This window comes from Coregonus clupeaformis, chromosome 10 (genome assembly GCF_020615455.1).
Source record: "Coregonus clupeaformis isolate EN_2021a chromosome 10, ASM2061545v1, whole genome shotgun sequence".
Lineage (NCBI taxonomy): Eukaryota > Metazoa > Chordata > Actinopteri > Salmoniformes > Salmonidae > Coregonus > Coregonus clupeaformis.
The window spans coordinates 28,924,244-29,212,601 of record NC_059201.1 but is presented as its reverse complement, the minus strand read 5'-3'; the positions used below and the strand labels follow the sequence as shown (position 1 = coordinate 29,212,601).

The 288,358-nt window shown below is 43.5% G+C and overlaps 6 protein-coding genes, 1 non-coding gene and 2 pseudogenes across 10 annotated transcripts; 2 read left to right on the top strand and 7 right to left on the bottom strand.

The window, feature by feature from the left end:
• Window positions 1–34,145: 34,145 nt before the first annotated feature.
• Window positions 34,146–51,807, bottom strand: LOC121575869 (annotated as a pseudogene).
• A 13,186-nt stretch (window positions 51,808–64,993) lies between these two features.
• On the top strand, window positions 64,994–66,315 carry LOC121575863 (annotated as a pseudogene).
• A 20,482-nt stretch (window positions 66,316–86,797) lies between these two features.
• LOC121574967 (musculoskeletal embryonic nuclear protein 1-like) lies at window positions 86,798–88,655 on the bottom strand. Its single transcript, XM_041887678.1, has 3 exons — window positions 88,130–88,655; window positions 87,778–87,898; window positions 86,798–87,156 (listed from the first exon to the last, which is right to left on the bottom strand). Exons 1-3 carry the CDS (start codon window positions 88,223–88,225, stop codon window positions 87,050–87,052), a joined length of 324 nt encoding a protein of 107 aa, XP_041743612.1. The 5' UTR covers window positions 88,226–88,655; the 3' UTR covers window positions 86,798–87,049.
• Window positions 88,656–90,096: 1,441 nt separating this feature from the next.
• LOC121574966 (store-operated calcium entry regulator STIMATE) lies at window positions 90,097–106,785 on the bottom strand. 4 transcript variants are annotated; one of them, XM_041887673.2, is made up of 8 exons: window positions 105,708–106,785; window positions 103,585–103,633; window positions 103,288–103,383; window positions 100,622–100,743; window positions 96,655–96,788; window positions 96,379–96,456; window positions 94,765–94,914; window positions 90,097–91,616 (listed from the first exon to the last, which is right to left on the bottom strand). In XM_041887673.2, the coding sequence occupies exons 1-8, from the start codon at window positions 105,919–105,921 to the stop codon at window positions 91,503–91,505; spliced, it is 957 nt and encodes a 318-aa protein (XP_041743607.1). In that variant the 5' UTR covers window positions 105,922–106,785; the 3' UTR covers window positions 90,097–91,502. The 4 variants fall into 4 exon arrangements, with proteins under 4 accessions (XP_041743607.1, XP_041743608.1, XP_041743611.1 ...); XM_041887674.2 differs by having other exon boundaries at window positions 96,655–96,767; XM_041887677.1 differs by having other exon boundaries at window positions 103,288–103,423; window positions 105,708–105,793.
• Window positions 91,957–92,028, top strand: trnae-cuc. The gene has a single exon. It is a non-coding gene; the product is annotated as a tRNA-Glu (tRNA).
• Window positions 106,786–107,496: 711 nt separating the features above from the next.
• On the bottom strand, window positions 107,497–122,059 carry LOC121574965 (scm-like with four MBT domains protein 1). The gene is made up of 21 exons (XM_041887672.2): window positions 121,977–122,059; window positions 118,677–118,732; window positions 118,475–118,569; window positions 118,126–118,369; window positions 117,848–117,936; window positions 117,423–117,675; window positions 117,189–117,286; window positions 116,972–117,073; window positions 116,327–116,486; window positions 116,137–116,219; window positions 115,897–116,023; window positions 115,628–115,741; window positions 115,416–115,458; window positions 115,221–115,288; window positions 114,983–115,122; window positions 113,409–113,518; window positions 113,057–113,232; window positions 111,149–111,327; window positions 110,737–110,958; window positions 110,057–110,185; window positions 107,497–108,620 (listed from the first exon to the last, which is right to left on the bottom strand). Exons 2-21 carry the CDS (start codon window positions 118,699–118,701, stop codon window positions 108,480–108,482), a joined length of 2,598 nt encoding a protein of 865 aa, XP_041743606.1. The 5' UTR covers window positions 118,702–118,732; window positions 121,977–122,059; the 3' UTR covers window positions 107,497–108,479.
• A 4,581-nt stretch (window positions 122,060–126,640) lies between these two features.
• On the bottom strand, window positions 126,641–164,531 carry LOC121574964 (protein kinase C delta type-like). Its single transcript, XM_041887671.2, has 17 exons — window positions 164,199–164,531; window positions 137,613–137,745; window positions 136,634–136,903; window positions 132,471–132,639; window positions 131,812–131,843; window positions 131,537–131,622; window positions 130,574–130,703; window positions 130,307–130,407; window positions 130,101–130,194; window positions 129,559–129,683; window positions 129,084–129,257; window positions 128,810–128,901; window positions 128,573–128,635; window positions 128,281–128,419; window positions 127,967–128,155; window positions 127,388–127,516; window positions 126,641–127,226 (listed from the first exon to the last, which is right to left on the bottom strand). The coding sequence occupies exons 2-17, from the start codon at window positions 137,719–137,721 to the stop codon at window positions 127,068–127,070; spliced, it is 2,061 nt and encodes a 686-aa protein (XP_041743605.1). The 5' UTR covers window positions 137,722–137,745; window positions 164,199–164,531; the 3' UTR covers window positions 126,641–127,067.
• A 16,980-nt stretch (window positions 164,532–181,511) lies between these two features.
• LOC121574963 (FYVE, RhoGEF and PH domain-containing protein 5) lies at window positions 181,512–277,026 on the bottom strand. The gene is made up of 19 exons (XM_041887670.2): window positions 274,562–277,026; window positions 259,059–259,176; window positions 258,126–258,184; window positions 249,477–249,507; window positions 205,600–205,751; window positions 203,785–203,941; window positions 194,840–194,930; window positions 189,505–189,555; window positions 189,232–189,290; window positions 187,801–187,872; window positions 187,532–187,600; window positions 185,793–185,876; window positions 185,488–185,567; window positions 184,265–184,361; window positions 183,906–184,043; window positions 183,434–183,673; window positions 183,180–183,308; window positions 182,491–182,645; window positions 181,512–182,375 (listed from the first exon to the last, which is right to left on the bottom strand). Exons 1-19 carry the CDS (start codon window positions 277,003–277,005, stop codon window positions 182,339–182,341), a joined length of 4,263 nt encoding a protein of 1,420 aa, XP_041743604.2. The 5' UTR covers window positions 277,006–277,026; the 3' UTR covers window positions 181,512–182,338.
• On the bottom strand, window positions 277,014–280,842 carry LOC121575858 (proline-, glutamic acid- and leucine-rich protein 1-like). Its single transcript, XM_041889150.1, has 3 exons — window positions 280,560–280,842; window positions 277,264–277,637; window positions 277,014–277,019 (listed from the first exon to the last, which is right to left on the bottom strand). Exons 1-3 carry the CDS (start codon window positions 280,567–280,569, stop codon window positions 277,014–277,016), a joined length of 390 nt encoding a protein of 129 aa, XP_041745084.1. The 5' UTR covers window positions 280,570–280,842.
• Between the last annotated feature and the right edge of the window lie 7,516 nt (window positions 280,843–288,358).

The following is a 288,358-nucleotide window of genomic DNA, read 5'->3' as shown; positions in this document are numbered from 1 at the left end:
GAAAATGTCAGTGAAGACACTTGCCAGTTGGTCAGCGCATGCTCAGAGTACACGTCCTGGTAATCCGTCTGGCCCTGCAGCCTTGTGAATGTTGACCTGCTTAAAAGTCTTACTCACATCGGCTATGGAGAGCGTGATCACATAGTCATCTGGAACAGCTGATGCTCCCATGCATGCTTCAGTGTTGCTTGCCTCGAAGCGAGCATAGAAGTGATTTAGTTCGTCTAGTAGGCTTGTGTCACTGGGCAGCTCGCGGCTGTGCTTCCCTTTGTAGTCTGTAATAGTTTTCAAGCCCTGCCACATCCGACGAGCATCAGAGCCGGTGTAGTACGATTCAATCTTAGTCCTGTATTGACTCTTTGCCTGTTTGATGGTTCGTCGGAGGACATAGCGGGATTTCTTATAAGCGTCTGAGTTAGAGTCCCGCTCCTTGAAAGCGGCAGCTCTACCCTTTTGCTCAGTGCGGATGTTGCCTGTAATCCATGGCTTCTGGTTGGGGTATGTACGTACAGTCACTGTGGGGACGACGTCATCGATGCACTTATTGATGAAGCCAGTGACTGATGAGGTGTACTCCTCAATGCTATCGGAAGAATCCCGGAACATTTCCAGTTTGTGCTAGCAAAACAGTCCTGTACCATAGCATCTGCGTCATCTGACCACTTTTTTATTAACCGAGTCACTGGTGCTTCCTGCTTTAGTTTTTGCTTATAAGCAGGAATCAGGAGGATAGAGTTATGGTCAGATTTGCCAAATGGAGGGTGAGGGAGAGCTTTGTATGCGTCTCTGTGTGTGGAGTAAAGGTGGTCTAGAGTTCTTTTTCCTCTGGTTGCACATTTAACATGCTGGTATAAATGAGGTAGAACGGATTTAAGGTTCCCTACATTAAAGTCCCCGGCCACTAGGAGCACTGCCTCTGGATGAGCGTTTTCCTGTTTACTTATGGCCTTATACAGCTCATTGAGTGCAATCTTAGTGGCAGCATCGGTTTGTGGTGGTAGATAGACAGCTATGAAAAATATAGATGAAAACTCTCTTGGTAAATAGTGTGGTCTACAGCTTATCATGAGATACTCTACCTCCGGCGAGCAAAACCTAGAGACTTCCTTAGTATTAGATTTTATGCACCAGCTGTTGTTTACAAATATACACAGACCGCCACCCCTTGTCTTACCGGAGTCAGCCGTTCTATCCTGCCGATGTAGCGTATATCCCGTCAGCTGTATGTTGTCCATGTCATCGTTCAACCACAACTCGGTGAAACATAAGATATTACAATTTTTTATGTCCCGTTGGTAGGATAACCGTAATCTTAGGTCATCTAATTTATTTTCAAATGATTGAACATTGGCTAATAGGATTGATGGAAGAGGCAGTTTACTCGCTTGCCGTCAGATCCTTACAAGGCACCCTGACCTACGTCCACGATATCTCTGTCTCTTTCTCATGCGAATGACGGGGATTTGGGCCTTGTCGGGTGTCTGTAGGATATCCTTTGCGTCCGACTTGTTGAAGAAAAAATCTTAGTCCAATACGAGTTGAGTAATCGCTGTCCTGATATCCAGAAGCTCTTTTTGGTCATTTAAAATCATAAGGGGTTGATATGGTGAGAAGTGGTTTTGAGAAGGAAGTTTTTTTCTCCATTACTCAATAGTATAGACGTCAATATGCAGTGGTGTAAAGTACTTAAGTAAAAATACTTTAAAGTACTACTGGGGGTATCTTTAGTTTACTTTGCTATTTATATTTTTGCCAACTTTTTCATTTACTCCACTACATTCTTAAATAAAATAGTTTACTTTTTACTCCATACATTTTCCCTGACACCCAAAAGTACTTTTTATGCTTAGCAGGACAGGAAAATGATCAAATTCACACATCTATCAAGAGAACATCCTTGATAATCCCTACTGCCTCTGATCTGGAGGACTCACTAAACACAAATGTTTTGTTTGTAAATGAGTGTCTAAGTGTTGGAGTGTGCCCCATGGCTATCCGTAGATACATAAAAAACAAGAAAATCATGCTGTCTGGTTTGCTTAATATAAGGAACGTGAAATGATTTATACTTTTACTTTTGATGCTTAAGTATATTTAAAACCAAATACTTTTAGACTTTTACTCAAGTAGTATTTTACTGGGTGACTTTCACTTGATTCATTTTCTATTAAGGTATCTTTACTTTTACTCAGGTATGACAATTGGGTACTTTTTCCACCACTGTCAATATGTATACCACACTGTAATGGAAAACTGTAAATTCTACTGTCATTTTGGGAATTATAAACAGTAAAATACTCTGAAACGTTTTACTGCAGCATACTGTAAATTATAGTGCATTGTGGGAAAATGTTGTGGTCGGGGAAATAATTGCTGTATTTCGAATGGTACTGTAATTCCACCCCACAGAATACAGTACCGTTGGTTGTACCGTATCTTTGGAGTGCCAAAAACCTTTTGAACACTAGTGGGTGCATGGTATTGTTGTTTCTGGCTCCTTAACATGTTTTGAGGCCTGTCTTGTAAGAGGCTATATTTGTATTTGAAAATAACAATAATTTCATACCTTGATTACATTGAGACACATTGAGAAACAATACCCCATAATGTCAAAGTGGAATTATGTTTTTAAGAAATGTTGTGAAATTAAAAGATGACATGTCTTGAGTCAATAAGTATTCAACCCCACTCTGTGTGCAATAATATTGTTTAACATTATTTTTTAATGACTACCTCATCGCTGTACCCCACACATACAATTATCTGTAAGGTCCTTCAGTCGAGCAGTGAATTTCAAACACAGACTCAACCACAAAGACCAGCGAGGTTTTCCAATTCCTCGCAAAGAAGGGGACCTATTGGTAGATGGGTGGAAAAAATAAAAAGCAGATATTGAGTATCCTTTTGAGCATGGTGAAGTTATTAATTACACATTGGATGGTGTATCAATACACCCAGTCACTACACATACAGTGAGGGAAAAAAGTATTTGATCCCCTGCTGATTTTGTACGTTTGCCCACTGACAAATAAATGATCAGTCTATAATTTTAATGGTAGGTATATTTTAACAGTGAGAGACAGAATAAAAACAAAAAAATCCAGAAAGTCGCATGTCAGAAATGTTATAAATTGATTTGCATTTTAATGAGGGAAATAAGTATTTGACCCCTCTGCAAAACATTACTTAGTACTTGGTGGAAAAACCCTTGTTGGCAATCACAGAGGTCAGACGTTTCTTGTAGTTGGCCACCAGGTTTGCACACATCTCAGGAGGGATTTTGTCCCACTCCTCTTTGCAGATCTTCTCCAAGTCATTAAGGTTTCGAGGCTGACGTTTGGCAACTCGAACCTTCAGCTCCCTCCACAGATTTTCTATGGGATTAAGGTCTGGAGACTGGCTAGGCCACTCTAGGACCTTAATGTGCTTCTTCTTGAGCCACTCCTTTGTTGCCTTGGCCGTGTGTTTTGGGTCATTGTCATGCTGGAATACCCATCCACGACCCATTTTCAATGCCCTGGCTGAGGGAAGGAGGTTCTCACCTTAGATTTGACGGTACATGGCCCCGTCCATCGTCCCTTTGATGCAGTGAAGTTGTCCTGTCCCCTTAGCAGAAAAACACCCCCTTAGCATAATGTTTCCACCTCCATGTTTGACGGTGGGGATGGTGTTCTTGGGGTCATAGGCAGCATTCCTCATCCTACAAACACAGCGAGTTGAGTTGATGCCAAAGAGCTCGATTTTGGTCTCATCAGACCACAACACTTTCACCCAGTTCTCCTCTGAATCATTCAGATGTTCATTGGCAAACTTCAGACGGCCCTGTATATGTGCTTTCTTGAGCAGGGGGACCTTGCGGGTGCTGCAGGATTTCAGTCCTTCACGGCGTAATGTGTTACCAATTGTTTTCTTGGTGACTATGGTCCCAGCTGCCTTGAGATCATTGACAAGATCCTCCTGTGTAGTTCTGGGCTGATTCCTCACCGTTCTCATGATCATTGCAACTCCACAAGGTGAGATCTTGCATGGAGACCCAGGCCGAGGAAGATTGACAGGTCTTTTGTGTTTCTTCCATTTGCGAATAATCGCACCAACTGTTGTCACCTTCTCACCAAGCTGCTTGGCGATGGTCTTGTAGCCCATTCCAGCCTTGTGTAGGTCTACAATCTTGTCCCTGACATCCTTGGAGAGCTCTTTGGTCTTGGCCATGGTGGAGAGTTTGGAATCTGATTGATTGATTGCTTCTGTGGACAGGTGTCTTTTATATAGGTAACGAGCTGAGATTATGTCACGGTTAACTAAGCCAGAACCCAGAAGCAGACCAGGACACGGTACGTGAGACAAAGGTGAGTGTTTATTTATAGAGTCCGAGTGAAACTGAATAATCCAGGGAACAGAGCGGGTGGCGTGGATGGGTTGTTGAGGGTGCAGTGGTTGGTCCGGTACTGGCTCGGCAGCCGCCGACCATCAGGCAGAGGTTGGGTGAAGGTTCCGGGTGAGAGACTGCAGACAGAACAAAACGGAGGTGAGTACACAGCAAATCAACAAGGTGCAAAACAACAAAACTAACGCTAGAACTCAAAGGCTGATACGCTGACAAACATACTGTTCATGGCTAACGATCCGGCAGGAACTGGATGTTGGGCCAGAGCCTAAGAAGGGTGATGATCAGGACCAGGTGTGCAGATTGCTGATGGGATGCAGGTGCGGAAAACCAGAGCGCTCCCCGGAGCGTTCCCGAACCCTCGGGAAACTGGAGAATACGAGCAGGAACACTAGTCACCAGACAGGACCCGACTCAGACAGCCGGGATCGTCACAGTACCCCCTCCGACGAACGCCACCGGGCGGACTTCCCGGAGCGCCAGGATGGAGGCGGTAGAAGTCACTGATGAGGTCTGCGTCTAGGACCTGTCGCCGCGGAATCCAACTCCTCTCTTCAGGGCCATACCCTCCCAGTCCACGAGATACTGGAAACCCCGGCCCCGCCGTCTGGAATCCATGATGCGACGCACCGTGTAGGCAGGACCACCTCCGATCATCCGAGGAGGAGGAGGAGGAGGCGGAGGAGGCAACAGAGGACTGAGGAAGACAGGCTTGAGGCAGGAGACATGAAAGGTGGGATGGACTCTGAGCGTCCTCGGTAGTTTGAGTCGAACTGCCACTGGATTGATCACCTTCTCCACCACAAACGGACCAATGAACTTCGGCAACAACTTCCTAGACTCAGTCCGTAACGGAAGATCCCGTGTGGCCAACCAAACCCTATCTCCGATGGTATAGGTGGGAGCGGGAATCCGGCGACGATTCGCCTGGAGCTGATACCGGTCCGAAACTCTAAGGAGTGCCTTTCTGGCCCGATGCCAGGTCCGGTGGCAACGCCCGAATATGGGCCTGAACAGAAGGCACTGAGAGCTCCTTCTCCTGAGAAGGAAACAGGGGAGGTTGGTAGCCATACAGGCACTGGAAGGGAGACATCCCAGTGGCAGATGTAGGAAGAGTATTGTGGGCATACTCAACCCAAGGCAACTGAGAGACCCAGGAGGTGGGGTTGGAAGAGACCAGACAGCGTAGCGTTGATTCCATCTTCTGGTTGGCTCTCTCCGCCTGACCATTGGATTGGGGGTGAAAACCAGATGTGAGACTGACCGTAGCTCCAATGGCCAAACAGAAGGACTTCCAGACAGCAGAGGTAAACTGAGGACCACGGTCGGAAACGATATCACTGGGCAAACCGTGGACCCTGAAAACCTCCCTAACCAGGATCTCGGACGTCTCCGAGGCAGAGGGAAGCTTGGCAATTGGCACAAAGTGGGCGAACTTGCTGAATCTGTCCACGATAGTCAGAACGACCGTGTTCCCCTCAGAAGCGGGCAACCCCGTGACGAAGTCCAGGGCCAGATGCGACCATGGTCGCCGGGGAATAGGAAGGGGGTGAAGTAGTCCAGAGCTGGGCCGATTGGTACTCTTATTCTGCGCACACACTGGACAGGCAGCAACAAAACCCCGAGTATCCTCGGCCATGGCAGGCCACCAAAAACGTCTGCGAAGAAACGCCATAGTCCGAGCCACGCCAGGGTGACAAGCCATCTTGCTGGCGTGGGACCATTTGAGGACAGCAGGACGAACCGACTCAGGCACAAACAACCGACCGGGTGGACCGTTACGGGACCGGGCTGAGTCCGAAGGGCCGCCAGCACCTCCTCCTCAATCTTCCACATAACTGCTCCCACGACGCAGTTCCGGGGGAGGATTGTCTCGGTCTTGGACCCACTCTCCTCCGTCTTGGAGAACATCCGGGACAAGGCGTCCGCCTTGCCGTTCTTAGATCCAGGTCGGAACGTCAGGGCAAACTTGAATCGTCCGAAAAACAACGCCCACCTGGCCTGACGGGAGTTGAGACGTTTAGCCGATTGCACGTAAGCAAGATTCTTGTGGTCCGTCCAGACCATAAACGGTTGCTCCGCCCCCTCCAACCAGTGGCGCCACTCCTCCAAGGCAAGTTTCACCGCGAGAAGCTCCCGGTTACCCACATCGTAATTCCTCTCCGCAGGCGAAAGGCGACGAGAGTAGTAGGCGCAGGGATGGAGTTTACTGTCCGTGGAGCATCGCTGCGACAGGATGGCGCCAACTCCCACATCAGACGCGTCCACTTCAACGAGCGAACTGACGGGCCGTGTCCGGTTGAGAGAGAATCGGTGCGTTGGTGAATCGCCTCTTCAAATCCAGAAACGCTCGATCCGCCTCCGGATTCCACTTGAAGGTCCTGATGCTGGAAGTCAAGGCAGTTAACGGAGCGGCCACACGGCTGTAATCCCGGATGAATCTGCGGTAGAAATTCGCAAACCCCAAAAATCTCTGGAGCTGCAATCTCGTACCGGGCTGGGCCCATTCCAGAACCGCTCTAACCTTCTCCTGGTCCATCCTAATCTCTCCCCTGGAGATGATGTACCCGAGAAAGGATGTCGTGTGGGCGTGAAACTCGCACTTCTCGGCCTTCACAAACAGGCGATTCTCCAACAATCGCTGCAGAACCTGCCGGACATGCTGGACGTGGTCGGAAGGTTCCTTCGAGAAGATCAGAATGTCATCCAGGTAAACAAACACAAAGAGACCGATCATATCTCTCAGGACGTCGTTCACCATACTCTGGAATACCGCTGGAGCATTGGTCAGTCCAAACGGCATCACCTGATACTCGAAGTGACCCATCGGTGTATTGAAACCCGTCAACCACTCGTCCCCCTCTCTGATCCGGACCAGGTGATACGCATTGCGTAGGTCTAGCTTGGTGAACACCGTAGCACCCTGTAAGGAGTCGAAGGCAGAACTCATCAAGGGCAGGGGATACTTGTTCTTGACCGTGATGTCATTCAACCCCCGATAATCAATACACGGTCGAAGAGAGCCATCCTTCTTACCCACAAAGAAGAATCCTGCCCCCAGGGGTGATGACGAGGGACGAACGAGACCAGCAGCTAGGGACTCCTTGATGTAGGTCTCCAACGCCTCACGTTCAGGTCGGGAGATACTGTATAACCTTCCCTTGGGGTAGACAGCTCCAGGGACCAGGTTGATGGCACAATCATATGGTCGGTGGGGGAGGGAGTGACAGAGCCCTCTGCTTACTGAAAACTTCCCCCAAATCGTGATATGTCTCGGGGAACCAGGGACAAATCTGGGGGGTTTAGCCTCAATCACCTGACTGGGAACCGAATGGGGGCAGGCAGTCTTGAGACAGTTAGCATGACAATCAAGGCTCCAACTCGTTACCTTGCCCGTCACCCAATCGAACGTGGGATTGTGTTCCTTCAGCCAGGGGTATCCAAGGACCAGAGGAACATGGGAAGACGGCAGAATGAAGAATGAAATCATCTCAGAATGATTCCCCGACAACCGCATCTTAACCGGTTCAGTCCTCATCGTGATACGTGCCAGACTACTGCCGTTCAGAGTGGTAGCTTCAATGGCTTCCGGCAATTGCTCCTTGGAAAGCCCCAGCTGTTCCACCAACTCGGCATCTAGAAAGCTTCCATCGGCACCTGAATCGATAAAAGCGTTAATCGCTAAGCTCTGATTCCTGTTCATAAGGGTAGCCGGAAACGGGGTCTGACAGAGGTATTGAGAGGTCGAAACTGGCTCGCTAAAAGTCCTCCCAACTTTAGCGAGCCGCGCAGTTTGACGACCCGACTGGATCCTGAGAAGCTGATCGGTTGGACGGAACCCATTGCTTCTCCCTCCTTCGCTCTCGGACTCGATTATCCACCCGAATAGACAAAGCTACCAAGCTGTCCAGGTCACTAGGCTCCGGATAGGAGATCAACTCATCCTTGAGCTGCTCCGACAGACCCTGGTAAAAGGCCGCTTGCAGAGACTCCTCGTTCCACCCACTCTCCACCGCCAACGTCTTGAACTCGATCACGAAGTCGGCCACGCTGCGAGTTCCTTGGCGAAGCGAAAACAGGCGCCTAGCTGCGTCCCTCCCTCGGACGGAATGGTCGAAGAGCTTCCTCATCTCGGCCGTGAACCCCTGGTATGAAGCCATGCAGGGATCCTGTCGTTCCCAAACGGCTGAAGCCCACTCCAGCGCTCGACCACGCAGCAACTCAATCACAAAGGCTATCCTAGCCTTGTCTGTGGCATAAGAGTAGGGCTGTAGATCGAACACTAGTCCACACTGCATAAGGAAGGAACGGCATCTTCCCAGCTCTCCCTCATACTTATCCGGCGTCGGAACCTTGGGCTCACGGATGGACACAGCTTCAGAAGCGGCAGGCGAGATGGGTGAAACCGGTAGTGGATCCTCCACCGGACACTTGCGTTGGTTCTGGACCTCCGTCAGACCGGTAGAAAGGTTCCGAACTGACAACGCGATCTCCTGTAGTACCGTGCTATGATAGCCCAACATCTTCTCCTGCTGGGTAATAGCATGGCGAACAGAGTCCAGGTCCGCTGGGTTCATTACTGGCCGGATCGTTCTGTCACGGTTAACTAAGCCAGAACCCAGAAGCAGACCAGGACACGGTACGTGAGACAAAGGTGAGTGTTTATTTATAGAGTCCGAGTGAAACTGAATAATCCAGGGAACAGAGCGGGTGGCGTGGATGGGTTGTTGAGGGTGCAGTGGTTGGTCCGGTACTGGCTCGGCAGCCGCCGACCATCAGGCAGAGGTTGGGTGAAGGTTCCGGGTGAGAGACTGCAGACAGAACAAAACGGAGGTGAGTACACAGCAAATCAACAAGGTGCAAAACAACAAAACTAACGCTAGAACTCAAAGGCTGATACGCTGACAAACATACTGTTCATGGCTAACGATCCGGCAGGAACTGGATGTTGGGCCAGAGCCTAAGAAGGGTGATGATCAGGACCAGGTGTGCAGATTGCTGATGGGATGCAGGTGCGGAAAACCAGAGCGCTCCCCGGAGCGTTCCCGAACCCTCGGGAAACTGGAGAATACGAGCAGGAACACTAGTCACCAGACAGGACCCGACTCAGACAGCCGGGATCGTCACAGATTAGGAGCACACTCTTAAAGGGAGTGCTCCTAATCTCAGTTTGTTACCTGTATAAAAGACACCTGGGAGCCAGAAATCTTTCTGATTGAGAGGGGGTCAAATACTTATTTCCCTCATTAAAATGCAAATCAATTTATAACATTTTTGACATGCGTTTTTCTGGATTTTTTTGTTGTTGTTATTCTGTCTCTCACTGTTCAAATAAACCTACCATTAAAATTATAGACTGATCATTGTCAGAGGGGAAGGAATCCACTCAGGGATTTCACCATGAGGCCAATTGTGACTTTAAAACAGTTGCAGAGTTTAATGGCTGTGATAGCAGAAAACTGAGGATGGATCAACAACATTGTAGTTACTCAACAATACTAACCTAAATGACAGAGTGAATAGAAGGAAGATTGTACAGAATAAAAAGTAAAACAGCAAAAAATATGGCAAATAAATTAACTTTATAGTCCTGAATACAAAGTGTTATGTTTGGGGCAAATCCAACACAACACATCAATGAGTACCACTGTCATCGGCAAGGACTAGGGAGTTTTTTTAGGATAAAAATAAACGGAATAGAGCTAAGCACAGGCAAAATCCTAGAGGAAAACCTGGTTCAGTCTGCTTTCCAACAGACACTGGGAGACAAATATACCTTTCAGCAGGAAAATAACCTAAAACACAAGGCCAAGAAAAATATCAATTTAATCCATTTTGAATTCAGGCTGTATCACAACAAAATGTGGAATAAGTCAAGGGGTGTGAATACTTTCTGAAGTCACTGTACATGTTGTGCCTGTGTAGAGGCTTAATGAGTTTGGGGGTAGATTCCCAGTGGATCATGGGCCTAAGAGTGAGAGGTGTGTTGTATACAGCTACGGGAGGAAGTTGTCAACAGAGACAACCCTTTCACCCTGACCCTTGACATCAGCACTTCCGGGTCACATAGTAGTAGACATTACTAAGGTTATTCAGAGTGCCAGGGGTGTTTCACATGACCCCAGACACATCATGTTCCACAAATCGCCATCGCACACCCCTGTTCCCTGTCTGACCCTCCTCATCATATTTAAACCTTACACCCCCCAACTATCTCGAAACACACCCCACTCCAACCCCAGTGATGTCACATCCTGTCATGTCAGCTTAATGACACACACTGGGCCCATCCCTGCATGGCTGTTTGATATCAGTCAGAGGATTAGAAAGGGTCGTGTCACTAGCTGATGGGGTCAGTGATGACTACGGCTGGTGCAGGAGTTTGGAACACAGCACATCCCTTCTAAGGCCACGCATGACTAACACTCATCAGCACCACAACTAGCTGGGAGAATTCACCAACACTTCATAATTGCCCCGGTTATTAGCTTACTGTGGTTTCATGACGGAAGCCATTTGCCATACTGTACCCATGAGGGGAGGTTCATATTAATTGATCACTGGAGCTAGAACAAGGTATTATACCAAAGCATGTACAAACTATGCAATTATAAACCAATTGATATGTCCCAGCACATTAGTACAGTAAAATCTGTTACAATGTTGTTGCAGTGTAATTACAAAGGTATAAGCACATGTAAGCACATGTAAAGGCATATATGTCGCTGAATTCAGACCAGCAGCATGTAAAATATGAAATACCCCAGGGTGCCTCAAACCCCTGCGTAAACCCTGTGTCTGCATGGACCTGCAGTGGACACACAGAGACACAGTGTTATGTCTGGGCAGTCTGCGCCACTTAGGCCAAACTCAGGGGTGAACAGAGGTCACGGTGAGGTCACCAGGGGGTTCCCACAGTTAGAGTATCCCACTCCGATCACTTCCCAAACTACCACAGGAAGGAAGGAGAGTTTAGGGACTTTCAGACGAAGGGACAATAATTACATAGTGCTCTTCTGGTCTCCTCACTCTCATTTGTAGCGTTGTGAGAATGTATACCCTGTGGCCCCCTCACTGAGAGACGCTTTGATGTCACTGCTCCACTCATTACCCGCTACAGCGATATCCTTTTCCCATTTCTCTCCTTTTATTCTCTTTAATTCATCCTCTATTTCAGCCCCCTGGTCTCCCTCTGCTCTGCCCTACTCGGTATCTCTCCATCCCTCTCTCAATGTCGTTGGAGTGGTGGAGCTCCCCTCCATTAGAAAGAATATTACAGTTTATACCGTTTCATTTGCATCACCCTGCCACACCTCTCACTGATCCATCCTTCCTTCCCCTGCCTCTCTCTATAGATAGAGTATATCCACACTCCACAGTTCAGAATTGCTGCAATTACGCCGCACATTCCATCATTTCCACTAGTGAAGGAGAGCTCCCTGACACAGTCTGAATCAGTGTAGGAAAGAACAAATACACGTCAAGCCTCACTCAACACAGCAACACTCTTTTCCTCTACTGTCAGAGGTGTGATTGGAGGCCCAGTGAAACCTCCATAACCTCTGCCTGACAGAATATGGGGATGCTCCATTCCAGAGAGAAAGTGAGAGAGAGTAATAATAGAAACGTGTGTGTGCACATGCACGTGTGGCAAGGATGGAGTGGAAGTGACAGCTTGAATAGTGGCAAGGATGGAGTGGAAGTGACAGCTTGAATAGTGGCAAGGATGGAGTGGAAGTGACAGCTTGAATAAAGTGCATAAAAGTGTGTGTGTGTGTCCCTCTTTCCATACATATTTGTGAATTTTCCTTTCTCCCTTTTCCTACTCCCAAAAGCCAGATAAGGCACAATACCATCGGCCATAATGGCTGACCATTACTCTGGAGCTTTCATCACTTCTTCTGTGTCTTCCTGTCTCCATGGCTGTCCAGTCTGACTCAAGTGGGGCAGACTTAGCGGGAGAGGTGTTATGAGGTTGAGACCATTGTGAGAATGTGTGTGAGAGACAGACAGGACCAACAAACTGGGTCAAAGAGAGTAAATGTGTGTATGTGCGCATATTTAGAGGGCAGTGAGGATGGGTGTGTGTCAACATAGATTTTATTTCAGGGTGCATTTGCATAATTTCATTCCCCATGAGCAACAAAGAGGAGTGAGGAAGGGGAGAGATACGGAAACAAATACACAAGTGATGAGGTAATAATGGTGGCCTTGAAGGGTCATTTGGGGAGCTACATTTCCCTGAATCACTATTTAATATGGGGCAGGCCAAGTTCCAGAAATAATTTGGCACAGCTCTTAAGTGGTAAACCCCTCTGACAACTGCTTTGACAATCCAAATGTACTGTAGTTAGCGGCTATCATAAGAAACAATACCATTCACTATCATAGTTACGTCCCCAAATCCAAGTGGCAAGGATAAGATAGGGACACAGAGAATGGTAGACACCTCTAATGATTTAACATAACACTCCACGATTAGGGTTGGTGACTACTAGTGTACGGACAGACTGTAAGGGCTCATGGGAAGGCAGGCGTACAGGCGGCGATGGGCAGGTGTAGGGAGAGAGTAGGGTCTGATGGGATAGCGAGTGTATAGATGGGCAGGTGTAGGAGCGGATGGGGAGGTGGTTAGTCGGGACTGTGGGTAGAGATGGATGATGGATGGTGTTGATACAGGAGCGTGCACCCTGCTTTATCTGGGCAGCAGAAGGCAGGCCTGTCTGTGTGATGGGTGAGCTGTCAGCTCTTTGTTTATGGGGCAAGGCCCATCTCACATCTCACAGCCCTAAGCCTGCTCCTGGATCTCTCAAATATGGCTACGTACTACCTCTCTACCTCTCTGTCTCTGTCTCTCTACCACTCCACCACTCTGTCTCTCTACCTCTACCACTCTCTCACTGTCTCTCTACCACTCTGTCTCTCTACCTCTACCACTCTCTCACTGTCTCACTGTCTCTGTCTCTCTACCACTCTGTCTCTCTACCTCTACCACTCTCTCTCTACCACTCTGTCTCTGTCTCTCTACCTCTACCACTCTACCTCTCTGTCTCACTGTCTCTGTCTCTCTACCACTCTGTCTGTCTCTCTCTACCTCTACCACTCTCTCTCTACCACTCTGTCTCTGTCTCTCTACCACTCTACCTCTCTGCCTCACTGTCTCTGTCTCTCTACCACTCTGTCTCTCTACCACTCTCTCACTGTCTCTCTACCACTCTGTCTCTGTCTCTCTACCTCTACCTCTCTGCCTCACTGTCTCTGTCCCTCTACCACTCTGTCTGTCTGTCTCTCTGTCTCTCTACCACTCTGTCTGTCTGTCTCTCTACCACTCTGTCTCTGTCCCTCTACCACTCTGTCTCTACCTCTTTAACTCTCTGTCTCTGTTTCTCTACCTCTTCATTTACAGCTCATTAATTGTTTTATTTTCCTCTCTCAACCTCAATTCTAATAAATTATATTTGATGGGTGTTTGAAAGGAAGTTCTTGAGTCGTTGGTACAACACAAGCATCAGTACTTAGCTGTTTAATAATATGCAGGTGTGTAGACCTTTTTGTGCATTTAAATGGCCAATGAGACCAACTGTTGTAAATGGAATCTTAAAGATATTTCAGTCCATAGAGGGTGAAATAGAGCGAGAGAGAGAGAGAGAGAGAGAGAGAGAAGAAAGAGGAAGATGGAATAGGAGAGAGGAATTTATGAGCATAACCCAACCATATCCCCATGAGTTGTACACTTCTAATTAACGAGTCGTTGGTTTATCAGTCTCCGGCTGGTGATTGCTCTTTATAATAATTTCTCTGCTGTTTCTTATTCTCTTCTATCACTTCTGTAATCCTACGATACTTTTAATATACATAATGATATCTGAACTGTTTATATTGTATGTACAACAATTATGTTAAGCAACAGCAATACCTATTCTATAGGTCAACAGAATGGTGTGGGCCTAGTAGTACACTGTAACTGTGATCAGTAACTGGGTTCATCCTTATACACTACTGTCATGAGAATTTATATCTCTAATACTAAGCTTTTAATAATTCCCAGAGGTTGTAAGACTCTAGTTAATTAAGAATTAAAACAATTCTCCAGTCTGCAAGGGATCAGCCATCTTTATTCATGAGAGCTCTCCTGCTCAAAACACACACAGGCTTTTTATATGCCTTCACACAAAGGAACTTTGCTCCGCCCACCTTTAGGCGGCCTGTGACTTTCCACAGTATAGCTTTCAGCAGTTTCTAGATTCCCCCTTACTATGGAATGTTGGCCTCCAACAGTTTCAAACACAGTTTACACATTTATACACTATCGGGGTGGAACACTTTAGTCATTAAAATAAACATACAAATTCATCTATCAACTACACTGTACTTTACCACAAACCAAATAAAGTGAGTTCTCTCATTGATGCAGGACAACATAGGTTGCACACATTCAGGCCTTTTCTCCTGACTCATCAAGAATCACACCTAAAGTCCTCTACATAGCACCAGAATCCTCTCCCTTTGTTAGCGTGATTGATTTGGACCCCTGAAATGTGCCTGTCACGTTGATCGATCTGCCCACCTGATGGGGGGTTTATCCCTGCGCCTGCTGCCATCGTGATGAATGGCGGTTGACGTGCTGACAGAGCTGCAGTTATGGCTTCTTTCATTTACCCTGTGCACCGCGCTGGCAGAGACTCATAACAAGGTGACATGTCGCTGTAATGGTCACGCTCAGTCACCCCATGTTTGAGGGCTGGGTGTGAGGGAGGGTGGAGAAAGATGGGGTGGGGAGCACTGATTCAATGTTTCCTGTCCTCCAGGTGGTCATGGTGTTATTGAGAGGCTGGGTGTTATCTCTGTCTCTCTGGGCCTAGTGGGGAGCGTTAGCCCCCAGTCTCATGGAGCAGAGAGGCTGGCTGTTCTGTTCTGTAGGCCACATCCTCCAGGGTGGGTTATAACTCATCTCCAGCGGCTGGGGAGAGAGTCTTATCTCACGCCTGTTCTCCCTCTACTTGCTCTGTCTCAGACAGGGAAGACATTTCTTTGTGCCCAGGTGTGTGTGTATAGTTGGGTTTAATGTGAGTGAATAAGGGTGTCTGTTTGGCGTGTCTCTGGGAATGCATGTGTGTGTAGGTGTACAGTTGAAGTCGGAAGTTTACATACACCTTAGCCAAATACATTGAAACTCAGTTTTTCACAATTCCTGACATTTAATCCTAGTAAAAATTCTCTGTCTTAGGTCAGTTAGGATCACCACTTTATTTTAAGAATGTGAAATGTCAGAATAATAGTAGAGAGAATGATTTATTTCAGCTTTTATTTCTTTAATCACATTCCCAGTGGGTCAGAAGTTGACATACACTCAATTAGTATTTGATAGCATTGCCTTTAAATTGTTTAACTTGGGTCAAACGTTTCGGGTAGCCTTCCACAAGCTTCCCACAATAAGTTGGGTGAATTTTGGCCCATTCCTCCTGACAGAGCTGGTGTAACTGAGTCAGGTTTGTAGGCCTCCTTACTCGCACACACTTTTTCAGTTCTGTCCACAAATGTTCTATAGGATTGAGGTCAGGGCTTTGTGATGGCCACTCCAATACCTTGACTTTGTTGTCCTTAAGCCATTTTGCCACAACTTTGGAAGTATGCTTGGGGTCATTGTCCATTTGGAAGACCCATTTGCGACCAAGCTTTAACATCCTGAATGATGTCTTGAGATGTTGCTTCAATATATCCACATAATTTTCCTTCCTCATGATGCCATCTATTTTGTGAAGTGCACCAGTCCCTCCTGCAGCAAAGCACCCCCACATCATGATGCTGCCACCCCCATGCTTCAAGGTTGGGATGGTGTTCTTCGGCTTGCAAGCAACCCCCTTTTTCCTCCAAACATACAGTGGGGAGAACAAGTATTTGATACACTGCCGATTTTGCAGGTTTTCCTACTTACAAAGCATGTAGAGGTCTGTAATTTTTATCATAGGTACACTTCAACTGTGAGAGACGGAATCTAAAACGAAAATCCAGAAAATCACATTGTATGATTTTTAAGTAATGAATTTGCATTTTATTGCATGACATAAGTATTTGATCACATACCAACCAGTAAGAATTCTGGCTCTCACAGACCTGTTAGTTTTTCTTTAAGAAGCCCTTCTGTTCTCCACTCAATACCTGTATTAACTGCACCTGTTTGAACTCGTTACCTGTATAAAAGACACCTGTCCACACACTCAATGAAACAGACTCCAACCTCTCCACAATGGCCAAGACCAGAGAGCTGTGTAAGGACATCAGGGATAAAATTGTAGACCTGCACAAGGCTGGGATGGGCTACAGGACAATAGGCAAGCAGCTTGGTGAGAAGGCAACAACTGTTGGCGCAATTATTAGAAAATGGAAGAAGTTCAAGATGACGGTCAATCACCCTCGGTCTGGGGCTCCATGCAAGATCTCACCTCGTGGGGCATCAATAATCATGAGGAAGGTGTGGGATCAGCCCAGAACTACACGGCAGGACCTGGTCAATGACCTGAAGAGAGCTGGGACCACAGTCTCAAAGAAAACCATTAGTAACACACTACGCCGTCATGGATTAAAATCCTGCAGCGCACGCAAGGTCCCCCTGCTCAAGCCAGCGCATGTCCAGGCCCATCTAAAGTTTGCCAATGACCATCTGGATGATCCAGAGGAGGAATGGGAGAAGGTCATGTGGTCTGATGAGACAAAAATAGAGCTTTTTGGTCTACTCTCCACTCGCCGTGTTTGGAGGAAGAAGAAGGATGAGTACAACCCCAAGAACACCATCCCAACCGTGAAGCATGGAGGTGGAAACATCATTCTTTGGGGATGCTTTTCTGCAAAGGGGACATGACGACTGCACCGTATTGAGGGGAGAATGGATGGGGCCAAGTATCGCGAGATCTTGGCCAACAACCTCCTTCCCTCAGTAAGAGCATTGAAGATGGGTCGTGGCTGGGTCTTCCAGCATGACAACGACCCGAAACACACAGCCAGGGCAACTAAGGAGTGGCTCCGTAAGAAGCATCTCAAGGTCCTGGAGTGGCCTAGCCAGTCTCCAGACCTGAACCCAATAGAAAATCTTTGGAGGGAGCTGAAAGTCCGTATTGCCCAGTGACAGCCCCGAAACCTGAAGGATCTGGAGAAGGTCTGTATGGAGGAGTGGGCCAAAATCCCTGCTGCAGTGTGTGCAAACCTGGTCAAGACCTACAGGAAACGTATGATCTCTGTAATTGCAAACAAAGGTTTCTGTACCAAATATTAAGTTCTGCTTTTCTGATGTATCAAATACATTTGCACTTTTCGCACCAAAGTACGTTAATCTCTAGGAGACAGAACGCGTCTCCTTCCTGAGCAGTATGACGGCTGCGTGGTCCCATGGTGTTTATACTTGCCTACTATTTGTACAGATGAACGTGGTACCTTCAGGCATTTGGAAATTGCTCCCAAGGATGAACCAGACTTGTGGAGGTCTACAAATTTTTTTCTGAGATCTTGGCTGATTTCTTTTGATTTTCCCATGAGGCACTGAGTTTGAAGGTAGGCCTTGAAATACATCCACAGGTACACCTCCAATTGACTCAAATGATGTCAATTAGCCTATCAGAAGCTTCTAAAGCCATGACATCATTTTCTGGAATTTTCCAAGCTGTTTAAAGGCACAGTCAACTTAGTGTATGTAAACTTCTGACCCACTGGAATTGTGATACAGTGAATTATAAGTGAAATAATCTGTCTGTAAACAATTGTTGGAAAAAGTACTTGTGTCATGCACAAAGTAGATGTCCTAACCGACTTGCCAAAACTATAGTTTGTTAACAAGAAATTTGTGGAGTGGTTGAAAAACGAGTTTTAATGACTCCAAACTAAGTGTATGTAAACTTCCAACTTCAACTGTATATGGATTGTATTTGAGTAGGAATGTATCCTCCTTACATGTGCTTATATGTGTAGGGGTGTGTGTGAGTGTGTTTGCATGTGTGTGCATTGTGTGTGTTGTTGACTGTATTTACACTACAGTATGTGTAAATTTGTGAGTGTGTGCACGTCCATTTACGGAGGAGTCATCTTCTAAGGCAGCGTTTCCCAAACTAGGGGTCGCGCTTGGTTCATAGAACTGGGGTTACATCAGTAACCTCCGGTAGCAGCTAGATGCGGTTGTAATAAACAGAGTGGTTTCTGTTTTTTTCCTTCCAATGTGGCTCTATGTTTTGAACAGTTTAAGCTACAAACTATTATGACCCCATCACTGAAAGATAAGACTCTCAGGAAGACGTATGTATCTTCTGTTTCCCTCTACAATGTCCAAAAGCCGCACAGGACTAATTAGAACAGAGAGGACAAGACCAGGCACTAAATCAGACTGAGGGAAAAATAACATCATCAGTGATGAAGTTCTTTTCTACAAAGAAGATCATACAAAATGATCATACAAAATCAATACCTTTCTGATTCTGATTTCAGTCCCTTCAAACCATACTTTCTTCAGATTCAAATACTGTCAAAAGTCATCTCAGACTGATTTGTAATAGACTGTGAGTCACGGGCAAAAAAAGTTTGGGAACCCCTGTTCGAAGGTCATGTGTTATTGTCTAGAGTTATTTGATCACATGAAGGGCATCGTTACAGTTGCATCAGAGTCTCCATACCACCCGTCGCTACGCCCCCTACCGCCGCCTCTCTATGTCATCTCAGCCTATCAATCAAAAATGTATTAAGTCTGGAGTCGAGGCTGATCAAAGGCAGAATTCCTAGGAGGAGAGCAGATAAGGCCTATCTCATTAATAAGTGCTTTACCATCGGAGAGGCCCACACAGCTCACCACACCCTGCCTGCCTCCCTTTGATATCTAACTATCCATCCGTTTCATTCTGTCAGAGAGAGGAGAGGGCTATGGCGGATTGTCATACCATACACAAAAACACACAGAGACTGGCACATACAAATAAATGTAAATGAAAACGGAGGTTCTGGTAAAAGGCAGCATTACACCCCTCCTAAAAAAAAGCTGTCACGCTGTAGACAGTGGGAAAAATGATATTGGAACAGTTTGGATGTTGTGCTGTAAATTGCATGGATTTTGAGTCTGCATACATACAACCTCTCCTACCAAGCTGTAGAATCAACTTGCTTACAGACTGGGCTGAAGAACAGATGTCACTAAGGCAATTTGTGTTGAAATACTGTAGATACTACTGGGCGTACACTCTTAGAAAAAAGGGTTCTAAAAGGGTTTTTCGGCTGTCCCCATAGGATAACTATTTTTGGTTCCAGGGAGAACCCTTTTTGGTTTCACGTAGAACCCTTTTGGGATCCATGTAGGACCCTTTCCACAGAGGGTTCTACATGGATCCCAAAAGGGTTCTACGTGAAACCAAAAAGGGTTCTTCAAAGGGTTGTTCTATGGGGACAACCAAATAACCCTTTTAGGTTTTATATGGAACCTTTTTTCCAAGAGTGTATAATATACAAGATATTACAACATTAAGGTGAGATATTGAGAGGAGGAACAATAGAAGGAGTGTAAGGGTTAAGAGGGTTTAGCGAGTAGCTAGAAAAGAGTGATGGACTAGAAATGAATTAGGCGGACCAACAGGGAGACAGGAGAAATGAGAGAAAGGGAAACGGGAGGGAGAGAAAGAGTGAGGCATTCTTTTTCCTTCTCTGTAAGAGTAGCTCAGCCTGTTTCTGAACTCACTCTCTCTCTCTCTCTCTCTCTCTCTCCCTCTCTCCCTCCATCAATATACATGGATATAACGTATAATTTACTGATATTCAGGCAGGAGGAATATTCTACCCTTCTCTACAGAGCTAAAATAACATCTTCACATGGTGGTTCAACCTCTATTCCCTAATCGTTAAAAGCAGAGCTTTTAAGACAAATACAATCCAAGCAGGATTTAGAAGAACAAAAACTGAAAAACACAAGCGAGAAACCTTCATCTCTCTGGCTCCTGTCATGAAAAGACTTCCTTTAAAAGGAGGAAAGGGGGAGCTTCAAATGCTCAGGTCACAATGTTTACAAAGACCACTTTTAATCCAATCACAGCGTCTCCCTACTTTTATTTCTCTTTTCATGGGCTTAAAATGAAATGAAACGTAATAAAAACAAGTTAATTCATACTTAAATATTTTGCTCAGTTTTAAAGCAAATGGGTTGGTTAAAAGAAATAAGTGACTTTAGAACAGAGAATTACTTTCCGTGGACTTTAAAAATGATTTATTTTATTTCATTATAAATGTTCTTATGCAAATCCATCAAACAACAAAAAATGTATAAAAAAATTAAACATCCAAGCACAATATTGCAATGTGGTTCCAAAAACAATGACAAAGACTCTACCTACCACAAGAAGATTGTGTACTACTCAATTGAGACAGCAGGCTACCAGCATGATGTACACTTCGACTAACTGGTACCCCTGTATATAGCCTCGCTATTCTTATTGCTGCTCTTTCATTATTTGTTACTTTTATTTCTGATTATTTTATATAGTTTTTTTTTTGTGAAACTGCAATGTTGGTTAAGGGCTTGTAAGTAAGCATTTCATTGTAAGGTCTAAACCGGTTGTATTCGGCGCATGTGACAAATACAATTTGATTTGGGTATACAAAACATTAAGAGCCTGCTCTTTCCTTGACATACAGTGCATTCAGAATGTATTCAGAGCCCTTCACTTTTTCAACATTTTGTTATGTTACAGCCTTATTCTAAAATGGATTAAATAGTTTTTTCCCCTCATCAATCTACACACAATACCCCATAGTGACAAAGCAAAAACAGGGTTTTTAGAAAGTTTTGCAAATGCATTAAAAATATTCAGACCCTTTACTCAGTACTTTCTTGAAGCACCTTTGCCAGCGATTACAGCCTCAAGTTTTCTTGGGTATGACGCTACAAGCTTGGCACACCTTTATTTGGGGAGTTTCTCCCATTCTTCTCTGCAGATCCTCTTAAGCTCTGTCAGGTTGGATGGGGAGCGTGGCTGCACAGCTGTTTTTAGGTCTCTCCAAATATGTTTGATTGGGTTCAAGTCCAGGCTCTGAATGTCCTTGAGAGGCCCAGCCAGTGACTTGTCTCGGAGCCACTCCTGCTTTGTCTTGGCTGTGTGCTTAGGGTCATTGTCCTGTTGGAAGGTGAACCATCACCCTAGTCTGAGGTCCTGAGCGCTCTGGAAAAGGTTTTCATCAAGGATCTCTCTGTACTTTGCTCCGTTCATCTTTCCCTCGATCCTGACTAGTCTCCCAGTCCCTGCCACTGAAAAACATCCACACAGCATGATGCTGCCACCACCATGCTTCACCATAGGGATGGTGCCAGGTTTCCTCCAGACGTGACGCTTGGCATTCAGGCCAAAGAGTTCAATCTTGTTTCTCATAGTCTGAGAGTCGTTTAGGTGCCTTTTGGCAAACTCCAAGCGGGCTGTCATGTGCCTTTTACTGAGGAGTGGCTTCCGTCTGGCCACTCTACCATAAAGGCCTGATTGGTGAAGTGCTGCAGAGATGGTTGTCCTTCTGGAAGGTTCTCCCATCTCCACAGAGGAACTCTGGAGCTCTGTTAGAGTGACCATCTGGTTCTTGGTCATCTCCCTGACCAAGGCCCTTCTCCCCCGATTGCTCAGTTTGGCTGGGCGGCCAGCTCTAGGAAGAGTCTTGGTGATTCCAAACTTTTCCATTTAAGAATGATTGAGGCCACTGTGTTCTTGGGGACCTTCAATGCTGCAGAAATGTTTGGGTATCCTTCCCCAGATCTACGCACAATTCCTTTGATACATGGCTTGGTTTTTTCACTGACATGCACTGTCAACTGTGGGACCTTATTTAGACAGGTGTGTGCCTTTCCAAATCATGTCCAATCAATTGAATTTACCACAGGTGGACTCCAACCAAGTTGTAGAAACATCTCAAGGATGATCAATGGAAACAGGATGCACCTGAGCTCAATTTCGAGTCTCATAGCAAAGGGTCTGAATACTTATTTAAATAAGGTTATTCTGGGTTTTTTAAATAAATGTGCAAAAAACATCTAATAACCTGTTTTCGCTTTGTCATTATGGGGTATTATGTATAGATTGATAAGGATATTTTCTTATTTAATACATTTTAGAATAAGGCTGTTACGTAACAAAATGTGGAAAAAGTGAAGGGGTCTGAACACTTTCCAACTGACCAGGTGAAAGCTATGATTCCTTATTGATGTCATTTGTTAAATCCACTTCAATCAGTGTAGATGAAGGGGAGGAGACATGTTAAAGAAGTATTTTTAAACCTTGAGACAATTGAGACATGGATTGTGTATTTGTACCACTCAGAGGGTGAATGGGTAAGACAAAATATGTAAGTTCCTTTAAACGGGGTATGGTAGTAAGTGCCAGGCGCACCGGTTTGTGTCAAGAACTATAACGCTGCTGGGTTTTTCACGCTCAACAGTTTCCTGTGTGTATCAAGAATGGTCCACCACCCAAAGGACATCCAGCCAACTTGACACAATTGTGGGAAGCACTGGAGTCAACATGGGCCAGCATCCCTGTGGAACGCTTTCGACACCTTGTAAAGTACATGCCCTGACGAATTGAGGCGGCGGGGGGTGGGGGGTGGTGCAACTCAATATTAGGAATGTGTTCCTAATGTTTGGTATACTCAGTGTATACCTACAGTAATGAGTGACTGGATTTAACACAACTATAACTAAAGCATCTGCTGACACATCTTCATGCACTCAAAACGGAGGAAATTAACACAGATACACTTCCCTTCTCCCTCTTGCTTTTTCTCTCTCTCCCCCTCCTCTATCTCTGACCTGTGGTTGTGAGTTGTGTGCCTGAGGGTTTGAATAACTGTCTGGTGCCAGGCTGCTCAGACCTCGGGGCTTGTGGGAGATGAAGCAGTGGTCAGTGAATAAGGAGGGAGAGAGGAGACGTGGGGTGGTCATGCTGTCTGTGTGGATGGGGGGATGGAGCGATGGAGGGATGGAGCGATGGAGCGATGGGGGGATGGAGCGTTGGAGCGATGGAGCGATGGGGGGATGGAGCGATGGAGGGATGGAGCGATGGAGGGATGGGGGATAGGGGGATGGAGGGATGGAGGGATGGGGGGATGGAGCGATGGGGGATGGAGCGATGGGGGGATGGAGCAATGGAGGGATGGAGGGATGGAGCGATGGGGGGATGGGGGGATGGAGCGTTGGAGCGATGGAGCGATGGGGGGATGGAGCGATGGAGGGATGGAGCGATGGAGGGATGGGGGATGGGGGGATGGAGGGATGGAGGGATGGGGGGATGGAGCGATGGGGGGATGGAGCGATGGGGGGATGGAGCGATGGGGGATGGAGCGATGGAGCGATGGGGGGATAGAAACTATTGAGCACAGCGGGTCCACTAGACCTCCACCTGACCTTGATCATGTGATCAGCATTTTCTTCACGAAAGAATGAAAGAACGAAAGAGCAAAAGACCCAAAAACAAAACGAATAGGCTAGATAGCATAGATGGCAAACTAATTGCAAAGAAATACAAATAATTGCCTTGATAGCATCAAATTAAACGTTATTTTGTTCTTATGCTATTGAGCCTCTGTGCTGTAAAAAAATCTAATAAAATATATCACTAAAATAAACTTAACTCTCATGTCATAATGTCAGTATGCCCTGAGCCATGTTCACTGTCTAGCTGTGAGACCTTGCCCTCCATACACCCAATGTAGCTGTTGAGACCCACAGGCAGATGAAAGGGAAGTCACCCCACTGGGATGAGCTCCTTGTGGGGCTGAGAGGGCTGGCGGCTGCCTCCTTGGGTGGTTCACCCTGAACCAAGGGTCTGGTTGTGATTTTGTGTTGTGGACTGTAAGCCATGGCAGTCTCCTTTTTTCCCCCCAGGATGCCTTGGGTAATGTGGCCAGGGTGAGGATGGGGTCAGAGGGGCTCCAGTCGGCAGTGTCCTGAGGGGGAATCTGCTGTGGGATGGGGATGGGGTGGGGGGTGGAGGAGATCCCTCAGGACCTGTACCCCTCCCAAATCAAAACAAACAAACGCAGCAGCCCTCTGATCTAATCTAACCAGGCTAAACTCTATTCACAACACTCATCACCAGGCACACTGAAGCATCCCAACCAAACTCAGTAAAGGGACTGCCTTTTTGTTGTGAGTTAAAAAGGGTCCTGACCACTGGGGCATACAGGATTTTATTGTTGTCTTATAAGCCCTTGGGTTAATTTCTACCTGCTGCATCTCTGCCATATGGACAGGTAGGGCCATACCATGCTCATCATCTAAGACATGTGGACATCAATTTGTTAGTAGGGGACAGATGAACTGGGGAGATCACGTTACTTTAGAATGCTAAACAGTACACACACATATACATGTACAGTACATCTACATCTGCATAGAAGTGCACTTGAACACACATGCTTACACAAAAAGGGAAGGGGAGTGTCAAACTTACTGTGCACAACTTTGGACCACAACACAGGGTGAGTTGTATGAGGATTTTCTGTGAATTCCTGTCTTCAACATACTTTCAAGGTTTTATTTTGACATGGTTCAAACTTCAGACTAAACTTTTAACAGTGTAACTGTTAACCCAACACAATGCTAAACATCTTCACATCCTGTAGCTGAGTATGTCCAATCACAGTGCAGTATGTCAGCTGACATCAGAGTAGAGGAGGTCAAGCTAAGGTTATTCAACCATTCCAAAACGAAAACAGATGGAGAGCCCTGAACTACTCAACATCTACTGTCAGTTTCATATCTTTAGGGCCATGTATTTTCCATCTCATATGGGGTGGTGGGACAATGTTAGCTTTAGTTTTAGATAAAGCTGGATCATGTTGTTTTTGTAAAATAGAATGCAGATTATTCTGTGGTGTGATATGAGTCAGGATTAGACATGAAATGCCAATGCTTTCCTTTCGTATATATAGGATTGACTGAGTGAAACAAATAAATAAACAATGAGACACGCACACACACACAAACACACTAGCTCAGAGACAGAGGTAGTGACCTATTCTATACTGATAGGTCCTGCGGGTACAAATAAGCAGCTCAATGGTTCTCTAACACCACACACTCATGTCGTCCGTCTGTCTGCCTGCCCCCAACATCATGTATGTACCCACATCGTCCATCTGTCTGCCCTCTCTTTTACTTACGTTCTATCAATTTTTGCTTTTTTGTTTGTTTATTTTCTGCCTTATCACGCCATCTAGAATTCAACTCCCTGATTCAAATAAACATGAGGCCCCACTAAATCTCTCTCTCTCTCTTTCTCTCTCTCTTCATTATCTCCTATTGTAACCAGATGATATGTAATTGTGATTTAACAGAGGTGTGACAGTGAGGACACAAGACCTTCGTCATGAGGAAAAAAACAAATAAGATAAGAGATAGATGGAAATATGTATAGCACGTTATCAGAGATGTTAATTGTTTCCGCGTGAGGATAATGGAGAGAGGGAGGAACCTGAGAATATCCTCCCTAGGTCAACAGTAGGTTACACTTTTCACCACCTCAGTCTGAATGGAGACACTTAATACCCCTCCACCTCAATCACATATTACAGTACATTACAATAACACACTATTCTACACAGCAACACATACTAAAATAAATTACAATAACACACTATTCTACACAGCACCACAGTGCAATCTGCACCTCGCAGCTCTTCGCTATACTGTTCTGGTGTGTACTGGTGTTATATTTTAGTCATTTAGCAGATGCTCTTATCCAGAGTTACCACTGTTATGTTATACCATTACTGTCTCCCCTTAAACCAAACAACACAGATTTACTCTGAACCACAACACTTCACGGCACCAAACTACACAACACAACAATGCAATGTCACAATGCTTCACCCCCACTGTGTTTCTATTGAGGAGGCTGCAGTGTAGTCTACTGCAGGGTGGTAAGCAGTGGGCACCAGGCCAGCGTAGGGGCGATGTCAGCGCCGGTCAGGTGTGTCCAAATAGCGCAGACAGGCGGGCGGGCGGGCTGGCGTCAGCAGCCACATGCGTGTCACGGCACACAACACGCCAAGGGCCCGCATTCCGCAGTTCCCACACACGTGTGCACAAAGAGCGCTCAGTCCCAGCATCACGCACCAGCGGCAACAGCAATGTGAAAAATTCTAACAGGGACAAAGGTACACCACGGTGGAAGGGGTGTGGGTGGGGGGTGAGTCCTGAGAGGTGAGGAAGGGTGAGGAAGGGGGTCAGGCAGGGCCCGGGGTTGAGGGAGGTAGAGGCCAGGGACAAGGGGAATGAGACACGAGTGACATGAACTAGCTTCTCTATGAAAGTTAACACACTTTGGATTTCACTGGAGTTGAAGTTAGAAAGATAATGCAGTTTTCATTTACTGTGATTTTACATTTACATTTACATTTTAGTCATTTAGCAGACGCTCTTATCCAGAGCGACTTACAGGAGCAATTAGGGTTAAGTGCCTTGCTCAAGGGCACATTTACGTCATTTAGCAGACGCTCTTATCCAGAGCGACTCACCAATTGGTGCGTTCACCCTATAGCCAGTGGGATAATCACTTTACAATTTTTATGGGGGGGTAGAAGGATTACTTTATCCTATCCCAGGTATTCCTTAAAGAGGTGGGGTTTCAAATGTCTCCGGAAGGTGGTGAGTGACTCCGCTGTCCTGGCGTCGTGAGGGAGCTAGTTCCACCATTGGGGTGCCAGAGCAGCGAACAGTTTTGACTGGGCTGAGCGGGAACTATGCTTCCGCAGAGGAAGGGGAGCCAGCAGGCCAGAGGTGGATGAACGCAATGCCCTCGTTTGGGTGTAGGGACTGATCAGAGCCCGAAGGTACAGAGGTGCCGTTCCCCTCACTGCTCCATTTTGAAATCCTACTAGGTAAAACTAAGTAAAAATCCAAATGTTGATGTTTAAAAATCAAACCACCAGAACAGGTGCCAAGTCAAGTTGTCACAATCTCAAGGAAATGATCATAAATATTATGCATATACGCATAAATATCCCTATGATACATTAATGAATGAGTTTAAACCCACAGTCATTTTCCATGGAAGAAGAAGATCCTTGAATACCCCTACTATTTTAAAGCAAAGTTTAACCATGGAAACAACATGGTCATCTTTCTCAATCTCATAAACCCACTACTCCTCAAACAGATTGCAGGAGTATTATAAAGTCCAAAAATTTTTTGGGTGGGTTTCATGTGTCCAGTGTTGGAGTTTAGTAGTCCAAGCCCAAATTGCTGATACCGTTTGCGCTGAAAGAGATTACAGTAATGGGATAACGACTGAAGACCTGACATCCACCGCTTACAGACACAACTACAGTATTGTCACAGGTGTCTGCTGCTCTCCTGTGGCTAATAATGGCACATACACTTGGCCTCAGGGCTGAGCTATCATAGCTACAACTTTTTGAAACGTCTTTAGGGACTTAATTATCAAGACTCAAGGATGAAGTTTCTACATTGATCTTTGATAGACCTAGGACGATAGACAAAGAGAGAGACATTCAGACCAACCACGCTTAGACATGCGTGGAAGTTGAAGTTACACACACATATCAAGTTTGGATCAGTTTGGATTCAGCTCTCTGACTACAGTGGGCTGAAGTGGCCTCCGAAACAATCCCCAACACCCCCCACATCTGGTGTGAATTAATGCCCCCCCCTCCAAACACACACATACCCCTCCAAACACACACATACCCCCAAAGACCCCCTTAAGAAAATCCCTCTCAACTCCTGAACTTCCGACATGACTTGGGTCAGCGCTCCTGCCCTGGACTCATTAGGAAACACACCACAGACATTTTATCAGAGCCGGGGAGATAAAGCACACAGTTACAGTAAAGTGAGTGCACACAGGCACGCACGCACACATACACACAGGCACGCACGCACACATACACACAGGCACGCACGCACACATACACACAGGCACGCACGCACACATACACACAGGCACGCACGCACACATACACACAGGCACGCACGCACACATACACACAGGCACGCACGCACACATACACACAGGCACGCACGCACACATACACACAGGCACGCACGCACACATACACACAGGCACGCACGCACACATACACACAGGCACGCACGCACACATACACACAGGCACGCACGCACACATACACACAGGCACGCACGCACACATACACACAGGCACGCACGCACACATACACACAGGCATGCACGCACACATACACACAGGCACGCACGCACACATACACACAGGCACGCACGCACACATACACACAGGCACGCACGCACACATACACACAGGCACGCACGCACACATACACACAGGCACGCACGCACACATACACACAGGCACGCACGCACACATACACACAGGCAGACATACATTATGTCCCTGCCCTCCTCCCTCCAAGGGGCGGTTGCTCAGGCTGTATCTGTCACGATCCTTGTGTCCCACTGAATCAAAGGTGTGGTTTCTAAATGACTGTTGAGAACCTACTGTATTAAAACAAAAACACTGTCTGGCTTATTAGCTCAGTCACTCTACAAATTGCCTTTTAATAGAGACGCCTTATGTGATGCTGTTGGGAAGTGACCTCATATCTGGATGAAGTAACTGGCATGAGCTACGCCTTGTTAAACTGGGCAGAACAAGGCTGAGGTCAAGCCCCTACTTCAAGTAGCCTGACAACTCACACTAAATTCTTCCGCTGCTATGTCATTCACTACATACTTTAGTCTGATGAGACTGCCATCATTTAAGTCATTTATGGTGACGAGGGGTCATGGCTAGAAGGAATCCAGCGTTTGTCAGAATTGACTTTTCGTAGCAGGTTTAGGAGAACTTATGCAGCAGGTTAGGATAATTAGGTTAAGTTTAGGAAAAGGGTTAGGGTTAGCTAAAATGCACAACAACAACAAAAATATCAACTTTTGACGTAAATTTGACAAAAGCTAGAAAAAAAGGTAGATTTGTCCCGTATTTCAGTCAGACATTTTGACCTGTATCTTGCAGTCACGTAGCGCTTCTGAAAAGAGATACATATCATAAGGTTGTGGTAGTCTAAGCCTACTGGTGATGTTAAACACTTCTCCAATTTTTGTTGAGATCCAATGTAATAGGCCTATCTTTAACCAATCATATTTCTCAAATCATTTCGGGCTAAATTCCCAATAGTGTTCAACTGCAGCCCGCAATTCGGGGTGTTCCTGCATGTGCTCAAGCTTCCCATTGGTTCCTTCTCATGAAGAACTACAAAAGTAAGTAAATAGCTGCATTAGACTGAAAGAAATAAGGTAATTTCGTCAAACTTGTGAGGCTCTCCATGCTCATTCAACATAGTTTCTGCTACTTCACCCAATCCCGTTTTAAAAGGCTCCTTTCCTAACTGTTTTTGCATTCCCTGAGACCAACCAGAAATGTTTCCTTGGCCAAATATTCCCAGATTTTCATAAAATACGTGATCTCTTGTTTCTGCATCCCAAAGCGCTTCAAGTGGTCATTCGGTGCAGCTGACTGTAGGGGTGTAGTGCTTTGGAGCACACCTGAGCGTCGCTCCGCCACTTCTCACAATGGTGTTCGTTTAGGGACAGATCGAAATTTACTCAACGTTAAAAATATTTTCACATGACCCTCCCCTTGTACTGTAAAATAAATTGAACACCCTCCCCCCTCATAGAATTAACTCTAAATAATGTTTACACCCACAAATAACAAACTGTAGTGACCCTGTGTTTATAAATGTGGATATTGACTTTGCCACTTCAGCATGCTTTTGTGGCACAGTCGATGCCATGCAGGGCTATGGGCCAGAAGGCTGAGAGTTCACCAACCACCACGAGCTCCCTCTCCCTGCCTGTTTCATTACTTCATGATCTGAGCTGGTTGCAGACAATGATCAGCTAGGGGAAATCAGATTTTTCAAATGTGCACAAAAAGCTTATTTCACTAAAATGTTGTGCACAAATTTGTTTACATCCCTGTTAGTGAGCATATCTCCTTTACCAAGATAATCCATCCACCTGAAAGGTGTGGCATATCGAGAAGCTGATTAAACAGCATGATCATTACATAGGTGCACCTTGTGCAGGGGACCATAAAAGGCCACTCTAAAATGTGCAGTTTTGTCACACAACACAATGCCACAGATGTCTCAAGTTTTGAGGGAGTGTGCAATTGGCATGCTGACTGCAGGAATGTCCATCAGAGCTGTTGCCAGATAATTTAATGTTAATTTCTCTACCATAAGCCGCCTCCAATATCATTTTACAGAATTCGGCAGTACGTCCAACCGGCCTCACAACCGCAGACCACATGTTTGGTGTTGTGTGGGCGAGCGGTTTGCTGATGTCAACGTTGTGAACAGAGTGCCCCATGGTGGTGGTGGGGTTATGATATGGGCAGGCATAAGCTACGGACATCGAACACAATTAAATTTTATCGATGGCAATTTGAATGCACAGAGATACACGTGACGAGATCCTGAGGCCTATTGTCGTGCCATTCATCCACCGCCATCACCTCATGTTTCAGCATCATAATGCAAGGCCCCATGTCGCAAGGATCTGTACACAATTCCTGGAAGCTGAACATTTCACAGTTCTTCCATGGCCTGCATACTCACCAGACAAGTCACCCATTGAGCATGTTTGGGATGCTCTGGATCGACGTGTACGACAGCGTGTTCCAGTTACCACCAATATCCAGCAACATCGCACAGCCATTGAAGAGGACTGAGGACTGGGACAATATTCCACAGGCCACAATCAACAGCCTGATCAACTCTATGCGAAGGAGATGTGTCGCACTGCATGAGGCAAATGGTGGTAACACCAGATACTGACTGGTTTTCTGATCCACAACCCTACTTTTTTTTAAAGGTATCTGTGACCAAAATATCCATAGATTAGGGCCTAATGAATTTATTTCAATTGACTGATTTCCTTATATGAACTGTAACTCTGTAAAATTGTCGAAATTGTTGCATGTTGCGTTTATATTTTTGTTCAGTATACATAACCAAATATAATAGCATAGTATAATGTTACTGTTACACCAAAAATACCACCTCATATGAGATTTTAGGATGGTTAGCTGAATAGTCAATATAAATTCTCATGCACCCAAAACTCAACTTGGTTGATTTAGCTGTCTGTAACTTTGGTCTGCATATGTAGGTGTACAGTTGAAGTCAGAAGTTTACATACACCTTAGCCAAATACATTTAAACTCAGTTTTTCACAATTTCTGACATTTAATCCTAGTAAAAATTCCCTGTTTTAGGTCAGTTAGGATCACCACTTTATTTTAAGAATGTGAAATGTCAGAATAATAGTAGAGAGAATTATTTACTTAAGCTTTTATTTATTTAATCGCATTCCCAGTGGGTCAGAAGTTTACATAGACTCAATTAGTATTTGCTAGCATTGCCTTTACATTGTTTAACTTGGGTCAAACGTTTTGGGTAGCCTTCCACAAGCTTCCCACAATAAGTTGGGTGAATTTTGGCCCATTCCTCCTGACAGACCTGGTGTAACTGAGTCAGGTTTGTAGGCCTCCTTGCTCGCACACGCATCTTCAGTTCTGCCCACACATTTTCTATAGGATAGAGGTCAGGGTGTTGTGATGGCCACTCCAATACCTTGACTTTGTTGTCCTTAAGCCATTTTGCCACAACTTTGGAAGTGTGTCCATTTGGAAGACCCATTTGTGACCAAGCTTTAACTTCCTGACTGATGTCTTGAGATGTTGCTTCAATATATCCACATAATTTTCCTTCCTCATGATGCCATCTATTTTGTGAAGTGCACCAGTCCCTCCTGCAGCAAATCACCCCCACAGCATGATGCTGCCACCCCCGTGCTTCACGGTTGGGATGGTGTTCTTCGGCTTGCAAGTTCCCCCCTTTTCCTCCAAACATAACAATGGTCATTATGGCCAAACAGTTCTATTTTGTTTCATCAGACCAGAGGACATTTCTCCAAAAAGTACGATCTTTGTCCCCATGTGCAGTTGCAAACCGTAGTCTGGCTTTTTTTATGGCTGTTTTGGAGCAGTGGCTTCTTCCTTGCTGAGTGGCCTTTCAGGTTATGTCGATATAGGACTTGTTTTACTGTGGATATAGATACTTTTGTACCTGTTTCCTCCAGCATCTTCACAAGGTCCTTTGCTGTTGTTCTGGGATTGATTTGCACTTTTCGCACCAATGTACGTTCATCTCTAGGAGACAGAACGCGTCTCCTTCCTGAGTGGTATGACGGCTGTGTGGTCCCATGGTGTTTATACTTGCGTACTATTGTTTGTACAGATGAACGTGGTACCTTCATGCATTTGGAAATTGCTCCCAAGGATGAACCAGACTTGTGGAGGTCTACAATTTTCTTTCTGAGGTCTTGGCTGATTTCTTTTGATTTTCCCATGATGTCAAGCAAAGAGGTACTAAGTTTGAAGGTAGGCCTTGAAATACATCCACAGGTACACCTCAAATTGACTCAAATGATGTCAATTAGCCTATGAGAAGTCATGACATCATTTTCCGGAATTTTCCAAGCTGTTTAAAGGCACAGTCAACTTAGTGTATGTAAACTTCTGACCCACTGGAATTGTGATACAGTGAATTATAAGTGAAATAATCTGTCTGTAAACAATTGTTGGAAATATTACTTGTGTCATGCACAAAGTAGATGTCCTAACCGACTTGCCAAAACGATAGTTTGTTAACAAGAAATGTGTGGAGTGGTTGAAAAACAAGTTTTAATGACTCCAACCTAAGTTTATGTAAACTTCCGACTTCAACTGTATATTGCGTCAAGGATGCAAGGTGTCCCGATATCTTTTCCAACTGTCCCAATATATTTTCTGGTTTTAATGTCCATTCTAGAATGCCCTTTTAGCCAATCAGAAACGAGTATTCAACAATGCTGTGGTATAAAGTTTATTAACATCATATGTTCTAATTTGCTCATAAAATAGTAATTGAAGAAGATCTAAATGTATACTCCCACGAAACTGATTGAGATCGAATGATTAGCATGTAAACACAGTTTGGACATTTCACTGGTAAAACGTGAAGAATTATCATTCACGATTGACAGCGATGATGCCATAGCCTATTTTGAAATTAGGTGTGCCTAACTTGGTGTTTGAGGGTATAAAAAATATATATAATTTTCTTGAGACAATATGTGTGGGCCTAGGCAGATGTTGCAATTGGAAGATGCATTTTATGCATATTCTATAATGATATTCAATAGGCTACATCTGTCGGTACAAACTTTGAGGGGGGTGCGGCAAAATGTTTTTATTAATGTAGGCTACACTGCCCCACAAAATCATCCTGTTGTCCCGCATTTGGGTATTTTAAATGTGGTCACCCTAAACCCATCGGTTTCTGGACCAATCAGATGGTCCTGAATGTGTTCACCGAATAAGGGTCGGGAGGTACTCGGATCCAGACTCTTGTGGAGAAGAAACTAACGTCTGTGGGTGTGGAGTAGTGTTTTGCCGGAGCAAGGAGGCTGGGTAGCCAGGCAATACGTCATTTTGTATCTCTGTATATCTTTCTCTCTCCCTTCATCTTTCCCTCTCAGGGGCCATTCAAAATGGGATTAAATGCACACGTTAGGTGGAAGTGGGGCCATTTATTTCAACAGGTTTTTCTCATCACTATCCCATGTCATTATGAAAACATTGAATGTATTGGACAGCAGTTCTCTTTCCCACCACTTATCTTTTAATCAAATGTACTTCAGTCAGATTTTATCTTACATTATCTATTAATTATTCTCATGTCATGATGGTATGTCTATAGCACATACAGTGTGTTGAATTCATGTGAAACATGTGACTGATGTATTGTATGTTCTGATTGAGGAGGTTGACTGCTAGTGTACCAGGCTCAGACGGTCTTGAAGAGTCCAGACATGACGTAGTCGGTGTGGTTTCCATCGATGAGGCCGTTGCTATGGATGAACCAGCAGGGGACGTTCTCTCCATTCTTCACATCCCAGCGGAAGTCCCTCTGCCAGCCCCTGTGGAAAAAAAGCAAGGAGGAGAGACAATGATGAGAGAAGAGTGTGTGTGAAGACATCTAACTTGTCACTGTAAGCTCCTGTCCCTTCACTAGCATGGTGGCATCTGGTTTCTCTGGCTCCTCCCCTGGGCGCATGTCTCTCACCTCAAACTGCACCCCATGGTAAAACTGACCTGTATGGGGACAATACAATACATTTTTATTGATCAGATATAGAGACATTTTTCCAAATATATTGCAGAGTAAAACTCCAGCCAGCTGGCCCTGCCAATGACAGGTTATCCTGTGGCGCCCCCTGGCGATACCTAGCAGGCTGTGGATGCTGCGGGAGAAGAGGTGGCTGTCCAGGGTATAGAAGCCCAGATATTCCTGGTGGTAGGGGTGCTGTTTCCACACCTTGTGTAGGATGACCACAAACCGGACCGAGTCCCTGAGGGTGACAGTCAAGCTGCGGTCTTTGGTCACCTGCAGGTCCAAACTGTAGGAGGGGAGAGAGAAATAGAGGTGGTTTAACCAGGAGGACAGGGAGATAGGATGAAACATCAGATTCCCTTTCAACCTTCTGTGGTAGTAGGGGTACCAAGGGAGGTTGCAATAAAGCCAGAAACTCTGGTCTCTCTATATACAGTATATAAAGTTACATGGAAGCCAGAATGGGAATAGGTGGGTCGTTCCACCAATTCGGTGCCTTTCCACCAATTCTGTGCCAAAGAAAACTTCAGATGTCACCTAATTTTTACATTCTGCCATAAAGAACACATGTTCAACTTCATAAAAAAAGACGTTTTCCCATGTCAAGATGTTAAATACAAAATTACTATAGTTTATGCCAAATAAAGTAACAGGGTTGACTGCAACAGGGTTGACGAATTCATCTTAAATCAGCCATAAATCAACTTGTGACGGGGGAATTGAAGCTTGTTGCGTGCAACAGGGAGTGGCAATTGAATGCAAGCTTCACAATTGTTTTATTTTATTGTTAAAACATTTCTAGCCTGTCTATCTATGGGTAGCAGGGTTGACGTGTTATGCTTGACCCGCTCATTTTTCAACCACAAAACACCAGAAAATGGCCAGAAAGAGTAGAACCAGATCACCTGCCTTTACACTATGATTTGACTATTAGATGTTCAATATTTACTTTGAAAAAAATATTTTAAAAGGAATAGTTTCACCATATTAAAATGAGAGTTCAGTTCACATAACAGGGTTGACCTTAAAATGAGGGACAAATGTAAATGAATCACTAATCACATTAAATAAATAATCATCTTCAGAAATGACTTTTTTTCTTTTCTTTTTTTCTCTCTTAGGGGGTAGATCAGCTTTAATATTGCAGATAGATTGTAACTTCCATCAACGTAATTGTCTGTATCACTTCCAATTCCCCATATGTTTTTTTCCCCCTCGCATATACAGTGGGGAGAACAAGTATTTCATACACTGCCGATTTTGCAGGTTTTCCTACTTACAAAGCATGTAGAGGTCTGTCATTTTTATCATAGGTACACTTCAACTGTGAGAGACGGAATCTAAAACAAAAATCCAGAAAATCACATTGTATGATTTTTAAGTAATTAATTTGCATTTTATTGCATGACATAAGTATTTGATCACCTACCAACCAGTAAGAATTCCGGCTCTCACAGACCTGTTAGTTTTTCTTTAAGAAGCCCTCCTGTTCTCCACTCATTACCTGTATTAAGTGCACCTGTTTGAACTCGTTACCTGTATAAAAGACACCTATACATATATATATACATACATACATACATACATACATACATACATACATACACACATACATAAATATATACATACATATACATTTCCTTTTTTAAAACATATTTTCCTTTATTACTTTCCAACCCCACCACCCCTTCCCTAATTGGAGTAAACTAGTGAACAACAATGCTTAGGCCTCTACTTCCAGCTTATACATACTATATACATTTTATGGACACAGTCAATTTTACAATAATTATATTTTGTTTGTTTTTACTCCTGAACTTCCTCTACCCTCAACCTCTCTGATCATTTTCATGATGTCCATTTGGTTTGCTTCTATATGCCATATCTTTCTAACTGTGCTCTTTCACAAAAGCTCTCAACCTATAACCTATATACTTATTATGGACACAGTATGCTTACATTATTAGTTATCTTGTTAATATTAGTTGTTGTTAGTTGTTATTAGTCCCATCCTTCAAATCCATTCAACACCACCCATCTATCTCTTAACACCATCCATATTGGATTTCTATTTGCCATATATTGTGGTGTTTTACAAAAGTTCTGAACCTTTCTACTCTCATTGTTTCTACAGATTGTAAATTGAAAATAAACATTTTTGCTAAAAGTATTATTATATTATTGATCGATTGACTATGACTTTTCAGATCACCCAGTAATGCTATCTGCAGGGTTAGCTCCAGGTAAATATTGCAATTCTTTAGCCATTCCTGGACCTGTGTCCAAAAACAAGCTACAAATGGACAGTACCAAAACAAATGATCTAATGATTCTGTCTCTTCGCAGCAAAATCTGCAGAGCTGGGAAGATTGTATGCCCCATATAAATAACATTATATTGGTAGCAAGAATTTTATATAATAATTTAAATTGAAAAATTATATGTTTTGAAACCGGCGTCGTTTTGCATATCAGTTCATAAACACTATGCCATGGGATCGGTACGTCAAAAATCTCTTCCCAACTAATTTGCAATCTATATGGGATGGCTGTCAACCCTTTGGTCCTTAAATGAAACTGGTATACTTTGTTATTTATCACAGTTTTCTTTAACCAATTATGTTCTTTAACCCTCCCGTTGTCCTAGGGTCAAAATGACCCGCCACTGTGTTGAACCAACTTTATTTAATTTTTATATTTTTTGGATCATTTGTGAGAAGGAGGCAGTGATACTTTCTTTAAAGTCTCACTGCCTCCTTCTCACAAATGATCCCAAAAATATAAAAATTAAATAAAGTTGATTCAACACAGTGGCGGGTCATTTTGACCCTAGGACAACAGGAGGGTTAATGCAAGGCCGACAGATAAGTTCCTTGCATTTTCCCCCTTCCACTTTCCTCTTCCATTTTTGCGGTAATGCTGAAATTATTTGGTTGTAATTTTGGGTAGAGCAGACATTTTCATATGTTTTTGTTAGCTCATGTGCGACATAACTCCACCAGTCCTACCGATGATATGATTTATGAAGATTATATATTTTTTAAACATTTTGTCAAAAAAAATAATGTTTTTTATCAATTAGTATATTTGAGTTTAACCACAATATTTGTTGCATTATTTGTTCTGTCGTTTCTGGAGGATTACATTGAAATTGCAACCAACTTTCTATGGCTTGTTTTAGAAATAGTGATATTTGGGAGATGATTTCCTTTTCAAATAACTGAAAGTGTGAGGTTGTAATCTGAATAAAGGGAAAAAGGCCATTCTTGAACATTGGGTGAGACAATCTTACTAATTTGCTAGAGAACCAGTTCGGATTTAAGTATAACTTTTGTATGACTGAAGCTTTTAGTGACAGGTCTAATGCTTTAATATTTAATCATTTCTGTCCTCCGAATTCATATTCATTATATAAATAGGCCCGTTTAAATTTGTCTGGCTTGCCGTTTCAAATAAAATTGAATATTTTTTTCTCATATAATTAAAAAAACTGTTCGCTAGGCGTAGGCAAGACCATAAGCAAATAGGTAAACTGGGATAATACTAAAGAGTTAATCAAGGTGATTTTTCCACAAATTGACAGGTATTTACCTTTCCATGGTAGCAAGATCTAATCTATTTTTGCTAACTTTCTATTAAAATGTATTGGAGTGAGATCATTTATTTCATTTGGGATATGTATTCCGAGTATATCCACATCACCATCAGACCATTTTATTGGTAAACTACATGGTAATGTACATTTTTTATTTTTTAGTGATCCAATACGTAATATAGTACATTTATCATAATTTGGTTGTAATCCAGAGAGGTTAGAAAATGTATCTAGATCCTATATGAGGCTGTGGAGGGATTCAAGTTGTGGATTTAAAAGAAAACATGAATCATCAGTGTACAATGAAACCTTTGTTTTTAAGCCCTGGATTTCTAATCCTTTGATATTATTGTTGGATCTGATTTTAATAGCTAACATCTCGATGGCCATAATAAATAGATATGCCAATAGTGGACAACCTTGTTTCACTCCTCTTGACAGTTAAAAACTTTCTGAGAAATAGCCATTATTTACTATTTTACACCTAGGGTTACTATACATGATTTTAACCCCTTTTATAAGAGATTCTCCAAAATTGAAATGCTCCAGGCATTTATATATAAACCCCAGTCGTACTTTATCAAATGCCTTTTCGAAGTCTGCTATGAATAGCAGGCCTGGTTTCCCAGATTTTTCATAGTGTTCTATTGTTTCCAGTACTTGCCTTATATTATCTCCAATGTATCTTCCATGTAAAAAACCTGTCTGATTAGAATGAATAATGTCCGACAATACGTTTTTAATTCTATGTGCTATACATACTGAAGTGAAAGGGGCCTCCAATTTTTTTAATGGACTGGATCTTTGTATTTTCCAAATGCATCCTGTTTCAGTAATAATGAAATCAGACCTTCTTCTTGAGTGTCTGATAATCTACCATTTATATAGGAGTGGTTAAAACATGCTAATAACGGTCCTCTGAGTATATCAAAAAAGGTTTGGTATACCTCGACTGGTATGCCATCCAACCCTGGAGTTTTCCCGGACTTAAAGTCTTTAATTGCATCCAGAAGTTCCTCCTCTGTAATTTCACCTTCACATTAGTCTTTCTGTATGGCTGTTAATTTTACATTATCAATAGAAACAAAATCTCTACAATTAGCTTCAGTTAGAGGAGATGGAGGCGACTGAAACGAAAACATATGCTTAAAGTACTTTGTTTCCTCCTTCAAAATATAATTTGGTGAATCATGGGTGACTCCGTCATTTGTAACCAGTTTCAGTAAATTCTTTTTGGTAGCATTCCTATGCTGAAGATTAAAAAATAATTTGGTACATTTTCCCCCATATTCCATCCAGTTTGCTTTATTTTTATAATATATTACACTTGATCTTTCTTGAATAAGTTTCTCCATTTCTTTATGTTTTTCCTCTAATATATTCTGAGCCTCTATGTTACAGTTTTTATTGCTATCTATCTGTTCTGTTAGACCTTCTATTTCCTTTGTTAGTATGGACTCTTTTGACCTAAATTGCTTTTGTTTTCGAGATAAGTACTGAATTGCATGGCCTCTAAAGGCACATTTAAAGGTGTCCCATACAATAAGGGGATTTGCTGTACCTATGTTATGTCGGAAAAAATCAGTTATGAATTCCTCTGTCCTAGTTAAAAACAAGTTATCAGCCAATAGGCTTTGATTAAATTTCCAATATCCTCGACCACGTGGAAATTCAGTAAGAGTAATGTGTATGCCAATTATATGATGGTCCGACCGCATTCTGTCCCCATCAACACTTTTTAAACTTTTGGTGCCAACGAGAATTACATAAGAAAGAAGTCAAGACGACTAGCTTGATTGAGTCTCCGCCATGTATATCTCACTAGATCAGGATATTTAAGCCTCCATATATCACCCCGCTCCTCCGCACACTCCACTGGCTTCCAGTTGAGGCTCGCATCTACTACAAGACCATGGTGCTTGCCTACGGAGCTGTGAGGGGAGCGGCACCTCCTTACCTTCAGGCTCTGATCAGACCCTACACCCAAACGAGGGCACTACGTTCATCCACCTCTGGCCTGCTAGCCCCCCTACCTCTACGGAAGCACAGTTCCCGCTCAGCCCAGTCAAAGCTATTCGCTGCTTTGGCACCCCAATGGTGGAACAAGCTCCCCCACGACGCCAGGACAGCGGAGTCACTGACCACCTTCCGGAGACACTTGAAACCCTACCTCTTTAAGGAATACCTGGAATAGTATAAAAGTAATACTTCTTCTCCAATGGGAGAAGTATATTTCGCCCCCCCATTCCTTTTTCCACGCAACTTCATCTAGAATTGTTGAATGAGTTTCCTGTAAACAATAGATATTATATACCTTCTCTTTGAGCCATGTAAATATTGTTCTTCTTTTGTTATTATCTGCTAAGCCATTACAATTATAACTAGCTATACTTATTTCACCATATACCATAATGAGATACAAGTTTCAAAACTATTTATCATTATACTGTATATGTTTGTAAATTTACCCATAAAAAATACCATAGTGATTGAATGTCCATATAGCTGTACCATGATATTTGCATTGCTACTAAGTAACCCTCCAATTGTTCTCCACTAATTCCCGCGCTAAAGCCCCTCCCCGTCCCAAATTGGGCCGTCATCCCAGTGATCGGCATACCACCCCCGTCCCTCCGGATCCCTAGGGCCCCAAGAGGCCAGGACCCATCCATCGAAAACAGCACACAGTGCCACCCACAAAACAGAAGCAGGTCTGCCGCCAAAAGCATTTTCAATGCTCTCACCTCAATATATATATATATATATATATATATATATATATATATATATATAGCTATTTAAAAATATATATCTATTCAAATATCTTGCATATCTTATTTTCCAGCATTATCAATTAATATGCGTAATAATGTCGGCAGTTCATGCATAGGATTTTAACCTATAACCCGGATTGCCATTGTATTACATTACATTTTTGACAAGTAATTATTATTTTAGCAAACAATTAGTGGTTCATCCTATATTCTCCCTAACATCCTTACCCCCCTTGCAACAGATGTGGGATAAACACACACGCACATACTCTAACACACTCAACCCCTTTCCTCCACAATCAACCATAAAATCAGATGCTCAACGGTTGTTACATCCCAGAGCCCAACTCAAGAAAGGACCTGATTTATGAATGCATATACGAATGCATATACAGTTACAGCTGTTTGAGAAAGAATGCAAGATTGAGAAAAAATTGACAACAATGTGAGATTTGATTAATCTATTTAATCTATGTCAAGTCCTAGGTGATGGAGATCAGATCCACCCTCTTCACCTGAGACACAAACACTCTGGTCCCCTGTTGTAACCATTTTTCCCAAGCATCTCCGTGCAGTCAGACCTTTGATTATTTTGTGCCACCTGGGCCACAATGATAAGCCCCCTCTCTGATTGTCCGAGTGTGACCCCCTCTCCATGGGTTACTGCAGCCAGTGTTGCCAGCACTGCCACTACCTGGGTGGGGGTACCCCACCGGAATCCCCACCGGCTAGGTACAAGGTCGTCAAGGTTCTCATTAGCAGCTTTGAGAATTTCCTTGTATATTATGCTCTCCCGTCAGGGGGCTCTGGCTTTGTAGGACTAACCTTGCCAGGCAGGCTCAGAATCTTGAGGGGGCGATGCTGCTCAAGTAGGTCTCTGACCGCATTTATTTTTCTGTTTTGGCTGCATATAGTCAACTCACAGCAGGTCCATAAAACAGATGGGGACTTCACTTTGGTGTATGGGTCGCTCAGGTGGGTGTCTAGGATATAGGGTTGGGGATCGTTCCATCATGATAGGACAATAAATAAATAAATATTAGATGTATACTATATTTTAAAACGTATATCCCTCATCTGCACAAAATTGAAAGCTCTCTCTCACAACCCCTGCTCACAGGCACAAGTTGGTTCTGGGATATGCAACCATTTCCTTTCTCAATCACTTAAAGCCACACTTATTCAAACACAAAAACGCACACCACACCTTCCATCACAATTCATCCACACATACCCACATACTGTGCCTTCTATGTCTTCTGTTTGCTATGTTTTTATCTCCACTATGTTGATTGAGTACTTGTGTTCTAATTTAGTTGTATTTGAAGATGTATTCTTTTGCTTGTTATCTTTTCTTTTAATACCGTCTTTTCCCTTTATAAAATACTATACCTACTATAAATGTGCATTATTATTACAATCCCTACCATGGCTAGTATTGGGTGTTCCATTATTCGACTCCTCTATTAGAACTTTCAGAATAGCCATGGAGTGGTCTTTGTATCACGGAACATTTGGTTGTCAATATACAGTTTATCGACAACAAGAGCATCACGCTTCCCTTTTGATCTATTTTCCTTGAAGACTGGGTACAGAACTATTTTTTTGTTGTTTTTTTGGGTAGATCAGCTTAATATTGCAGATAGATTGTAACTTCCATCAATGTTATTGTCTGCATCACTTCCAATCCCCCATGTTTTTTTATATATATACTCCCCTTTATTACTTTTCAACCCCGCCATCCTTTCCCTACTTGGGATAAATTAGTGAACAACAATGCTTAGGCCTCTACTTCCAGCGTATACTTACTATCTACATTTTATGGACACAGTCAATTTTACAATAATTCTATTTTATTTGTTTTTGCTCCTGAACTTCTTCTACTCTCAACCTCTCCGATCATTTTCATGATGTCCATCCGGTTTGCTTCTATATGCCATATCTTTCTAACTGTGCTCTTTCCCAAAAGCTCCCAACATACAACCTATATACTTATTATGGACACAGCATGCTTACATTATTAGTTATCTTGTTGTTAATATTTGTTGTTAGTTGTTATTAGTCCCATCCTTCAACTCCATTCAATACCTCTCATCTATCTCTTAACACCATCCATATATGATTTCTATTTGCCATATATATTTCAACTGTACTGTGATGTTTTACAAAAGTTCTGAACCTTTCTATCTCATTGCTTCTACGGATTGTGAATTAAAATTAAACATTTTTGCTAAAAGTATTATTATATTATTGATCGATTGACTATGACTTTTCAGATCACCCAGTAATGCTATCTGCAAGGTTAGCTCCAGGTAAATATTGCAATCCTTTAGCCATTCCTGGACCTGTGTCCAAAAACAAGCCACAAATGGACAGAACCAAAACAAATTATCTAATGTTTCTGTCTCTTCACAGAAGAGTACAGAACTTTGCGCCGTTCTGCAATCTCCCTCGGGAACTGATCATGCATGCCTATTTTCGTGCCAGCAAGTATTTTACCTAGGCTTTTAACCATTACTTTATCCTTAAAAAACGCAAATTTGGCAACAATTGGATGCTCATATCTCTGTCCTCTTTGTCCGAAATGGTGTACACGTTCGAGTTGGATTTTGTCGACAGCCTCAAGTGGAATTTGAAGCGCTGTAAGAAAGAAGTCCTTCACAATTTTTTTCTGTAATCTCTCCCTCTTTTTCCTGGATACCCGTAAGTACTAGATTTTCTCTCATCGATCTAGTTTCTATGTCTAGTAAGGCATCTCTCAGAAAGTTGTTCTCCTTTTTACGTTCCTTAACGTCCGTTTCCATCCTAGTGACTGTCCCTTTTAGTTTTTTTGTATCGCTCTCCATTATCGCAGCTTTTCCGTCACTCATTTCAAGACTCACCTTCAACTCTTTTACATCATTACTGACCAACTCTAGTATGCCCAGTTTGTCATTTATCGACTTCAACAAGTCGCTTTCCACACTTACCAGTCCCAGTGGTGAAAAGCATAAATAATCTGTATCAGTCGAGGAGTCGCGTTTTCTCTTGGAGATTGATTCTCCTTGATTATCTTCCGTCATGTTTGGGTGTTGCGTGTTGTTGTAATATTTGTCGATACATTTCTCTAGCCTTATAATTAGGTTTGTGTTATTATCCAGATTGAATGTTATTACCCTCGAATATATGAAATGTTAATATTTAGTATAACTTACTGATATTAAATATTATCTTTTTATCTTGAGGTGATTTTTACCGCTGTGTATTCAATACGCCATCTTGTACAGTGAGGGAAAAAAGTATTTGATCCCCTGCTAATTTTGTACGTTTGCCCACTGACAAAGACATGATCAGTCTATAATTTTAATGGTAGGTTTATTTGAACAGTGGGAGACAGAATAACAACAACAAAATCCAGAAAAACGCATGTCAAAAATGTTATAAATTGATTTGCATTTTAATGAGGGAAATAAGTATTTGACCCCTCTGCAAAACATGACTTAGTACTTGGTGGCAAAACCCTTGTTGGCAATCACAGAGGTCAAACGTTTCTTGTAGTTGGCCACCAGGTTTGCACACATCTCAGGAGGGATTTTGTCCCACTCCTCTTTGCAGATCTTCTCCAAGTCATTATGGTTTCGAGGCTGACGTTTGGCAACTCGAACCTTCAGCTCCCTCCACAGATTTTCTATGGGATTAAGGTCTGGAGACTGGCTAGGACACTCCAGGACCTTAATGTGCTTCTTCTTGAGCCACTCCTTTGTTGCCTTGGCCATGTGTTTTGGGTCATTGTCATGCTGGAATACCCATCCACAACCCATTTTCAATGCCCTGGCTGAGGGAAGGAGGTTCTCACCCAAGATTTGACGGTACATGGCCCCGTCCATCGTCCCTTTGATGCGGTGAAGTTGTCCTGTCCCCTTAGCAGAAAAACACCCCCAAAGCATAATGTTTCCACCTCCATGATTGACGGTGGAGATGGTGTTCTTGGGGTCATAGGCAGCATTCCTCCTCCTCCAAACACGGCGAGTTGAGTTGATGCCAAAGAGCTCCATTTTGGTCTCATCTGACCACAACACTTTCACTCAGTTCTCCTCTGAATCATTCAGATGTTCATTGGCAAACTTTAGACGGGCCTGTATATGTGCTTTCTTGAGCAGGGGTACCTTGCGGGCGCTGCATGATTTCAGTCTTTCACGGCGTAGTGTGTTACCAATTGTTTTCTTGGTGACTATGGTCCCACCTGCCTTGAGATCATTGACAAGATCCTCCCGTGTAGTTCTGGGCTGATTCCTCACCGTTCTCATGATCATTGCAACTCCACGAGGTGAGATCTTGCATGGAGCCCCAGGCCGAGGGAGATTGAAGGTTCTTTTGTGTTTCTTCAATTTGCGAATAATCGCACCAACTGTTGTCACCTTCTCATCAAGCTGCTTGGCGATGGTCTTGTAGCCCATTCCAGCCTTGTGTAGGTCTACAATCTTGTCCCTGACATCCTTGGAGAGCTCTTTGGTCTTGGCCATGGTGGAGAGTTTGGAATCTGATTGATTGATTGCTTCTGTGGACAGGTGTCTTTTATACAGGTAACAAGCTGAGATTAAAAGAGTGTGCTCCTAATCTCAGCTTGTTACCTCTATAAAAGACACCTGGGAGTCAGAAATCTTTCTGATTGAGAGGGGGTCAAATACTTATTTCCCTCATTAAAATGCAAATCAATTTATAACATTTTTGACATGCGTTTTTCTGGATTGTTTTGTTGTTATTCTGTCTCTCACTGTTCAAATAAACCTACCATTAAAATTATAGACTGATCATTTCTTTGTCAGTGGGCAAACGTACAAAATCAGCAGGGGATCAAATACTTTTTTCCCTCACTGTATACCTGCCCTGACTTTGTCAAAGCAACAAAATAACTAGGGCTTTACAATGATGGTGAAAACCTGGAGAAATGTTGGGGTTACGTGGGTTAAAATCTTCCCTAGAAGTAGTGGGGGCACAGAGGGACATGTCATAATGCAGAATTTCACCACTTTAGCAAGTCTTTATTCATATTAAAAACAGCTTTATTGAATTCTCCATGTGGTCTATATTAAAGGCCACTTCATTTAATATAACAGGCTTTTAAAATTAAATATTGGTGCACAATGTCTACTTAAAATATCAAAGGGACGCAAAAGGCACTCTTCGTGGAACGACCCAGGTAAGAGGGACTTACTTGGCTCCCTTGAGAGAGGCCGTGTCAGACCAGAGGAGTTTGGCCTGCTTGCCATCCTGGGACACAGTGATGTCATGAGTGGTCACCTCCAGTCTCAACCCCAGCCCCTGGTGAACAATGCCAAAGGGGCCACCTTCTTATCCCCAATGGTCTAACCGTTGACCAAAATACCTGCAAGGCAGATTGAGGCAAGCTGTTGGTGTTATGTTTGAATGGTTCATAGTGTAGTTTTGATATTTGTTATCTATTTTATGAAACAAGTGTCATGGTTTGGTTTCATGCCTTATAACATTCAAAGACGCATTACTGTCAAAGGTTGGTTAATTTCAAATAATGCATCATTTCTACAGCTATAACTGTGTACTTGAATAAAGTGTAATTTCTGTAGTCATTGAGTGGTTCATATTTACCTGCCAGCTGGTCTCTCACTAGGTTGAAGATGGTACCAGGCCTGTCGTCTATGTTAAAGTAGAGTGCATCCTCCCGCTCTGGCAACTCAATCATGAAGGTCTCCATCCACTGCAGGGTTAAAAACAGATTGTTCCAGTTATAAAATTTGATTTGGTTGAGGCTAAGCCCATTCAGACTTTGGATCACTCTCTGTAGTCCTAATGTGGCATGACAGCATTGTGGACATCGCAAATACTAAATATGGTTCAGTTGGTCTTTAAGACACTGTTGGTTTTTTCCTTTATTTTGGCAGTTAACTATATATCCATTTGTTTTAAATTGTATGTTGACTGTTAGTTTTTTTGTTTTTGTTTTTTGTGTGCTAAAAGAAGCACAGATTGTAGCCTGTGAAAGCAACCCATTTTTGAGACAGTCCCAGACAATCCCGAAGTAACCCATGTCTGACACGAGGGTCACTCTGAATGAAGGGGGACTCACAAAAGTATGTGGGTGTGCTCTGCATGTGGGGTACAGAAGGACCTGAAAATCACACCAAAGATGTCAGATGGCAAATAAAGTTCACGTTCAAAGTGGTCAAATGTATTAAACAGATTTCCTCTGAACATAACATGGTGTATATTACCATCCAATACTGTCAGTTTCTAACCACAAATAATTTGGTGTCAGCTTTCCATGTCATAAATTCAGGTGATCCAGTATAATGACATATAAAGCCATTCAGATGAAGGATCCAGTCCTGTCCATTCATGGCAGGTTCTTACCCAATCTCTGGGCTTTCTGCCTTTCATCTGTCAAACAGCAGCAGGAGAAAGCAGTCAGACACACACCTTTGACAATCCATAAAATGATTTTTATAACCACTGAGATAAACATGTCAGATAAGACATGCCAGATGTACTGGTTGTCTCCCCCTATCCCCTGCCATACCACTGGGTTTCATACCCTCGGTCAGCTTGTCGGCGATGAGGAGGTCCTCTTCCCCCTTGTCAATCTCAGGCTTGGTGACCACCATGGAGGTAAGAGGGGTGACGAAGCTGTACTGCAGGGACATCTCCAGCGCCTGGTTAGTGGCATTCCCCTTCTCCTCCGCGGTGCCAGTCTCTCTTACAGAAAACCATAGGATGAATGGTGTTATTGCATTAGGTTTGGGTTAGAGGTTAGGTTTGGTTTAACTTGGGTTAGGTTTGGTTTAACTTACACCGCGGGGCAGAAAATAATGGAATATTTACAAATGTAGTTACTTTAATATAACCAGCTCCATTCATTAGATCCCAACTCTAAGATCTCAACCACCAGTGTGTGTTAGGCATTTTGATTATTCTAAGCCACCATTTTATTCTGGAGTGTTCACCAGACATCAGTAATAGCAGTTAACTGATCACACTGACCTCTTGCTCAACAGTTGTTGGATGGTGAGGTAGGCCCAAAGACGCGCAGTGAAATCCCCAAAGATGTACTCCTGCTCAGGGTACAGTATGTCCCACTCCTGGGCACTAGCCTGGCCTTTGACAATAAAGTCCTCCTCAAACTAAAAAGAGAGTGAGGGAGTGAGAAAGAGAGTTGGGTTAAGCATTGTGCAATACTGAACATAATGAGTGCACAATGCCCTTCAGGTGCAAAGACAGTCTTTCTAATCTCAGTATCAGGGTTGTGCCTGTCTGTTCCTCACCCGCTGCGCAAACACCTCCACCAGGAAGTTATCCAAGCTATTATCAGTGAGCCAGCCAGCTACCACAATCTCTGAGCCGTTGAACAGCTGCTTGTAGTGGCTGGTGGTCAGAGAGTTTACATTTTTTTACATTTTTAGTCATTTAGCAGACGCTCTTATCCAGAGCGACTTACAGTTAGTGAGTACATACATATTTGTATTTATTTGTCATACTGGCCCCCCGCGGGAATCGAACCCACAACCCTGGCGTTGCAAACACCATGCTCTACCAACATCCCTGCCGGCCATTCCCTCCCCTACCCTTATCTTAGCTCATTGGTCACCATAGCAGCACCCACCCGTAGTCTGCGCTCCAGCAGGTATATCTCTCTGGTCATTCCCAAAGCCAACACCTCCTTTGGCCGCCATTCCTTCCAGTTCTCTGCTGCCAATGACTGGAACGAATTGCAAAAATCTCTGAAGCTGGAGACTCTTATCTCCCTCAATAACTTTAAGCATCAGTTGTCAGAGCACCTTACCGATCACTGCACCTGTACACAGCCCATCTGAAATTAGCCCACCCAACTACCTCATCCCTATATTGTTATTTATTTTGCTCTTTTGCACCCCAGTATCTCTATTTGCACATAATCTCTTGCACATCTAGCATTCCAGTGTTAATACTATTGTAATTATTCTGCACTATAGCCTATTTATTGCCTTACCTCCATAACTTGCTACATTTGCACACACTGTATATATATTTTCTGTTGTATTTCTGACTTTATGTTTTTTTTTTTTTTTTTTACCCCATATGTAACTCTGTGTTGTTTTTATTGCACTACTTTGCTTTATCTTGGCCAGGTCGCAGTTGTAAATGAGAACCTGTTCTCAACTGGCTTACCTGGTTAAATAAAGGTGAAATAAAAAAATTAATTTAAAAAAAGGACGACGCTGGGCCAATTGTGCGCCGCCCCATGGGTCTCCCGGTCACGGCCGGCTACGACAGAGCCTGGATTCAAACCAGGATCTCTAGTGGCACAGCTAGCACTGCGATGCAGTGCCTTAGACCACTGCGCCACTCGGGAGATTAGAGTTCACCAAGTTGTCAGGGTAACGCAGGTCCACCTCGGAGAGGATCTTATATTATTTTCTACAGTGTATTATCACTAATGCCAATATGCAGGATCAATGTACGACCTACCAAGGACCTACATAGTTTAACCCATCCTGTGACGCTCCCTATCAATGATATGGTAAAACCAGAAAAACACTGAAAAGTGACTATTGTGAGATTTGGGACACAGCCCTGGTCCACACCTAAAGCTGGATAGTGGCGTCAGAGCCCTCGTAGATCCTCCGGGCCAGTCCCTGGTTCTGTCTAGACATCACATCCAGAAAGGAGTAGTCCACGTCATTCCCAAAGCCCAGACAGAACAGAGACATGTTCCCACCCATAGCTTGACGGACATTCTCCTGAATCTGTGGCGTAGAAGACACTCCTGTACACAACCACACATGGCTGGACCAGTAAACACATGTACCATGACCTTACTGGCTTGATCTAATATAAAGCAATACATCAGCTGGCTACTTCAATGTTAAAATGGCGGCCCAACCAAATAAGTGAGATCAAAAGGAAGGAAACCTGAATGGACCTGAGTTGGGCATTCCATCTGTCAGTAAGATAATCATAGACACACGCTTCTTGTCTTGTACGTCTTTCATCATTATGTCCACAGCGTTCATCAGAGCACCATTTATATCTGTCACTAAAAGGAGAACAGGACACAAAATAAATCCAGGTGTTTACAAAAATAAATATTAGATAGATATAATTTCGTAAGTTCCCTCATAAATGCACCTCACTCAGCTTTAGCATGCTGCTTGCCCAAGTGTTGTACTGCCATAGTTTCACTACTATACTCCTAGCGACACAAACCTCATTAATGATTTCTCCTTTATGTGTCACCACATTCCCATTAAACACATATGACTCACTTCCGCTGTGATGTACTTGTTCGACAAATACTTTGGCTTCAGCCACATTTTCCGTGGTGGCCTTGGTCAAATATCCCTTCCATGTTGAGATTCGGTGGTCAGATGTGACAATTTCAAAGTAGTCGTTCTCATGCAGGTCATTCAGGATAGTCAGCATAGCTTCCCTTGTCTATGAGAGATCAAAGGCTCTCAGGTCAATCTGAACATCTCTCTCTCACACACACACACACACTATTTCTCTCCTCTCTTACCTGCTGCATTTTGTTTCCATACATTGACCCACTCCTGTCAATGACGAACACTACATTCTTTGGAACTCGGGGTAAGTTCGGAGGAACAAAGAAGTGCACAAAGTACACATTCACTATCTGAAAAAGACATGCTGAACATCATTAAGACTTGAACACCATGAATTGATGGAATTGACCCCAATACTGATACTGTATCATATTCAACACAGCTAACCTGGATGTCACCAAGGGTCTCAGCTCGGTTCACGTCATATTTGATAAAGAAATTCCCATCAATCAGGGTGCCGTCACAACCCGGGCACTTTTCTCTGCTGGTCCAGTGTTGGGCAGAATGAGATGTGTGCCTGAGTGAGGGAGGAAAACACAATTTAATACAATGGAAACACAAAACAACACACTTCAACACAGCAAAATTGTATTAATCTATTTGGGATGATAGGCCCCATATGCATTTGTTTCATAGAACAAAACAGAATTATACCTTTCTGTCAGTGACTGTTTTCTCCACCAGAGGGAGAAGCTCATTGGAGATGAAGGTTCCATAGCCGTCCAGGAAGGCAATTCCCTGGGGTTCATAGATATCTGCCACAATCTGTCACAGAGACATGGACCGGATCGATGAGACACAGGACTGAGTAGTCAAGATGATGAGAAAAGTGCTGTTTTGGGGTATAGGGTGTAAACATCTACAGACCTCAAAGTGCTGGACTAGCTGCTTGGGTTTGACCCGGGTCATGATCTCGTACTGGCCCAGTTTACGCTGAAGCAACTCCTCGTAGGTCAGAATGAAGGTGACGTTACTATTGGCCGCAATGTTCACAGACACTGAAAACTTCTCCATCTTCCTCCCTGATGCCCTAGAGTACACAGACAAACACGGGTACAGAACAATCACATTTTAAACAAAACACAGGCTGCTATAAAAGAGTATAGAAGTGCTTGGTGTAACGGAAACATAATGTTTGTTCCCTCCTCATTGCCCTGGTCCACTCACTTGACCAGTCCTGCAATCTGCCCTGTGGAAACAGCTTTCTCATACTGCTTCTTGGCTTTCTCCTTCTCCTTCACATTTTAGTCATTTAGCAGATGCTCTTATCCAGAGCGACTTACAGTAGTGAGGTACACCCACAACCCTGGCGTTGCAAACACCATGCTCTACCAACTGAGCTACATGGGACTTCACCTCACCCGTGTACATCTGACCCTCTATCTCCCTGAGATACAAAAACACAGTCATTCAAACAAACAAACACACATATGCATTCACACACAGACACCCACACACTTCTACACATGACATGACTGCTGACTGACATGCTGAAGTTGGTGATGAAGGCAGTCTTGGGCAGATCCACCTCGAAGAACACTTCCTGAGAGGAGTTGGCCTTGTTCAGAGCACTAGAGGTTATGACCGTGTGAGCGAAACGAGACGCCACCTTACAGTCCACCTTTACACTCTACACCTCCACCTGAGAGAGCGAGAGAGAGAGGAAAAGAGAGAGGAAGAGAGAGAGAAAGAGAGAGAGGATAGAGATATATAGGAAAAAAGAGAGAGAAACAGCAACAGAAACAGAAGTGTTTTGAAATGTGTTTGTGTGAGTAATGACTATCTAATGTGCCTGTAAAAAGCTCACATTTTCTGAAAACGTATTTTCCAGTTACAGCTGAATAGTGTGGAGTAAGCTGCATTGACTACAGGATTACTTCCAAAACAAATTATTACAGCTGTACCCTTGTGAAAGAGTACAGATGGTTCAGTGATTCCATTTAAAAGACTATAAGTCAATCTGGGTGAGTCCATAAAGGCATGGATTCCTAGTGATGAAGATGGTGATAGATTATCATTATCCTCACAAAGACAATGTAAATATTGTGTATTTCCTTACCTCCACATTATCTGTACTTCTTTTCTATAAAAAATAAAAAGATTCAGACAGTATTATTAATGTCCTTTTTTACAGTGTACACAGGGACAGGTCTCACGTCGGGAACAGTAACTTCATTGATTGGTCTGAAATCCTGGACCATTCTCCACTTCCCAGTATCTCCCTTTTTCACAGGAAGAATAGGCGTGTTCCAATTTGAATTGGTCAAGTAGATGACTTTTCCACTGTGCAAACCCTTCAGAGTTGGTTCAATTCCCCTAGTCTTCTCCTCACTCAATGGGTATTGAGACCTCCAAACAGGAACCTTCAACCTGCTATCTGTCCGTACCAGAATCTGTACAGGTGGCACATTGACCAAAACCACATCTTCTGGACTGGTTGTCCATAGGTGACTAGGAATTTGTGAGAGTAAGTTGTCAGTGTCAGGGTGGTCATTTCCCTACCATGGAACCTGGCTCTTCTCACCACCTCAGGTATGGATGTGTCGTCAACGTTTAGCTTCACTCTCCACACCTGTTCTTTATTCATCAGTGAGGTCTGTACCTGGGGTATGCTGGTGTTCTTCCAGTGTAGATTTTCTGGCATTCGTACTGCTGGACCCAGAGAACGGGCTTCATATCCGAAACCAACCATCAACGTCACATGGGGAACTGAGTCGCTTGTCATGGTGAACCAGTTTTCCGTAAGATCTACTTCTCCATCCATTACCATACAACTGGTTGCCACTCCTTCCTTGAGTACATACATGTAGTTGCTAGTCACTGCTGGACGTCTATCCATCATCTCCGTCTCCCATCCTTCCTCATAGATCTCATCTAGCTCTCTGGTGTAGTTCATGGTAACATGGGGTGGGTCCTCGGGCGGGTAGTACGCATTCAGTGTCTGTAGCCAAGCCTTCCACTGCTGGAAAACCCTACACACCCTTGGTGTGTCGGGATCCGTGTCTGCCAGCTTCAGCCAGTAAACATATGTCTCTTCTTCCTCCCTGTCCTGAGCCTCTTCCATGTACAACATTCTGACAGGCTCTGAGTATTTCTTCATGATTATAGGCATCAGTTCATTATGAGGCATGGTGGTGACGTGCATTCCTGCTTGGCTGCAGTAAATAGTACAATTCAATTTGGCCAAAAGGTCTCTCCCCATCAATCCCACAGAGCACTCTGGGTTGTACAAGAACTGATGGGTAACTTTGTGATCATCCCAAAACACCTCCAGAGGTACAGTATACGGCTTTCTCATAATCGTCCCTGAGACCCCCGAGAAAGCCTGTGTTCTATCCGTAAGCTTGTATGTTGCTTGCACAGATGACCATGTGCATCCTGTGTCAATCAACATACTCTGTTCTCTTCCCCCAATCAGATACTTTACTACTGGTTCTACATCAGGTGGAAAAATGTAAGTTGTAGCATCGGTGTTAGTCGGGGACTCTGGGCATCTTCATTGATAGTTTGGTCCTTCTTCATGCCCTAGCCAGGCCATGTTCGGAACCAAATTTGTGTTTGGGACATCCTGTCCTTGGGCTCCCCCGTGTGGACCAGTCTGTTGTTGCTGTTGCTGTGGGTTGCCTCTTCCCCCGTTCCATGTTCCACTTCCTCTTGTGTTCCACTGGCCCCTCCCTCTAGGGGGTCCAGCGTACCCTTTCCCTCGCGGTGGCGGGCCTGCTGGCAGTTCCTAGCCATGTGACCTAACAATCCGCAATTGAAACACCCCTGGAAGGGCGGGAAGTATGGGTGTGGCGTGGACTGCTGTTGGTATTGTCCACCTTGTACAAATCCACCATATGCCTGTCGCTGGGGCGCCATCATTCCTGCCATTGCCTGCACCACTGTAGTCACTGCTCCAGTGGCATCTGTATTTTGATTTGGTTGGGCTTGCTGGGGCGTGCTGGTCTTTGGCATCTGTTTTCCTGGTTTGTCTTCCTGTAGTTGTTTCTTCAGGACCTTTTTCTGCAGCTGCTTTATCTCATCTTCTTCTTTCCTTTTACCCTCTCTCCAGCGTTCCACGTGGTGCTGCGCAATCTCTGTGAATTCCATCACATTTTTTGCTGTTATTCCCACCACTTTTTCACACTCCGTACGCACCTGGTCGGGCAAGCCTTTCATACATTGTTCCAGGAACAGATGTTTCATCTCGTTTTTATCTGGCTCTGTGTTCCATGTCTGTCTCCACAAACCTCTAGCTTGTTTCATGTATACAGGCACACTCTCATCATCACCCAAGCTCAGTCTCTTCATCAGCTGAGGTCTTGGTTGGGTGGGATACTTCTGATGTATAGCTCCCCATAGGTCATTCCTTACTGGATCAAATGATGTACTGGCCGAGATCCTCCCATGCATACCTGCCGTTCTCATGAGCTCTCTCGTCTCCTGGTCTCCCATACATCTGTTCATTATAGCTGTCATATCTCCTATGAAGGTCCCTATGGGCCCAGGGCTTGTAAACCGTCGTACCCCGGCTGTCTCCCTTAGTGGCATCATTTTCACCCCTGAGGAAATGTTACTCCTGGTTCGATATGCAGGGGCATCCAATTCTCTGTCCTCATCCCACATTTCCCCATCAAACATTCCATACAGGAACTTGGTCTCTCTTTCCCTTCCTTGATTGTCTCCACCGTTCGCTCTCCCCTCTTCTACTTCACTTGCATTTGAGCAGTTTCCTCACAAATCTATATATTTACCTCTCGTTTTTGGTTCCCTTTTCCCACTCTTCTCTTTTACTTCGTCCAGTTCCTTTATAGCCTTCTGCATTACCAGCAGCTGTTCTTCCCCATCCTTCAGTTTATCTTCCAGTTCCCCTATTGCCCTTTGTTTTCTAACTTCCTCTTCTTGCCTGCGGTCCTGGGTGGCTGAACTGGTCTCAGTCCACGAACCACTTCTAATGTTTCCATTTTCACTTCCATCCTCAAGACACATACTCTCAAGCTTGCTTAGGCTTGCCACTCCTCTATTCAACTCCCTGGCTGCCTCTAGCAGTACTTGCACCTCCTCTCTTCTCCCCTTGCTGACCCGACACCATGCTTCTCCTTTTCTGTCATCATCTGGTCGCTTGTGGTAATTGTCTGTGGCTGTGAGATCCAGTACTGGTGCCATGACTCCTGTACCTTCATATGGTGGAGGTGCTATTGGAAGGGCCGGGTACAATCAGGGTTTCTCGGTGCGTTTCTCACCACACATTTTCTTCAGTTCCTCCAACATGGACAGGCCTATGCACTCCTTCAATCTAGCCTTCTCTATTGCTTCTTTAAATGTACCCCTACGCGGTTCTCCCTCCTGTTTCCACTCAGAACAGGTTTTGTCTGTTTTTCGTTTTAACGTATCCAATACTCTGCCGGGCTCCCCGTCAACCGGGAGTCCATCGGGTGAATTAATACTACCGTCTTTTATCAATTTCTTATATCATTTCTCCCCCTTTCTCTTCCACTCCTTACCGTCTTTACCCCCATTCATTTCTAGAGCTGACTTCAATGCCTTCAGTACCCTCTCGGTCTCCTGGCTGGTCATTGTTAATTTTAATTTACCGTAATCTATCTATCCAAACTTATTTATTATTCCTAGTGATATATTTATTTTAGTGCTGAATAAAACGTTATAATTCAGGTCCCCGACCTATTATTTATCCGTAAGTCAACCAGACCGATATTAGATCTCTGACTAATATCAAATGTACTACAAATACTCAGTAAACCTCCTCAGTATAACCTAGGACCTAGCCAGTAATATGTTCACAATTACCGGACCTTGCCTTAGAACCTAGCCAGTAATATGTTCACAATTACCGGACCTTGCCTTAGAACCTAGCCAGTAATATGTTCACAATTACCGGACCTTGCCTTAGAACCTAGCCAGTAATATGTTCACAATTACCGGACCTTGCCTTAGAACCTAGCCAGTAATATGTTCACAATTACCGGACCTTGCCTTGGAAAGAACAGAACCTAGCCCGTACAACTACGGGACCTTGCCTGTACTTATTTATCCGTGAATCATTCAAACCGATATTAGTGCGCTGTCTAATATCTAATGTACTTCATTCACACGATTGGGTTGGCCTCCCAAACTTCATTCAGTCTTGTTAATAGTCCCAGACTTATTAACCACAATCGAACTTGATACCCCGTATCTAGTACATTACATTCGCTGTTATACCTCCGTTTACTCACACACACACTCTGGTTAAGTATATCGTCTAGTCGCATACATAATCAATACCTAATACATTTCATTCATTCATTATGTCATTTGTGACCGATCGTTTTTAAAAAATTGCATTTACCACAGCACACGCTTCATACATTTAACTAATTTGTTAAATACATTTTCAACTTTATCAATTATACAATTTGGTAACTTACATCAAACAGGTGTCTCACAAAATAAATTTGGATAATGCCAATATGCAGAACTTTAGTTATTCACAATAGGTGTCTGCTTACCTTTTTGTCTGACCGGTCAGGATTTGTGAGACACACCGTCCGACGACAGCAATGGCCAATCGGCCGGACAAGTTCCAGCGAAGTCCTTCTACCAGAACACGTCGGGGCTCACCAATTGTTAAGTTGCGTCATTCGAATCTGGTATCAGAACAGAATTTAACACTATGTCACTGAATATATTCTCAGCTTTTTTATTAATAATTAGTCAAGCGAATAAATGGTAAATGCAATCTTTGTATATACGGGCTCACTGTAACACCTCACAGGGCTAACAGAGAACTAACTGCTCAAACACAAAGTTATTCTTTAATACGCTGACAGAGATAGTTCCCGCTCAAAGCGGGCCTGTCAGAGTAGAGGCTGAGCGTGGTTTAAACTTACTCAGCCTATCGTTGGCGCACAGGCTGGTCCCAGCCCCTTGGCGCTTCACTGTTGCCGGGCATTAGTTGTTTTTGCAACCTGTCTAGAGAGTCAGTAACCACAGACATAGTTTCTTCTTCTTCATTGTTGCAATACACATGTCCTTGAGCGGTTTAACAAAGAGGCAGTGTGTGTGTGTGTCACAAGTCTATCTCAGCCTCCCCCCTAACGGTTCCTCACATTAGTCACAGCTTGTTATGTTAAACAATCTATATCAGTACAGCACAAACCTATTATGTTTGATCATTAATGTATTATTTTTAAGCTAGGCATCACATCTAATTATAAGAAAATAGATCCCAACAGGTCTCAAAAGGATTTACATATTGTTGCAAAACACACGTTCTTCTCCAATGCGACAAGGTAACTACAGGCGAGCGCCATTATGTTCAATCGCTCTCATACAAAGAAATGCACATGTAGCGATAGCAAATGCAAAATGTTCTAAAATCTAAATTATCTTCATTCTTGAAAGCATACACGCTTACGTCAATATCCTGACTGGTTTTAGATATCCTGACTCGTAAATATCATGTACACGTTAGTTATTCATCAGCTGTGGCAGCCAGTGGGGAGGTGTGCTGCCACTGACCAGAGAGCTAGGCTAGGTTTCTAGTACAGACAGTGTCGACCTGTCATTCAGGGCAGCTAAAAAATAAAATATATATATATATATATATATATATATATATATATATATATATATATATATATATATATATATATATATATATACGGTGGGGAAAAAAAAGTATTTAGTCAGCCACCAATTGTGCAAGTTCTCCCACTTAAAAAGATGAGAGAGGCCTGTAATTTTCATCATAGGAACACGTCAACTATGACAGACAAAATGAGAAAAAAAATCCAGAAAATCACATTGTAGGATTTTTAATGAATTTATTTGCAAATTATGGTGGTAAATGAGTATTTGGTCAATAACAAAAGTTTCTCAGTACTTTGTTATATACCCTTTGTTGGCAATGACACAGGTCAAACATTTTCTGTAAGTCTTCACAAGGTTTTCACACACTGTTGCTGGTATTTTGGCCCATTCCAAATGCTTCGTAAGAAGCCACTCCTTCGTTGCCCGGGCGGTGTGTTTGGGATCATTGTCATGCTGAAAGACCCAGCCACGTTTCATCTTCAATGCCCTTGCCGATGGAAGGAGGTTTTCACTCAAAATCTCACGATACATGGCCCCATTCATTCTTTCCTTTACACGGATCAGTCGACCTGGTCCCTTTGCAGAAAACAGCCCCAAAGCATGATGTTTCCACCCCCATGCTTCACAGTAGGTATGGTGTTCTTTGGATGCAACTCAGCATTTTTTGTCCTCCAAACACGACGAGTTGAGTTTTGGTTTCATCTGACCTTATGACATTCTCCCAATCCTCTTCTTGATCATCCAAATGCACTCTAGCAAACTTCAGATGGGCCTGGACATGTACTGGCTTAAGCAGGGGGACACGTCTGGCAATGCAGGATTTGAGTCCCTGGCGGCGTAGTGTGTTACTGATGGTAGGCTTTGTTAGTTTGGTCCCAGCTCTCTGCAGGTCATTCACTAGGTCCCCCTGTGTGGTTCTAGGATTTTTGCTCACCGCTCTTGTGATCATTTTGACCCCACGGGGTGAGATCTTGCGTGGAGCCCCAGATTGAGGGAGATTATCAGTGGTTATCAGCTTGCGCTCAAGTAGGCTTTCCACTTTCCTCCGGTATTTATTTAGCAAAGATGATAACGAAGGTTACGTATGAAACCACGGTTATGATAGCCTCAGATGGCGCCGGAGAAGATGGCTGCCGTTTTACAGCCCTCTAACCAATTGTACTATTATGTGTGTTTTTTCGCGTTATTTGTAATCTATTCTGTACATAATGTTTCTGCCATCGTCTCTTAACCAAAAAGAACTTCTGGATATCAGGACAGCGATTACTCACCTCGTATTGGACGAAGATTTTTTCTTCAACGAGTCGGATGCGAAGGATATCCTACAGACACCCGACAAGGCCCAAATCCCCGTCATTCGCAGGAGAAAGAGACAGAGATATCGTCGACGTAGGTTGGGGTGCCTCGTAAGGATCCGACGGCGAGCGAGTAAACTGCCTCTTCCATCAATCCTATTAGCCAATCTTAAATCCTTGGAAAATAAATTAGATGACCTACGATAACGCTTATCCTACCAACGGGACATTAAAAACTGTAATATCTTATGTTTCACAGAGTCATGGCTGAACGACAACATGGACAACATACAGCTAGCGGGCTATACGCTACATCGGCAGGATAGAACGGCTGACTCCGGTAAGAAAAGGGGTGGCGGTCTGTGTATATTTGTAAACAACAGCTGGTGCACAAAATCAAATACTAAGGAAGTCTCTAGGTTTTGCTCGCCTGAGGTAGAGTATCTTATGATAAGCTGTAGACCACACTATTTACCAAGAGAGTTTTCATCTATATTTTTCATAGCTGTCTGTTTACCACCACAAACCAATGCTGGCATTAAGATTGCACTCAATGAGCTGTATAAGACCATAACTAAACAGGAAAACGCTCATCCAGAGGCAGCGCTCCTAGTGGCCGGGGACTTTAATGCAGGGACACTTAAATCCGTTCGACCTCATTTCTACCAGCATGTTAAATGTGCAACCAGAGGAAAAAAAACTCTAGACCACATTTACTCCACACACAGAGACGCATACAAAGCTCTCCCTCGCCCTCCATTTGGCAAATCTGACCATAACTCTATCCTCCTGATTCCTGCTTATAAGCAAAAACTAAAGCAGGAAGCACCAGTGACTCGGTTAATAAAAAAAGTGGTCAGATGACGCAGATGCTAAGCTACAGGACTGTTTTGCTAGCACAGACTGGAACATGTTCTGGGATTCTTCAGTTAGCATTGAGGAGTGCATCACATCAGTCACTGGCTTCATCAATAAGTGCATTGATGACGTCGTTCCCACAGTGACCGTACGTACATACCCCAACCAGAAGCCATGGATTACAGGCAACATCCGCACTGAGCTAAAGGGTAGAGCTGCCGCTTTCATGGAGCGGGACTATAACCCGGACGCTTATAAGAAAACCCGCTATGCCCTCCGACTAACCATCAAACAGGCAAAGAGTCAATACAGGACTAAGATTGAATCGTACTACACCGGCTCTGACGCTCATCGGATGTGGCAGGGCTTGAAAACTATTACAGACTACAAAGGGAAGCACAGCCGCGAGCTGCCCAGTGACACAAGCCTACCAGACGAGCTAAACCACTTCTATGCTCACTTCGAGGCAAGCAACACTGAAGCATGCATGAGAGTACCAGCTGTTCCGGATGACTATGTGATCACGCTCTCCGTAGCCGATGTGAGTAAGACTTTTAAGCTGGTCAACATTCACAAGGCCGCAGGGCCAGACGGATTACCAGGACGTGTACTCCGAGCATGTGCTGACCAACTGGCAAGTGTCTTCACCGACATTTTCAACATGTCCCTGACTGAGTCTGTAATACCAAAATGTTTCAAGCAGACCACCATAGTCCCCGTGCCCAAGGACACTAAGATAACCTGTCTAAATGACTACCGACTCGTAGCACTGACGTCTGTAGCCATGAAGTGCTTTGAAAGGCTGGTCATGGCTCACATCAACACCATTATCCCAGAAACCCTAGACCCACTCCAATTTGCATTCCGTCCCAACAGATCCACAGATGATGCAATCTCTATTGCACTCCACACTGCCCTTTCCCACCTGGACAAGAGGAACACCTACGTGAGAATGCTATTAATTGACTACAGCTCAGCGTTCAACACCATAATGCCCTCAAAGCTCATCACTAAGCTAAGGATCCTGGGACTAAACACCTCCCTCTGCAACTGGATCCTGGACTTCCTGACAGGCCGCCCCCAGGTGGTAAGGGTAGGTAACAACACATCTGCCACGCTGATCCTCAACGTGGGGGCCCCTCAGGGGTGCATGCTCAGTCCCCTCCTGTACTCCCTGTTCACCCATGACTGCATGGCCAGGCACGACTCCAACATTAAGTTTTCCGACGACACAACACTGGTAGGCCTGATCATCGACAACAATGAGACAGCCTATAGGGAGGAGGTCAGAGACCTGGCCGTGTGGTGCCAGGATAACAACCTCTCCCTCAACGTGGCCAAGACAAAGGAGATGATTGTGGACTACAGGGAAAAAAAGAGGACAGAGCACGCCCCCATTCTCATCGACGGGGCTGTAGTGAAACAGGTTGAGAGCTTCAAGTTCCTTGGTGTCCACATCACATTTACATTTACATTTTAGTCATTTAGCAGACGCTCTTATCCAGAGCGACTTACAGTTAGCGCATAAATTATTTTATCGAACCCACAACCCTGGCGTTGCAAACGCCATGCTCTACCAACTGAGCTCACCAACAAACTATCATGGTCCAAACACACCAAGACAGTTGTGAAGAGGGCACGACAAAGCCTATTCCCCCTCAGGAGACTGAAAAGATTTGGCATGGGTCCTCAGATCCTCAAAAAGTTCTACAGCTGCACCATCGAGAGCATCCTGACTGGTTGCATCACCGCCTGGTATGGCAACTGCTCAGCCTCAGACCGCAAGGCACTACAGAGGGTAGTGCGTACGGCCCAGTACATCACTGGGGCCAAGCTTCCTGCCATCCAGGACCTCTATACCAGGCGGTGTCAGAGGAAGGCCCTCAAAATGGTCAAAGACTCCAGCCACCCTAGCATAGACAGTTCTCTCTGCTACCGCACGGCAAGCGGTACCAGAGCACCAAGTCTAGGTCCAAAAGGCTTCTCAACAGCTTCTACTCCCAAGCCATAAGACTCCTGAACAGCTAATCATGGCTACCCGGACTATTTGCACCCCCTCCCCATCTTTTTACGCTGCTGCTACTCCATTAATTATTTATGCATAGTCACTTTAACTCTACCCACAAGTACATATTACCTCAACTACCTCAACTAGCCTGTGCCCCCGCACATTGACTCTGCACCGGTACCCCCCTGTATATAGCCTCCTTACTGTTATTTTATTTGACTTCTGCTCTTTTTTTCCTCAACACTTTTTTGTTGTTGTTGTTTTATTTTACTTTTTAATTAAGAAATAAATGCATTGTTGGTTAAGGGCTGTAAGTAAGCATTTCATGGTAATGTCTACAGCTGTTGTATTCGGCGCATGTGGCAAATAAAATTTGATTTGATTTATATGGATCACTCCAATATATTGGTATCACTCCACGGTGGAGGGATACATCTGAGGTGAGGATTTACAGATTTACTCCCGTGTACACCTGTGTCACGGCTGGGGTCCGCCCCTATATATAGACCCCATGGCCACGACACACGTTCTCTTTCATTTTCTCGGCGGACGTCCGTATGGTATGAGGTACAAACTTTCTGAAGTTTGCTTGGTAAGTCACTGTTAAGTGTAATATATTGCGTGGAAGTATACTCACTGGCTGTTTGCAGCCTGGAGCAGCTGGCCACCTGGCCAGCCCCTCCTCTTGAGTGCTACACTCACTGCACGCGGTTGATCTGTATCTTCTGCCCATGGTTCAGTGTTGCCAACTTAGCGACTTTGTCGCTATATTTAGCAAGTTTTCAGACCCCTCTAGCGACACATTTTCAAAAAAGCGACTAGCGACAAATCTAGCGACTTTTTCTGGTGTTATTGGAGACTTTTGGAGACTTTGACGTGAAAGCGCGTATCGTTCTTACTCTTCTCAAAGAGCAGCGGGTGCTTTGTTACCCCCGTCCCAAAGCACTCACAGGCGGCCCAGTCCTCGCGCAGCAGTCCTTCCCAGCTGCAGTCAGAGCAGGAGATGTTCACCCCTCCGCGTCCAGACTACAAATGAATCGCGCATGCGGGAAGCCGCCGCTGACTTATCCCGCACTAGCTTACATTCAGGGCGGGATGTAAATGTAGGGTGTTTTTTTACTCACTTTTTGTCTCTCCCACGACTTTATTCCTCTCTCCTACAGCGTCCATCACAATTACATGCACATGGCCAATTATGCAAATTAGGTGATGACTTCATTTAGCAACTTCTAGTGTGAGAGATTTATTATTTTTATAATTGATGGGATGACTAACTTAGAAAGAATGCATTCTTGACTGGGCTAATGTAGGTTGTGACACCTGGCAAGCTGTGATTGATGTGGAGAGCTGTTTTAGGGGGTAAAGTGAGATAGGGATTTTTGTCTCCAGATACTGGAATATACTGGTTCTTTGTGATCTGTGAACCTTCCTTGGACGTAGGAAGGGTGTCTAAGGGAGCTGGCTCTTCTCACTATGACAGGTTGTTATGATATGGACTTATGCCTGGCAACAGGGGTGCATCAACGGATTGGCTGTGTAAGTCTAAACCACGCTCAAGTCTCTACTCTAATTGGCCAGCAGAGAGGTGGGAAACTCTCTGTCAGAGTATTTGAGGAAGAACATGTAAACAATGGATTTAGTTCTCTGTCTGCCCTGCGAGGTTTTTCAGTGAGCCCGTATACGAACCAACATACTTATCATCCATACATTTTGCATATAATAAATTTAGCTTGGATTGAAGATCTCTTGATTCTTATTCCAATACCAGATTTGAATTACGCAATTTCTAACACTAGCGACTTTTAGGACAGCCAATATCTACTTTCCTTACTGAGGTGTTGGCAACACTGCCGTGGTTTGTCATACTGGTGTTTCATTAGCGTTACACTACAACTCCGTGTGCATCCATTAGTATGGTGGTTCTTGCAAACTGTAATTTACCTTACGCAACTTGCTGACTGGCTTGTTCTATGTGTGTGTTGTGAATTGCTTTAACATGCTGCTCTCCATATGGCAGGGGTTCTCTGCTAATTACCCTGCTGTTTTTTTTCTTATTCTTTCCCCTGCAGAGTGTAAGAGTATCGTGGTGGGCTTTCCACTACATTGAGACATTAACTTCGAAAACGGAGTTACTCCATCATATGGTGCTGTTTTTGCTGCTTGGATATTCAACCGGCTAGGTAATATTGCAGTTGGCATAAAACAAATAAATCAAATCCATTACCTGGTTCCTGTTTTTTTGTCTGCCTGTTTTTCCCCTTGGCTGAGCTTATGGCTTCCCTTTGTGACAGGTGTGATGGTGGCATCCCCCCTGGGGATCCGCATACCTTGTGTATGCACTGCCTGGGTTTGAGCCACGCGGAGAGGGCGGTGGAGCGCCCTACTGGATGCCTGTTTTGTGTAGTGTTCTTAGAATGCCTGCACCTGGCACGATTGGAGGCCATGCACGCGTATGTTTGTCAGGCTCGGGCTCAGGCTGGGGATGAGCTCCCTCCCTCAGGAGTGGTGCGCCGTGAGTGGGGCTACCAGGCTGACAGGCCATCAGAAGCCGGCAGCACGGCTTCATCGCCCCCAGCGGCTCGAGAGGCTATGAGGAGCCTACTCCCTCGGGTAGCCACTGCACTGGACATCAAACTGGTGGACAGTGATGACGCTCCATCTGTCCCCATCTCTGCTGAGTTCCGCGAGGCCTTGCAGGAGAGCTGGAACCCTGCCAGGGGGCGCTTCCGACTCTTGACCGAGACTGGACCATGGAGTTATGTTGCGGGCGCGGAGTCACTCGGCCTCCGGGAGTACCCGACCATGGACACCATGATAGCTGCCATGGTCCTCCCGGACCGGGAGATTATAGGGTGGAACCCGCGACTGAAGCCGGGACCCCCCCAGTCTTTGATGCGAACTTGAAAGACACATATGGGTCTCTCTGCTCTCTTGGCCGCCTTACCAACGCGGCCATGCTGCTTCAGGCCTACCTGCAGACTCTGTTGCCCCGGCTGCAGGAGGGCACAGAGGAGCTCCTTCGGGAAGCGATGGATGTGTCGCACCTGCTTTCCCTGCTCCAGAGGGATGTGGCCCGCGCCAACGGACGGGCCATGGCGCAAGTGGTTACCTCCCAGCGCCATCTCTGGCTGGCCCAATCCCGTCTGCCAGCTGCTCTCCAGAGCACATTTGCCACTCTCCCCATCACCCCAGGGCTGACGTGTGGCCCAGGGGTTGATGACATTCTGGAGCAGACCGATAAGGTTCGTAGGGACCGGGAGACCCTGAGACTGTTCATGCCACCTCCTCAGGCCACGGGTCCAAGGCAGACGGGTCGTCGCCACCCACCTGTACGATGAGGGGGTCCCTCTCCTGCCCCATCGCCTTGTGCTGAGGGACGACAGTGGGGAGGGAGGGGCACAGCGTGCGGTGAAGCAACAACCTGTCAACTGTCACTGCCATAGGGACGTGCCTGGGGGACCCCTGACACACCCGGCCTCGACCGCTTCTCCCGGTCTCAAAGGGTAAAGTGGGAGGAGGGTGTGGAGTGCCCCTGGGTGTTGTCCACAATGCTTGAGGGGTACCGACTCCAATTCTGGTACCATCCCCCGTCCTTCAGGGGCCTTAGTGTCACCACTGTGGCCGACCCCCTGAAGAAGAGAACCCTGCGGCTGGAGATTTCCTCACTCCTGGACAAGGGTGCCATCCGTAGGATCGAGACATTAGAACAGCTAGGTGGGTTCTACTCCACTCCTATTTTGTGGTCCCAAAACGAAACTGAGGGTTTCGACTGTTTCTAGACCTCCGCAACCTCAATGGGTACTTGAAGGTACTGAAGTTCCACATGCTGTCCCCAGCCCGCGTGTTGCAGGCCGTGTCCAGAGACCAGTGGTTTGTGACGCTGGACCTGAGGGATGCGTACTTCCATGTTCATGTTCACCCAGCTTATTGGCAGTACTTCCGATTCGCTCTCGAAGGGACGGCTTACGAATTCATGGTTCTTCCCTTTGGCCTCTCCTTGGCACCCCGCACTTTCACAAAGTGCATGGACGGTGTCCTGGCACCTCTCACGTCCCGAGGATTGTTGATCCTTAATTACCTGGACGATTGGCAGATTTGTGCCCCGACCAGGACCCAGGTCCTGTCAGACAGAGACACGCTCCTGACCCACATCGGCGGGCTGGGCATTACTTTAAATGACAAGAAGAGTCCTCATGAGAGCACGCCTGGCCCACCAAAAGGGTTCAGGCAATCTTATCTTGCTTCGACCACTTTCGGCAGGGGCGGGTGGTACTGACCTGCCAACGCCTGTTGGGCTTGCTAACGGCAGCCTCGTTGCTGATTCCCCTGGGCCTGCGCCATCTTTGTCCTCTTCAACGGTGGTTCAACTCCCACCAGCTGCACCCAAAGTGCCACCGTCACCGCCAGCTGCAGGTGACCGCACAGTGCCTCAGGGCATTGTTGAGGTGGCGCTGTCGCTCCTTTCTCTCAGGTGGGGCGGAGATGCTGAGGATGTGCCGCTGGGAGCTGGTCAGCACAGACACCTCCCAGATCAGCTGGGGGGGTGTGACCAAGGGCAGGTTGGCCAGCGGCTGTTGGCTACCCCCTTGGAGCATTAGGCACATCAATACACTAGAGCGCCGAGCTGTACTGCTTTCCCTGGGGTCTTTCCTTCCACATTTGAAGGGAAGACATGTCCTGGTGAGAACGGACAACACCACAGTGGTGGCTTACATCAACCATCAGGGTGGACTGAGGTCCCACCGTCTCCATCTTATGGTATGGGAGCTCCTTCTCTGGGCTCAGGGACATCTAGCGTCTCTACCTGGCATACTGAATGTGGCAGCGGATACGCTGTCGAGGGAGGGCCTGCCACCTTGGGACTGGAGCCTACATTCCCAGGTGGTGCAGCACCTGTGGGACAAGTTCGGGAGGGCGCAGGTGGACCTCTTTGCCTCCCTGGCCAATACAAACTGCCCCCTGTGGTACTCCATGTCGGAGCCAACAGGGCCTCTGGGCTTGGATACTCTGGCTCACGATTGGCCAGGGCTGGAGCTATACACATTCCCCCCTTTTCCCCTGATCCAGGCTGTGCTGGACAGAACCAGGATGGTGAAGCATTGTCTGCTGCTGGTGGCCACATACTGGCCCAGACGACCCTGGTTCAGCCTTCTCCTGTCCCTGTTGTCTGGGACACCTTGGCAACTGCCCCTGAGACCCGACCTGCTATCGGCATCGGAGACCGCACGGCCTCAGTCTGTGGGCTTGGCCGCAGAACGGCACCAATGGTCCATGTTAGGGCTAAAGGAGGGCGTAATGAACAACATGCAGAGCGCAAGGGCACCAGCTACAACCGCGGCATACCAGTTGCGCTGGCGGTTTTTCTGCTCTTGGTGCACTGGTATTGAGATTGTGCCTGAGTCATGCGGGGTGCAGTATGTCCTCCAATACCTGCAGTCTCGCTTGGATGAGGGCTTGGCAGCCTCTACACTGAGAGGATATTTGGCCGCTATATCTGCCTGCCATGTGGGGTGGATGGACAGGCCAGTGGGGCGCCATCCCTTGGTCTCCAGGTTTATGAAGGGGGTTCGTCGCCTGCTTCCAGCTAGGACCCGCTCAATGGCGAGCTGGGATCTGGATGTGGTCTTGGCAGCTTTGGCAAAGCCGCCTTTCGAACCTTTGGAGTCTGCCTCCCTGAAACACCTCTCTATGAAGGTGGTTTTCTTGGTAGCGATTACTTTCATGAAGAGGGTGGGTGAACTCCATGCTTTTTCGGTAAGTTCTGAGTGCTACTGGATGGACCCCAGTGGGAGGAGTATATCTCTCCATCCCAACCCTTCATTCCTCCCGAAGGTTCTGTCAGACAGGCATGTGAACATCCCTGTGCGGGCACTGGTTGCCTATGTGGAGCGAACACGGTCAGTGAGAACAACAGACCAGCTCTTTGTCTGCTATGGTGAGAGAGTCCTGGGGGCTGGGCTATCAAAGCAGAGGCTCTCTCACTGGATCGTGGACACGATTACGACAGCATACCGCCTGGCTGGCAGGCCAGTGCTGGGATCTGTGGTGGCACATTCAACACGAGGTGTAGCTGCGTCCTGGGCTCTACTGAGAGGAGTGCCCCTCGCTGATATCTGTGCTGCGGCCAGCTGGGCTTCCTCTTGCACCTTTGCTAGGTACTATCGGGTAAATGTGGCACCTCCCTCTGCGGTTGGTTCACCGGTCCTGGGTGTCACCTCCCATTCCGGAGACTGTGCCGGGACCTCACTTCCATATTGATGGCCCCTGTGTCTCGGTTCCGTGCTGGGACTTCGCCGCTGGCTGGCCAGGTCCCTCTAGCATTGACTAAATCTGGTACGGGTATACCAATATATTGGAAGGATCCAATATAGTGAAACATAACGAAGGTTACGTATGTAACCACAGTTATGTGAGCTAAATGGATCACTCCAATCCTCTACGGTGCTAGAGGCGCCTCAAAAATGATGTAGAGAACGTGTGTCGCGGCCATGGGGTCTATATATATAGGGGCGGATCCAAGCCGTGACACAGGTGTACACAGGAGTAAATCTGTAAATCCTCACCTCGGATGTATCCCTCCGCCCCGGAGTGATACCAATATATTGGAGTGATCCAGTATAGTGAAACATAACACATAATCACTCCGGATAAACACAAGCAAAAACTCATGACATAAATGTTGCAGCAGCCTAGGCTACACCTAAACATTAGAAATCTGACATGCTGTATGGAATGAAAACGAGACTAGATTTCAGTCTGATCAACTGTAGGCTACTAATAAGAGCAGCTGCATAACGTTACATCCTATGCGCCCTGTCGATCTGGTCAGGGTAAACTAATTGGTAACGTTATGTACACTGCTCAAAAAAATAAAGGGAACACTTAAACAACACAATGTAACTCCAAGTCAATCACACTTCTGTGAAAGCAAACTGTCCACTTAGGAAGCAACACTGATTGACAATAAATGTCACATGCTGTTGTGCAAATGGAATAGACAACAGGTGGAAATTATAGGCAATTAGCAAGACACCCCCAATAAAGAAGTGGTTCTTCAGGTGGTGACCACAGACCACTTCTCAGTTCCTATGCTTCCTGGCTGATGTTTTGGTCATTTTTGAATGCTGGCGGTGCTTTCACTCTAGTGGTAGCATGAGACGGAGTCTACAACCCACACAAGTGGCTCAGGTAGTGCAGCTCATCCAGGATGGCACATCAATGCGAGCTGTGGCAAGAAGGTATGCTGTGTCTGTCAGCATAGTGTCCAGAGCATGGAGGCGCTACCAGGAGACAGGCCAGTACATCAGGAGACGTGGAGGAGGCCGTAGGAGGGCAACAACCCAGCAGCAGGACCGCTACCTCCGCCTTTGTACAAGGAGGAGCAGGAGGAGCACTGCCAGAGCCCTGCAAAATGACCTCCAGCAGGCCACAAATGTGCATGTGTCTGCTCAAACGGTCAGAAACAGACTCCATGAGGGTGGTATGAGGGCCCGACGGCCACAGGTGGGGGTTGTGCTTACAGCCCAACACTGTGCAGGACATTTGGCATTTGCCAGAGAACACCAAGATTGGCAAATTCGCCACTGGCGCCCTGTGCTCTTCACAGATGAAAGCAGGTTCACACTGAGCACATGTGACAGACGTGACAGAGTCTGTAGACGCCATGGAGAACGTTCTGCTGCCTGCAACATCCTCCAGCATGACCGGTTTGGCAGTGGGTCAGTCATGATGTGGGGTGGCATTTCTTTGGGGGGCCGCACAGCCCTCCATGTGCTTGCCAGAGGTAGCCTGACTGCCATTAGGTACCGAGATGAGATCCGCAGACCCCTTGTGAGACCATATGCTGGTGCGGTTGGCCCTGGGTTCCTCCTAATGCAAGACAATTCTAGACCTCATGTGGCTGGAGTGTGTCAGCAGTTCCTGCAAGAGGAAGGCATTGATGCTATGGACTGGCTCGTCCATTCCCCAGACCTGAATCCAATTGAGCACATCTGGGACATCATGTCTCGCTCCATCCACCAACGCCACGTTGCACCACAGACTGTCCAGGAGTTGGCGGATGCTTTAGTCCAGGTCTGGGAGGAGATCCCTAAGGAGACCATCCGCCACCTCATCAGGAGCATGCCCAGGCGTTGTAGGGAGGTCATACAGGCACGTGGAGGCCACACACACTACTGAGCCTCATTTTGTCTTGTTTTAAGGACATTACATCAAAGTTGGATCAGCCTGTAGTGTGGTTTTCCACTTTAATTTTGAGGGTGACTCCAAATCCAGACCTCCATGGGTTGATACATTTGATTTCCATTGATAATTTTTATGTGATTGTGTTGTCAGCACATTCAACTATGTAAAGAAAAAAGTATTTAATAAGATTATTTCATTCATTCAGATCTAGGATGTGTTGTTTAAGTGTTCCCTTAATTTTTTTGAGCAGTGTATTTATAGTCCATTTGTGTGTCAGGAGAAAATGTGAATGTGATCAAATTTCGTTTATATTCAAAATTGGGCTGGCTAGGCTACCTATACGTTTTTAATCCACAATTATTAACTGGAATTAATCAGTCAACATACTAGTGATGACAGATGTGAGTAAATGTTTTATAAGGCCTACAGTTGCATAGGCCTGCATGATGCAAACATGCGTTCTCTCTTTCTCTCTGAGAACCTGAGCCCTAGGACCATACGTCAGGACTACCGGGCATGATGACACCTTGCTGTCCCCAGTCCGCCTGGCCTTGCTGCTATTCCAGTTTCAACTGTTCTGCCTGCGGCTACGAAACCCCTACCTGTCCCAGACCTGCTGTTTTCAACTCTTTAATGATCGGCTATGAAAAGCCAACTGAGAGACCTGAGCCCTAGGACCATACGTCGGGACTACCGGCCGTGGTGACTCCTTGCTGTCCCCAGTCCGCCTGGCCTTGCTGCTATTCCAGTTTCAACTGTTCTGCCTGCGGTTATGGAACCCCTACCTGTCCCAGACCTGCTGTTTTCAACTCTTAATGATCGGCTATGAAAAGCCAACTGAGATTTATTCCTGATTATTATTTGACCATGCTTGTCACTTATGAACATTTTTGAACATCTTGGCATGGTTCTGTTATAATCTCCACCCGGCACAGCCAGAAGAGGACTGGCCACCCCTCATAGCCTGGTTCCTCTCTAGGTTTCTTCCTAGGCTTTCGCCTTTCTAGGGAGTTTTTCCTAGCCACCGTGCTTCTACACCTGCATTACTAGCTGTTTGGGGTTTTAGGCTGGGTTTCTGTACAGCACTTCGAGATATTAGCTGATGTAAGAAGGGCTATATAAAATAAAATTGATTGATTGAATTGATTGATAAAGCACGCTCAGCCCTGTGAGTTCTATTGTCTATCGGTTGTTGTCTATGTGTCTGGGTAGAGGAAATCCCCCTCCTAATCTAGTCTAAATATAATTGATATGAACAAATATAAGGTAGCTGCAGTTTGACAGGGGTTTCATCCCCCCCAGGGCCAGGAGTTTTTTAAAACCATGTGACCTGATTAGGAAAAACTAGTCCCATCATAGCCCATATAAAACCTTTTTACATACCTTAAAGGGTCCAGAATTTTCCTAGTTAGGTAAAGATATAAGGAAAAACTCCAGGCCCAAGGGGGTAAAAATAGCCCCACCGCTCTGGGACCTATGGTGCCACCAGTCTGCTTGCAGTTGTCAGTTATCGTCAGGTATGTGGATGATCAGGGCTTTATTCAGGAACGTTTCTTGGGCTACTTTGATGGGTCAAGTGGGCGAGATGTGCAGTCTGTGTTTGAAACTCGTTGTCCAAACCTTCGATGGCGCAGCTGTAATGGAATGTATCTGCTATTTGTATTTACAGCTAAGTCCTCTGATTAAGAGGATCTCCACTCCACATTGTCAACTCTCTGACATGAACTGAAGCCACGTCTCATGTGCCCGCTCATCCACTGGCACATTGAATGTTTCCTCTCCAAGCACTGTGAGTACCCCTATCAATTTTCTCTCTTTACTGTATGTAGAGTCAATCACATACAAAAACAATCACATTATTACACTTCAATGATTTTACACCTTGCTTGGACTAACTGTTAAAAATAGCGTAATTCAAATCTGGTATTGGAATAAGAGAAAACATAATCAAGAGATATTCAATCCAAGCTAAATTTATTATATGCAAAATGTATGTATGATAAGTATGATGGTTCGTATACGGGCTCACTGAAATACCACGCAGGGCAGACAGAGAACTGAACCATTGTTCTAAGTTCTTCTTCAAATACTCTGACAGAGATAGTTCCCGCTCCCTGCTGGCCAATCAGAGTAGAGACTGAGCGTGGTTTAGACTTACTCAGCCTATCGTTGGCGCACAGGCTGGTCCCAGCCCCTTGGCGCTTCACTGTTGCACACTGTTGCCAGGCATAAGTTGTTATCTGCAGCTGGTCCAGAGTCAGCATAGACACAGTTCCCCTGTACTTTCCCACCCTAACTGTACTCTCTGTACCTACGTCCTTGGACGGTTCAACAAAGAGGCAGTGTTTGTGTCTGTGAGACACAAGTTCTTTTCTCATCCTACCCCCTAACGTTCCTCACATGAATCACAGCTTGTTATGTGAAACAATTTTTATCAGTACAGTACAAACCTATTATGTTTAATCATTAATGCATTCTTTCTAAGCTAGGCATCACATCTAGTTATAAGAAAATAGAGCCCCACAATCCCCCTTTTCACACCCACTGGGTGTGAACCCAAAATAAGAAAACCCAAAATAAGAAATTTCAGGGAAATTCAGGAATCCCCTTATTGGCACCCTCTAGGGTGTCACTCATTAAAATACAATACAAACAAAAAGAATCACACTTTTAGTAATAGGCAATAATGATAATAAAAAAGAAAAACCCTCAGTCCTTCCATCTACACCCAACTTGTACTAGGTTGGCTACCAGCCACCCAGGAACTTCAAACCTTCACATAAGGAAAGACAAACATTCACAATGGTTAACTTGATTAATAAAGCATAAAACACACGATTAATAGAACATAAAACACAAGATTAATAAAACATAAAACACAAACAGGGAAGTACATTTTGGCCCCCTTTAGACACCCTCTAGGGTGTCACTCCACCACCTCACCAATAGCAAACCAAGGGTCATCCTCAGTCAACTTCATCTCTGCATCTCCTTCTTGAGCCCCTAGGAGGGGCATCATACCAGCCGTATGCACGACATCTGTAACATACTTTCTCAGACAAGGAATTACACAGGCAGTACAGCACATTAATATTAGAAACACAACTACTAGGGTCAGAAATCCAGTAACCACCAAAAGTTGAATACTTGCCAAACCAATCACCCAACCAGGAGAACAGTCCGGTTCCCTCCATTCCAGCCATGCTCTTCATTTCAGTTGATAGTTTATCTAAACCAACTAGTCAGGCCTGGTATTGTTAGGGATAAATGTACAACAATGGCTTAACATTCTATAGACACCACCCCTTTCTGCCTGATCTAGAGCCAACCTCTTTTTACTAAGTCATTGGAGTGAGATGGCGGATAATTGTTCAAAAGATCCCTTCTGTTGCATCCCTAGTCCAGCCAATAAATCGTTGTTGGTCGTAATAGATATAATTAATCCAATTCACAATTCTGTTTATTGTCACCCACCAAAAGAACGTGGTAGTAAACCCTTCCCCTAATTGTTTCATAGCTCGGTATCCATCCGATACCCCCCTTGGTAGCCCAATCGCATCCATCTAAATAGGGCTATTCTCCTTCTTGTTAAAACTTGGTTCCTGGTGACTAATTCTAACTAGTTGAACCAGTATAACCAGGGCGCATGTATCTAGCCACCCCTTTGGAATTCTCTGCCTTACACTGCCCTTACTGGCACACGCCCACCACACATCGGTTACAGGGGCTGTAAGGTTTAGAATTCTCTCCTGTGCTTCCGAACTTAAGTCTCCAATTGATAATTGGTGATGTCTTTATTTCTCTTTACCCCCCTTCTGGATGATCAGTCCTCCTCGGTCTCATATCCCCATCCCCAAGTGTATTTAAACACTTGAGTCTAGGAACAATCCGCCGTGGGGTCCAAACACGAATATAATAGGATTTTATAATTCCAATTTGCTTATTGACATATACCCCACCCATTGGCTACGTCCCCAACCCTTATTTTGAATCTGACAGTCTGCCCTTCTCTGACTCCCATTTTGTAGGCCACTCGTCCTTGACGGTCAGTATGTCGGGTTGCTTCTCTTCTCTTTTACTTCTTAACAATGGTAAGGGCATAGCATAATTGGTGGTGGATCTTGGCATATCAAGACCATTACCGAGACTATGATGCAACTCAAGTTATCCATATTCCCCAAAACCGCCAACCCTCTCCTGTCCTCAGTCTTTCTGCTTGGTACTACCCCATACTCACACCTCTATAAACACCCCACAGTGATGAAAGGTCGGGGTAGGGGATCTTCGTTAACAGAGTTTACCCCCAGACCCTATTGGTTCCAGTTCTTCTCTTTAACTCTGTGTGTGTTCAACGGTGTTGGCATGTGGGCCTACCTTTTTGTAGTGGGTAACGTTGACCCAAGTGGCTCTCTCAGCTATTCTAATGGCAAAGGCAGTGACCAATATAACCTGATAGGGCCCTTCCCAACAGGCCTGCTTCCAGTTTTTCTTCTTTAGGGACTGGATGCTCACCAGTCACCTGGTTAGATAGTGGGTCACCTTCTCCTTTAGTTCACCTGTGGGGCACAAATCCTCTGACATACGGGTGTGGTTAATAAATTATCTTCACATATGTTCAGCTCTCAATTTTTTAAAAGTATTTTGTCCTCTCCTTCGTATATATTTATTATTTAATCCTACCATCTCCTTATCATCTCCTACCATCCCCCCTTTGACACATGTTTTGCCCATGTGTCAATATTACCACCTACCTAAACAATCACTTAGGTAATATTGGTAATTTATCATCCAATTGCCATCCCTTATTTTTATTTTTTTTTAGACTGTCCCTTGCTTCTTTATTGCTCCTCCCTTCCTGATCTCATTACTAAATAAATGATCTAGGTAATAGCTGTTTCGCATTAGATTGTGCCTTCCTCTGATTACTTCAGCTCATTGCATTAATTTAGTTTCAAATACCAACTTGTTGTTTATTAAAGCATACTAAAAATGAAATTTAAATGACAACATTTGATAATACCTCAATTTACTTATATCCCGTAAAAGTAATCCAAGACTAGTACAATTGACTAGCAACAGGTATCCCTCATTCAGGGAAAGCTCTCTCTCTCTTCTGTTATTTTATGGTTCAAATCATATATATTATTACCAAATTATAATCTTCTTTACACTTTTCACAGTATTATAAATTACCCTAAACTTAGTAAAATAAACTATCTTAAAGTCCTCCTCTCATGCCTTTAGAATTTACTAGTGTGGATGATTAATTAACACCAGAAGGTTAAAACAGAGTTCAGAGGCAATTGAAATTATTCAACGAACTGTTCCATCCCATAGTATACCAAACATTACCATTATTCTAAATATTTCATAAATGTTACTTATCCCAAGTGTTCATTAAGTCCTCATGACATTCATTCTCATAAGAAATCATATATACCCAAAACTCAGCCAAAACCGAAAAACTCCATAAAATTCACTGTGCGTGCTCCTCTAAGACCTATCTGTCACGCCCTGGCTCTGGGGACTCTAGTATGTTGAGCCAGGGTGTGAGTTTTCTTTTGTGTTTGTTCTAGTTGTTGTATTTCTATGTTGGCCAGGGTGGCTCCCAATCAGAGACGGCTGTAGCTCGTTGTCTCTGATTGGGAGCCATACTTAAGTAGCCGTTAGGCATTCATTTGGTGTGGTTTCTTGTTCCGTGTTGGTTTGTGTATGTAACCAGGGACGTCACGTTTTCGTTTTGTTCGTGTGATACTTTATAAAAATAAATATGTTCGCATTCCACGCTGCGCCTTGGTCCTCCTCTGTTCCCGACGATCGTGACAGAAGAAACCACCAAGACTGGACCAAGCAGCGTGTCCAGGAGCCATCGCCAGGGAGATCTCTAGCAGATCTCCTTCGCCTCCTCGACTGGGTCAAGCCGGGTGAGGAAGAGAAGGGCCGGACTTGGAAGCAGAAGGGCGAAAGTCTGGCGAGGGACATGGAGACCTGGTCCACGGGTAGGAGAGACGCCCAGAAATTTTTTAGGGGGGGGCTCACGCCGTGGACGACGGGGCAGCAGGGGGCCGCGATGGAGCGGTTAGTAGAGGAGGCCGCCAGGTTACGGGGGCCACTGGTCACTAAAGGGGAGGAGAGTGTAGAGGCACGGCGAGAGGTACTGGGGTGTGTTACCAGTCCGGTCCGGCCCGTTCCTGATCCCCGCGTAGGGCCAGTGGTGTGTGTCCCCAGTACGGTCCGGCCTGTTCCTGTCCCTCGCACCGAGCCTGTGGTGTGCGTCGCCAGCCCGGTTCGGCACGTCCCTGCTCCCCGCACCAAGCCAAAGGTGCGTTTCGTCAGCCCAGCTCGGCCCGCTCCCCGCACCAAGTCAGTGGTGCGCTTCGTCAGCCCGGCTCGGCCCGTTCCTGCTCCCCGCACCAAGTCAGTGGTGCGCTTCGTCAGCCCGGTCCGGCCCGTTCCTGAGTATACAATGATTATTTAATTGATTACCCTAACCATGATTATTTAATTGATTACCCTAACCCTGATACATGTGATCTCATCTCAAATTATCCATTATCAATTATTTGATCAACCCCCTAGGAAAATCTGTCTCCTCTTCTATTGTTCCTGTCCACCCTGTAAATGTCATTTCATTTTTTTAGCCAATACAATCACGGTTACATCAAATGTTCCCTCCTTTGTTACAGTTACTAACTTTCTGGTCCTTTTTCTCATTTGTTAGAGATATTACCAATATCTTCACTATTTTCTGGGAACCTTCTCTTCATGATTGCTACTGGTGATCCTGCCATCTCTACTTCTGGTGTGGTCTGATGTCTATATTAGGGTGTAAGGTAAATTATTCCTGTTGTGTTTTTCAGCTAAACGTTTTATATCCCTCAGTTAATGGTATTTTCTCCCTAATATATCTTCATACTCTTCATCTTTCCCTAAATGAGATTTAATCCCTTGCCTTTCCTCTACTATCCTTCTATCATTACTGGATCAATGATAATAGCTGTAATAACTATCAATAATAATTGTAATAACTATTACACATTATATTGTGCCCTTTTTCTGATAATGTTATAATTGTAGCCGATTGCATTACTTTAGTTTAAAATATAAGTTTGTTTATTTAACAAATCTAGAACCCACCACAGGCTGGCGCTATTCCCCCAGCACAACAGCCAAAGCCACTTGCATCCCCTTGTCCCCGTAACGAAAAAAATATATAGTTCTAGAATTCACAAACTATTTGCATACACCACTGGCGTCAAGCAACCCATCGAATAAAGTAATAACAATTAGAATTTATCAAAGCACTGCCTTCCAGTCAAGCATTCAGACCTCCACTTGAAATCCCACAGCTCAACCCAACTCGCTTGACTGTCTCTCTTTTTTTTTTTTCGCTAACCAGAGCCATAAATTATTCTCCTTTGTCCTCAACTCAATTTTCACAGCTCTATCGCCATTTCAGTTCGCTATTCAATTTCTTTAACTGTTCTCTCTGATTAGGCCCTAATTAATAAAACAAATACTTGCTATCGTTGATAAGCATACATTTAATGATATTCCTATCATTTGAACTCTCTCACCCCTCCCCTTGCTCCTTTCTATCCAACGGGGAAGGCGCATTGACCTTGTAACATATTTTCATAGACCTTTCTAGAATACTTCTACTTAAGCTATCTAATTCAACCTTTCACATTTCTCAATCCACGTAGTAATCTAGGTCTATAGCCCCAATGCGAACGCTTTACCCACTGTCCCTACCTGTGTTCGAACCCGGGACCCTCTACATACATCGCCAGTCACTCCACACATTCCGCAATGCTTTCAAAGTAAATACTTCCAGTTAATATAGCAAGTGACGTCACCAAATGAAAATCGCACTAGCTCTCACCTCATTTAGCAACACAAAGTAATGCTATCTCTCCCTTCACCCATTCTCTATTGAATAAGTGAGTCTTTCTATTTAACCCCAAAACACGCTACAAATCGTCCATTCAACACCACCAAACCAAACACTCCGTAGCATCCGGTCACCACCCACACCAGCCGTTGAATTCACTCATACACACAGACTTCACCTCATGCCACCGAAATGCCCAACAAAACATAATAGTTCAATGGAGCCCCCTATTGGCTCTCCACTGTTTATACATTACTTCCATACCCACATTAGTTATGGTCCGATTACCCATTAAACCTTTTCACATGTTCAAACAACGGCACAACCTTAAACTCATATGGGGCGGCAGGCAGCTTAGTGACCAAGAGCGCCGCACCAGCAACCGAGAGGTCGCCGGTTCCAATCCCCGAGCCAACCAGGCGAAAAAATCTGCCGATGTGCCCTCGAGCAAGGCACTCAACCCCAATCGCTCCCACAAGTCGCTCTGGACAAGAGCGTCTGCTAAATGACCAAAAATGCAAATGTAAATATTCTGTGTCCAGTCGGAACAGGCTTTGTCTGCTTTTCGTTTGAGCGTTTCCAATATTCTGCCGTTATTTAAAGTACGTTAGTCTATTTATTTAAATCAAATTATTCCCACCTAATTAGTTAAAGTTGGTGCATATTTATATTTCAACGATAAACCAAATTATTTCAGTCTAATTATTTAACCAGTATTTTGCAGGGTCAAACATCAAACGTTAAATCAAATTTTAAACCAAATTGCCTCAACATAATTATTTAAAACCAGTATTATGCTATGTTAAACATCAAACGTTAAATCAAATACTAAACTAAATTGCTTCAACATAATTATTTAAAACCAGTAATATGCTATGTCAAACATCAAACGTTACAGTTCAGTTATATCAGTTCAAACGTTTCAGTTTAGTCATACTAGTTATTCATTATTTTACCTTTATGTTCCCAATTGTTATTAACGGGTTATACGGTTTAAGCAACCACAAACCCAACAGTTATTCACAAATTATACAGTTTGGACAGCCACAGACGTCTTTAATTCCTAATTAGTTTTCTATCAAGATATACAGGTTTATTAATTTTAGTAACCCACATTCACTCTTTTATTTCGTCTGCAAACACTCTTTTATTACACTGGGATCATTCGCACTCTCATGCATACGACAACACTCTATACTCTAAAGTGCCCCTCTGATCCTAGCCGTACCTAGCCTTTGCTGATACGTGTCAATAGCGTCACCCCTTTCTTAAAGAATTTTAAGTGCCTCCTATGAACCTAGTCATATTTAGTCTGAACTGATATGTGCCATAGCGTCGCACTGCCTATCTATTTAAAGTACCTCCTATGAGCCTCAGTCATAGCTTGCACTGTCTAACTATTTAAAGTACCTCCTATGAGCCTCAGTCATAGCTCGCACTGTCTAACTACAGTGGGGAAAAAATGCATTTAGTCAGCCACCAATTGTGCAAGTTCTCCCACTTAAAAAGATGAGAGAGGCCTGTAATTTTCATCATAGGTACACGTCAACTATGACAAAAATCCAGAAAATCACATTGTAGGATTTTTTATGAATTTATTTGCAAATTATGGTGGAAAATAAGTATTTTTTCAATAACAAAAGTTTCTCAATACTTTGTTATATACCCTTTGTTGGCAATGACACAGGTCAAACGTTTTCTGTAAGTCTTCACAAGGTTTTCACACACTGTTGCTGGTATTTTGGCCCATTCCTCCATGCAGATCTCCTCTAGAGCAGTGATGTTTTGGGGCTGTCGCTGGGCAACACGGACTTTCAACTCCCTCCAAAGATTTTCTATGGGGTTGAGATCTGGAGACTCGCTACGCCACTCCAGGACCTTGAAATGCTTCTTACGAAGCCACTCCTTCGTTGCCCGGGCGGTGTGTTTGGGATCATTGTCATGCTGAAAGACCCAGCCACGTTTCATCTTCAATGCCCTTGCTGATGGAAGGAGGTTTTCACTCAAAATCTCACGATACATGGCCCCATTCATTCTTTCCTTTACACGGATCAGTTGTCCTGGTCCCTTTGCAGAAAAACAGCCCCAAAGCATGATGTTTCCACCCCCATGCTTCACAGTAGGTATGGTGTTCTTTGGATGCAACTCAGCATTCTTTGTCCTCCAAACACGACGAGTTGAGTTTTTACCAAAAAGTTATATTTTGGTTTCATCTGACCATATGACATTCTCCCAATCCTCTTCTGGATCATCCAAATGCACTCTAGCAAACTTCAGACGGGCCTGGACATGTACTGGCTTAAGCAGGGGGACACGTCTGGCACTGCAGGATTTGAGTCCCTGGCGGCGTAGTGTGTTACTGATGGTAGGCTTTGTTACTTTGGTCCCAGCTCTCTGCAGGTCATTCACTAGGTCCCCCCGTGTGGTTCTGGGATTTTTGCTAACCGTTCTTGTGATCATTTTGACCCCACGGGGTGAGATCTTGCGTGGAGCCCCAGATCGAGGTAGATTATCAGTGGTCTTGTATGTCTTCCATTTCCTAATAATTGCTCCCACAGTTGATTTCTTCAAACCAAGCTGCTTACCTATTGCAGATTCAGTCTTCCCAGCCTGGTGCAGGTCTACAATTTTGTTTCTGGTGTCCTTTGACAGCTCTTTGGTCTTGGCCATAGTGGAGTTTGGAGTGTGACTGTTTGAGGTTGTGGACAGGTGTCTTTTATACTGATAACAAGTTCAAACAGGTGCCATTAATACAGGTAACGAGTGGAGGACAGAGGAGCCTCTTAAAGAAGAAGTTGTGGGTTCGATCCCCGGGACCACCATACGTAAAAATGTATGCACACATGACTGTAAGTCGCTTTGGATAAAAGCGTCTGCTAAATGGCATATTATATTATTATTATAAGTTACAGGTCTGTGAGAGCCAGAAATCTTGCTTGTTTGTAGGTGACCAAATACTTATTTTCCACCATAATTTGCAAATAAATTCATAAAAAATCCTACAATGTGATTTTCTGGATTTCTTTTTCTCAATTTGTCTGTCATAGTTGACGTGTACCTATGATGAAAATTACAGGCCTCTCTCATCTTTTTAAGTGGGAGAACTTGCACAATTGGTGGCTGACTAAATACTTTTTTCCCCCACTGTATTTAAAGTACCTCCTATGAGCCTCCGTCATAGCTCGCACTGTCTAACTATTTAAAGTACCTCCTATGAGCCTCAGTCATAGCTCGCACTTATGATCATACAATTCCCATGGGTTTAACCATCACAATTATCAAAAATTTGCATAGTATATTATGAAATCGAAGTAGTATACTGTAATCGTTATTTATAGTACAATAGGGTTCACTTACATCAAACAGGTGCTTCACAACATTAATTTGGATAAAGCCAATGTGCAGAACTTTAGTTAGATAACAATAGGTGTCTGCTTACCTGTTTATAGAAGCCCGGGCACTTTGTGAAACACACCGTCCGACGACAGCGATGTCCAATGGGCCGGATGAATTCCAGCGAAGTTCCGCTACCAGATCACAGTCGGGGTTACCAATTGTTAGAAATAGCGTAATTCAAATCTGGTATTGGAATAAGAGAAAACATAATCAAGAGATATTCAATCCAAGCTAAATGTATTATATGCAAAATGTATGTATGATAAGTATGATGGTTCGTTTACGGGCTCACTGAAATACCACGCAGGGCAGACAGAGAACTGATCCATTGTTCTAAGTTCTTCTTCAAATACTCTGACAGAGATAGTTCCCGCTCCCTGCTGGCCAATCAGAGTAGAGACTGAGCGTGGTTTAGACTTACTCAGCCTATCGTTGGCGCACAGGCTGGTCCCAGCCCCTTGGCGCTTCACTGTTGCACACTGTTGCCAGGCATAAGTTGTTATCTGCAGCTGGTCCAGAGTCAGCATAGACACAGTTCCCCTGTACTTTCCCACCCTAACTGTACTCTCTGTACGTACGTCCTTGGACGGTTCAACAAAGAGGCAGTGTTTGTGTCTGTGAGACACAAGTTCTTATCTCATCCTACCCCCTAACGTTCCTCACATGAATCACAGCTTGTTATGTGAAACAATTTATATCAGTACAGTACAAACCTATTATGTTTAATCATTAATGCATTCTTTCTAAGCTAGGCATCACATCTAGTTATAAGAAAATAGAGCCCCACATAACTCATTTTTAGCTCTTTTGTCTAACTGTGTAGTGTGAGTTATTATTTTTTGTCTTCCCAGTCAAATCCTGTTCTTCACTGGTCAAGCCTCTGAACACCTCAACTCATGCCTCATACCCTCATTCAATCACTGCTGTGATCCCTTTCCAACACTGTCCAACACACCCTCTCATTCCCATTCCCCATAATATTTTACTATAAATGTCTTTATTAAATGCTTTAGGTTAAAATAATTAATCTTTGACACTTTGTCGTCTCTGTGTGTTCCGCGCCTATACCGTGGGTCTCCCATCCTCCTCAATTTTTCAAGTCACCATCCTCCACTGCATTAGAAGTGCCCATCCAAGAAGGCTCAAGGTCATTGTCCACAGATAAAATTACATCAAATCATGTTATATTTACAGGAGCTTTGATTGGACTGATCATGTCAACATCATACTTTCAAAATCTTACGACAAGCTAGCAGTCATCATCATGAATCAAGTCGACAATCTACTGGCAAATCCTTTTCAATCCTTGTCATATGAAGAGAAATAATGAAGAGAAATAATTATAGATAAAACATATCGGTGCTCATTGGCCATTGGACATAAACATTACACAACAAGTTGGGAATCCCAAAATCAACAATGAGTGGTTTGGAAGGAATCAGTGGCTAACTGCAAGCATTGCAAAGCAATCACTAGCCTGCTATTCAGTGGAGAGGGTGTGTTGTCCAAGTCTGGGTTTAAGGGTCTCTTTTCCAAGCTTAAAAGGATAAACATTCAACATTGGCCATGCTGTCAATCCAGCATGACTTCAGCCCCTTTCAAAAGAACTGGAGACTCGGAACAGGGAAATCTCAAACTTCAGTGAGTTCAAGACAACTGGGAACTCTGAAAAATGATGAGCTCCGACTGGGAAAATAAGTTTTGAATGGTGATCCAACTCAGAATAGAGCTCCGACCTGAAGATCACTGACGTCATCATGATTCGACCTTGTATTTTTCAGAGTTCCCAGTTGTCTTGAAAGCACCATAAATCTAGAGAATGCCAGACTTTAATGACAAAATTTGGCCATGAAGGACCACAGCGCCACCTTCCTGTTCAAGTGAGCACAGCACAACAAGGTGAGTCCAAAAATGTCTTGTATGCTGCTGCATAAATGTAATATGCCAGGGAGATAGTATTACTTTCTTAGCTACAGTATACATAAGTATGTTGTGTAGTAAGCTGTTAGTAGCCCATGTGCCTCACCCTAATAATTTGGTCCCTTTTCCCCTCATAATTCAGCCTACTGTTCCGACTTGGTGGTGCACATGTAGCCTGTTTTAGAGATATTTAATCATTGAACATTGTAAGCGCTTTCATTGTTTGCTTATATGCCCCCTTTATTTATCCTACGGTTCTGACTTGGTGTACAGGGAGAACAGCCCATGTTCTGAATTTTGTCGCTGTACATTTCAAAAGTACTGAACAAATAGTTATATTGACTACGTCCATCCTAGCTCGCTCATTAGTCTTGATCGAAATTACGGATTGCCTCTTATCCGCTCGTCGTCCCCTTATGCCATAGTTTGTACATCTCAATTGTCAGTAGCAACCACATTTGTTTAAGCAAGTCAGTCATATCAGCTATGTCTTTTTTTTAAAGGCAGTAAATGAGGCTGAATGAACTGTTTCGCTGCCAGACAAGGCTCTGCTGATAGCCATGTGTAGCAGTGGTAAGGTGTTGGGACTGCTGTTGGGACAGATTTATGTAGGCCCTAACAGTTTGTGGGCACCGTTTGTCACTGTTATAGTGCAATTAATGTATTTTTTAGTGTTGTTGCCTTGCTGGCATGCATCAACATGAATTGTGTTTTTTTTGCCCCACCAAGATTTACATGCTAAAATTGCCACGGAGTACATAGGCTCAAGAGACAGGGTAAATTCAAACCAAAATAGCTTTTATTGCCTATAAGGTTCCACCCTAAATGATCTCTTCAAGAATCAAACTTAAATGTTCAGCAAATAAAACTTGAAACCAGAGCTAACTGCTTTCTCAGTCTAACTGCTTTCTCAGTCCTTGAGTAGCCAGCAACACCCTTAACAAGCGTATTTAAATCAGCCTGCCTGTTCATCTTCAAGCCAGTGGGCACATTCCCGGCTGACTACATGGTTGTGAGGGCGTGAACATTAAATGGCCGCCCCTCACGGCGCCACACTCCCTTCTTCTCATGAGGGAAGCCGTCATGTGGCCAACGGTGGCCCACCCATCCCAAGGCTTCAAGCTGATGGCTGCGTTCCAGACTGACCACCTGGCTTGTAGTGCTGGTTGTGTTAGGAGGACTGGCCCCTGACAGCCCCACACAGGCATAGAATTTAGCTAGCATAAACCTAACTCACCAGGGCCCGGTTTCCCAAAGGCATCTTAAGGTTAAATTCATGGTTAGAACCATAGGACCCTATGGCTCTAACGATGAACTTAGCCTTAAGATGCTTTTGAGAAACCGGGCCCAAGATTATCTGTTCATAAACATCAAAAGAAAATACGTCCCAATTCTCCTCTGGTTCAGCTCACTGATTATCTAAGCACTTGATTCTTCTGCAGTAGTAAAAATATACTCCACAACTTTGTTTCCAATAAGTTATCAACGTTCAATATTTCTACGATTCTTCTAGGTTTCTTTCTGCGTCACAGTTCACAGTTTGTGGACGCTCTCTCCAAAGGCAAGAGGGAAAGAGAGCGAGATCAGAGCCACAGAGATCTTCAGACTCTAGCGGTCGCCAACAAACTCCCAACCGATAGAATTAGTGTAAAGAACTTAGGGGCTGTCTTGTTTTGTGAACATGTTAGGGAATGTCTAAAATAGCATGGGCTACATACGCATTATACTTCAGAGTGCTGCTGTCCCAATCTCAAAATGCCCTATTTCCATGCAAAAATAAATACACTGCACAAAAAAATAAAGGGAACACTAAAATAACACATCCTAGATCTGAATGAATGAAATAATCTTATTAAATACTTTTTTCTTTACATAGTTGAATGTGCGGACAACAAAATCACACAAAAATTATAAATGGAAATCAAATGTATCAAACCATGGAGGTCTGGATTTGGAGTCACCCTCAAAATAAAATTAAAGTGGAAAACCACACTACAGGCTGATCCAACTTTGATGCAATGTCCTTAAAACAAGTCAAAATGAGGCTCAGTAGTGTGTGTGGCATCCACGTGCCTATATGACCTCCCTACAACGCCTGGGCATGCTCCTGATGAGGTGGCGGATGGTCTCCTGAGGGATCTCCTCCCAGACCTGGACTAAAGCATCCGCCAACTCCTGGACAGTCTGTGGTGCAACGTGGCGTTGGTGGATGGAGCGAGACATGATGTCCCAGATGTGCTCAATTGGATTCAGGTCTGGTGAACGGGAGGGCCAGTCCATAGCATCAATGCCTTCCTCTTGCAGGAACTGCTGACACACTCCAACCACATGAGGTCTAGCATTGTCTTGCATTAGGAGGAACCCAGGGCCAACCGCACCAGCATATGGTCTCACAAGGGGTCTGAGGATCTCATCTCGGTACCTAATGGCAGTCAGGCTACCTCTGGCGAGCACATGGAGGGCTGTGCGGCCCCCCAAAGAAATGCCACCCCACACCATGACTGACCCACCGCCAAACCGGTCATGCTGGAGGATGTTGCAGGCAGCAGAACGTTCTCCACGGCGTCTCCAGACTCTGTCACATGTGCTCAGTGTGAACCTGCTTTCATCTGTGAAGAGCACAGGGCGCCAGTGGCGAATTTGCCAATCTTGTTGATCTCTGGCAAATGCCAAACGTCCTGCACGGTGTTGGGCTGTAAGCACAACCCCCACCTGTGGACGTCGGGCCCTCATACCACCCTCATGGAGTCTGTTTCTGACCGTTTGAACAGACACATGCACATTTGTGGCCTGCTGGAGGTCATTTTGCAGGGCTCTGGCAGTGCTCCTCCTGCTCCTCCTTGCACAAAGGCGGAGGTAGCAGTCCTGCTGCTGGGTTGTTGCCCTCCTACGGCCTCCTCCACGTCTCCTGATGTACTGGCCTGTCTCCTGGTAGCGCCTCCATGCTCTGGACACTACGCTGACAGACACAGCAAACCTTCTTGCCACAGCTCGCATTGATGTGCCATCCTGGATGAGCTGCACTACCTGAGCCACTTGTGTGGGTTGTAGACTCCGTCTCATGCTACCACTAGAGTGAAAGCACCGCCAGCATTCCTGAGGGATGCACTAACTGTAAGTCGCTCTGGATAAGAGCGTCTGCTAAATGACTAAAATTTAAAAAATGTAAAAGTGACCAAAACATCAGCCAGGAAGCATAGGAACTGAGAAGTGGTCTGTGGTCAACACCTGCAAAACCAGTCCTTTATTGGGGGTGTCTTGCTAATTGCCTATAATTTCCACCTGTTGTCTATTCCATTTGCACAACAGCATGTGATAATTATTGTCAATCAGTGTTGCTTCCTAAGTGGACAGTTTGATTTCACAGAAGTGTGATTGACTTGGAGTTACATTGTGTTGTTTAAGTGTTCCCTTTATTTTTTTGAGCAGTGTACTTTAAGAAAATGTTTTGTATAAGAGTAAATTGAGGCAAACACACACATTCACACAACAGATATCAGACCATTCAATAACGGCAAGGTTTGGCTTCTTCTGTGCCGTTTGTCAAGGCATCCGTCTGTCCTGTCATGACTCCATTGCAGTGATGATAGCCACCACTTCTCCACCCTGGCTGGCTCTACTTGCCAAAGACGCTGGCTCCTGGGGCTTTAGGCTTCTCCAGTACCGTCTCTCCTCCAGACTTCACCCCACTGAACACAGATGGAGCCACCTTTCCCATACGCTCTGAGGATGGACAGAGACAAGGCTGTGAACAAAGATAGTGGGGCATGCCATGCACTACTACACAAACACACAAAGATGATGAGCAATATTCACACTGTAGACAGACATCAGTTTATCTATAATCTTTAGAAGAAGTGCTGCAGTTATGTTGTCTTTTATCCTTCTTCCTAGTTCTCTAATCTAACATTATACCCTGGGGACAGGGACAGTAACACTAGGCCAGTTTCTGACAACTTAGCCTCCTGTTCTACACTAACTATACACCCTCTGTCTTAAACACTGACTGCACAAGATTCAGTCTCTGTAGGAGTGGAAACTATGTCACTCACTCAGTAGCTCTCTCCCGAGCTGGGCTTGGGCCAAATACACACCAGAGTTCAAAGATAACATTCTAGAAAGTGTGACCAAGCTCACGTCACTTGACTTGACTGTGTGACGTTACTCTCCCTGATATGCTCCCTGCACTAATGCTTACAACTGACCAATATCAAAAGGGTATATGCGGTCAACAATTAATATGGCAGTGATAATTACTTGTATATGACACACTCCCACAAGTGGAAAAAATGATGTTAGGCAAGTGACATTAGGCTACTATAGAGTCTGAATGCTGCTACTCACCACACTCTACCATGACCTCACAGGTCTTACTCTTGGGTTCGCCCTTCAGCCCCAGTTTAGTGAGGGCTCCTTTCAGGTCCTCCTCCTTCATCACAGGACGCTTCTTCTTCACCTCACCGGGCTATGGAGGGCAGGAGAGAATGGATGTTAAAAGACAGGGCAACATCTTTCTGGATTTCCCTTATCCTAACAACTCTCCCTCTGATTTGTCTCTCGATCTTCCTATTTTAGAGTAAATATTGCAGAATCCTTTACATAGGAAATATGTAGATTTAGCTGTCACATCAAGAACTGGACAACAAATAGTTGATCAAATAGGTCAGGACAGTAGGATACAAGGAAGTTTGCTTACCTGAGACATTGTCTGTGGATTTTCGTGTCTTAATCCCAGAGTTGTGGTCACTGGAGCTGTCTGTATGTCTGGACTGCTCCTCTCTGTCCAGTCCATTATGTTTATACCCCAGATCCTCAGGGGACTAATCTCTCTGTTATTGCCCCTGGGAGTGAGTCAGCGGACCTCCACCCTCCTCTCTGTCCATTGTCAGTGTAATATTAGACTGACGTGAGGGATTGTGCAGCTGGAACAGGTCTTCCCTCGTTTAGGATAGGGTTGCAACGAACTGCTGAGTGAGAGACAACGCATAGCCCTTACAACATTCCACTAGCAGTGATTTCAAGCAACTCTGAAAGCTACACCACTACCTGGCAGTCTAGTGGTTAGGATTCAGTGCTTTCACCGCAGTGGCCTGGGTTCGATTCCTGGTCATGGAATGTCCTTTTAGGCCTCTGAATGCATGTCAACTGGCATAACATTACATTTACATGTTAGTCATTTAGCAGACGCTCTTATCCAGAGCGACTTACAGTTAGTGAGTGCATACATAATTTTTTTATACTGGCCCCCCGTGGGAATCAAACCCACAACCCTGGCGTTGCAAACGCCATGCTCTACCAACTGAGCTACACCCCTGCCGGCCATTCCCTCCCCTACCCTGGACGACGCTGGGCCAATTGTGCGCCGCCCCATGGGTCGCGGCCGGTTACGACAGAGCCTGGATTCGAACCAGGATCTCTAGTGGCACAGCTGCGCCACTCGGGGACTCAGCTGATGAACACCTTCCCCATGTTACTACTAACCCCAAAATAGCTCTCCTCCCTACTGCTCAATCAAGAGTTCACCTCTTCCATCAAATTAAACCTGAGGTCAAAATATTTTTCTGAACGGATTACGTAAATGTTTAGGGATTTTGCAAACACAACACTTGCAGTCATACAATTTTGACATAATGGTTCAGAATAAGACTTGACTCGGAGAGGGGCCAGACCATACATACTGTATCACAGGGAGACTAGTGAATCAGCCATTCTGTTTGAGAGAGAGGCCATCGCTTGCCTGCCAGCATGTCTGTGTGTGTAGTTAATAATGCCAAGTGAGTAAGGAGTCGGAAGGTGTTTGAGAGCCAGGCTTGTCCATCAATAACAATTGTCCTTGAGTCAGTTTGTATGCTTCAAAAGATAGTCTTGTATGGATAATTAGGGGTCTATTTGCAGCAGTGGAGGCTGGTGGGACTATAGGAAGACGGGCTCATTGTAATGGCTGGAATGGAGTACATGGAACGGAGTCAAACACATGGTTTCCATGTTTGATACCGTTCCATTTATTCCAGCAATTACAATGAGCCCGTTCTCCTAGAGCTCTTCCCACCAGCCTCCTCTGATTTGCAGGTACTGTGCCATTACTCTGAGTCAGTGAACTCAATGGGGAAAAATTGGGTCCTCACTCCTTCGTACTCTACATGCCTCACTGCACCTGTTACTAAACTGTTTACTGACAGCCCACGCTGTCACTGTGGAATTGTGTACCCTGTGGCAGTCTAGAGTATAACAGAGACATGTGATCTCAGACTCCTCCCTCCTACCTCTCCTAGTCCCCCCCCCCTACATTCCAGGAGCCTTCTTAACACTAGCATTCTTTACCCTGACAGCTCCCTGGTGGTCTAGTGGTTAGGATTCGGTGCGCTCACCGAGCAGCGGCCTGGGTTTGATTCCTGACCAGGGAATTCACTTTCTAAACCCTCCTACAATGAAATACAACCCTAGTAAATGGACAAAACGGAAAGCTCTGTCTATTCAGACATGGTCTTAAAAAATCTTCTATTTCAGTGTTTTACTAACTTTATTGCAAAAGCATATATAATGGTAATGTAAGTCCTTAATGTGTCAGTCATTTTAATTATCTAGTTATTTTTTGCAAAGTACTAAAATCCCTCTTTGTTGAGCAGAGGGCGACCAGAAGTGTTTTATGACGCTGTACCACCCTTTACCAAACCCTACCGTCATTTATTCCTATGTTTCAGCCAACAACATCATCATTGTCAAACTGTTCATCATCAGCACCATGGTCATCATCACATTTAATTTATCCCCACTCCTTACTTTGAACAGGAGCATTAAGACAAACACACTCATACATCCAAACATACCTGCACTGTCCTGTCGGCTGTACTGTCGGCTCCAAAAGTCACTCACACTCTAGGTCTGTGCTTCTGTCACATTCTCAACATCTGAGCCAAACCAACTGAATGCTACTGTCTAAAGATCTGGGGCACAAAATGAACACTCACAAACATGGTAAGTTCACACAGGGACATTGTCAAAAACAAAGAATGAACACAAAGAACATCCATGGACCAGTGATAACTGGGAACACACACGCCCAAGCTGCACTGTCCTCCCTCTGCAGTCATGTAGAGGTTGAAACAGTTAGAAATGTGAGTGCTGTGGTTATTATAAAACACTGCATCTTTACAGAGCAAAGCCTCCATTGGCACATCAAACCACACCTCCCACATTCCCTTAGTTATGCACGAATGGAAATGTTCACACAGACACACACACTCCACCAACTCCTATAACAGGCCATAGCAGTCAGCCTAGCTGAGGATGAGACAGACACTTCATTTATAGAATCTAGATGAGGAATACAATCACGTTTTGATTCGGAAGCGTATCAAATGTATTAAAATGTTAAAATGACAGAGGTTTACTTAAAGGCAGGGGAAAACGCTGAGTTCAATACCAGGTGCCTGTTCTCTCCGTCTACATCCAACCGAGGTCACCTGCTAAACCACAGAAAAAGTAACACCCATTCACAGCTTAACCAGATGCAGTAATATCATTCTGGACCTCTGAAGAGTCAGTGTGGAACAGAATTAAGAATTAGAATAATAATAGTAATTTAATAGGATCTTTAGTGAAGGGTGCTAGCAATTATACTGCATCACAAACTCAAACCCCCCTATTATAGACCAGTGTTAACAGTTTTCCCAACATCCATATCAAGATTCATTTCCCCAACGAGTGTCACTGAAACACCAGGGATAGATCTATGGTGAAATCTCATATAGACATGGTATGTGCTTAGCTGCAGTAAAATCCTTTCCATGTGTTTCTATTCCCAGTGTACAGGCTGCTGGAGTTCCATGTTAATGTGTAGTAAAGGCAGTCTAATAGGCTCCATGATCTGCAGTCCTCCATGATCCCACCTCCCTACAAAGGCACCCTACTCACTCCACATAGAGACCAATCCCAGACTGCTGTTAGAGGAATCAAGTACAGGTTCCCAGCAGGCTCCAGTCAGGGCAGCAGGGCCTGGAGAGGGAGAGAGTGGGGATGTGAGTGGACACGGGAGTGGGTCAGACCAGGTCAGACTGGGTAGGCCCAGGTCAAACAGGGATCCCCATACGGTGCTTCTTCTTCTTGACCGTCTTGAGGCCAGTGAGTCGGCGCACATCCTCCTCTGACGAGTCGTCCATCTCATCGTCAGCCGAGAACAGGATCTGAGAGAGAGAGATGAGTTTGGAAATTAGACCAAAGGAAGCCACACTGCCTGGATGGATGACACTCAAAGCAACACTGAGTTATGGGTTAAATTAGTTTAATCGCAGTTTAAATGCTCACGGCCGCCAGCAAATTTTCTGTGTCAGCAGAAACGAATCATTTGTCCTCCATCTGCCTCTGTGGGGTGGAAGGATGGGGGTGGGGGCTGGTTTCTTAGGGTAAGAAAGTGCTCACCCTGGTGGCAGTCTGGTATAATACAGCTCTCTCGGAAAGGCTCCTCCCTTTTTTCACACCTTCCATGTAATTCCATATGACATGCATTCAGGCTCAAAACAGAGCTCCCTGGTGGTCTAGTGGTTAGGATTCGGCGCTCTCACCGCCGCGGCCCGGGTTCGATTCCCGGTCAGGGAACACACTTTTCATACAGTCACTGATCAATAGATGACCCAGAGGAAAACGTCTAACTGAAGAAACCAATCTCTAGTCACAATAAAACCACTCAACCTGTAGGGTGAGAAAATACTCACGCTGGTAACAGTCTGTCATCCTACAAAAGTCCTGTATACATACAAACTTTGCTTCTACTAAGGTTTTAGAAACCCAGGTTCTCAAACCCCCAGGTAAGTCTGCAAAGCACATGAACGCCTCATGCTGTGGTAGAACGCTAAAACATTGGAGTCCCTATTGTTTTACTCCAGTAAGAGGCCTGGAAGGTAGAGGCGTGGTCTATAGAAATGTTCATGAGAATCCAGGGTTCACATTCACAGTGAAGGCAGACCGAGGTAAAACCAGGATTTGTAGTTGTGTATATAGCTGGGTTTACATCACCCAGACACGGGGCTAAACTGACATCTTTTAGAGACCCCCCCTTCTGTTACACATGCCACACAGCCCAGTGGACAAATGTTCACGCTAAAGATACATCTCCCTGGTGGTCTCATGGTTAGGATTCGGTGCTCTCACTGCCGTGGCCTGGGTTAGATTCCCGGTCAGGGAACACACTTTTTAAAAGTCTGAGTTAGGCATTTGTTTCTCAAGTTAGGATTCAACCCTGAATTAATTGGTAAAACGAGAGGTAGGCTATTCAAGAGTGTAAAATAGGTTGTAATAGCCATGTTAACCCAACAGATTCAACACTTGCCCTTATCATAATGATCACCCCCGATGGCAAACTGCTTTAATACAGCCATAATCCCACTGACAGACTCCTCCCATCCAAACAAATAGTCTATCGCCCTCAAATTCAAATCTGTACCTTGAAGCCAGTTCCACTGCTTTATCCCCCCCATTGTTCCCCTCTAATCAGGGACTGATTTAGACCTGGGACACCAGGTAGGTGCAATTACCCATCAGGTAGAACAGAAAACCAGCAGGCTCCGGACCTTGCAGGGTAGGATTTGAATACCCCTGGTCTAGTGGATATGTGTGCCTGTCACCACCCTGGTGGTCTAGTGGTTAGGATTTGGTACTCTCACATTTGGTGAGTTGTGGTCACTGGGTTAGGGTTGTCTGACATTCTTAGGACGTTTATAAAAAGTGTAGTCCCTGACCGTGAATCAAACCTGGGCCACAGCGGTGAGAGCGCCGAATCCTAACCACTAGACCACCAGGGAGATGTGGTGGCAGGAACACATATGCCCCGGACTCTTTGATAGAGGGTAGGAGTCTTTTAGAGAGTGGTATTTGGGTGTAGTATTGAAGCTTGCCATCAGGTTTTTTTTTTTACATTGTAAACCAATACGTCAGCCTCTTTTACTGAAGCAAAAACTAGCTCCAACTCATCACAATAATATAAGCCTGTGATAACATAGCTATATGCCCGCTTTTATAATGCGAGAGCTATAAGGTCACTGCTCTGAATCTTTATGTTGACAGACATATTATTTCAGCTTGAGGCAGATTACTAAAGCCATCTATGTTACGTGTTCACCTGTACAGCAGTGTTTCTTTAATAGTGGCTTTGGGCCCACTGGTTGATTGCAGATAGCTCCTGTGACTGGAGGAAGTGCTCACAGTCTGGTACACTACACCCAGATGACTATGAGAAACTACTCCCGTCACATGCCACAAATTCCATATACTGGTAATTCCATAGGACATGCATTCCTAATATTAGATATAGCTACCTGATGTGGTTAGGATTTGGTGCTCTCACTGCTGTGGCCTGGGTTTGATTCCCAGTCAGGGAACACACTTAACTCCTAGAATCCACTGTCACTAAACAAGGTCAATGGTGCTATGGGTGACCCATGAGTCACCATCTGTAACTGAATAAACCAATTACCTAGCTATCACAATCAGCTCAACATTTGATACCAAAGCAACTCACTACTACCATTTATGATAAGAAATGTGGTGCTCCGGATTCAGAAAAAAACACTCCTTATAATGATGGACAGTTTGTTTTGATAGTTTCTGATTCATAAGAAATCGCCCTGCTCAAGGCAGACTTAAATGACTTCATGCATGAATGTTTGTGAGTGTGGTGGTCGTCTCTGGTCTGTGGAGCAGATCGCAGGGCCCACCTGGTTTACAGGCCTGTAAAGTGACTGGCCATGGGCAAAGGGTGGAGTGATTCACAGCCCAGAGACAGGCTTCTGCTGGTGCTGGGCAAGTTTCTCTACACAGCCAGGGGAGGTCAGGGAGGATGTAGCTTAGCCCAGTGCCTACGTCAGCCTGAGGCAATGGAGGAGAGAGAGGCCACACAGGGCTCGCGAGGAGAGGGCTTTTGGGGTAAGGAGGAGAGGTGGACGAGGCTCAGAATCAAATCTTAGGACTTAGTCTATATTCCTCCTAAGGATTTTCCAGAGCTCTTTCCCAAAACCAGCTTTTCCAGTGCTTTAGTGTGTGTAATGTACACTGCGTGTACAAAACACTAAGAACACCTGCTCATTCCATGAGAGACTGACCAGGTGAATCCAGGTGAAAGCTATGATCTCTTATTGATCCAATTAAAATCCACTTCAATCAGTGTTTATTGCAACTCAATATTAGGAAGGTGTTCCTAATGTTTGGTATACTCAGTGTATGTGAATAGGTGTATGAACGGTTTTGTGATTGTGTGAATGGTTGTGTGATTAGGCCTTGGTCTTTTACTAAGCATTCTGTGTCCATGACTTTATAAATGGCCCTGTGTCCAGGTCTTACCTCAGACTCTGCGTCGTCGTGGGAGAGTGCCCGTCTGTAGCGCACCTTACTGTTGCCCCGCACGTCCTCCCCCACCTCTCGCTCCTCCAGCTTGGCTTTTGTCCGCCCCTTCTTCATCAGGAAGTTATCTACCACCCAAAACATCAGGGCCTGAGGAAAACATACAGTACACAGCTCAATGAGCAAGTACAACATCAGACACTAGACAGTTTGATGATCACACAAACATCACAAGCCTAAATGGCTGAAATCCGTAGACCTAAACATCACATCAAATGCACTTAGTTGTAGCAAACAACAACCTATGAAGTAGAACCATTACATTTCAAATGTCGGTCAAGTTTGCTGCCAAGTAACTGACCCTCATTAACCGGTCAAAAAACGGTTGCATTTTTTCCAAACAGTAAAATGACTAGACCAACAGAAAATACTATTAGAAATCTGTATATAATGACGAAATGCTTATGTTTCCGCCCTAACAATGGGTGTTGGCCCAAGGCAGGAATGCAGGCGACAAGCTTAGGCCCAAAATAAGCCCATAGAAACCTATTGGGCTCATTTTGGACAGATTTTGGCGAGAGTGAAACCTCTCGCTTTGTCTCTTCCACTCTGATACTATGCATTCATACAAGGACCAGACATTTTTCATTAAGAGCTTAATGGAAACATGCAACAATAGCAAGCCTATCGTATTATAGTTCAAAAGGCTATTATTGAACATACAACTCCTGTAATGAAGCAGCTAATAAAACGTCATTTTCAAACATTTGCGGAAAACACCATTCTAAACCTACTTCGAGCAGTTGTGACAGAGATTAAAATCTCAGTTAGAAATGTAGAAAGAGGGGGAATGTAATAGCAACAACTATGATGGGTTGCTAATATGGATTGTGCCTTTGGCTTCTGGACAACGAAAGAAAGTTGAAATGAATTAGAACAGGAGAGAAATGCTGGTTAATGGCATGAGGAAGTCTTACCAAATAATTGCCTCCACGTTTCTACGGATCGATTTTCGTAAGGCTACTTTGAAGCAAGGTAAGACATGCCTCATAATTTGAAGTAAAGTAAAACTATCAGGTTTCAAACAATTATACTGCCTCGAGCTCACATTGCAAAGTGGTGGGTGACGAGCTGACAGTCAACGGTAGGCAGGCTATAGACTAAACACCTGAATGGCGAATGGGAGGCGCGCTTTAATTACAAGTTGAGATTGAGAAATAAAAACAGCTCCTTTTAATCGTGGCCACCAAAGTTTAACACGCGATTGCATTTAGAATTGTTAATTGTTGCGCAATGACTGGGCTTACAAAAGCAGGTCTCACTCCACTGCCTACAGACTTTTTGAGGAACTACTCTCGCGCTGTCTGACAGGTGGTAGGCTATTCCACTCCTCAAACTAGGCTCTGTATGCTGTGCGTGTGATAAATAATATACATGACGACTAACGAAGATACACACGTGCCAATTTAATTCCAAAAATTACCTTATAGACCGATAAGCAAGACCAGTCAAATGTATTTTCAGCAACTAACCGATTAACGGTTAACCATTAACATTCCTACATTTATTTTCAATTGAGCCCTGCCTCACGGAGGCACTGCACACTTAACTTACGTTAACGAAGAACGGGACGATGAGCATGACGATGGCCAGCTCCAACTGAGGGTTGTTTATGGGGTTCAGGAGAGCCAGCTGTGACACACACATACATTTGAGCACAACATGCAAACACATAGGACAGCAAATAAACAGTATACAAACACACACACACCGCAGTTAAAACGATAGAAACAGTTTACAGTAATGTTAGTACTCATACACTTTCCACAGTCATAATATAACTGAACTGACACAATGGTCAGGAACCTACCCATTATGCCCCCTACTCACCTTCTTCCATTGGGGGAGGAGTAAGACCAGGATGATGAGGACCTTCTCAAACATCATGATGAGGATGTAGAGAGCACACTGGCCCGCCCACGCAGTACACTGCCCTGGTTCTCCTGCGCGCACACACACAGTTACTAAGGAAAGATGGACTCATGACCTATGGACTAGACACACAATCCAATAGACAGAAACAAACAAGCAACACAGACAAATACCAACCCACAGAAATACCCAGACAGATGGCAGTTAACTGGAACTCTACAGTGCCTTGCAAAAGTATTCACCCCCTTGGCGTTTTCCCTATTTTGTTGCATTACAACCTGTAATTTAAATTAATTTTTATTTGGATTACATGTAATGGACATACACAAAATAGTCCAAATTGGTGAAGTGAAATTAAATAAATAAATAACGGAAAGGCGGTGCGTGTATATGTATTCACCCCCTTTGCTATGAAGACCCTAAATAAGATCTGGTGCAACCAATTACCTTCAGAAGTCACATAATTAGTTAAATAAAGACTACCTGTGTGCAATCTAAGTGTCACATGATCTGTCACATGATCTCAGTATATACACTGCTCAAAAAAATAAAGGGAACACTAAAATAACACATCCTAGATCTGAATGAATGAAATAATCTTATTAAATACTTTTTTCTTTACATAGTTGAATGTGCTGACAACAAAATCACACAAAAATTATCAATGGAAATCAAATGTATCAACCCATGGAGGTCTGGATTTGGAGTTACCCTCAAAATTAAAATGGAAAACCACACTACAGGCTGATCCAATTTTGATGAAATGTCCTTAAAACAAGTCAAAATGAGGCTCAGTAGTGCGTGTGGCCTCCACGTGCCTGTATGACCTCCCTACAATGCCTGGGCATGCTCCTGATCAGGTGGCGGATGGTCTCCTGAGGGATCTCCTCCCAGACCTGGACTAAAGCATCCGCCAACTCCTGGACAGTCTGTGGTGCAACGTGGCGTTGGTGGATGGAGCGAGACATGATGTCCCAGTTGTGCTCAATTGGATTCAGGTCTGGGGAACGGGCAGGCCAGTCCATAGCATCAATGCCTTCCTCTTGAAGGAACTGCTGACACACTCCAGCCACATGAGGTCTAGCATTGTCTTGCATTAGGAGGAACACAGGGCTAACCGCACCAGCATATGGTCTCACAAGGGGTCTGAGGATCTCATCTCGGTACCTAATGGCAGTCAGGCTACCTCTGGCGAGCACATGGAGGGCTGTGCGGCCCCCCAAAGAAATGCCACCCCACACCATGACTGACCCACCGCCAAACCGGTCATGCTGGAGGATGTTGCAGGCAGCAGAACGTTCTCCACGGCGTCTCCAGACTCTGTCACGTCTGTCACATGTGCTCAGTGTGAACCTGTTTTCATCTGTGAAGGGCACAGGGCGCCAGTGACGAATTTGCCAATCTTGGTGTTCTCTGGCAAATGCCAAACGTCCTGCACGGTGTTGGGCTGTAAGCACAACCCCCACCTGTGGACGTCGGGCCCTCATACCACCCTCATGGAGTCTGTTTCTGACCGTTTGAGCAGACACATGCACATTTGTGGCCTGCTGGAGGTCATTTTGCAGGGCTCTGGCAGTGCTCCTCCTTGCACAAAGGCGGAGGTAGCAGTCCTGCTGCTGGGTTGTTGCCCTCCTACGGCCTCCTCCACGTCTCCTGATGTACTGGCCTGTCTCCTGGTAGCGCCTCCATGCTCTGAACACTACGCTGACAGACACAGCAAACCTTCTTGCCACAGCTCGCATTGATGTGCCATCCTGGATGAGCTGCACTACCTGAGCCACTTGTGTGGGTTGTAGACTCCGTCTCATGCTACCACTAGAGTGAAAGCACCACCAGCATTCAAAAGTGACCAAAACATCAGCCAGGAAGCATAGGAACTGAGAAGTGGTCTGTGGTCACCACCTGCAAAACCAGTCCTTTATTGGGGGTGTCTTGCTAATTGCCTATAATTTCCACCTGTTGTCTATTCCATTTGCACAACAGCATGTGAAATGTATTGTCAATCAGTGTTGCTTCCTAAGTGGACAGTTTGATTTCACAGAAGTGTGATTGACTTGGAGTTACATTGTGTTGTTTAAGTGTTCCCTTTATTTTTTTGAGCAGTGTATATATCTGTTCTGAAAGGCCCCAGAGTCTGCAATACCACTAATCAAGGGGCAACACCAAGCAACCGGCACCATGAAGACCAAGGAGCTCTCCAAACAGGTCAGGGACAAAGTTGTGGAGAAGTACAGATCAGGGTTGGGTTATAAAAAAATATCCGAAACTTTCAACATCCCACGGAGCACCATTAAATCCATTATTAAAAAATGGAAAGAATATGGCACCACAACAAACCTGCCAAGAGAGGGCCACCCACCGAAACTCACAGACCAGGCAAGGAGGGCATTAATCAGAGAGGCAACAAAGAGACCAAAGATAACCCATAAGGAGCTGCAAAGCTCCACAGCGGAGATTGGAGTATCTGTCCATAGGACCACTTTAAGCCGTACACTCCACAGAGCTGGCCTTTATGGAAGAGGCCAGAAAAATGCCATTGCTTAAAGAAAAAAATAAGCAAACACGTTTAGTGTTCGCCAAACGGCATGTGGGAGACTCCCCAAACATATGGAAGAAGGTAATCTGGTCAGATAAGACTAAAATTGAGCTTTTTGGCCATCAAGGAAAACGCTATGTCTGGCGCAAACCCAACACCTCTCATCACTCCGAGAAGCATGGTGGTGGCAGCATCATGCTGTGGGGATGTTTTTCATCGGCAGGGACTGGGAAACTGGTCAGAATTGAAGGAATGATGGATGGCGCTAAATACAGGGAAATTCTTGAGGGAAACCTGCTTCAGTCTTACAGAGATTTGAGACTGGGCCGGAGGTTCACCTTCCAGCAGGACAATGACCCTAAGCATACTGCTAAAGCAACACTTGAGTGGTTTAAGGGGAAACATTTAAATGTCTTGGAATGGCCTAGTCAAAGCCCAGACCTCAATCCAATTGAGAATCTGTGGTATGACTTAAAGATTACTGTACACCAGCAGGACCCATCCAACTTGAAGGAGCTGGAGCAGTTTTGCCTTGAAGATTGGGCATAAATCCCAGTGGATAGATGTGCCAAGCTTATAGAGACATGCCCCAAGAGACTTGCAGCTGTAATTGCTGCAAAAGGTGGCTCTACAAAGTATTGCCTTTGGGGGGGTGAATAGTTATGCACACTCAAGTTCTGTTTTTTTGTCTTATTTCTTGTTCGTTTCACAAGAAAAAATATTTTGCATCTTCAAAATCTATTTTAATTCCAGGTTGTAAGGCAACAAAATAGGAAAAATACGAAGGGGGTTGAATACTTTCGCAAGCCACTGAATCTTCCACTTACAGGGGCAATCTGCAGTTGCTACAGGCCACACAGTTTCTTAAAACTGCTTTGTTGGTTAAGGGCTTGTAAGTAAGCATTTCACGTAAGGTCTACACCTGTTGTATTCGGCACATGTAGCAAATAACATTTGATTTGAGGACTTAGAAATGATATCCATTGAATCTTGAAAAACAAATTCTAAATGCCTCGGTTTAACTGTCATACCCCATCAGAACCCAATATATAAGCTTGTTTTACTCCAATGTTTGTAAACAATATATGTGTGAACAAACACTACATAGCCTCAAAACATGGTTAAAACCATCCAAAGCTCTGTCTATGAATTTGAGAGTGGTTACATTTCTCCAGGTCTACTGCGGATTACCCCTTTAAATCAAAGCACCAGGGAAAGGTTTCCATAAACTCTGCCTTTGGGTAAACAAGTTAACAGTGATCGACTATGTTTGATCTGGATGACATTGCAGTAGTGCACGAGGCAGCCACTCCCCTCTTCTGGACACCATGTGTACTACAGGGTGAAATTCTCTCTCATCCACACTGACAAACACACACACACCCTCACCATATTCTCCGAAGCGTAGAGCGTCCCACTGCCTCCACTCTATGATAGCACTGACGGCCCTCACCCCGGCATAGATCAGCAGCATTCCAAGAGACGCATCCAGGAGAAAGTTAATGAGGTAACTGAGGAAGAGAGAGGAGACATTATGCACTTCAAGGTTGAGGTGGACACAATGTTATAGAGACAATACTGAACAAAAATATAAACGCAACATGCAACAATTTCAACGATTTTACGGAGTTACATTTCATAGAAGGAAATCAGTCATTTGAAATAAATTAATTAAGCCCTAATCTATGGATTTCACATGACTGGGCAGGGGCACAGCCATAGGTGAGCCTGGGAGGGCATAGGCCCACCCACTTGGAAGCCATGCCCAGCCAATCAGAATTTGTTTTTCCACACAAAAGGGCTTTATTACAGACAGAAATACTCCTCAGCAACCCCTCCTCAGAAGATCCTGCAGGTGAAGAAGCCGGATGTGGAGGTCCTGGGCTGGCGTGGTTACACGTGGTCTGCGGTTGTGAGGCCGGTTGGATGTACTGCCAAATTCTCTAAAACGACGTTAAATTATCTGGCAACAGCTCTGTTGGACATTCCTGCAGTCAGCATGCTAACTGCACGCTCCCTTAAAACTTGAGACATCTGTGGCATTATGTTGTGTGACAAAACTCCACATTTTAAAGTGGCCTTTTATTTTCCCCAGTGCAAGGTGCACCTGTGTAATGATCATGCTGTTTAATCAGCTTCTTGATATGCTACTACTATCAGGTGGGTGGATTATCTTGGCAAAGGAGAAATGCTCACTAACAGGGATGTAAACACATTTGTGCACACAATGTGCGTATGGAACATTTCTGGGATCTTTTATTTCAGCTCATGAAACATGGGACCAACACTTTACATGTTGCATTTACAGTGGGGAGAACAAGTATTTGATACACTGACGATTTTGCAGGTTTTCCTACTTACAAAGCATGTAGAGGTCTGTAATTTGTATTATAGGTACACTTCAACTGTGAGAGACGGAATCTAAAACAAAAATCCAGAAAATCACATTGTATGATTTTTAAGTAATTAAATTGCATTTTATTGCATGACATAAGTATTTGATACATCAGAAAAGCAGAACTTAATATTTGGTACAGAAACCTTTGTTTGCAATTACAGAGATCATACGTTTCCTGTAGGTCTTGACCAGGTTTGCACACACTGCAGCAGGGATTTTGGCCCACTCCTCCATACAGACCTTCTCCAGATCCTTCAGGTTTCGGGGCTGTCGCTGGGCAATACAGACTTTCAGCTCCCTCCAAAGATGTTCTATTGGGTTCAGGTCTGGAGACTGGCTAGGCCACTCCAGGACCTTGAGATGCTTCTTACGGAGCCACTCCTTAGTTGCCCTGGCTGTGTGTTTCGGGTCGTTGTCATGCTGGAAGACCCAGCCACGACCCATCTTCAATGCTCTTACTGAGGGAAGGAGGTTGTTGGCCAAGATCTCGCGATACATGGCCCCATCCATCCTCCCCTCAATACGGTGCAGTCGTCCTGTCCCCTTTGCAGAAAAGCATCCCCAAAGAATGATGTTTCCACCTCCATGCTTCACGGTTGGGATGGTGTTCTTGGGGTTGTACTTATCCTTCTTCTTCCTCCAAACACGGCAAGTGGAGTTTAGACCAAAAAGCTCTATTTTTGTCTCATCAGACCACATGACCTTCTCCCATTCCTTCTCTGGATCATCCAGATGGTCATTGGCAAACTTCAGACGGGCCTGGACATGCGCTGGCTTGAGCAGGGGGACCTTGCGTGCGCTGCAGGATTTTAATCCATGACAGCGTAGTGTGTTACTAATGGTTTTCTTTGAGACTGTGGTCCCAGCTCTCTTCAGGTCATTGACCAGGTCCTGCCGTGTAGTTCTGGGCTGATCCCTCACCTTCCTTATGATCATTGATGCCCCACGAGGTGAGATCTTGCATGGAGCCCCAGACCGAGGGTGATTGACCGTCATCTTGAACGTCTTCCATTTTCTAATAATTGCGCCAACAGTTGTTACCTTCTCACCAAGCTGCTTGCCTATTGTCCTGTAGCCCATCCCAGCCTTGTGCAAGTCTACAATTTTATCCCTGATGTCCTTACACAGCTCTCTGGTCTTGGCCATTGTGGAAAGGTTGGAGTCTGTTTGATTGAGTGTGTGGACAGGTGTCTTTTATACAGGTAACGAGTTCAAACAGGTGCAGTTAATACAGGTAATGAGTGGAGAACAGGAGGGCTTCTTAAAGAAAAACTAACAGGTCTGTGAGAGACGGAATTCTTACTGGTTGGTAGGTGATCAAATACTTACGTCATGCAATAAAATGCAAATTAATTACTTAAAAATCATACCATGTGATTTTCTGGATTTTAGTTTTAGATTCCGTCTCTCACAGTTGAAGTGTACCTATGATAAAAATTACAGACCTCTACATGCTTTGTAACTAGGAAGACCTGCAAAATCTGCAGTGTATCAAATACTTGTTCTCCCCACTGTATATGTATAGATACACACAGACTATACTACATACACAGACTATACTATATACACACAAATACAGAGGCACAAAGACGGACAGACAGACAAACACAATGTCTGACAGACACACACACACACATACATACAGAGACACACTCACAGTGAGCAGGGGTCCTCCTCTGTGAGGTCAGACAGGTAGATGTTGGCAAAGTGAATGAATAGCATACCAATGGCCTGTTTGGAGGTGTCCAGGAACCTGGTAGAGTTGCCGGGTAGAGGAGGGCCCTTTAAGAACTCTTGAGCATTCAAGTTATTTCAATAGCTCAACATGACATTAGAAAAATTCACAATTTGTCTTGTGTTTATCTTTGTTGCGTTTCTTGGTTAATAGCAATATTGAAGAGGATAAGCTTGAATACTCTGGTTGGAAGTGGGAGTGAGACGGCTGCCGTCTTACCAGATCCTCCAGGGTCTTCGCTCATGCTTGGGCTCCCTGAAGCGCTTCACTGTGGACAGGACACAGAGAGTCACATATAGGACTGCCGCTCTCACACACCCACGACAGCAGTGGGATTAATCAGTATCCCTAAATGCAATCATTCTATTAATGTAAATTAATTAAGGCCAGCTCCAGTCTGAACTTAAATAGGCTTTACACTTCCATCATCAAGTTTAGTATGATGGGCAACATCTCAGCACAAAGTGTAACAGGCCTATTTCTATGAATATGGACAGTGTGATGGGAAATGCAGTTCAGAGTCCCCTTTAACTAGGCTACATTTAGCATCATAGCCTAACCCCTAACTAATAGACTTAAGACTGAAGCAAACAATGTTCATTAGGCTATATTCCCTTAACAAGTCAGCTATTGCGATGCCATGTTTACACGAGGTGAGACCATAGAGGAAGGGTGAATGTTAAGAGGAAGTGGCAGACTACTGTACTGTACATTACGTACTAAAATTGTAGTCAAGCTGCTGTCACTGCTTGTCACTAATGTGCCGATCATGATCATGATTATCCGCCAAATCTCCCTTGCCCTGTGAGCAGAGGATATACTTGGGTTGTATCTTATGAGCTGGAAGAAATGTGCCATGTAGTGCATTTGGCACTGTAATCAAACCCATAGTTAGATCAGAGGACCCGCTAACAGTATGTGACACCAGGCAGGCATTGTCATTTTACATGTCTCACTGTCCTGGTCACATTTCAGCATTATCACCTGGGGCACCAACCTGGTCCTGGAAGAATGGGGATGATAATAATAATAAGGTGGGTGCTTATATTTGTCCTGGACCACACATGTACAAGTGTGTATTAATGCACATGTTTGATTGGAAATGTGTTTTTTGCATATCCGAACGCTCCCTGAGACACCCTCGGAGAGTTGGGTCACAGCCAGGGTCTGCTAACGGCTACCCTGGAGCAATAAGGGTTCAATGCCTTACTCAAGGGCATCGTTAGATTTTTCACATCGTTGGCTCTGGGATTCGAACAAGCAACCTTTCGGTTACTGGCCCGACTGTAGGTTGGAGTGTGTTCAAACACAAAAGCCTACATGAAAGACAAACTACCTGTCTCAGTGACTACTACTCTGGGGTTTAGGCGCTTATGTGTACAAGGCGCAAGCCCTTTTTTCTAAAGTCTAGGCCTACACTTTAATTAATCCCTGTGTGAGTGATGCAAGCGTGTGCATTCTGAACACAATGTAATGGCTGATAAATAATGCTCTGGCTGTTCCAGACAATAGTCAGCTTGTTTCCATGCCTGCCCTCTCCTAACCTCCATTACACATGATTTATTGCTGGGTGAGAGAAAAGTGGTTTAATGATTTATGACTAATCTACCGGACATACCCCATCCTCAATTTGGGTTTAAGATATGACACCACTAGACAACAATATCCTAATGTGTGTATTAAACATTTTACTGTGCGCGTGTCTGTGTAAAGTATGTGTGTCTATGTCACCTGTCAAAAGGGTAGCTAGTTTTCCTAGTGTATTGCCCAAACAAATGTTTACAGGCGAATTTGCATATGGGTATGCTGTGACTTCAGGCTCCCTCAGACTATTATGTTGTGTTGAGTGTGTAACTACTGACACACCCTGCGTGTAGGCTGGGCTGTGTGAATGTGATGCAGGCCTAGATTCAGGCCGACTCAATTCCTGCTGAGAACGCTGCCTCAGGCATCATCGCTGCTCTGAGAGCTGAAAATGCCTCACCTCTTGCTGTTGTTGCTGTGAGGCTCCTCTCTACCAGGGCAACACTGACTCAGAGGTCAAAGAGGCACTCAACTCCTCTCTACCATGGCCAAAAATGAACACTATGAGGATGGGACAACACATTTCACACTGTATAATCCAGTCTTGAGACAAAATGTATAGGTAATGACTGCCAGTGATTGCCAGTAATTATTGACAATCAAAAACAGACTTCCATTCTAAACAAGTAGCCTAAACAGGTTATCCAATTTCAACACTGCACAGTGAAATTCCATTTTACAGTAGGCCTAACAGCACAGAACAAACGACCATAAATCAATTTTTCAGTCAGAGTGGGCGTCTGGTTGGCTGTACTCACACATCAGCGTACTGAAGGCCACCATCGCTAGCAGGCCTTGCAGGAAGATGCCGAAAGAGTCCATCAAGTCACCATTCTCGCAGCCACGGGTGTCCGCATTTCGCGTGGGGGGGGCAGACATTGGCGTGTTGGAAGAAGGCATAGCAGACAGAACCACTCCCGGGACAGCCACGTCCCCGGATTGGGAAAGAAGACTCACCCCGCTAACCGCCATAGTAGACCAGTTTAAAGGTTTGTTGGCGCGATGGCATATACCGTAAATAAGCAATAAAGTCAATTTACATGTCTCCTCCACACAGAATTGCCTTCTTCGTCATCCAGTTGTTAGCTGGCAATCGATTAGTTATGCAGGACAGCTATTGGCAAAAAAAAAGGATAACTGCGGATCCATATCGTCTCATTTCATGTGTGGCCAGTGTCAGCAAACATATCCCAGTTGTTGATCATCCATAGTATCATACATACCATGTATGTCATACTCATATAAGTAACATCTCTTTGGTTTACTGAGAAATTAAAATCCAAGCTGTGGCTTGCATTAATGAGCTATCGATAGCTAACTAACATAACTAGCTACACAGCAGGCAAGCATGGACAATGTTTAGCTATTACCTCACGCATAACACAATTAAATGCATGTAGCGACGCAGTGTTTACGAACGGAAACATTAGTAACAAAGTTGCAAAAGGAGTCATCCCAAGGCATGTTCTGACTTCATGTCATTTTAGCACAGAGTTCCTACGTTAAACCTTTTAGCGGTGCGCCACTGCTTTACCCTGTGACAAAATCAATTATATAAAAACATAGCGTCAGGGACAAACCACCAGCATACCAGGGCAAGTGATGCTAACAGTAGCTTAGCTAGCTAGTCTGGTTCACGTACTTGCAATGGATCCCTCGTGCATGTATGAAAGGCATGATATTCTCACGACTTCGGATTTACTACTTTTTCCATTTGAAAAATCTGTTTTGCATAAAACATGGGAACGACCAATAATTTGCTCAATGACCAGAGTACATAGCTACCACTGGAATTTCCAGCTGTATCCCTTCTGTGTCCAGACCAAAGCCCAGGGGCATATTCATTAAGCCAATTCTGTTGCAAAACGTTTCTTAAACGGAAGAAAATAGAACAAAACGGGGCGGGACTTACCTGAATTTGTCCAATAGAAACTCTCGTTTTCGTTGCAAAACGCAACTGTTTGGACTAATGATTACACCCCAGACTGCCCACTCATGTTGACATGACGTAAAAGTTCATGTGATCGACGTGACACAACGGTATCATGGGAAGTGTAGCTTGGAAAGATCTTGAACTGTGTTGAACTCATAGAGCTCGCCAGTTTGAAGTCCTAAAACCCAGAAATGACTTATCTCTGGTTCGTTCAGCCATTCCTATGGGGAAAATGAATGGGGAATGTGGAAAGAATAGGGTTTTGGGATAAACGCTGAAAATTTGGTCTGGGGTTAACACAGACTTAGGAAATCTTATATGTTTTGTTCTATGAGATAATATCAGTCAGTTAACATGACCTTTATGAATTATGAAGCTTTATGTGTTTTTAAATTATTACATAAATGCTTGAAAATTGACATAAAGTGACGTTATCTGATGAAGATGATCTCATAGAACAAAACGTATAAGACCTCCTAAGCCTGTGTTTACCACAGACCTTATTTTCGTCATTTATCCAAAAACCCTACAAAAACTAAATTTTCCCATAGGCTTTGTCCAATGAACCATGGCGGAGTTAGTGCCTACAAAAATACGCCATTGCTATTGCTGTCTATTGGGATGAGATTCAGGCTTTTATTCCAGATTCTTTTAAAATAGCAATCATACTCAACAAACATATAGACAAAATCAAATTAATAAATTCCACAGTTTTATCTCCTGTAAGAGTATTAGATCTCAATGGCAGAGACAGGTAAATGAGGGGAAATAAAAACACAAACACAGCAAAGACAGCTAGAATGGCTCACGAAAATAAAACACACACACAGTAGTCCACCAATGGTTGTAGTTAAAAGGGAAAACTATACAAATCTATAAAGGGTCACAAAGGGTCACAAAATTTGGTTTATACTTATTTGAATTTTGCTCCAAAACCACATACATCTTAATGTTTTTACTACAGGCCCTAGATAATGTCTTCAATATGATTAGATGTTAAAATCCCTCTTTGAGAAGACGAAAAGACTGTCAAACAGTGGGGATTGCTCTTTCCAATCTCAAATGTATGTCTACATTTTGAAATAAGGCCTTTGCACAGATACTTTCAAAGCAAATATGTTTAGTAGAAAACCAGGCTATAACCATTAATCACCCTGTTGCACTAGAAGAGCTTTTAAATACGTACACTATATACAAGTACACCCTGCTATGTACACTTTGCATACTGCGATATAGTACATGGTTTATTTGTCTTTGTGCTTACATCCTTGCATTGTCAATGCTTGTGAAGTTGATTAAATGAAACCAGGAGTCATTTTGAGACTGTGGGTGAGATAAACCTGAATATAAATATCCATGTTAAGTTGTCTTTACCTAGAATACAGTGAGGCAGAACCCTTTCTGACCATTACACAGTAAAAAACAGCAAAGAAACATGAAACAATGAAAGTCTCATTCCATCTTATGTCCATCCATGACTGCTGCTGTTGTGCTGGGTCTGGGTGCAGGGTCCAAAGGATGTCCAGTTGTAAATCAGTTACGGAGTCATTTAATGTTACTGACTGTATGTAATGTTTATTTAGTTTAGAACCCTCAGCTATGATGCAAATTTCTGGTAGAATTCCAGTTTGACCCTTTCGATATGGTGACACAGCTTTATGGCTGGTCCCAGTTTCAGCTCCATACACTCCTGTAGTGTGGGCAGGTTGAGCAGAAGCAGAGCCTGTCCATCAATCTCCTGAAAACACAAGCACGGCCATGGGGTTAGACAACAATGGTAATGGATTTAGGCCACACTGTACACCAGTGCTTGACTTGGGATGGAAGAAGTGCAGGAGCTGTCTTTTTCCAAGTCGGTCCATTAGACTATGTTCACCGAAATTCACAAATGACATTATGCTATAGAAACCTCTGATTATTCACTGTTATCCATGACCTTTAACCACATTTTCATGACAATGATTATAGCCTACATGAAAAGGTTAAGCATTATTGACACTGGAAAGCTGCTGCGTCTGATCCTGCCGTTGTGCCCTTGATCAAGGCACCTAGCCTCCCCACATAGAACTGCACTGTTAGTCACATGTTGTCAACATGTGGTCAACCCTCCATCTGGAGAGCTCCTGGGTGTGCAGGCTTGGCTTTTTCAACATTACAAGCAAATACCTTTGTCTTTATACAATTCCCTCATTCAATAAATCAGGGATCAAATGGATAAGATAGGCTACTTCAAAGCAAGGTATCTAACTAGACATGTTAATATATACGGCTCAAATATTCATGTTTTGGAGGAGATCTATGCACAGCAAGTTATTTGTCAATTAGGCTATTCTTAAAATATTTTTTAAGTTGTCGCAATTACATGGCTACTGTTTAATAGAGGGGAATCCCAGCTTTCCAACTGTGCAGATGTATTTAGGCTCTACAGTGCCAGTGGAAAGGCAACAACAAAATGAAAATGAATGCTTAGTTAGCTATAGTTAAATAGCGAGATAACTGCTACAAGTTATGTTTTGAATTATAGTTAGTCTGTCTGTCATTATTTTATACCTGCTGCTGAAATGTCGCACTCTCTCTCCTCGGGCAACAGCCCACTCGCACTGGCACACACGCAGCAGCACAGACATGTACTGAACGGTCATTCTGATAATGGCTGATATGTCGTTTTTTAATTGATTGATCATATTTAAAAGTGTGCTTTCATGAATTACATTAACAACAATTATGAAAATAATTTCTATTACTTTTCATGACTTTACAAACCCTCATTTGACAACTTAGAACAGCGCATCATGTTATTCAGGCTGGTACATTTTCAATCTGCGCAATCTTGAACAGCCTACTGTCTCTCACATATTCACAGACTAGTGGCAAATAAACTTCAACAAAGCGGAATCAGGATATGAACGCCCACTCTCCATTGCTACTCAATGCAGATCCCGCCTTCATTCCGCTTTGATCAACCTTTTTTGCCTCTGTGTGTGAATCTGGCCCAACGATAGGCTACTTTGATTTTATAATGGAGCCGGTACGCAATTCCCCAAAAATTAGAAGTGCAGGTACGGCATTCCGGACAGCTCCGGCCAAAGTCAAGCACTGCTGTACACACAGTTATACAGTCAAGAGAATGATTCTGTGTGTGTATGTGTGTGTGTGTCTGTGTGTGATTAATACCTGATCCAGGAAGATACGTGCCAGGGGAGCACAGTCAGTGGTCCTGATGAAACACACCACATCAGTCACACTCCACTCCAGGGGACTGGTGTCCAAACACAGTTTCTGGGGAGCCTCACCTCTCGAACTCTGCAGAACACAGAGATGCAGTTAATTATGGGTTTTAACTTTAACATGGGGCAATAAGACCCAGACCATTCAATATACTATATATATAGACGGGTTAGCTGACAACGTCAAATTAAACAATGCTCACACTTCAATGGGGCAGAAGGTCATGTGTTGTGATTCTGGATGGCCAGATGGCTAGCAACAATGACAAGAAGCTGCCATGTGGGGAGTCGTAGGTGGCTCGTTTCAGCTAGTTTGATCTTGTTCTTGATACCATGCCTTGTTTTGAGGTATTCTGACTGATGTCACGTCTATGCTAATATGGCTAAAACTTGCTAGCTAGCTAACCAACAACTGTAACGATGTATTTGAGAGACAACAAGTGCTCATTGTGCAAATGTATTTATGTTTTCAATAAACATTGGAGACAAAATATAGTTAACATCTTGTCAACAATCTAAGCCAAACTGTCAGTTTTCCCCATAGTTGTGCACGCGTCGGTTTTGTTGCTAAACACCCAACTGTCTATTCACAGTGAACAAACAAATAGTCAAGGCACAGTAGTCTACCTTTGGTGAAGGTGGGTGGTTCTCATCATCAGAGTAAGATGGGGAGCGAGGTTTCCTGCGTTTTCGGGTGGGCCTGGGCGTTGCAGGAGGAGAAGGGGATGGGGTGGGTGGTTGAGACTTCCCAATGGAATATTCTGAATCGTCCTGATCATCCTGGAGCTCAGAGCCAGTATCGTCACTCAGAGAGTCCCCATCATCCAGATCCTCCTCATCTCCACTGCCCTGTGTTAGAGAAAGGGATTGTTCAGTTTAAATATATCTGGATAGGAGTGTGAGTGTGAGTGTGAGTGTGAGTGTGAGTGTGTGTGTGTGTGTGTGTGTGTGTGTGTGTGTGTGTGTGTGTGTGTGTGTGTGTGTGTGTGTGTGTGTGTGTGTGTGTGTGTGTGTGTGTGTGTGCGAGTGTGTCTGTTACCTGTGGTGAACCGGCAGGTGTGTTGTCCAGTGAGGCTGAGGAGCGCCTCTTCTTATGGACAAAGAGTTGCTTTCTCCTCTTCCTCCTTCTACCTCTTCTCTTCACCCCTCCTTCTAGGTTAGAATGCCCCCCTGGTGGGCGGCCCACTCGCTTACATTTCTTCTTACCATAGTAATAAGCTTCAAAGAACAAATCAATACTCCAATCTCAGTCCTCCTGAGCATTATGCATCCAATACTTTATTACCATCGACATACAGTGCATTCAGAAAGTATTCATACCGCTTGACTTTTTCAACATTTTGTTACGTTACAGCTTTATTCTAAAATTGATTAAATCGTTTTTTCCCCCTCATCAATTTACACACAATACCCCATAATGACAAAGCAAAAACAGGTTTTTAGACATTTTTGCAAAAAACATTTAAAAAAGAAACGGAAATATCACATTTCCATAAGTATTCAGACCCTCTACTCAGTACTTTGTTGAAGCACCTTTGGCAGCGATTACAGCCTCGATTCTTCTTGGTTATGACGCTACAAGCTTGGCACACCTGAATTTGGGGCATTTCTCCCATTTTTCTCTGCACAGCTATTTTCAGGTCTCTCCAGAGATGTTCGATCGGGTTCAAGTCCGGTTTCTGGCTGGGCCACTCAAGGACATTCAGAGACTTGTCCCGAAGCCACTCCTACGTTGTCTTGGCCATGTGCTTAGGGTCGTTGTCCTGTTGGAAGGTGAACCTTCGCCCCAGTCTGAGGTCCAGAGCGCTCTGGAGCAGGTTTTCATCAAGGATCTCTCTGTACTTTGCTCCGTTCATTTTTCCCTCGATCCTGACTAGTCTCCCAGTCCCTGCCGCTGAAAAACATCCCCACAGCATGATGCTGCCACCACCATGCTTCACCGTAGGGATGGTGCCAGGTTTCCTCCAGACATGACGCTTGGCATTCAGGCCAAAGAGTTCAATCTTGGTTTCATCAGACCAGAGAATCTTTTTTCTCATGGTCTGAGAGTCCTTTAGGTGTTTGTGGCAAACTCCAAGCGGGCTGTCATGTGCGTTTTACTGAGGAGTGGCTTCCGTCTGGCCACTCCCATAAAGGCCTGATTGGTGGAGTGCTGCAGAGATGGTTGTTCTGGAAGGTTCTCCCATCTCCACAGAGGAACTCTGGAGCTCTGTCAGAGTGACCATCGGGTTGTTGGTCACCTCCCTGACCAAGGCCCTTCTCCCCTGATTGTTCAGTTTGGCCGGGCGGCCAGCTCTAGGAAGTCCTGGTGGTTCCAAACTTCTTCCAATTAAGAATGATGGAGGCAACTGTCTTCTTGGGGACGTTCAATGCTGAAGAACATTTTTGGTACCCTTCCCCACATCTGTGCCTTGACACAATCCTGTCTCAGAGCTCTACGGACAATTCCTTCAACCTCATGGCTTGGTTTTTGCTCTGACATGCACTGTCAACTGTGGGACCTTATATAGACAGGTGTGTGTCTTTCCAAATCATATCCAATAAATTGAATTTACCACAGGTGGACTCCAATGGATACATGATGCACCTGAGCTCAATTTCGAGTCTCATAGCAAAGTGTCTGAATAGTTATGTAAATAAGGTATTTCTGTTTTTGCTTTGTCATTATGGAGTATTGTGTGTAGACTGATAACTAATTTGTTTAATTTAATCCATTTTAGAATAAGGCTGTAACGTAACAAAATGTGGAAAAAGTAAAGGGGTCTGAATACTTTCCAAATGCACTGTAGGTACATAATGAAGTACACATAAAACAGACACTGTGTCCCCTATTTGTTGATTTTCCCCCCTTGCATATCAGCTTTGAGTGCCTCTTTATCTCCATAACACCTGATTTCTGAACACTTATATGTATTTGATCTAGAGCGATTGAGTAGGTCACACGTACTGTATTTGGTCTTGGTGAGCACAGAGCAGTTCTCTGAGCAGCGCTCCAGAACCATGCGAGGTCCAAACAGGTTTGGGCAACACTCCAGCTTGATGCAGGTCTTCCTACAGAACTCTGCCACGCGATCCGCCGTACGCACTATCTCCACCGTAGCCCGGTAACTCTTTCCCTTGTATCTGCCGGTCAAAAACAGATCCTCAGGTTAGCAACGCTAGGACAGCTTAGCCAATCCCAGTACACACTTCAATCATCAACTCAACCACAAACATGAGCAGAAAAGTTTAGATTGAATCTATGTAGAAAGTGCATTGGGTGATTGTAATGACGTTATGATGGAGCATGTGTTTCTCACTTGGCTTTGAGCGTCTCTCCATGGCCGTGCCAGCGGTCCTCCTGGTCCAGCTGCAGCTCCCTGAGCACCCGGCTGGGCTTGTAGGCTGAGTTGATCAGCAGACTCAACACCTGGACAGGACACAGGGAGACGGAGAGAGACATGAAGGGGTTAGCATGGATACTGTTCCCAGTCTAAGTGGGAAGTCAGGAGTGATCTCTGGGATAGCAAGATTTCACCCTATTACCAACTGCCCTAAGGAGATTTGAGTAGTTTAGTTCACGTAGTTTTAGTACAACGTAATACAGTTATAACATCATAGTGCAAGGCTGTCGCGGTGACCGTATTACCTCCACACCGACAGTCACGAGTCATGACCACAGTAAAATGACATGTGACCGTTGGTCACGGTAATCCCATCCAAAACTGCATGAATGAATGGCGCTTATGGGTAGCCTACCCAACTTGCTAACGGCCCTCACTAATGGCCTGGTACTCAGCGCTCTATAGTCCCTCTAATTACTCTCTAAACAATTTATGATTGAATTTGAATAATCTGAATGATGAGGACAAATGGTGATGGGTGTTAAGAGGTCCCGTTCTGAAATGGTCACGGGAAAGCCCTGGACCCAAAATGCATAATGACATTTTAAAAACACATTCCGAGCTGACCTAAAGATAACGATCAGAAAAGCAAATTGTTTTGCTACTTTATTAACCGGCGCTAGGGAGAAAGTGAGAGAGAGCAGCTCCAACTACTATGGAGCAGGGGAGGGGCCGTGTGGTGTGTGAGTGTGAGTAAGACGCAGGAGGCTCGGAGTACCGGAGCAGGTACGGAGGGAGAAAGACACAGCAACCACTGTTATCTCGTGCTAGTAGACTAACTTCTTGCTAGTTATTTATCATCCATCCGGTTGCATAGTAGCCTACCTGCCTTGACTGCATCAAACCGAGAGAAGCAAGTAACTGGGCTAATTGAGGCTAGCCATAACGCTACTGCACTTCTCACTGTCCTACAGTTAGCCTACAAATAACAACAACTCCATTCAGAATATTAAGTAGCAGCCTACTGGTTGGCTTTTGGTCGTTGTAGCCTTTCCTTCTCATTTCACTTTTAATTCTATAATTTGAATTCCATCTAGATATCTCCCAATTTGCTTGCCACACAAGCAGAGCAGCAATGCAATTCTCTCTCTCTCTCTGCGGGAAGCGCAAGGATTAGAGCGCATGCCTTTTTTGGCAACTTGTTCCAAATCATCAATATAGAGTCGCATCATGCAGCCCATATGTTTTTATTTGTATGGTTTGTATACCTATCACAACTAAAGTTACCAATTAACTCTAAATTAAGAGTAGCATATAGGACCTGTTTCAACCTGTTAGACTTTTTAAAATGTAGGCCTAGATGTTCCAAAGGCGTGCATCAGCAGCTTGTATACGTGGAAGCCCGGAGATGCTTAAGGTGTTTATGTTAATTAATGGTAAATTAACGTGAGAACAGCAATCATTTGCATGACAGTTACTGGCTGACAAAATATCCACAGCCCTATCATAGTATAGTACGGTTGTTCCAATCCCACCCAGGTGCTCCTCACCTCTTTGAGCACCAGGACACAGTTGCCAGGGCCGACACACTGGGGCAGCTCAGCGATGCGGCCCTTATTCAGGTAGGGGCCAGAGAAGCAGCGGTGGTTGAAGAAGATCTTGGGACAGCAGTACTTTCCATTCCCCTGTCCTGTTCACAAACACATCACACACAATGTAAGGGCTGTGCCTCAGGTTAGAAACCCTACTAATGTATTTATCTGGAATGTCTACATGAGAAACACTCACCCGTCTCTGATTGGCTGGCCACCTGCAGCTTGAGTGTGTCAGGTGTTGTGGATTTGGGTAGTGCTCGGCTGTAGGGACAAAGATACAGGTTAGGGGTCAAAGTGCATGGGACTGGAGTGTTAACCAATCAAAAGTGGACAAACAGCCAATGACCAGCCAATGATAGATTCCTTCCTTTCCCATAGGCCTACTTACTGTTTCTCAGGCTGCACCACAGCAATCCTCCTCTGCTTCTCAACTGTAAGACAATGTATAATCACCATTAATAAAACTCTACTGAAACTATACAGAGTACTGTCAAATACGCTGACTGCAATGGTTAACACCTCCATGCATATTGTGGCATGCTAGTGGCTCCCCTTCAGATTAGAGAGGGACACAAAGTGATCTTATTTTGGGACACCCACCTTTGGGCTTGATGGGGTACAGCAGGGGGTAACCGTTGGTCTCACACCAGCTGACAGGGAACATATCCAACGAGTCCACATGAGCGATCATCTCTGGTATAGCCTGTTTCAGCCCTAGACACACAGAGACACAACTTATTTAGACCCACATAACTAATTAATGATCTAATATTAATACCATCAGTGTGCACAAGCTCACACTCAAATGGTTTCAGACTAAGATTTAAAAATGCAGGGCCCAGATATGATACGTAGCTACAGGTTCTCACCTTCCAGGCCAAGCCAGATATGTTGCCCTTTGACCTTGGTTACCGTTGCCACGTGAATGTGCTCAGGTGAGAGTGGGTTGACCGCCTCCAACTTCATGGCCTCTTTAAAGCTGTGATCAGACTGTTCCTGAGAGGTAGACAGAGATACATCAGGAGAGAGATTATTCATGTCCCCTGTTCACCCAAGCTATACACTCATGTTATATAGCATTGTTCTATGTCAGACAGAGCTTGACTCACTGTGGGGAAGCAGTGTTGGGGTGCTGCCTCAGCCTCGCACTGTTTCAGGTAGTCTGCCCAGTCAAAGTCCTGCCCCTGGTACCCTACACAAACGGAGAGAGAGAACACAATACAATTAGCTAAAGCCTAAAAATAATAACTGAGCACATTATTAAAAGTAGCTCTGTAAATGTTACTAGCGTTTCCTCACCTGGAGGGGGGCTGAGCGGGAGGCCATTCTTCAGGCTCCACTGGGCAGGAAAGATCCCAGGACTGTCCCTGTGACACAGGAAGGACCCAACGCCCTCTGCCCCCGAATCATCACCACAGAGACTGTCCATCTTTACTAGGAAGCACTCATCACTGAACACCTGAAGAGGAGAGGTAGGGTATCACATCACACTCCCCACTGGGCACAGACATTAAATCAACTTCTATTCCACGTTAGTTTAACCAGTGTGTGTCCAGTGGGTCATGTCTGCTCTATGCAGTAGTTACCCTACCCTTGTTCCATAACCATATCACACCCAAAGCTAGCCTCACATACACTACCATACTGTATCTCAATGACTTCCACTTCTACTTGGAGTGGGTAGGCTACCAGAGTTTACATGGGTACTATGTCAGGATTTATCTTAGCAAATTTCTACTCTCCTAGTCCTGAGGTGACCACTGATCTGAGTGGACTGAGTATGCAACAACAATATAGTGCAAACTGTTGGGTGGGCTGGAGTGCCATCACTACTGTACTGCCATCATCCAACCCAGTCATATTAATCATCTCTGGTCTGAGAAGAACGTATTCAGACAATTCTAGGAGCCTGAGGTGAGACGGGGCCAGTAAAGAGGTTCTCACCTTGGTAACGGTGGCAGGACTGATGCAGAAAGGGTACGCAGGGTCAACGGCCTCCAGTTTCATCCCCTCAGTGAAGCAGTGGGCAGCAACGGCAGGCCGGTCCTGAAGCAGACACACACACACACACACACACAGTGATGGCTCGTTCTATCAATATTGCACTGGTATTCCACAGACCCTTGTAGTGTTAGTACATACTGCTTGGTAGTGCCTTTACCTTATAGAACTCTTCAGAGAGGGCATCATCATGAGGCTGATCACTGATCCTCTGTCTGACCTCCTCCCACTCCTCCTCCGTGTGCAGGGGGACCAGAGCTGAAACAAGCAAGCACACACACAGATTATCATATTAAAACAGTAAAACAACACAACCTTTATTCATGAATCATTTGTTGCTTTTTGCATCTTGAAACTTAATTCACCCAAGATCTTTTTGAAAAGAGCAGTTTACCTGAAGGAGGCGTGAGGGTGCAGCCGTGCTCCTTGGCCCAGCCAGGTGGGTGGAGGTGGGGGTGCAGGTAGTAGAGCCAGAGGGTGGAGTGTGTATCAGGGAGCCCCTCTGTGCCCGCTAGACGTAGTCTCAGCCTGCCACCCATGTTCTCCTCCACCTCAGCGCCCCACGCCACCCCAGGGTCAACACTGTCCTGCAGCTCCACACTGCAGCCTGGAGACAGCAGGTCCACCGGGTCCTTACCTCGCTGGGGCTATACACACACACACACACACACACGCGTAAGCACGCAGGCACACACACACAAGTAAGGACATGCTAGGTTACACTCACCAATACCCTTACTGATACAAAGGGAGCTCAAAACCCTTGCTTATCTGGCATACATTCCCAGTTGTTCCAGTTTACAACTGAGCCTCTCTCACCCCTTCCAGCAGGTTGGCAGGTGCACTGCACTTCTCAGCTAGGGCTTTCTCCAGGACGCCCTCCCAGTCTGGTTGCTTCTCTCTCACACCTGAGGGGGGCGATGGAGAGACATGGTTACAGAATATCAAAACAAGCTTGGGAAATGTCTTTGAAAAACTCAGGTCTAGATTTCACTGTAATAACCTCGTAATAACCCTCGTACAACTAGTTGGGCGTGGAAGAGATCATTCAAAACAGCCATCCCACTGAGTTCCCTCCCCAGCCCTATCTCCCTCACCCTCGGGGGGTCTCATGGGTTTGCCCTGCTCCCGGCTCCAGCCCAGGGGGTGGAGGTCAGCCGTCATGATGTCACACCAGAAGTCGGCGCGGCGGTCGTCGTGGTAACCTTCGTAGCGCAGGAGGAGCAGCTGGCCACAGGTGGTGATGATGGTGGCCACCCAGTAGGGTTGGTCAGTCTCTGAACGCACACACACCTCCAGCTTCATACCTGGAGTCAGACCCGTCTGCAAGCCCTGGTCCACCTGGAGAGAATGATATATGAAAAGCTCTTATAAGGTCAACTATTGATCAACAGTGTATGAGTATTGTGTGTGGTTATGAGGAGTGTAAATAGTCTCAGTACTTACATGTTTGAAGGCATGGTGGGGCACAGACACTGCCCCGTTCTCCTCCAGATAGTCATCCCAGTTAAAGTCAGACACATCCTGACTAGAGTCCCCATCTGCAACACACACACACACACACACACACACACACACAGGTTAATTATGTTATGTCAGAAAGCCCTCTCCACCAGTAACAAAGCTGCAGGTCCATGTTGTTACTCACCGGACTCCAGCAACTCATGACTCATGTTGGCTCCTCCTACTGGCCAAGTCTAGAAGCTCTGGGGAAGAAAGGAGAGACTGATTATTATCTAGAAAAGATGGACATCATTCTTTAAATCTGTTTGACAGCCAAAACCAGGAAAGCAAGAAAGCATAGTAGGCTGTTGGTAAAAGTGGCATAGCTGGTGTAAGGGATGTAATTTGAATGTGTCCAGTGCTTACATTTAGTTTTTGGGATGGGGAGGGGCGCTTAGCAAATGGAAGCATAAACAAAGTTTAGTTAGTGTGCGTGAGAGAAGAAGTGAAACAGAGAATATTTAGGTACGTGTTTTGAAAATACTAAATGACCTTGCTTGTACAAAATGGCCTTGCTAAGTTGCTAAAAGTATGAGAGAGGACTTAATAATTTTTTTTTATGAGGCCAAAGATATCTCAAACAGACCACAACTTTGAAACAAAGTCGAGCTGTGGGCCTATAGCCACTCTGTGACAACAAAGCGGATGAAATAACTTAACACAACAAGACAAAATAGCATTTATATACTGGGCATGAGAGAGCATTAGAGATGACAATAGCTGAGAGGTTTGTGTAAAGGATGCAGAGGATAGCTGCTCTGTCACTGCTGCTCCATTCAGCAGGGCTGTCAAGCCTGTCTTTGTCATGTCTGATGTCTCTATTAAAGAGGAGACAGCCATCAGACAGGGTCCCCCTGACCACTGCCCGGACACCACGACCCACATAACCCAGGTTCAGCCCTTCACCCACAACCCTGCTGCCCACACACACACACACACACACACACACACACACATACACAGCTATCCAGCTGAGGGCCTCATTGTCCTTGAGGTCACACTCACGTCTCAAACACTAGAGGATGAAAAGAGCAGCAGAGCCATTTAGCTATTTACAAAGAGCCAGCCCTCAGTGTTGGGCTGCATTATAATAACTGATTATCTCAAAAAAATATTCTCAAAGTTGTTGATTGAAAGAAAAAGAAGGATTGAAAATGTCAGCAAGTTTTTTTAAATCATTACTTCAATATGACATATACACAAGTCTGAATGACGCTGAGAAGAAGATACCTTAATAGAAAATGACTCAAGTAGAAGTGAAAGTCACCCAGTAAACTACTACTTGAGTAAAAGTCTAAAAGTATTTGGTTTTAAATATACTTAAGTATCAAAAGTGATTGTAATTGATAAATGATACTTAAGTATCAAAAGTAAAAGTAAAAGTATAAATCATTTCAAAGTCCTTATATTAAGCAAACCTGACAGCATCATTTTCTTGTTTTTATTTTATTTACAGATAGCCCCCGTGTAGCTCAGTTGGTAGAGCATGGCGCTTGCAATGCCAGGGTTGTGGGTTTGATTACCACAGGGGCCCAGTATGAAAATGTATGCACTCACTAACTGTAAGTCGCTCTGGATAAGAGCGTCTGCTAAATGACTAAAAATGTAAATAGCCAGGGGCACACTCAGACATAATTTACAAACGAAGCATGTGTTTAGTGAATCCACCAGATAAGAGGCTGTAGGGATGACCAGGGATGTTCTTTTGATAATTGTGTGAATTAGACCATTTTATTGTCCTGCTAAGCATTCAAAATGTAATGAATACTTTTGGGTGTCAGGGAAAATGTATGGAGTAAAAAGTACATCCTTTTCTTTAGGAATGTAGTGAAGTAAAAGTAAAAGTAATCAAAAATATAAATAGTAAAGTACTGATACACCAAAAAACTACTTAAGTAGTACTTTCAAGTATTTTTACTTAAGTACTTTACACCACTGAGACTGACTGCCTGCCTGACTCTCTCCACCAGAATATACACTGACTCACCCTGAAAGAGAAACTAGAATGCATACACAAACACACGCTGATTTTTACAACCGCCTCCCAGCAGCTATTGGATCATTTGATCAGTGCTTAACATGCCATTGCCTGAATTAAGTCCTCTGAGTCACACTGAGTGGCCGCTGGGCAGTAAATGCAAGTTAAAGAAATGCATTGATTGGACACACAAGGGTTTTAGAAACGTACTGTAAACGAAAGTGAAGTCTGTTGATGAAATGGGTTTATGTCAAGAATAACCTTAGACTAATGGGAGTATTTTCATCAAGTGTAACAAGTTTTCAACAATATTAGCCTACACGATGTGTTTATGAATCCTTATTGTCAGCAATTAGCCTACACATAGGCTTCTTGTTCTTTGAGAGATTGTATTTCAGGGTTGTATGTTGCCATTGTCAAATAGTGGCCTAATGTAACTGGGGTGCCCGAGCGCCCATCGCACGTCAGAAGACAGTTGTCCCCATAAGCACGTCAAAAGACAGTTGTTGTCCCCATAAAGCACAGTATTGAAACTGTCATTCGAACTGGATTTTTCGTGTAAATGCCCATAGAAGAGCCTGATCGGCAGAAGTGGATATCACATTTTTATGCAAAAAACACTTCATATTGATATTTCATCGGCATGTCAAATGAAACAATGTTGCAATTTAGGCTATATGGCACATCAATTGAAACAATGTTGCAGTTTATAGCAGAAGGTCAATTGAAACAATGTTGCTGCGATTACTCAAGTTGCATAACTGGGAAGTTGGAGTTATAGTTGGAGAGAAATAGGCAGCTTAGTGCTTAGAGTAGCCTACGTGTAAATGGCAATGTTTATAGCATAATTTATCTGTTAGGCATACAACAACAATGAAATAAAAATAAAATAAAATCTAAAATATTCCTAGGCCTATTTGATTTAAAGTCAAATACACCAGAGGCGTCTACTATCAAGCTTGCAACCTTTATTATATAAGAGCGATAAATGGATTAAGTTCAGTAACAACATTTTCGGGGAATTCTCGATAGATGCTTTCAATGATTTTCAAGCTATTAACGCAATAGCTTTGCACAGGCACGAGCGCTGATGATCCAACTTTCACACTGGAACGTGCACTAAAGAGAAGGACACCGAATGCAAGAAATAACATATATTTCATAGCTTCTGTGTTTATTCCATATAGGTCAGTTCTGATGCCAAATGCACCAAGTCGAATGCGGCTGATTCGGCACATGCTAAAAACGTCTGTGACCAAGTCAAGTTACTGGAACGTCATGGCTTGAGCAATAGGCTAGCTACACTGTAGCGAGCAATAAGGGCGCTTGCACTCGACCGAGCCCGAGTCATCTTTTTTAGAGACGGGAAAAAAGACGCAGACAGCATCAAAATGCATGATATCATATTAAGCTCGTAATAAACAAAATATAGTATGTGAGTATTTGGTTACATAATCTGATTCTTACCAGTAAATAGTTTTTCAAGTCGGTTTTAGATGCCGTTTCTTTCCGCCTAGTCGTTCACGACCTCATTCCAATATGGCACAAACTGCCACTGCGCATGTTCTGCCGCCTATATCCACATTCTAAACCCGGGTAGATAATATTGTCGGCTTTGACAATGAAAAAATGACTTCCATCTTCAAACAATACAAATTGACATCTCCAAAACCACCATTAACAGACGCAAAGAAAAATAAAACAAGATTTTATTTGTTTATTCAGAAATAGCCTATTTCAGAGGAGGCAAATAATATTACTATTCTTTAACGTTGATTGAGACAGAAGCTTTAGCCTACGTTTGGCAAATTTCCCTATGGATTCAACACTTTGTTTAATCGTTGAACTAGAATATGGATTGCAGGTATAATCGACTCACTTTTGTTGAATGGCATTTTTTTTTTTTTTTTTTTTATATATTGACTTTTGCCTGAAACTGCATAAAAGAAACGCATCGAGTTGCTTAATTTTGTCCCATTGTTCCGCACATAAATACATATACAAATGAGGAATCTGAAGGATATAATGGAAGAACATAGCAGGGTTTATTCCACAATCAGAAAATCTAAGCTTTTAACTGTGCGGTGATAAGGTGTTTGTGAAATGTTTGGGTGTGGAGCTTTTAGAAATATGCTTTCATAGCAATATGCTTCCACTTTCATGGCGAACCCAATGTGTTTCTCGTTTTGACTAGGCTATATCTAAAGGAGCCCCGTTTGATAAAGGCATTTTCTCACGACCACGATGTAGACTAGGCTAAAGCTTAATTAATCCTCACAAAAGACCAATCCATTTGGTAGATGAATAGAAAACATTTCTGAGATGTCTGCCCCACAGTCGTTGCGAATGAAAATTGTATAACTACAATCCAATAAATGTGTCATAAGGATAATTCATTCAATATGCTGAATGAATGGCACGAATGGCTTAACATTAAAACAACAATTTCTAGCCTAACTTCTTCCAATTTTAGTCGATTTGATCTTTCTTTATAAAAATGTGTAGTCTAACTACAGACATGAGAATCACCTATGAAACAAAGGGGATATAGTGTAATTTTGAAAGATAACATGGGCCTATGGGATTTTATGTTGGAGAAAAAAACAAGTTCATGATAAAGTCTCAGATTTCACTGGTGTTCGAGATGCATGGGATAGAATAACACGCAGTCCTATGCTTTTAAATGCCTTATGGGTTAATCTTAATTCATGCAAACTTTATGAGCAAGTCTTAACCTCAGAAGGCTTGTAAGGTTGCCCGACGTCGTAATGATGCAACTTTTCAAACGTTGTTGGAGAGTGCAGTGAGCCTATATTGTAATGCCAGAGAGAGAGAGAGCGGACTCGGAGGACACTCGCCGTGCGCACTTCATGAATGTCGTCGGCCTTTGAGGCTCGGACACAATAAAGAGATGAATAGTAATTGTAGCACCTGGCCGCTAGATGGCAGGGTAGCCAAATTCCTATTGTAACCTGCAGTAGGCCACCCGCCTGTGAAAGTGCCTATGAGGAGCGAAATTGTGAAAACAAATTATCAGAAAGTGCCTACATGTTTGCAAAATGTGACAGTCAAAACGTGATGAAAAAATAACTAAACTAACCACTGACAAGGCCTACATGTAGAATAGAAGGAATAACATAATTAAGGAATAAGGCACGAGGGGGTGTGGTATATGGCCAATATACCAGCGCTAAGGGCTCAATGCAGAGTGCCTGGATACAGCCCTTAGCCGTGGTATATTGGCCATATACCACAAACCCCCCAGGTGCCTTATTGCTATTATAAACTGGTTACCAATGTAATTAGAGCAGTAAAAATAAACGTTTTGTCATATCCATGGTATACGGTCTGATATAACACGGTTGTCAGCCAATCAGCATTCAGGGCTCGAACCACCCAGTTTATAATTATCAATAGCCTACAATATTAATTGATCTGGACAACAATTTAGAGTTAAAGACCTGTTTATTTATAATCAGATGTAAAATATGAAGACAGTAAAAAAAGTACATCCTTACGTCACCAAATATTGTATCAGTTTAGGGCAAGTGCCTTCAGAAAGTATTCATATCCCTTGACTTATTCCACATTGTTGTCTTACAGCATGAATTCGAAATGGATTAAATATATTTTTTTCTCACCACTCTACACACAATACCCCATAATGACAAAGTGAAAATATGTTTTTAGAAATTTTTTCAAATGGATTGAAAATGAAATGCAGACATTTACATAAGTATTCACACCCCTGAGTCAGTCCTTTGTAGAAGCACCTTTGGCAGCAATTACAGCTGTGAGTCTTTTTCTGGGTAAGTCTCTATGAGCTTTCCACACCTGGATTGTACAACATTTGCCCATTATTCCTATTCAAAATTCTTCAAGCTCTATCAAATTGGTTGTGGATCATTGCTAGACAACCATTTTCAGGTTTTGCCATACATTTTGCCATAGATTTAAGTAAAAACTGTAACTTGGCCACTCCAGAACATTCACTGTCTTCTTGGTAAGCAACCAGTGTAGATTTGGCCTTGTTATTTAGGTTATTGTCCTGCTGAAAGATGAATTTATCTCCCAGAGTCTGGTGGAAAGCAGACTGAACCAGGTTTTCCTCTAGGATTTTGCCTGTGCTTAGCTCTATCCCGTTTCTATTTTATCCTGAAAAACTCCCCAGTCCTTAACGATTACACGCATACCCATAAGATGATGCAGCCACCACTATGCTTGAAAATATGGAGTGGTACTCAGAAATATTTTGTATTGGATTTGCCCCAAACAAACACTTTGTATTCAGGACAAGAAGTTAATTGCTTTACCACATTTTTTGCAGTATTATTTTAGTGCTTTGTTGCAAACAGGATGCATGTTATGGAATATTTGTATTCTGTACAGGCTTCCTTCTTTTCACTTTGTGAATTAGGTTAGTATTGTGCAGTAACTACAATGTATCTGATCCATCCTCAGTTTTCTCATATCACAGCCATTAAACTCTGTAACTGTTTTAAAGTCACCATTGGCCTCATGGTGAAAACCCTGAGCGGTTTCCGTCCTGTCTGGCAACTGAGTTAGGAAAGACGCCTATATCTTTGTAGTGACTGGGTGTATTGATACAGCATCCAAAGTGTAATTAATAACTTTACCATGCTCAAAGGAATATTCAATGTTTTTTACTCCTGAATTTATTTAGGCTTGCCATAATAAAGGGGTTGAATACTTATTGACTCAAGACATTTAAGCTTTTCATTTTTAATTAATCTATAGAAATGTCAAAAAACAGTTCCACTTTGACATTATGGGGTATTGTGTGTAGGCCAGTGACCAAAAATCTCAATTTAATCAATTTTAAATTCAGGCTGTAACACAACAATATGTGGAAAAAGTCGAGGGGTGTGAATACTTTCTGAAGGCACTGTACATACCGTTTTCATTTAATATACAGCATATTATTATTATTATTATTATTATTTGCTTTTTAAAATACATTAAAGTAACACAAAACCCAATTATCCATCGTTTTGCTAAAGGAATCACCCCCAACATACACCCATATCCTTCAAAACAAATGACTGTATAGTACCATTACCATTATAGACCATTAGTCTCCTGAGTGGCGCAGTGGTCTAAGGCACTGCATCGCAGTGCTAACTGTGCCACAAGAGATCCTGGTTCGAATCCAGGCTCTGTCGCAGCCGGCCGCAACCGGGAGACTCATGGGCGGTGCACAATTGGCCCAGTGTCGTCCAGGGTAGGGGAGGGAATGGCCGGCAGGGATGTAGCTCAATTGATAGAGCATTGCGTTTGCAACGCCAGGGTTGTGAGTTCGTTTCCCACGGGGGGGGGGGGCAGTATAAAAAAAAATATATATGTATTCACTAACTGTAAGTCGCTCTGGATAAGAGAGCGTCTGCTAAATGACTAAAATGTAATTACATTGACTCCCTCCAGTATGATGTCCCACTCCATTTCACATTAACTCTTGTCTGAATCAGAGTAGCTCTGGTTTGTTCAGGAGAGTGGGAAAGCTGCAGTACTGGTTCCAAATCCTTAGTTTTACATCATGTGGATGGGCAAACAAATCCACACGGTGAAATGTGAGTGAGACTATCCATGCCTGTATAAATCTGTGAATCCTCTACAGGTCCTGTTTCTTGGGTGTTCTATAATTCGTTTTTATATCACCCTTTCAATTTCATTAATTTCACCTTCCATAGGGTACTGAATCCGCACCTGAAAAAGTATAAATGTTATTTTCATTATAAGACATTTCAAATATACTCGAGATTCATGCTGTCACTCAGACACATTAATTCATGCATGCATTTATGCACAGTGAGTGCTCCCCTACACACACACACACACACACACACACACCTTTATATTGCCATCCTTGTGGGGGCCAAATAATTGATTCCCATCCAAAATCCTATTTTCCCTTACCCTAACCTTAACCCTTAACCTAACCATAACCCTCATCCTAACCTTAACCCCAAACCTATACCTAACCCTAACTCCTAACCGTAACCCCAACCTTAATTCTAACCCTAATCCTAATTGTAACCCTAAACCTAACCCCTAAGCCTAAAATAGCATTTTTCCTTGTGGAGACCAGAAAAATGTCCCCACTTGTCCGAATTATCCTTGTTTTACTATCCTTTTGAGGACTTCTGGTACCCACAAGGATAGTAAAACAAACCACACACACAATAAACAATTATGTGAATGATGGGATGGGAAAGAGCGACATACAGTAGGCAGAGCACACGGGTGTGTGATAGAGCCACATTTGACCCCTGACATCCCAGCATGGACAATATTAAACAACTGCCTGAGCTATGGGGTGTGTGTGAATGAGTGTGTTGATGTATGTTGGGGGATAAAGTACAGTACATGGATTGATTTATACTGATTCAAGGTTTGATCCCAAGGAAAAGAAAGACACCATTATTGAATGGAACCACCACAGAGATAAATGCAACACCGGTTTTTCCCTTCCTCCTCCTTTTCCTGTGTGTTTATAATGGAGCGGTTGGAACGAAGAGATGGGGGAATCTTGTTGTTCCTTCATTTGTCCTTAATGCGTTCCATCTTGGGGTTGATGAAAGAGAAGCCTGCAAAGGCTGTCTGGTCCATGGAGTCGATCAGGTTCTTGTCCGTGTGGGAGAGGCGGGGCTTCTCACTCAGGAACTCCCGGTCAAAGTTGTTGCAGTCATTGGGGCCTTTCTGTGATTGGCAGAGAAGGTCTGTCAGTTCAACAAGAGGCCAATAACACCATTGAACTCCAACTAAATAATGATTATGGTGTAAACAAATCTGAAAAAGAGCATTAGTGTGTGAGTTTCACTAGCCACAGTTCCATTATAAGTCAGAGAACCAGATCGTACCACTTTAGGTTTGAAGGGGGGGTCCACCTCTCTCTTCTCCAGGGCAGGCCAGTTGAGGGTCTTGAAGAAGGAGTGTCCGCGGATGTTCCCCACCACCCCTAGCCTGCGACTGGGGTCTCGTTCAAACAGCTGGGGATGGGGCACAGTGACACGCAATAGCTTAAGGACAAGCTTCCAGCTTGGGTTTAAGGTGTGTGTGTGCGCCTGCATGGTGCTGTGGATAAGCTTGTCAGTGTGTAGATTGGAGGGGTCGAGAGGGATATAATTGCAAGGTAACAAGGGTGTGGAAACATTACTTGCATATGTAAGGGAAAATAACCTTTAATCACAGGCAACGTTGTGGCATTCCAAAGCCTGTCTTTCTCTGTATGTCTAGGTGTGACTATGTGTGAATGTCTGTGTGCATGGCTAGTGTTGATGAAAGTCAGGTGAGATTTCAAGATTGATTACATTGTTTACTAGTGGACACCAATCTGCCACCCACTGTCACAGACTTACAGGCACACAACATTGTGAAATGGAGGTAAAGGCTGTGTGGTGAGTGAATGAGTGAGAGAAGAGGATGAGCAGCAGCCGCACCTTCTCCAGCAGGTCCTTGGCCTCCTTGGTGATCCAGCGAGGGTAGTGAGGCACGTCCATCCTGATGGACTCAAACAGCTCATCCTCGTCATCACCCTGGAACGGCGACTGGCCAATTAGCATCTCATACACCAGTACCCCAAACGACCACCAGTCCACGGAGAAGGTGTACTTCTGCCCCAGCAGGATCTGAGGATGGACGGAGAGACAGACACATGGACAATGTTAAGAGTAATCTTAAGAGAGTAAATTGCTTTACAAACAGAATTCTACAATACCCTATCCTGCATGGACACAGACACAGTCACACACACCTCTGGTGCGATGTAGTCCGGCGTCCCACAGAAAGTGGTGGCCCGATTCTCTCCAAACACATTCTCCTTGCACATTCCAAAGTCAGCGATCTTAATGTGGCCGTCCCTGTCCAGCATCACATTGTCCAGCTTCAGGTCCCTGTAGCAGGGAAGGGGGGGGCAGGGGGGAGAGGGGTTAAGTCAGCTCCCTCAGTAAAGGGAATGAAGTCCATCTACTAAGCACTAGTACAAGGATGAATAATGGAAATCAAGTGCAAGGCCAGACGAGACTATTGAAGTTCATTGATCTCACCTGTAAATTATTCCTTTGGAGTGGAGGAACTGCAGTCCAATTATGATCTCTGCAGAGTAGAACCTGGGGGAGAAGAGTGGTAGAGGCCAAATTACTTCTGTGTGCATCACCATTATGAAAGGCCTACAGTCTGCCCTTAACCTGCTATGAAACCGTTGTGGGTGAGTTCTAAGTAAGTAACTAATAACTACTTAGTGTCTGGTAGATGGTGAGATAACACTGTAGTCTGTCACTCACGTGGCTCTGTAGAGTTCAAAGCGACCCTTATCCTGTATGTGGAACATCAGGTCTCCTCCATTCAGGTACTCCATCACGAAAAACAGGTGTTCCTGGTAACACACACACAAACCTATCAGTTAAACTACTGTCTAAACACCCAAGTATAGTGACACACATCAGTCTGACGAACAATTGTTCTAGGAGTTCTGTATGTGTGTGTGTGTGGAGGTAGTGATGGATGATGGTAAATCCTAATGAAAGATTAAGTTATGGAGAGGGGTAGGGGTCTCACCCTGGTCTGGAAGGTGGAGTAGAGGTGTGTGAGGAAGGGGTTGTCCCAGGCCAGGGCCAGGACTCTCTTCTCCACCATGGTACACTCCACATCATCATCCATCAGAACCACATCTTTCTTCAGGGCCTTCACAGCAAAGTACTGCCCTTGCCCCCTCAGCTCAGCCAGCAGGACCTGGAGCACCACACAGGAGAGGTGATACAGTATAGCCGCATACTCATGTTGAACATACTAAACTAAACTACCAGACCAGAGCAGGCCACTGGGTTGCTATAGCTACTCCAACAACAGATAATAACACGGGTCACATACTAACTAAACCACTAAAGTAGGTTGGCTCTTAGCAGTTGAAGAGTGCCTTGAAACCTTTTAGACAAAGCAGTATTAGCAAGTGACATGTGTGAAGGCCATTGAGTCTGTGTGTATGGGTATCAGTGGCATGAGCATGAGGAATGTAGCAGTGGTTGTACTGTACCTTGCCAAAGCTGCCCTTGCCCAGCACCTTGTGGAACACAAAGTTGTCAATGGTGAGGCGGGTCTTGGTGGTGATGCTGGCGGGGGCAAGGCCCTTACCTCCCTCCCACAGCTTCTCATAGCCTTCTGTTGAACACACACACACACAAAGAGACGGGCATAATGTCAATAGATGCATAGACACGTAAAGACACACAAAAAAACGACAGAGAACTAAAGACCTACATTGTTTAGGACCAAATAGTGTGGTTTACTTAAGCAATAAGGCACGAGGGGGTGTGGTATATCAGACCGTATACCACAAGTATGACAAAACTGCCCTAATTACATTGGTAACCAGTTTATAATAGCAATAAGGCAACTCGGGGGTTTGTGGTATATGGCCAATATACCACAGCTAAGGGCTGTTATTATGCACGATGCAACGTGGTATACGGTCTGATATACCACGGCTGTCAGCCAATCAGCATTCAGGACTCAAACCACCCAGTTCATAAAGCAGAATAACATGAGCTCTCAACTGCAGCAGTGATAGCTACTTACCACTAGGGTCCGCTCCTGGGCTTTTGTTGAAGTCCTGGTAGATTCCAATGTCCGTTGACTCTGAGTTGTTGGATTCAGACCGTCTTGTGGATTTCTGAAGGGGTATAATGCTATTACAATATGGTTATGAATGTGCATTCATGACTCTATAAAATACATTAGTATGTGTGAATGTGGGCATGACCAAGTGTCCCTGGCTTTCTCACTTGGCTAACTTGGTTGAGGGCCTCAGCCAGGAGTTTCTGGTTGATTCCACAGAGATTTCCCACTTTCTTCTCACACTTGTGATGGGAGTTCATGCCACAGTCTGACAGGAGAGAGGAGAGAAGAGTAAGACAGTGGCTGGGAGAAAATGGAGAGGTAAAGAAATAAGAGAGGCAGCGCTAAAATATTGGGTGGATTGAAGATCGATAGAAAGAGACAGAGAGAGAGCGACACAGACAGAGACAGAGAGAGAGAGGCCTCACACCTACCTTCACACTTGAGGCCCTGCTTGACCATTCCCCACAGCATACTGCCACAGTGGTCACAGAACGTAGGGCTCATGTAGTTGTGGATCTTGAAGCGATGTGGCATGTCGATCTTAAAGCGCTCCTTCTGGAACTGTGGATACACAGAGCTCCCGTCATCAATAGTACCCATGGGTACTGACCCAAAAAAATTGGTGTCTGTGGGGCCTCACAGCCCTTCTGAACCTCCTCATGGTGCCCCACAGGGAGCAAGAGAAAGGGGACATGGGAACACACCTACACCATTAACTGGTGGACTGACTCCACCCACTCTTCCCTCACAGCACTGACTAGCCAACCACTCCACCTCTACTGTTCCCATACAGGCTGCAGACAGGGAACAGGTTCACCTCTAACCACTAACCCCTGAAGAGAAGGCCACTCTATCCTAACTGCCACAGGTGCTGTAGAGCTGATCCCACTGCTGCAAATACTATCAGTCTTTCTATCATTCCATGGCTGCAACACTGCAACACTAGTCAAAAGTGCTCCACTACTGGTAATAACTGTCCTATGCTGAATCCACTGGCACTATACTGGTTACTTTAGTCCCGTGCTAACTAAATTACAGCTGGAATGAAGCACCACTGTTCAGTTTTAAACACAAGCCTATTGATTTGCCTGACACAGTTCTCCTGGTCTCTGATAGCTGTTGATTTGACCTCCCTGAAAGTGTCTCGTGTTGCCTATTGAAGGATGTAGAATAACGTGGCACAATTCTCACAGCTGCATGACCCGATACAATCAGAGAAAACAATATGGACAAATGACTACCCTAGTCAACATATTGATAAAGGGAATCACTCCATAGAAAACTGATCTTCAAAACACCAACTACAAAAGGCTACATGGTGCTAATTGGCCACACAGCATTATATACAGTGTGCTGCAGATTTTTTATATGTTTTGGGAGGTCATGTTGCTTACCATAGTGTCTCTGCTGTTGGCTGCTGTTCCTGTGCACCTCCCTATGATTTTGTCAATACATTTCTTGTGGATGGCAGCATTGCATTCTGAGACACAGATAAAGCCACATTAGGGAAAGCTGATAGTTAAGATATTCACTTATTGTTATGAGAAATGTGTTTATATATTTGGGAGTAAATTTTGCAGAGTGCACGCTTAGGATATTTCACTCCAAGCTACAAAACAACGTCCATATTGTGAAAAATGTAAATGGCAAGGAGGTCAGAGGCACTCACGTCTGCACTTGTAGCCTTGCTTGTTGAATCCCCTGTTTGGAAAGAAAGATTCATACAATAAATGACTAATCTTTGTGCACTTTTCCCAAAAGGCATACTGACAGATGGTAAAACAAATCTCAATATAAAGTATTGACAGTGACAATAAACAATGGTAGTTTAACAAAATGAAAGAGAGGAGGGACATTCATTCATCTTTTGCACAAACTACACCATCCACACACAATAGGGACATTGGTCATTCCTCAACCTGTCACCAAAAATAGGCACCAATAACAGTTTTCTTCTCTGGCAGGAAGGGGGCAGCCCTGCACTAGGGATTGTGCTGACATTGTTGGAACATTGCAGCAGCACCCTGTGGGTTTTCCCCAGACAGCTCACAGTCCAGGCCCTGCCAGCCAGTCTTACTGTTATTGTTGGACAGACCGCTCCAGTTATGGAACAATTAGAGCTGTTAATTGGTCTACTTAGAGAGCCCATGGGGGGCTGGTTTTGGGGTAATCAGTCAACTGTCTCTGTACTCTGGTTTACTGCTAAGCCAAGGCATAATACCATTTGTGTAGCAGAATGACACTTGTAAAACAGGTTGAAAGCCCAACAGTCTTTGTTATGGTCATGGTCAGTGTGGTGGTTTGGATGGGGTGGTCTGCGTCTCTCACCAGACAAACTCCCGGCAGACAGAGCAGAAGGTGGGCTGTCCGAAGAAGGTGGCTGTGAACTCATGGTTCTTGATGAAGTGGACCTTGGCCTGTTTAATGGCTCCTCTCCTTCGGGTCAGTGTCATCGCACCGTCCTCCTCTTCACGCCCCTTCACGTTCGACTTAAACACTGCTCGGGACACATAACAACATTACAATTAATTATTCTATGTACTCAATCATATACCATTGTGTCTGCTGTTAGTGATATTTTAATAATTGTGTTACATTGTGAGCTAAAAATGGTACCTTGGTGGAAAAAAAATAAGAGTTTGTAACAAAACAGCAGTAGTCGAAAAAGTAGCAAATGGTCATACTTGAATGAAAGTAAAGATACCTCAATAGAAAATGACTAAAAAATGAGTCACCTAGTAAAATACTACTTGAGTAACAGTCTAAAAGTATTTGGTTTTAAATATACTTAAGTATCAAAAGTAAATGTAATTGCTAAAATATACTTAAGTATCAAAAGTAAAAGTATATATTATATTAAGCACATTTACGAGGCATTTGTATTTAGTGAGTCTGCCAGATCAGAGGCAATATGACCAGGGATGTTCTCTTGATAAGTGTGTGAATTGCGCCATGTTCCTGTCCTGCTAAGCATTCAAAATGTAACGAGAACTTTTGGGTGTCAGTGAAAATGTATGGAGTAAAAAGTAAATTATTATATTTAGGAATGTAGTGAAGTAAAAGTCAAAGTTGTCAAAAATATAAATAGTAAAGTACAAATACACAAAAGAAAACTACATACATTATTGCCTGTCTACACAGATGTCTCAGCATTATATAAAAAAATACAGTTTATTAAAGACATGCTCTGGAACTTTGGCGACTACTAAGTATTTTATAACCTCCTGCTTTGGGCTGGATGTGTCAATGTGTAGTTCATACAGTGCATTCGGAAAGTATTCAGACCCCTTGACTTTTTCCACAGTTTGTAACATTACAGCATATTCTAAAATTGATTAAATCGTTTTTTCCCCCTCATCAATCTATACACAAAACCCAATAATGACAAAGCAAAAACAGGTTTTTAGAAATGTTTGCTAATGTATTAAAAATGAAAATAAACGTAAATATTAGATTTACATAATTATTCAGACCCTTTACTTAGTACTTTGTTGAAAAACCTTTGGCAACGATTACAGCCTCAAGCCTTCTTGGGTATGACGCTACGAGCTTGGCACACATGTAATTGGGGAGTTTCTCCCATTCTTCTCTGTAGATCCTCTCAAGCTCTGTCAGGTTGGATGGGGAGCATCGCTGCACAGCTATTTTCAGGTCTCTCCAGAAATGTTCAAATCAGGTTCAAGTCCGGGCTCTGGCTGGGCCACTCAATGACATTCAGAGACTTGTCCCGAAGCCCCTCCTGCGTTGCCTTGGTTGTGTGCTTAGGGTCGTTGTCCTGTTGGAAGGTGAACCTTAGCCCCAGTCTGAGGTCCTGAGTGCTCTAAAGCAGGTTTTCATCAAGGAACTCTATGTACTTTGCTCCGTTCATCTTTCCCTCGATCCTGACTAGTCTCCCAGTCCCTGCTGATGAAAAACATCCCCACAACATGATGCTGCCATGACAATGCTTCACCGTAGGGATTGTGCCAGTGGCTTCCGTCTGGCCACTCTATCATAAAGGCCTGATTGGTGGCGTGCTGCAGAGATGGTTGTCCTTCTTGAAGGTTCTCCCATCTCCACAGAGGAAGTCTGGAGCTCTTTCAGAGTGACCACCTCCCTGACCAAGGCCCTTCTCCCCCGATTGCTCAGTTTGGCCGGGCGGATGATGGAGGCCACTGTGTTCTTGGGGACCTTCAATGCTGAAGAACATTTCTGGTACCCTTCCCCAGATCTGTGCCTTGACACAATCATGTCTCGGAGCTCTACGGACAATTCCTTCAACCTCATGGCTTGGTTTTTGCTCTGACATGCACTGTCAACTGTGGGACCTTATGTAGACAGGTGTGTGCCTTTCCAAATCATGTCCAATCAATTGAATTTACCACAGGTGGACTCCAATCAAGTTGTAGAAACATCTCAAGGATGGTCAATGGAAACAGGATTCACCCGAGCTCAATTTTGAGTGTCATAGTAAAGGGTCTGAATACTTATGTAAATGTGATAGTTCAGCTTTTAATTTTTTTATAAATTAGCAAACATTTCTAAAAACCAGTTTTTGCTTTGTCATTATGGGGTATTGTGTGTAGATTGATGAGGGAAAAAAACTATTTAATCCATTTTAGAATAAGGCTGTAACGTAACAAAATGTGGAAAAAGGGAAGGGGTCTGAATACTTTATGAGCAGAATTACAGTCTTACCTCAACTAGACACAAAATACCTAGTTTAAAGCGACTTTTTCCGGAAGCTCTGCTGCGCCATTTTCCTATATTTTCCCCCACGTGGGCCAGCCCCCTAACAACTCGAGTTCTAGCCAATGAACTTCAGCCCTTCGCCATTTGAGCGACACCTAGCAAGATGCACACACAGCAGAGCGAGAGAGAGCGCAATGACTTGGTGCGCATATCTGCACATATGTGACGTAAAATATGCAATTTTCGGGGGCCTCTTTTGGCTCGCGAGTGCCACTATCAGAACAACCGGCAAAAAAATATACAAAAGTACTGGAGAATCTCTTTAAACATCAATCATCAAATTGGGGAAGATTAAGGAAAAGTAATCCAAAGAATGAGGTCAGGTCACACTTGTTTGACATTCAGAGTAAACGGTGAGAATGGCCTTCTGCAAAATGTGGCTGCAGCTGACGCAAACCAGAGACAGAAGAGAAAAGCGAGACACTCGTCTCCCAAATGTTTTGCTGATCGGGGTGGGCCACTCTGATCTACTTGTCCTAGCCCCGCGTAGGGTGTGCCCCAGAGCGAGACATCTCACAGGCAAATTTTTCAGGGCGGATGGGGCGAGGACACTAAGTAGACCAGAGCATAGATGTTCCCTCTTTCACGTGAGCATGCCAGATATTATGGAGAAACTGTCAGCTCACGCAGGAAGGTTTAGATCGAGTTTAATGGAGGTGATATGTGAGAGGTGTTTGTTTTGAATAATCTTGTTGTATTTATTGTATTGATATTATTTATTGTATGTTCATGTTCAAAGGGCTCCCTTGCAAGTGAGACCCTGGTTTCACGCAAGAGAAGGAACGCCTACTTACACAGACAGGAACCATGACCATTTTTTTCAATGGTAAATGGCCTGAGTAAACAATCTTATTTACATTTACATTTTACATTTTAGTAATTTAGCAGACGCTCTTATCCAGAGCGACTTACAGTTAGTGAGTGCATACATTATTATTTTTATTTATTTCCCGTGGGAATCGAATCCACAACCCTGGCATTGCAAACACCATGCTCTACCAACTGAGCTACATCCCTGCCGGCCATTCCCTCCCCTACCCTGGACGACGCTGGGCCAATTGTGCGCCGCCCCATGGGTCTCCCGGTCGCGGCCGGCTACGACAGAGCCTGGATTTATCCACCAACTTTGACGCAAGCCAAGGGGACTGGGTCAAAGGTCATGGAAAGAAAGCGAGAGAGGCGTGAGAGAGGTAAACAAAGAAAATAAAACTGATATGAGGACTGTGAGAAGACACAAAAGAGGGTGAGGGAGGAGGACAAAGACAGATGGGAAGATGGAGAACAAGACATTCCTTTGACTGGTGTGTATGTTTAGAGAGGAGACGCTCCCACCTGCCAACTCTGGACACAGGCTGGTGACAGTCGGGCAGAGAGGGCTAATCAGACACACAGGCCTAAAAATACCACAGTCTGGGCTGCTTTTCAGGAAACCTGCAGAGAGAGGGGGGTATGATGGATGCTGCCCCAGCCTACCCCCTTCACCTACCCTGGGCCGACCCAGATCAGGTTCAGCCTGACTGGGACACTCCAACATACAGCCTCCCCCTGGGTCTGGGTCCTATGCCAGCTCCTTGATACACACAATCCCCCTTCCAGGGCCTGCATGGCTGCAAGGCTGAGCTCCATGTGACGAGCTGGCCTGGCAGCCTAGAGGCCACTGTTTACTGTCTGTAACCAGTGTGTATGAGTGCTGGGGAGTACAGAGAGAGACAGAGATATAGTAAGTGCTAGATTGAGAGCATGTTTGTTTGGCTTACTACCTGCTGTGTCTGTGTCCTCCACAAAGAACTGGACGGCCATCTGAACCTTCCCAGAAGGCTGCAGGTCTACCCAGAATTCAGCACAGCCGTTGCCCTTCTTACAGCGCTCAGCCAGCACGGACACGCCCACCGTGGCCTCGGCCAATGGCTCCTCGGCGGTCTTCATCAGAACCACCTGCAGGACACGGCCCTCGTAGATGTGGGCGTCGAAACTGGACTTCCAGGCTGGGTACATAGTAGGTTTCCTCTGGACCAGGGTCTTACCCCGCTCTGGGGGGAGAGAGAGAGAGAGAGAGAGAGAGAGAGAGAGAGAGAGAGATAGAGAGAGAGAGAGGTTACACTACTACTACTACTACTACTACTACTACTCCATGTGCATGACAAAGTGTGTTTGTGTATGTGTGAAAGGTTGGGAAAGAAAAGCGTGAGTGTGTGTGTATACAGTTTGGTCGTACCAGTGGTGTAAAGTACTTAGGTAAAAATACTTTAAAGTACTACTTAAGTTTTTTGGGGGGGTATCTGCCCTTTACCATTTATATTTTTGACAACTTTTACTTCACTACATTCCTAAAGAAAATAATGTACTTTTTACACCTTACATTCGTTATATTTTCTATGCTTAGCAGGACAGGAAAATGGTCAAATTTATGTACTTATCAAGAGAACATCCCTGGTCATCCCTACTGCCTCTGATCTGGCGGACTCACTAAACACACATGCTCCGTTTGTAAATGATGTCTGAGTGTTGGAGTGTGCCCCTTGCTATCCGTAAATTTAAAAAACAAGAAAATGGTACCTTCTGGTTTGCTTAATATAAGGAATATGAAATTATTTAATTTTTTATACTTAAGTATATTTGAGCAATTACATTTACTTTTGATACTTGAGTATATTTAAAACCAAATACTAATAATAAAAGTATGACAATTTGGTACTTTTTCCCACCACTGGGTAGTACCCCATGGGTAATGATACTGACCAGTGCTGAGGGACTCCTTCATCTTAATGGCACAGAAGGGAGCGTCAGTCAGGGGGGACAGGACGCCCGCATCAAACGCATTAAAGGCTATCCGCAAGAAGGGCGACATGGTGACCACTCATCCAGCAGCCTCCTGTTAAACACAGACACAGTCAGGGTTACAGCACACTCTTAAACAACCCGCATCCTAAAAACAAGAAGTAGACACAGCGGTGGGCAGCGATTGCTAAAGAGACACGAAATACAGAGGAAGTGGATGCATTCACTGTCACGTGCCGTGCTAATGCTGAAATAAAGCCCTACATCAAGACATGACAGAGGGAAGAGGACTGTTGTGAAAGACTCAGAAGAACAAGAAATCCCTCTCCGGTCCCGCAGACTGCGTGAGAGCAATACAAGCCAGCGGGACAAAAGGAGAGAATCAGACAGAAAATCAATGGGATCAGATTCACATGACATTAATTCCCTGAGAGGGAGTGATCTAAATCTGGGGCGCTGGCATTTCTTTCCCCTCCGCTAATAGTGTCCGTCCATCCTGCTACTTTATATAAGTTTGTTTTTCTGGCTGATTTAGACAGGCATGGATCAGGCCATTGAGATGTAGTCCTCGGGGTCCTTCCCTGGGTCATGAGGCCAACCAGATCCCTACGCCTGCAAGAGCCTTCCCTATCTGACCCAAAAGGGTTGAGGTTCGGTTTTGACGATATAGTGATATAGAACCCCTACCGGAGCAGAGACCAGGAGCATCATAGAGGAGGAGGAAACAACGCCGTGAGAAGGTCTGTGAGCTCTCAGAGCTGAGTGTTACCACAGCTGACTGTATATGCAGCACAGAGGACCGTGGCCAGCATGCTTTTTGTGGCCTTGACGTTCTTACAAACCACAAAAGGCCTGACAATGTTGCTCATATGCCCCCAAAGCTACACTAACTACTAATTGTCCCCCGCGATGAAATCGGGGAGGGGACTGTGAATCTGTCTCCGCCCATTAGTAGGTTTGTACGTTAGTCACATGCGATATCTCAGACAGCACTGGCACGATTTTATAATTATAATAATTTGGGGGGGGGGTTGCTTATATTTGTCCTGTTACATACAAGTGTGTAATGGAAACATGTTTTTTTGCATATATCCCAACTCCCCCCGAGACAACCGCAGGAAGTGGGGTCACGGCAAGGGGTCGCCATTGTACAGCGCCCCTGGAGCAATTCGTTTTAAGTGCCTTGCCCAAGGGCACAGCAACAGATTTTTTTCACTTTGTCTGCTACGGTATTCAAACCAGCAACCTTTCGGTTACTGGCCCAACGCTCTAACCTCGAGGCTACCTGCTGGCCCGAATTTCACGAAACTTGGGTGAATGATGCGTCTTGCCATAGAGATAATAATAATAATATGCCATTTAGCAGACGCTTTTATCCAAAGCGACTTACAGTCATGCGTTCATACATTTTTGTGTATGGGTGGTCCCGGGGATCGAACCCACTACCTTGGCGTTACAAGCGCCGTGCTCTACCAGCTGAGCTACAGAGGACCACGATGCCAGATTTGTAGATCTGGCATCTACAAAATTACACTGATTGGCCCAAGGTAGGAGCTATAGTAATTCACTGAAATGTGTTAGTCATCTAGATTGGGGGGGGGTTGGGGGACATGTTTACTTGCCTTGTTTTCAAAAGATCCATGAAGTTGGCTGAGTGAATGTGAACTGGTAAGTCCAGTAAGACTGCTCGCTCAGCTCACGGCTACCAACAATTAAAAAAAGTTGAAGGCCTTCATCTTCAATTGCTTTTTAAAGAATTCCATGTAGTTTCTGGGATTATGACACCTTTTGTTCTTCCATGTCATTTTGTGGAATCCATGTCTTGCATAATGCAACAGGGCTAATGGCAGTGAGTGAGTGGTGAACTACCTTCCTATATCAGAAATGCTACTTCAGAACTAAAAATTTGAGGAGCAGACCTACAGAACGTAAGAGTTAGCATGCCAAAGAGGGAGGCAGCATTAGCCTACATCATAATCCCCCAAGCAGCCTTGAAATCCCACAGAATTCCTTCAAGAATTTCCACACAGCTATTTTCTTATGAGCTTTGTGTAATAACTCCCCTACTTTCCTATTTTGAGTCTTTGTGACCATAATCATGTGGATTAACAAACAGTATTTTCAGAGAAGTACTACTCCCTTGTAACCCAACTAAGGTTACATCTCATGACTCAAGCCACTTGGCTGTCCTGTGGCTGTTCTTATCAAAGCTCTATAGTGTTACAACAGTGTAGTACTCTGTGTACACATGTGGTATTAGCGAAGGATATGACATGGTCTTATCCTTTAACTTCTCTGCAAACAGTGTATGCACTGCCAATGTACTACCATAGTGGTACAGAGTGTCCTTGTGTGTAAAGAGTAAAACAAATAAGAGGACACTGCTTTGTTTTCATGCTCATTTTCACATTATTGCATGTCAATCATTACCTGGGTTAGCTAGGTAGTCTAGGACACCTAGTGGCATTCAGCTCACGTCGACTGGTACATGTGTCTGAAGTCAGAACTCGTAAAATTAACTGGTCCATGTTTGTAGACTGGTTTTCCCCAAATACCATTCTATGTAGGGTCTGAGCTGGGTTAGTTCTAAAACCATTAACATGTCCAAACTGTCTGGCTTGGCTCTGGTTTCTCTGTGTCTGAGGGACAGTAGTTCGAGTGGCCTGAAGTCAAGAGGGGTAAAACAGTTGAGTGAAACTCTCCCAGTCTTCCTTCGCCCACACACGTACACACTACACCACCCATGAAGATAAACACAGATACGGGGAGGAAGATATGCTTGCATGGGAATCCCTGCTTCAGGAAGTAGACTTTGAAATCAACCTGGAAACCAGTCCAAAAGCAACTATAGACTCAGTGCCAGCGGTCTGAAACAGCTCACAGTAGTACATTGCAAAACATTGTAAAATACCAGCATACACATAGTAATTTAATTTGCGCTCGATTGTAGACAGGCAGCCATATACACACAGTACTGTAAAAGAGAGAGCTGTTGTTTCCCCAAAGAGTGGAAAAAATTAGCAAAGGCATCTGGGGAGAGGAGTGGGCTGAGAAAATAGGAGAAGAGGAGAGGGGAAAGAGGGAGATGGAGGGAAACAGTGGAGAGGGGCAGCATACTGGAAGGCAGGCTAGTGGACATTTGTAAAAATTTAACATGACCGACATATAGACTATAGACCTCTCGAGAGGGGAGTCCGAGATGTCCACTTGGACAGACCGTGGGTAGAATAGGTTTGTGTGTGTGTTTGTTCTTTAGGGAATATGACTTACAACCCGAAGTCCTCAACTGTGCTATTTAGATTAGGCTCTCAAGTAACTATAAAGCTTGTGTGCTGGAATTAAAGGGCTAGAGTAAGCATAAATATAAAACTGGAATGTCACATTTAGGTTTGTGGTAATAATGTGGTATGTCTTTATGTATGACACAGTAACACCATGCAGACACAAGGAATGCTGAAAGTACACCAATTAGTAAATTGTTAAGGAGTAGTTACTGGAACAAGACATGGGAACACATTTCCAGTCAAATGTCACCATATACACGTACATCACCAAGGAATATTCAAATGAAACAGTTGTGACCTTCTTAGAATTTTACCTTCAAGGAAGTAATACTTAGTGGAATTAATACTTAGTGGGATTTTTACTGGAATGTCTAGTTATGGTCTAGCTATATGTAACTATATACAGTAAATCCCTATGTAGGGTATACTAACTCTTCAGAGGACATGGTTGAAGGAGGACTATTTATTGGAACAAGACTAGTCTGAGATAAAGCAGGATTAGTCATACATCTCAACATTCTCCACCAAGTATCTAGGACTCCAGATGACAAGTGAAACTTCCAGTGAATAGAACTGACTGAAACAAGCGATTAGTTCCCATGTGACCACTTCCTGGTATTTTGAAATACCCAAGGTATGATTATCAATTCCATCGTTTTTTATTGGGGGGGGCTACACCAGCGGTTCCCAAACTTTTGGGGGCCGGCCCGGGGACCCCTTTTGTGATAATTAACTTATAGTTGTAAGCATTTTTACCATCTAATTTGCTAGCTTGCAAGAGGAAGCTTCTTGGTTACAGCAGAGACAAACAATCCCCTCCTGGTTCAGGATCCCTGCTGCCTAAATGTTTTGTGCATGCAGCAAGCTGTGAGTAGCCTTTTAAAATAGTTGTATAACTTTATGAGCTGGCAATTAGCATTTAGCTAGCGTTCGCTATGGGACTTCGCTAGTAATTTGTTAGCCTTTGTTAGCATTTTTTCAATATAGCAACAAACAAACAGTTTGGAATTAAATGGTGCCCCTTGTGTGCTCTTCCGGTAATACCGTATATCCCGGTATGGTACAGCAACGGTATGAAAATCTGGATACCACCCAACCCCTCTGGCTACATCTTCATAAAGATATCTTTAGATAAGGAATATTCAGTGGAACAACACAGACAGAGGTGTACTGTACATGCGTAGAGAGGTAGGCATACAGCAGAGTGACGTCATTAGAGGGGGAGGCGGTGGCCTCAGCACTAACCACAGGGCCCTGCCCAAACAGGACAGGCAGGTTTAGGCCGAGAGCTTCGTTTTGGCTCCATTATCACTATTATCAGCTGCCCTGCTCTGCTTTCTATGGGACAGGGGACAATGACAATGACAGTGTGTTTGCATCATATCATCATGGGGTGTTTACCTGTATTTCAGCATCTTTTCAGACTACTGGTTGCTACCTACATAGTATTCATGTCAAAGGTTAGTAAAGTAACCTTTGCCTGCTCACAGTTGGTTAACATCACATGATGCACACCAGATTATGTCATCAGTGTCTCCGGATGATGTCATCTGAAACACATTTTTTACTACAAAACATAGAAGCGCGCCGCTTTTACATGTGTTGATGTTGGGGTGTTGGCTGGAGATGATTAATTAGATGTTGAAAAAGGGTGACATTTCCCTTTAAGAGTGGAGGAGGTTGAGACAAAAGGAGGTCCATGAGAATACAGATGATGATCTTTAAAAGGGTTGATCAGGTGAACAGCAGAGGGCATTTAACAATCGATTCTGATGACAGGACCAGAGGGCAGATAGACTGGAAACAGACAACAGAAGATTTCCCCACCGATACAAGGAAGTGCTTTTGGCAATAAAGCCTTAGATAATGTTACTGTATACTCTCACAAGAGGTATAGGCTGTGCCAAAACCCTTGGAGCTTCTTTAAAAACTACATTTCTGTTCTTATTACATGGATACAGGTGAAAAGTGAGCCTAGGTGGGCGGAGAGACTGTTTTAATTATTCCAACCAAATGTTTACCCTTGCTGTTCTAATGTTATTACACATATTCTAATTGGATGCTATGGGAGATGGTTGTCGGGACGATGGGTTTGAACAGGTTTGACAGGTGTTCCTGGTTTTCTAGTCATGCCCTGTGGATGCCGTGCTGGGACTGGTCAGAGAGGAAAACCAGGAAGTATCCCTGAAAATGACCCATACCCACAACACATACAGCAGGCTGTTTTAGGGAAAATGGGTGGAACCAAACAGCTTTGACCGTATGGTCTTTATTTACTGTAGACAGAAAACAGTCGTTCTCATCTTCTTTTCTATATCTCTACCAAACATCGTCTGCCGCTGGGATGGCTCAGGATCTGTCTGTCCATTAATCAAAGTGCCTTGGTGTGAGTTCTCTGTTCAACCAGATAATATAGATCTGTCTGGGTTCACAGTGAGTGTGTGCAGTATGTGCACAGGCCCCATCACAAACAAATGTGCACTCAACACGGAAATATTACGTAAACACGGCTGGTGCACAACGTTGAGAATCAATCTTACACAAACCATTTTCCAGGCAGTGGGATTCCTCTAGCACAATGAATATGTGATTAAACCCAAGCCAAACTCAGTTCAGTCCAAACAGCATTGTCACTAGCATTTTGTCACTGGAGTGTAAAAGGCTCTCTGTGCTTTTGAACAAGTTTGCCTTTCCTAAACCTAGAGGACCAGAGTGACTGTAATTTGAGATTATGATGTGAAAGACAGAGAAGAGAGCGAGAGAGGGAGGGAGGATGAGAAACGTATCCAGCCAGAGAACAAGGACGGCCTATAGAGCAGGGCCAGGCTCAGCCCTAGCAATTAGAGCTAAGCAAACAACCTCCACAGGACAATAACGAACCTGAACAAGCATCGCCTGTGGCAGCCTGGACTAGATTACAGATACAGCTGATAACATGGTGGTGTATGTGTGTGTGTTTTTGTTTGTTTGTCAGTCAAATCAAAGAAGAAAGTTTCTACTTAAGTTATTGCTCATTGTGAGGACTGAAATGGCAATTTGGACCGTGGAAAAAAGGGTGTCACAGAGTGTAATTTACTATGTGTTAATGTGGTTAAACTGTTTGGCAGATGTTTGTGCACGATAACCCTAACTCCTTACACACAACTAAAGCTGGCATAAATATATATATTTTCTGTGATTGAATCTGACCATCCACAAAAGGGGCGTTGTAGTTTCCAAAAGGCCGATATTCTACATAGTTTACCGCAGAAAATATGGTCATTAACTACAATGACCATAATCCACCTACTTGGCCGGTGTGTGTGGGCACGGAGACTGAGAGAAGAGAGAAGAACGCGCGATCAAGAGGGATAGAGAGCAGTTGCTTTGCGAGGTACACTACATTACCAAAAGTATGTGGACACCTGCTCGTCGAACATCTCATTCCACAATTCATCCCAAAGGTGTTCGATGGGGTTGAGGTCAGGGCTCTGCGCAGGCCAGTCAAGTTCTTCCACACCGATCTCAACAAACTTTTTCTGTATGGACCTCGCTTTGAGCACAGGGGCATTGTCATGCTGAAACAGGAAAGGGCCTTCCCCAAACTGTTGCTACAAAGTTGGAACCTCAGAATCGTCTAGAATGTCATTGATTTCCCTTCACTGGAACTAAGGGGCCTAGCCCAAACCATGAAAAACAGCCCCAGACCATTATTCCTCCTCCACCAAACTTTACAGTTGGCACTATGCATTGAGCCAGGTAGCGTTCTCCTGGAATCCGCCATACACAGATTCGTCCGTCGGACTGCCAGCTGGCAAAGCGTGATTCATCACTCCAAAGAATTTGTTTCCACTGAGTCCAATGGCGGCGAGCTTTACACCACTCCAGCCGACGCTTGGCATTGTGCATGGTGATCTTAGGCTTGTGTGTGGCTGCTTGGCCATGGAAACCCATTTCATGAAGCTCTTAACGAACAGTTCTTGTGCTGACGTTGCTTCCAAAGGCAGATTGGAACTCGGTAGTGAGTGCTGCAACCGAGGACAGACGATTTTTACGCGCTACGTGCTTCAGCGGTCCCGTTCTTTGAGCTTATGTGGCCTACCACTTTGCGGCTGAGCCGTTGTTGCTCCTAGATGTTTTCACTTCACAATAACAGCACTTACAGTTGACCCGGGCAGCTCTTGCAGGGCAAAAATTTGACGAACTGACTTGTTGGAAAGGTGGCATCCTATGACGGTTTCACGTTGAAAGTCACTGAGCTCTTCAGTAAGGCCATTCTACTGCTAATGTTTGTCTAATTTGAAGGGGTGTCCACATACTTTTGTATATATTGTGCATCTCTATCTGAAAATACATGATCTAAGTGATTCAGCAGTCATCAGTGGTGTAGTGGAGGGTATACACAGGTATATTCCGTATTCATACTTATTTTGCGCATTAAATACACTCACTTCTTAATCCCCAGGATGCGTATCAAAGTAGTGTAGTGGAGGTCTACAAGATGGCGCCGACAGACATGGTCACACTGTTTCTAGCTCCTAGCCAACTTTGCAGTATTTAGTTTTTTTCAGTGTTATTTCTTACATTATTTGCTCAGAATGTTTCTTTCATTATTACCTACAGCCGAAAATAACTTTAGGATATTAGATTGGCGGTCACTCACCAGCATTTCGATATCCTTTATTTGAACTCCGAGGCATTTCCATTAATCCCGGGGTCTGCTCCAAGACGCCGTCGCCGGAGAAGAGGTGCATACCATCCACCCACAGGAGGTTGTGGAGGGGAGGATGGCTCATAATAATGGCTCATAATAACAGAGCAAATGGAACGGGATCAAACACATGGAAACATGCGTTTGATGTATTTCATCCCATTCCACTAATTCCGCTCCAGCCATTACCACGAGCCCATCCTCCCCAATTAAGGTGCCACCGACCTCCTGTGCATCCACCGCTTCAGAGTATATTACTCGCTAACTTTCAGTCCCTGAACAATAAAGTAGACGAGCTAAGGGCGAGGATCTCCTTCCAGAGAGACATCAGGGACTGTAACATACTCTGTTTTACGGAATCGTGGCTCTCTCCAGATATACTTTCCCTGTCCATTCAGCCAGCGGGGTTCTCCATCCAACGCGCGGAAAGGAAGAAAGAACTCTGCGGGAAAAGAAAAGGGGAGGTGTATGTTGCATGATTAACTACTCATGGTGTGATTGTGGTAACGTACGGGACTCAAGTCCTTTTACAATCATTTCGCTACACTCACAATAACATCTGATAAATATGTGTATGTGACCAATTCAATTTGATTCTGATTTGATTTGTTCTCCTGATCTGGAATACCTCACCATCAAATGCCGACTGCATTATTCTGTCATTCTGTCCCCCCCAAGCAGACACTGCGACGGCCCTCAAGGACCTACACTGGACTTTGTGCAAACTGAATATCCTGAGGCCGCATTTATTGTATCTGGGGACTTTAATAAAGGAAATCTGAGGAAAACCCTACAGAAGTTCTATCAACATATCTTCTGTGCTATTCGCGCAACTCTGGACCATTGCTACTCCCTCTTCTGGGACGTCTACAAGGCCCTCCCCCGCCCTCCCTTCTGCAAATCAGATCACGCCTCCATTTTGCTCTGCAGATCCTCTTAAGCTCTGTCAGGTTGGATGGGGAGCGTCACTGCACAGCTATTTTCCGGTCTCTCCAGAGATGTTAGATCGGGTTCAAGTCCGGGCTCTGGCTGGGCCACTCTGGACATTCAGAGACTTGTCCCGAAGCCACTCCTGCATTGTCTTGGCTGTGTGCTTAGGGTCATTGTCCTGTTGGAAGGTGAACCTTCACCCTAGTCTGAGGTCTTGAGCACTCTGGAGCAGGTTTTCATCAAGGATCTCTATGTACTTTGCTCTGTTCATCTTTCCCTCGATCCTGACTAGTCTCCCAGTCCCTGCCGCTGAAAAACCTTGACGCTTGGCATTCAGGCCAAATAGTTCAATCTTAGTTCCATCAGACCAGATAATCTTGTTTCTCATGGTCTGAGAGTCCTTTAGGTACCTTTTGGCAAACTTCAAGTGGGCTGTCATGTGCCTTTACTGAGGAGTGGCTTCCGTCTGGCCACTCTACCATAAAGGCCTGATTGGTGGAGCGCTGCAGAGATGGTTGTCCTTCTTGAAGGTTCTCCCATCTCCACAGAGGAAGTCTGGAGCTCTGTCAGAGTGACCATCGAGTTCTTGGTCACATCCCTGACCAAGGCCCTTCTCCCCCAATTGCTCAGTTTGGCCAGGCGGCCAGCTCTATGAAGAGTCTTTGTGGTTCCAAACTTCTTCCATTTAAGAATGATGGAGACCACTGTGTTCTTGGGGACGTTCAATGCTGCAGACATTATTTGGTACTCTTCCCCAGATCTGTGCCTCGACACAAACCTGTCTCGGAGCTCTACGGACAATTCCTTCAACCCCATGGCTTGGTTTTTGCTCTGACATCAATTGAATTTACCACAGGTGGACTCCAATCAAGTTGTACAAACATCTCAAGGATGATCAATGGAAACAGGATGCACCTGAGCTCAATTTCGAGTATCATAGCATAGAGTCGGAATACTTAGGTAAATAAGGTATTCGTCAAAAAAATATAAAATAATCCGAGTTACCTCTGAGAATAGTATTGATGTATACACTGACTCGGTGACGGAGTTCATCAGGAAGTGCATAGAGGATGTTGTTCCCATTGTGTCAATTAGAACTTGTTCAAACTAAAAACCGTGGATAGATTGCAGCATTAGCCAAAAACTGAAAGCACGAAGTACCATGGCAAGGTGACTGGGAACATGGATGTGTACAAACAGACCAACTATTCCCTCTGTAAGGTAATCAAAGTAGCAAAACGACAGTACAGGGAAAAAGTAGTCGCAATTCAACGGCTCAGACACAAGACGTACATGGCAGGGATTATAAAGGGAAAATCAGCCACATCACGGACTCCGACGCTTCGCTCCCGGACAAGCTAAACACATTCTTCACCCGCTACAAGAAAAACACAGAGCCACCGTCATGGTCCACCGCTGCTCACAAGGACTTTGAGCCCTCTTTCTCTGTGGCCGACGTGAGTAAGACATTTAAGCGTGTTAACCCTCGCAAGGCTGCCAGCCCAGACGGCATCCCAAACCGCGTCCTCAGAGCATGTGAAGACCAGCTGACTGAAGTGTTTACAAATATGTTCTCCATATCCCAGTCTGTTGTCCCCGCTTGCATCAAGATGTCCACTATTGTTCCTGTACCCAAGAAAGCGCCTTGGCCCAGCATCGTCCAGGGTAGGGGAGGAATGGCCGGCAGGGATATAGCTCAGTTGGTAGAGCATGGCGTTTGCAACGCCAGGGTTGTGGGTTCGATTCTCACGGGGGGCCAGTATGAAAAATAAAAAAAATAATGTATGCACTCACTAACTGTAAGTCGATCTGGATAAGAGCGTCTGCTAAATGACTAAAATGTAAAATGTAAAGCAAAAGGTAACTGAACTAAATGACTCTCGCCCTGTAGCACTCACTTCTGTAATCATGAAGTGCTTTGAGAGACTAGTTAAGGATCATATCACCTCCACCTTACCAGACACCCTAGACCCACTACAATTTCCATACCGCCCCAACAGATCCGCGGATGATGCAATCACCATCCCATCTGGACAAGATGCATTCCTACAGTGCCTTCAGAAAGTATTCATACCGCTTATTTTATTATACATTTAGTTGTGCTACAGCCTGAATTCAAAATTGATTAATAAAAAAAAATTCCTGACCATTTACACATAATACCCCATAATGACAAAGTGAAAACATGTTTTTAGGATTGTTTTTGTTGATGGGGAGAGGTCTGTCCATAATAAAGAGATGCTCTACTTTTTTGACACCACACTCCAAAAAGCAAGCGCTGCAGGCTCTAGTTTTGTCTTATCTTGATCATTGTCCAGTCGTAAAGGTTGAGTGCCGCAAGGAAAGACCTAGTTAAGCTGCAGCTGGCCCAGAACAGAGTGGCACGTCTTGCTCTTCATTGTAATCAGAGGGCTGATATAAATACTATGCATGCCAGTCTCTCTTGGTTAAGAGTTGAGGAGAGACTGACTGCATCACTTCTTCTTTTTATAAGAAAAATTAATGTGTTGAAAATCCCAAATTGTTTGCATAGTCAATTTACACACAGCTCTGACACACACACTTACCCCACCAGACATGCCACCAGGGGTCTTTTCACAGTCCCCAAATCCAGAACAAAATCAAAAAAGCGTACAGTATTATATAGGGCCATTATTGCATGGAACTCTGTTCCAGCTCATATTGCTCAAGTGAACAGCAAACCTGGTTTCAAAAAACAGATAAAGCAACACCTCACGGCACAACGCGTGTATTGATATGTAGGCTACGTGTGCCTTTTGTAATTTTTGTTTAATTTCTGTAGTTCTTTCCTTGAGCTGTTGTCTATTAATGTTCTGTATTATGTCATGTTTCATGTTTTGTGTGGACCCCAGGAAGAGTAGCTGCTGCTTTTACAACAGCTAATGGGGATCCTAATAAAATACAAAAAACACACAAAAATCTAAATTTCTTCGATTTTTCCCAGACCTCAAATGTGGTCTCCTGATGTGGTTTAAGCATTCTTGTGGACTTAGAAAAAACAACTAAATTGGATGTTCTATTAAAGAAGTGTGACTTTGAGAGTGAAAACCTGAAATCCTGTGAATTTCTGACTCAGCTGACAGCCTCGTTTTTCGGTTTAATAGTAGGCCTACTATTAGCCTACTTGCACAGTACAGCACGGGTTGGCCTGAATGAGAAAGACCAATATGGGTTTTATCATTTTAGGTCATTCAGAGTGTATTTCACTGTTTCCCATAGAATTTTCCACACAGGGTGCCTTTCCGTTTGCAACATTTTGGGCAAAATTACCCACTTCTCCAGGCACATTTAATGTAAAAAATATATATATTATAATAAGAAACATGTATAATAATAATAATAATAATAATAATAATACAACCGAAAACCGTGATTCTTTTCTCATAATCAAACTGAAACCAACCTCAAAAAGCACTAATCGCTCAGCACTAGCTTTGACAAACAAATTCATGCAAACCACCATGACCACCATACTCTCTTCAATGGTGACGTCTGCTGTGGCAAGAAAGTCTGAAGTATGATTTGACTACATTTGTTAGAATCAAAAGCCAAAAATGTTACAGCACACTGTGAAATTAATATGTAAACACATTTCTACACAAAAAAGAGCATGTCACACTTTTGCCTTTCACTTTAACATCCCCTAAAACAAAGCCAATCAATGCCTTCCTTTTCCTCCCTATCTGGGGATATTGTCTCACTCTCTACACCACACACACTGACAGAGGTTATGACAACAGACACAGCCTAGAGTGCACATGGGCAAACACCAATACACACAAGTCAATGAGACATTCCAACCAAGGACTACATTTCCCAGACAGACAGAGACAGAGACAGACAGACGAGAAAGTCAGAGGGAGAGAGGAAAGGAGCGAGGTGGGGTTATTAGTTCAAGGTTAGAGCAGCGTATCTGCGGTCACAGTGTTACATTTATTTCAGAGTGCAATCGATCCCTGACTTCACTCTGCCCACTGTACTCGCCCTACTATCAAATCAATACAAACAGTTACACAATGTCTTTGTAATACACATACACATATCGTGCCATTATCATTTATTAGTGATGCCGTTTTAAGCTTTTTGCCTGTGGCTACAGGCTCAGATGTGTCTGTGTGTTCACAGACACATGCAAACTGCTTCATGCTTTTGCTGCTTCATTCATGCTGCTTGCCTTAAAGTAACTCCAGTGTTTCCAGATTTATATGGAATATGACCTAGAATTAATTATACAACGGGTGGGTCTAATCCTGGATGCTGATTGGTTAAAACCACATTCCAGCCAGTGCCTATTCCACAAGTCACCACCGGCTAAAGCTATGACGTTAAAATGCCTATTTACTCTGTTCCATCTCACTGCATAATCCACTGTCTCATCAGCCCAGCCAGACAATTTATAAACTTGATCTCCACTGTAAAAAGCATCTAGACATTATCTCCCATACAGTGAGGGAAAAAAGTATTTGATCCCCTGCTGATTTTGTACGTTTGCCCAGTGACAAAGAAATGATCAGTCTATAATTTTAATGGTAGGTTTATTTGAACAGTGGGAGACAGAATAACAACAACAAAAAAACAGAAAAACGCATGTCAAAAATGTTATAAATTGATTTGCATTTTATTGAGGGAAATAAGTATTTGACCCCTCTGCAAAACATTACTTAGTACTTGGTGGCAAAACCCTTGTTGGCAATCACAGAGGTCAGACGTTTCTTGTAGTTGGCCACATCTCAGGAGGGATTTTGTCCCACTCCTCTTTGCAGATCTTCTCCAAGTCATTAAGGTTTCGAGGCTGACGTTTGGCAACTCGAACCTTCAGCTCCCTCCACAGATTATCTATGGGATTAAGGTCTGGAGACTGGCTAGGCCACTCCAGGACCTTAATGTGCTACTTCTTGAGCCACTCCTTTGTTGCCTTGGCCGTGTGTTTTGGGTCATTGTCATGCTGGAATACCCATCCACGACCCATTTTCAATGCCCTGGCTGAGGGAAGGAGGTTCTCACCCAAGATTTGACGGTACATGGCCCCGTCCATCGTCCCTTTGATGCGGTGAAGTTGTCCTGTCCCCTTAGCAGAAAAACACCCCCAAAGCATAATGTTTCCACCTCCATGTTTGACAGTGGGTATGGTGTTCTTGGGGTCATAGGCAGCATTCCTCCTCCTCCAAACACGGCGAGTTGAGTTGATGCCAAAGAGCTCAATTTTGGTCTCATCTGACCACAACACTTTCTCCCAGTTCTCCTCTGAATCATTCAGATGTTCATTGGCAAACATCAGACGGGCATGTATATGTGCTTTCTTGAGCAGGGGGACCTTGCGGGTGCTGCAGGATTTCAGTCCTTCCCAGCGTAGTGTGTTACCAATTGTTTTCTTGGTGACTATGGTCAAAGCTGCCTTGAGATCATTGACAAGATCCTCCCGTGTAGTTCTGGGCTAGTTCCTCACCGTTCTCATGATCATTGCAACTCCACGAGGTGAGATCTTGCATGGAGCCCCAGGCCAAGGGAGATTGACAGTTCTTTTGTGTTTCTTCCATTTGCAAATAATCACACCAACTGTTGTCACCTTCTCACCAAGCCCATTCCAGCCTTGTGTAGGTCTACAATCTTGTTCCTGACATCCTTGGAGAGCTCTTTGGTCTTGGCCATGGTGGAGAGTTTGGAATCTGATTGATTGATTGCTTCTGTGGACAGGTGTCTTTTATACAGGTAACAAACTGAGATTAGGAGCACTCCCTTTAAGAGTGTGCTCCTAATCTCAGCTCATTACCTGCATAAAAGACACCTGGGAGCTAGAAATCTTTCTGATTGAGAGGGGGTCAAATACTTATTTCCCTCATTAAAATGCAAATCAATTTATAACATTTTTGACATGCGTTTTTCTGGATTTTGTTGTTGTTATTCTGTCTCTCACTGTTCAAATAAACCTACCATTAAAATTATAGACTGATCATTTCTTTGACAGTGGGCAAACGTACAAAATCAGCAGGGGATCAAATACTTTCTTCCCTCACTGTATATTTTAGACTAGCAATTGGTTATCAATAGCAGAGATTTTTAGTAATGAACACATACGGGTTGGGAGTCGGGATGAGACAGACAGGCAGGCAGCTTTTCTCAGCCAGTCGAAATCATGAATTATTTTTATGGATAGATACAAAGACATTTCAATAAAAAACAACATCAGGTAAAACGAAACAAAGTGTAGCTAATTTGCAGTCTTTCCAGCTTCAGTTTGAAGTGATTGTGTTAGCTGTGTTGTTGGCTAGCACCTCTGAACAACAATGTCCTGACAAGAGAGCACATTTTCTATGCCAAGTGAAATTGCTTATGGATGTATCCAAATAAATGTCACTAGAAAAGAGCTTAAACAAATGCAGCTACTTTGTTGTTATTCTGGCTGAACTGTTTGACGTGACTGTAAGTTAGCTGTAGTTGGCTAGCTAGCAAGCAAGGGATAAGAATGTTGCCAGCCAGTATGGCAATAGAACATTTAGAACGAACGACTGGGTCGTGTCCATAGATACAGAACAAAAAGACTGAACGACTGGGTCGCGACTCTGGCAACCGAACCGATAGAACGAACGACCAGCCGGCTTGGGTAGCAACCCTAAATTTGTGTCAGGACTATATCTTGTGGAAGGATGAAATAATATGAATAAATTCATCAAAATAACATTTATGAAAATATGTAAATCATTATTTGAATATGTTGGTAACCCGTTGTATAAAAGTGATAATGCCCTCGAAGCCGGTTGTTTGGAGGATATATTGGCACGGTTTGCCAGCCCTCGACGACAAAACCCATGCCAATATATCCTCCAAACACCGGCTTTGAGGGCATTATCACTTAATTACAATATGCGTGAAATAGTTCCTTCCAAAAATGTTTTATTAAGCATGTTAAAAAGCAGATTTTCTGTGTTTGAATGGTGTGGGCGTACCCAAACAACAGAATGGTGTGGGCATATACCGGTCATTAAAAATATTCATGCGAGTAGACCGCTGATTGGCCAGCTCATCCTCCTCAGGAGGATGACATCATCCTCTTTGAGGAAATAGAAAGCATTTTTGAAATGGTCTGTTTGAGATACAAGTTTGAGGTGGGGTTTTTGAACTGCAGTCAGGTCAAGACCCTGGTGAAGACGACGAGCATGCAGATGAGCTTCCCTGAGATGGTTTCTGACAGTTTGTGCAGAAATTATTTGGTTGTGCAAAGCCAAAGTTTCATCTGCTGTCTGGGTGGCTGGTCTCAGATAATTCCGCAGGTGAAGAAGCCGGATGTGGATGTCCTGGGCTGGCGTGGTTACACATGCCAAATTCTCTAAAACGATGTTGGAGGCGGCTTATGGTAGAGAAATTAACATTCAATTCTCTGGCAACAGCTCTGGTGGACATTCCTGCAGACAGCATGCCAATTGCACTCACCCTCAACTTGAGACATCTGTGGCATTGTGTTGTGTGACAAAACTGCACATTTTAGAGTGGCCTTTTGTAATGAGGACCTGTGTAATGATCATGCTGTTTAATCAGCTTCTTGATATGCCACACCTGTCAGGTGGATGGATTATCTTGACAAAGGATAAAATGCTCACTAACAGGGATGTAAACAAATTTGTGCACAAAATTAGAGAGAAATATAATTTTTGTGCGTATGAGAAATGTTTGGGATCTTTTATTTCAGCTCATGAAACATGGGACCAACACTTTACATGTTGCGTTTATATTTTTGTTCAGTGTATGTTTGTAGTTATAGGTAACCAGATCATGACTACAATTAAGTTACTAAGTCTTTGACCACACCGTGTTGTTACTTAGGTGAGTAAAAATGTTTTAACCCTATCCAAAACCTCAACCTTCTAAATTTGACATTTGGAGGAATGGAAAGATACTGAGCAGGAGTCAACCCAGGGTGTCAGAAACACTTAGAAATTGGACGTTTGGAGCAACTTCGAAATTTGACGTTTGGAGAAACATGGATAAACTTCTAATTCTGCAGTGAGACAGAGCTTGTTGCTTGATTACCACAAGCTGCAGACAGCACAGTGTAGTGGCCAGACTAGCAGGCAGATAAGAGAGAGCACAGAGGTGTCTGAGGGTGACTGACTCCACTACACAGTACAGGGTAGGATGGAGAGAGTCAGTGTGTGTGTGTGTGTGTGTGTGTGTGAGAGAGAGAGGCTAAATTATGTGAAAAGACAACATTGGGTGCTGCTAAACTGCTGTCATCCTGTGTGTGTGTGAGACAGAGAGAATGTTTAGAGAGTGTCACTAAGTAGTAGAACATGTGAAAAAGCAAACTCATCACCTATATAACTGCTAGGATAAATAATGGAGTATGGGAGCGTGTTGTAGATTCAGCCCAATTACCCCTGTTTCTCTCCCACCCACTCTCGCTGTGTGCATGTGTGTGTGCGTGTGATGTGCTGAGAGCCACGCCTGGCAGCAGGTGTGCTCAAAATTAATAAATAATACAAGTCTGCCATGTAGCTTACACCACAACAGAGCAGACAACAAAGCATTAGTATCTAAACAAGGTCTCTGTGTGTGTGTGTGTGTGTGTGTGTTTCATAAATCATGTCTGCCACCATGTCTGTCACATTTCACTGCTACACAGAAACTTCCCACTATTGCAATAGTACATTATGGCTTACAAATGTTGCTTTTTGGTCAGACAAGCAGAGAAATGGAAAAAGGAAGCGTATATTCTGACCCACTTCCACCATCTTTCTCCTTCCAGAGAAGAGACATCACAGTCAGTTGCTCTACCAAAAGATGGCTCAGCCTCTTAAAAGATTTTGCCATATTAGCTATGCTATGGAGAGTGTTATTATTAGTCTTTAGCCTCAGCTAAATCATTTTAGAGAGAGAGAATCAAAGCAGAGTTAATTAAGCCAATCTCTACTTATACATAACATGCTGTACTCACACACATACCCACATCAAGCCACAGTGAGCCTGTTTTTCTCTAGCAGATCCATAGAGAGTGGGTGTTTGTTGTGCTTCCCTGTGGATCAGTGCTGCATGGGAAACTCTTCACTGAGCAACTGTCACAACCGTCTCCTCAGACCCAGATACAGAGCAGAGCAGCCACCAGACCAGACCACAGCCAATATTGACACACCTCTCAGTCTCCTTGGGCATCCAATGGAGATGTACAGTGGGGAGAACAAGTATTTGATACACTGCAGATTTTGCAGGTTTTCCTACTTACAAAGCATGTAGAGGTCTGTAATTTTTATCATAGGTACACTTCAACTGTGAGAGACGGAATCTAAAACGAAAATCCAGAAAATCACATTGTATGATTTTTAAGTAATTAATTTGCATTTTATTGCATGACATAAGTATTTGATCACCTACCAACCAGTAAAAATTCCGGCTCTCACAGACCAGTTAGTTTTTCTTTAAGAAGCCCTCCTGTTCTCCACTCATTACCTGTATTAACTGCACCTGTTTGAACTCGTTACCTGTATAAAAGACACCTGTCCACACACTCAATCAAACAGACTCCAACCTCTCCACAATGGCCAAGACCAGAGAGCTGTGTAAGGACATCAGGGATAAAATTGTAGACCTGCACAAGGCTGGGATGGGCTACAGGACAATAGGCAAGCAGCTTGGTGAGAAGGCAACAACTGTTGGCGCAATTATTAGAAAATTGAAGAAGTTCAAGATGACGGTCAATCACTCTTGGTCTGGGGCTCCATGCAAGAGCTCACCTTGTGGGGCATCAATGATCATGAGGAAGGTGAGGAATCAGCCCAGAACTACACGGCAGGACTTGGTCAATGACCTGAAGAGAGCTGGGACCACAGTCTCAAAGAAAGCCATTAGTAACACACTACGCCGTCATGGATTAAAATCCTGCAACGCACGCAAGGTCCCCCTGCTCAAGCCAGCGCAGGTCCAGGCCCGTCTGAAGTTTGCCAATGACCTTCTGGATGATCCAGAGGAGGAATGGGAGAAGGTCATGTGGTCTGATGAGACAAAAATAGAGCTTTTTGGTCTAAACTCCACTCGCCGTGTTTGGAGGAAGAAGAAGGATGAGTATAACCCCAAGAACACCATCCCAACCGTGAAGCATGGAGGTGGAAACATCATTCTTTGGGGATGCTTTTCTGCAAAGGGGACAGGACGACTGCACCGTATTGAGGGGAGGATGGATGGGGCCATGTATCGCGAGATCTTGGCCAACAACCTCCTTCCCTCAGTAAGAACATTGAAGATGGGTCGTGGCTGGGTCTTCCAGCATGACAACGACCTGAAACACACGGCCAGGGCAACTAAGGAGTGGCTCCGTAAGAAGCATCTCAAGGTCCTGGAGTGGCCTAGCCAGTCTCCAGACCTGAACCCAATAGAAAATCTTTGGAGGGAGCTGAAAGTCTTTATTGCCCAGCGACAGCCCCGAAACCTGAAGGATCTGGAGAAGGTCTGTATGGAGGAGTGGGCCAAAATCCCTGCTGCAGTGTGTGCAAACCTGGTCAAGACCTATAGGAAACGTATGATCTCTGTAATTGCAAACCAAAGTTTCTGTACCAAATATTAAGTTCTGCTTTTCTGATGTATCAAATACTTATGTCATGCAATAAAATGCAAATGAATTACTTTAAAATCATACAATGTGATTTTCAGGATTTTTGTATATGGTTATCTTTACATTTTTACATTTTAGCAGACGCTCTTATCCAGAGAGACTTACAGTTAGTGAGTGCATAATTATTTTTTATTTTTTTCATACTGGTCCCCCGTGGGAAACGAACCCACAACCCTGGCGTTGCAAACGCCATGCTCTACCAACTAAGATACACGGGACTTTCCGGTCCTATTGTGGCCCATTAAAGAGATAACAGTGAAAAACTGTGACAAAATATGTAGGGTGGGTGACACACGGTCTCTGCCCTAGCCGACTTGTTGCTGTCTTGCCAAGCCATTCTTTGGCAATGCAATGAATTAAGTAGTATTGTTGAGTACAGAAACAGTCAGGTTACGTATCTGGACTCGCAGATAACATAAGACAGCAAAAGAGTTTTGAATAGACTTAACTTCCCATTATAGAGATGTACTCAAGATCAGCTTTAATAGTGCAAATAGATTGTGGCTTCCATCAATGTAATTGTCTGCATCATTTCCAATCCCCCATATACAGTTGAAGTCGGAAGTTTATATATATATATATATATGCCATTTAGCAGATGCTTTTATCCAAAGCGACTTACAGTCATGCGTGCATACATTTTTGTGTATGGGTGGTCCCGGGGATCGAACCCACTACCTTGGCGTTACAAGCGCTGTGCTCTACCAGCTGAGCTACAGAGGACATACACTTAGGTTGGAGTCATTAAAACTTGTTTTTTCACTGTATCACAATTCCAGTGGGTCAGAAGTTTACATACACTAAGTTGACTATGCCTTTAAACAGCTTGGAAAATTCCAGAAAATGATGTCATGGCTTTAGAAGCTTCTGATAGGCTAATTGACATCATTTGAGTCAATTGGAGGTGTACCTGTGGATGTATTTCAAGGCCTACCTTCAAACTCAGTGCCTCTTTGCTTGACATCATGGGAAAATCAAAAAAAAATCAGCCAAGACCTCATCATTGGGAGCAATTTCCAAACGCCTGAAGGTACCATGTTCATCTGTACAAACAATAGTACGCAAGTATAAACGCCATGGGACCACGCAGCCGTCATACCGCTCAGGAAGGAGACGCGTTCTGTCTCCTAGAGATGAATGTACTTTTGTGCGAAAAGTGCAAATCAATCCCAGAACAACAGCAAAGGACCTTGTGAAGATGCTGGAGGAAGCAGGTACAAAAGTATCTATATCCACAGTAAAATGAGTCCTATATCGACATAACCTGAAAGGCCGCTCAGCAAGGAAGAAGCCACTGCTCCAAAACCGCCATAAAAAAGCCAGACTACGGTTTGCAACTGCACATGCGGACAAAGATCGTACTTTTTTGAGAAATGTCCTCTGGTCTGATGAAACAAAAATATAACTGTTTGGCCATAATGACCATCTTTATGTTTGGAGGAAAAAGGGGGAACTTGCAAGCCGAAGAACACCATCCCAACTGTGAAGCACGGGGGTGGGAGCATCATGCTGTGGGGGTGCTTTGCTGCAGGAGGGACTGATGCACTTCACAAAATAGATGGCATCATGAGGAAGGAAAATTATGTGGATATACTGAAGCAACATCTCAAGACATCAGTCAGGAAGTTAAAGCTTGGTCGTAAATGGGTCTTCCAAATGGACAATGACCCCAAGCATACTTCTAAAGTTGTGGCAAAATGGCTTAAGGACAACAAAGTGAAGGTATTGGAGTGGCCATCACAAAGCCCTGACCTCAATCCTATAGAACATTTGTGGGCAGAACTGAAAAAGCGGGTGCGATCAAGGAGGCCTACAAACCTGACTTTCTATTTGCCATATTTTTCAACTGTGCTGTGATGTTTCACAAAAGTTCTGAACCTTTTTATTCTCATAGTTTCTATAGATTGTAAATTAAAGAAACATTTTTGCTAAAAGTATTATTATATTATTGATCGATTGACTATGACTTTTCAAATCACCCAGTAGTGCTCTCTGCAGAGTTAGCTCCAGATAAATGTTGCACTTCTTCAACCATTCCTGGTCCAGCGACCAAAGCAAGCTACATAAAAAACGAATGATCTAATAATTCGTTCTCTTCGCACCAAAATCTGCAGAGCTGGGATGGTTGTATCCCCCATATATAATATTCTATAGGTTGCAATAATTTTGTATAATAATTTAAAATCGGTACATCGAAAATCTCTCCCCAACTACTTTGCAATCAATATGTCACAGCTGTAAAAATTATTATATTTATCACAATTGTCTTTAACCAATTTTGGTCTTTAATGCAGGGCCAACAGACAAGTTCCTTACTTTTTCCCCCTTCCACTTGCCTCTTCCATTTTTGCGGTAATGCTGCAATTAGTTGTTTGTCATTTTCGGTAGAGCAGACATTTCCATATATTTTTGTTAGCTGCATGTGTGACAACTCCACCAGTCCTGTTAATTATATCATTTACAAAGATTATACTTTTTTTTTAAAATTATTATTATGTTTTTTTTAATGAATTAGTATATTTGAGTTGAACCACAATATTTGTTTTATTATTAGTTCAGTCTTTTCTGGTGGATTAAACTGAAATTGCAACCAACTTTCTATGGCTTGTTTTAAAATTTGCGATATTTTGAAGATTTCATTTTCAAATATCCAAAGTGAGAGGTTGTAATCTGAATAAAGGGGAAAAGGCCATTCTTGAACATGGTGTGAGACATTCTTACTAATCTGCTAGAGAACCAGTTCAGATTTAAGTATAACTTTTGGATGACTGAAGCCTTAAGTGAGAGGTCTAATGCTTTAATATTTAATAATTTCTGCCCTCTGAATTCATATTCATTATATAAAATAGGCCCGTTTAATTTTGTCTGGCTTGCCGTTCCAAATAAAATGGAATATTCTTTGCTCATATAATTTAAAAAACAGGTCGCTAGGTGTAGACAAGACCATAAGCAAATAGGAAACTGGGATATGACTAAAGAGTTCATCAGGGTGATTTTTCCACAAATCGACAGATATTTTCCTTTTCATGGTAGCAAAATCGTATCTATTTTTGCTAACTTTCTATTAGAATGTATTGTAGTGAGATCATTTATTTCTTTCGGGATATGTCTAAAGAGTATGTCCACATCACCGTCAGACCATTTATTGGTAAACTACATGGTAATGTAAAAGTTGTATTTTTTAGTGATCCAATACGTAATATAGTACACATCATAATTTGGTTGTAATCCAGAGAGGTTAGAAAAAGTATCTAGATCCTCTATGAGGCTGTGGAGGGATCCAAATTGTGGATTTAAAATAAAGCATGAATTATCAGCGTACCCGTAACAAACTTTGTCATCATGTCATGCCCCATCTTCAGAGGTCTGTTGTTCTATTTGGTTTGAACATTGATAAAGTGGTCCACTTGTTCCATTGTAGCTATACACCAATGATCATTAACTTTGACTCATTTTCAAGGCTGAATGTATGACAAGTAGGCCTATCTCCAGTTAGTAGTGAACCACAGCAGGCTGTGTCAGCCTGACTCAGTCACTTTCTATTCTACTGCCCTACAGGGGGCAACGGTACAGGAAACACAATGTCTCTCTCCCTCACCTTCTACAGAGGACTGGGGACAAACTAGCATGTGTACAGTGAACTCAACCTGTAGCACTCACATCTGTAATTATTAAGTGCTTTGAAATGCTGGTCATGACACACATCAAAACCATCATCCCAGACACCCTAAACCTACTCCAATTTGTATACCGCCCCAACAGATCCACAGATGATGCAATCTCAATTGCACTTCACACTGCTCTCTCCCACCTGGACAAGAGGGGAAATAACTATGTGAGAATGCAGTTCATAGACTACAACTCAGCGTTCAACACCATAGTCCCCTCCAAGCTCATCACCAAGCTAGGGACCCTGGGACTGAACCCCATGCTCTGCAACTGAATCCTGGACTTCCTGACGGGCCGGCACCCAGGTGGTGAGGATAGGCAACAATACCTCTGCCATGCTGACCCTCAACACAGGGGCGCCTCAGGGGTGTGTGCATAGTCTCCTCCTGTACTCCAACACCATCATCAAGTTTGCTGACGACACGACGGTGGTAGGCCTGATCACCAACAGCTGATGGTGGACTATAGGAAAAAGAGGGGAGCGCACACCCCCATCCACATCCACATCGACGGGGCTGTTGTGGAGCGGGTCAAGAGAGTCAAGTTCCTTGACATCCTCATCAATCTACACACAATACCCCATAATGACAAAGCGAAAACAGGTTTAGACATTTTTGCACGTTTATTAAAAATAAAAAACAGAAACACCATATTTACATAAGTATTCAGACCCTTTGCTATGAGACTCGAAATTGAGCTCGGGTGCATCCTGTTTCCATTGATCATCCTTGAAATGTTTCTACACCTTGATTGGAGTCCACCTGTGGTAAATTCAATTGATTGGAGATTATTTGGAAAAGGACACACCTGTCTATAAAAAGGTCCCACAGTTGACAGTGCCTGTCAGAGCAAAAACCTAGCCATGAGGTTGAAGGAATTGTCCGTAGAGCTCCGAGACAGGATTGTGTCGAGGTACAGATCTGGGGAAGGTTACCAAAAAATTTCTGCAGCATTGAAGGTCCCCAAGAACACAGTGGCCTCCATCATTCTTAAATGGAAGAAGTTCGGAACAACAACGTTTCTTCCTTGAGCTGGCCACCCGGCCAAACTGAGCAAATTGGGGGAGAAGGCCCTTGGTCAGGGAGGTGACAGAGCTCCTCTGTGGAGATGGGAGAACCTTCCAGAATGACAACCATCTCTGCAGCACTCCACCAATCAGGCCTTTATGGTAGAGTGGCCAGACGAAAGCCATTCCTCAGTAAAAGGCACATGACAGCCTGCTTGGAGTTTGCCAAAAGGCACCTAAAGGACTCTCAGACCATGAGAAACAAGATTATCTGGTCTGATGAAACCAAGATTGAACTCTTTGGCCTGAATGCCAAGCGTCATGTCTGGAGTAAACCTGGCACATTTACATTACATTTACATTTGAGTCATTTAGCAGACGCTCTTATCCAGAGCGACTTACAGTTAACCATCCCTACGGTGAAGCATGGTTGTGCCAGCATAATGCCGTAGGGATGTTTTTCAGCGGCAAGGACTGGGAGACTAGTCTGGATCGAGGGATAGATGAACGGAGCAAAGTACAGAGAGGACCTCAGACTAGGGTGAAGGTTCACCTTCCAACAGGACAACGACCCTAAGCACACACCCAAGACAACGCAGGAGTGGCTTCGGGACAAGTCTCTGAATGTCCTTGAGTGGCCCAGCCAGAGCCCGGACTTGAATCCGATCGAACATCTCTGGAGAGACCTGAAAATAGTTGTGCAGTAACGCTCCCCATCCAACCTGACAGAGCTGGAGAGGATCTGCAGAGAAGAATGGGAGAAACTCCCCAAATACAGGTGTGCTAAGCTTGTAGCGTCATACCAAAGAAGACTCTAGGCTGTAATCGCTGCCAAAGGTGCTTAAACAATGTACTGAGTAAAGGGTCTGAATACTTATGTAAATGTGATATTAATTTTTTTTTACAATAAATTACATTAGCAAAAATTCATAAAAAACTGTTTTTGCTTTGTCATTATGGGGTATTGTGCGTAGACTGATGATTTCATCAATTTTAGAATAAGACTAAAGTAACAAAATGTGGAAAAAGTCAAGGGGTCTGAATCCAACGACTGTAAATGACACAACTTGGGGCATAATTCTTAGATTACAAGGGGCACTAGCAAACACTAGTGACTCATGAGTGTGTGGCAACCACAGTAACATAGAAGAGTAACATTGTGGCATAAAGTCTAGAGAAAAAGGATAGTGTACACATCAAGTACTTTGGCGGCGGCTGAAATGGGCCAGATCCTTCCACACAAATAACAATCAATTCGGAATACCTTGGACCATATTACAGCTCAAGGCCCATGGAACCAAAATAGACTACTGACTACAAAAACTTGGTCCCGGACCGGAGGACAATCAAACCAGACCTGATTATATATATTTTTTAAATAATAAAAAAAAAGAAAAAAGAATGGGGACCCGGACCCAAATGGACCAGAGGACAACTCGACCTAGACCCGACCCGTACCCGAACGGGTCTAGACCAGACCCAACTGAACCAGAGTAACTTTTTTTCAGTTATCAGCCAAATTGCTCTACTGGTTAAGGAATATGTTTTGATATGTTGGCTAGGCCTTTTATAAGTCAAGAAATTCACCTTATTAGCGTAAAATAAATATGCTACAGGACCCGACCCGGACCCGAGGGACATGTTAGTATTTCAGACCCCAACCAAATCATGCCCGGGTCAGGTCTGGGATATATCGAGTCCACCCGGACCCATGAAGACCTCTAAACTAGATGAGGATGACCAAAAGTAGATTGATGCTTATTTTTTCTCAACTGCATTCTCACAAAAACTGATGCGCATTGAATTAGCCTACTAACTAAAACTACATTTGACAGACCGTCAAATTAGGCTACCAAGAGTAAGCGAAGAAAGTATATAAATAAGGATTCCCACAGAACATGGCTTACGTAACATGAGCAGAGAGGAAATCATTCTGAGACAGCACAATAACGTTTGTTACCCACCAACCGCCTCGGTTTGACCCGGTTCGATGTATCATTTTTTGTGCTTTGAAGCGCACATAGATTACTGAAAACTTTCCCGCAGTGATTATGTTGTAGCCAACAAACTTGTCCGATTGCTCATTTTCAGCAATCAGCAAATGTGGTAGGTACTAGGTAGTGCCCCAAAGTATCACAGAAAAACGTTAAACCACTGTAAAACTTGATTGTCAAAGAAAACCATAATGCACTTCAGCACTTTAATCGAAAGTAACTCGTCCCGATCGTGACGTCAGTGTGCAGTTCGACCATCTGTTTTTGTCAAGTGTCCTTTTACTGTCGTTTTGTCAAAAATGTAAGATTTCCTCCAATGGTGTTGCAATTATTTCAGTGTTAGGGAGTCGACTTACCTTTATAAAGCGTTTTAAAATGGTTCCCGATCAAGTTTAAGTTTGCTTTCACTTATTATGCTCTGCCCTTCTGGTAGCCTACCCTGGAAATCTTCAGCGTGTTTGAGGAAGCATTCGACCATTCGCACGCAGCACTCTCGCAGCTCGTCAGCTGTGGAGTTATGGAGTGCAGTGGTGGTGACGTCGTCCAGGTGCAATCCCAAGTACAGACAGAGAGAGAGGTTATGTTTAGCAGTGCGTTTGATTTCTGTGAAAGTAGAAAGTTAGAAATGGCGGCAGGTAGCTTAGTGGGTAAGAGCGTTGTGCCTGTAACCGAAAGGTCGCTGGTTCTAATCCCCGTGCCGACTAGGTGAAAAATCTGTCGATGTGCCCTTAAGCAAGGCACTTAACCCTAATTGCTTTGGATGAGAGCGTCTGCTAAATGACTGAAATGTACACAGGAAGTGATAATGTTTCCACCAATAGGACATAACTACTTCAAATTTGGGGCAGAATCTATTTTGAGAGAGGGAGGAGTAAATGTCTGCCCTTGTAGTTTTACCACATTTTTCCTTTTCACTGCTAGGAGACTTGCCTCAAAGAAGAAATTCTGTTTTTTGTTGTTGTAACAAACAGTATCAACAATGGTGTTTAAGATGCAGTCCTCTAAAAGCTCTAATATGTTTTTAGCCAATCTATATATGTTGAAAATAAAACCCAGTAAAGCTCATGAATAGGCTACAGAATTCAAGGCTGCCTCTGTTACTTTCTTTCCAGGAAAAAATGTATTTGGCAGAGGGTCAGATAACCAGGAAACTGTCCGAGGGCAGTGTACACACACACACACACACACACACACACACACACACACACACACACACACACACACACACACACACACACACACACACACACACACACACACAGAAAGCCCCTCACTCCACAGGTTAGAGCAACCAGAAACACCCTTTGGAGGCTTGGCTAAACCACTGTGGCCCCACCTACATGCTCCCAGTCCTCCTTATCTACGCAGAGTCATGTGCTGCTGAGTCATCATACCCCCCTGGACAAGGTAAGGCAATGTAAATGTTATTGTACATGGTTCCAAGGCTGTACTACTTCACACACAATATGTTTCAGGTTGGTTATTTCCCTAAAGTGTGCATGTGTTTGACATGTACAGTGTAATCAACCTAGTGTAAAAGAGATGTGTGGCTTTTGTAAATTTTTTGTTTTAGTCCAATTTTTCTCCTGTGCTGTCATTAAATTCAACTGTTGAACCTTTGGTACGATTGAATTTGGTTGTGTTCTGTACCATTGATTTAGCTCTGATGCTGAGTGGTATATCACTCCTGTATCTCCTGCCTGCCCCGGACAGTGTGCAACTGTCTATTCATATTGGTACTGGTTGTTAGGGCAGGGTGCACAGACGTTTCCCGCAGTGATGCCCGCTGCTGTCGTCCCTGTGGTGCCAGGGCAAACATCAGGGTGAGTAACGGGAGGAAGGGATGGAGTAAGGGGAAATCTACAACACGTAAAAAAGGAAATAAATGGTCCTTTCATCATGACCACTGCTATGTTCTTCCCCTGTTTCTATAGCATCCACTCTCACTTCCTGTTCTGTCATTCTCCTCTTCCTCTTCACGCCTTGATTCACATGTCCTTGTTTATTTGAGCTTCATCAAAACACAGCACTGCTTTTAAACTGACACAGTGGCTTTCTGTATGAATAGGCTACTGTTTGTTTGTATGTGTGTGTGCGTGCGTGCGTGTATTAAATTGGCTCACACATGAGGTAAACCAGACCACTGTTCTCTGGCCAACACAGTTGTTTTACCCATACATGGAGACAGTTTGTGAGCATCAAACATTGAAGCACTTCATAGAACACTTATCACTCTCTCAAAGCAGCAAAACGTTTATTTTTTAACCTCTATTTAACTAGGCAAGTCAGTTAAGAAAAAAATAGTATTTACAATGACGGCGTACCCCGGCCAAACCATCCCCTAACCCGGACGACGCTGGGCCAATTGTGCACCTCCCTATGGGACTCCCAATCACAGCCGGTTGTGATACAGCCCTGGATCGAACACGGGTTTGTAGTGACGCCTCTAGCAATGCAATGCAGTGCCTTAGACCACTGCACCACTCAAGGAACCCTTCACTTTCCTCTTTTAGCCACTGACTAACAGATGTTTTAATCTAGAAAAAAATTAAAACATATCAAATGGCTTGTCCATCTGTTTTATATGCTTTACATGGCATGCTAACATTACTGTATATAACATAAATGGCCTAATTATCAAATGGACACTGGTACATTCTGTTTTAACACACAAAATATGTTCTGTCCCAAATCTGAATTAGTTACAGTTGAAGTCGGAAGTTTACATACACCTTAGCCAAATACATTTAAACTCAGTTTTTCACAATTCCTGACATTTAATCCTAGTAAAAATTCCCTGTCTTAGGTCAGTTAGGATCACCACTTTATTTTAAGAATGTGAAATGTCAGAATAATAGTAGAGAGAATGATTTATTTCAGCTTTTATTTCTTTCATCACATTCCCAGTGGGTCAGAAGTTTACATCCACTCAATTAGTATTTGGTAGCATTGCCTTTAAATTGTTTAAGTTGGGTCAAACTTTTCGGGTAGCCTTCCACAAGCTTCCCACAATAAGCTGGGTGAATTTTGGCCCATTCCTCCTGACAGAGCTGGTGTAACTAAGTCAGGTTTTTAGGCCTCCTTGCTCGCACACACCTTTTCAGTTCTGCCCACAAATATTCTATAGGATTGAGGTCAGGGCTTTGTGATGGCCACTCCAATACCTTGACTTTGTTGTCCTTAAACTATTTTGCCACAACTTTGGAAGTATGGGAAGACCCATTTGCGACTAATCTTTAACTTCCTGACCGATGTCTTGAGATGTTGCTTCAATATATCCACATAATTTTCCTTCCTCATGATGCCATCTATTTTGTGAAGTGCACCAGGCCCTCCTGCAGCAAAGCACCCCCACAGCATGATGCTGCCACCCCCGTGCTTCACGGTTGGGATGGCGCAGTGGTCTAAGGCACTGCATCGCAGTGCTAACTGTGCCACTAGAGATCCTGGTTCGAATCCAGGCTCTGTCGCAGCCGGCCGCGACCGGGAGACTCATGGGGCGGCGCACAATTGGTCCAGCGTCGTCCAGGGTAGGGGAGGGAATGGCCGGCAGGGATGTAGCTCAGTTGATAGAGCATGGCGTTTGCAACGCCAGGGTTGTTGGTTCAATTCCCACGGGGGGCCAGTATGAAAAAAAATATATAAAAAAATATGTATTCACTAACTGTAAGTCGCTCTGGATAAGAGCGTCTGCTAAATGACTAAAATGTAAATGTGTTCTTCGGCTTGCAAGCAACCCCCTTTTTCCTCCAAACATAACGATGGTCATTATGGCCAAACCGTTATATATCATCAGACCAGAGGACATTTCTCAAAAAAGTAAGATCTTTGTCCCCATGTGCAGTTGCAAACCGTAGTCAGACTTTTTTATGGCGGTTTTGGAGCAGTGGCTTCTCCCTTGCTGAGCGGCCTTTCAGGTTATGTCGATATAGGACTCGTTTTACTGTGGATATAGATACTTTTGTACCTGTTTCCTCCAGCATCTTCACAAGGTCCTTTGCTGTTGTTCTGGGATTGATTTGCACTTTTCGCACCAAGGTACATTCATCTCTACGAGACAGAACGCGTCTCCTTCCTGAGCGGTATGACGGCTGCGTGGTCCCATGGTGTTTATACTTGCATACTATTGTTTCTACAGATGAACGTGATACCTTCAGGAGTTTGGAAATTGCTCCCAAGGATGAACCAGACTTGTGGAGGTCTACAATTTCTTTTCTGAGGTCTTGGCTGATTTCTTTTGATTTTCCCATGATGTCAAGCAAAGAGGCATTAAGTTTGAAGGTAGGCCTTGAAATACATCCACAGGTACACCTCCAATTGACTCAAATGATGTCAATTAGCCTATCAGAAGCTTCTAAAGCCATGACATAATTTTCTGGAATTTTCCATGCTGTTTAAAGGCACAGTCAACTTAGTGTATGTAAACTTCTGACCCACTGGAATTGTGATACAGTGAATTATAAATTAAATAATCTGTCTGTAAACAATTGTTGGAAAGATTACTTGTGTCATCCACAAAGTAGATGTCCTAACCGACTTGCCAAAACTATAGTTTGTTAACAAGAAATTTGTGGAGTGGTTGAAAAATGATTTTTAATGACTCCAACCTAAGTGTATGTAAACTTCCGACTTCAACTGTATGTCCTATTGGTGAACACATTATCCCTTCCTGTGTACTGTACTCTCCATTTTTTAACGGTAGCCCTTTCCTGCAGTCAAATGACCTAGTGGCTCATGGGTGGAATGTTATTAATATTTTTCATAATTTCATAATTAATAAACATAATTCAGTCTCCTGTGATGTATATAACGTTTAATATTGGGGTGCAAACTCAAAATTGAATACATTTGAACTATATATCTGACATGGTACAGGTGTCTTCTTTTTTTTTAAAGCCCATAACCTGTGTGTGAGGTGTTTACTTTTGTTTCAAAGTAGATTTGTTTAAGACTACCATGAAACACTGTTTGACCCTGATTTAGCCCATTGCAGTAAAAGGTTAAACTTTCACAGAAATCAAATGCCCTGCTAAACATAATCTCTCTCTCTCTCGCTCTATTTTCTACATCCCTCAACCTGTCTACAATCCCTCTGATTGTGCAGCGCTCAATCAATGACACATTGTAACTCTTCTGAATGTGAGTCTGAAACTTTCAGAGGAGGGACAGACAGGAAGTGTCATTTTATATCTTTAGAGCTCTGCTCTCACCTTTAGGGCTCCACAGAACACAGTGTCTCAAAGACAGAGCAAGACAGAGAAAGAGAGAGAGAGGTCTACATCCTGAGAACAAGGAGGGACATGCTCGAGGACAAAGGACAGCACAAAGGACAGCATTTGATTTGATTTGACATGGTAGATTTGTGAAAAGTAGAGCAAGCCCGCTGGGCACACACTGGTTAAATCAACTTTGTTTCCACGTCATTTCAATGAAATGACGTTGAACCAATGTAGAAGAGACGTTGAGTTGACGTCTGTGCCCAGTGGGAGGTGTGTTTCATGTTCAGGTTCTTTAGAAAGAGGACATTTTTCCTGTCCTCTCTCTCTCTCTCTCTCTCTCTCTCTCTCTCTCTCTCGCTCTCTCTCTCTCTCTCTCTCTCTGTTTCTGTCTCTCCCTCTCTTTCTTTCCTTCTCAGCACTGACTTAGTACTGGGTCACAGTGACTTCGGGGATTGTGGTAACTAGAGCAACCCCATTTATTTCTCCATCCCTTCTTCACTGTTCCCTCTGATCTCAGAAACTCAATATTTTTATCTTTTGCCAACATATCCAAACATACTGTACCCCTACTTCAGTCTTGAACCTGCTACTTCCTAATTTCCCCTCAACCCCTGCTACCTACTTCTTCCAGTTTTCTGTCCTCTCTCATACTCTCACTTTATCAAGTATCCCCTAGTTCCTTCTCTCCTCACTGACCTGAATAAGGTTCTGTTAGTTTGTGTACTCTGAGACCAAACCCAGGCTTTGAGGTGGTTCCAGGGGACCTGGGTGGATCAGCCATTATAGTGAAAACAAGGTCTTGTTTAGCTGGAAGTCTCTTGCTGTGGGCCTTCAGTGTTCTGTTTAACTTGTGGCCATTCATATTGCAGGCGTTGAAAAGAAATAGGCCAAAATGTTTTGTGCTGTTTCTTTAACTTTAATTATTCATACGAGCTGCTGCATTACTTTCCTTGGTCAGCTGGTCGGTTGGGGCTCTGTGGAACTCCTTGATATAGCTAATTACCTTATCTCAGTTGTGTCATATTACCATCAGTTCAGTCCTAGAAGGGAAGCAGGGTAGGCACAAAGACAGTAAGGGATAAATACATCTATAGAGATAGAATCTGAAGCTACAGTAGACTTCAGGTAGAGTCCAAAAGTGGTATGTATCATAAACCCCTCACAATGGAAATGAGCGCATGTCTACTTTACTATCATATTTTGAGAGTACATTAATTTGATAAATGAGGGCCATTGGGTGCATACAAATGTCTGCATAGGACTACAGATGATCTGATGGAGAATAGTTTAATATCTCTGGAACCACCTGAACATTACAATCATATAATCTGTGCAGTAAGCACACCCAATGACTGTGTTATAGTTTCAAGATACATTTATCATAGGTGATAACAGAAAATATGAAAATTGAAGCATAAAATTACAACACAATTTAAGCACAGCAAATGTGTAGGCTTGTTTATTGAAGTAACCAGGAACACCTATTGGGCTAGAAAGAACAAAAACCTTGTCTCCCAGCCAAAACCCCACAATCCCAGTTCAGGCATCCAATACAATGTTCAGTGTTCCTTCACTGCGAGTAAACTCCTTACAGTGTGACTGCGGTGCACTCCAGGGCAGGCTGATATTTTTGATTCACAATGTGAGTCAAGTGTGTGTGAAAGAGTGTGTGTGTCTCTCTCTCTCTCTCTCTCTCTCTCTCTCTCTCTCTCTCTCTCTCTCTCTCTCTCTCTCTCAATTTCAATTTCAATTGAATTTAAGGGCTTTATTGGCATGGGAAACGTACAGTATGTTAACATTGCCAAAGCAAGTGAAGTAGATAAACAAAAGTGAAATAAACAATAAATATTAACAGTAAACATTACACTCAGAAGTTCCAAAAGAATAAAGACATTTCAAATGTCATATTATGTATATATACAGTGTTGTAACAATGTGCAAATAGTTAAAATACAAATGGGAAAATAAATAAACATAAATATGCATTGTATTTACAATGGTGTTTGTTCTTCACTGGTTGCCCTTTTCTTGTGGCAACAGGTCACAAATCTTGCTGCTGTGATGGCACACTGTGGTATTTCACCCAGTAGATAAGGGAGTTTATCAAACTTGGGTTTGTTTTCAAATTCTTTGTGGATCTCTGTAATCTGAGGGAAATATGTGTCTCTAATATGGTCATACATTTGGCAGGAGGTTAGGAAGTGCAGCTCAGTTTCCACCTCATTTTGTGGGCAGTGTGCACATAGCCTGTCTTCTCTTGAGAGCCAGGTCTGCCTACGGCGGCCATTCTCAATAGCAAGGCTCACTGAGTCTGTACATAGTCAAAGCTTTCCTTAAGTTTGGGTCAGTCACAGTGGTCGGGTATTCTGCCACTGTGTCCTCTCTGTTTAGGGCCAAATAGCATTCTAGTTTGCTCTGTTTTTTTGTTAATTCTTTCCAATGTGTCAAGTAATTATCTTTTTGTTTTGTCATGATTTGGTTGGGTCTAATTGTGTTGTTGTTGTTGTCCTGGGGCTCTGTGGGGTCTGTTTGTGTTTGTGAACAGAGCCCCAGGACCAGCTTACTTAGGGGACTCTTCTCCAAGTTCATCTCTCTGTAGGTGATGGCTTTGTTATGGAAGGTTTGGGAATCGCTTCCTTTTAAGTGGTTATAGAATTTAACAATTTGTAAGTCGCTCTGGATAAAACTCTTAGCTATAATAGTTAGCTAGCTGGCAGGATAAGCTTGATATTATGCATGATTTGTGTTAAATTTTGATTGTATTCTATTATCTCTGACATGACAAGTGTAGGCCTAGCTGTAATATTATGTAGAAAGGTTTACCAAACTTGTAGTTACGTTGATCAAAACATTTTTCAGGCAGGAGTATAGAGAGCAGCTGGGTCCACAATTGGAGAGACTGGTTTCAGACTAGGGCCCAATCCCAAATGGACCCCCAGACCATATGCACTTGTGGAGTTCTGAAAGGATTTGACAGGTGCAATCAATATGGTAATAGCTCAATGAGAGACAATCTGTGGCAAACCTCCTCCGAGATGTGTGGAGATTGGCCTTTGCTAAAACAATAAAGGGAAAGGACTTGAATGACTATGGTACTAAATTCAAGATTTTAATTTACTCTGTTTTTCTTTCATCCAAATACAAGGCAGCTGTGGTGTGGACCTATGGGTGTCTTTCAAACAGCTTCCAGCCACAAATGCAATCTGCGCCTGTGCAACTCCAACCGTGTCAGTTCGTAAACAGAGAGTGACAAACTAACAAAATAAGGGAACATCCTAATAGTCTAAGTGGCTACGCCTCCTTGTCCTTATCTTCCTCTGGATAGAGTGTAGACTTCTAAATGTGGACTGCTAAATGTGTCAATGTAATCTGCACCAATGTAAAATAACTGGATAAGTAAAACCATAATCTGAGAAGAAATTCAATGTAGATAACGGAGAAAGGAATAATCAAATCCAGGTGTTAATTAAACGTGCAAGTCATTGTACTGTACTTATTTATGTTAACAATATCTTGAATATTACTCTTACTTGTCAGATTTCACGATTGGCAAATATGAAAATGAGAACAGAGGAGGCAGCAACGACCAGCCCAAGGAAAGTCAGCAAAGAAGTGATGAGTGAAAAACCATTTCACACTGTAGGTGTAGCCTACTGTGTGGTCTTAGGCATGCTCCCTCTAACCACCCTTTTTTCCCTATCTCTGTTTCTTCCTTGCCGGAGGGCCTGAGTCCTGATGAGTCCTGGAAGTGCCAGGCCTGAGCCCACCTGGTTGTGCTGCTGATCCTGGTCCTCTAAACCCACTATTCTAGTGGCACTCCCCTTGTAATGAGAGATCTGTCACAATACACTTGGTGCAAATCACCATGTGAGAAGAGAGATAAATACGCAATAAAGCAATCTATTCATGTATTAAATGTATTAATAAATAAATAAATAAATTATTTAACATATACATTATTACTATTAAACATATATTGTGCTCTGAACTGGAAGATTGGTAGTCTAGAATTTGTTATAAAAAGGCCTGTTATAGGGTTACTGCTAGTCCTACATAGCTCGCTGTCATGTATACAGTTAATAACAGTAACTACAGTTATTTTAACAGTAACATTCCGTCTTAAGGCATACCATTGGAGGCGTGCAAGATATTTGCCGGCTCGTACCTGTGCCAGTTTGGCAACGCTTTTCCCACGTCAGGATGAAGAATGAAACGTGTGTGCGCGTGCAGACATTGACATCCATGTTTGGTTCTGATTTGGAGGGGGTAGTAGCATCTAACAATTTGATTACATTATTTATTGGGCACCTCTAGGCCACGCAAACAACACATTCCTTATCAGAACCGCCCACGGATATACTCTCCGACGTGCTAAAAGCGTCGCCAAACAGGCACGGCTCGGCAAATAACTTGCACGCCTCCAATGGTATGCCTTAAGACGGAATGTTACTGTTAAAATAACTGTAGTTACTGTTATTAACTGTATAGCCTACATGACAGCGAGCTATGTAGGACTAGCAGTAACCCTATAACAGGCCTTTTTATAACAAATTCTAGACTACCAATCTTCCAGTTCAGAGCACAATATATGTTTAATAGTAATAATGTATATGTTAAATTATTTATTTATTTATTTATTAATACATTTAATACATGAATAGATTGCTTTATTGCGTATTTATCTCTCTTCTCACATGGTGATTTGCACCAAGTGTATTGTGACAGATCTCTCATTACAAGGGGAGTGCCACTAGAATAGTGGGTTTAGAGGACCAGGATCAGCAGCACAACCAGGTGGGCTCAGGCCTGGCACTTCCAGGACTCATCAGGACTCAGGCCCTCCGGCAAGGAAGAAACAGAGATAGGGAAAAAAGGGTGGTTAGAGGGAGCATGCCTAAGACCACACAGTAGGCTACACCTACAGTGTGAAATGGTTTTTCACTCATCACTTCTTTGCTGACTTTCCTTGGGCTGGTCGTTGCTGCCTCCTCTGTTCTCATTTTCATATTTGCCAATCGTGAAATCTGACAAGTAAGAGTAATATTCAAGATATTGTTAACATAAATAAGTACAGTACAATGACTTGCACGTTTAATTAACACCTGGATTTGATTATTCCTTTCTCCGTTATCTACATTGAATTTCTTCTCAGATTATGGTTTTACTTATCCAGTTATTTTACATTGGTGCAGATTACATTGACACATTTAGCAGTCCACATTTAGAAGTCTACACTCTATCCAGAGGAAGATAAGGACAAGGAGGCGTAGCCACTTAGACTATTTGTCACAATACACTTGGTGCAAATCACCATGTGAGAAGAGAGATAAATACGCAATAAAGCAATCTATTCATGTATTAAATGTATTAATAAATAAATAAATAAATTATTTAACATATACATTATTACTATTAAACATATATTGTGCTCTGAACTGGAAGATTGGTAGTCTAGAATTTGTTATAAAAAGGCCTGTTATAGGGTTACTGCTAGTCCTACATAGCTCGCTGTCATGTATACAGTTAATAACAGTAACTACAGTTATTTTAACAGTAACATTCCGTCTTAAGGCATACCATTGGAGGCGTGCAAGATATTTGCCGGCTCGTACCTGTGCCAGTTTGGCAACGCTTTTCCCACGTCAGGATGAAGAATGAAACGTGTGTGCGCGTGCAGACATTGACATCCATGTTTGGTTCTGATTTGGAGGGGGTAGTAGCATCTAACAATTTGATTACATTATTTATTGGGCACCTCTAGGCCACGCAAACAACACATTCCTTATCAGAACCGCCCACGGATATACTCTCCGACGTGCTAAAAGCGTCGCCAAACAGGCACGGCTCGGCAAATAACTTGCAAAGTGGCTAAATGTTATACAGCTTGACCAGAGTTCCACTGTGATCTTGGAAATGGGCTAGGTTACTGCATGCTATTTAATAAACTAGTATGCCTATCTTCAACGGATAGTACGATCAACCATCCACGCATGCGCTCCTGCCGGAGTTTGACAACAGAACATCAAACACCATTAATACATAACATGAAGGAATCCCCATAAAAACGAATAATTAACACCTCACTTCTGGTGTGAAGAATTCTTCGCCACAAACTCTGACAAATTGTGATGCCCAAACCTGGCAGGCCTTTTCCTCTTTTTGTCTAAGCAGTAAGGGTGCTCAGGACCGCTGTTCGTGGTTTTGGGACATCCAGCAGTCAGACACCACTTCGATCCAACGTTTCTCGTTCTACGGGCAACTGCTGTAGGCTGACAGGGGATCATGGGGCCAGGACATCTAGCTGCTCGTCTTAATGCAGCTGCTTTCTTGGCTGCTGGTCTGATATGGGCTTTTCCAAAACAATGCATCGCAGACACCAGCCTTGATGGATTTGCTTTCATTGCTCTGTATTGCTTAGCCATTGCTACCAGGGCCTCACTGTAGTAGTCATCCTTGGTCAAGGAACTGAAACCGTTTAGCATGTCTTCCACCAGGTCAGACATATTCAGGCAGAATGTCTGTTAGATAAACATATTATTTACATTTTTACATTTTAGTCATTTAGCAGACACTCTTATCCAGAGCGACTTACAGTTAGCGCATACATCATTTTATCGAACCCACAACCCTGGCGTTGCAAACACCATGCTCTACCAACTGAGCTACATCCCCTGCCGGCCATTCCCTCCCCTACCCTGGACGACGCTGGGCCAATTGTGCGCCGCCCCATGGGTCTCCCGGTCACGGCCGGCTATGACAGAGCCTGGATTCGAACCAGGATCTCTAGTGGCACAGCTAGCACTGCGATGCAGTGCCTTAGACCACTGCGCCACTCGGACCACTGCGCCACTTAGACCACTGCGCCATATATTATATATATGAGAGGAGACATTAAACAAACTCTTCAAGACAAACCGTATCATTCAAATGGATTAGACTTAAATGCTGTATGCTGGGACTTGTTGATATACCGATTATATACACAGAGTAATACAAAACATTAAGGACACCTTCTCTTTCCATGACATAGACTGATCAGTTAAATCCACTTCAATCAGTGTAGATGGAGGAGACAGGTTAAAAAATGATTGTTTAGCCTTGAGACAATTGAGACATGGAATGTCTATGTGTGCCATTCAGAGGGTGAATGGCCAAGACAAAATATTTAATTGCCTTTGAACGGGGTATGGTAGTAGGTGCCAGGCGCACCGTTTTGTGTCAAGAACTGCAACGCTGCTGGGCTTTTCACGCTCAACAGTTTCTCGTGTGTATCAAGAATGGTCCACCACCCAAAGGACATCCAGCCAACTTGACACAACAGTGGGAAGCACTGGAGTCAACATGGGCCAGTATCCATGTGGAACGCTTTCGACACCTTGTAGAGTCCATGCCCCAACAAATTGAGGCTGTTCTCAGTGCAAAAGGGGGGGTGCAACTCAATATTAAGGTGTTCCTAATGTTTGGTATACTCATTGTATGTGATGTAGCGATACATTCATATTCTCCTATAATAACAGAAAATAGCAAATTCTTTGAAGATCTCGCTTTGTTAACTCACCCCCTTCTGAGTCACTTGGCACAGCGAGAGGCTGGTGGTCAGGAGCACTGGAGGTTGTATCTTCCCTCTCCAAGCCAGTGGTTATGTCTCAAGTGATTGCTGTTAAAGACGTAATATATACTGTATATATTCAATAAAGAAACAAATATTATACTTTATAACACTGTTTCATAAAGCAAATAAGGAACATATAGATGAGAGGAGACATTAAACAAACCGTATCATTCAAATGGAGTAAAAGTTCTAAAGTCAAAAAGGACTGCATCAAACTTGTTTATCCTTCAGTCACGAGCTGGGGTGTGACGTCACCAATTCTTCCAGATGTTATGAATTCTTCAAATGGGGATTTGAAACTCCTTCAAACTAGTTGCATGCGATGTCATTGTGAAATGCGAAAACAGATATCTTTAAAAATCCCCTAAAATAAACGATGACATTCTGTATTGTTGCCTCATCCAGTATTCATCATGTGTCTGTTTTGTGTGCTCATTCAGCAACTAATGACTGACTGGGCTGTCTCAGTGGCTGCAGAAAATCCAGAGGTATTGCTGCTGTAAGAGATACAGTATTTAATTAACTTCAGCGCTCTGCTTTGGTACATAAAATATTCACATGAAAATTGTCTAACCATAAACAATAATACAATTGCCACTATTTTACCTCCTGTTATCTTCAGCAAATCAGCCCTCATCTCCGGTGTTGTCAGGAGGAAATTGCTGGACAGGCATTTGTATATCTGGACCACAGCAGCCTAGTGCTTGTATGGAGCTCCTGTGTGCCCTACTGGACAAGTGCAGAGGTCCATCTCCATGTTCACAGTATAGGTCTGGCCTGGTGTGATGCCCTTCACCCTGTATAGCTTCTACCCCAAGCTATAAGATACAACAAATTATAAAAGACCACATTATGGATTTTTGTAATATTGCAAACCTGTATTCATTACTATTTTACCTGCTTGATGTCAGATGGGTTGACGTTGCTCTCCTGGGCCAGAAAACATGAGCGCTGGAACGTTTCATAGCGGCCAAGGGCAAGATTGAACGCTTTCGCCCTCTGGAGGATTTTATCCTTAAGGACCCGCATTGATGCCTCCACAAAGTTATTTCTTTCATTCCCTCGGGTTGGCAGCTCCTCCCGATAGCTGAGTGCCCAACACTCTCGACGACTGAACAGTCGATCGAAGTAGGCTGAATTTCTTGTACCTGGAATTAGGGTAAAATATGTAATTGAACAATGTCTTGTACTATCACATATTGCTGACAAAATAAGGGAAAATGTTTCCCCAAATAACAACATATCCCAAACAAGGATTGGGGAAATTTAAATGAGAAAAGACTAAAACTGACCAGCAAGTCCTGGTTTTATCATAAAAATGTTACTGAGAATAAAGCATAAGTTAATAGATTTCACCTCATTATACTGTTCTACTACATTAACCTGGCAACAACTGGGTTTTGATTTGCCTGCTGATAGAGGGGCTCAACCATCTCTTCCCTGGCATACATGATGTCCTCGAAGACAGTCTACTCCACTCTCCTTACTACACAGCCACTTCCACACTGCCTGGAGTAGGTGGAAGGTGCAGAGGAGCAGTTTGGCTCCTGGAAATGCCTTTCCTAACGCTCCCCTCTCTGCCTTGCAGTCATCTGTAATGATGAGGCGAGGACCAGCCTGACCTCTCCCTGCTAAGGCATCCTCAAGATGTCCTTCAATAGTTGAAGGCCCTCAAGGATTGTGGCCTCAGGATAACCCCAAGGAGGAGACCGCCAGCACAGGTGTGGGTAAGGAGAAGAAAAACTCTGCAGTTCTCTGTCCATGTTCCCAGAAGAATCAATGAAGCAGAGCTCGCCACTGTGTCTGGTCTGATGGACACGCTTCATCAGTGGGAGGCAGATAGCCAATCTTGGCGCAGATCTCCTCGCATATAAGATTACACTCCTCAACCTCCCTCTAGGGCTGAGAGCATCTCAGGCCCATTCTGTTTCCCGTGCAAAAGGTAAAAGTAGCACAACGATGTGTCCACAATTTCCTACACCTGTTCACTACTAATACTGTAACACTTACCACGATACAAAAGGAAATTATGATAATCATCATTGAAAGAGCTGGGTCAGTTTTTGCATTCAAAACAACTGGGAACTCGGAAGTCTCAGACTTCCAGCTTCAGTGCGTTGAAGACAACTGGAACAATAAAACGTTTTGAACGGTCATCCATCTCAGAATTCCATGTTGGAAACTCTGGCATCTTTCTAGAGCTCAGAGTTTCTGACCTGAAGATCACTGACAACATGATTTAAACAAGTTTTTTCCCAGAGTTCCCAGTTGTCTTGAAAGCGCCAAGTGTCTCTATAGATGGGTTTAGCTGACAACGTCATGAAAACGATGCACACGCGTCAATGGGGCAGAAGTCCATGAGTTGTTGTGATTCTGGATGGCGAGATAGCTACCAACAATGACAAGAAACTGCCATGTCGAGAATCCTAAGTGACTAGTTTCATCTTGTTTTTGACACCATGTCTTGTTTTTAGGTGTTTTGACTGATTTCATGTAAATATGGCAAGAATTAGCTAGCAAAAAACTGTAACAATGTATTTGAGAGACAAGTGCACATGTATGTTTTCAATAAACATTGGAAAATAATTATAGTTGACATGTTGTCAACAATCTACTGTAAGCCAACTCCGTCTGTTTGGCCAATAGTTGCGCACGCGTCGGTTTTGTTGCTAAACAACCATGGCTTTGGCCCCAATGACGCAGACTTATAAACGGGGCGTGGTTTCGTTTGGGGGTAAAAAGAGACACGTTTGGGTCAGCAATAGACCATCAGTCCTGGTCTTGGATGTGCCACAATGATTATGTAGGGGTATATGAGGGGTTAGAGTGCTATAAGAGAGATGAAGGGTTACAGAGGGGTATAAGTGGGGTGTGAGCAGCTCATCCATAATGATTCCAAGGACGAGGACGAGGAGCACAGCCAGCCCACGACAAAACCAACTGCCTGACCGACGCACACCCACTGAACTGACCGCTGCCCCACCCTGCCCTGTGCTCAGCCCCTCAGGTTATTCTCCCCCTCTAAAGATCTAAGGTCTTTCCCTCCCCAGATCTCAGGTCTTGTCTGAGGCTATATTTCTAGCAGTAGACCGGGCTCAAGCTCCAACAGTGTTGTGTGCCTAACCACTGCTTGATCTACAAATACACCTGCATAGCAAAGAGTGGAGTAACATTTTCGAGTGACTCTTTAACAGTCTATGGGTGTTTGCCCCAGGCTCAGAGCTAGAGAAATACCTGCACAGGTATCAGTTTGTTTATGATGAGTTTGCCCACTGACCTTGTTATTTATATAGTCCCAGTAACTGTGCCATATCAATTGCAACATTATAGTTTCTGATCAAATGTACATTCTTTCTCTGTTTGTACAGAGGAAATACTTTTCTGATGAGTTTTTTTACTGTATTTTTTAACTACATACTGTACGTCAACATTTACATTTACAATGCCGTATTATATGCAAGGCCATTTTAGAGGTACAATCCCAGAACACTATTGATATAACCCTTAAACACAGGTATGAAGACCAAACATGTATTGGCTAAGTGTAGATTTACAGTACATACTGATGATGTGTATGACAAGCTGCATTTTGAATAGACTAAAATGTAGTCTGACAAGTCTGACAGGATAGTCAGTTATGATGTTCTCGAAGAAGCGGAATTAGAAAAGAGTGACATCATCAGCATTTAAAAATAACAACAATGTAAATACTGTTTCTCTAGAAAATCAGCTCAGTTGGCGCTACAACTGATATAGCTCTTTTTTGTTTGATCATTTTCTTTGCATCAGTTTTTTTCCATAAAGACTGTAATTTTGTGTATGTAATTTATATACAATAATAATACAGTGTAGATTATGGTATTAACCTAATTGTTAATTAATTGGACAGCCCAGTGCAAAACAACAGCATGTAAAAAGACATCAACATGGCACCTCCACATATTTCTTAGTGATTGCAAAAAGACACAATGGAATCACATGGATATAACGTGATGGGATGTTATGTGTGTTTAATAAATGAATAAGATTCTCTTTGCTAAGTTTAGAGCGTTTTTTTTTATATCTACCTGGATGAGATTGGCATCTAAGACATATTTCATTACAGTGTTGGGGAAGCTACTCTGAAAAGATAGTTTACCAAGCTACCAATTACTTTACACTGAAAGACGTTAATCTACACTAATTCTACCCTTAAGAAAAATATAGTTTACTTAAGTAACATCACTTTAAAAATGTAGTTCACTACCAAACTACTTTGTGAAAAACTATTATAGTAAATCTGAAAATGTCAATGACTAGAAATTGCAAGAAGAGATCACTTTGGGGTCATATATTAACATAATGTGTAATTTAGCCAATTAAAAACAAACAATATATTTAAAGTGAGAATTAGGCAGGTCTGATGTGAAAAAGGAAAGGAAATGATTACCTACTTCACCCATATTTTCATTTCTTTTTGAAAAACAAGTAGTGTGTAGTTCCAGTAATTAGCTACACCACTACATGGCAAAGTAATGAACTACTGAAAACACTATCTAGATTTGAATTTAGTTCAACTACCACTAAGCTACTGCAAAATGTAGTTAAATTACTAGTTGAACTACATGTAGTTCACTACTCCCCAACACTTATTAATTATAATATTCATTAATGATGATAAGGATAATAACGTCACGTCAGGCACATTCTTTCAGCCATAACACATGGCACTGCATTCAAATGGAAACGGTTGGCCCCTAAAAATGTAGTCACCCTTTTAAAAATGTTTTTAAAATATACATTCAGCTATGAAATATACTTCAAAATGATATTTTGTTGAATAATACAAATACTGTCTGTAACATTTCACATTCTGTCATTGTATTACAGGAGTAAACCTACGGTGTAAAATAAGTATGTTTACATAGAGTACAGGAAATACATTGGACAAGATATGATTAAAATGTCTCTCGATTGAAACATCATGTAATAACATTTCTGTACAAATAATTATTATATTTCACTTAAAAAATTATGAATTGAATATTACACTATATATACCAAATATGACATGAATCTTACATGTTCTCATACAATACATAAGCTGTTGATACAAATTTAGTATTGTTTTAACAGCATCAGAAAGCCTACGATATCCAAAACAAAACCCATACTAAGTTGTTCTATGTACATACAAATCCATGGTAGACAAAGAGTGTCAGAAAGTAAAAATAAGTCAGTGTGAATGTACATGGCACTGGAGACTGTCAATGGAAAACGTTTTAAAAACACATTGTCTATGAGCTTTCAGACACAGGAGCAAAATGTGTGGCATGTTGTGGCACGCAGTATACTCAACTGAGAGGTTTTCACCTTAGAGATTCCCAAGCAGTAACCTCACACTTGGATGTTTGCCCAACACAGAGTCTGCATGTACTTCTTTCTGCCTGTAGATGGCAGCCTTGTCAAATATGCTCTTGCACAGAGCCGTATTCTTCCGGAGTGAGAATTGATCCAGTGTCTTAAAGGGATGGATTATATGAATGATATTCAATGTCCTTCAAGAGAAAATAAGTATTCATAGATATTCCATCCAAGCATTGTGAGGGACAGCTATAAACCAGGACAGAGAGAGTGGGTATGTAGGTGATGCACAGCAGGGTCAGTCTGTGCAGACAGGCAGATGTTATAATACTGTGGCCTCCTCCATGGCATTGACCCACCTGCGAAATACAAGTGAACAACATGAACACCATGGACCTGTGTGTGTGTGTGTGTGTGTGTGTGTGTGTGTGTGTGTGTGTGTGTGTGTGTGTGTGTGTGTGTGTTTATCCTGACCTGCGGGCAGTGTGCTGGTCATCTGCTCTAAAGGTGTAGTATAGAGTCTTCTTGTGGTAGAGCTGAAACACGTTGAAGCTCTCCTCTCCCTCTGGCCTCTCTGTCAGCTTCACTGTGAAACCCTGCAGGGGCAGACTCTCACATGCCACCTTGTCCTTTGTTGAGAGAAAGAGAGAGAGAGAGAGAGAGAGAGAGAGAGAGAGAGAGAGAGAGAGAGAGAGAGAGAGAGAGAGAGAGAGAGAGAGAGAGAGAGAGAGAGAGAGAGCGAGAGCGAGAGCGAGAGCGAGAGGCATACAGAGAGAGAGAGAGAGAGAGAGAGAGAGAGACAGGAAGAGAGTGAGGTTGGGACATTCATAAGGGACAAGTCACATACTCAGCTGCATATACCAATGACATTTGTAAAAAATTCTGAGAAGCATGGAGACTAACAGATTCAATTGTATTCATGATTTCAGTTGTTAATGATACTCCTTATTCAAAATGGTAGCTACAAAGCTTGATACAAAAACACACAACAAACAGTACAAACAAAAAGAAAGAGAACGAGAGAGCACAGAATTTATCCAGATCAGGAGAGACTATGTAGAAGCTTTTAAGAGAGTTGAGTATAGTATAGGCATACTGGGAGTATATTAAGGGCATGTATGTGTGTGTTTGGGGCTGGTGTGGGAGACTCTGTGCCCCCTCACCTCACGTGCTGTGAAGGTGTAGAGCACCTTGTCTTTGAGGATGAACCACAGCCTCTTCCACTTCCTCTTGCTCTTCTTACGCCGCTGCAGGCTGCCACTCATGGCCGAGCCCTCAGCCCCCAATGCCACCTGCAACAAAGACTCACATGTCAACGTCAGGAAGTTAGCAGGGTCTACCATAGCCACCTGCATCAGAGCAGAACGTCATGACTACACTGATAGGTCAAAGGTAAAATGTGATGAATATTGCAGACCTGGTTGAGAGGGGAGGTGATCTTCCTGCTTCTCCACAGGCTTGGGGGCTGTAGGCTCTGGAACACAGCTGAGAGGGGCCGACTGGCCCGGTGGGTGAAGGGGCTGGAGTTACCACACACCCCTGAGATACTGCCCCCTCTCTTCCTGAGCTCAGCATAGCAGTGGTCACACACTTTGGCCATCCTGTCTTTGAGATACTTCAGAGGATACCTGTTCCTGGAGCAGGCACGACACACAACCTGGGTTTGGAGAGAGAGAGAGAACAGGTGTGAGAGTGGAGAGAGAGAGAGAGAGAGAGAGAACAGGTGTGAGAGTGGAGAGAGAGAAAGGGGTGATTTGGGGTGTGTTAAAGCATAGGTAGAGAGTCTTTCTGGCAGGATAATTTAAAACAGTGGGTTGGGCTGGGGTCAGGATGTTGTCCTGTAACAGCAGTATGAGTGAGATGCTCCTACAGTAAGGTGTGTGTCTGACCTTCCCACAGGCGTTGCAGTGGTGGCGTCTCAGGGTCAAGCTGAAGTCAGAGGTACAGCTCATACACATCATCACATGAGACACGGGCACCAGCACTGGAGCTGCCTCCCCCAGGGCCATCCACAGCTTCTCACGTCCCTGCATGGGGAAACGACGTTACCACAACGTTACCACATTGTCACAACAATGTTACAACAACGTCACCACAATGGTACAACAACGTTACAACAACTTTACCACAATGTTACGACAACGTTAACAACCTTATTTGCATTTTATACATTTTACACGTTCAATTGTATACAAGTGAGCTTTAATGGTATGTCCTTTACTGAGTCATTTAGGGGTTAACTCATTACCTCACTGCAGGGGCCACCAAAGGTACAAAGGCCTGCAGCATGGTCTGCTATGGCCCGACTCAGCGTGTGGAACCAGTCTTCCCTCTCTCCACAGGAGCTAGAGACACAGAAACAGATATGTGTTGAGGCTGTACACATAATTATACATGTATACAGTACCAGTCAAAAGTTTGGACACACCTACTCCTTCAAGGGTTTTTCTTTATTTTTACTATTTTCTACATTGTAGAATAATAGTGAAGACATCAAAACTATGAAATAACACATATGGAATCATGTAGTAACCCAAAAAGTGTTACACAAATCAAAATATATTTTATATTTGAGATTCTTCAAAGTAGCCACCCTTTGCCTTGATGACAGCTTTGCACACTCTTGGCATTCTCTCAACCAGCTTCATGAGGCAGTCACCTGGAATGCATTTCAATGAACAGGTGTGCCTTGTTAAAAGTTAATTTGTGGAATTTCTTTCCTTCTTAATGCGTTTGAGCATTAAGTCCATATTATGGCAAGAACAGCTCAAATAATCAAAGAGAAATGACAGTTCTGAGAAATGACGATCTCTGCATGTGTGGTTCCCATGGAGGAGGAGGTGTGATGGTGCTTTAAAGGTGACACTGTCTGTGATTCATTTAGAATTCAAGACACACCTAACTAGCAAGGCTACCACAGCATTCTGCAGTGATACGCCATCCCATCTGGTTTGTGTATGGGCTATTTGACCAATAAGGAGAGTGATGGAGTGCTGCATCAGATGACCTGGCCTCCACAATCACCCGACCTCAACCCAGTTGAGATGGTTTGGGATGAGTTGGACTGCAGAGTGAAGGAAAAGCAGCCAACAAGTGCTCAGCATATGTGGGAACTCCTTCAAGACTGTTGGAAAAGCATTCCTGGTGAAGCTGGTTGAGAGAATGCCAAGAATGTGCAAAGCTGTCATCAAGGCAAAGGGTGGCTACTTTGAAGAATCTCAAATATAAAATATATTTTGATTTGTTTAACACTTTTTTGGTTACTACATGATTCCATATTGGAATTGTTATTTCATAGTTTTGATGTCTTCACTATTATTCTACAATGTAGAAAATAGTAAAAATAAAGAAAAACCCTTGAATGAGTAGGTGTGTCCAAACTTTTGACTGGTACTGTACATAAATACTGTATCTAACCAATGGACAAGCCTTGTACAAAGCCCCAGACAGGTGTCCTCTGCTTTGACTCACCTGGCTGACAAGGTGATGGTGATGTCAGACACCTCGATCCTCAGTGCATTAAGCACGTTGTCTATGACAGGTATACTGACCTGGGAGAACAGGACACACAGCACAGCATAGCACATTCAGCACACAGTGAGCACACACACACACACCCAGACAGACCGACAAACATACAGAGAGAAGACAGACAGACATACATAAAAGACAGACCAACAGACAGACAAGACAGACAGCAAGACGTGTTGACACAGCCATAGGTCAGGGGTGAAGGGTCAGGAAAGGTCATCTCTGTGGGAGGGGGAGGGACTCACCTTCATCCCAGACAGATAGAGAGTGTTCTTCAACCTGTATTTACCATCCTGCTGAGGGTAGGTGTACAGCATCACGTCATTCATCTGGTGGAGACAGAAACAGAGGGTTAGAGGGATCATTACAATCATAGCTTAATGTGTGCATGTATAGCCTGACTGCCAGCCTGAAATGTATATATCATTCAAATATCTGGTTAGTGTAACCCTGATGCCACAGGGGGGGCACTATAAGCTTTAGCAATTCATGGGGAATCTCCTGAGTCGCACAAAAACAGCTTTGGATTTCCATATTATTCACACGTTTACCCCTCAAACCAGACATTCCCATGTAACACACAACAAAGGCTACATGATAATAAGGCAGCAACGTTTATTTGCTTATCACACCCAACGTACTGTAATCCTCAGAACATACTTCAGCCTATTGTGTTGAAGGGCCTTATTTAGAGGGGGACAAAAGTGGTGACATCATTAGTCACACGTCATGTGTGCTCTAAACCTCCGTGGCCCATAAGGCAGCATCCAGGAATTCTCTGCCCGTTCCCTTCCAGCTCCCAGCTGCTCTGAGAGCCTGCCTGGTCTGGGTGGAGGCTCTGGAACCAGCCACCACAACAACAACACAAGCTCAGCAGGGACAAAACAGCACGTGACCCTACAGTCTTGACTGTAACCTCTAGTGGTGCTCACACTGCAGGCCTACCCCACCCTGCCTCAGGCTCACACGCTCACTCTCAGCAGCACACATCCCAAACTCACCACATACAGATTGCTCAAACTGACCCCAGGCAAGAGATGTGTACCAAGTACAACCTACAAACTCCATTTTGACCATGCATTAGATGCCCAACTACTACACATTCACTTTCCCAACACGTTTCTCTTCCTCTCTTCTGCTTCAAGTACTTCACCTGTTTCTTCCCTCCTGTGACTGTACCTCTCTTCTCCATCCTCCCCTAATCCCTTCCTTCACTCACGGCTCTCTCCTCTTTAAGACTCCCCTCTGGTTGCCATGACAGTATCTTGATGGTTGTTGAGCGCTGCTCCTCAGTTTCACTAAGTGAGTGATGGCTTTCATCCTCTTTGTTTGGACTCACTTTCCTTAAAGGCCCATATATTACACCTGCTGCCCCTCTCCAGCCATCTACCCCAGAGGAGCTACCCAGTTACTCACACACATCAGTCTCTCAACCATCACTCATATACAACCCAGTTTAGAGAGACACATGGAGAGAGAGACATGGAGACAATCATCTCTCTGATTCCTATATCTCTTTCTTGAATTGTTGAGATGATTTTCTTCTTTCTCCCATCTGCTTTCTTAAGACTGTGTTTTTATGCCCCCCCCGTCCCCCCCGTCCCCCCGTCCCCCCGTCCAACAGTGTCTGGCCTTCACAGCTCTGTCAGTCCCCTCCCTGCACAGGAAGCCAGCATCCAGTAACCCACACCAAACATCCTGTGAGGAAGCAGGGCCCTCAAAAACAAGCCCTGAGAGAGGGAGGCCCCTGGCTGGGTGTGGTGGGGCCCTGTAGCCTTGTCCTCCTGCCTCTCAATACATTCGGCCTCTCTAGGCCTCTCTCTGCCTTGCCCTGTCTCCCTCTATATCTGATTGCCTCTACCAGCCTGGATGAGACCCCACCCTTCTATGAACAGAATAACCACCATGTGTGCTACTGAAATATTAGATAGTGAAAGTTATAATGATACAAGAACAGCATAGTAGTTAGACAGGTAGTAGTTACCAGAAACAGGTGTCTGGGCTGTCTGCTTTTCCTCGACACTTTCATTAGGGTGCCTTCCTTCACAAACACCTGTAAACACACAGAGAAACAGAGACAATGTTAGCAAGAGGGGCTGCCTATACTGTAGTATCACTTGGCTTTTAGTTCCTGTGTGGGAATCCTAGTAGGCCACGATCTGAGATTGGTATTATTCACTGTTTACGTTATGTTTGTGGAACAAAGTAACAATGTCCAGAGATAGAGAGGAGAGAGAGGCAGACTGATCTCACCCTTCCTGGCTTGAGTAGATCTCGCTTGCCTCTGACGCTGTACTCAATGTGGACCAGCCGAATCAAATTATCCTGTGTGTCAGAGAGAAAGGGTGAGAGAGAGACAAAGATAGGAGAGTGAGAGAACGAGTGATTTTCCTGTGAGAGATGGAGAAAGAGAGAAACTCTCCTTGTTTGTTTGTGAATGAGAAGGAGGGCGGCGGAAAGCGATGTGCTGCTGGAAACTGAATGGGAGTGGAAGAGATAGAGGGAACCTGTGTGTGTGTGTGTGTGTGACGGGAGAGGAAGGAGATAGTGAAGAGGAGCCGTGGAGGGAGTGAGTGTGTGTTTGAGTAAGAGAGGGAGAGATAAAGAGAAATGGGAAAGAAAAAAATTGATATGAGAGAGGGGAGAGATGGTAAGGATAATGTGAGAGAGGGGAGAGATGGTAAGGATTATGTGAGAGAGGGGAGAGTTACTAAGGATTATGTGAGAGAGGGGAGAGATGGTAAGGATTATGTGAGAGAGGGGAGAGATGGTAAGGATTATGTGAGAGAGGGGAGAGATGGTAAGGATTATGTGAGAGAGGGGAGAGATGGTAAGGATTATGTGAGAGAGGGGAGAGATGGTAAGGATTATGTGAGAGAGGGGAGAGATGGTAAGGATTATGTGAGATAGGGGAGAGATGGTAAGGATTATGCGAGAGAGGGGAGAGATGGTAAGGATTATGTGAGAGAGGGGAGAGATGGTAAGGATTATGTGAGAGAGGGGAGAGATGGTAAGGATTATGTGACAGAGGGGAGAGATGGTAAGGATTATGTGAGAGAGGGGAGAGATGGTAAGGATTATGTGAGAGACGGAAGAGATGGTAAGGATTATGTGAGAGAGGGAGAGAGATGGTAAGGATTATGTGACAGAGGGGAGAGATGGTAAGGATTATGTGAGAGAGGGGAGAGATAGTAAGGATTATGTGAGCGAGGGGAGAGATGGTAAGGATTATGTGAGAGAGAAAAGGATGGTAAGGATTATGTGAGAGAGGGAGAGGTGGTAAGGATTATGTGAGAGATGGGAGAGATGGTAAGGATTATGTGAGAGAGGAGAGAGATGATCTGTTCTAGGATGATCTGTGTGAGGGTGTGTGTGTGCTTCATTTCTTCTCTCACACTGCACCCTTTGTTACGATGCACCTGGGATCTTTTGATGACATCATCTTTCCTCACCCTCTCATTAATCAATAGACAACAGAGCCCAGTGAGAGCAGAGAGACAGGCGTCTCCAAGATCATTGACGTGGTTTCACTCACAATAGTGTTGTCATCCAGAATGAAGAAGGATTTACACAGGGAAAACCTGAAATCTGAGCTGTCATGTACACCTCTGGTAAACACTTGCATGAACAAATGTACACAGTAGTCTGAAATAAATACAGAAACACCCATACACACTGACTTACCCCTTGCTTGAGATTGTCATTAGCCTGGTCTGCCGCCTCTGACACAATTACTAAGGCAGCTGAAGCAGTGAATGGAGAAAGAAACAGAATGGGTTAATGCACATCAATATGCTGGGAGTATACACAGCTCTGTTTCTGCCTGAACAACTAACCTCTGATATTGTATCTAACAGCCTGTATGTGTGTGTGTGTGTGTGTGTGTGTGTTTGACTGCTGAAGAAACAACTGAATTGTTGGTGTATATTGGAGAAACTACAGAAAAAAAGACTATACCTTGTGTATCCTCATATTCTTTAGAATCAGGGGAGAGGTTATTTAAGTAATCTAGAAAAAAGAAAGGCACAGACAAATTAGTCAAAAACATAAACTGGTTAATAATGTGTAGAATGCCACATACTGTAACACTGTTCAAGGTCGAGAGCCATGATAGTTAGTATTACATTATTACAATAGTACATCATTGTCACGGATCCCCCCAGTGCTGCTGCTCATTCCGTTCACCGTGTTTGCTTTGGGCTTTGTCCCCGTCGTTTTTCATGACGTACCTTATGTTTGGTAGAGAAATAAAAAACCCTATTACGTATTCCTGCTCCTGTCTTCTATCATTATACAACATGACAGAATAATCGACCCACCTAAAAGGAGACAGCGGGAAAGGCAGAGCTGGCGACCATCGTAGAGACAGTCCAGCATCATGAGGACTCTCTACAGACTCGGCAGCGCCATGGACAGCGTGCTGGCAACCATCCTGCATTTGGAGGGGAATGTGCAGTCGCTCCAGTCTCCAGCACCGGTTCCGGCACCAGCCCCCACACCACCACTACCTGCCTCCGTCCCATCTGAGCCGGTCCGCGGAATACCCCTGTCCCTCCCGGAGCGCATTGACGGCGCGCCAGCGAGATGCAAAGGATTCCTTCTGCAATGCGACCTGTACCTCGCTCGCTACGCGGAGGAAGTCTCCGGGAGAGACAGGGTTGCCACAGTCATCTCGGCTCTGACCGGACGGGCACTGGACTGGGGTGCTGCGGTCTGGGAAATGGGCGGACCTGAGGTCGAGTCCTATGAATGCTTCCCCCTCTTCTTCCGCTCGTTGTTTGATCATCCTGTGGAGGGCTGAGAGGGGGGTGAGTGTCTACTCTGACTACGCCAGGGATCTAGGACCGCCTCGGAGTTCGCCCTGGAGTTCCGGACCATCGCGGCCTCCACCGGATGGAAGGAGTCGGCTCTGGTCACCGTTTTCCTCAGCGGACTGCAGGAGGAGGTACAGATGGAGTTAGCCTGCCGTGATGACAACCTGTCACTCGACCAGCTCATCAGCATGGCGATCCGGTTGGACAACCTCCTGCGGTCCCGATGAAGACCTGCGCGGAATCCGGAGCCCATGGCTACACCTGCTCCGTGGCCAGAGCCGATGGAGGTGGGCTCTGCACGTTTGCACGAGGCAGAGCATAGGAGAAGGAGGAATCTGGGCCTCTACTCCTATTGTGGAGAAAGGGGTCATTTCTCCCCGACCTGCCCTCTATCCACTAATAGGCGAGGACGTGACAAGCCAGGGAATTCCCCTGCTCCAACCCAGGTAGGATGCAAGATCTCTTCACCTTTTCTGTCAACTCAACCAGTGTATTTTTCCATTAAATCCTGAATACCCTAGCCCCTCACTCCCGTTAGCTCTGATTGATTCCGGAGCTGCCGGGAATCTTTTAGATAGCGCACTGGCCACTGCATTACGCATTCCTTTGGTTCACCTACAGTCACCCATTCTGGTTAGAGCCCTGGATAATCGTCCAATAGAGACAGGGCTCGTACATCACATCACTGTTCCCGTTTCTCTGCTGACCCATGACACTCATTTAGAACAGATCACCTTTTTGATTATAGACACCCCCACACACCCCATTGTTTTAGGTCTCCCCTGGTTGAGTTGGCATAACCCTGTTATTTCCTGGTCCGAGAGGAGACTGCTGGGTTGGTCGCAGGAGTGTCAGGGGAGGTGTCTCGCGGTGTCTGTCAACACCACTACGGTGGAAAGTCCGGTCCACGTCACTCAAGTGGATTTACCGGAGGAATACCAGGATCTGCACCGGGTTTTCTCTAAGACCCCGGCTACACGCCTGCCTCCTCATCGCCCCTGGGACTGTGCCATTGACCTGCTGTCTGACGCAGCCCTCCAGAGAGGACATATCTATCCCCTCTCCTACGCGGAGACCGAGGCCATGGAGACCTACGTACTGGAGAGCCTCCTACAGGGTTTTATCCGCCCCTCTACGTCACCAGCCTCCTCTAGCTTATTTTTTGTTAAGAAGAAAGATGGGGGACTGCGCCCCTGCATTGATTATCGAACACTGAATAAAGCTACCGTTAAGTTCAGCTATCCTTTACCCCTCATCCCAACCATCGTCGAACAAATGCACAGGGCGCAGTACTTCACGAAACTGGACTTGAGGAGTGCCTACAATCTGGTGCGCATTCGTGCAGGCGACGAATGGAAAGCAGCCTTTTCCACGACCACCAAAGGGCATACTCGTAATGCCCTTTGGCCTGTCTAATGCTCCTTTAGTCTTCCAGGCCTGTATATATATTTTCTGTTGTATTTTTGACTTTATGTTTTGTTTTACCCCATATGTAACTCTGTGTTGTTGTTTTTATCGCACTGCTTTGCTTTATCTTGGCCAGGTCGCAGTTGTAAATGAGAACTTGTTCTCAACTGGCTTACCTGGTTAAATAAAGGTGAAATAAATAAAAATAAAATAAATAAAAATTAACAAAGTGTTTCGGGACATGCTGGGACAGGGTGTAGTGGTTTATATAGGTGACATTTTGGTATATTCTGCTGGCCATGCCCAGTATGTCTCGTTAGTCAGGTCTGTGCTGGGAAGACTGTTGGAGCATAATCTATATGTTAAACAAGAAAAATGTTTTTCCAGCGGTCCATGTCCTTTTTGGGCTACCTCATTTCCACGGAGGGAGTGGAGATGGAGGAGCAACGCGTCAGCGCAGTCAGGTCATGGCCCATCCCCAACTCCGTGAAAGCAGTCCAGTGATTCCTGGAGTTCGCCAACTATTTCTGGAGGTTCATCCGGTGCTTCAGCACGGTGGTAGCACCTCTTACCTGCCTGCTGAGAGGAGGTCCCCAGCGGCTTCGTTGGATGGTGGAGGCGGAGAGGGCGTTCGAGACACTGAAGGCACGCTTCACCACTGCTCCCGTGCTGGCACATCCCGACCCCTCACTCCCCTTCATCGACGAGGTGGATGCCTCCGAAGTAGGAGTCGGGGCAGTGCTGTCCCAGCGCACCGGAACCCCTCCAAAATTGCGGCCCTGTGCCTTCAATTCCAAGCAGCTGAGCCCCGCCCAGAGGAACTACGACGTAGGGGACCAGGAACTCTTGGTGGTCAAGAAGGCTCTAAAGGCGTGGAGGCACTGGCTGGAGGGGTCCAACACCCTTTCCTGGTGTGGACGGACCACCGCAACCTGGAGTACATCAGGGCAGCAAAGAGGCTAAACCCGAGACAGGCCAGGTGGGCTCTATTCTTCGCCAGGTTCCAATTAACGCTTTCCTATAGGCCAGGCTCGAAGAACGTGAAGGTGGATGCCCTGTCTCACCTCTATGACGCAGAGGAGAGGCAGGGAGAGGAGACCCCCATCATCCTTCCGTTCCGTATCATCACGGCAGTGGTGTGGGACGTGGACGTCCACATACGGAAGGCCCTGCGTATGGAACCCGCACCTGCACAGTGCCAGGAGAACCGCGCCTACGTGCCCACGGGTGTGCGGGACCACCTCCTTTCCTGGGCGCACACGGCGCCGGTGTCGGGTCATCCTGGGATAGGCCGTATCATCGCCTGCCTGACTGAGAAGTACTGGTGGCCCACCTTGGCTAGGGACGTCCGGGTTTACGTCTCTTCCTGCTCCATCTGTGCCCAGTCAAAGACACCCAGACACCTCCTTTATGGAAAGCTCCTTCCCCTGCCGGTTCCACAACGACCCTGGTCTCACCTCTCGGTGGACTTCGTCACTGACCTTCCCCCCTCCTAGGGGAACACCACCGTTCTCGTCATTGTGGCTTGTTGCCTCCTTCCTCTGCCTGGGCTCTCGTCAGCCATGCAAACCGCGTAGGCTCTTTTTACGCACATCTTCCAACACTACAGGATCCCGGAGGGCATTGTGTCAGACCGTGGCCCTCAGTTCACCTCACGCGTATGGAAAGCATTCATGGAACACCTGGGGGTCACGATCAGTCTCACCTCTGGGGACCGTCCTCAAGCTAATGGGCTGGGGGAGAGGGTCAATCAGGAAGTGGGCAAGTTCTTGAGGTGTTACTGTCATGACCGGCTGGGGAAGTGGGCGGATTTTCTACCTTGGGCTGAGTACGCGCAGAATTCCCTCCGGCACTCCTCCACTAACCTCACTCCTTTCCAGTGCGTGTTGGGGTATCAGCCGGCCCTGGCACCTTGGCATCCGAGCCAGACTAAGGTCTCTGCGGTGGACGAGTGGTTTTGGCGCTCTGAGGAGATCTGGAACGCTGCGCACACTCGTCTCCAGCGGGCCGTGCGTCGGCACAAGGAACAGGCCGACCTCCACTGCAGTGAGGCGCCTGTTTTCTCTCCAGACGACCGGGTCTGGCTCTCCACCCGGAACCTGCCCCTCTGCTTGCCCTGCCGGAAGCTGAGCCCGCGGTTTGTGGGGCCGTTTAAAGTCCTGAGGAGGGTTAATGAGGTAACGTACCATTTGCAACTCCCTGCTGATTACCGCATTAACCCAACTTTTCATGTGTCTCTCCTCAGGCCAATGGTGCCTGGTCCCCTCGCTGAGGCTGGACCCAGTGACACTCCGCCTCCTCCTCTGGACATCAAGGGAGGTCCGGCGTACTCGGTTCGTGAAGTCCTGGATTCGAGGCGTCGGGCAAGGGCGTCTCCAGTACCTCATCGACTGGGAGGGGTACGGCCCGGAGGAGCGGTGCTGGGTTCCTGCAGTGGACATCCTGGATGCTTCGCTAACCAGGGATTTTCACTGTCGGCGCCCTGACCGACCCGCACCGCGTTCCTATGGTCATCCCTGAGGCCGGGGAACTGTCACGGATCCCTCCGGTACTGCTGCTCATTCCATTCACCAGCTCCGGAGGTCTACGTCACTGGCCTTCTAGGCGTCACTGACCTGGATCATTACCACCAACCCTGGAATGTCTTGTCTCATTACGCACACCTGGTTCCCATTCCCCCTGATTAGTTTGTGTATATATGTGCCCTCTGTTCCCCATTGTCCTTGTCGATTATTGTCCCATGTCCGTTGGTCTCGTGAGTACCTGTGCTCTGTTGTATTGGCTTTCGTGCTACGTGTTACTGTATATTGTATTACGGTTTACATACCATATAATTGTGCACTTGTTATTATGGGTCTCGTCCCGTGTATTATTTAGAGGTTTACACCTCGCTCTTTTTTTTGGGTTACATCCCTGTGTTATATATATACATGTTTGTTTTGGGCTTCTTCCCCGTAGTTTTTCATGACGTACCTTATGTTGGGTAGAGCAATAAAAAATCCTATTACGTATTCTTGCGTGTGTCTTCTATCATTATACAACGTGACAATAATGAGGTGAGTGTAGGGTACCTGTGAGCAGCATGCGATACTGGAGGACTCTCACAATGACCTGCAGCAGCTGATGCCTCAGTGGGACCTGAGCTCCTTCTGGGCCCTGCTTCTGAACACATAAACACATTGTCAGGTTAATACACGCTCACATGCTTAACTGCGGAACATACACACATGCATTGCGCACAGACATGAACACACAACCTCACACACGCACATAGATAATACAATGCACACACACACACTACTCTACCTAAGTGACCTCGGTTCAAATGTCATAGATGACAAAGGGAATGCTTATATAACCATGCCAGAACGATTGGCCACCAACCTGACCTCTGAACCCTGAACCCTGAATCGACCCTATTCTTCTGCCCTATGGAATTACTTAAGGGGAGAAGGGAGAAAAAGACAATAAGAGAAAGATCAAAAAAATCCATCAGGGGCTAATTGTGTCTGACAGATATGTATTCCCAGTCCCAGAGAGGGTCTATAATACAGAGGGCCCAGAGCAGTGCACTCTTAGAAAAAAGGGTTCCAAAAGGGTTCTTCGGCTGTCCCCATAGGATAACCATTTTTGGTTCCAGGTAGAAATAACCCTTTTAGTTCCAGATAAAACTCCTTTGGGTTCCATGTAGAATCCTTTGTGTAAAGGGTTCTTCCTGGAACTAAAAGGGTTCTACCTGGAACCAAAAAGGGTTCTTCAAAGGGTTCTTGTATGGGGACAGCCGAAGAACCCTTTTAGGTTCTAGATAGCACATTTTTTCTAAGAGTGTGGCGGGAGAGCAGGTACACACATCAGCACTGACTGAGGATCCTCCTAATCCAATAGAGCCTCATTCGTCATTAGAGAGGGAGAGATAACACCCCACGGGACTGAGACAACCATCCCTTAATTTACACTGGGTATCTGTGGAACACACACATGCACGCACATACACAGGGCTGGTGAGATAATATTGCTTACTGTGTAAAGGGGAGAATTAAGAGGCAACACACACCTTTGTCTTCATGATCAGAGATGGAGCCTTGAAGAACCAGAGTAAAAATAGAGCAACGATTTGGAACCAGGATTCTAGTGTCAACCCCCCCCCCCCCCAATCAGCTAAATTCTCTTTCTCTCTGTTTCACGCTCCCTCTCTTTTATTCCACTCCCTCTCTCTAAAGGCACTTTACAGCATTATCTCTATCAACATAGCAAACTGCTTAAGAGACTGACGGTCTGGGTTTGGTAGGGCTCCAGTCCTCCCTGTCATAATAAGCAACAGAGGACATGGAAATTGTATTATATCCCAGAAAAATATAACTGTAGTCAATGTAAGCAACCTAATCTATGATCCTTTAACTATTAGCACTGAGGGTATTGTCAGCAATAATCATATGCCCATAGTATTGAATTCCACTGACTTGCATTGAAACTGTTGGCCTTAGGAAGAAGCCCAATGTGGGCAGCCAACTCAGTACCATTGGCTCAAATGTAAATGTTACTGACATGTCTACCTCGGATCAGCCTCTCAGAAAAGCACTAAAAACAAACAAGCAACCCAGAAAAGGAATAAAAATAACCCATATTAACATATGTAGACATCCGAAAACATTGATATTCTGGCAATCTCTGAAACACATTTAGATAATTCCTTGGATGATGCAGTAGTAGCTATACATGTACATGGTTATAGAATATATAGGAAAGATAGAAATGGAAATGGAGGAGGTGTGTGTGTCCAGTGTCAGATTCCTGTTACAGTGAGGGAAAAAAGTATTTGATCCACTGCTGATTTTGTATGTTTGCCCACTGACAAAGACATGATCAGTCTATAATTTTAATGGTAGGTTTATTTGAACAGTGAGAGACAGAATAACAACAACAAAAATCCAGAAAAACGCATGTCAAAAATGTTATAAATTGATTTGCATTTTAATGAGGGAAATAAGTATTTGACCCCTCTGCAAAACATGACTTAGTACTTGGTGGCAAAACCCTTGTTGGCAATCACAGAGGTCATCTGTTTCTTGTATTGGCCACCAGGTTTGCACACATCTCAGGAGGGATTTTGTCCCACTCCTCTTTGCAGATCTTCTCCAAGTCATTAAGGTTTCGAGGCTGACGTTTGGAACTCGAACCTTCAGCTCCCTCCACAGATTTTCTATGGGATTAAGGTCTGGAGACTGGCTAGGCCACTCCAGGACCTTAATGTGCTACTTCTTGAGCCACTCCTTTGTTGCCTTGGCCGTGTGTTTTGGGTCATTTTCATGCTGGAATACCCATCCACGACCCATTTTCAATGCCCTGGCTGAGGGAAGGAGGTTCTCACCCAAGATTTGATGGTACATGGCCCCGTCCATTGTCCCTTTGATGCGGTGAAGTTGTCCTGTCCCCTTAGCAGAAAAACACCCCCAAAGCATAATGTTTCCACCTCCATGTTTGACGTTGGGGATGGTGTTCTTGGGGTCATAGGCAGCATTCCTCCTCCTCCAAAGACGGCAAGTTGAGTTGATGCCAAAGAGCTCCATTTTAGTCTCATCTGACCACAACACTTTCACCCAGTTCTCCTCTGAATCATTCAGATGTTCATTGGCAAACTTCAGACGGGCATGTATATGTGCTTTCTTGAGCAGGGGTACCTTGCGGGCGCTGCAGGATTTCAGTCCTTCACGGCGTAGTGTGTTACCAATTGTTTTCTTGGTGACTATGGTCCCATCTGCCTTGAGATCATTGACAAGATCCTCCCGTGTAGTTCTGGGCTGATTCCTCACCATTCTCATGATCATTGCAACTCCACGAGGTGAGATCTTGCATGGAGCCCCAGGCCGAGGGAGATTGACAGGTATTTTGTGTTTCTTCCATTTGCGAATAATCGCACCAATTGTTGTCACCTTCTCACCAAGCTGCTTGGCGATGGTCTTGTAGCCCATTCCAGCCTTGTGTAGGTCTACAATCTTGTCCCTGACATCCTTGGAGAGCTCTTTGGTCTTGGCCATGGTGGAGAGTTTGGAATCTGATTGATTGATTGCTTCTGTGGACAGGTGTCTTTTATACAGGTAACAAGCTGAGATTAGGAGCACTCCATTTAAGAGTGTGCTCCTAATCTCAGCTCGTTACCTGTATAAAAGACACCTGGGAGCCAGAAATCTTTCTGATTGAGAGGGGGTCAAATACTTATTTCCCTCATTAAAATGCAAATCAATTTATAACATTTTTGACATGCGTTTTTCTGGATTTTTGTTGTTGTTATTCTGTCTCTCACTGTTCAAATAAACCTACCATTAAAATTATAGACTGATCATTTCTTTGTCAGTGGGCAAACGTACAAAATCAGCAGGGGATCAAATACTTTTTTCCCTCACTGTAGGCTGAGAGAGGATCTCATATCAGATGATGTAGAAGTAATATGGCTACAGGTTCATCTGCCTCACCTAAAGCCTATTCTCATAGGAAGTTGCTATACACCACTGAGTGCTAAAAGTCAGTATTTGGACTACATGTGTGAAATGCTCGATAATGTATGTGATATCAACAGAGAGATATATTTTCTGGGTAACCTAAATATTTACTGATTGTCATCAAGCTGTCCACTAAAAAATATGCTTTAAGCTGTAACTGATGCCTGCAATCTGGTTCAGGTTATCAGTCAACCTACCAGGGTATTTCCAAACAGAACAGGAACTAAATCATCCACATGTATTGATCACATCTTTACTAACGCTGCAGAAATCTGCTCTAAAGCATTATCCAAATCCATTGGATGTATTGATCATAATATAATATCTAGAAAAACCAAAGTTCCAAAGACTGGACCTAAAATTGTGTATAAGCGATCATACAAGAGGTTTTGCAATAATACCTATGTCGAATATTTGTTGATCTGATGTGTTTAATGAGGAACAACCTGACGCAGTACTTGAAGCATTTATGAAACTGCTTATTACGGTTACTGATAGGCATGCACCCATTAAGAAACGGACTGTTAGAACTGCAAAACACCCATGGATAGATGAATTGAAAAACTGTATGGCTGAGAGGGATGAGGCAAAGGGAATAGCAAATAATTCCGACAACACAGCAGACTGGCAAACATACAGTAAATTGAAACTAAACTAAACAAAAATAAGAAGAAATTACACTATGGAACAAAGATAAATTATATAAAGAATGATAGTAAAAAGCTCTGGAGTACTTTAAATGAAATTGAAGGCAAAAAAACGAACTCTGCTCCATCCTTCGTTGAGGCAGATGGCTTGTTCATAACAAAACCCTTTGATATTGCCAACCACATTAATAACTTTTTTGTTTTCAAGATTAGCATACTTAGGCATGACATGCAAACAACAAACGCTGAGCCTTCATATTCATGCATAACGGACCAAATAATGAAAGACAAGCACTGTAGTTTTGAGTTCCGCAAAGTGGGTGTGGAAGCGCTGAAAAAATGATTGCTATCTATAAATAAGGACAAGCCACCTGGTACTGACAAACTGGATGGTACACTGCTGAGGTTAGTAGCAGAACACATTGTGACTCCTGTTTTCCACATCTTCAATTTAAGCCTAGAAGACGGTGTGTGCCCTCAGGTCTGGAGGGAGGCAAAGGTAATTCCGCTGCCCAAGAATAGCAGAGCACTCTTTAATGGTTCAAACAGCTGACCAATCAGCCTGTCACCCGCGCTTAGCAAACCTTTGGAAAAAATGGTGTTTGACAAAATACAAAGATATTTTACAGAAAACAAATTAACAACAGACTTTCAGCATGCTTATAGGGAAGGGCACTCAACATGCTCGGCACTGACACAAATGACTGATGATTGGCTGAAAGAAATTGATAGTAAGAAGATTGTGGGAGCTTTTTTGATAGATTTCAGTGCAGCTTTTGATAGCTTTGATCATAACATATTGCTGAAAAAACGTAGGTGTTATGGATTTTCATTCTCTGCCTTATCATAGATTGAGAGTTACCTATCTAATAGAACACAGAGGGTTTTCTTTAATGGAAGCCTCTCTAATGCAAATTCAGTTGAGTGTGGTGTACTGCAGGGAAGCCAGCTAGGGCCATTATTGTTTTCTGTTTTTACTAATGACCTTCCACTGACCTTGAATAATGCCTGTATGTCTATGTACGCTGACGACTCAACAGTATACACATCGGCTACGACAATAAAATAAATACTGGTCATGTGCGGCAAAGAGGAACATTGGTAAATTGCAGTTAGTCCAGAACAGAGCAGCACGTATTGCACTTAGTACGCGGAGGGTGGATGCCAATAATGTGCATGTCAATCTCTCTTGGCACAAAGTTGAGGAGACCTTGACTGCGTCACTATCGGTCTTTGTGCGAGGTGTTGATGTGTTGAAGGTACCAAACTATCTGTTCAAGCAGTTGGCACACAGTTCGGACACTCATCGGTACAACACAAGACATGCAATTAGCGGTCTCTTCACAGTCCCCAGGTCCAGAACAGAGGCTGGGAAATACACAGTATTAAATAGAGCCATGACTACATGGAACTCTCAGCCATCCCAGGTAACTCAAGCTAGCAATAAAACCAGATTAAAAACCAGATAAAAGAACACCTTACGGCACAACGAGGACTGTCAAGAGACACAGACATTTTGATATATTTTGTACTGTATTATGCATTTTATTATGTAGGTGGGTGGCCTTGCACGAGCCTCGGCTCGTGCGAACCGGAACGGCTCATAGGGCAGGAGCCATCTACTGTTTCTGAAGCATGAGGCAGAAGCAGGAGATTATGTAGTATTATACAGTATTATGTAGTATTATGTAGTGTTATGTATTTTATGTAGTGTTATGTACATTATGTATATTACATTATGCATATTATGTATAAAACAAATATTTAAAAAATCTGTTCGGACCCCAGGAAGAGTGTCCCAATAAAATACTACAATACATTAGCTCAGTTGTGTTTCCTTTCTCTTTGGATTACCCTTAAAATGTTCCCCTCCCTGTTCAATAACAACATCCCATCATTAAAACCTCTCACTGACAGAACACCAGCTCCTCAAGTGTCGCTTGTTCATATAAATTGTGATCCAATTGAACGGCGGAAGTGGCTTCTGTGGTGAGCCAAATACGATAACTACCGCGTAGTTGTTTGGGTCAGTGAGCCAAAGAGAGGCGATGTCTGCAGTTCACATGCCAGCGCGCACACACACACAAACACACACGGCCAGCTGATTCACTGGCTGCACACACAGCTGATCTAATTGGGGAGTTGTAAAGGAGGCTGCATCTCTAATTAGCTTGTGTCTGCCTCATTGCCCAGCTGCCTATACTGGGATTTCACACCATCACACAGTCTTTATCTCTCTCTGTGCACCTGCTGCATCTCACACACACACACACACACACACACACACACACACACACACACACACACACACACACACACACACACACACACACACACACACACACACACACACACACACTCGCTTCCTTCTGTGTTTCCTTCTCAAGGGAACACAAACACCTAGGCACAAACACACAAGCGTTCAATATAATATTATAAAAACACACACACACACATACACACACACACACACCATTGGCCGCTGTATATAGCAGCACAGTAAACAACAAATTGACTGAAGATGGGCTAATCCTGTAAGTTCCTATGGTGATCTGATCACAGACCATAGCTACTTCATCACTGTCATCACCACATCCACAATGAAATTACACCCCACAACACTGCTGGACCAATGCTTAAAGAGCTTAACTGTCCACTTCCCTCACTAGTACACAGACAGAGAGACAGAGAGAGAGCGAGAGAGAGACAGAGAGACAGAGAGAGAGAGAGAGAGAGAGAGAGAGAGAGAGAGAGAGAGAGAGAGAGAGAGAGAGAGAGAGAGAGAGAGAGAGAGAGAGAGAGAGAGAGAGTGTGAGAGAGAGTGTGAGAGAGGGCAGAGGACAATATATGAAGGACAAACTCCTTCAAGCTTTCAAAATTAACCCCAGAAAAAATTTTTTATAATGAAGAGATATAAAGTATACACAAATCATCTACTTAGTCATCTGACATAATAACAACCACTTCCTGCATTGATCATTGGATAAACTGCCATAGCAGGATAAATAGCAAGATAAAATAGGCCTACTGTCTCTCTCAGCTATGTGTCTGTGACTCTGGCTGTGATCTGGGTCCCTACTACTGTCCCAGAGAGCCCTTTGTGTCTCATTACAGGGAGGTCACACAGAAGGAGTCACCTGGCAGTCCTCTCACAACACACAGCATCCATCACACCTCTGTCACCTCTTACTGTCTCTGATGTAACCACTACACAGCCAGGCCGAGGGGGTGTTATTTCTAGTAAAAGCTTTTAACTAGGAATAACATTCATATTCAGAATATTCCCCAAAGTGTTCATATTTGAGCATAAAATCCTAGATTTGCTTTCTGCTTGTTTATGTCATGCATTTACTGAAAATTCGATTTTATCTACAGATGTAAGATCTTAATTTGATCACCATGTTGCAGGACATCTTTCCTGCAATGCAGACATTTTAAAACGTGTAGTGTATTTGAGGTTTGAAAAGGCTTCTGAAGTTTGTAATTTCCAATTTGAAACTTTGACTAGATTTTTCCATACAAAAACTATTAACCCCTACAAAAGTGTCCATTAATTATAATCCATGCACTATTTCCACATTTCCTGTTGCTGCAGGATTATTTTCCTGCTGTAGCTAACTTGCCCCGCTCTCTCTCTCTCTCTCTCTCTCTCTCTCTCTCTCTCTCTCTCTCTCTCTCTCTCTCTCTCTCTCTCTCTCTCTCTCATTGCCTGTCCTATCGTAGTCCTGTGGAACCACAGTATCTCTGGTGAGGGCAGCTGCTCCTGAATATTCATGAGCTGAGACAGTTGCTTCCTTGTCGGGTTGTGATCCTAATCACCATTGAGATGCGTAGAATCATTACGTCCACCAATCACTATGCATCAAAATATGGCTAGGAACCGCTAACTCATGAATATGCAAGAAACAGTATGTTATGCATATCTGTGGCCGGTTTTGGGTAGAATCTTGGTAGCATGTAGAGCCAAGACTAATTTCCAAAATTAACATATTTATAATGAAACTTGAGGTGATTCAATTTAATGTGGTAAATTCATTGAAATACTTCATAACACAAAGGTCAATTTACTGTAGAAATAGTGCATTATTCTTGCACAAAGATAAGCAATCATTCTAAAAGTCAAACTGCTAACTCTAACATTACCAATCAATAGGACTTAACAGGGTAAGCTAGGTGACCTGGAGCATGTGAGAGATTTCCACTATATGAGCACTGAATCAATTCTATAGGCCAGACCATGCCTGGAGTGGAAATGAGAAATCCATTGTTGCATCCCAATGGTCTTATCTGAGAGCATGTTTAATATCCTCTGCCGTGGTTAATGGTTCCTATCATCATCATTAGGGGCCTTGATTACATATCTCCCTACTCAACTGAGGAGTAATTTGCTTACTATGGAGTTGTGCATATAGCTTGATGACATCCTCTCAGATACTACTTCCTACGTTCTGTTGACAGCCAAGATAAAGGGATTCACAGTACAAAAAGCTATGTGTTCGGGCTTTGAATGGTATAAAACATGAGAGTAGCGCGTTGAAAAGGTCAGTCCCATAGAGGACAGCAGAGCAGAATAGAGGGAGTTTGGAAAGGCCATTGACTCCCAGTGGAGTCTGGATGACAAACTAAAGCTGCTATATAAATGCAACGGGGAACTCCTGGCTGAATAAAGACATTGTTATAGTAAATCCCTCTGCTCATAGAGAAACCTGCACAAGACTGGCAGGTACAGGAGCTATGGCCTCAGGACTGATTCTTTTGAGCCTGCATATGCAGAGGTTAGTTTACAGACTCTAAACTCACATTTAGTTTTTAGTTAGAGGACTTCCACCTTAATAAGTAGTCGCTAAGCTCAAACTAAGTCTAGCCTCTTACCTCAAACTGCTTGACGATGTAATGGAACGCAGAGTTGAGTTTGCAGCTCTCTGCCAGTAGGGACATGCTGCGGTCATACTCAGAGATATAGGTAGCAAACACAGCAAACTCCTCCCGACGAGACAGGATAACATCCACCACCTGCTGGCTCTCCTCCCTGGTGATGGGGAATAGAATCATGTCGAGGTTTGGCGGATTGGTTGACAGTTAAATTATTGAATAACAGTTGACAGGTAAGTTATTGAATAATAGTTGACATTTAAGTTATTGAATAACAGTTGACAGTTAAGTTATTGCATTTTATTTATTTATTTAACTTTTATTTAAACAGGGAGTCACATTGAGATTAAATATCTATTTTACAAGAGAGCCCTGTATACATTCCAATAAAAACTGAATAATAAAACAGCATACACATATGTGTATAAAACAATATAATTCAGCACACAATAAACTAAAATAAACATATTTAATAAAAGCAATCACATTCAACTACATAGAGGTCCTCAATCAATCATTTAAACTGCCTGAGTGGCACCACCACATCTAACTGCAGTGGACTCTGCAGATTGTTCCACAAATTAGGGGCATAAAAACTCAACGCAAATTTTCCCAAATCTGTGGAGACTGAAGGGATCTCTAGTGTTATGCATTACTGAGAACGGGTTTGGTAACTTATGATTCTTAACTGAATTAATGAAGTTACATATGCAGGGAGTTTCTGTAAGATTGCTTTGTAAATAAATAAAAGAGAATGCAGCTCTCTTCTTACAGACAGAGAGGTCCATCCCACATCTTTATACAGACTACAATGATGAGTCCTAAAATTGTCCTCTGTGATAAAACGTATTGCGGAATGGTAGACTGCGTCCAAGGGTTTCAAAACAGAGGTTGCCGCATGCATGTAAACAATATCATCAAAATCCAATAATGGGAGAAGTGTTGTTTGAACAATCTTTCTCCTATTTTCAAAACTGAGCCGTAACAGTTGACAGGTAGGTTATTGAATAACAGTTGACAGGTAGGTTATTGAATAACAGTTGACAGGTAGGTTATTGAATAACCGTTGACAGGCAAATTATTGAATAACAGTTGACAGGTAAATTATTGAATAACAGTTGACAGGTAAATTATTGAATTACAGTCAGAGAAACATGTCAATACCTCCTGAGCTCCTGAATGAATAAACATAAAAACACACTTACACTCATCATTTCCTGCTGCTACTTTGTTCTTTATTTGTATTCTTATCTATCCTGATGCCTAGTCACTTTACCCTGCCTTCATGTACATATCTACCTCAAATACCTTATTCTTATCTATCCTGATGCCTAGTCACTTTACCCTGCCTTCATGTACATATCTACCTCAAATACCTTAATAATTACCTATCCTGATGCCTAGTCACTTTACCCTGCCTTCATGTACATATCTACCTCAAATACCTCGTACCCCTGCACATTGATATGGTACTGGTGCTCCCTGTATATAGCTCCATTCTTGTGTATTTTATTCCTTGTTTTAGAATTTTTATTTGTATTTAATTCTGCATTGTTGGGAAGGGCTTGTAAGCAAGCATTTCATGGTAAAGTCTACACCTGTTGTATTCGGCGCATTTGACAAATACAATTTGATTTGATTTTACAAAAATATACAGTAGGGTAATATACTATTTACAATCATTCTACTTGATGTGCTTGAAATTTAAAACTGTCCAGGCTTTATTCTATGGAGTTTACAAGTCTGTGGGTATTTATCTCTGAGTGCATATAGACTGTCACATGCCCACTGGGTTTTATGTACTGTATGTCTCACCACTGTCTGATGCATGCATCCAGCTCGGTGAGGATGTTGCTGTGGAGTATGTAGACCTCAGGGAGCGTGCCAAGTATCTCCCCCAGCCTCTGTTCCTCCACCACAGGTTCCCCATCCTCCCCCACCGCCTCCAACACTGCTGCCCTGAAGTCCTGCATGAGAGGGAGGGAGGAAGCAAGGACAGAGGGAGGAGAATGAGGGGGGAAAGGGGGAAGGAGGGTGAGAGGTAGCGGGGTGATGGGTCAGATTCTCCTAGAGCTTAACATTCTTCCTGTCCCCCTAATCCAGTATCAACTTAGTCTGTGTTCCTCTGTGGTCTCTGCCTGTCCAACCACTTAGGAAAAGGCTTGCTGGACCTGAGTTATATACCAGCTGTTGGATTACATAATGACCTTGGTTGCTGATACATTGTTGACCACAACCCTACCATTTATCAACATACTGACATGACCTATATGTTCATAACCATAGTAAGCCTTTAAAACTTCAGTGGAGTAATGGCACTTTTCTAGGAGGGAATGCTCGTGAGAAGGGTAATTTATCTACTCCAAGAATTGGGGAAAACATGAAAGCTCACTAATCGATGAATGTGTCAAAATGCTTAACCAATATCAATTGTCCCTCCTGGAACGTCTGTCTGGTAGCAAATACCATCTATAATATAAAGCCATAATGTGTCTACAAGGACAAGCGTCTGGACCTCATCAATTTCACTTTTAGAACACTGCAGACATAAAACAAGTATGACACTTTGCTTTAGCACCTCCCGTTCATCATGTACTATCGATCCCATCTGAGTTAGCATTCATCACTGCTGCTGTGAAGCAGAACTGCTACTTAATGTCCTGGCCGCCCCATCCCCAGGGACGGACACTGTTGTCCTGCACACAGCTCACTAACTCCCTACACAGGTCAGCAGCTTTACCCTCTACATCTCTCATCTCCTTTCAGCCCCAGTGTATTAAATAAAAGCATACCAGGTCAAATGAGAGCATTAGACAGTTGGTTAAACAGCCAGTCAAGCTTAGTCAATCGTGAGAGACACATTTTATAAAGACATCAAAAGTCAGGTCTGAGTAACATACTGTATGTTCAACCTGTTATTGGGAAAGTCCTGGAGAAGAACACTCAGAAGCAGAACTTCACTTCCCATTTGGGGACAGTGTCTGGAAATTCTTTGTATTTGTGTTATTCCTTATCAAACAATGGAACAATAGCCTGTGTGTTTTCTCCCAACTCTCACTGACAGTGTTCTTTCCTCCAGCTGTGTGTGTGTGTGTGCTGTGTGTGTGTGTGTGTGTGTGTGTGCGTGCGCATATGTGTGTGTGTGTGTGTGTGTATGTGGGTGTGAGAGAGAAAGAGAGACAGAGAGAAAGGGAGAGAGAGTGTGTGTATGTGTGGTGGGGGGAGGGGGTGTGCTGGGAGTGGTCTGTCTAGGATGGTCTGGACTGTTCCAATCATGGATTCCTGAGTTAGGTCTGTTGGAGAGGGAACCCACTTTGGAACATCCTACCCCATACATTTACATTTTAGTCATTTAGCAGATGCTCTTTTCCAGAGCGACTTACAGTTAGTGAGTGCATACATTTTTTCCATACTGGCCCCCTGTGGGAATTGAACCCACAACCCTGGCGTTGCAAGCACCATGCTCTACCAACTGAGCTACAGGAGGCCCCAAGATGGCTCTCTACTGCTGTTATAGCTTTAAGAATGATTATAGACCAGTGTTGCTTTTATGCATTATGCAACAGAATGATGAAACATGGATGAATGTCATACCTGATAGGTGGGTATGAGCAGTGTTTGGGAGGCCCTAAGTTAGATTTTATTTTAGCATATCAGATCGATAAAGGCATGACACAATCTATATTTAGGCTAGTTAGGCTACATTAACAGTAAACAAACCCAGTAAACAAAAGGTTAATGGAGATCCAAATAACCAAAACAGCCTACAGTAAGATGTAGTCATGCTCAGGTGTCTTGACAAATAAATAGGCCTATAGGCCCGCGTCAGACATGAAAAATCATGCCGCTCATGAGTTCAGCAACACGTTGTGATACACAATACACTTCTGTGAATCAAATTCGAACACGTTTCCAATACATACAGTTCCATTTACAACCACAAAGACCAATAGGCTACCAAGAAAAAAATAACAGAATGTATCCATTTCTATGATGAAACATACCGATATGTAGCTATACCCAGGGGCGTCATTTGGGTTCTTGCATTGGAATTATATTGAATTCTGCTTATATCACGCTATACCACAATAAACATAAAAGTTAAAAAGGCATGAAATCTCCACTGCGCTCTATAAGCACCATGGACAGCGCCCTACAAACTAAAGCAAGATTTTGATAAAAAAATAAAAAGCTAGATTGTTACCTCTTCAGAAGAGCCACATTTAAGTGTCCTTAAAACCTCCCTATACGGTAACTAATTACAGTGCCTTCAGAAAGTATTCACACCCTTTGACTTTTTCCACATTTTGTTGTGCTACAGCCTGAATTTAAAATGGATTTAATTTAGATTTTGTGTCACTTCCCAACACACAAAGTGGAATTATGCTTGTAGATGTTTTTTTATTAATAAATAATGAAAAGCTGAAATGTCTTCAGTCAATAAGTATTCAACCTCTTTGTTATGGCAAGCCTAAATACGTTCAGGAGTAGAAATGTGCTTAACAAGTAATATAATAAGTTGCATGGACTCATTCTGTGTGCAATAATAGTGTTTAACATGATTTTTGAATAACTACCTCATCTCTGTACCACACACATACAATTATCTGTAAGGTTCCTCAGTCGAGCAGTGAATTTCAAACACAGATTCAACCACAAAGACCAGGGATGTTTTCCAATGGCTCTCAAAGGGCACCTATTGGTAGATGTGTAAAAATAAAAACAAGCAGACATTGAATATCCCTTTGAGCATGGTGAAGTTATTAATTACAATTTGTATTTTGTATCAATACACCCAGTCTCTACAAAGATACAGGCATACTTTCTAACTCAGTTACCGGAGAGGAAGGAAACTGCTCAGGGATTTCACCACGATGCCAATGGTGACTTTAAAACAGTTAAAGAGTTTAATGGCTGTGATAGGAGAAAACTGAGGATGGATCAACAACATTGTAGTTACTCCACAATACTAACCTAAATGACAGAGTGAAAAAGAAGTAAGCCTGTACTGAATAAAAAATATTCCAAAACATGCATCCTGTTTGCAATAAGGAACTAAAGTGAACTAAGAAATGAACTTTAACGTTATATTGGCTTGAAAATCAATGGTAAGACTTGAAAATGGATGTCTAGCAATGATCAACAAACAACTTGACAGAGCTTGAAGAATTTAAAAAGAATAATGTGCAAATATTGTACAATCCAGGTGTGCAAAGCTCTTAGAGACTTACCCAGAAAGACTGACAGCTGTAATCGCTGCCAAAGGTAATTTTAACATGCATTGACTCAGGGGGTGTGGATACTTACGTAAATAAGATATTTCTGTATTTCATTTTCAAGAAATGTGCAAACATTTCTAAAAACAAGTTTTCACTTTGTCATTATGGGGTATTGTGTGTAGATGGGTGAAAAAAATAATATTGACTCCATTTTGAATTCAGGCTGTAACACAAGTCCAGGGGTATGAATACTTTCTGAAGGCACTGTACAAAAACACTATTCCTTGTGTTTCAATCTGAGCATATGCAAAAACTTTATAGCCTATTGTTTTATTGGTTTTTACTTTCCTTCAACAATAATTGTTCACCTCACGATTCAGCTGTCAGAGATTTTAGCACTAAATGAATCAGGGCATTGCATACATAGGCCTATTGGCTTAGGCGTCCACTGTATTAATATTTAAAAAAGGAGGAGCAGGCTAATTCGTACATTTTCAATTAGAATATTTTTAAAATAAATATAAGCATTATATTGTTAAATTATAGGAGCAACTGGTAGGCCTAAAACATTTCTTCTACACGCCAAGTTCAATTGTCGGAATCAGTCACCTGTGCGCACTGCCTTCATACCATAGGCCTGCAGTATAATCGGCTAATAGCCACACCACAACAAACCTCCACAAAAGTTTCACAACTTTATCAGGATAATTTCAAAAGTAAGTCAAGCCATTGTTTATAGGGACAATACAAGCAGGATATTGTATTGCGGAAAACACAACGTTACAGTTTGAACTTAATTTGGCCAAAGAAAAATGGCCCACCAGAATGAAGCAAAACCCTTGCGAAATGGTTTAAACCTTCAAAAAAGTTTTTGAACATGCTATATTGCATAAATTACAAAGAAAAGGTAGTGCCTACTGTACCCAACAAATGACAGCAATAGGCTAAAGATATTTATTTTACAACAGGCCTACTAATAACCTATCTTAAACTAAATACGGAGCAAACAATTTAGGTCAGGAATAGGAGAGAACAAACGTAATTTAGCCTACAAAAATGTCTCAACATAATGAAACAAAACACGTTTTGCATATTCAAAGAACTGCATATTTAATAGACCTATTTAAATAATAAATAGGCCTACAATAATAACATAACAATAATATACAATAATAATAATAATAATGATAAAACCAATGATTATAAATACAAATAAATTAAGAATTAAAAGTTCCAAAATCTTTGTCCACTACAATATTACAACTTTTCCATACCGAGGACATTCCCCTTGTAGCAGAGCTCCAGACTAACATTTCCCCCTTGTAGCAGAGCTCCAGACTAACATTTTCCCCTGGTGCCACTGGTACCTCTACATTTTTCAGTTGGTGGCACCAGCTCATGATTTGGTCGCACCAATTTTATTTTCCTGCATCATGCAATAGAAAAAAATGAGTACGCCTATCAGCTTATAAAGCCATTCACAGTGCTAAAAAGTGTAATAGACTACTGAGATGGTATTGAAGAAATAAGTTATTTCATAATCTTTGCAGCAATTCGACCATGAAGGCCTGATTCACACAGTCCCCTCTGAACAGTTGATGTTGAGATGTGTCTGTTACTTGAACTCTGTGAAGCATTTATTTGGGCTGCAATTTCTGAGGCTGGTAACTTCGAATGAACTTATCCTCTGCAGCAGAGTTAACTCTGGTTCTTCTATTCCTGTGGCGGTCCTCATGAGAGCCAGTCTGATCATAGCGCTTGATGGTTTTTGCGACTGCACTTGAAGAAACTCCGTATTGACTGACCTTCATGTCTTAAAGTAATGATGGACTGTCATTTCTCTTTGCTTATTTGAGCTGTTCTTGCCATAATGTGGACTTGGTCTTTTACCAAATAGGGATATCTATATAGTAGTGTATATACAGTGGGAGAATAAGTATTTGATACACTGCCAATTTTGCAGGTTTTCCTACTTACAAAGCATGTAGAGGTCTATAATTTTTATCATAGGTATACTTCAACTGTGAGAGACGGAATCTAAAGCAAAAATTCAGAAAATCACATTGTATGATTTTTTAAGTAATTCATTTGCATGGTCTGATGAAACAAAAATAGAACTGTTTGGCCATAATGACCATCGTTATGTTTGGAGGAAAAAGGGGGCGACTTGCAAGCCGAAGAACACCATCCCAACCGTGAAGCAAGGGGGGTGGCAGGATCATGCTGTGGGGGTGCTTTGCTGCAGGAGGGACTGGTACACTTCACAAAATAGATGGCATCATGAGGAAGGAAAATTATGTGGATATATTGAAGCAACATCTCAAGACATCAGTCAGGAAGTTAAAGCTTGGTCGCAAATGGGTCTTCCGAATGGACAAAGACCCCAAGCATACTTCCAAAGTTGTGGCAAAATGGCTTAAGGACAACAAATTCAAAGTATTGGAGTGGCCATCACAAAGCCCTGACCTCAATCCTATAGAACATTGGTGGGCAGAACTGAAAAAGCATGTGCGAGCAAGGAGGCCTACAAACCTGACTCAGTTACACCAGCTCTGTCAGGAGGAATGGGCCAAAATTCACCCAACTTATTGTGGGAAGCTTGTGGAAGGCTACCCGAAACGTTTGACCCAAGTTAAACAATTTAAAGGCAATGCTACCAAATACTAATTGAGTGTATGTAAACTTCTGACCCAATGGGAATGTGATGAATGAAATAAAAGCTGAAATAAATAATTCTCTCTACTATTATTCTGACATTTCACATTCTTAAAATAAAGTGGTGATCCTACATGACCTAAGACAGTGAATTTTTACTAGGATTAAATGTCAGGAATTGTGAAAAACTGAGTTTAAATGTATTTGGCTAAGGTGTATGTAAACTTCCGACTTCAACTGTATATACCAAAAAAGATATGGGGGATTGGAAATTATGCAGACAATTACACTGATAGAAGCCACAATCTATTGGCAATATTAAAGCTGATCTACCCCCTAAAAAAATTTAATAATATAAATAAATTATCTCTGGATTAATTAACATTTTGTAATTAATAAATTGGCTGAATTACTTTAAACTGACAATTCTTTGAACTGTCTTGTGCAAGTTTTAAATTGACATATTACCTGTTAGCAAAGGTGTCAGCTACAGATGACGTGCAGGAGCTTGCAGAGATTTGTAGTCTTGCATGATGTCTACTTTGATGCTAATTAGCATTTTAGAATCTGAGAGTAAATAGAGCCGAATATATTGATAAAAGTCACCTTGTCTGAGAGCGATTTACATGGTTATTAAAACATCACGCCAGGGTAAGCCTACAGTGGGGAAAAAAAGTATTTAGTCAGCCACCAATTGTGCAAGTTCTCCCACTTAAAAAAGATGAGAGAGGCCTGTAATTTTCATCATAGGTACACGTCAACTATGACAGACAAAATGAGAATTCTTTTTTCCAGAAAATCACATTGTAGGATTTTTAATGAATTTATTTGCAAATTATGGTGGAAAATAAGTATTTGGTCAATAACAAAAGTTTCTCAATACTTTGTTATATACCCTATGTTGGCAATGACACAGGTCAAACGTTTTCTGTAAGTCTTCACAAGGTTTTCACACACTGTTGCTGGTATTTTGGCCCATTCCTCCATGCAGATCTCCTCTAGAGCAGTGATGTTTTGGGGCTGTCGCTGGGCAACACGGACTTTCAACTCCCTCCAAAGATTTTCTATGGGGTTGAGATCTGGAGACTGGCTAGGCCTCTCCAGGACCTTGAAATGCTTCTTACGAAGCCACTACTTCGTTGCCCGGCGGTGTGTTTGGGATCATTGTCATGCTGAAAGACCCAGCCACGTTTCATTAGATTTTGTGTCACTTCCCAACACACAAAGTGGAATTATGCTTGTAGATGTTTTTTATTAATAAAGAATGAAAAGCTGAAATGTCTTCAGTCAATAAGTATTCAACCTCTTTGTTATGGCAAGCCTAAATACGTTCAGGAGTAGAAATGTGCTTAACAAGTAATATAATAAGTTGCATGGACTCATTCTGTGTGCAATAATAGTGTTTAACATGATTTTTTGAATAACTACCTCATCTCTGTACCACACACATACAATTATCTGTAAGGTTCCTCAGTCGAGCAGTGAATTTCAAACACAGATTCAACCACAAAGACCAGGGATGTTTTCCAATGGCTCGCAAAGGGCACCTATTGGTAGATGTGTAAAAATAAAAACAAGCAGACATTGAATATCCCTTTGAGCATGGTGAAGTTATTAATTACAATTTGTATTTTGTATCAATACACCCAGTCTCTACAAAGATACAGGCATACTTTCTAACTCAGTTACCGGAGAGGAAGGAAACTGCTCAGGGATTTCACCACGATGCCAATGGTGACTTTAAAACAGTTAAAGAGTTTAATGGCTGTGATAGGAGAAAACTGAGGATGGATCAACAACATTGTAGTTACTCCACAATACTAACCTAAATGACAGAGTGAAAAGAAGTAAGCCTGTACTGAATAAAAAATATTCCAAAACATGCATCCTGTTTGCAATAAGGAACTAAAGTGAACTAAGAAATGAACTTTAACGTTATATTGGCTTGAAAATCAATGGTAAGACTTGAAAATGGATGTCTAGCAATGATCAACAAACAACTTGACAGAGCTTGAAGAATTTAAAAAGAATAATGTGCAAATATTGTACAATCCAGGTGTGCAAAGCTCTTAGAGACTTACCCAGAAAGACTGACAGCTGTAATCGCTGCCAAAGGTAATTTTAACATGCATTGACTCAGGGGTGTGGATACTTACGTAAATAAGATATTTCTGTATTTCATTTTCAAGAAATGTGCAAACATTTCTAAAAACAAGTTTTCACTTTGTCATTATGGGGTATTGTGTGTAGATGGGTGAAAAAAATAATATTGACTCCATTTTGAATTCAGGCTGTAACACAAGTCCAGGGGTATGAATACTTTCTGAAGGCACTGTACAAAAAACACTATTCCTTGTGTTTCAATCTGAGCATATGCAAAAACTTTATAGCCTATTGTTTTATTGGTTTTTACTTTCCTTCAACAATAATTGTTCACCTCACGATTCAGCTGTCAGAGATTTTAGCACTAAATGAATCAGGGCATTGCATACATAGGCCTATTGGCTTAGGCGTCCACTGTATTAATATTTAAAAAAGGAGGAGCAGGCTAATTCGTACATTTTCAATTAGAATATTTTTAAAATAAATATAAGCATTATATTGTTAAATTATAGGAGCAACTGGTAGGCCTAAAACATTCTTCTACACGTCAAGTTCAATTGTCGGAATCAGTCACCTGTGCGCACTGCCTTCATACCATAGGCCTGCAGTATAATCGGCTAATAGCCACACCACAACAAACCTCCACAAAAGTTTCACAACTTTATCAGGATAATTTCAAAAGTAAGTCAAGCCATTGTTTATAGGGACAATACAAGCAGGATATTGTATTGCGGAAAACACAACGTTACAGTTTGAACTTAATTTGGCCAAAGAAAAATGGCCCACCAGAATGAAGCAAAACCCTTGCGAAATGGTTTAAACCTTCAAAAAAGTTTTGAACATGCTATATTGCATAAATTACAAAGAAAAGGTAGTGCCTACTGTACCCAACAAATGACAGCAATAGGCTAAAGATATTTATTTTACAACAGGCCTACTAATAACCTATCTTAAACTAAATACGGAGCAAACAATTTAGGTCAGGAATAGGAGAGAACAAACGCAATTTAGCCTACAAAAATGTCTCAACATAATGAAACAAAACACGTTTTGCATATTCAAAGAACTGCATATTTAAAGACCTATTTAAATAATAAATAGGCCTACAATAATAACATAACAATAATATACAATAATAATAATAATAATGATAAAACCAATGATTATAAATACAAATAAATTAAGAATTAAAAGTTCCAAAATCTTTGTCCACTACAATATTACAACTTTTCCATACCGAGGACATTCCCCTTGTAGCAGAGCTCCAGACTAACATTTCCCCCTTGTAGCAGAGCTCCAGACTAACATTTTCCCCTGGTGCCACTGGTACCTCTACATTTTTCAGTTGGTGGCACCAGCTCATGATTTGGTCGCACCAATTTTATTTTCCTGCATCATGCAATAGAAAAAATGAGTACGCCTATCAGCTTATAAAGCCATTCACAGTGCTAAAAAAGTGTAATAGACTACTGAGATGGTATTGAAGAAATAAGTTATTTCATAATCTTTGCAGCAATTCGACCATGAAGGCCTGATTCACACAGTCCCCTCTGAACAGTTGATGTTGAGATGTGTCTGTTACTTGAACTCTGTGAAGCATTTATTTGGGCTGCAATTTCTGAGGCTGGTAACTCGAATGAACTTATCCTCTGCAGCAGAGTTAACTCTGGTTCTTCTATTCCTGTGGCGGTCCTCATGAGAGCCAGTCTGATCATAGCGCTTGATGGTTTTTGCGACTGCACTTGAAGAAACTCCGATTGACTGACCTTCATGTCTTAAAGTAATGATGGACTGTCATTTCTCTTTGCTTATTTGAGCTGTTCTTGCCATAATGTGGACTTGGTCTTTTACCAAATAGGGATATCTATATAGTAGTGTATATACAGTGGGGAGAATAAGTATTTGATACACTGCCAATTTTGCAGGTTTTCCTACTTACAAAGCATGTAGAGGTCTATAATTTTTATCATAGGTATACTTCAACTGTGAGAGACGGAATCTAAAACAAAAATTCAGAAAATCACATTGTATGATTTTTTAAGTAATTCATTTGCATGGTCTGATGAAACAAAAATAGAACTGTTTGGCCATAATGACCATCGTTATGTTTGGAGGAAAAAGGGGGCGACTTGCAAGCCGAAGAACACCATCCCAACCGTGAAGCAAGGGGGGTGGCAGGATCATGCTGTGGGGGTGCTTTGCTGCAGGAGGGACTGGTACACTTCACAAAATAGATGGCATCATGAGGAAGGAAAATTATGTGGATATATTGAAGCAACATCTCAAGACATCAGTCAGGAAGTTAAAGCTGGTCGCAAATGGGTCTTCCGAATGGACAAAGACCCCAAGCATACTTCCAAAGTTGTGGCAAAATGGCTTAAGGACAACAAATTCAAAGTATTGGAGTGGCCATCACAAAGCCCTGACCTCAATCCTATAGAACATTGGTGGGCAGAACTGAAAAAGCATGTGCGAGCAAGGAGGGCCTACAAACCTGACTCAGTTACACCAGCTCTGTCAGGAGGAATGGGCCAAAATTCACCCAACTTATTGTGGGAAGCTTGTGGAAGGCTACCCGAAACGTTTGACCCAAGTTAAACAATTTAAAGGCAATGCTACCAAATACTAATTGAGTGTATGTAAACTTCTGACCCAATGGGAATGTGATGAATGAAATAAAAGCTGAAATAAATAATTCTCTCTACTATTATTCTGACATTTCACATTCTTAAAATAAAGTGGTGATCCTACATGACCTAAGACAGTGAATTTTTACTAGGATTAAATGTCAGGAATTGTGAAAAACTGAGTTTAAATGTATTTGGCTAAGGTGTATGTAAACTTCCGACTTCAACTGTATATACCAAAAAGATATGGGGGATTGGAAATTATGCAGACAATTACACTGATAGAAGCCACAATCTATTGGCAATATTAAAGCTGATCTACCCCCTAAAAAAATTTAATAATATAAATAAATTATCTCTGGATTAATTAACATTTTGTAATTAATAAATTGGCTGAATTACTTTAAACTGACAATTCTTTTGAACTGTCTTGTGCAAGTTTTAAATTGACATATTACCTGTTAGCAAAGGTGTCAGCTACAGATGACGTGCAGGAGCTTGCAGAGATTTGTAGTCTTGCATGATGTCTACTTTGATGCTAATTAGCATTTTAGAATCTGAGAGTAAATAGAGGCCGAATATATTGATAAAAGTCACCTTGTCTGAGAGCGATTTACATGGTTATTAAAACATCACGCCAGGGTAAGCCTACAGTGGGGAAAAAAGTATTTAGTCAGCCACCAATTGTGCAAGTTCTCCCACTTAAAAAGATGAGAGAGGCCTGTAATTTTCATCATAGGTACACGTCAACTATGACAGACAAAATGAGAATTCTTTTTCCAGAAAATCACATTGTAGGATTTTTAATGAATTTATTTGCAAATTATGGTGGAAAATAAGTATTTGGTCAATAACAAAAGTTTCTCAATACTTTGTTATATACCCTATGTTGGCAATGACACAGGTCAAACGTTTTCTGTAAGTCTTCACAAGGTTTTCACACACTGTTGCTGGTATTTTGGCCCATTCCTCCATGCAGATCTCCTCTAGAGCAGTGATGTTTTGGGGCTGTCGCTGGGCAACACGGACTTTCAACTCCCCTCCAAAGATTTTCTATGGGGTTGAGATCTGGAGACTGGCTAGGCCTCTCCAGGACCTTGAAATGCTTCTTACGAAGCCACTCCTTCGTTGCCCGGGCGGTGTGTTTGGGATCATTGTCATGCTGAAAGACCCAGCCACGTTTCATTAGATTTTGTGTCACTTCCCAACACACAAAGTGGAATTATGCTTGTAGATGTTTTTTTTATTAATAAAGAATGAAAAGCTGAAATGTCTTCAGTCAATAAGTATTCAACCTCTTTGTTATGGCAAGCCTAAATACGTTCAGGAGTAGAAATGTGCTTAACAAGTAATATAATAAGTTGCATGGACTCATTCTGTGTGCAATAATAGTGTTTAACATGATTTTTGAATAACTACCTCATCTCTGTACCACACACATACAATTATCTGTAAGGTTCCTCAGTCGAGCAGTGAATTTCAAACACAGATTCAACCACAAAGACCAGGGATGTTTTCCAATGGCTCGCAAAGGGCACCTATTGGTAGATGTGTAAAAATAAAAACAAGCAGACATTGAATATCCCTTTGAGCATGGTGAAGTTATTAATTACAATTTGTATTTTGTATCAATACACCCAGTCTCTACAAAGATACAGGCATACTTTCTAACTCAGTTACCGGAGAGGAAGGAAACTGCTCAGGGATTTCACCACGATGCCAATGGTGACTTTAAAACAGTTAAAGAGTTTAATGGCTGTGATAGGAGAAAACTGAGGATGGATCAACAACATTGTAGTTACTCCACAATACTAACCTAAATGACAGAGTGAAAAGAAGTAAGCCTGTACTGAATAAAAAATATTCCAAAACATGCATCCTGTTTGCAATAAGGAACTAAAGTGAACTAAGAAATGAACTTTAACGTTATATTGGCTTGAAAATCAATGGTAAGACTTGAAAATGGATGTCTAGCAATGATCAACAAACAACTTGACAGAGCTTGAAGAATTTAAAAAAGAATAATGTGCAAATATTGTACAATCCAGGTGTGCAAAGCTCTTAGAGACTTACCCAGAAAGACTGACAGCTGTAATCGCTGCCAAAGGTAATTTTAACATGCATTGACTCAGGGGTGTGGATACTACGTAAATAAGATATTTCTGTATTTCATTTTCAAGAAATGTGCAAACATTTCTAAAAACAAGTTTTCACTTTGTCATTATGGGGTATTGTGTGTAGATGGGTGAAAAAAATAATATTGACTCCATTTTGAATTCAGGCTGTAACACAAGTCCAGGGGTATGAATACTTTCTGAAGGCACTGTACAAAAACACTATTCCTTGTGTTTCAATCTGAGCATATGCAAAAACTTTATAGCCTATTGTTTTATTGGTTTTTACTTTCCTTCAACAATAATTGTTCACCTCACGATTCAGCTGTCAGAGATTTTAGCACTAAATGAATCAGGGCATTGCATACATAGGCCTATTGGCTTAGGGCGTCCCACTGTATTAATATTTAAAAAGGAGGAGCAGGCTAATTCGTACATTTTCAATTAGAATATTTTTAAAATAAATATAAGCATTATATTGTTAAATTATAGGAGCAACTGGTAGGCCTAAAACATTCTTCTACACGTCAAGTTCAATTGTCGGAATCAGTCACCTGTGCGCACTGCCTTCATACCATAGGCCTGCAGTATAATCGGCTAATAGCCACACCACAACAAACCTCCACAAAAGTTTCACAACTTTATCAGGATAATTTCAAAAGTAAGTCAAGCCATTGTTTATAGGGACAATACAAGCAGGATATTGTAATGCGGAAAACACAACGTTACAGTTTGAACTTAATTTGGCCAAAGAAAAATGGCCCACCAGAATGAAGCAAAACCCTTGCGAAATGGTTTAAACCTTCAAAAAAGTTTTGAACATGCTATATTGCATAAATTACAAAGAAAAGGTAGTGCCTACTGTACCCAACAAATGACAGCAATAGGCTAAAGATATTTATTTTACAACAGGCCTACTAATAACCTATCTTAAACTAAATACGGAGCAAACAATTTAGGTCAGGAATAGGAGAGAACAAACGTAATTTAGCCTACAAAAATGTCTCAACATAATGAAACAAAACACGTTTTGCATATTCAAAGAACTGCATATTTAAAGACCTATTTAAATAATAAATAGGCCTACAATAATAACATAACAATAATATACAATAATAATAATAATAATGATAAAACCAATGATTATAAATACAAATAAATTAAGAATTAAAAAGTTCCAAAATCTTTGTCCACTACAATATTACAACTTTTCCATACCGAGGACATTCCCCTTGTAGCAGAGCTCCAGACTAACATTTCCCCCTTGTAGCAGAGCTCCAGACTAACATTTTCCCCTGGTGCCACTGGTACCTCTACATTTTTCAGTTGGTGGCACCAGCCCATGATTTGGTCGCACCAATTTTATTTTCCTGCATCATGCAATAGAAAAAAATGAGTACGCCTATCAGCTTATAAAGCCATTCACAGTGCTAAAAAAGTGTAATAGACTACTGAGATGGTATTGAAGAAATAAGTTATTTCATAATCTTTGCAGCAATTCGACCATGAAGGCCTGATTCACACAGTCCCCTCTGAACAGTTGATGTTGAGATGTGTCTGTTACTTGAACTCTGTGAAGCATTTATTTGGGCTGCAATTTCTGAGGCTGGTAACTCGAATGAACTTATCCTCTGCAGCAGAGTTAACTCTGGTTCTTCTATTCCTGTGGCGGTCCTCATGAGAGCCAGTCTGATCATAGCGCTTGATGGTTTTTTGAGACTGCACTTGAAGAAACTCCGATTGACTGACCTTCATGTCTTAAAGTAATGATGGACTGTCATTTCTCTTTGCTTATTTGAGCTGTTCTTGCCATAATGTGGACTTGGTCTTTTACCAAATAGGGATATCTATATAGTAGTGTATATACAGTGGGGAGAATAAGTATTTGATACACTGCCAATTTTGCAGGTTTTCCTACTTACAAAGCATGTAGAGGTCTATAATTTTTATCATAGGTATACTTCAACTGTGAGAGACGGAATCTAAAACAAAAATTCAGAAAATCACATTGTATGATTTTTAAGTAATTCATTTGCATGGTCTGATGAAACAAAAATAGAACTGTTTGGCCATAATGACCATCGTTATGTTTGGAGGAAAAAGGGGGCGACTTGCAAGTCGAAGAACACCATCCCAACCGTGAAGCAAGGGGGGTGGCAGGATCATGCTGTGGGGGTGCTTTGCTGCAGGAGGGACTGGTACACTTCACAAAATAGATGGCATCATGAGGAAGGAAAATTATGTGGATATATTGAAGCAACATCTCAAGACATCAGTCAGGAAGTTAAAGCTTGGTCGCAAATGGGTCTTCCGAATGGACAAAGACCCCAAGCATACTTCCAAAGTTGTGGCAAAATGGCTTAAGGACAACAAATTCAAAGTATTGGAGTGGCCATCACAAAGCCCTGACCTCAATCCTATAGAACATTGGTGGGCAGAACTGAAAAAGCATGTGCGAGCAAGGAGGCCTACAAACCTGACTCAGTTACACCAGCTCTGTCAGGAGGAATGGGCCAAAATTCACCCAACTTATTGTGGGAAGCTTGTGGAAGGCTACCCGAAACGTTTGACCCAAGTTAAACAATTTAAAGGCAATGCTACCAAATACTAATTGAGTGTATGTAAACTTCTGACCCAATGGGAATGTGATGAATGAAATAAAAGCTGAAATAAATAATTCTCTCTACTATTATTCTGACATTTCACATTCTTAAAATAAAGTGGTGATCCTACATGACCTAAGACAGTGAATTTTTACTAGGATTAAATGTCAGGAATTGTGAAAAACTGAGTTTAAATGTATTTGGCTAAGGTGTATGTAAACTTCCGACTTCAACTGTATATACCAAAAAGATATGGGGGATTGGAAATTATGCAGACAATTACACTGATAGAAGCCACAATCTATTGGCAATATTAAAGCTGATCTACCCCCTAAAAAAATTTAATAATATAAATAAATTATCTCTGGATTAATTAACATTTTGTAATTAATAAATTGGCTGAATTACTTTAAACTGACAATTCTTTGAACTGTCTTGTGCAAGTTTTAAATTGACATATTACCTGTTAGCAAAGGTGTCAGCTACAGATGACGTGCAGGAGCTTGCAGAGATTTGTAGTCTTGCATGATGTCTACTTTGATGCTAATTAGCATTTTAGAATCTGAGAGTAAATAGAGCCGAATATATTGATAAAAGTCACCTTGTCTGAGAGCGATTTACATGGTTATTAAAACATCACGCCAGGGTAAGCCTACAGTGGGGGAAAAAAAGTATTTAGTCAGCCACCAATTGTGCAAGTTCTCCCACTTAAAAAGATGAGAGAGGCCTGTAATTTTCATCATAGGTACACGTCAACTATGACAGACAAAATGAGAATTCTTTTTCCAGAAAATCACATTGTAGGATTTTAATGAATTTATTTGCAAATTATGGTGGAAAATAAGTATTTGGTCAATAACAAAAGTTTCTCAATACTTTGTTATATACCCTATGTTGGCAATGACACAGGTCAAACGTTTTCTGTAAGTCTTCACAAGGTTTTCACACACTGTTGCTGGTATTTTGGCCCATTCCTCCATGCAGATCTCCTCTAGAGCAGTGATGTTTTGGGGCTGTCGCTGGGCAACACGGACTTTCAACTCCCTCCAAAGATTTTCTATGGGGTTGAGATCTGGAGACTGGCTAGGCCTCTCCAGGACCTTGAAATGCTTCTTACGAAGCCACTCCTTCGTTGCCCGGGCGGTGTGTTTGGGATCATTGTCATGCTGAAAGACCCAGCCACGTTTCATTAGATTTTGTGTCACTTCCCAACACACAAAGTGGAATTATGCTTGTAGATGTTTTTTTATTAATAAAGAATGAAAAGCTGAAATGTCTTCAGTCAATAAGTATTCAACCTCTTTGTTATGGCAAGCCTAAATACGTTCAGGAGTAGAAATGTGCTTAACAAGTAATATAATAAGTTGCATGGACTCATTCTGTGTGCAATAATAGTGTTTAACATGATTTTGAATAACTACCTCATCTCTGTACCACACACATACAATTATCTGTAAGGTTCCTCAGTCGAGCAGTGAATTTCAAACACAGATTCAACCACAAAGACCAGGGATGTTTTCCAATGGCTCGTAAAGGGCACCTATTGGTAGATGTGTAAAAATAAAAACAAGCAGACATTGAATATCCCTTTGAGCATGGTGAAGTTATTAATTACAATTTGTATTTTGTATCAATACACCCAGTCTCTACAAAGATACAGGCATACTTTCTAACTCAGTTACCGGAGAGGAAGGGAAACTGCTCAGGGATTTCACCACGATGCCAATGGTGACTTTAAAACAGTTAAAGAGTTTAATGGCTGTGATAGGAGAAAACTGAGGATGGATCAACAACATTGTAGTTACTCCACAATACTAACCTAAATGACAGAGTGAAAAGAAGTAAGCCTGTACTGAATAAAAAATATTCCAAAACATGCATCCTGTTTGCAATAAGGAACTAAAGTGAACTAAGAAATGAACTTTAACGTTATATTGGCTTGAAAATCAATGGTAAGACTTGAAAATGGATGTCTAGCAATGATCAACAAACAACTTGACAGAGCTTGAAGAATTTAAAAAGAATAATGTGCAAATATTGTACAATCCAGGTGTGCAAAGCTCTTAGAGACTTACCCAGAAAGACTGACAGCTGTAATCGCTGCCAAAGGTAATTTTAACATGCATTGACTCAGGGGTGTGGATACTTACGTAAATAAGATATTTCTGTATTTCATTTTCAAGAAATGTGCAAACATTTCTAAAAACAAGTTTTCACTTTGTCATTATGGGGTATTGTGTGTAGATGGGTGAAAAAAATAATATTGACTCCATTTTGAATTCAGGCTGTAACACAAGTCCAGGGGTATGAATACTTTCTGAAGGCACTGTACAAAAACACTATTCCTTGTGTTTCAATCTGAGCATATGCAAAAACTTTATAGCCTATTGTTTTATTGGTTTTTACTTTCCTTCAACAATAATTGTTCACCTCACGATTCAGCTGTCAGAGATTTTAGCACTAAATGAATCAGGGCATTGCATACATAGGCCTATTGGCTTAGGCGTCCACTGTATTAATATTTAAAAAAGGAGGAGCAGGCTAATTCGTACATTTTCAATTAGAATATTTTTAAAATAAATATAAGCATTATATTGTTAAATTATAGGAGCAACTGGTAGGCCTAAAACATTCTTCTACACGTCAAGTTCAATTGTCGGAATCAGTCACCTGTGCGCACTGCCTTCATACCATAGGCCTGCAGTATAATCGGCTAATAGCCACACCACAACAAACCTCCACAAAAAGTTTCACAACTTTATCAGGATAATTTCAAAAGTAAGTCAAGCCATTGTTTATAGGGACAATACAAGCAGGATATTGTATTGCGGAAAACACAACGTTACAGTTTGAACTTAATTTGGCCAAAGAAAAATGGCCCACCAGAATGAAGCAAAACCCTTGCGAAATGGTTTAAACCTTCAAAAAAGTTTTGAACATGCTATATTGCATAAATTACAAAGAAAAGGTAGTGCCTACTGTACCCAACAAATGACAGCAATAGGCTAAAGATATTTATTTTACAACAGGCCTACTAATAACCTATCTTAAACTAAATACGGAGCAAACAATTTAGGTCAGGAATAGGAGAGAACAAACGTAATTTAGCCTACAAAAATGTCTCAACATAATGAAACAAAACACGTTTTGCATATTCAAAGAACTGCATATTTAAAGACCTATTTAAATAATAAATAGGCCTACAATAATAACATAACAATAATATACAATAATAATAATAATAATGATAAAACCAATGATTATAAATACAAATAAATTAAGAATTAAAAGTTCCAAAATCTTTGTCCACTACAATATTACAACTTTTCCATACCGAGGACATTCCCCTTGTAGCAGAGCTCCAGACTAACATTTCCCCCTTGTAGCAGAGCTCCAGACTAACATTTTCCCCTGGTGCCACTGGTACCTCTACATTTTTCAGTTGGTGGCACCAGCCCATGATTTGGTCGCACCAATTTTATTTTCCTGCATCATGCAATAGAAAAATGAGTACGCCTATCAGCTTATAAAGCCATTCACAGTGCTAAAAAGTGTAATAGACTACTGAGATGGTATTGAAGAAATAAGTTATTTCATAATCTTTGCAGCAATTCGACCATGAAGGCCTGATTCACACAGTCCCCTCTGAACAGTTGATGTTGAGATGTGTCTGTTACTTGAACTCTGTGAAGCATTTATTTGGGCTGCAATTTCTGAGGCTGGTAACTCGAATGAACTTATCCTCTGCAGCAGAGTTAACTCTGGTTCTTCTATTCCTGTGGCGGTCCTCATGAGAGCCAGTCTGATCATAGCGCTTGATGGTTTTTGCGACTGCACTTGAAGAAACTCCGTATTGACTGACCTTCATGTCTTAAAGTAATGATGGACTGTCATTTCTCTTTGCTTATTTGAGCTGTTCTTGCCATAATGTGGACTTGGTCTTTTACCAAATAGGGATATCTATATAGTAGTGTATATACAGTGGGGAGAATAAGTATTTGATACACTGCCAATTTTGCAGGTTTTCCTACTTACAAAGCATGTAGAGGTCTATAATTTTTATCATAGGTATACTTCAACTGTGAGAGACGGAATCTAAAACAAAAATTCAGAAAATCACATTGTATGATTTTTAAGTAATTCATTTGCATGGTCTGATGAAACAAAAATAGAACTGTTTGGCCATAATGACCATCGTTATGTTTGGAGGAAAAAGGGGGCGACTTGCAAGCCGAAGAACACCATCCCAACCGTGAAGCAAGGGGTGGCAGGATCATGCTGTGGGGGTGCTTTGCTGCAGGAGGGACTGGTACACTTCACAAAATAGATGGCATCATGAGGAAGGAAAATTATGTGGATATATTGAAGCAACATCTCAAGACATCAGTCAGGAAGTTAAAGCTTGGTCGCAAATGGGTCTTCCGAATGGACAAAGACCCCAAGCATACTTCCAAAGTTGTGGCAAAATGGCTTAAGGACAACAAATTCAAAGTATTGGAGTGGCCATCACAAAGCCCTGACCTCAATCCTATAGAACATTGGTGGGCAGAACTGAAAAAGCATGTGCGAGCAAGGAGGCCTACAAACCTGACTCAGTTACACCAGCTCTGTCAGGAGGAATGGGCCAAAATTCACCCAACTTATTGTGGGAAGCTTGTGGAAGGCTACCCGAAACGTTTGACCCAAGTTAAACAATTTAAAGGCAATGCTACCAAATACTAATTGAGTGTATGTAAACTTCTGACCCAATGGGAATGTGATGAATGAAATAAAAGCTGAAATAAATAATTCTCTCTACTATTATTCTGACATTTCACATTCTTAAAATAAAGTGGTGATCCTACATGACCTAAGACAGTGAATTTTTACTAGGATTAAATGTCAGGAATTGTGAAAAACTGAGTTTAAATGTATTTGGCTAAGGTGTATGTAAACTTCCGACTTCAACTGTATATACCAAAAAGATATGGGGGATTGGAAATTATGCAGACAATTACACTGATAGAAGCCACAATCTATTGGCAATATTAAAGCTGATCTACCCCCTAAAAAAATTTAATAATATAAATAAATTATCTCTGGATTAATTAACATTTTGTAATTAATAAATTGGCTGAATTACTTTAAACTGACAATTCTTTGAACTGTCTTGTGCAAGTTTTAAATTGACATATTACCTGTTAGCAAAGGTGTCAGCTACAGATGACGTGCAGGAGCTTGCAGAGATTTGTAGTCTTGCATGATGTCTACTTTGATGCTAATTAGCATTTTAGAATCTGAGAGTAAATAGAGCCGAATATATTGATAAAAGTCACCTTGTCTGAGAGCGATTTACATGGTTATTAAAACATCACGCCAGGGTAAGCCTACAGTGGGGAAAAAAGTATTTAGTCAGCCACCAATTGTGCAAGTTCTCCCACTTAAAAAGATGAGAGAGGCCTGTAACTTTCATCATAGGTACACGTCAACTATGACAGACAAAATGAGAATTCTTTTTCCAGAAAATCACATTGTAGGATTTTTAATGAATTTATTTGCAAATTATGGTGGAAAATAAGTATTTGGTCAATAACAAAAGTTTCTCAATACTTTGTTATATACCCTATGTTGGCAATGACACAGGTCAAACGTTTTCTGTAAGTCTTCACAAGGTTTTCACACACTGTTGCTGGTATTTTGGCCCATTCCTCCATGCAGATCTCCTCTAGAGCAGTGATGTTTTGGGGCTGTCGCTGGGCAACACGGACTTTCAACTCCCTCCAAAGATTTTCTATGGGGTTGAGATCTGGAGACTGGCTAGGCCTCTCCAGGACCTTGAAATGCTTCTTACGAAGCCACTCCTTCGTTGCCCGGGCGGTGTGTTTGGGATCATTGTCATGCTGAAAGACCCAGCCACGTTTCATTAGATTTTGTGTCACTTCCCAACACACAAAGTGGAATTATGCTTGTAGATGTTTTTTATTAATAAAGAATGAAAAGCTGAAATGTCTTCAGTCAATAAGTATTCAACCTCTTTGTTATGGCAAGCCTAAATACGTTCAGGAGTAGAAATGTGCTTAACAAGTAATATAATAAGTTGCATGGACTCATTCTGTGTGCAATAATAGTGTTTAACATGATTTTTGAATAACTACCTCATCTCTGTACCACACACATACAATTATCTGTAAGGTTCCTCAGTCGAGCAGTGAATTTCAAACACAGATTCAACCACAAAGACCAGGGATGTTTTCCAATGGCTCGCAAAGGGCACCTATTGGTAGATGTGTAAAAAATAAAAACAAGCAGACATTGAATATCCCTTTGAGCATGGTGAAGTTATTAATTACAATTTGTATTTTGTATCAATACACCCAGTCTCTACAAAGATACAGGCATACTTTCTAACTCAGTTACCGGAGAGGAAGGAAACTGCTCAGGGATTTCACCACGATGCCAATGGTGACTTTAAAACAGTTAAAGAGTTTAATGGCTGTGATAGGAGAAAACTGAGGATGGATCAACAACATTGTAGTTACTCCACAATACTAACCTAAATGACAGAGTGAAAAGAAGTAAGCCTGTACTGAATAAAAAATATTCCAAAACATGCATCCTGTTTGCAATAAGGAACTAAAGTGAACTAAGAAATGAACTTTAACGTTATATTGGCTTGAAAATCAATGGTAAGACTTGAAAATGGATGTCTAGCAATGATCAACAAACAACTTGACAGAGCTTGAAGAATTTAAAAAGAATAATGTGCAAATATTGTACAATCCAGGTGTGCAAAGCTCTTAGAGACTTACCCAGAAAGACTGACAGCTGTAATCGCTGCCAAAGGTAATTTTAACATGCATTGACTCAGGGGTGTGGATACTTACGTAAATAAGATATTTCTGTATTTCATTTTCAAGAAATGTGCAAACATTTCTAAAAACAAGTTTTCACTTTGTCATTATGGGGTATTGTGTGTAGATGGGTGAAAAAAATAATATTGACTCCATTTTGAATTCAGGCTGTAACACAAGTCCAGGGGTATGAATACTTTCTGAAGGCACTGTACAAAAACACTATTCCTTGTGTTTCAATCTGAGCATATGCAAAAACTTTATAGCCTATTGTTTTATTGGTTTTTACTTTCCTTCAACAATAATTGTTCACCTCACGATTCAGCTGTCAGAGATTTTAGCACTAAATGAATCAGGGCATTGCATACATAGGCCTATTGGCTTAGGCGTCCACTGTATTAATATTTAAAAAAGGAGGAGCAGGCTAATTCGTACATTTTCAATTAGAATATTTTTAAAATAAATATAAGCATTATATTGTTAAATTATAGGAGCAACTGGTAGGCCTAAAACATTCTTCTACACGTCAAGTTCAATTGTCGGAATCAGTCACCTGTGCGCACTGCCTTCATACCATAGGCCTGCAGTATAATCGGCTAATAGCCACACCACAACAAACCTCCACAAAAAGTTTCACAACTTTATCAGGATAATTTCAAAAGTAAGTCAAGCCATTGTTTATAGGGACAATACAAGCAGGATATTGTAATGCGGAAAACACAACGTTACAGTTTGAACTTAATTTGGCCAAAGAAAAATGGCCCACCAGAATGAAGCAAAACCCTTGCGAAATGGTTTAAACCTTCAAAAAGTTTTGAACATGCTATATTGCATAAATTACAAAGAAAAGGTAGTGCCTACTGTACCCAACAAATGACAGCAATAGGCTAAAGATATTTATTTTACAACAGGCCTACTAATAACCTATCTTAAACTAAATACGGAGCAAACAATTTAGGTCAGGAATAGGAGAGAACAAACGTAATTTAGCCTACAAAAATGTCTCAACATAATGAAACAAAACACGTTTTGCATATTCAAAGAACTGCATATTTAAAGACCTATTTAAATAATAAATAGGCCTACAATAATAACATAACAATAATATACAATAATAATAATAATAATGATAAAACCAATGATTATAAATACAAATAAATTAAGAATTAAAAGTTCCAAAATCTTTGTCCACTACAATATTACAACTTTTCCATACCGAGGACATTCCCCCTTGTAGCAGAGCTCCAGACTAACATTTCCCCCCTTGTAGCAGAGCTCCAGACTAACATTTTCCCCTGGTGCCACTGGTACCTCTACATTTTTCAGTTGGTGGCACCAGCCCATGATTTGGTCGCACCAATTTTATTTTCCTGCATCATGCAATAGAAAAAATGAGTACGCCTATCAGCTTATAAAGCCATTCACAGTGCTAAAAAGTGTAATAGACTACTGAGATGGTATTGAAGAAATAAGTTATTTCATAATCTTTGCAGCAATTCGACCATGAAGGCCTGATTCACACAGTCCCCTCTGAACAGTTGATGTTGAGATGTGTCTGTTACTTGAACTCTGTGAAGCATTTATTTGGGCTGCAATTTCTGAGGCTGGTAACTCGAATGAACTTATCCTCTGCAGCAGAGTTAACTCTGGTTCTTCTATTCCTGTGGCGGTCCTCATGAGAGCCAGTCTGATCATAGCGCTTGATGGTTTTTTGCGACTGCACTTGAAGAAACTCCGTATTGACTGACCTTCATGTCTTAAAGTAATGATGGACTGTCATTTCTCTTTGCTTATTTGAGCTGTTCTTGCCATAATGTGGACTTGGTCTTTTTACCAAATAGGGATATCTATATAGTAGTGTATATACAGTGGGGAGAATAAGTATTTGATACACTGCCAATTTTGCAGGTTTTCCTACTTACAAAGCATGTAGAGGTCTATAATTTTTATCATAGGTATACTTCAACTGTGAGAGACGGAATCTAAAACAAAAATTCAGAAAATCACATTGTATGATTTTTAAGTAATTCATTTGCATGGTCTGATGAAACAAAAATAGAACTGTTTGGCCATAATGACCATCGTTATGTTTGGAGGAAAAAGGGGGCGACTTGCAAGCCGAAGAACACCATCCCAACCGTGAAGCAAGGGGGTGGCAGGATCATGCTGTGGGGGTGCTTTGCTGCAGGAGGGACTGGTACACTTCACAAAATAGATGGCATCATGAGGAAGGAAAATTATGTGGATATATTGAAGCAACATCTCAAGACATCAGTCAGGAAGTTAAAGCTTGGTCGCAAATGGGTCTTCCGAATGGACAAAGACCCCAAGCATACTTCCAAAGTTGTGGCAAAATGGCTTAAGGACAACAAATTCAAAGTATTGGAGTGGCCATCACAAAGCCCTGACCTCAATCCTATAGAACATTGGTGGGCAGAACTGAAAAAGCATGTGCGAGCAAGGAGGCCTACAAACCTGACTCAGTTACACCAGCTCTGTCAGGAGGAATGGGCCAAAATTCACCCAACTTATTGTGGGGAAGCTTGTGGAAGGCTACCCGAAACGTTTGACCCAAGTTAAACAATTTAAAGGCAATGCTACCAAATACTAATTGAGTGTATGTAAACTTCTGACCCAATGGGAATGTGATGAATGAAATAAAAGCTGAAATAAATAATTCTCTCTACTATTATTCTGACATTTCACATTCTTAAAATAAAGTGGTGATCCTACATGACCTAAGACAGTGAATTTTTACTAGGATTAAATGTCAGGAATTGTGAAAAACTGAGTTTAAATGTATTTGGCTAAGGTGTATGTAAACTTCCGACTTCAACTGTATATACCAAAAAATATATGGGGGATTGGAAATTATGCAGACAATTACACTGATAGAAGCCACAATCTATTGGCAATATTAAAGCTGATCTACCCCCTAAAAAAATTTAATAATATAAATAAATTATCTCTGGATTAATTAACATTTTGTAATTAATAAATTGGCTGAATTACTTTAAACTGACAATTCTTTGAACTGTCTTGTGCAAGTTTTAAATTGACATATTACCTGTTAGCAAAGGTGTCAGCTACAGATGACGTGCAGGAGCTTGCAGAGATTTGTAGTCTTGCATGATGTCTACTTTGATGCTAATTAGCATTTTAGAATCTGAGAGTAAATAGAGCCGAATATATTGATAAAAGTCACCTTGTCTGAGAGCGATTTACATGGTTATTAAAACATCACGCCAGGGTAAGCCTACAGTGGGGAAAAAAGTATTTAGTCAGCCACCAATTGTGCAAGTTCTCCCACTTAAAAAGATGAGAGAGGCCTGTAATTTTCATCATAGGTACACGTCAACTATGACAGACAAAATGAGAATTCTTTTTCCAGAAAATCACATTGTAGGATTTTTAATGAATTTATTTGCAAATTATGGTGGAAAATAAGTATTTGGTCAATAACAAAAGTTTCTCAATACTTTGTTATATACCCTATGTTGGCAATGACACAGGTCAAACGTTTTCTGTAAGTCTTCACAAGGTTTTCACACACTGTTGCTGGTATTTTGGCCCATTCCTCCATGCAGATCTCCTCTAGAGCAGTGATGTTTTGGGGCTGTCGCTGGGCAACACGGACTTTCAACTCCCTCCAAAGATTTTCTATGGGGTTGAGATCTGGAGACTGGCTAGGCCTCTCCAGGACCTTGAAATGCTTCTTACGAAGCCACTCCTTCGTTGTCCCGGGCGGTGTGTTTGGGATCATTGTCATGCTGAAAGACCCAGCCACGTTTCATTAGATTTTGTGTCACTTCCCAACACACAAAGTGGAATTATGCTTGTAGATGTTTTTTTATTAATAAAGAATGAAAAGCTGAAATGTCTTCAGTCAATAAGTATTCAACCTCTTTGTTATGGCAAGCCTAAATACGTTCAGGAGTAGAAATGTGCTTAACAAGTAATATAATAAGTTGCATGGACTCATTCTGTGTGCAATAATAGTGTTTAACATGATTTTTGAATAACTACCTCATCTCTGTACCACACACATACAATTATCTGTAAGGTTCCTCAGTCGAGCAGTGAATTTCAAACACAGATTCAACCACAAAGACCAGGGATGTTTTCCAATGGCTCGCAAAGGGCACCTATTGGTAGATGTGTAAAAATAAAAACAAGCAGACATTGAATATCCCTTTGAGCATGGTGAAGTTATTAATTACAATTTGTATTTTGTATCAATACACCCAGTCTCTACAAAGATACAGGCATACTTTCTAACTCAGTTACCGGAGAGGAAGGAAACTGCTCAGGGATTTCACCACGATGCCAATGGTGACTTTAAAACAGTTAAAGAGTTTAATGGCTGTGATAGGAGAAAACTGAGGATGGATCAACAACATTGTAGTTACTCCACAATACTAACCTAAATGACAGAGTGAAAAGAAGTAAGCCTGTACTGAATAAAAAATATTCCAAAACATGCATCCTGTTTGCAATAAGGAACTAAAGTGAACTAAGAAATGAACTTTAACGTTATATTGGCTTGAAAATCAATGGTAAGACTTGAAAATGGATGTCTAGCAATGATCAACAAACAACTTGACAGAGCTTGAAGAATTTAAAAAGAATAATGTGCAAATATTGTACAATCCAGGTGTGCAAAGCTCTTAGAGACTTACCCAGAAAGACTGACAGCTGTAATCGCTGCCAAAGGTAATTTTAACATGCATTGACTCAGGGGTGTGGATACTTACGTAAATAAGATATTTCTGTATTTCATTTTCAAGAAATGTGCAAACATTTCTAAAAACAAGTTTTCACTTTGTCATTATGGGGTATTGTGTGTAGATGGGTGAAAAAAATAATATTGACTCCATTTTGAATTCAGGCTGTAACACAAGTCCAGGGGTATGAATACTTTCTGAAGGCACTGTACAAAAACACTATTCCTTGTGTTTCAATCTGAGCATATGCAAAAACTTTATAGCCTATTGTTTTATTGGTTTTTACTTTCCTTCAACAATAATTGTTCACCTCACGATTCAGCTGTCAGAGATTTTAGCACTAAATGAATCAGGGCATTGCATACATAGGCCTATTGGCTTAGGCGTCCACTGTATTAATATTTAAAAAAGGAGGAGCAGGCTAATTCGTACATTTTCAATTAGAATATTTTTAAAATAAATATAAGCATTATATTGTTAAATTATAGGAGCAACTGGTAGGCCTAAAACATTCTTCTACACGTCAAGTTCAATTGTCGGAATCAGTCACCTGTGCGCACTGCCTTCATACCATAGGCCTGCAGTATAATCGGCTAATAGCCACACCACAACAAACCTCCACAAAAGTTTCACAACTTTATCAGGATAATTTCAAAAGTAAGTCAAGCCATTGTTTATAGGGACAATACAAGCAGGATATTGTATTGCGGAAAACACAACGTTACAGTTTGAACTTAATTTGGCCAAAGAAAAATGGCCCACCAGAATGAAGCAAAACCCTTGCGAAATGGTTTAAACCTTCAAAAAAGTTTTGAACATGCTATATTGCATAAATTACAAAGAAAAGGTAGTGCCTACTGTACCCAACAAATGACAGCAATAGGCTAAAGATATTTATTTTACAACAGGCCTACTAATAACCTATCTTAAACTAAATACGGAGCAAACAATTTAGGTCAGGAATAGGAGAGAACAAACGTAATTTAGCCTACAAAAATGTCTCAACATAATGAAACAAAACACGTTTTGCATATTCAAAGAACTGCATATTTAAAGACCTATTTAAATAATAAATAGGCCTACAATAATAACATAACAATAATATACAATAATAATAATAATAATGATAAAACCAATGATTATAAATACAAATAAATTAAGAATTAAAAGTTCCAAAATCTTTGTCCACTACAATATTACAACTTTTCCATACCGAGGACATTCCCCTTGTAGCAGAGCTCCAGACTAACATTTCCCCCTTGTAGCAGAGCTCCAGACTAACATTTTCCCCTGGTGCCACTGGTACCTCTACATTTTTCAGTTGGTGGCACCAGCCCATGATTTGGTCGCACCAATTTTATTTTCCTGCATCATGCAATAGAAAAAATGAGTACGCCTATCAGCTTATAAAGCCATTCACAGTGCTAAAAAGTGTAATAGACTACTGAGATGGTATTGAAGAAATAAGTTATTTCATAATCTTTGCAGCAATTCGACCATGAAGGCCTGATTCACACAGTCCCCTCTGAACAGTTGATGTTGAGATGTGTCTGTTACTTGAACTCTGTGAAGCATTTATTTGGGCTGCAATTTCTGAGGCTGGTAACTCGAATGAACTTATCCTCTGCAGCAGAGTTAACTCTGGTTCTTCTATTCCTGTGGCGGTCCTCATGAGAGCCAGTCTGATCATAGCGCTTGATGGTTTTTGCGACTGCACTTGAAGAAACTCCGTATTGACTGACCTTCATGTCTTAAAGTAATGATGGACTGTCATTTCTCTTTGCTTATTTGAGCTGTTCTTGCCATAATGTGGACTTGGTCTTTTACCAAATAGGGATATCTATATAGTAGTGTATATACAGTGGGGAGAATAAGTATTTGATACACTGCCAATTTTGCAGGTTTTCCTACTTACAAAGCATGTAGAGGTCTATAATTTTTATCATAGGTATACTTCAACTGTGAGAGACGGAATCTAAAACAAAAATTCAGAAAATCACATTGTATGATTTTTAAGTAATTCATTTGCATGGTCTGATGAAACAAAAATAGAACTGTTTGGCCATAATGACCATCGTTATGTTTGGAGGAAAAAGGGGGCGACTTGCAAGCCGAAGAACACCATCCCAACCGTGAAGCAAGGGGGTGGCAGGATCATGCTGTGGGGGTGCTTTGCTGCAGGAGGGACTGGTACACTTCACAAAATAGATGGCATCATGAGGAAGGAAAATTATGTGGATATATTGAAGCAACATCTCAAGACATCAGTCAGGAAGTTAAAGCTTGGTCGCAAATGGGTCTTCCGAATGGACAAAGACCCCAAGCATACTTCCAAAGTTGTGGCAAAATGGCTTAAGGACAACAAATTCAAAGTATTGGAGTGGCCATCACAAAGCCCTGACCTCAATCCTATAGAACATTGGTGGGCAGAACTGAAAAAGCATGTGCGAGCAAGGAGGCCTACAAACCTGACTCAGTTACACCAGCTCTGTCAGGAGGAATGGGCCAAAATTCACCCAACTTATTGTGGGAAGCTTGTGGAAGGCTACCCAAACGTTTGACCCAAGTTAAACAATTTAAAGGCAATGCTACCAAATACTAATTGAGTGTATGTAAACTTCTGACCCAATGGGAATGTGATGAATGAAATAAAAGCTGAAATAAATAATTCTCTCTACTATTATTCTGACATTTCACATTCTTAAAATAAAGTGGTGATCCTACATGACCTAAGACAGTGAATTTTTACTAGGATTAAATGTCAGGAATTGTGAAAAACTGAGTTTAAATGTATTTGGCTAAGGTGTATGTAAACTTCCGACTTCAACTGTATATACCAAAAAAGATATGGGGATTGGAAATTATGCAGACAATTACACTGATAGAAGCCACAATCTATTGGCAATATTAAAGCTGATCTACCCCCCTAAAAAAATTTAATAATATAAATAAATTATCTCTGGATTAATTAACATTTTGTAATTAATAAATTGGCTGAATTACTTTAAACTGACAATTCTTTGAACTGTCTTGTGCAAGTTTTAAATTGACATATTACCTGTTAGCAAAGGTGTCAGCTACAGATGACGTGCAGGAGCTTGCAGAGATTTGTAGTCTTGCATGATGTCTACTTTGATGCTAATTAGCATTTTAGAATCTGAGAGTAAATAGAGCCGAATATATTGATAAAAGTCACCTTGTCTGAGAGCGATTTACATGGTTATTAAAACATCACGCCAGGGTAAGCCTACAGTGGGGAAAAAAGTATTTAGTCAGCCACCAATTGTGCAAGTTCTCCCACTTAAAAAGATGAGAGAGGCCTGTAATTTTCATCATAGGTACACGTCAACTATGACAGACAAAATGAGAATTCTTTTTCCAGAAAATCACATTGTAGGATTTTTAATGAATTTATTTGCAAATTATGGTGGAAAATAAGTATTTGGTCAATAACAAAAAGTTTCTCAATACTTTGTTATATACCCTATGTTGGCAATGACACAGGTCAAACGTTTTCTGTAAGTCTTCACAAGGTTTTCACACACTGTTGCTGGTATTTTGGCCCATTCCTCCATGCAGATCTCCTCTAGAGCAGTGATGTTTTGGGGCTGTCGCTGGGCAACACGGACTTTCAACTCCCTCCAAAGATTTTCTATGGGGTTGAGATCTGGAGACTGGCTAGGCCTCTCCAGGACCTTGAAATGCTTCTTACGAAGCCACTCCTTCGTTGCCCGGGCGGTGTGTTTGGGATCATTGTCATGCTGAAAGACCCAGCCACGTTTCATTAGATTTTGTGTCACTTCCCAACACACAAAGTGGAATTATGCTTGTAGATGTTTTTTTATTAATAAAGAATGAAAAGCTGAAATGTCTTCAGTCAATAAGTATTCAACCTCTTTGTTATGGCAAGCCTAAATACGTTCAGGAGTAGAAATGTGCTTAACAAGTAATATAATAAGTTGCATGGACTCATTCTGTGTGCAATAATAGTGTTTAACATGATTTTTGAATAACTACCTCATCTCTGTACCACACACATACAATTATCTGTAAGGTTCCTCAGTCGAGCAGTGAATTTCAAACACAGATTCAACCACAAAGACCAGGGATGTTTTCCAATGGCTCGCAAAGGGCACCTATTGGTAGATGTGTAAAAATAAAAACAAGCAGACATTGAATATCCCTTTGAGCATGGTGAAGTTATTAATTACAATTTGTATTTTGTATCAATACACCCAGTCTCTACAAAGATACAGGCATACTTTCTAACTCAGTTACCGGAGAGGAAGGAAACTGCTCAGGGATTTCACCACGATGCCAATGGTGACTTTAAAACAGTTAAAGAGTTTAATGGCTGTGATAGGAGAAAACTGAGGATGGATCAACAACATTGTAGTTACTCCACAATACTAACCTAAATGACAGAGTGAAAAGAAGTAAGCCTGTACTGAATAAAAATATTCCAAAACATGCATCCTGTTTGCAATAAGGAACTAAAGTGAACTAAGAAATGAACTTTAACGTTATATTGGCTTGAAAATCAATGGTAAGACTTGAAAATGGATGTCTAGCAATGATCAACAAACAACTTGACAGAGCTTGAAGAATTTAAAAAGAATAATGTGCAAATATTGTACAATCCAGGTGTGCAAAGCTCTTAGAGACTTACCCAGAAAGACTGACAGCTGTAATCGCTGCCAAAGGTAATTTTAACATGCATTGACTCAGGGGTGTGGATACTTACGTAAATAAGATATTTCTGTATTTCATTTTCAAGAAATGTGCAAACATTTCTAAAAACAAGTTTTCACTTTGTCATTATGGGGTATTGTGTGTAGATGGGTGAAAAAAATAATATTGACTCCATTTTGAATTCAGGCTGTAACACAAGTCCAGGGGTATGAATACTTTCTGAAGGCACTGTACAAAAAACACTATTCCTTGTGTTTCAATCTGAGCATATGCAAAAACTTTATAGCCTATTGTTTTATTGGTTTTTACTTTCCTTCAACAATAATTGTTCACCTCACGATTCAGCTGTCAGAGATTTTAGCACTAAATGAATCAGGGCATTGCATACATAGGCCTATTGGCTTAGGCGTCCACTGTATTAATATTTAAAAAAGGAGGAGCAGGCTAATTCGTACATTTTCAATTAGAATATTTTTAAAATAAATATAAGCATTATATTGTTAAATTATAGGAGCAACTGGTAGGCCTAAAACATTCTTCTACACGTCAAGTTCAATTGTCGGAATCAGTCACCTGTGCGCACTGCCTTCATACCATAGGCCTGCAGTATAATCGGCTAATAGCCACACCACAACAAACCTCCACAAAAGTTTCACAACTTTATCAGGATAATTTCAAAAGTAAGTCAAGCCATTGTTTATAGGGACAATACAAGCAGGATATTGTATTGCGGAAAACACAACGTTACAGTTTGAACTTAATTTGGCCAAAGAAAAATGGCCCACCAGAATGAAGCAAAACCCTTGCGAAATGGTTTAAACCTTCAAAAAAGTTTTGAACATGCTATATTGCATAAATTACAAAGAAAAGGTAGTGCCTACTGTACCCAACAAATGACAGCAATAGGCTAAAGATATTTATTTTACAACAGGCCTACTAATAACCTATCTTAAACTAAATACGGAGCAAACAATTTAGGTCAGGAATAGGAGAGAACAAACGCAATTTAGCCTACAAAAATGTCTCAACATAATGAAACAAAACACGTTTTGCATATTCAAAGAACTGCATATTTAAAGACCTATTTAAATAATAAATAGGCCTACAATAATAACATAACAATAATATACAATAATAATAATAATAATGATAAAACCAATGATTATAAATACAAATAAATTAAGAATTAAAAGTTCCAAAATCTTTGTCCACTACAATATTACAACTTTTCCATACCGAGGACATTCCCCTTGTAGCAGAGCTCCAGACTAACATTTCCCCCTTGTAGCAGAGCTCCAGACTAACATTTTCCCCTGGTGCCACTGGTACCTCTACATTTTTCAGTTGGTGGCACCAGCCCATGATTTGGTCGCACCAATTTTATTTTCCTGCATCATGCAATAGAAAAAATGAGTACGCCTATCAGCTTATAAAGCCATTCACAGTGCTAAAAAGTGTAATAGACTACTGAGATGGTATTGAAGAAATAAGTTATTTCATAATCTTTGCAGCAATTCGACCATGAAGGCCTGATTCACACAGTCCCCTCTGAACAGTTGATGTTGAGATGTGTCTGTTACTTGAACTCTGTGAAGCATTTATTTGGGCTGCAATTTCTGAGGCTGGTAACTCGAATGAACTTATCCTCTGCAGCAGAGTTAACTCTGGTTCTTCTATTCCTGTGGCGGTCCTCATGAGAGCCAGTCTGATCATAGCGCTTGATGGTTTTTGCGACTGCACTTGAAGAAACTCCGTATTGACTGACCTTCATGTCTTAAAGTAATGATGGACTGTCATTTCTCTTTGCTTATTTGAGCTGTTCTTGCCATAATGTGGACTTGGTCTTTTACCAAATAGGGATATCTATATAGTAGTGTATATACAGTGGGGAGAATAAGTATTTGATACACTGCCAATTTTGCAGGTTTTCCTACTTACAAAGCATGTAGAGGTCTATAATTTTTATCATAGGTATACTTCAACTGTGAGAGACGGAATCTAAAACAAAAATTCAGAAAATCACATTGTATGATTTTTAAGTAATTCATTTGCATGGTCTGATGAAACAAAAATAGAACTGTTTGGCCATAATGACCATCGTTATGTTTGGAGGAAAAAAGGGGGCGACTTGCAAGCCGAAGAACACCATCCCAACCGTGAAGCAAGGGGTGGCAGGATCATGCTGTGGGGGTGCTTTGCTGCAGGAGGGACTGGTACACTTCACAAAATAGATGGCATCATGAGGAAGGAAAATTATGTGGATATATTGAAGCAACATCTCAAGACATCAGTCAGGAAGTTAAAGCTTAGTCGCAAATGGGTCTTCCGAATGGACAAAGACCCCAAGCATACTTCCAAAGTTGTGGCAAAATGGCTTAAGGACAACAAATTCAAAGTATTGGAGTGGCCATCACAAAGCCCTGACCTCAATCCTATAGAACATTGGTGGGCAGAACTGAAAAAGCATGTGCGAGCAAGGAGGCCTACAAACCTGACTCAGTTACACCAGCTCTGTCAGGAGGAATGGGCCAAAATTCACCCAACTTATTGTGGGAAGCTTGTGGAAGGCTACCCAAACGTTTGACCCAAGTTAAACAATTTAAAGGCAATGCTACCAAATACTAATTGAGTGTATGTAAACTTCTGACCCAATGGGAATGTGATGAATGAAATAAAAGCTGAAATAAATAATTCTCTCTACTATTATTCTGACATTTCACATTCTTAAAATAAAGTGGTGATCCTACATGACCTACGACAGTGAATTTTTACTAGGATTAAATGTCAGGAATTGTGAAAAACTGAGTTTAAATGTATTTGGCTAAGGTGTATGTAAACTTCCGACTTCAACTGTATATACCAAAAAAGATATGGGGGATTGGAAATTATGCAGACAATTACACTGATAGAAGCCACAATCTATTGGCAATATTAAAGCTGATCTACCCCCTAAAAATTTTTTATAATATAAATAAATTATCTCTGGATTAATTAACATTTTGTAATTAATAAATTGGCTGAATTACTTTAAACTGACAATTCTTTGAACTGTCTTGTGCAAGTTTTAAATTGACATATTACCTGTTAGCAAAGGTGTCAGCTACAGATGACGTGCAGGAGCTTGCAGAGATTTGTAGTCTTGCATGATGTCTACTTTGATGCTAATTAGCATTTTAGAATCTGAGAGTAAATAGAGCCGAATATATTGATAAAAGTCACCTTGTCTGAGAGCGATTTACATGGTTATTAAAACATCACGCCAGGGTAAGCCTACAGTGGGGAAAAAAAGTATTTAGTCAGCCACCAATTGTGCAAGTTCTCCCACTTAAAAAGATGAGAGAGGCCTGTAATTTTCATCATAGGTACACGTCAACTATGACAGACAAAATGAGAATTCTTTTTCCAGAAAATCACATTGTAGGATTTTTAATGAATTTATTTGCAAATTATGGTGGAAAATAAGTATTTGGTCAATAACAAAAGTTTCTCAATACTTTGTTATATACCCTATGTTGGCAATGACACAGGTCAAACGTTTTCTGTAAGTCTTCACAAGGTTTTCACACACTGTTGCTGGTATTTTGGCCCATTCCTCCATGCAGATCTCCTCTAGAGCAGTGATGTTTTGGGGCTGTCGCTGGGCAACACGGACTTTCAACTCCCTCCAAAGATTTTCTATGGGGTTGAGATCTGGAGACTGGCTAGGCCTCTCCAGGACCTTGAAATGCTTCTTACGAAGCCACTCCTTCGTTGCCCGGGCGGTGTGTTTGGGATCATTGTCATGCTGAAAGACCCAGCCACGTTTCATTAGATTTTGTGTCACTTCCCAACACACAAAGTGGAATTATGCTTGTAGATGTTTTTTTATTAATAAAGAATGAAAAGCTGAAATGTCTTCAGTCAATAAGTATTCAACCTCTTTGTTATGGCAAGCCTAAATACGTTCAGGAGTAGAAATGTGCTTAACAAGTAATATAATAAGTTGCATGGACTCATTCTGTGTGCAATAATAGTGTTTAACATGATTTTTGAATAACTACCTCATCTCTGTACCACACACATACAATTATCTGTAAGGTTCCTCAGTCGAGCAGTGAATTTCAAACACAGATTCAACCACAAAGACCAGGGATGTTTTCCAATGGCTCGTAAAGGGCACCTATTGGTAGATGTGTAAAAATAAAAACAAGCAGACATTGAATATCCCTTTGAGCATGGTGAAGTTATTAATTACAATTTGTATTTTGTATCAATACACCCAGTCTCTACAAAGATACAGGCATACTTTCTAACTCAGTTACCGGAGAGGAAGGAAACTGCTCAGGGATTTCACCACGATGCCAATGGTGACTTTAAAACAGTTAAAGAGTTTAATGGCTGTGATAGGAGAAAACTGAGGATGGATCAACAACATTGTAGTTACTCCACAATACTAACCTAAATGACAGAGTGAAAAGAAGTAAGCCTGTACTGAATAAAAAATATTCCAAAACATGCATCCTGTTTGCAATAAGGAACTAAAGTGAACTAAGAAATGAACTTTAACGTTATATTGGCTTGAAAATCAATGGTAAGACTTGAAAATGGATGTCTAGCAATGATCAACAAACAACTTGACAGAGCTTGAAGAATTTAAAAAAGAATAATGTGCAAATATTGTACAATCCAGGTGTGCAAAGCTCTTAGAGACTTACCCAGAAAGACTGACAGCTGTAATCGCTGCCAAAGGTAATTTTAACATGCATTGACTCAGGGGTGTGGATACTTACGTAAATAAGATATTTCTGTATTTCATTTTCAAGAAATGTGCAAACATTTCTAAAAACAAGTTTTCACTTTGTCATTATGGGGTATTGTGTGTAGATGGGTGAAAAAAATAATATTGACTCCATTTTGAATTCAGGCTGTAACACAAGTCCAGGGGTATGAATACTTTCTGAAGGCACTGTACAAAAACACTATTCCTTGTGTTTCAATCTGAGCATATGCAAAAACTTTATAGCCTATTGTTTTATTGGTTTTTACTTTCCTTCAACAATAATTGTTCACCTCACGATTCAGCTGTCAGAGATTTTAGCACTAAATGAATCAGGGCATTGCATACATAGGCCTATTGGCTTAGGCGTCCACTGTATTAATATTTAAAAAAGGAGGAGCAGGCTAATTCGTACATTTTCAATTAGAATATTTTTAAAATAAATATAAGCATTATATTGTTAAATTATAGGAGCAACTGGTAGGCCTAAAACATTCTTCTACACGTCAAGTTCAATTGTCGGAATCAGTCACCTGTGCGCACTGCCTTCATACCATAGGCCTGCAGTATAATCGGCTAATAGCCACACCACAACAAACCTTCACAAAAGTTTCACAACTTTATCAGGATAATTTCAAAAGTAAGTCAAGCCATTGTTTATAGGGACAATACAAGCAGGATATTGTATTGCGGAAAACACAACGTTACAGTTTGAACTTAATTTGGCCAAAGAAAAATGGCCCACCAGAATGAAGCAAAACCCTTGCGGAATGGTTTAAACCTTCAAAAAAGTTTTGAACATGCTATATTGCATAAATTACAAAGAAAAGGTAGTGCCTACTGTACCCAACAAATGACAGCAATAGGCTAAAGATATTTATTTTACAACAGGCCTACTAATAACCTATCTTAAACTAAATACGGAGCAAACAATTTAGGTCAGGAATAGGAGAGAACAAACGCAATTTAGCCTACAAAAATGTCTCAACATAATGAAACAAAACACGTTTTGCATATTCAAAGAACTGCATATTTAAAGACCTATTTAAATAATAAATAGGCCTACAATAATAACATAACAATAATATACAATAATAATAATAATAATGATAAAACCAATGATTATAAATACAAATAAATTAAGAATTAAAAGTTCCAAAATCTTTGTCCACTAAAATATTACAACTTTTCCATACCGAGGACATTCCCCTTGTAGCAGAGCTCCAGACTAACATTTCCCCCTTGTAGCAGAGCTCCAGACTAACATTTTCCCCTGGTGCCACTGGTACCTCTACATTTTTCAGTTGGTGGCACCCAGCCCATGATTTGGTCGCACCAATTTTATTTTCCTGCATCATGCAATAGAAAAAATGAGTACGCCTATCAGCTTATAAAGCCATTCACAGTGCTAAAAAGTGTAATAGACTACTGAGATGGTATTGAAGAAATAAGTTATTTCATAATCTTTGCAGCAATTCGACCATGAAGGCCTGATTCACACAGTCCCCTCTGAACAGTTGATGTTGAGATGTGTCTGTTACTTGAACTCTGTGAAGCATTTATTTGGGCTGCAATTTCTGAGGCTGGTAACTCGAATGAACTTATCCTCTGCAGCAGAGTTAACTCTGGTTCTTCTATTCCTGTGGCGGTCCTCATGAGAGCCAGTCTGATCATAGCGCTTGATGGTTTTTGCGACTGCACTTGAAGAAACTCCGTATTGACTGACCTTCATGTCTTAAAGTAATGATGGACTGTCATTTCTCTTTGCTTATTTGAGCTGTTCTTGCCATAATGTGGACTTGGTCTTTTACCAAATAGGGATATCTATATAGTAGTGTATATACAGTGGGGAGAAGAAGTATTTGATACACTGCCAATTTTGCAGGTTTTCCTACTTACAAAGCATGTAGAGGTCTATAATTTTTATCATAGGTATACTTCAACTGTGAGAGACGGAATCTAAAACAAAAATTCAGAAAATCACATTGTATGATTTTTAAGTAATTCATTTGCATGGTCTGATGAAACAAAAATAGAACTGTTTGGCCATAATGACCATCGTTATGTTTGGAGGAAAAAGGGGGCGACTTGCAAGCCGAAGAACACCATCCCAACCGTGAAGCAAGGGGGTGGCAGGATCATGCTGTGGGGGTGCTTTGCTGCAGGAGGGACTGGTACACTTCACAAAATAGATGGCATCATGAGGAAGGAAAATTATGTGGATATATTGAAGCAACATCTCAAGACATCAGTCAGGAAGTTAAAGCTTGGTCGCAAATGGGTCTTCCGAATGGACAAAGACCCCAAGCATACTTCCAAAGTTGTGGCAAAATGGCTTAAGGACAACAAATTCAAAGTATTGGAGTGGCCATCACAAAGCCCTGACCTCAATCCTATAGAACATTGGTGGGCAGAACTGAAAAAGCATGTGCGAGCAAGGAGGCCTACAAACCTGACTCAGTTACACCAGCTCTGTCAGGAGGAATGGGCCAAAATTCACCCAACTTATTGTGGGAAGCTTGTGGAAGGCTACCCGAAACGTTTGACCCAAGTTAAACAATTTAAAGGCAATGCTACCAAATACTAATTGAGTGTATGTAAACTTCTGACCCAATGGGAATGTGATGAATGAAATAAAAGCTGAAATAAATAATTCTCTCTACTATTATTCTGACATTTCACATTCTTAAAATAAAGTGGTGATCCTACATGACCTAAGACAGTGAATTTTTACTAGGATTAAATGTCAGGAATTGTGAAAAACTGAGTTTAAATGTATTTGGCTAAGGTGTATGTAAACTTCCGACTTCAACTGTATATACCAAAAAATATATGGGGGATTGGAAATTATGCAGACAATTACACTGATAGAAGCCACAATCTATTGGCAATATTAAAGCTGATCTACCCCCTAAAAAAATTTAATAATATAAATAAATTATCTCTGGATTAATTAACATTTTGTAATTAATAAATTGGCTGAATTACTTTAAACTGACAATTCTTTGAACTGTCTTGTGCAAGTTTTAAATTGACATATTACCTGTTAGCAAAGGTGTCAGCTACAGATGACGTGCAGGAGCTTGCAGAGATTTGTAGTCTTGCATGATGTCTACTTTGATGCTAATTAGCATTTTAGAATCTGAGAGTAAATAGAGCCGAATATATTGATAAAAGTCACCTTGTCTGAGCGCGATTTACATGGTTATTAAAACATCACGCCAGGGTAAGCCTACAGTGGGGAAAAAAAGTATTTAGTCAGCCACCAATTGTGCAAGTTCTCCCACTTAAAAAGATGAGAGAGGCCTGTAATTTTCATCATAGGTACACGTCAACTATGACAGACAAAATGAGAATTCTTTTTCCAGAAAATCACATTGTAGGATTTTTAATGAATTTATTTGCAAATTATGGTGGAAAATAAGTATTTGGTCAATAACAAAAGTTTCTCAATACTTTGTTATATACCCTATGTTGGCAATGACACAGGTCAAACGTTTTCTGTAAGTCTTCACAAGGTTTTCACACACTGTTGCTGGTATTTTGGCCCATTCCTCCATGCAGATCTCCTCTAGAGCAGTGATGTTTTGGGGCTGTCGCTGGGCAACACGGACTTTCAACTCCCTCCAAAGATTTTCTATGGGGTTGAGATCTGGAGACTGGCTAGGCCACTCCAGGACCTTGAAATGCTTCTTACGAAGCCACTCCTTCGTTGCCCGGGCGGTGTGTTTGGGATCATTGTCATGCTGAAAGACCCAGCCACGTTTCATCTTCAATGCCCTTGCTGATGGAAGGAGGTTTTCACTCAAAATCTCACGATACATGGCCCCATTCATTCTTTCCTTTACACGGATCAGTCGTCCTGGTCCTTTTGCAGAAAAACAGCCCCAAAGCATGATGTTTCCACCCCCATACTTCACAGTAGGTATGGTGTTCTTTGGATGCAACTCAGCATTCTTTGTCCTCCAAACACGACGAGTTGAGTTTTTACCAAAAAGTTCTATTTTAGTTTCATCTGACCATATGACATTCTCCCAATCCTCTTCTGGATCATCCAAATGCACTCTAGCAAACTTCAGACGGGCCTGGACATGTACTGGCTTAAGCAGGGGGACACGTCTGGCACTGCAGGATTTGAGTCCCTGGCGGTGTAGTGTGTTACTGATGGTAGGCTTTGTTACTTTGGTCCCAGCTCTCTGCAGGTCATTCACTAGGTCCCCCGGTGTGGTTCTGGGATTTTTGCTCACCGTTCTTGTGATCATTTTGACCCCACGGGGTGAGATCTTGCGTGGAGCCCCAGATCGAGGGAGATTATCAGTGGTCTTGTATGTCTTCCATTTCCTAACAATTGCTCCCACAGTTGATTTCTTCAAACCAAGCTGCTTACCTATTGCAGATTCAGTCTTCCCAGCCTGGTGCAGGTCTACAATTTTGTTTCTGGTGTCCTTTGACAGCTCTTTGGTCTTGGCCATAGTGGAGTTTGGAGTGTGACTGTTTGAGGTTGTGGACAGGTGTCTTTTATACTGATAACAAGTTCAAACAGGTGCCATTAATACAGGTAACGAGTGGAGGACAGAGGAGCCTCTTAAATAAGAAGTTACAGGTCTGTGAGAGCCAGAAATCTTGCTTGTTTGTAGGTGACCAAATACTTATTTTCCACCATAATTTGCAAATAAATTCATAAAAAATCCTACAATGTGATTTTCTGGAAAAAAAAATCTCAATTTGTCTGTCATAGTTGACGTGTACCTATGATGAAAATTACAGGCCTCTCTCATCTTTTTAAGTGGGAAAACTTGCACAATTGGTGGCTGACTAAATACTTTTTTTCCCCACTGTACATGAAACACAGCCCTTATTTTAAGTCTTTCTAAAATTCCCTATGGGAAAAATGAATGGTGGGAAAGTAATTGGAACCATTTCCCTGTTTGACCACTAGGTTTTATGGGTATTATGACACCTCCATTTTGGGGCCCTAACTTTAGTTTTCCTTCAATGAAAAAGGCCTCCATCTTAGCAATCAACAGTAGGCTATGCCAAGGCTCCTCTCTCGCTTTATCTCTCTCCTCAGCAGCAGGGCAGCCACAGACAATTTGGCCGGCTACAATTATTTTTATCGGCTTATCATTTATTTTATCGGCCAAAAGCCGGCAATTAGCAGCTAATGAAAACCCTGAGCCCCAGTGGCTTTCCGTAGCCCCCCTACACACACCACGGCGCGCTCTTTCCATTGTGCTGATACAGCGCAGCAGAGATACAGATTTTTCGCCAACCTGTCACTCAGTCATTTGAACTTTTTAGCTATTTTTATATTGGAACATAAAACTAAAACTGAGGGGGCACACATTTCAACTGAGGGGGCTAAGCCCCCTTTTGCCCCCTTGTGGAGCTGGGTACAATGATATCTATGTGAGAGTGACAAACAAGATCAATGGGGGCCCCCTGGAGGTCAGGGCCTGCGTGCTCGGTGGTTAATTTGGTGATGATTAGGCCTACAAGGTTTAGATAGCTGGCTAGACTACCTTATCTAGCAATCAACAATTTTTTTGCTGACATGAGCTAATTGAGTGACTGTCAGTGACTGACATAAAAAGAGGAGACCTGCCGATACACTACCAAATTTCGAAATTGCACCTTGTACTTTTCTTTCTCAACAGTAAGTTGAGACCCTGACTGAGTTTATTTGGTCGGGGCCCCCTAGCTGCCACGGGACCCCACATGCAGTGCGTAGTCTGCCTAGAGGAAGAGGCGGCTCTGGGTATGAGGGACAAGTAGCTGAAATAATAACATTATTGTGAAGGTAAAAACCCAAGGTTAAACCACCTGCGTTCAGTATTCAAAAATATGGGAAGTGTACATGACTGAGAATTCATGAAAAAACATTTAAAAAAGAACAATGCTCATGATCTTTACATGAAAGACTCATAACAAAGCAACAAGAAGAAGCCCATAAACATTGGTATGTCTACACTATAGTATCTAAACAACAAACCTAGTATAATGATGATATAAAGTACGATCATTAGAGTGGACTCATGTATAATATTTATTACTCAGTTTGTTTAATTGGATCAAATTGCATAGACTACAGCTTTCCAATGAACCAATCATAAATCGTGGGTATACACCTAACTAACTCAGCTTGTTTAATTGGATCAAATTGCATAGACTACAGCTTTCCAATGAACCAATCATAAATCGTGGGTATACACCTAACTAACTCAGCTTGTTTAATTGGATCAAATTGCATAGACTACAGCTTTCCAATGAACCAATCATAAATCGTGGGTATACACCTAACTAACTCAGCTTGTTTAATTGGATCAAATTGCATAGACTACAGCTTTCCAATGAACCAATCATAAATCGTGGGTATACACCTAACTAACTAATTCAGGTTGTGCCTTTGCTCAAGGGTATCAAGTATGAATGATGAGGTTCCCTGGATTCAACCTGTCAGGTTCCAACTATCCAAACAACCACACACACCAGCTCTATGATAAAATATCTACAGCTCACAGATTCAGCAAAAGATCAAGTCTCTCATTTAGGTTTTGTTCCATCTGGAATTTAAACCAACAGCATTCTAGGTCAAATGCAAATGCATGGGCTCTACATACAACATTCTTCTGAGAACAAAATGGGATCAAATTAATTATTCAGAGTACCGCATTCAATCTATCCTATATGTAAAGGTCGAGCTTCAGTGCCTTACTGGGAAATGTCCATCTTTCAGCCAGCCCTGATGGGATCTGGACTGGACACTTACTCTGACAGGCAGAAAGGAATAATGGAGAGGAATGACAACCGCTGGGTTTGATGCAGCACTGACCTCTGGGAATCAACAGTTCAACCCTGGGTTTTCCTCACTGCACTGCCCTCATTCGAAATGTCTCATTCTGCTGTATTTCCTGCCTAGGGCAACTTGTACAAAGAACCAATCCCCTTGCTATCTTATACCAACATTTTTATTGAAGAGGTGAAGTTACAGCAGGCATAACTGAATAAAAGGTTGACCTATTCCTGACCTTTCTCTGTGTCAGGTACCCTGGTGTCAACGAACTTGGTTGTGCCTGAGCGCTTGTGTAAGGACATCCAAAACAAAGCCTGGTGCGTACGTTTCTGCGTCACCCTCTGACTGACTACCCCTGGGCTGACGAGCTCAAGTTGTCAAGGCGAGGAAGTCAACCTAGCTGGAACAACACTGATAAACCTGAGCAAAGTGCAGGCTGACGGCCGGAGAGAACCACCACAAACCAAGGAGCAGACACACAGGAAGTGATGTTATCAATGGCTTTTGGGACCTTTAATTGGAGTATTCAGAGGGCTTTTTCAATGAGACTGATGTTGATCAGTTTGTTTATCTTACCTCTTGAAGGAGCTTGAGGGCCTTTACATGTCTGAAAAACAACAAGAGAGAGTTAGTGATATTGTCAGCTTGAATGGGAATCCATTCACACATCCATTCACACATAGTAGGAGATTATTACAAGATATAAAAGGACAAGGTTCAAAGTCTCTCCCATGATTTACAGTACCAGTCAAAAGTTTGGACACACCTACTCATTCCAGGGTTTTTCTTTATTTTTCCTATTTTCTACATTGTAGAATAATAGTGAAGACATCAAAACGATGAAATAACACATATGGAATCATGTAGTAACCATAAAAGTGTAAAACAAATCTGTCACGGTTTCGGCCGAGGCTGCCTCTCTTCCTTGCTCGGGCAGGCTTCGGCGTTCGTCGTCTCCGGAATACTAGCTGCCACCGTTGTATGTTTCTATGTTCGTTTGGTCTGGTCTGGTATTGTACACCTGTTATCGTTTAGTGTCATTAGTGTCCTATAAGTTCTCGTTGTGTTTGTCAAGTGTTGTGTGTGATTGTTTTCACTGTCGTGCGTTTTGCTAGTACATTTACATGTTTGCTCGGTTGAGCTGTTCTCCATTGTGTTGGAGTGTTTTGTCGCACCTGTTTTGTGCGCCCGTTTTGTTTTCGCCTGCGTGCGGAGTTCTCGCCTCAGGGCATTTATTCGTGCTTGTGTTTGTGCATCCACTAAAGTCTTTTGGACTTACTTTCTGCGTCCTGCACCTGATTCCACCACCACACCCACCTACAGCAACACTGACAGAATCACACACCTGCTCGAATGGAATCAGCAGGAGCCGCAGCAGCACCGGAGACGTTGGAGGACAGGGTCCGGGAGCAGAATGACCAGATCCTGCGGATGGGGTCCGCCCTGCAGGAGGTGATCACCACCCTCCAACGCTGGGAGACCCGAGGGACACCCCCAACGCCATCTTCCCTGCCCTCACCATCGGCAAGTCAGCCCATTCCCGCTCCGGAACCCAGAGGAGTTCGACTCTCGCTCCCGAGGGCCTACGATGGGACCGCTGCCGGGTGTCAGGGATTCCTTCTCCAGGTGGAGCTTTACCTGGCCACCGTGCACCCGGCGCCCTCGGGACACGAGAGCGTGTCCGCCCTGATCTCCTGCCTTTCCGGCAAAGCGTTAGAATGGGCCAACGCCGAGTGGAGGAGAATAGACGCTACCACCATCACGTACGCCGAGTTCTCCCGCCGCTTCAGGGCGGTGTTTGACCATCCCCCGGAGGGGAAAGCGGCGGGGGAGCGTCTGTTCTGCCTCCGGCAGGGGAAGAGGAGTGCCCAGGATTTCGCGTTGGAATTCCGGACTCTAGCGGCGGATGCAGGGTGGAATGAGCGGGCCCTCATTGATCACTACCGCTGTAGTCTACGTGAGGACGTCCGTAGGGAGCTGGCCTGTCGGGACACCAGCCTCTCGTTCGACCAGTTAGTCGACATGTCCATCAGGCTGGATACCCTGCTAGCTACCCGCCGGACGTCCCGAGGGGGTCCGTCCATTTCACCCTCCAGCGCCTCCGAACCGTGCCCCATGGAGCTCGGGGGCGCTGGCGCTAGAGAGAGGAGGGGTCGGAGTACGAGGGGGTCCATCTCCTGCACCAACTGTGGTCGGGGAGGACACACCGCGGCTAGGTGCTGGGGATGGCCTCCTAGGGGAGAAGACGACAGGCCCCGCACTGGGGAGCCCTTCCAGGTGAGTAGGCGCCCCACTCACCCAGAGCTCTCTGTTGCGCACTTCTGTATACCTGTGCGTTTTCCACAGGTCGCACCTCATTCCCAGCATAAGGCGCTGGTAGATTCAGGCGCGGCAGGGAATTTTGTTGATAAGAGATTTTGTTTAGCCTTAGGGATTCCCCTTCTCCCTGTTGACGTCCCCTTCCCGTTCATGCCCTAGATAGCCGTCCGTTGGGTGCGGGCTTGATCAGGGAGGTCACGGCGCCACTTAGGATGTGTGCGCAGGGGGTCATCAGGAGATGATCCAGCTATTTCTGATCGACTCGCCTGCGTATCCGGTGGTGCTGGGCATGCCCTGGTTGAGTACCCATAACCCGTCTATTTCGTGGCAGGAGAGAGCTCTGATGGAGTGGTCTGCTCAGTGTGTGGGGTCGATGTTTAGGCGTTTCCGTGAGGGGCTACCTCGGTGGAGAGTCCAAACCAGGTGTCCGCATTGTAATGCCCCCCTGAGTATGGGGATTTGGCTATTGTGTTCAGTAAGTCGAGGGCGACGCAGTTGCCTCCCCCATAGGCAGGGAGATTGTGCGATAGACCTCCAGGCAGGAGCTGCGCTCCCACGGAGCCATGTGTATCCTCTGTCTCAGGAGGAGAAGAGAGCTATGGAGACTTACATAGACGAATCTCTGAGACAAGGATACATACGGCCCTCCACTTCCCCTGCGTCCTCGAGTTTCTTTTTTGTGAAAAAAAAGGATGGTGGGTTACGCCCGTGCATCGATTACCGTGGTCTCAATCAGATCACGGTGAAGTACAGTTATCCACTCCCGCTGATTGCGACCATGACGGAGTCATTGCACGGGGCGCGTTTCTTCACTAAATTAGATCTCAGGAGCGCGTACAACTTGGTGCGCATTAGGGGGGGCGATGAATGGAAGACAGCCTTTAGTACCACCTCGGGCCATTACGAGTATCTTGTCATGCCATACGGGTTGATGAACGCTCCTTCAGTTTTCCAATCATTCGTGGATGAGATCTTCAGGGACATGCAGGGGCAGGGGGTGGTCGTGTACATAGATGACATTCTCGTGTACTCGTCTACCCGAGTCGAGCATGTGGCCCTGGTGCGCCGAGTGTTGCGGAGGCTGTTGGAGCACGACCTGTATGTCAAGGCAGAGAAGTGTCTGTTTTTCCAGGAGTCGGTCTCCTTTTTGGGTTATCAGTTGTCTGCGTCAGGGGTGAAGATGGAGGTAGACCGGGTGTCAGCCGTGCGTAATTGGCAAACGCCAACCACTGTGAAGGAGGTGCAGCAGTTTTTGGGGTTTGCGAATTACTACCGGAGGTTTATCCGGGGTTTTGGACAGGTGGCAGCTCCCATAACATCTCTTTTGAAGGGGGGTCCGGTGCGTCTGCAGTGGTCAGCCGAGGCGGACAGGGCGTTTGGGAGGCTGAAGGACCTGTTTACCTCAGCCCCGGTGCTGGCGCATCCGGATCCCTCTTTACCATTTCAGGTAGAGGTGGACGCGTCAGAGGCCGGTATAGGAGCCGTGCTTTCGCAACGGTCCGGCGCGCCACCTAAACTCCGCCCCTGTGCTTTTTATTCCAAGAAGCTCAGTCCGGCGGAGCGAAATTATGACGTTGGGGACAGGGAGCTGTTAGCCGTGGTACAGGCCCTAAAGGTTTGGAGGCACTGGCTTGAGGGGGCTCAACACCCTTTCCTCATTTTGACGGACCACCGTAACCTGGAGTACATCCGGGCAGCGAGGAGACTGAACCCTCGCCAGGCGCGGTGGAATATGTTTTTGACCCGGTTCATATTTAAGATCACGTACATCCCTGGGTCACAGAACGGTAAGGCAGACGCACTGTCTCGGCGGTATGACACGGAGGAGAGGTCCGTGGAGCCCACTCCCATACTGCCGGAGTCTTGTCTGGTGGCACCGGTAGTGTGGGAGGTCGATGCTGAACTCGAGCGGGCGTTATGCACCGACCCTAGTCCACCTCAATGCCCGGAGGGTCGGAAGTACGTTCCGCTCGAGGTTCGGGATCGATTGATCTATTGGGCTCACACGTCACCCTCCTCTGGACACCCTGGTATCGGCCGGACAGTGCACTGTCTTAGTGCTAAGTACTGGTGGCCCACGTTGGCAGGGATGTGAGGGTTTATGTTTCCTCCTGCTCGGTGTGCGCCCAGTGTAAGGCACCTAGACATCTGCCTAGGGGTAAGTTACTACCCCTGCCCGTTCCACAACGACCATGGTCTCACCTCTCGGTGGATTTCATCACTGACCTTCCTCCTTCACAGGGGAATACCACTATACTGGTCGTTGTGGACCGGTTCTCTAAGGCCTGTCGTTTGCTCCCTATGCCGGGCCTTCCTACTGCCCTGCAGACCGCCGAAGCGCTATTCACCCATGTGTTCCGGCACTACGGGGTACCCGAGGATATTGTGTCTGATCGAGGTCCCCAATTTACCTCCAGAGTCTGGAGAGCTTTTATGGAGCGGTTGGGGGTCTCGGTGAGCCTCACCTCGGGTTACCACCCGGAGAGTAATGGGCAGGTGGAACGTGTGAACCAGGATGTGGGTAGGTTTCTTAGAACATACTGCCAGGACCGGCCGGAGGAGTGGGCAAGGTACGTTCCCTGGGCCGAAATGGCCCAGAATTCCCTACGCCATTCCTCCACTAACCTAACCCCTTTCCAATGTGTGTTAGGTTACCAGCCGGTTCTGGCACCTTGGCAGCAGAGCCAGATCGAGGCTCCTGCGGTGGATGAGTGGGTGCGGCGCTCGGAGGAGACATGGAACGCTGCACACGTCCACCTGCAGCGGGCCCTCCGTCGTCAAAAGGCGAGCGCCGATCTCCACCGCAGTGAGGGACCGGTGTACGCACCTGGTGATCGAGTCTGGCTCTCTACCAGAAACCTGCCCCTCCGCCTGCCCTGTCGGAAACTGGGTCGGCGGTTTGTAGGGCCATTTAAAGTCCTGAGAAGATTGAACGAGGTGTGTTACAGATTACAACTACCTGTTGAGTATAAAAGTATTAACCCCTCGTTCCATGTGTCTCTTCTCAGGCCGGTGGTAGCTGGCCCACTCCAAGAAAATGAGATCAGGGAGACTCCTCCGCCCCATTGGACATCGAGGGGCACCGGCGTACTCCGTGCGGTCCATCTTGGATTCGAGACGTCGGATGGGGGTCTCCAATATCTAGTGGAGTGGGAGGGGTACGGCCCGGAGGAACGGTGCTGGGTGCCGAGGAGAGACATTTTGGACCCGTCTCTCCTGACGGAATTCCATCGTGGTCACCCGACGCACCCTGCTCCGCGTCCTCCTGGTCGTCCCAGAGGCCGGAGTCGGCGCACGTCTGGAGCCGCGCGTCAAGGGGGGGGGGGTACTGTCACGGTTTCGGCCGAGGCTGCCTCTCTTCCTTGCTCGGGCAGGCTTCGGCGTTCGTCGTCTCCGGAATACTAGCTGCCACCATTGTATGTTTCTATGTTCGTTTGGTCTGGTCTGGTATTGTACACCTGTTATCGTTTAGTGTCATTAGTGTCCTATAAGTTCTCGTTGTGTTTGTCAAGTGTTGTGTGTGATTGTTTTCACTGTCGTGCGTTTTGCTAGTACGTTTACATGTTTGCTCGGTTGAGCTGTTCTCCATTGTGTTGGAGTGTTTTGTCGCACCTGTTTTGTGCGCCCGTTTTGTTTTCGCCTGCGTGCGGAGTTCTCGCCTCAGGGCATTTATTCGTGCTTGTGTTTGTGCATCCACTAAAGTATTTTGGACTTACTTTCTGCGTCCTGCGCCTGATTCCACCACCACACCCACCTACAGCAACACTGACAAAATCAAAATATATGTTATATTTGAGATTCTTCAAAGTAGCCACTCTTTGCCTTGATGACAGCTTTGCACACTCTTGTCATTCTCTCAACCAGATTCATGAGGTAGTCACCTGGAATGCATTTCAATTAACAGGTGTGCCTTGTTAAAAGTTAATTTGTGGAATTTCTTTCCTTCTTAATGTTTGAGCCAATCAGTTTTGTTGTGACAAGGTAAGGGTGGTATACAGAAGATAACCCTATTTGGTAAAATACCAAGTCCATATTATGGCAAGAACAGCTCAAATAAGCAAAGAGAAACGACAGTCCCCCATCATTACTTTAAGACATGAAGGTCAGCCAATACGGAACAAGTTTCTTCAAGTGCAGTCGCAAAAACCATCAAGCGCTATGATGAAACTGGCTCTCATAAAGACCGCCACAGGAAAGGAAGACCCAGAGTTACCTCTGCTGCAGAGGATAAGTTCATTTGAGTTACCAGCCTCAGAAATTGCAGCCCAAATAAATGCTTCACAGAGTTCAAGTAACAGACATCTCAACATCAACTGTTCAGAGGAGACTGTGTGAATCAGGCCTTCATGGTCGAATTGCTGCAAAGAAACCACTACTAAAGGACACCAATAATAAGAAGAGACTTGCTTGGGCCAAGAAACACGAGCAATGGACAATTAGTCCGGTGGAAATCTGTCCTTTGGTCTGATGAGTCCAAATTTGAGATTTATGGTTCCAACCGCCATGTCTTTGTGAGATGCAGAGTAGGTGAACGGATGATCTCAGCATGTGTGGTTCCCACCGTGAAGCATGGAGGAGGAGGTGTGATGGTGTGGGGGTGCTTTGCTAGTGACACTGTCAGTGATTTATTTAGAATTCAAGGTACACTTAACCAGCATGGCTACCACAGCATTCTGCAGCGATACGCCATCCTATGTGGTTTGTGCTTAGAGGGACTATAATTTGTTTTTCAACAGGTCAATGACCCACAACACACCTCCAGGCTGTGTACGGGCTATTTGACCAAGGAGAGTGATAGAGTGCTGCATCAGATGACCTGGCCTCCACAATCACCCAACCTCAACCCAATTGAGATGGTTTGGGATGAGTCGGAACGCAGAGTGAAGGAAAAGCAGCCAACAAGTGCTCAGCATATGTGGGAACTCCTTCAAGACTGTTGGAAAAGCATTCCTCATGAATCTGGTTGAGAGAATGCCAAGAGTGTGCAAAGCTGTCATAAAGGCAAAGGGTGGCTACTACTTTGAAGAATCTAAAATCAAAAAAAATATGTTGATTTGTTTAATACTTTTTTGGTTACTACATGATTCCATATGTGTTATTTCATAGTTCTGATGTCTTCACTATTATTCGACAATGTAGAAAATAGTAAAAATAAAGAAAACCCTTGAATGAGTTGTGTCCAAACCTTTGACTGGTACTGTATACTGAACAAAGTGTTGGTCCCATGTTTCATGAGCTGAAATAAAAGATCCCAGAAATGTTCCATACACACAAAAAGCTTATTTCTCTCAAATGTTGTGCACAAATTTGTTTACATCCCTGTTAGTGAGCATTTCTCCTTTGCCAAGGTAATCCATCCACCTGACAGGTGTGGCATATCAAGAAGCTGATTAAACAGCATGATTATTATACAGGTGCACCTTGGGCTAGGGACAATAAAAGGCCACTCTAAAATGTGCAGGTTTGTCACACAACACAATGCTACAGATGTCTCAAGTTTTGAGGGAGCATGCAAATGGCATGCTGACTGCAGGAATGTCCACCAGAGCGGTTGCCAGAGAATTGAATGTTCATTTCTCTACCATAAGCCGCCTCCAATGTCGTTTTAGAGAATTAGGCAGTACATCCAACCGCACTAAAAACAGCAGACCACGTGTAACCATGCCAGCCCAGAACCTCCACATCCGGCTTCTTTACCTGCGAGATCGTCTGAGACCAGCCACCTGGACAGCTGATGAAACTGAGGAGTATTTCTGTCTGTAATAAAGCCCTTTTGTGGGGGAAAATAACAATTCTGATTGGCTGGGCCTGGCTCCCCATGGCTGTGCCCCTGCCCGTTCATGTGAAATCCATAGATTAGGGCCTAATTTATTTATTTCAATTGACTGATTTCCTTATATGAACTGTAACTCTTGTCTCTCGTCATCATTGACCCTCTGGTAGTTAGCTACTGTACATGCCAATGATTTGTTTAACATAACAATGTGGAATGAATAGAACGAACGACTGGGTCAAAACCAATGTTGTATATAAACACTGGATTCCTGATGCCATGTATTGACCAGTGAGAGGCTTTGAAGCCACTGGTCAGCCATATAGGCACTCCCCAGAAGTTGCAGTCCTCCATAGGAATGAATGGAATTCTACAGTATTTCAATAAAATGTTTAAAGGACAAAATTACATGTTTTTAAGTATTTTGTTGTTGTAGTGGGGACAGTATTTGTTTTTCCTTGTTAAGGAAAAACAAATATTTGTAGGTTTAGCTCACATAATACAATTTAAAAGTATGCATTAAGGTGTCTGTAATAGAATAAACGTGGCAAAAACTTTAATAAATGCATTTCTATAGCTTCCAAAACGTTTTTACAATGGTGGGGGAGTGCCAAGATAGAGGCAGAGCCCCGTCAGTCATCTAGTGTATATATAAATCATTGGTCAAAACATGATAATATAATTAATGACCAGCCTGTTTGGTTAGCAACTTCAGAACTAACAACTGGCTTTTAACTGGACTATATCGTCTGTTGGAAGGAAGAAATAAAACGAATGTAATATATGTTGGCAACTGTTTTATAAAATAAATAAGGCCCTCAAACCCGGGAATTATGGTGTGATAACTCCCTCCTAAGGGCTGTTACCCGGCTCTTGGCTTCGCTTCGGGCCTAAGAACAGTCCTTAGTCGGGAGCTATCACACGATAATCCCAGGGTTGTCATGCTTTATTGTTTAAATATAATTGGTTGTCAGTTTGGGTTGCTGTGGATGCTGCTCAATGAATTTGTGAAAACAGTAATGAAGAGGACAGAGAGGGAGAGAGAGAGGAGAGAAAGAGAGAGAACAAGAGAGGGGGGTGAATGGCCTGACTAAAGCAGGGAGGCTACTGAATCCATTAAAAGAGATACTCACAGTCTCTCAGAATCCACCAGCTCTTTGGCGACGTAGAAGGCTCTGGACCGCCCATCAATCTGGGTGACAGAAGTGAAAGCAGCAGGAGATGAATGAACAGAGCTGATGTTGAAAGGCTCTATGTGTGCACGTATTCCTGTGAAACATAAATAGCAACAGCTACGTGGGGAACAGGAGACTGACGAAAAGCAAATTCAGATTTTTGTAGATTTTCTGCTGTCAAAATAAGACTGATTATTTAATTAGTGTGGAGTATAGACGGGAAAGCTTTTTCAAATACACAGGTTTAAATTCAGATGCATTATGTATGAGAGGCTGACTGGCTGCGTTCGTGGCGACAACAATGCTCCCCATTGATTTAGAGGGTAATCACTAGCCTCTAAACCTCTAGGACCTACCATAAATATGAACAAATTTTAGGGAATTATGGCCATTAGTCTTACTCTTCTAGTTTTTTCCTAAACCAGAACCGTTTACAAATATAACCATACTAGCATGTTGATCCTCACTTCCTTAGAATGTGACCCAAACCCACTTTCATCCAGAGAACTGTTCCTGGGACTGGCTCAACTATTTCTCTCCTTATTGTGTTTTTCTTTTGAAGAAAAAGAAAACATGGAAATGTGAGTCAAGTGGCCGGAGCCAGGCTGATATTATTGTGGCAGAGGGATGGGGTGGGGTCCATCTCTGGGCTGCTATAAAATGGCTGATTGAATAGAAAGGAGGAGGAACCAGGAGTTTCTACAGCAAGTGATACACATCATTGAATGTGGTAGCCAAGTTAAATATTATTTTGTGGATAATACAAGTAAAGGCCATCTGTCTTAGAAAAATTTGCTCATAACCCAAATCTTTGAAGATCTGTGAAACCTGTGACTTAATACATGTTCATAAAATGACATAGTCTATTGTTTCTCCTGCTGGATGTCTCACCTGTTTGTCGTAGCCATGCTCCACTCCTCCCTCCTCCTCCTCTGAGGTACATCCATGGTCCTCCTCAGCTGAGAGCCCTGCTGGAGTATGGTTCACTGGGAAAGGCTCGGTGTAGGCACTGCAACATCAGGGAGAGAAAAGAAGACAGTCAAACTTACTCTTCATTTTTCAATGCACCGCTCATCCTGCCCTTGCGTGTAATATCCACTCCGCTGTGTGAGTTTGAGTGTGTGTGTGTGTGTGCGTGTCTACGTCCTAAAGTAGTACTATGGATGACCGGAGCCAGATTGCAGGGACATTAACAGCATGTGAACAGGTTCATCACAGAGAGACAGACCAAAGGGACACACACACATATGCGCGTACCATATGCGCGTACAACCTCTGTTTTATGAAGCACAAATTACTTTCACATTTAAAATTCAAATATGTTTGCCTGATTCCATATGATATACAGTTGAAGTCGGAAGTTTACATACACTTAGGTTGGAGTCATAAACACTCGTTTTTCAACCACTCCACACATTTCTTGTTAACAAACTATAGTTTTGGCAAGTCGGTTAGGACATCTACTTTGTGCATGACACAAGTAATTTTTCCAACAATTGTTTACAGACAGATTATTTCACTTATAATTCACTGTATCACAATTCCAGTGGGTCAGAAGTTTACATACACTAAGTTGACTGTGCCTTTAAACAACTTGGAAAATTCCAGAAAATTATGTCATGGCTTTAGAAGCTTCTGATAGGCTAATCGACATCATTTGAGTCAATTGGAGGTGTACCTGTGGATGTATTTCAAGGCCTACCTTCAAACTCAGTGCCTCTTTGCTTGACATCATGGGAAAATCAAAAGAAATCAGCCAAGACCTCAGAAAGAGATTGTAGACCTCCACAAGTCTGGTTCATCCTTGGGAGCAATTTCCAAACGCCTGAAGGTACCACGTTCAACTGTACAAACAATAGTACGCAAGTATAAACACCATGGGACCACGCAGCCATCATAGCGCTCAGGAAGGAGACGCGTTCTGTCTCCTAGAGATGAACGTACTTTGGTGCGAAAAGTGCAAATCAATCCCAGAACAACAGCAAAGGACCTTGTGAAGATGCTGGAGGAAACAGGTACAAAAGTATCTATATCCACAGTAAAACGAGTCCTATATCGACATAACCTGAAAGGCCGCTCAGCAAGGAAGAAGCCACTGCTCCAAAACCGCCATAAAAAAGCCAGACTACGGTTTGCAACTGCACATGGGGACAAAGATCGTACTTTTTTGAGAAATGTCCTCTGGTCTGATGAAATAAAAATATAACTATTTGGCCATAATGACCATCTTTATGTTTGGAGGAAAAAGGGGGTAGCTTGCAAGCCGAAGAACACCATCCCAACTGTGAAGCACGGGGGTGGTAGCATCATGCTGTGGGGGTGCTTTGCTGCAGGAGGGACTGGTGTACTTCACAAAATAAATGGCATCATGAGGAAGGAAAATGATGTGGATATATTGAAGCAACATCTCAAGACATCAGTCAGGAAGTTAAAGCTTGGTCACAAATGGGTCTTCCAAATGGACAATGACCCCAAGCATACTTCCAAAGTTGTGGCAAAATGGCTTAAGGACAAAAAAGTCAATGTATTGGAGTGGCCATCACAAAGCCCTGACCTCAATCCTATAGAACATTGGTGGGCAGAACTGAAAAAGCGTGTGCGAGCAAGGAGACCTACAAACCTGACTCAGTTACACCAGCTCTGTCAGGAGGAATGGGCCAAAATTCACCCAACGTATTGTGGGAAGCTTGTGGAAGGCTACCCGAAACGTTTGACCCAAGTTAAACAATTTAAAGGCAATGCTAGCAAATACTAATTGAGTATATGTAAACTTCTGACCCACTGGGATTGTGATGAAATAAATAAATCATTCTCTCTACTATTATTCTGACATTTCACATTCTTAAAATAAAGTGGTGATCCTAACTGACCTAAGACAGGACATTTTTACTAGGATTAAATGTCAGGAATTGTGAAAAACTGAGTTTAAATGTATTTGGCTAAGGTGTATGTAAACTTCCGACTTCAACTGTATGCCTACTGTGGCGAATATTGTGGCCAAGACACATCTCTCCATAGTGCGCTCTCTTGCCAATTGAGAGCGTTTTTTTGTTGTTGCATTGAACATGTTAGAACATGTTGTTTTCCCAAGTTAAACTACATACACATGAACATTCGCAAGACTCTATCTATCAAGTGTATTTTCTTTGCTGATAGTTCTTGGAGCTTCTCGTCTGTTTCTAATGTCCTGTTCCTGTATAACGTTCTAGGCTATGTGAACTACCAGCGAGGATGTCACTATTTTGCATCGACTGTGAATTTTGAATTAAATGGCGTTTCCTTTGTGAACGGGTTCTGATGAAGATCATGTCTGCTTATGATTATACACTGAGTATACCAAACATTACGAACACCTTCCTAATCTTAAATTGGACCCCTGCCTTTTGCACTCAGAACAGCCTCAATTCGTTGAGGCATGGACTCGACAAGGTGTCGAAAGCGTTCCACAGGGATGCTGGCCCATGTTGACTCCAATGCTTCCCACAGTTGTGTCACTGTGGTGGTGGACCATTCCTGATAAACACGGGAAACTGTTGAGCCTGAACAACCCAGCAGCGTTGCAGTTCTTGATACAAACCGGTGTGCCTGGCACCTACTACCATACCCCGTTCAAAGGCACTTAAATCTCATGTCTTGCCCATTCACCCTCTGAATGACACACATACACAATCCATGTCTCAATTAAACATCCTTCTTTAATCTGTCTCCTCTCCTTCATCTACACTGATTGTAGTGGATTTAACAAGTGACATTAATAAGGGATCATAGCTTTCACCTGGATTCATCTGGTCAGTCTATATCATGGAAAGAGAAGGTGTTCTTAATGTTTTGTATACTCAGCGTACAAATGTAATGAAGGATTTTGGAACATGCCTTTTACATTGATTACCAGTTGAGCGATTAATTGTAATTTCGACAGTGGTTTGTCCCAGGGAGGGGCTTGTGATTATAAGCGCCTGTTTTGATCTTCTTCGACAGATTCTGTTCGGTAAATGTGAAGGGAGGCTGACGTAAGCCTGGTATACCCCAACCTGAGTCTCAAGGAAGTAGACAGGTTTGCCTGCTCCAAGGCATTTTGTTTTGCATTTAAGGATTATTGTGAAGTTTGTAAATGTACTGTATATTTTAGATTATTTGTAAATTTTGCACCTGTGCACCACCATCTTCAACTGTAAGTAAAAGCACAACTTCTGCACCGGAACCAGCCTGCCTCCAGCAACACTTCTTCCCATATACGACTGCTTCAAGAGAAGGTCCCTATTTTACCAACACCAGAGTTCATCACAATCCTCAGCTTCTCCAATAATATCTCACTCTTTGAATAGTACTGTACTCTCTCTCCCAGAGTCTAGGCACACAGGACACAATTGGGCTCGTAAAGCAATCAGGTACTATAGAGCTACATTAATGACAATATACATAAACCATTACAGAACAGTTAGATTGAAATATTTGACTTTTACTGCCTACTAAGGGTCATTTCAAGAGTGAACTTCTGCTCAATGTCACGATCGTCGGAAGGAGCGGACCAATACGCAGCGCGTGGAGTGAACATGATGACTTTATTTATAAAGCAACCACGTAAAAACAACAAAAGACGATAGTGAAGTCCTAACGTAACAATACACTGAACTTGGAACAATAACCCACAAAACAAAGGTGAAAACTGACAGTTTAAATATGGCTCCCAATCAGAGATAACGAGCCGACAGCTGACACTCGTTACCTCCGATTGGGAGTCATTGACTACAACATACAACACCTAGAAAAACAACCCACAGACCTGCAAACATAGAAATACACCCGACAGAACTACCAACATAGAAAAACACCCAAATCCCCAACAAAACAACATACACTCTAGCTCACATACAAAAGTCCTAGAGCCAGAGTGTCACAGTACCCCCTAAAGGTGCGCACTCCGGGCGCACCAGCATACGCTCTAGGGGAGGGTCTGGGTGGGCGTCTGTCCACGGTGGTGGCTCTGGCCCCGGTCGTGATCCCCACCCCACCACAGTCACAAACTGCTTAGTAGGCAGTACCGGACTAAGGGACAGCACCTGACTAAGGGGCAGCACCGGACTAAGTGGCAGCACCGGACTAAGGGGCAGCACCGGACCAAGGGGCAGCACCGGGCTAAGGGGCAGCACCTGACTAAAGGGCAGCACCGGACTGAGGGGCAGATCCTGGCTGGCTGGCTCAGGCGGATCCTGGCTGGACGGCTCTGGCGGATCCTGGCTGGCGGAAGGCTCTGGCTGATCCTGTCTGGCGGAAGGCTCTGGCTGATCCTGTCTGGCAGAAGGCTCTGGCTGATCCTGTCTGGCAGAAGGCTCTGGCTGATCCTGTCTGGCAGAAGGCTCTGGCTGATCCTGTCTGGCAGAAGGCTCTGGCTGATCCTGTCTGGCAGAAGGCTCTGGCTGATCCTGTCTGGCAGAAGGCTCTGGCTGATCCTGTCTGGCAGAAGGCTCTGGCTGATCCTGTCTGGCGGAAGGCTCTGGCTGATCCTGTCTGGCGGAAGGCTCTGGCTGATCCTGTCTGGCAGAAGGCTCTGGCTGATCCTGTCTGGCGGAAGGCTCTGACGGCGTTGGGCAGACGGGCAGTTCAGACGGCGTTGGGCAGACGGACAGTTCAGGCCCCGTTGGGCAGACGGGCAGTTCAGACGGCGTTGGGCAGACGGGCAGTTCAGACGGCGTTGGGCAGACGGACAGTTCAGGCCCCGTTGGGCAGACGGCAGACTCTGGCCGTCTGAGGCGCATCGTAGGCCTGGTGCGTGGTGCCGGAACAGGAGGTACCGGGCTGAGGACACGCATCTCAGGGCTAGTGCGGAGAGAAGCAACAGGGCTTGCTGGACCCTGGGAACGCACATGACGCCTAGTGCGGGGAGCCGGAACAGGGCATGCTGGACCCTGGGGACTCCCATAACGCCTAGTGCGGGGAGCCGGAACAGGGCATGCTGGACCCTGGGGACTCCCATAACGCCTAGTGCGGGGAGCCGGAACAGGGCATGCTGGACCCTGGGGTCTCCCATAACGCCTAGTGCGGGGAGCCGGAACAGGGCATGCTGGACCCTGGGGACTCCCATAACGCCTAGTGCGGAGAGCAGGAACAGGCCGGGCGGGGCTGGCGACGCGCACCGTATCCCTGGTGCGAGTGGCCGGAACAGGCCGGGCCGGGCTGGCGAGCGCACCGTATCCCTGGTGCGTGGAGTAGGAACAGGCCGGGCTGGGCTGGCGACGCGCACCGTACCCCTGGTGCGAGTGGCCGGAACAGGCCGGGCCGGGCTGGCGAAGCGCACCGTATCCCTGGTGCGTGGAGTAGGAACAGGCCGGGCTGGGCTGGCGACGCGCACCGTATCCCTGGTGCGAGTGGCCGGAACAGGCCGGGCCGGGTTGGCGAAGCGCACCGTATCCCTGGTGCGAGGAGTAGGAACAGGCCGGGCTGGGCTGGCGACGCGCACCGTATCCCTGGTGCGAGTGGCCGGAACAGGCCAGGCCGGGTTGGCGAGCGCACCGTATCCCTGGTGCGAGGAGTAGGAACAGGCCGGGCTGGGCTGGCGACGCGCACCGTATCCTTAGTGCGAGGGACCGGAACAGGCCGTACCGTACGGGGAACACACACTACTGGCTGCACCACGGGACTAGGAACGGGCCGGACCGAACTGGTTACACACCCCAGTACCTCACGCCGTGCCTCAACGCTTTCCTTCCCTGCTTTACCCAGTTGCCCCCTTGACCTGGTAGCCCACTGAATCCGTCCCTTCTCTGCCTCCGTCAGCCCCCTTAACCTGGCAGCCCTCTGACTCTGCCTTGTGGCAGCCTCCTGCTGCTCCGTCGCCCAAGCCATGTGCCCCCCCAAAAAAATTTCTTGGGGTTGCCTCTCGTCCTTCCGACGATGATGGCCCTGCTGATGCCGTTGCTCCTCTCGCCGTCGCCTCTCCACCGTCTCGTTCCATGGTCGGCGATCCATACCATCTAGGATCTCCTCCCAAGTCCAGGACCCTTTACCTTCCACCAGTTCCTTCCATGTCCAGACCCTTTGTTCCTGGACGCGCTGCTTGGTTCCTTTATGGTGGGTTATTCTGTCACGATCGTCGGAAGGAGCGGACCAATACGCAGCGCGTGGAGTGAACATGATGACTTTATTTATAAAGCAACCACGTAAAAACAACAAAAGACGATAGTGAAGTCCTAACGTAACAATACACTGAACTTGGAACAATAACCCACAAAACAAAGGTGAAAACTGACAGTTTAAATATGGCTCCCAATCAGAGATAACGAGCCGACAGCTGACACTCGTTACCTCCGATTGGGAGTCATTGACTACAACATACAACACCTAGAAAAACAACCCACAGACCTGCAAACATAGAAATACACCCGACAGAACTACCAACATAGAAAAACACCCAAATCCCCAACAAAACAACATACACTCTAGCTCACATACAAAAGTCCTAGAGCCAGAGTGTCACACTCAACCTCTGTTATAATAGGAAGCCCAATGGTTTATTATCATATATCTATTCCACATTTAAAATTCAATGTTTCCCTGGTTCCATATGCAATACACACTGTGTATAATTTTGCCATCAGGAAAACTGGCAATACGAACAATACTTGAAAGACTTTGAAATGCTCATTACACAGCAATATAATTATAATTATGCCAGCAATCGCTTTGTCTTTGCAACCAGTGTCTTCCTTAATACCTGTGAGGTAAATCTACTGTGACAAATTCAGAAGAGCATCCAGAGATTTTCTACTACAAGCCCTGCATATATGTCCCCCTTTTCCAAGGATTTGATGGGGTATATAATATGTAATTCAATTGGGCTAAACATTAAGTATTTACATATGTATTCGGTGCAATCACAGGTCAGGTGCTATTCTGTCCTTGTAATAGTGCTATTAAAGAAAATAGGAAAAGCTGAAATAGGGTCGTTAGTTGACTCAACAAGGGAAATGTAAACGCAGATGGGGATTTAAAAACATAAGAACAGTTTTAAATTGTTTTGTGCTGTTTGTGTTGATCATTACGTGTGACCTATGGCTGTTGTGCTGCTAGTTGTCTGACAGTGTTGTATGAGGCGGCATGCTAAGATTCTGGCCCCTGACTGTGACTGCCATGATAGAGCATCAACACAAACAACAGGAGAGCATCTGAGAGGCTATTTGTCTATTGAGTGGGGCCTGGGTCATGTCATACTGTGAGAACCCAGTTTAAATTGTCAAGACTGGGTCCCACTTGCTCTTTACATTAGGGTAAATCAGAAGTGGCACCACAGGTCCCAGAGTGGTGTGGCAACAGAAACAATTCTGGGGCCGGTAGTTTTTCCTGATCTGGTAACCTAACCAGGTAAAACTCTGGACCTTATACAGTATGACGTGAATTATCTGTTGTAAAACAATTTAATATGGGCTATGATAGGACCGTTTTTAAAAACTCCTGGAAAACCCCCTGGCCTTGGGGAGGATGAAAACCATGTCAAACTGCAGCAACCTTGTACTTGTTCATATGAATTATATTTTAAAGGGAAAAATAAACATGATTGGACAATACAACTCACAGGGCTGAGCTTGCTTTATGCAGGTTTGCATCCCTGCCCTATGCAACTGTAGGCCTAATAAAAAATTAAGTCACAGTCTATGTCAGCTATTGTGTTTGTTGATTAATTCCAGTTAATAATTTTGGATAGAAAAAGTCTAGGTAGCCTAGTCAGCCCAAGTTTGAATATAAACCACATTTTCTCCCATTCACATTTTCTTACAAACAAATGGGCTATAAATACACAACGTTACCCCTTCGTTTACCCTGGCCAGAGGGACAGGGCGCATAGTAGGCTAGACTAAAAAGATTTGGCATGGGTCCTCAGATCCTCAAAAAATTATACAGCTGCACCATCGAGAGCATCCTGACTGGTTGCATCACCGCCTGGTATGGCAACTGCTTGGCCTCTGACCGCAAGGCACTACAGAGGGTAGTGCGTACGGCCCAGTACATCACTGGGGCAAAGCTCCCTGCCATCCAGGACCTCTATACCAGGCGGTGTCAGAGGAAGGCCCTCAAAATTGTCAAAGACTCCAGCCACCCTAGTCATAGACTGTTCTCTCTGCTACCGCACGGCAAGCGGTACCGGAGTGCCAAGTCTAGGTCCAAAAGACTTCTCAACAGCTTCTACCCCCAAGCCATAAGACTCCTGAACAGCTAATCATGGCTACCCGGACTATTTGCACTGCCCCCCCACCCCATCCTTTTTACGCTGCTGCTACTCTGTTAAGTAAGTATTTATGCATAGTCACTTTAACTCTACCCACATGTACATATTACCTCAACTACCTCAACTAGCCGGTGCCCCCGCACATTGACTCTGCAACGGTACCCCCCTGTATATATAGCCTCCCTACTGTCACTTTATTTTACTGTATATATAGCCTCCCTACTGTCACTTTATTTTACTTCTGCTCTTTTTTTCTCAACACTTTTTTTGTTGTTGTTTTATTCTTACTTTTTTGTTTAAAATAAATGCACTGTTGGTTAAGGGCTGTAAGTAAGCATTTCACTGTAATGTCTGCACCTGTTGTATTCGGCGCATGTGACCAATAAAATTTGATTTGATTTGATTTGATTTGATATACAGTTGCTGTTGTTAGTAGCCGACAGTTGATCAGACTAAAAAATAGTTTTGTTTCCATGCAATACATCATGTCAGATAGCTAATGTTTAGGTGTATAGGCTGCTACATTTATGGAAGAGTTTTTGCTTGTGTCGGTCGGGAGTGATGTGTTATAACGCTTGCTGAATAAATACTGGATAAGTTGAGATAACGCCTTGAGTTTTGTGCCCGGCCCGCGCAACCTACAATTTACGTGAATCTGAATGGTCAAGACCCCTTAAGAGCCTGCAGCAGCACTCCGATGTGAAGGACTGTCACAATCGTTCATGAACGAGAAGGACCAAGGCGCAGCGTGATATGCATTCATATTTATTAACAACTAAACACACGACAAAACAACAAACGAAACGGGAAGTCCAAGATAGCACACACACAACATACCTTACACGGAACAAGATCCCACAACTAACAGGTGCCAAAAGGCTGCCTAAGTATGGTCCCCAATCAGAGACAATGAGCTACAGCTGCCTCTGATTGGGAACCACCCCGGCCAACATAGATCTGCACATGCTAGATCTAAAACATAGAAATCAACATAGCAACACACAACACGGAAAATACACACCCTGACTCAACAAATACAAGTCCTCAGATTCAGGGCGTGACAGTACCCCCCCCCCCCCAAAGGTGCGGACTCCGACCGCGCCACATAAACATAACAGGGTAGGGGCCGGGTGGGCATTCCGCCTCAGAGGCGGATCCGGCTCCGGGTGTGACCACCACTTACTCTCCACCTCCCCGTTGCGCCCCTGGTCTGGTCTGGACCTTGGCGCGCTGCTTCCCCTCTCCTTCCTCCCACAAAATACCAAGCCCTGTCTGGACCCTGGTGTGGGAGACCCCGAACCTGGAGAGGGGCTGACGTCTGGGTCTGGACTGGAACCGCTGACTGGAGCTGGACCCGACGACGGTGGATCGAACTGCTCTGGTTCCGGAGTGGAGCCGCTGACCGCAGCTGGATCAGGCACCGGTGGAGCGGACTGCTCTGGCTCCGGAGTGGAGCCGCTGACCGGAGCTGGAATGGGCCGGACTGGGCTGACGACGCGCACCACTGGCTTGGTGCGGGGAGCAGGAACGGGCCGTACCGGACTGGTGATGCGCACCACTGGCCTGGTGCGGGGAGCAGGAACGGGCCGGACGACGCGCACCACTGGCTTGGTGCGGGGAGCAGGAACGGGCCGTACCGGACTGGCGACGCGCACCACTGGCCTGGTGCGGGGAGCAGGAACAGGCCGGGCTGGCGACGCGCACCACTGACTTGGTGCGAGGGACAGGGACAGGTCGGACCGGGCTGGCGATGCGCACCACTGGCTTGATGCGAGGAGCAGGAACGGGCCGAACCATACTGGGAACACCCACCACTGGCTTAGTGCGGGAATCAGGAACGGGCCGGACCGGACTGGCGACACGCACCACTCGATTGGTGCGAGGAGCGGGACTGGGTTCCCTTCATTAACCCCCGCTCCTTCTGCTGCCTAACCAGCTCCTCTCGCCGTGCCTCTACACTTTCCTTCTGCTCCCTCTGAACCAATGACCCCCTTAATCTGGCGGCCTCCTCTGCTAAACGGCTGAACTGCTCTATCGCGGCCTCCTGCTGCCTCGTCGTCCACGGCGTGAGCCCCCCCCTAAAAAAAATGTGGGCTTGTCTCTCCCCCGTGATCATGGCCTCCATCCCTCTTGCCAGACTCTCGCTCATCTCCTCCCAAGTCCATCCTCTCTCCTCGTCACGCTGCTTGATCCAGGATTGGTGGGATCTTCTGTCACGATCTTTCATGAACGAGAAGGACCAAGGCGCAGCGTGATATGCATTCATATTTATTAACGACTAAACACACGACAAACGAAACGTGAAGTCCAAGGTAGCACACAAACAACATACCTTACACGGAACAAGATCCCACAACTAACAGGTGCCAAAAGGCTGCCTAAGTATGGTCCCCAATCAGAGACAACGAGCTACAGCTGCCTCTGATTGGGAACCACCCTGGCCAACATAGATCTGCACATGCTAGATCTAAAACATAGAAATCAACATAGCAACACACAACACGGAAAATACACACCCTGACTCAACAAATACAAGTCCTCAGAGTCAGGGTGTGACAAGGACAGAGAAATTGTGCGCGAGTTGTCAAATCATGTGGCAAATCGGTCCAAAAAACAGCACCTTTACCCTTTTGCTTGTATATATTTTATTAAACTAAATCAAAAGTGGTATGGCACTGCTACACCAGATTAAAAAGTGGTGTGGCAAATGCTGCCTTGCCCTGGGGTAAATCCATTTGAATTGAATTTGAATTTTTTAACCCCTTTTTCTCCCCAATTTTGTGGTATCGAATTGGTAGTTACAGTCTTGTCCCATCGCTGCAACTCCCGTACGGACTTGGGAGAGGCGAAGGTCGAGAGCCATGCGTCCTCCGAAACACGGCCCTGCCAAGCCGCACTGCTTCTTGACACACTGCTCGCTTAACCCGGAAGACAGCCGCACCAATGTGTCGGAGGAAACACTGTACAACTGGTGACCATGTCAGCGTGCATGCGCCCGGCCCGCCACCGGAGTCGCTAGAGCGTGATGGGACAAGGTCATCCTGGCCGGCCAAATCCTCCCTTAACCTGGACGACGCTAGGCCAATTGTGTGCCACCTCATGGGTCTCCCGGTCGCGGCCGGCTGTGACACAGCCCGGATCTGTAGTGACCGCTGCGCCACTCGGGAGTAATTTAATCACTTTTTGACAGCACCCCTTTTGATTTGAACGAAATCGTCCATTCATATTTGCCCATTGTAGAAGTGCTCAGAAAGTGACTTTTTGGACCTGAATTCTAAAACATTCAAAAGGTGCTCAATGTTAACCCATTTCTGAAAACCCACCATACCATAAGACATCCATGTCTTCATCACTGGAAAATATAAACCAGTAACCCCTCCTCTGTTCTACCAGTGAAGACAACAGGACATTCTAGTTCTAGGTCGGACCTTACATTCCTGATAACACCACACCTCGTCTTGTTGTTCCAGTCCTGGGGGAGTCTGGTAACCCCCCCCACACACACCCCATCCAGCCCTGGTGACACTGATCTCCTCAGTCTTCCCCTACCCACTCACTCTTGTCTCCCTCCCTCCCTCCGCCCTTATCCTGCATTTCCTGTAAACAGCAGAGCGGTGTGGAAGCCTTTAAGGCAGGACTCTTCCTCCCTGGGGATGACCTGGCAATGACCTCAGAGGGCCTGGCTCCAGGCCTGCAGTACCCCACACCCGTCCCCGCAGTCCGCCCGGCGACCTCGCCACAGTGGACAGCCACCGCCCTCTACAACAACGCACTCAGAACGGCTGTCTGAGCAGAACTAACAGAACACATCACAGAGGCAAAGAGGAACTTTTAGTACAGGCTGCACTAAGGATTTACCTATCATGCTGCTGTATCTCAAGGTCGAGTAAAGCTTTTTACCATAAATAAGAATAATGGGCAGGTCTCTCTCACTCTCTCTCTCTCTCTCTCTAAGACTATATTTGCATATGTTGTAGACTAAATTAATATATAAATCTATAACAAGAGCTGCACAATATATACAGTATGTACACTCACCGGACAGTTTATTAGGTACACCCATCTAGTACCGGCTCGAACCCCCCTTTGCCTCCAGATCAGCCGGAATTCTTTGGGGCATGGATTCTACAAAGTGTCGGAAACGTTTGTTGCTCAATTGGTATCAAGGGACCTAACGTGTGCCAGGAAAACATTCCCCACACCAGTACACCACCGCCACCAGCCTGTACCAGGCAGGATGGGTCCATGGATGCTGCTGACACCAAATCCTGACTCTGCCATCAGCATGACGCAACAGGATCTGGGATTCGTCAAACCAGGCAATGTTTTTCAGTCCTCAATTGTCCAGTGTTGGTGATCACGTGCCCACTGGAGCTGCTTCTTCTTGCTTTTAGCTGATAGGAGTGGAACCTGGTGTGGTCGTCTGCTGAAATAGCCCATCTGTGACAAGGATCGATGAGTTGTGCATTCCGAGATGCTGTTCTGCACACCACTGTTGTACTGCGCCATTATTTGTCTGTTTGTGGCCCGCCTGTTAGCTTGCATGATTCTTGCCATTCTCGTTCGACCTCTCATCAACGAGCTGTTTTCGCCCACAGGACTGCCGCTGACTGAATGTTTTTTGTTTATTTCACCATTCACAGTAAACGCTAGACACTGTCGTGTGTGAAAAGCCCAGGAGGGTGGCCATTTCTGAGATACTGGATCCGGCGGCACCTGGCACCGACGATCATACCACACTCAAAGTCGCTTAGGTCACTTGTTTTGCCCATTCTAATGTTCAATCAAACAGTAACTGAATGTCTCGATGCCTGTCTGCCTGCTTTATATAGCAAGCCACAGCCACGTGACTCACTGTCTGTAAGAGCGATCCATTTTCGTGAATGGGGTGGTGTACCTAATAAACTGTCTGGTGAGTGTGTATATATATATATATATATACTCTTGACTATTGTGGTTTGGTCTGTTGTGGGGTTATTCCAGTGGGATGACATTAGTTCATTGGTGCTGTTGATCCTACTGGTACTGCATGGTACAGAGAGTCATCACAGAGCACATTGACTGCCCCCTGAAAAGAACACAAGCACAGTCAAGACGCCTTCCCTTCTGACATGATGCTTTCTCACAGAGCTCACCCTTCTGTTTGTCCCCATACAGCTATGTTGGCAAGGGCAAGACAGTCTCAGTCTGACCTAGTGAGCTCCAGCTCTGATCCAGCAGCACCCTAGTTTAAACAGGCACATTCATTCATTAATGTCTGCATAAATTCTTACTTTGCATTTCTTTACCCTGCCTTAGTTTACACTTACAAACAAAATGTGTTTTTCTTTGCTTTTCTATGCTAAACAGTGTTTGAACTGTGTTGTACATTAATCAAACCTGGTGTAAAAAGATACTGTAGCAACATTCTAACGTTGTGGTAACTATTTGCCTATTATCCCTTTGTCCCACTTCAGCCCACTGTCCCTTGTCCCTCTGTCCTCAACAGTCTCACTCCTCTCTATTGGGCAGCAAGAGAAGAGTGTTAACTTCTGAATACATGCTCAATAAATCACCCTGCCATCATCGGCCCGCCGGACTAGGACAGTGGCAATGTCAACCCTTCAGCAAGAGCTTAGCAGGCAAACACAAACACATACCCTAACACTCGAATGCAGACACACAAAAAAACACACACAGCACAGTGAGACAAAACAGACACAGCATCCACGGCAACAGAGGTATCTCCAGGGAGAATGCAGCCGAGACGAGGCGAGGCGACAGGACAGATAGTCCCCTTTAGATCAGTGAGTAGGGCCTGAGATTTCAGACCACCACCACACAATGAGCCAAATCGATAACATCACCAGCAGAAAAATATCCTGCTCTGGGAGAGAGGAAAGATACACGCCTACTGTAGCCTCTTCTAAAAGAGTACTGACAACTATGCATGGGAAAAAAGCAACAGTAAACTATTAATCAAAATATACTGTAACTGCATTTTAATAGAACACTCCATCTAGGCAAAACGTTCAAAATATAAATTAATTAATTCAAATGATCACTATAAGTGTGAAATAAGCAGCATTGAATGAAGCAGCCATAAATGGCAGCTGTGGCAAATTCTCAGGAACTGCTGTGAAAATGAATAAAAAATCTGTTAAGAGGCTTGTAGTAATGGTCTGTCCCTATGAACACACACCCGCCATCAAACAGGCGTCTAATTGTGACTGGAGGTGACCTGAGCTGGCTGTAGAGAGCGGTGGCTGAGACCAGAGAGAGGGTCATTCCCAGTGATTCCTCCTCCTATCTCTATTCAGCCCTGTTGTAAATCTCACCACCCCTCCAGGGCTCAATGAAAGTGAGGCACTCAGGGAAACCGCCTTTAATAAAAGCCATCCCAAACTTAACCACAAGTGTCAGGGACAGGAGAGCAATTATACCAACCTACTGTTACTCTTCCCTCTTCTTTCTCGTTTTCTGCCATCTCACACTCTCTTTCTCTTATTTATCTTATCCTGGCTCTCCCTCTCTTTCTGCTGCTTATCACACCTTTCCCTGCCTCTTTTTCTATCTCCCCCTTTCTCTCCCGTCTTTCTTAATCCCAGTCCACCTCTCCTCCTTTCTACAGTACCCCCTCTCTCTTCTCCTCTCTCTCCTCTCTCTCTCTCTCTCTCTCTCTCTCTCTCTCTCTCTCTCCTTCCATTGTGAATAAAGCTCTGTCTACAGTGTTCAGTGTCTGTGAGCTATTCCATCCCCTCAGACACACATGAAGCAAACACCAGGTGTGACCTTGAATCGAGAAAATTTGAAAGTGGGATAAGCTCTCCCACAAGCATTGTCCATCTTCCCAAACCCAATGAGCCTCAGCACAGCAGGCTGCTCATCTCTCACAGAACACAACACTCTCCAAAAAAAAGAGAAGTGTGGTCAGCCAGGAGCCCGCTGTTCCTTTGAGCTACAGTTATCTATCAGCTGGTCTGGAGATTGCAATGTTGAACTGATGGAGCCTGGCCAAACCAGTCCACTAGAAAACAGTGTGTGGAGAGTGGCTATGGGGAAGAGCCCTCTCTGCAGACTGTATGATATTGACAGGCTTTTTTTTCATGTGCTGGTAATTCAGTTCAGACAATCACTGAAGAGGCCCAACATCCGTGCTCATCAATTTGTCCCAGAGTATAATAAATTACTATACCTTTCAGGCTCCTGCTCAGGTGACTGGGGTTTGCTGTCGATCCCAGGGAAGCTGTTCATATCCACATAGCCATCGTTGTCATTAGAGGGGGCCACCATGCGGTTGGGGTCCTCAAAGAACTCTGTGACAGTCATGGATCTGGTGGGTCTCCTTCCAGGGGGGATCTGGATGTTCTCATAGTCAGAGCTCATAGCTGGGATGTTCTCATAGTCTGATGTGTCTGCACTGGGGAAGGAGATGGAGCGGGGTTTGGTCAGGGGGAGGGGCATGAGGGGTCGGCGGGAGCGCTCCTCGAAGGACTCTACCCTGGACACACCCCTGCTTCCGTAGGCTTTAGGGTCTCCTTTCCTGCGGTCTTTGTAGGGCAGGAAGGTTGAGGGCAGGTCTGGAGGGCGCTGCTGGGGCTTCACCATGCGAGACTGGGACTGGGGCTGTGGGGAGCCAGTGCTCCTGCGCTCTAGGTCCAGGATTCTCATTGGGCCATGGTGGCTGGACTCAGAGGAGGAGCGCGAGGAGCGGATGCTCCCGTCACCAAAGCCTTTAGTGTCTGTCTTCCTCTTGAACTTCAGGGCCAGGAAGCGCTTGAGTGAGGACTTCTTCTTCTTGGGCTTGTTGTCTGTGGACTCAGGAGAGACGCTGATCAGGAGGGACGGGGAGCTCTTAGTGACCGGTCTCTTGGTGATGTAAGCCAATTCAAAGGGAGGTGGAATGTCTACCAGAGAAGTTGGCGTGGAAACACCGCTGGATGACTGGTGGCTCCGCTGAGAGAAGCTTCCGGAAGAAGTGACAACACATGGCAGAGAGAGGGTGTCATCTGTCCTTTTCATCCTGCCATCCTCCTTCAGCGATTGGTCAGCCTCTGTGTGAATGCCCGATGACAGTTCTCGACCCTCTACGGAGTATGAGCGTGGGTATAGTAGGAAGCGGCGTGGCTTCAGAGAGGGGATAAGTCTGTTGATCTCAGGCTGCTCAGGACGTACCAGAGGTTCTCCGTTCAGGTCTAACGCCACAGTACAGTAGTCATGAGTACTCTGGTACTCTGATGTCTCCTCAGGAACCGTCTCAGGGACATAACCCGGAACTTTCCCAGAGTAGGAGCGTGACCGCATCACAATGCTCTTAGAGATAAAGTTCTCCCCATCAGAGTCAAAGCCGGCCTCCTCATAGATGTGCTCCTCACTGTCTGAGTTGGAGTCCTCGTAATAAGGCAAGATGTGGCCGTCCAGCTCCTCAATGTCCTCCTCGAAGGCCTCTGTGGTGTGGGCAAACACCACCCTGTTGGTGAGCTCTGGGGTACGGGTCCGGTCCAAGTCTGCTGGCACTGTGATGTTACACAGCCTGAGACGGGGCTGGCAGCTGTTCCGCTGGCTGGAGAAAGCCTGCTCACGCTTGGCTGTTCTCTCTCTCACACTCCTCCCTCTGATCTGTTTCCTCTCAGTGTCATCCGTCTCATCATCGTCCCCAATCTCCACATAGTCCTCTGATGAGGCACCCTCCAGCTGCTGAAAGTCATGGGTCTCTGGGCAGAGGGAGTCATCGATGTCTGCGTATTCATCCATATCCTCTTTAGCTGTTTCTCTGTGTTGGCTGGATTGCTCAGGACTGTCCTGGACCTCACACTCTTCTGAGAGTTTCTGTTTATCCTCTAGCTCTGCCATGTCGTCCGAAGACACATAATAAGGCTCTTGGTTAGAGGTGCCTGCTGTGTCCATCTCCTTTGGAGTGTGTGGTTTGTCACCACAGCATGTATCATCATGATTCACCTCAGGGTCAGCAGTGCTCATCCTGTCAGCAGGCACTGCCTCGATGACGGAGTAAGGCCCAAACATATCCTCAGTGCTGCCAGAGAAATGGAAACGCCCAGAGGGGTCCTTTGTGGCACGCTCGGGCTGCCACACGCCTGTGTCACCGGACTCACCTGTGTCACATGTGTAAACAGGCTCATCTGAGGGGCCAATCACGTCGTAGGGATACTCCTCACAGACGGGTGGGAGTGCACAGCAGTGTGCTCCCAGAGAGAGAACCTCTGCTTCTTCATCAGTGGGTACCTTGCACTGCAAATATACACCAGGGGAGCTGTCCTCATCTTCAAGTCCACTGTCAGTGTCTGCAGCTGGTTGACTAGGGGAGTTACCATGATCATAATCCTCAGTGTTTGGTTCTACTACATCTTCTTCTGGGCATTCAGTAGGTTCCTTGGCTGTTTCAGTCTTTTCAAATAAAATCTGTTCCTCCTCCCTCCGCTCTTTGACACACTCTGCTTCCTCATGCCCTCTATCATACTCTGAGAGACACTGCATCAACACATCTTCAGGGTCCACAGATGTGTCATTATTGTCACTCTCAAGGTTCAAGTCATCTGTTTCTTTCGAGTTTTCCTCCTCTACAGCAATGTGAGTGTCAGTAGCACTAGTGTTATCCAATGGGACCACATCGGTCAACATCGCTCCCTCTACCTCTCCCTCTCCCGCATCCTCTCCCTCTCCCTCTCCCTCTCCCTCTCCCTTTACCTCTCCCTCTCCCTCTACCTCTCCCTCTCCCGCATCCTCTCCCTCTCCCTCTCCCTCTCCCTTTACCTCTCCCTCTCCCTTTACCTCTCCCTCTCCCTTTACCTCTCCCTCTCCCTTTACCTCTCCCTCTCCCTCTACCTCATCCTCTCCCTCTCCCTCTCCCTTTACCTCTCCCTCTCCCTCTCCCTTTACCTCTCCCTCTCCCTCTACCTCATCCTCTCCCTCTCCCTCATTCTCCCCATAATCAGCTCTGATGTCATTGAGGTTATCTGGTTCTGCTTCCTCCTGGTTGTGTTCTGTGGGGTGGGTTATGTGGTCCTCTGCCCCCTCCTGGGGGTCCTCAGGTTCCTCCTCTGACGAGGTCAGGTCTCCATTGCTCAAACCGTGAGGGGGGCACTGCTCCTCCTCTGGTTCTGTTTCAGATGAGGAGGGTCTGGGCTTTGGGGCGATGGGAGGTTTGGGACCCCGGGTAGAGGGACAAGGCTTTGACATCAGTTTGGACTGTACCTTGATCGTTAGGTGACTGCGGATCTTTGATTGGGGAACTTGGAGTCGCTTCTGTAAATCTGGAAAGAAAAGGAGAGAAAAGTGTGATTAATTTCAGTTCAAATACAATGTTCAACCTCAATAGTAATTGAAATAGTAATAAAAAGTATCTATATCCACAGTAAAACGAGTCCTATATCGACATAACCTGAAAGGCCGCTCAGCAAGGAAGAAGCCACTGCTCCAAAACCGCCATAAAAATGCCAGACTACGGTTTGCAACTGCACATGGGGACAAAGATCGTTCTTTTTGGAGAAATGTCCTCTGGTCTGATGAAACAAAAATAGAACTGTTTGGCCATAATGACCATCGTTATATTTGGAGGAAAAAGGGGGAACTTGCAAGCCGAAGAACACCATCCCAACCGTGAAGCACGGGGGTGGCAGCATCATGCTGTGGGGGTGCTTTGCTGCAGGAGGGACTGGTGCACTTCACAAAATAGATGGCATCATGAGGAAGGAAAATTATGTGGATATATTGAAGCAACATCTCAAGACATCAGTCAGGAAGTTAAAGCTTGGTCGCAAATGGGTCTTCCAAATGGACAATGACCCCAAGCATACTTCCAAAGTTGTGGCAAAATGGCTTAAGGACAACAAAGTCAAGGTATTGGAGTGGCCATCACAAAGCCCTGACCTCAATCCTATAGAACATTTGTGGGCAGAACTGAAAAAGCGTGTGCGAGCAAGGAGGCCTACAAACCTGACTCAGTTACACCAGCTCTGTCAGGAGGAATGGGCCAAAATTCACCCAACTTATTGTGGGAAGCTTGTGGAAGGCTACCCGAAACATTTGACCCAAGTTAAACAATTTAAAGGCAATGCTAGCAAATACTAATTGAGTGTATGTAAACTTCTGACCCACTGGGAATGTGATGAAAGAAATAAAAGCTGAAATAAATAATTCTCTCTACTATTATTCTGACATTTCACATTCTTAAAATAAAGTGGTGATCCTAACTGACCTAAGACAGGGAATTTCTGCTAAGATTAAATGTCAGGAATTGTTAAAAATTGTATTTGGCTAAGGTGTATGTAAACTTCCGACTTCAACTGTATGGCATGATCAAATGTAATTACCATAAATTAATTAATTGATCAAAAAACGACATGCACAGGCAGACACAAACACACTTATTGTTTTGAGAATCAGATACTGTATGCATGTAGCTTACAATCAAGTCCAGTGTTTTCTAGCAACTTGCTTTCAATAACTAGTACAATTTAAGGGTGGAGAACCTGTCAAAGATAGCTGACTGGTTGTTCAGTCTTTTCGTGAAATACACCCTTACTTAACACAACTTATACACCCCTTGTCTCTTCCTGTAATTTAGTACCTGCCGTGACACACATCCTATTAAACTCTGCGGGCACTGTTCTCTCACTCCTTAGTTAGTTAGTCAGTCAGTCAGTCAGTCAGTCAGTCAGTCAGTCAGTCAGTCAGTCAGTCAGTCAGTCAGTCAGTCAGTCAGTCAGTCAGTCCGTCCGTCCGTCCGTCCGTGTCTGTCTGTCTGACCCACTCTGTCTGTCTGTCTGTCTGTCTGTCTGTAAGTCCAACTCTGTCTGACCCACTCTGTCTGTCTGTCTGTCTGTAAGTCCAACTCTGTCTGACCCACTCTGTCTGTCTGTCTGTCTGTAAGTCCAACTCTGTCTGACCCACTCTGTCTTTCTGTCTTTCCCACTCTGTCTGTCTGTCCCACTCTGTCTGTCTGTCTGTCCCACTCTGTCTGTCTGTTCGTCCGTCCGTCCATCCGCCTGTCTGTCTCACTCTGTCTGTCTGTCTCTCTCTCTCTCTCTCTCTCTCTCATTGTTGTTTTCCAACACCACTAATAAACTATTCCAGCAGACTCCCCTTGAAAGACTCCACGCAGGAAGTCCATGAGGGAAGGACATTAACAGCGCACCCTTACTCCTCCAAAAACCCTTCTAGGAGTACAAATTCTCACAACACAAATGGACTTCCTTCTTTTCATTCTTCCCCTGACACACACACACACACACACACACACACTTTTGCTGAAAAGGTCCTTTCAGTGTGTCAAATAAAACGGAGAAAAAACTAACATCCCACAAAGTCCCTCTGCAAACAACAGGATATGAATTATGCAACAAGAATTCAATTAAAATAAATGTTTAAAAAACAAAGGAAAAATAGACACTGGGACCCTGACTGTGCCAAGCTCACAGGATATGATATCAGACTGAGGGAATCATGAAATGTCACCCATCAAATAATAACAATAATTCTATCAATAAATAAATATGCCATTTAGCAGACGCTTTTATACAAAGCGACTTACAGTCATGCGTGCATACATTTTTACGTATGGGTGGTCCCGGGGATCGAACCCACTACCCTGGCGTTACAAGCACCGTGCTCTACCAGCTGAGCTACAGAGGCCAATCATCACAGTGCAGTAGAAATTCAGCAGACCTTTGGCTATAAATATTCACACCATTGGTCATACAGTATAACATGCCACATTAATCACTCTATAGGCCGCTGCAGGACATCAGTAATGACACTGGTGAGAGCCTTCACTACCCATCACTACTCATTGAATTTTATTCTGCAATAGTTGTTATCTACCCCAGTGTGATTTGACCCCCTATTAGGTGATCTCTCAAAACAAAACAAAAAGTCATACAAATAAATAAAAACGAATCTAAACTGTGTACCTGTTTGGTCTATGATGCCACAGTGATTTTTGTATTTCAATTTAATTTATCCAATGCTATTTCAAGTGGTGCAGGAAAAAGTGAATTTGTTCTAAACACAAAACAGATAAATTATATCTCTCTCTCACTCACTCACTCACACACACACACACACACACACACAATTGGAGCATCCTTTATGTAAATACAATGAGTGGATGAGTAGGCTTTTGCAGGCTCCTAATTTTCTTGAATGCGCATCGCTACATGAATATTATTACATACCTGTGTTCATTTTGGGACATCATCCGCCATACTAGCAACCTATAGTTATCCATATATTTTTCACAAGCAGGAAACAATCGCCACATATGTCCACAGGTTCTAGAAACGTATCCCTAATTCATGTTGAAAGTATTCAAGTGGTATAAACTCAAAAGTTCACAACCTTCTCTCGCTGTTTATCCAAGTGTTCGCTACTTGTCGAGGATTTCTCTGTCAAGGTAGCAGCTGTTTGTCCACAGAGCTTGCATCCCTTCAGCGGATGGGCGACTGGTGCGCTCGTGAAGGGAGGTGCTCTCTCGCGGTTCCTGATGAGGAGGAAGGTCTATCGCGCGGACAAGGACCACTGACCAAACCCACTTAATCTACATTCAGATCATTAAAAGGTATTGACATTTCAAATTTCAATAGCTTTATACAGCATGTACACCATAAATGAATGCATTAACCGTGACCTATTTGCTTAACTGAAATTGATTTATTTGGATTTGTTAGAGCTTTGATGTATGTATTTGAGACAGAGTTGGATGCATTAGAAATGTGAGTATGCAAGGCTATATGAGGCATTGATCACATTCACATGAAGTGGATATTTTTGGAACCTATGGTTTCATAGTGTCTCTAATTATTCACTTATTATTAAATAAGAAAATAAACGGTCATTTTCAATTTTAATATCTTTATTGATATTGATATAGAATTAATACAAATTGAATGTGAGATAGGTCTGAGAACTCAGTCAGCAAAATCGTTTTCCAATATGTTTGAGTCATGGTAAACTTGTGTTGTAACACCTACTATAATATTCCAGAACATACAGTATTTGTCGCTCAAACATTTCCAGAATACTAGGAATTCTAAAGTTCCCAAAAACAGTTTCTATTGGCCCGGCTTCCTGGCTGGGCATCTGTTGCATGATTGGAGAAAAGCAACCCTTTAAAAACCTCTCTTCATAACAGGAAACCGCTCTCCCTGTTTCCCGCACAACAGGCAACACTTCCTTAGCAACAGATGGACAAGGCTGACAACGTTAACCCCTTAGGTATGCTAATGTGGGCTGATTGAGTTGTGCTGTGTACATTTCTCAAGGCTCAAGGAAAGCCAAACTTACAGTAACCTCCATCTGGGACTCAAGCAGGGGCTGTTCAAGGACACAGAGATGTCCTGAAACACAGGGAGAGGCTGGGATAGTCAGCCAACTGAGGCCCCTGTTTTGCCAGCATGCATCGCTGGTTAAACGCCCACAGGTTGGGAGGGTCAAATTTAGCCTCTTTATTCTTTTCTTCTTCACACTTGAAGGTCAGACACTCTAGCTGATCCTCCTGGTGATATTACATCAGAAGTGAATGGAGGAAAGTACAATAGAATAATCACCTTTGTTGAATCGCTGGAGAGCACTTCCCACTGGGCACACACTGGTTGAATCAACGTTGTTTTCACGTCATTTCAATGATATTACGTTGAACCAATGTGGAATAGACATTGAATTGACATCTGTGGGTTGGCCTATGGACTGCATAGGCATGTCATGTGCTACACATAGCAAACTCCCCAATCCAGATGGCTTGGTGCAGAAAGCACTGTGGGTTGCAGATATATTAGGCCACAGTAGGTGATCCAGGTCCTCTACACTGTATCTGAAATATGGTTTGCACCTGCTTCTGAATGTGGAGTTTGTATTGTCTTACATAGGCTGATTAACTTTTGCAAAGCCTCAAATGATAACATGACTCATTACATAAAGTGTAGTTTTGCTTGGGCTTGTTAATGTTTTCATGAAATATTAGCCTACTATTCAAGCCAGCCAGGTCAATGTTATGTGTCAGTAGCACATTCACAGCTGCAGTGCCTGCCCTTTTGTTCTCCAAATGGCAAATCAACTCTAAAGATAGGACTTGCCTGGTCTTTGGCACTGCCAGTTGTGTTTCTCTTTGGAGAGTGCTGTATTGAGTGTAGTGACCATTTTAGTTTTCACTATTATTTCACAAATATGTTTTGCCACTGGAGGAGTGGTCTTTGTGTAATGTGTCATGATAAATGTGGACAGAAAAGAGAATGGGTTCATGGGTAAATATCCCACCAGATGTAGCATAGACTATAAAAACATGTTTTGGACTGAAGACACACATTTCCTGGACTATGAGGGTCGGAGTGTGTGTGCAGTGCTCTGTCCCACCACCTGGAACACAGACGGAGCAACACAGAGAGAAAGGGAGCGGAGACACCAGGAAAAACATGTCAAAGAACCAGAGAACAAATCGACTCCCTGCCCCCCTCCTCTCCATTCCCTCCACTGCCCAAACAGGAAAGAGACCAGGGAAAGAGGTCAGCAACTTGTTCCCAGCCCTCTAGACATGTCGAGATGTTTCGCAAACACCTGCTCTGCTACACACTGGACCTGGATGTGCTCAATGTTTTTGTCCCTAGTGAGTAAAGTTGTCAGACATTCTTTTTGTAATGCGGCCAATTACTGGAAACCACTGTTTTGGCCGATATTAATTCGCACTGCCAAACATTGCACAATGTGTCCTTACTTTGCGTCACATACGTATTTCCTGTGAAGTTCAATTCAATGGAACGATTAGCCTTGATTACGCTTTATTTGCAAAGGGTTCTAGTGTACTGATGTGTGTCATTTCAGAGAGCAATCAAGGAGAAATCTTCCTTAAAATGACCTCAACCCCTTTGTAATTAGTAGATAGTAAAGTGTGACACACTGAAAGAGTATTGACACATTTTATTGAGGTTTACACTCTAATTAAGTCCCTTGAATATTTGAAGCATGAAAATAAAATGAAAATACAATGATAATAATAATAATAAAACATTTCAATTAATTCAGGTTGATTGTGTGTAAATTGACTTGCAACGGATGTATACAATTACCCAAATCCACTGAAGTCACACAACTGGCCAAAGCTCAGTTGTTTTTCTCTGTAACAAAAGTGAAATAAAAAACCATGGTGTCAGCAAATGTGTGTATAATACAGTATGCTCTCCCAACAGCATAACCCCAGCCTACTCACACCCCCAGTGGCCCCGTCTGGAGCACAGTATTGCAGTAAACAGGTGGACCTGGGAAGTCAGCACTAAATTCTCCACAGGCCCAAGAACCTCCGTAGCCAATCAATACAGCCAGCCTGTATCATCTAGACCACCGAAACCAACCTAGATTTGATAATACACATTGCTACAGCCTTTTGCCTGGTTCTTTTATTTACTGCACTGTAATGTGTGTTTGTATGCCTACTGTATATAATACTTGTAAAGAGTTTTCCCTCAGCTGTTCTTCTGCATTTATTATTTCTAAGTGCTTTGCTTGAAAGGTTTTTACATTGTCTCATTATTTGCCACTTGTCTGTAATAATATCTCTGTAATGATGTTTGTGTACAATGAAAAAGGTATAGCCAATGAATGAAGAATGAAGTGCCTCTCTAGCTCTGTTTCCCCAGTTAATAACAAGGTATTAGATCTGTCTGTATAAAGGGCAGTACAATGGCTGTTAATTAGCAGAGAGCCTGAAAAATAACAGTCAGATAACAGACTGCTTTGTTATTCAACTTTCTCTATTCATAGAGAGACAATCCTCCAACCTTCACTGTAAAAACAACCATTTATAAGGCTCAAAACCCCTCAAGAAGCATTGTAAAAGGAGTTGCGCATGGCTTTTAAAATAAAGCACAATGGCACAGTCAAAACATTAGCCGATGGCCTTTAGCGCTATAGATTTATGAGCACTGTAAAGGTCTATCCTTTTGAGAGTGTCGGATTTGTGCACTCTTATGGCTTTATATTTCCTCATTCTGTGTAACATGTTTTTGTTTATCATCGCAATAGGACTGAACAGTTACGGTATGTCCCATGGTTCTGCCCATAATATAATGTGAAATCCCTAGTTGTGTTATCAGGCTCATTATAAACTGGGTGGTTCGAGCCCTAAATGCTGATTGGCTGAAAGCCGTGGTATATCGACCACGGGTATACCACGGGTATGACAAAACATTTATTTTTACTCTTCTAATTATGTTGGTAACCAGTTTATAATAGCAATAAGGAAGCTCCACTTTTTTATCCTCTGCATTTGCTTTTGATTAATGAAATATTTTCTAATTACTGATGGACAGGAAATGAGAAATCGAGGTCAAAATAACAGTGTTAGGCTATATAATATGAGAGCGCCGGACTACGAGTTATGCATATTCAGCATTCACAGCTGACACTCAAAGTATCTCCACCTATCCTACACATAGTGCCCCATTCTAAAGTCAATTTTAATGAATGCCATAGAGTATTTGAAGTGAGTTTTGACAATAGTACACAGTCAAAATGTCACCTGTCGGGTGTAAACGGTGTATGCGAGTTCTCCTGCCCTTCAGAGGAGGAAGTGAATGACAGCCAGCTCTCATTAGGAGACAGATATGGGACCTGTCAGACCACTGGACTGTCAATCTGCTCTGCTTGTTGTTTACTATCCTGACAGACGCGTCAGTCCAGTACTATAACAGCTGCCAGATGCACACATCTACAGTACTGTACAGTACAGTAAGTGTCCTTAAAGCTAGAATCCTTAGTTGCTAAACCCATTTTTGGACTTATAAATGTATGATATATACCAATTGGTTCTTGAAGAAAATAACTCATGAGCTTATAGCTCAACTGTCGTAGTTTGTTTTACTCCAATGTTTGTAAATAATCACTGTATAGCCTCAAAACATGGCTAAAACTATAATTGTGATATCATGGATGGTCAGTCCTTGCATCCATAGCTCTGTCTATGAATTTGAGAGTGGTTACATTTTTCCAGTCCCATTACTTTTTAACAAAACTGTGGATTCTAGCTTTAAAAGGTATGTCCTCATGTCTTATGTTCTTATCCCTTATGCCCAGAGATGCTCCGGTTCCCTCCAGGTAACTCGTCACGATCTCCTGATATAAGCAGGACGTACACTCCCCACAGTGCTAGGATCCCTCCTGTAGTGGAGAAGCCCGTGGGATCCTCTGCTGAGGTCCTCTGAGGTACTGCTAAGACTGAGTGGGGCATAGTGTGTAATCCATAGTCAGATCTCTCAATGCGTCTGTTGTGTCCTCTACACGCACAAACCCACACATATCTTTTGTGAGGGTTGTTTGTGGTCAAGGTTTTGCTGTGTTGGTCTTAGCAGGAGCTCTCCTTCATTCACATGCACAGGATGCCCCAGCCCAGGGGATGGAGGGAGGATGCTCCGTGCACAGGCTATGGCCATTTTTACCAGATCAGCACAAATTGCACAGTCAATTTTCATTTATGGCAGAACAGCAGCAATGTTATTAGTGCAACATATGCAAGGGAGGTTTTGGGAGGTTTTGTGAGTGATTGTATTTTTTTAAATCACCATGTCCGCAATAAACGTAGGTTGTGACAATTATACTACATGGGACATTAGTAAAATGACATAGGATAAAAGGGGGAATTTCCAATAGGATATGTTTGGTGACATCATTTCTCTGCATCTTTGTCCTGCCAACCTCCATATCAACTGATGTCTATCACTCTGGGCACCTGAATTGTGATGGTTTGCTGTTGCCATGGTAACACAGGGGTCAAAGAGGTCTGTTTTTAATACAATGATCCCCCCTCTGAATGTCACTAATCACTATCGAGGTAAACAGTTGACGGCTGATAGTTTGTCCCTTTATTATCAGGTTTAAAATGAAAACCTCATGTGAATCTCTCCTTTTCTCTAGGGTGAAACTCCCCTTCTCATCCATCTTTTTGTGATCTCAGTCGTTATTGCTCAGACAGGGGCTCGCCTTTTGACAAGGATGAGAGATATTTTGTGTCATTCGTCGTCATTATATGGATCCATTGTTGAGGTGCCATTGCAGTAAATGAGAGATTAAACCTCAACTAACCGGGGCACTTCACCCTAAGTGGGCAATAAAGAGGAATAGCTCTTGAAAAAGGGTTGTGTAAAGAGCAAAGTGTGTATAGTCTGTCTGTCTGTCTGCGTTTTAAGTGGCTTTTAATTTCCCTGTAACAACATTAAGTGGCACATGAAGGTGAGACCCAGCTGTGGTCGGAGCTGGAGCAGCAGACATCATGCCTCTGCCATGGCAAAAACACACATACACACACACATTTTACACTTTACACAACCCTTTTTCAAGAGCTATTCCTCTTTATTGCCCACTTAGGGTAAAGTGCCCTTGTGTTATTATTTTTTATATTAATTACTTGTGTTATTATTTTTCTATTTTAAAAAATGGTTTCGACTATTTCTCTTTTTTTATTTCTGCATTGTTGGGAAGGGCCCATAAGTAAGCATTTCACTATTAGTCTACACCTGTTGTTTACGAAGCATTTGACAAATAAAAATATATTTTGATTTGTTTACCTCAAACTCTTACACAGCCTTTTACACATTAGGGACAGTTAGATTTTTTTATGCACGGGGATATTGACTTTGCCACTTCAGCATGCTTTTGTGGCACAGTCGATGTCATGCAGGGTAGAGCTCTGCTACCTGAGTCCGACTGGCCCAACATTATACATCAGGTTAGGGCCAGGTAGGGCCTGTTTTTTCATCAGTAACTAGGGTACGGGTAGGGCATAGGGTATCACTAAATTGATCACTAACATTTTGAAGCTAAACCATTAGCTCGTGCCCTGCTGCGCAGTACAGTCATGGTGTCAGAAGTGCTTCAACCTCATCAAATATACAGTAAAACTTCATTTCAACGCTGAGTCTCAAATAGCTGCCTGTCCCTTTTAATAGCCAGGCAACGGCACACATTTCAGCAAATAAACACCTGTTTCAAATAAATATTTTTGTTCAGTATTCTATGTTTTCCACAGATTGCCAGCCAGACATTTCCATGCGAATATTCTAAAATCGGCATAAAAACCACCGGCTCAGACACTCGTCGGATGTGGCAGGGCTTGAAAACTATTACAGACTACAAATGGAAGCACAGCCGCGAGCTGCCCAGTGACACAAGCCTACCAGACGAGCTAAATCACTTATATGCTCACTTTGAGGCAAGCAACACTGAAGCATGCATGAGAGCATCAGCTGTTCGGGATGACTATGTGATCACGCTCTCCGTAGCCGATGTGAGTAAAACTTTTCAGCAGGTCAACATTCACAAGGCTGCAGGGCCAGACGGATTACCAGGACGTGTACTCCGAGCATGCGCTGACCAACTGGAAAGTGTCTTCACTGACATTTTCAACATGTCCCTGACTGAGTCTGTAATACCAACATGTTTCAAGCAGACCACCATAGTCCCTGTGCCCAAGAACACTAAGATAACCTGCCTAAATGACTACCGACCCATAGCACTCACGTCTGTAGCCATGAAGTGCTTTGAAAGGCTGGTCATGGCTCACGTCAACACCATTATCCCAGAAACCCTAGACCCACTCCAATTTGCATACCACCCCAACAGATCCACAGATGATGCAATCTCTATTGCACTCCACACTGCCCTTTCCCACCTGGACAAGAGGAACACCTACGTGAGAATGCTATTCATTGACTACAGCTCAGCGTTCAACACCATAGTGCCCTCAAAGCTCATCACTAAGCTAAGGACCCTGGGACTAAACACCTCCCTCTGCAACTGGATCCTGGTCTTCCTAACGGCCCACCCCCAGGTGGTAAGGGTAGGTAACAACACATCTGCCATGCTGATCCTCAACACGGGGGCCCCTCAGGGGTGCGTGCTTAGTCCCCTCCTGTACTCCCTGTTCACCCATGACTGCATGGCCAGGCACGACTCCAACACCATCATTAAGTTTGCCGATGACACAACAGTGTTA

Coding starts and splice junctions, on each gene's coding strand:
- LOC121574966 (XM_041887673.2), bottom strand. CDS start 105,921: ATGGCGGTTAGCGGGGTGAGTCTTCTTTCCCAATCCGGGGACGTGGCT. Junction 103,634..105,707: donor GGCCTTCAGTACGCTGATGT/GTGAGTACAGCC, acceptor TCCTGTCCACAG/TGAAGCGCTTCAGGGAGCCC. Junction 91,617..94,764: donor ACGACGACGCAGAGTCTGAG/GTAAGACCTGGA, acceptor TCTCTCTCTCAG/ATCCTGTTCTCGGCTGACGA.
- LOC121574963 (XM_041887670.2), bottom strand. CDS start 277,005: ATGTTGACCGATGTGGTCCCATTGGATAACACTAGTGCTACTGACACT. Junction 194,931..203,784: donor ACATCGTCAAGCAGTTTGAG/GTAAGAGGCTAG, acceptor TTATGTGTTCAG/AAGCAGGGCCCAGAAGGAGC. Junction 183,674..183,905: donor ACTGCAACGCCTGTGGGAAG/GTCAGACACACA, acceptor CTCCAAACCCAG/GTTGTGTGTCGTGCCTGCTC.
- LOC121574965 (XM_041887672.2), bottom strand. CDS start 118,701: ATGAGTCATGAGTTGCTGGAGTCCG. Junction 118,370..118,474: donor CCCACCATGCCTTCAAACAT/GTAAGTACTGAG, acceptor CATTCTCTCCAG/GTGGACCAGGGCTTGCAGAC. Junction 108,621..110,056: donor CACGTATCTTCCTGGATCAG/GTATTAATCACA, acceptor TTGTGTTTTCAG/GAGATTGATGGACAGGCTCT.
- LOC121574964 (XM_041887671.2), bottom strand. CDS start 137,721: ATGTCGCCCTTCTTGCGGATAGCCTTTAATGCGTTTGATGCGGGCGTC. Junction 131,844..132,470: donor GTCTGCCGGGAGTTTGTCTG/GTGAGAGACGCA, acceptor CTTTCCAAACAG/GGGATTCAACAAGCAAGGCT. Junction 127,517..127,966: donor CCAAGGACCTGCTGGAGAAG/GTGCGGCTGCTG, acceptor CCCCATCCCCAG/CTGTTTGAACGAGACCCCAG.
- LOC121574967 (XM_041887678.1), bottom strand. CDS start 88,225: ATGGACTGGACAGAGAGGAGCAGTCCAGACATACAGACAGCTCCAGTG. Junction 87,899..88,129: donor ATCCACAGACAATGTCTCAG/GTAAGCAAACTT, acceptor TGCCCTCCATAG/CCCGGTGAGGTGAAGAAGAA. Junction 87,157..87,777: donor TGAGGTCATGGTAGAGTGTG/GTGAGTAGCAGC, acceptor GTCCATCCTCAG/AGCGTATGGGAAAGGTGGCT.